Raw genomic sequence first — 225,971 nt, forward strand, 5'->3', positions numbered from 1 at the left:
GAGCCGCGGGGGAGTGCAGGGGGACTGTGTCCTCTTTGCCCTTCTCTGTCTGGGCTTTGCACCACCCCCCTCTCATGAGGAGAAGGCTCAGTGCTTAACAAACAAAATCTCCCTTCTGCATGCGTGGGGTGGGGCTGGCGCATCACCCGGCTGGGAGCCTGTTGTGCAGCAGCAGGGGCAAGAGCCTTTAAACAGCCCAGGGAGATCAGTGCTCAGAGAGATGCAGGGATGTCTCATCAGGAGAGGGGCACGCCATTGCTGTGGTCTGGCAAGGCTGCGTGCGGGGCAGCAAGGGGTGCAGGGGGGTTTCCACGCAGAGAGCTTAGTACTCACTGCACCCCTAACTCTACTCCATGCCAGCACCCACTGCACTGGGTCCTTGGGGATGGATCAGTGACAACCCATCCTGAGCGAAAGGCTTGCCCCACTCAGTGCCCAGGACCCAGGTCTGGGACAGTTCCCTCCTCTGCATTCATGTGCAAGGAGCCCAGGGGGGGAAGTGGGAGAGGAGGGCACGACACGGTCCATTGCCACCTCTTAGAAGGCCTGGACAGTGCAACGAGCCCAGGGCAGGTGTGAGAAGGGCCCAGCCCGAGTGGTTCAGGTGCAGCCTGGTTATGCCCAACAGCCCACAGTACAGGTGGTGCAGCAGGACTACATTTCCCAGCACGCCCTGGGCAGCTACTTCAGCAAACGCACCGATGTGCGTGCTCTGCACCCGCGCCTCCGCTGCAAGCTGCAGCAGCCCGCTTCCAGCTGTGAGCAGGGGGTGGTGCAGGCGTGTTGCTGCCTCTCTATTCCCTCCGTAGCCCTCCAGCTGCAAGGCCAATGGGGGACCATCTGCAGTGGGAGGGCTGCAAATATTTGTTCTGTCACTAATTTTCTATGAGGGAAGTCAGCCCAGTACCGGCACAGCAGCATTTGCTCACTGACTCTTATTATCTCCTGTTGAAGCTGCTCACGCTTGGGTGCGAGTACACTGACGTCTGCAGAGGCAATATCTGCACCCTGCCCCCGTGACTCGCAGGTGGTTAGGGAGTTCGGCTCCCTGCTTTGCCTGTCCCCAGACACACCCCAGTGCCTCTGTCAGAAAGCACAGTGAAACTGCTGAGAAATAACTAGCCGCTGCCTGAGCCCAGCTGAGCGGGTGCCTGCTGGGAGCTCTAGGGGCTGTGCATTTGAAAGCACTGAAAACATTGAAAACGCAATGAAAGAGAGATAGGTAGCTCTGATCATGCCTACACCATCTGCAACCCATGGTGACAAGGCATGCAGTCATGTGAACACATCTAAATCCTTGCAGTGAACCAGCACTGCAGAGAGCTTCAATGGTCACCAGTTGCCCAGGCCAGAAACATGGCCTGGTGCCAACTAGATAGAGGAAATATTTAATGCTGTAGTCTCCACCATCTCCCACACTGGTCCTGATCCAGCTAGTCTTGCTTATTTCCCAGTACGTGCCACGCTCCCATCCTCCTCCAAGGCTGCCCAGCTGGTAACAGCTGCTCCTTGCCCTCCTGACCTGGACCTGTGCCGCTGGGCTCTCAGCAGCACCATACTCATCCCGGGAGGCTGTGCCAATCTTGCTCCATTCCCTTCCCCTTGCCAGGCTATTAGTAATACTCCCCAGCCACAGTGCAGCATCCATGAATTGCTTGTGGTTCTGCTGGTTGTAAGGCAGGAGCTGGTCTGACTGCAGCGGTGGGCAGAACAGGACCACATCAGAGGCCTGCACAGAACAGCCTTTGGTGAGTGGAGGAGCAGCCCTGTGACCCACACACTGCCTGCTGCCCGAGAGCAGGGTAGGCAGCGAGGCCTGATGTGCTCAGCGCGGCTTGGCCAGTGGTGTTGAGGAACAGCCTTCACCTGTGGTTCGTTGCTGTCCTTTGATCTGCATGACTTGCCATTCCTTCAGGGAGGAACTCAAAAGCCACAGAGCAATGTAAAGGGAAAGGCCAGTGAAAGGCATAGCTCAGCACAGTGACTGCCAAGGGCCCTACAGTAACAAATCAGCAGGCACAGCCCACCCTAGAAACCCTACATTAACGCACCCAACATCCACTGCCTTGATCTGGCTTCCTTATCCATCCTAGATTGGAGAAAAGGACACCCTTCTGGAAGAAAGCAATGCATCAGGCTGAGAAACTGTTCACCTGTGGGCTCTGAGCAAGGACTAGTCAGGAAGGGTGCACTCCACCCTGGCCACAGCTACATCAATGACAGAGATGCTCCCAGCCCCTTCTGCTATCCTGCTCCAACTAGAGTCCATACAGCCCGGCTTATTCTCCCAGATGCCTGAGCAAGAGGTAGGTGCTGCAAGGGCCTCCTCCACCATAAAGCCAGCGGTCACTCAGACTACACCTCTCTGAGTAACTCACACAGCAAAACACAGACCTGAGCCTGGCCCTGTAATCAGCTACACCATTTAGTTGCCAGCATATTCTCTGTATGAGTTTTGGACTGTCCCAAAAAGAACAAGGCTTGTTTTAGGGAAAATCACAGGCCAGGATAAGTCCCAGTAGGAAGCATGGACACTGCCGTTTCTGGGGAGAGAGGAGAGTTCAGCCACATGCTTGGCCTCATGTGACTGCTGCCTTCCCATTCAGCTTCCCCCCAACTGCACGCAGGGGTGAGGAGGAGCAGAGAGAGGGTACTGGGATTTGTGTGGTCATGGGAGCCTATCTTCTGTAGGTCACCAGAGACAGAGACAAGGGGGCATCGAGGTGCTCTATCAGTGGTCATGGGGTGTTGGAGGGACCAGAAAGCAGAGCGTTAGCTCTGCACTAGCAAAACTAGAAAGACCCTGTGGCTGGGGGCACTTCCCATTCCTTCCCTTTTCCCCATGACCTGTCCAGTCCTCTGGCCAGGGAGGGCGGGCTAGGGCAGTGCAGGTTGGAGCAGAGCCCAGCCTCAGGAGGGAAGGTGGCTGCATTGCATTCTGTGTGCAGGTCTCTGTTGTGCCACTGCTTGCAGTTCATTCAGTCACAGCTCTTTATTGCTTCTCTCGGCTGCGAAAAATCTCATCAGGTTTAGTGAGCTCCATGTGCAGTTCTGGCAGCATTTCTCATCTCGTGCCCTCTCTCATGAGACAAGGCACCCCGAACTCCAAGATGGAGGTGAATAAGCCTGGGCTGAAAAGCCTTTCCACCCCTTGAGGATGGGTCCATCACAGACCTGACAAGGTGTGCCAAGGTCTGCCAGGAAGAGATATGGTGTGAGAGAAAGGAAAAGAGGTGTGTTGTCGGGGCAACCTCTACAACACAACAAGGCAAGGGAAAAGGACTGTCCACATGCAGCAGCCTTCCAGCCTGCAATGGGTGAAAAATCATGAGGGAAAGCAGCTCTTCCTCAGCTGTGTTAGTGGAACATATATGAGGTCAAGAATCCCAGGCCAGAGCAGCAGAAGCAAATGATACTTCAATCAGAACAACAGAAGGCAGTGTCACCTAAAACTGGAGTCTCTGCAGGCCTCAGCAAAACATGGAGCTGAGATGAAAGAGGCAGGGTCTAGGTCCCGTTGAGCTTGTGCAGCACTCTGCACACTGGAGTCACTGTAACATATTAATGACTGTGATTCCTGTGGCCTAGTTTCTGTCCACCTGTGTCACAGGTGACTGGCCGCCTCAAACCCTGCTGAGCCCTTGTTCTGCAGTGCCTAGATTGCATCAGCTCTGGACAAACTGGTCTCCTGGGGTAGCTGCAGCTAGGAAGAGAGCTGGTGCTGCAGGCTCTGTGGGTGAGCCAAGTGTGTCACAACCAGACCAGCACCTGAGATGCAAACCACACCATGCTACATCTCAAGTCCTTGTTTATGGGACATTCAGGAGCGTCCATGTGGCTACCCTGTAGCCTGGGCTTTCATGAAGAAAAGCCAATACAGGTATGATCTCACTGAGCTCCCTGGGAAAGCCCTGACATCCTCCTCCCATCCTAGCCGAAGACTTAACTTTTCCCCGCCACCAGTGGCAGGGCAGCATCCACCCTCTCTCTCCATCTGGGAATCTGCCTCTCCAGCCTGCTTGTCTTGTGGCAGATAAAGAAGGCCCTGGGCAATGTGGGATTCTGTTGGCAGAGTGGGAATGGGACCAGAGGGAACAGATACCCTGTGGGAGCCGTTGCATGAATTTGGACCTTTTCTTTGCCCCCAGATCAGCAATGGCTTGCCCTCGATCTGCTCAGGATCTTCCCCTTGGTTTGAATCTGGGCTGCAAATGGAAATGATTTTATGCATGTATTTACACAACAAAGACCAGCTGCTCCCTGTGCTCTGGACACCATGCCATCCTCACCACTCACATTGTCTTATCCGGGACCTGGTGTCCTCCTCTCTCCTTTTCCTCCACCTGCTCAGCCTTTGTGGAGGCTAAGGTTGCACCAAGACAAACCTATGCCAAGGCCACAAACATCCTGAAGGCTGGGAGAAATCAGGGTGCTCCTAGCATGTTCTGCAGGGCCATTCATTGAGGAAAGGGGATAATCTTTGCAAGCAGTGCTTTTGGCCTTCATTGTAGGAAGCAAGTCCTGGCTGTCCCTTGCCAAACAACCTTGCAAACCAGGCAGTTGCTATCTGCCCTCATGCCCTCAAATACCACCTGTATGAGAAAGTGCAGGGCCTGTGGGGCTGTAGGCTGCCGCAAGAGGCCTGGGAGCATTCCTGGAGGTGAAGGTGATTAATGTCTGTGTTACCACCCAGACTTGGCTTTGATGAGGCCCAGCACTTTGCTGATGGTAACTCCACGGCCTGGATGCTGAGAGCCTTCCTGGGTCACAGGTCAGGCAGGAGTTCTGCCAGCTCTAGGTCCCACTAGGGGCAATGTGAAGTGACCGCCACCTCCAAGGCATTATCAGTGTGGTGCCAGACAGAGATGATGGGGCTGTGCAGCCCTCAGAGGAACAGCTTTACACCACTAGCTGTGTCACATTCCCTCTCCAGGTCACTGGCTCCAGTTCACAGGGGAAACAGCTGCTTGGCTTTTTCTTCCCTATTCAATCTGGTTCCTTCCAGACTCAGGATATTTTGGGCACTTCTCTGTTCCCAGTTGCCCTGGGTGGCATATGCAGTTTCTCAGGAGCTGCTTTCCCCTGGAAGCTATAGAAGCAGAGAATAGAAAAGGGGAAATATCAAGACCTTTATTTAAGACCCGGGTATGGAGGGAGAGGTTCAAGACTCCACCAAATGCATACACTCCATCAGCTGCCAGTGAGAACCTATGAAAGAAAGCTGTGATGCTTGGGGCCAACCTTTGGGGTTGGGTGGAGGATTTTGGGGGAAGTAATATAGAGGCCAGTGCAGTGAAGAGAGTGCATGGTGAAGGATTTGCTTAGGACGTAGAGAACCACTCCACTCAGGCAGTGAGAGAGACTGCTGTCACAACATGCCAGAAGGCAGACAGGGTGCTGTGTAATGAAATGAGGGGATGGGCAGCCTCTAGAGCAGGAGTCTGAAGGAGATCTAGCCTTTGGCAGGAGACAGTCTGTGAGCCTCAGCTCAGCTCATCCCAAGAGCCTGGGCAGCCTCATCCAAAGATAGAGGCTGTTGTCATCTAGTGTGTTCCTGGGGGGAGACCCTGGCCAGCACTGTAAGCTGTTGTCCCAGCCATGCTGTTGGGTGGAGAAGCCAAGCTAGCATGTCCTGTCCAGGACTGTGAGGCTGTGCAGGGAGAGGTCATGATAAGCTAGTCTGTTCTGAGACATTGCTTCAAATCTCACAGTTCCTGCCTCCTGGGCTTAGTGAAGCTCCCTGTCTGAGAACCAGAGTGGAACGTGCAGAAAAAAGCTCTGGGGGTGGGAGCAGGAACAGCTGGACCAGATGTGGTATTGCTCAGAGGTCGGAGCTGGAAACCCCGTTTCTGAACACACCTTCATCAAACCAGACCAAATGCAGCATCCAGCGTTCCTCCGAGCCTACTCCACCCTACTTGCAGCTGCAAACTGCTTATGTCCAATTTTGTGGGCTAAAAATATCCTTCTGGGTGGTCAGCAGATGGGAGCGTTTTGCAGCATGAGATTGAATGGTCACACAGAGGAGTGAGATTGTGTTTTGGGGAGAGGTAGGCTGCAGCACAAGGCCAGATTGGCATGAGCCACATGGGTAGGGGGCTGTGGGCTGGTTGGCAATGCAGAGGGCAAAGTGCCAAGGCTGCAGTGCCAGGGCAGACTTGATTGCTTGCACTGGGTCCATGCCCCTGGGGAGGACAAGCACAGATGGACTGAAGAAGGTGTGGAGATGCTCATGACATACGACAGCACGCATGTCCTGCTCCCTCCTCTGGAAGAAGCTTGTTATAGCAGCCCAAGGCAGAGCAGAGGGGAAGGCAGGATGGTTACCCAGTCCCTGGTGCCTGCCACATGTCTGCTTGGCATCCAGGAGCACCCTAGTGGGACCCGTGCACCTTACCGCGTGTCCCTCTGTCACACCTCCACTCTCAGCCCGCCCCGTCTGATCTGTGGGTGGTCAGCTGAAGGACTGAGCTGGTGGCCTTGTAAGCCACTTTGTCAGCAAGCCAGAGATGACAGCCATGAGCAGCCAGTGCCACAAGAGGGAGTCCCTGCCCAGGCTGCTCTGCTAGCTGGGTGACAGCAAAGATGCCCCCGTGTTGTCCCTCTCCCAGGCCAGCACAGCTCCCTGCAGCCCTCCTATCCTAGATTTTTTTCTGAGCACAGGGCAGACTGCAATAGCCCATCTGACCAAGCTGTCACCCTGGAGGGATCCTGCTGCACTCCAGATCTATTGGGGCTCCCTCCTTCTGCCTATAGGTTTGGGATTCTCCCCCCAGCTCTGGGGGAGACCAGCTGGAGGGGGCCAGGATGCCTGGGTTTTATCATATGGAAAGAAGAGCTACTATGCTAGAAGAGCCACTCATCACTGTACCAGTGACACTTTAGTGGTGCTGGTTTCCACCCTTGCCACAAGTCTGCCCTTGTCCAGCTATGGGCTGTGCTGATCCCAGCCACAACACATGGGACAAACCTCCTGGCCTGCCCCAGCCTTGGCTTGTCCCATCCCCATGGAGGTGCCTGATGATCTCCAGACAAGCCTCATGCTGGGCTCCCTTAAGGGCAAGGTGTGGGGCAGGGTAGAGAATAAGCCCCAAATAGGTCTGATATTTGTGAAGGAGGATACAGTAATGAAATTTTCTTTGGTGCAAACACAGAAATGTCTAACAGGAAATCCATATTATAAAGTATCTGAAACATTGTTTTGAGATGACTTTATGGGAGTCAGTCTTGCTGCAAGGGCTAAAACAGCATAGGTGAAGTGACTGCAGCCCACACCTGACATGCTCTTGGAAGCCTGACAAGTGGTCTCATTGAATTAGAGGTCATCAGCTCCCATAAATCATGCCCTACAGAGTTTGGATTAGTGAGTTGCTGTGTGAACTGACAGCCTTTGGAAACCTCATCTTATTCCAACTCTGCTACATGAATCCCATTGAAATAAGTCATCGTCAATTAACTATTAGCTCTAATGGTAGATTGTGAAGGAGCTAGGCATATGAATGAGTGCTGTGGCTTTCAATATATCCTTAGCACTGTGCTAGTATGTGTTATATGCTAAGAGAATTAATTTTTAAAAATGGTAAATTTCTATGAAGAAGGAGGTCAAACACAGGTTTCTAGGCCCCAATGCATTTAAGGACAGGGAAAAAGAAAAGGAATACAGATATCAACTACAATAGGAAGCCTCTCACATCAAATGCATTTCCTGAGTTGGGTCATTTTCCTTCACTGATTTTGCTTCTTTCATGTAGTGAAGAGAAGCAGTGAGTGGGTCTACATTTTACCCTGTGATTTTATGAAGCCATTACCCAGTAAGTTCTCATTGTGGTCATACTGCTGGTTCTTGCACCTCTTCTGGCTGCATGAGGACAGAAAGACCACAATTCCGTAGCCCAGGGACCATGCAAGAAAACAGAAAGGGACAGATTTCATTTTGCTGCTCCTCCTTCTGCAAGTTTGCCAGGAGGCTTTACCCCATTCATCTCACAAACGCTGCATGGGAGAGGATTGGACTTGATGTACTGATGTTTCTGAGGTGATGCTGGGAGAGACCCAGCTTCCAGAAACCCCTCAAGGTCTCTGCTGTGCTGAGGCAGTGTGGGCAGATGCACCAAGATGTCCTGTGGTGCTGAGGATGGTGTTTCCTGGGAAAGGACCAGCTGGAGCTCCAGCTGGGTGCTAGAGAGCACCATCGCAGTGGAGTAGCAGCAAAAGTTTAGAGGAGAGGGGAAACAAGCCACATCTGGCTGGTCCAAGAGCTTTTTCAGGCTTGGAAGGAGACAGGGAAGGTCAGATTTGCTGTAGGTGGGGCTCAACAGAAGGATTGTTGCAGCTGTGGTGGTTTAAAGTAACAAGTAGTGAGATTTGGGGGCAAAGGTGATACAGTGTAAGATCAGCTGACTTAGCTGTAAATAAAAGCAGATATGCTTTCACCTGCAGTTTCTTGTTACCAGCTCCAGTAAGAAGCAGTGAAGTCTGGGTCAAACGTAAGTCAGAAGCTATTGCTGTCAATTGAATGTCTTTACATGAAGTACTGAGAGGAACTGGGAGAAGTGAGGGAGCAGAGTGTAGTACAAGGGCATCAGTTGGTTTCAGCCACATCATTTCAATGAGGGAACTGTGTGCCTTGGCTGGAAACTATCATGTTCTGAAAATGGCCTGTGTGAGGTCCATGAGCCTGAGCAGGTGTGCTGTGAGATGCTAATTCTGATGGCAATACAGATGGGATGGCTGCCTTGAACTCTTTCCACTGTTGAATTTCAAGTTATGCTTCCTGTATAATTTCACTGCATGTGCTGAATGTTTAGCAGCAATTTCTCTCCTTACCACAGCAAGGTCTTGTGGGATATCTGGATGGCTTATTCATAAATGTGATATTCTCTGAGGGTGTGTCACAGGCAGTGAAAGAGGATTTTTTTTTCCCTTGACATCCACATCTTGATCTCTAGGGAGTGATGAGTGAAGTAGGTTTGAGAAAGTTTTGGAGATGTTTGTGGGACCAGAATTATATGATGGCTGCCTGAGATAGCTTGGGAAAAGGTTGGACTGGGCCACTAGGGAGATCAAACAAGTCCTTGGAAATGATACCTCTGTGCACACAGGCAAGGAAAGAAAGTGGCTTTGACACAAGTGTGAGGCTTTCTGACCAAAGAGGAAGCTTCTTCCACCACATGCAATTTTCCTGCAAAGCTGTTTCATTTCTGTGTTTGCACTTTGCTTGCACAGTTACACAGATAGCTTTCCTGAGGGGCAGTGAGAGGGACAGAGACATTAGTCCTTCCCTGGGGTTGTACACTAATATGGCCCTGCGAGGGTTGGCTCTGGCCTTTTTCCTGATCTTTGCACCTCTGCTGCCTTCACAGGGATAGAAGGATCCTGGTCCCCCCAAACCCAGGGAGCAACTAAGGAAGCAGGTAAGAGTTGGTTTCTCCTCTGCTTGGAAGAGGAGATTTTGCTGCTTCCTACCTTGCAAGTTTGCTATGCAGCTTTACCCCACAGCTCACAGCAGCTGTGCTGGAAAGAGCTGGAACTGGTGTCCACCTAAGTCCTAAGACAATTGGGCATCAGTCAGGTAGCAATGGGGTGAAGCTGTGTTTGGAGGTGAAGAGCAGCAAGCCTCGGGGTGCTGGGAAAGCCTCTGAGAGTGTGGGGGCTGTAACATTCCTCCGAGGAGCGAGCAGTCTCCCCAGGAGCAGGAACGCGTTGCCTTCCTCGGGCCATCGGAGGAATGTCCCCGCTACAGGGGTGATGGGTGCTAGTCTTTAGCAAAGACATTAGGAGCTGTAAACTGAGCCCCTGTGTCAGTGGGAAGGCCTGCTCTCTCCTGGAGATAGAATCATAGAATTGGTAAGGCTGGAAGGGACCTCTGGAGATCATCTAGTCCAACCTGCCTGCTCAAGAAGGGTCACTTAGACCATGTTAGATAGGATTGCATCCAGATGGGTTTTGAATATCTCCAGGGAAGGAGACTCCACAACCTCTCTGGGCAACCTGTTCCAGTGCTCTGTCACTCTCACAGTGAAGAAATTCCCCCTCACATTCAGGTGGAACTTCCTGTGGTTCAGTTTCTGCCCATTGCCTCTTGTCCTGTCACATGAGACAACTGAAAAGAGTTTGTCCCCGTCCCCTTGACACCCTGGGGACAACAGTGGTGGAAGCAATGGTTTGGTGGGATTGTTCTTTGAAAGTCTTGATCTGCTCCCTGCCAGTGCTGTGAGGGTCAGGAGCACCTCCTAGGGCTCTGCCTGGTTCTTCCACTGAGACTGTATGCTTTCCCTTGTGCTGTGCCCTGGGCCTGCCAGTACCATTTAAAGTCCCCAAGTAGCAGAGAAGTAACAGTTTCTCTCAAAACTAGAAGCTGAGGTGCTGAGGGGTTGAGACATTGTCTCTGTGGGGAAGTGCAAACAGAAGTGGCTAGGAAAGTCATCCTATGGCACGTGAGTATCCTTGTGGCAACAGGCAGCTCTCAGCTATCTGTAGAAAGGGCAATGTGAAGTTAATTTTCCAGGTCTCACCAGCAATTCCTGCCATTTGCTCCCATTCCCTACAGCTCATCCCTCATGAGCCCTCTCAACACTCACAACTCTCCTCTCCTTGATCTGCTGCCTGGGGAATGGAGAAGACTCTGTTTGGTACTGGCATTGGCTCTGAATCACCGGGGGATGTTTTTTTGGATCTGCCAGCACAAAAGAGGGGTGGAGTACTGAACTGAGGTTCTGCCAGTTACCCTCTGTACTATGCAGCTGGTGCCTGCAGCACAGAAGGGAGTGAGAGGAGTCTGAGCTACAGGTAGCCCAGGAGAGCTCTAGGCAGGGGCAGAGCTTTCCTCCATCTACACAAAGAGGAAAGCCCTGGGGCCAGGCTGAGCTACAAAAGCTTTTGCTGCAGTTAGTGCTCTTCAAGTATCATTTGGGAATTAATCCAGCTTACTTTCACATCTACCACAGATGTGTGTTTTTCTTACTTTCTCTGTGCATCCTGTGTCCTTGCTGTTTCGTGATAGCTATGAAAAGCTAAATGATCCACATGCATTTTTCCAGACCAGATCTAAACAACAAAAGCATGAAAATCTCTGCCTTGGTCAGGTTACTTCCTGATAGTGCCTATTGCCCAGACTTGCTGGCCTTCCTCTCCTCAATGAGCTCTACATAAGACAATCTCATGCTCCTGTTGCTCTAACTTACTTCATCCCTTTTTGTCCCTTGGCCTTCCCATCTGTTTCCCTACAGGCTTCTCCTGTTGTTCTAAACCTCCTTTGTCATTCAACCTTTTTTTTTCTTTTTTTCTTTTTCTTTTCTTTTTTTTTTCATGGTGTACTATTGCATTTCAGGTCAGATGCATTTCATTGCATTTGTCTCATGACTAAGCCAGGCTGTGCTCTCACTGTAAACCCTGTCCTCCTTTGGTGTAAGGATGTTTCTGCAGAGCCTTTCATATCATGCTTCATCACAGGAACAGAGAGCCTCATCAACCTCTTTCCTGACAATTACTGACAGGAAACCAGTCCCCACAGTGCGTGAAAGTCTGCTTCTTGAAGTGTGTTTCATTTCGCTTGCAAAAATGGTGGCTCCCTGGTGCCTGATATCCCTGGTCAAATGCCTGGCCGTGGGGAGGTAGTCTACTCCCTGCTGTGGTGGAAGGTTCCTTGCCTTCCTCTCCCCTCAAATCACAGGGGAGGGGAAATGTTCTTACTGGGGATGTCTAACTAAATACACAGTCAAGGGCTTGACATCTGTCAAGGCTTTTTGGCTATCACAGTGGTGTGTGGTCTGTGGTCTGAGGGTGCTAGGAGGCATCAAGCTGAGGGGGAAGAAGTGTCCACACAAAAGCACGCAACAAAGCAAGGGTGATCAGATGTGCCTGCAGGAACCCATCCTTGCACTGCAGTATGCGCCAAAGTCATTTCAAATCATGCTTGGGCTCGTGGCGCTGTCTTGCAACACCCTCCATCCTTGTGCAGAGCCCAGGTTATGGTCAAGACTGGATTTTCTGATGTGGCGCAAAGGGAAGTGTGAAGAGAGAGTGAGTGCACAGGGCTTCCTGACAGCTGATTGAGTCACCCTTCCGTTACGGCATTTGAGGTTTCAGATGGGGTAATAAGGGACTTCTGGAGATGTCATACTGTTAGCACGGGTTGCACTGGGAGTGGTGCACAGAGCCACTGGGGCTGCAGTTTTACAGCCTTGTTTGATTTATGGAATTTCCCTGGCCATTTTCCAAGGACCACCCAAATGGAGAACCTCATCCTACTGATGTGGCCTGCTCTTGTAGCCCCTTCTTGGCCCCCTACACTGAAAATCCCAGGTGTAGACTTAAGCACTGGGAGGCAGGGAGAGACAGCATCTGAGTTCCCACAGTGCTGGAGGCAGAGGAGCAGACATTTTCCCCAGCAAAACCTCATGCCTGAGGCAGAGCGTGGCAAAGGGATACTGTGCTGTGGGGAGAGCCAGAGAGCAGCCAGCAACTGCAGTCAACTAGGCCACCCCTGGGTACCCCTGGGTTGCACCATGCCACTGCATGGGGGTCCGGGCTGCAGCCTGGGAGCCCAAGGCACTTCTGCCAGGGCAAATATGTGCTCAGGCGAGGGAAACCCTGTGTGGGTGAGCTCTGTGTCTGAGCAAAGGAAAGAGGAAGGCAGGTCTCTGCCCCGGGTAGCAGCTCCATTGCAGGGAGAGATGAAATACTGATGAGGGAAAGGAGGGTGAGGTGGCATTTCTGAGTATGTAAGGATGGGAAAAAGGTGTCCAGGTAGACTCCAGTTCCACCTCTGAGAAGTGCTTGGCTACTGGAGCATCTACCCCAAGCAGCATTGCTGGGGAAATGCCAGAACTAGACTTCTACAATGTTTTGCTCAGGGTCAAATTTTTGTGACTGCTACAGAGAGAGTATTTTTGGAGGAGACCTCCCTGCTGTGGTGCTCCTTGCCTGTGCCAAGGCCAGTGAGTCAGGGACAATGTCGTGTTGCAGAGCTTGTGGATCAGGTGAAGGATGTGCACCAGCACAAAGCTGAGCCCAGCCCCAGGCTAGAGAGTCCCAGACCCTCTTGGAGAGCACAGAAAAGAAGTCGTCTATCACAAGGCTGCAGGGCCTTCTGAGGAGGTGCAAACAGGATTTCAGGACTTAGTTTTCCTCCAGCTGTGCGCTTCAGCTGGGGCAAGGACCAAGCACCTCTGGCAAGAGCTGATGGGCAGGCTGGAGCACAAAGTCAATGAGTACTGCCCTAGGCCATCTCTGGTGGTCAGGTTTGCTGCTGTGGCCAGTTCCACCAGTCTCCAGCCACAGGGACAGTCTCACAGGCAGCCCCTTCCCACCTCACAGCCAGTGTCTCTCTGGTCTCCACTCTCCACAGGCAATTTCTTCACATTGCTTGTTGCCTGAGGACAGTCACTGTGGACTCTTTCCAGGCAGCAACCTTTCACATGTATGCAGTGACATGAAGCCCAAAGGATCCCTGTGGCTGCACAAACCTCAGGCAGAAGCAATCTCAGCCACTGAAATGCAAAATGAAACACTGAAAATGAAAATATTTGCAGATAGTTCTCATCTGGCTGAAAGCACTGCTGTCTGATTTACCAAGTTAGTGGGGTTTCATCCCGTTCATTTGTCAGGGCTTTTATCCTGGCTGGGGGGATGCAACTGTTGTGGTCTGCTGGCCTGTTGCACAAGGAGTGCAGAGCAATCACGGTTTGATAGTGAGTCCTAATGCTATCTGTGTGTGTTATGAGGCAGTGGAAGCTTGCTGTCTGTGCCTGGCAGGACCCCGGTAACTCTGGAAAACCTTTGCCTAGTTCCAACCAGATCTGTTGGACAAAGAATTAGGTGAATCTCGTATCGTTACGTGAAGATCGATATCTGGTCCAAATTAGTGTCATGAAGAGAGATCTGTTGGACAAAGAATGCTCTTAGGTGAATCTTCTATCATTACGTGAAGATCGTTATCTGGTCAGTGTAGCGAGACCCAAATTAGCGTCATGAAGAGAGAGCACCATTTCTGCAGAGAAACAAATGGAAAATGAGTATGAAAGCTTACTTCCATCGGCTGCATAATCCATATCTGCAGAATGCAGCTAAACATGCAGATAGTTAAATATCATTTCAGACTGAAATTTGTAATGGAAAGCTACCAGTAGTCTCTCCCCATCTGCTGAACAGCTTTAAGGATTCTATGATTTCTGTCTTGAATACATGAAAATTTTGGCATATCTCCATAATATAACCATTTTGATAATCTGCCCTTGAAAGAATCTGGGAATGTCTCCATTTAAGAGAAGTTACTTTATTTCATGGATTGAGAATTGCCTACTAAAATTCTAAAAGGCTTATTGAAATAGGCATGATGGAGAGACTTTCTCTAGGACCGAAAACTGTGACTCGCTTTTCTTTCATTATATTTTAAAACCACTGATACCATCTTAAAAGTGAGCAGCAGTGCACATATTGGAATATGACATGATGTGATAAGTAAATCACAACAAATTTGTAGTCATACATGAATTTTGTATCTAAAAACAACCAGCAGAAATATCTAGGAAGACATTTAATATGATGTTATATAGTTTGTCTTAATCACCAGACTTCATATGCTGATTTCAGTGAACGGAATGACATAAATTTGGTCCAGTCCCTTGGTAGATCACAGGGATACTGCTGAGGCCAGGACACATGCACCTGAGATGGAGGCTCTGCAAAGGGCAGCAGGAGGACCCCTGCCTGCTGTGCTGTCACCGGCGGACGTGGTGGTCCCTGAAGGGGCGGTGTCTGTATCTCGCCTTGGAGCCTACTCAGCAGGAGGAAAGGGGGCTAGGTCTGCCTTGCTGAGCACCCCTTCGTACCAGCCCTACACTTGTAGGATAGGCCCAGCTGGAGGCAGGTGCAACTCAAGTGTGGTGTCTCAGCCTGTTGTTTTTTCCCCACACAGTGACACGCAAAAGGAATGGCTGGCCATTTAGGAGTCCTTTCAGGCAGCCCATGTGTGAGGCAGAGGATGGGGTAAGTGATACCCAGACCTAGGAGCCCGTGGGTGGTTTGGGCAGGGGATGGAGAGGAGCAAACGTCCAAGGTGACCTGCAGAGCAAAACCAAATGGGCACCCTGAGTGGTTTTATTTGTTTCCTTTTCAGGAAGTAAGTGTGCTTATGGGTATGGGCAGGCAGTGCTAGGAGCTGCGCAGCAGTGTCACGTGCGTGCAGGCGTGTGGTGGCAGCTGGGGTTGGCGCCTTCCCACAGCTGCATCCATCTCTGGGGCAGATTCATCAGGCTGCTGGATCCTGTAGATGGGATCCCTTGGCAGAGGCATGGGACCGTGCAAGGGAGCAGATGCGCCTGCAGGAACCCGTCCTGCACTGTCCCTGGCGTGTCTGGGGTGAACGCACTGGGGGTTGATCTAGGGGCCTGATCCTGGTAGGGGCTCAATCCTGCAAGCCCTCTGAAGTGAGGGGCCCAACACCCCTCTGGATGAGGTCCCATCACCCCACAGATGCTGCCAGAGCCTGGTGAACACCAGCACTCTCCCTCGTTTCCTTTGCACGCAGGAAGATGCAAAGCCCCCTCCGACTGGGACCCCAAGCTGCAGTTTACTCCTGACAAGACCAGCTATGCCTTGAATGACTTGGTGCAGCTGAGTTGTCCTGAGGGCTACCAGCCATCGGTCGCTGTGCTCACATGCATTTCCAACAGGACACAGAGCTTGTGGAACAGCACTGCCACCTGTGAGGGTAAGCATAGCCCCATGTCACAGAGGTCCCAGGGTCCTGGACCAACACCAGACCCTCTGTCCTGGCGGACCTAGAAGATTCCTTCCACATTCCATGTACTGCCCATATAAGGCAGGTAGGGCAAGAGCAAGAGGATGCACCAAGGTGGGATCAGCCTCTGAGTGAGCAGTGTGAAAGACAACAGGGCTCTTCAGCTAGACAAGGGGGTGGAGGGGGTGTGCTAGAGCCTGTGGTGGGTTGGGCTGGTGCTTCAGGGTCCCTCTCCTGAAAAGGTTCTAAGGGGTGGGGAAGGTGGCAGGACCAAAGGAGTCAAAGGAGGTGTCTCCTTGCGCAGTGCAGAGGGCCCCAGAAAACTCCTTACTGTGAGATGCAGAGGGGGTACGGCGTGACCATGGTTGTGAGTGCCGAGCAGGAAAGCAGGGATCAGTAGTAGTTTGAGTGCAGACGGTGAGATTTGATGGATGTGTCAACTTCCCTTCTCCCTTTAGGGGCTGGAATCCTTTACTGACACCCCCGTCATCCCTGCTGTGGGATGTAGTGGAGAGCTAAGAGTGTCCACGGACACAAGGGCGGAGCAGAGAAGTGGTCAGCTCTGCTTACTGTGCACACACACAGCCACCTCCCACCACACCTGGCTGAAGGGGTATTGTCGTGACAAAGGGCTGTGTCACTTCCCCTCTCCCTTTTGAGGACTGCACTCTGTCACAGCGGACTCCTGACATCCTCATCATCTCTTCATCTCCCCTGCCCCACCTGGCCATCCTGCAACCCTGACTAACGTGCACCCTCTTTTGCCCCTGCCAGAAGTGTGCCAAAGGCCCCGGTGGGATCCAAGACTCCAGGTGGCACCAGACCACGTGAATTACAGCAAGAATGAAAAGGTGGTGCTGAGCTGCCCAGAGGGTCTGCAACCGTCTTTCCCTGGGGTCAAATGTGCATAGTCCAGTCTATCAGTAATGGGAAACCTGTATACAGAGAAGTTTGGATGGGGAGGACTGGCACAGCTGGCTGGATCCGCCTTCGATCTAATGTGGAGTGCCTTGGTAAGGGAGGCTTCAGGAGCTCTCCTGACTGCCTCGCTCTGCCCTTCCTGAACATGAAAATGCAGGCTGTGCGTGCACACAGAAGGGCACTGAGATGCCTGCCAAGGGAGGGTAGGGTGATGTTGTGTTGTTTGAGAATCCCAGTTAGATGTCCCCAGAGCTTTGGTGACAATCAGTCCTCTGCTACTGCCCAACTTGCTGAGTGTCCTCTGACTGGGCCAAAGGGAGAGGGCTCAGGGCCAGCTCCCTGCTAGCAGCTCTGAGCAAGCAGAGTGTGGGGATGTGGGCTAGTCAACCAAGAAGTGCAGTCCTGCTTCAACTGAGTGCATCTCCTGGCCCCCAGAGCCAGTGCATTGCATCATCTCCTGCTTGTGAGAGCAGAGCTGGCCCAGCTCCTCTGCCTAATCCAGGCAACAACTGAGAGCATATGGGAAGTATCTGGGAATCCTGAGCCACAGTAGACAGCAGGGACAATTTAACATCCTATCATATGAGCCAGGAGCTACAGCCTCAGGGCTGGGAATTCATACTTAAAGCTTTTTCCTAGGTCTAGCATGTAGTTCCCGCAGAAGCGAATGGTGTTTCTTATAGCCCTGAATAACACAATCCCACCATAGAAAACACTAGTGCCTGCATCAGCATATGCTGGTGGCTTGGGACTAAAAGGTGCTAAGGCTGCTGAGCCAGAAGGGCTGTGTGTCCTGGCTGATCCTGAGTTGAAAGGGCTTCCAGCTCTTGTACTCTTCTCTGGGAGGTTGATCAAGTCCCCCTGCTCTGGAGGTTCCTTTCCTCTGCCTTGCTTAGCAGACCTGAAGGCAGAGCATGGCTCTACTTCACGGCCTATTTCTTGCAGCAGACAAGATGGCAGAGCCCAGAAACATGTGTGCACACATATACTCATATCCAGTGCCAAAGGTGGGGGCCCTTGTGAATCCGCGCCCCAGTCTGTGACATCCACCCTGTTAACACTCTCTGTTAGTTGCAGGGCAATCCCTAGGCCTGTGTCACGTGGTCATGGTGGTTGCTGTGCTCTTGGTGCTGGTCCTTCTGTCTGCAGGGATCCTGTCATTTGTGCTGTCCAGGTGAGTGGCCAGAGGGCCTGGATTGCTGTTCTGTTGCAGGCCTTTGTGTGCTGAGGGGTAGCTGGGGCTGGAGAAGGTCACCTCCCCTGCTGCTTCCCCCCCTCTGGGTCATGTGAATGCAGCCAGCTGGTCCTACAGTGGCTTGGCTCTCGGGCTCTCACCTGGGGCTCCCGAGCATCTCCCTTGGGGCTGGGGTAGGGGCCACGCCATCCCCTGTGGCTCTTACTGCCACTGTTGCTGTCCCTTGAGGTGCTGGTGGGGAACTCCTCTGCCAGCCTGTAGGAGGCCAAGAGCAGAGGGGTGCAAAGCCCTGCATCCCTCTGCTGCTGGATTTGGCAGCCCCGGGCAATGTCAGCCTTGCTCCTCTTAGGATTGCCCTTTGTCTTCCCAGGAAGAAGAAAGCCTTGCCAGCAAAGCAAAGGAGGAGCATTACACAGGTAGGAGCCAGTGACTCCCTGGGGCCGCCATCAGAGAGGTGGCTGCAGGGCTGAGGTGGGCAGCAGTTCTCCTCCAGGAGGGCTTCACCCTTGGCAGAAACATCTGGCCATCCTCTCCACCCCAGGGTAGCTGCAGAGAGCCTGGCTGGTACTGGCTGACCTATCAGAGCAGTGTGTCCTCTATCTACTCAGTGACTTTCCCCTCCCAAAAAAGAAACCCTGTCCAGGAGGCCTCTTCCACCACCTCCTTACTGGGAGTCCTCAGTAGGGCCAGGGAGAGCTGGGAGCTCCTGACGATGTTTGCCTTGCCCTGGGGAAGCAGCACTTCTTTGCAGCCCTGCTGCCCTGCAGGTGCCCGTGCTGGGGGCTGTGTCAGCTGCCAGGGCTGCTCTGTGCCTGGATCTGCCCTGTTGCTTCTCCTCCCATCCCTCAAGCTGTTTCTGTCCCTTCCAACAGAGCCCCACTTCTATGATAACTTGGATCCTTACTGTGTGATCAGTGGCCACCTTCTGGCAGATGGCAATGCAGGTAGGACTCAAAGTGCCCTGGCTGTGTCCCCACACACCTCCAGGAGAAGAGGGAGAGGTATTCTGCTTGACATGCCCCATGTTTGCTCCAGCTCTCTGGTCCTCTGGACAATCAAGATGACTCTCCCTGCTGGGGCCCTGGCTGCAGCCAAGCGAGGCTCCAGGCATGTCTCCCCAGCCTGGTGCAGTGACAGGGACAAGTAAAGAGGAGCGCCCAAAGAGGACACTCATCTCTCACCCTTTGGAGGGACTCAGAGATGTGGGCAGGGCCTGAGGGCCTCACTCACCTGTGTGATGGGGAAATATTTCCTGGGAGGTATTGAAGGAGAGACAGACCCCAGGGACCGACTGCTCTCACGTGTGCTGAGGGCACATAGCAGCCTCTGCCCTGGTGCCCTGGTCTCCACACGTAAAGGTGGCCAGACTGAAGAGCAGTCACTCCCATCTCTGTCCCAGACCACAGGAGACAGGAAGAGCAGTGAAGGATCAGAAAAGATGAAGATGTCATCTGTTCGATGCTGATAGCAGCCATCTCCCCAGGCCCTGTGATCAGCTCTGGGAGCCTCATCCAGGAGAGGCCTGAACTGTTTCTTTGAGGTCACAAAGTGGTTTCTTTAGAGCTCTTACCAAGCTCTAGTCTGCTCTCTTGCAAAGCAGGAGCAGCCCAAGGCCTGGGATGAACTGCTTGTGTCAGTAAAGATGTGTGCTGAAAGTCCTCCACTGCTGTGATTAAGACATCTGACCTTGACCCTTTTGTCCGTGACTAGCCTTTGGGACCAAAGCAGCTCCTTCCCATGGGCTACTGTTGCTGTAATCTACCTGCTTTAGTGGAGCTGCTATGGATGGATATGGTGCAGAGAGAAGGAAGAAGCTAAGCCCAGCATGGCTGCTGCTGATTGGGGGAATGATTGGGATAATGGGAAAATTGAGGGTTAGCTTGTGCTGCTACCTTCATCTAGGCTCCCAAACCCCTTCCTGCTACAGATACTGATGTCTAACCAAACTCATAGCTTTGCTTGAGTCTGGCCTCACTGTGCTATCCTTGCAGATTTGGAGGAGGCTACCTGCCTTGCTACAGCTACTGCCTGGTCCTCTCAGTGGGTCACATTTCCTGTAGGAAACTGAGCTAATTGCATCTTGGGGAAGGGAGGCCAGAGGCAGGGCAACCATGACCTTCTGGCCTGGACCTGAGCATGATGGCATTGATGGCATGCCCGACTCCCTACAGCTGTGCTAAGCAGCTCTCACGTGTGTTTGTATGGGGTGCATCGTGGTAATCAGGAATGGATAGTGCTTCCCCACATGTGTCTACGGCAAGTCTGTGGCCTGTGCTGTGGGCAGAGCTGGGGCACCTGGGTCCTCTTAGCCCCTCTGCTGTCCCCATGTCTGATCACCCCTCTTCCCTCTCCCTGTACTCTTCCCTGGTGCTGTATACAGGTGCCTCAGTATCATCTCTTTTCCTTGGTGAGTGTGTTTTTTTTTTAATGTTTGACCTACTACCTCTGTTTTCTTTTCCCGGGTATTTTGTGGCTCCAGTCCTGTTCTTCACCTTCTCTGTATGACTGCCATTTGTTCTTTATCTCTCTGCTACCTGGTTGTCTGTCTAAAACCACTCAGTGCTCTGTAGCAATCACTGTAGGCTATTTCTTTCCCTCCTGTTCTGCTGCTTCCTTTCGTGCTTGATCCATATGACTCAACTTTTGTGTTACTGCTTCTGCACTGCACCAACAAATCCATTCTAGGGTCACAGTTTTGGGAACTAATGGACACAGCCTCTCTGCACATGCGAGTCTGTCCTGCGTGGAGAACAGAGGACAATCTGTTTGGAATAATTTTCCTGGGGGTGCTAGGAAAATATTCCCAAAGAAGGGAGCAGGTAGGCTCAGGAAAAGCCTCCACTGGCAGGCAACTGACCAGGGAACGTTGGAGAAAGGTTTGGGACATATCTGAGCAGGATTAAGAGACAACAGACTTAGCCAGTAGGGGATAAGGCTGGGCTGAGCCAGGCAACCCAGGAGATCTCAAAGCCCCAGACCTTGCACATGATGCCTCCATGCCCTCTGAGGAGGGAAGAAGGTAGCTCTGAGGCAGACAGAGGTTCCTGCTCCAAAGAGGAAGCTTCTGGAGCCAGATCCTATGGCTGTTTGTTTTCTGTGCGTGCACCTCTTACATGCAGTTACACAGGTGTGTATGTATAGTCTCTCACTGGTTGTTCTCCTGTTAAATTCTACCACCATCCTTTATCCTCCACGGTATCTGAAATCTATACAGGTAAGTGACTCTTTTATTGTTCTGACATGTTCTCTAGTTGCAGAGGTCTGAGAATAAATCATACCAAAGGAAAAAAGAAAAAGCAGTTTTGTGGGAAGAATTCAGTCTTTCTGCTGCCAGGGTTTGGGGACACTGGCATTTGAAAGAGAAGACTTGCAGCAATTTGGGCATCCTTGCTTGGTGAAGAGCTGGCAGGCAGTGAGGTGACTTAGGCATGCTGCAATCAGGAAGCCCCAGAGATTTCAGCACAGCATCCTCACATACTAGTTTTGCACAAATAAAGAGCATAACCTACAGCTTGCGACATGGTGCAGGTTTCAGAGCCAGCCTTATGGCCCAGCAGCTCTTCCTCAAAGTTAGTCCAATGACCATCTGTGGGGGGGGGGGGGGCAGATTATTCCCTGGACATGTGGGTCTGGCAGGGGAGAAGGAAGGGGACTCATGAGCCACCTGAGAGACCCTGCCTTAGCCTCATCTGGACAGCGTGGAGGTGGGAATGTCTGCAGCTGTATGGCTTTCCTAAGTAGCACCTTGTGTTCGTGTTTTTGAAATGTGTATGGCTTATCTCTGGCAGCTCTGAAGAACAAACAACTGGAACCAGGGCAGAGTATGTGCTGCCCAGAGATGCAACAGCACTGGGAGATGGGACTCTTGGAAGTGTGAGACCAAGCAACAGTAAGTGAGCTGGAAAGCAATGATGAGCAGAACCTAGTGGTGGCTTCAAGAGTGGGACACTTAAGGAGCATGAGCAAGGCAGTGCAAGGGTCCTGTCCCAAACTTAGGAGCACCCAGAGAAATCCCTACCATGTCCAAAGATCCTGTCCACCACGTGAGCCCATGGGAGGTGCTGGTAGCAGAGCAAAGCAGCAGCTCTCAAGGAGCAAGGGGAATGAAAGAAGGGGATATTTTGGCAGCAGGCTGGGTACTTCAGGTGCCCAGCAGGCACTATAAGGTTGGATGATGAGTTCACCTGGGGCCAGAGAAGAGTCTTCCCAGACTGACGGAAAGGGGAAGGAAGCAGCAGAAGGTGGAGCTGTGGGGAAGTAAGCGCACAAATACATTTAGCATGGGGAATAAACAGGAGGAATTAGAGATCTGTGTGCAGTTGCAGGGCTATGATCTCATTAAAATCATGGAGGCATGGTGGAGTAGCTATCAAGACTGGAATGCTGCAGTGGATGGATTCAGGCTCTCTAGGAAGTGCAGGCCCGGAAGGTGAGGAGGGGGAGTTGTTTTACGTGAGAGAGCAGCTGGAATGCACGGAGCTCTGCGTGGGGGTGAGCAATGGGCTAACAGAGAGCTTATGGGTCAGGATTAAGGGGCAGACTAGCATGGGTGATACTGTTGCGGGCATGTGCTGTGGCCACTTGTTAGGAAGAAGTAGAGGATGGCTTCTGCAGACAGCTGGAAGTAGCCTCATGTTTGCAGACCCTGGGAGACTTGAACCATGCCATTATCTTCTAGAGGGGCGAACAGAGCATGTGACAGGCAATTGAGGAGATTTCTGGAGAGCATTGATTACAACTTCCAGATACAGGTGACGGGATGCAACAAGGAGAGATGCTCTGTTGGACCTCAGGTTAACCAACCTTCTATGGTGGAATGACTAGCTGGGTAGATGAGGGGAGAGCAGTGGATGTTCCCTATCTCGATTTCACACATAACACTCTCTCAGACTTTGTTATAGGAAAGGCTGATGAAGTACGGGCTAGATGAGTGGACAGTAAAGTGGACTGAGAACTGGCTGAATGGCAGAGTTCAGAGGGCTGTGATCAGTGGCACAAAATCTAGCTGGAGCTGGCAGTGTCCCCCAGGGATCAATACTGGGACTAATAACTTACTCATTAGTGACCTGGATGAGGGGACAGAGTGCACCTTCAGCAAGTCTGTTGATGATGCAAAACTGGGAGGAGTGGCTGATACATCAGAGGGCTGTGCTGCCATTCAGAGGGACCTCAACAGGCTGGAGAGATGGGCAGAGAGGAACCTCATGAAGTTCGACAAAGGGAAGTGTAGGGTCCTGCACCTAGGGAGGAGTAACCCCATACAGTCTGGGGACTGACCTACTGAAAAGCAGCTTTGCAGAGAGAAGGGTCCTGGTGGACCACAAGTTGACTACGAGCCAGCAATGTGCCCTTGTGGCCAAGAAGGCCAATGGTCTCCTGGGGTGCATTAGGAAGAGTGTTGCCAGCAGGTTGAGGGAGGTGATCCTAGCCCTCTACTCAGCACTGATCAGGCCATGTCTGGAGTACTGTGTCCAGTTCTGGGCTCCCCAATACATTAAGACGTGAAGCTACTGGAGCAAGTCCAGTGAAGGGCTACCAAGAGAATTAAGGTGCTGGAGCATGTCTCATATGAGGAAAGGTCAAAAAAACTGGGACTGCTTAGCCAGGAGAAGGCTCCAGGGGGATTTTAATTTATCTGTAAGTAAATGTATGGTGTGAAGAGAATGGGGGCCAGACTCTTTCCAGTGGTGGCCAGTGACAGGTCAAGAGGCAACGGACACAAACTGAAATACAAGGAATTCTTTCTGAACATAAGGAAAACTTCTTTACTATGAGGGTGACTGGCACTAGAAAAGGTTGCCCAGAGAGACTGAGGAATCTCTATCCCTGGATATATTAAAAAGCTGTCTGGACAGGATCCTGGGCAGCCTGCTCCAGGTGATCCTGTCTGAGTAGCGGAGTTGCACTAGATGATCTCTAAAGGTCCCTTCCAACCTCAATCACTGTGATTCTGTGAATAGGCTTGGTGTAGGTTGAATGTATTTTTCAGAAGGGCCAAGGACTGTTTCCAGCCTTGAAGTATTCTTTGCAGTTCACCTGTCTTCCCATGACTGTCTCTTGACAACTCTCTTTATACCTTCTCAGACGACCTCAAACTGCCCTGATCATTGAGGGAAAGTGCAGGGATTTGTTAGAGCTCAAAAAGCCCATGACCGCAAGTAATGGCTTTGGAAAACATGCAGATATAGTGTCAGAAATATGAACAGAGTTTCTTGAGTGCATTCTAGTTACAAGGTGGGTTTGGGGAATAACCCTGGGATCCTAGAGACAGGTATCCTCTTGGTGAGAGCCTGTGCCTGGATCCCCTATGGCACACAAATAGCAAGAGGCAGCAGCTCTGATACCAGTGGGAGGTTTCCTCTCCAAAGAGGACGATTCTTGCAACACATGAAAGATTTCCTCACGTGGTTTTTTTCTTCCTGTGCTTGTACTCTCTTACATTCAGTTACAGATGCATAAGCTGAAAGGCAGCGAATCGTACTGAGATTTCAGCCCTGCCCTGGGACTTTATGCTAATATGGTCTTGTGGGGGCTGGCTGTAGCCTTTCTCCTGGTCTTTACACCTCTGAGGGCTGCACAGGGAGAAGAAGAGTCTGGTCCTAAAGACCAAGGAGTACCCCAGGGAACAGGTAAGAGCTTCTCACTCTGCAAGAGGAGGTTTGACTGCTCTGCTTCCTGTAAGTTTGCTGTGCATCTTTATCAGGTTCAGCATGCAGCAGCTGTACCTGAGAGGACTGGAACTGGTGTCCATACCAGGGCTCAGGAAACCTGCACCTCAGCCAGGCTGTGGTGACATGAAACTACATTTGGGGTTGGAGGGTTGCAAGCCTTGGTGGGCTGGGAATATTTCCAAGAGCATGGGGCTGCAGCCTTCCTCTGGGAAGGGGCAGGGTCCCTGGGAGCAGGAGGTGGCTGACTCTCTTTGCATTGTGGGCAGGTGAAGCCTGAGTACACGGCCATCAGAGTAATGTCCTTGTTACAGGACACCTGGTTGCTAGTGCTGAGCAAAGACCTTGAGATCTGTGAAATGGAGTCCAGCGGAATGCCTGAGTTCCTGTATCATTTGGGGTGCCTGCTCTTTCTGGGAGAGCCATGGGGACACGAGCTCGGGTGTCATGTGTCTATGTTGGAGGTAGTGTGAGAAAGATGGGATGAGGCTGGACAGTCAGGGACTAGTCACACCCTGCACTGAAAATCTGTCCCAGAGAAGGTAACAACTCTGCTCATTGCAATGCAATTCAATAGAAGGATGCAGAGACAGACCCAACATTGCACATTAAGCCTTGGCAGATGGGGCTCTGGGACACTGTCCCTGCTGAGAGTAAATGAAAAAGAAACAGCCTGTCGCTTTTTGCTGAGATAGATGTGCCCAAACATGGAATGGGACTGCGTGCCTCTAGCTCGGAGGAAGTGCGCAGGCAGTGATGTGTTGCTAGGGCACATGTGGTGTTTGCGATTCTCAGTTGGGCATCCCTTGTCTTCTGTAAGCAGAGATGTTCAAAACCAAAATCTGTTAACTGGCATTTGCTTCACAGTTAAATTTGTGCTTCTTTGTGGCTGTTCAGAAGATGAAATGAAACTTGTCAGATACATTCTCTGAAAACTGGCAGAGAACCTTGCAGAGGCTGGCACGGGAAGTGCTCCCTTTGCAGGTGAATCACTGCCTGTGGAAATCCTTACAGCAAAACCTGCCATTGCAGCACTCAGCACACTGCTGGGATAGGCTATAGGCCTGCTCCCTACCTGTGACCTCTTCAGCCCAGAGGGCGGGAGAATGCAGCAAGGGTGGGCAGAACCAGGAGGAGGACAGGGGACCAGGGACCAGGGCTTGTGGCAGGGGTAAGGGGCAGGGGGATGGTGGAGAAGGTCCATGTCTGTCTGTTTGTCTGCAGCCAGGCTTGAGGGGACCAAAAAGAGCCTTTAGTGGCCAGTGCTTCGGTGGCCTTTGGTATCTGGGCCATTGGCAGTGAAGCAACACCTGGAAGAAAGATGTCTCCCATCACACCAGGAGCCTTCTCCTGTAGGGAGGGATTGTCCAAGAAAACTCCCTGCTGTGGGATGTAGTGGAGAGCTAAGTGTCCACAGACACAAGTGCAGAGCAGAGAAGTGGTCAGCCCTGCTTACTGTGCACACACACAGCTACCTCCCACCACGCCTGGATGAGGAGTCTTGTCATGACCAAGGGCTGTGTCACTTCCCCTCTCCCTTTTGAGGTCTGGACTCCATCACAGCAGATTCCTGGCACCATCGTTATTTCTCCTGCCCCACCTGGCCATCCTGCAACCCTGACTAACGTGCACCCTCTTTTGCCCCTGCCAGAAACATGCCAAAGGCCCCGGTGGGATCCAAGACTCCAGCTGGCACCAGACCACATGAATTACAGCAAGAATGAAAAGGTGGTGCTGAGCTGCCCAGCGGGTCTGCAACCGTCCTTCCCTGAGGTCAAATGTGCAAGTGAAGTCCCGTCTATCAGTAATGGGAAACCTGTATACAGAGAAGTTTGGATGGGGAGGAATGGCACAGCTGTTTGGATCCGCCTTCGGTCTAATGTGGAGTGCCTTGGTAAGGGAGGCTTCAGGAGCTCTCCTGACTGCCTCGCTCTGCCCTTCCTGAACATGAAAATGCAGGCTGTGCGTGCACACAGAAGGGCACTGAGATGCCTGCCAAGGGAGGGTAGGGTGATGTTGCGTTGTTTGATAATCCCAGTTAGATGTCCCCAGAGCTTTGGTGACAATCAGTCCTCTGCTACTGCCCAACTTGCTGAGTGTCCTCTGACTGGGCCAAAGGGAGAGGGCTCAGGGCTGGCTCCCTGCTAGCAGCTCTGAGCAAGCAGAGTGTGGGGATGTGGGCTAGAGAGGAAGGGGATGATGTTCCTCTGACAGCATGTGCTTGATGAGCAGTGGCCATGGGCTGAATCTCCATGCCTGGCCCAACTGTTCAGGGTGTCCTGTCTTGTTTGTTTGGCCCTGTGTTGGCCTGTCCTGGAGCACCTGCCCAGGTTAGGTGGTGGGAGCTTTGAGGCCCTTGAATCAAATGCTGGTTGGACCGTGCCCTCCCTGGTGCCCAGAGTCCCTGGAGCTCCCTGCTCTTCCTGGCCTTTCCCAGGAGGCCTCAGGGAAGCAGTGTGAGGTCTGTCTTTGCCTCATCCCTTCCCCGCGGGGATGCGGGGAGAATTCCTGTGTACTGCGTCCCAGAGATCCATCTCTCCTCATCCTGTGCCAGGGCACAGGATCCCCCTTCTCTTGGGTCCTATCCACAGAAATACTTGGCTGTGGAACTGCTTGGACCCACAAACACTGAGTGGGGACAGGTGCCTTGAGCAATGGCAATCAGCACATACACCCATCAAGCCCTGCCTGGCTTCTTAGCACACCATGATCCCAAACTGCTCCTGCTGCCCAGCTCGGAGACATGAAGGCACTGTGGTCAGTCTCCTGCTTCCTCTTCCTCCCCGCTGGGTGGGGAGCAGGCTTCTCTGACTGCAGCCTCCTTGCAAAGGCTGGAGGGGAAGGAAAGGGAAGGGAAGGGAAGGAGATGACCTGCTTGCAATGTTGCCTTCACAGAACTTCTCCAGGTTGTCCCTGGGACCTCGGAGGTTTCTGCCACCAGCATCAAACTGAACTGGACCTGCAGGTTCCCTGATGCCTGCCAGCACATGCGGGCCATGTGCCGTCTGGCCGGGCCTCCCTCCCCTGGCTGTGAGGCCAAGGTGGTCACTGGGGAGGAGATGCTTCAGGGCCAGAAAGGAACGTTTTCCTGCCCGCCTCTGCAGCCCTTCACTGTCTACAGTGTCACCATCTCCTTGCCCCCCAGCACGGTCCTGTTCACATGGCAATTTCGGACAGAGGAAGCAGGTATGTGTCCATGGGCAAGTGCAGCAAGGACAGGAGTGTCCTGGGCTGTGTCACGGGCAGGGAAGGCTGGTAAAAGCGCCTTTCCCTCTGCAGCTCAACTCGGGCATCTCCCCCTGCGATGATGGTCCTGAGATTGGGGCCTGTAGAAATCTGGGGCAGGGGCTGTGCAGGGCCCTAGAGCAGAGCTGCCCACACCCAGCTCTGGCCTCAGCCCCGTTCCCCGGCCCAGTGTGTGACTCCGTCCTCCCGTGCTTCCAGTGCCGGACCAACCAGAGAATCTGTCCCTGGATCGCAGCACCGGCTTGCTCAGGTGGAACACGCTGCCCTCCTGCAAAGGGGAGATCCTTGGATACCAGGTACCAGGGTACCCCGGACTCACAGGGCTACTCCCTCACCTTGCCAGGGGCGTCTGCACCTGGGCTGCTCTGGGCGTGCAGGTGGGGAGAGCAGGGAAGGTAAAGCCGCGATGACCCACAGTTCCCCCGCCTCCAGTCCTGCAGAGGTGACTTTCATGCTCCAACCAGCGTGAGCGTTTTCTATTCAAAGTGTGTTCTCCTGCTCCGCTGCTGCCTGGAGAAGTGCTGGGTGCTCCCTGCCCTCTCGAGTGCAGAGCCTGGTGTTTGGGCAGCTTGGCAGATTGCTGCGCAGCACTTCATGGCGTGTTCCTTGACTTAGAGGGGGCCAAGGGGGTAGCCAGCTCATAGCCTCTTGCAGATGTGTTTCCTGCCTTACTGGGATTTCTTGGAAATCTTTGTCCAGTTCTGAGAGCAAAGGATGACTCTGAGCAACTGCTCCTCCTGGGTGCTGCTCTGCTGGTGTACCCCTGGTGCAGCAAACTCTTCTCAGCTGATGAGTGCTCCTCTGAAATGCCGGGTTTCTCTGGGAGAGGTCCACAGTCGCTCTGAATTGCCCTCCGTGTGTGGCAAGAAGTGCCTTGTCTTTCTGATAAGTCAGGACTCTTTGCACAGTGTAGTTCTGCTTTCCAGTATTTGCTGCCTGAGACTCGCACCAGCATGCTCTACGCCTCTCTGAGGTCAGACCTGCTTGGAGGGTGAAAGGAGGCCCCAACCTGCTGCTGCTTCTTCCACCTCTGTGAGCTCTTCCCTGCAGGAACCACAGAAGCGGGGCCATGGCTGCATTGCGAGGCCCAGGCCACAGGAGCTTTGGGAGTCTGTGCCAGCTGGCTTTCTGCTCCCAGACACCAGGGCTTGTGGCAAGATCCATTTCTGTGGCTTTGTGTCAATGCTCTCTCACGCTTTTCCAAGATAGCGTTTCTGTGAACACCCCTGCTGCAGCGGGGCTGGGCATGGGCTCTCAGGTGACATTCAGGTGACACACTGGGACGTGGAGAGCCTTGATTAATATCGCTGGTGGGGAATTCTGCCATGCCTGTTTCATGCAGGCGAAGCCTCCTGAGCCCAGGCTTGCTGGGCTGTAAAGAGAAAGCCAGGGCTCTGCTTCTGGGGGGTGTCAGCACAGTGCTGCAGCTGCACACCAGTGACCCGGCCTGGGGCTCATTAAATGCCCGTACATCCCTGCAAGAGTGTCACTTCCATGTTGCCGTGCTCCCACGAGCCTGGCACTTCCAACGTGGGGCCCAGACAACCCTATGTGGGGCCCGAACAACCCAACGGGAGGCCCTTCTCGGGGTCACTGCCCCTCCCGAGCTTTCCCTGCCCCTGCAGGGGATGCAGCGTCCCGGTGCGCCGGGGCAGGTGCCCCATGAGCATGTTGCTGCCAGGCCGCTCTGGCCCGGAGCGAGAGCTCAGCACTGCTCCCCTCCAGCTCTCTGTCCTCCCCCAGCTGAGCATCATGGCCAGGAGTGCGCACGAGGGCGGCTTCCTGGAGATCGAGCGGCTGAGGGTGAACAGCTCTGTCTCCGAGTACCTGCTGCCGGACCACCGACCCGGGCACATATATGTGGTGACGGTGCAAGGCCTCACGGCCGCCGGTGCCGGCGACGCGTCACGCCAGGAATTTCCGAGCGCTGGCTTGGGTAAGGTGCCTTCATGGGGTCCCAGCGCGGTGCCCGTGGAGGGCAGCAGGCCGCCGTGCAGCGGACGGCGGGGCCCTGCCTCCCCCTGCTGAGCCCCAGGCTGCACCAGTAGCTTTGCCAGGGCAGGCGCGGGGGCAGTCAGGCCCCCGCGCCACCCCTGCCCTGCACGAGCGGTGCTCGGCCTCCGCTGCACGTGCTGGGGCAGCCCCGCAGCCTGCACTGCCTGCGCGCCGCTGCCTGCGCCGCGCAGGGCCCCTCCGCGCTCTGCTGCCTGCTGAGCCTCGGCCCCCCGGCTCCTCTCCAGAGACCGCTGCCCCTCTCAACGCCAGCTCCTGCGGCGCTCCTGACGTCTCCCCGTCTCAAGGGACGGCCGTGATTCCTCTCTGCCCCATCGCCCAGCCCCACGCGGCGGCGAGGTGAGTGCGGCCTCTGGGGAGCTCCGCTGCTCTCCGTTCTGGGAAGCCTTTCCCACGGGCAGCACTTCCCCGCGGCTCTCTGCGCTCTGCTTCCCGCTGCCCCCGGCCCCCCTGACAGCCCTGCCTCGCAGGGAGCACCAGCTCATCGTTGCCGTGACCCAGGATGCCGCTAAGGTGGCAGGCGTTTGCTCAGGGGAGCTGCAGCCCTTCAACGCCAGCCTGCCGCACCATGCCTACGTGGCCGCGGTGCTCAACCTCACGGCCCCCACCGACTTTGTGCTGGGCGACGGGACCCGCCGACACGGTTACTACAACGCTCCCCTCCAGCCGGACGGGAACTACACGGTCCTTCTCCGCCTCGTTCGCCGCCGGCAGCAGGTAGCCTCTCACGGGCTCAGGCCAGGACAGAGCCTGCTCCTTCCCCACGCCGTGTCCCCGCGGAGCGGTGAGGGGGGCTGCTCCTGTCCCAGGCACTTAAGCTGGTGCGCCTTGGCAGCACAGCCCCTGCAGGGAGCTTTGGCCACAGCTGGGCGTTTTATGGCCGTGGGGAGGAGGTGTTTGCTCCCAGGAGTGGGCAGCTTGGCAGCAGTGGCCTGAGCTCTCTCTCCTGTCTCCTCCAACAGGCAGAGAAATTCACCTGTGTTTGCTACAGCTTCTCTGTTGGTAAGTGGGCTCCTTCCTCTGGGCAGGGCTCAGCCCCACACCGTGTGCCCAAGGCACCCTCCCTCCTGCTTGCCTTTTCCCAGCCTGGCTGCTTCTGTCGGAGAGGGTATGGCCAAGACCAAGGGCGGGGGGGTGGTCTTGGCATGGAGGGCAGAGGAAACATTTTCGTTCTCTTACATGTGGGTATTCCTCCATCTCTGAAAAATCTCATATAGAGTTGTGTGTGGGGAAGGGTCCTAGGAAAGTACCTAGCTGACGGTGAGCATAGGAAGATCCTAATCCACTCATGGGGTAAGCCCCTTGGATCTGGTGGCCTTGTTGACTGTTGGTTTAGACTTTTTGCCCTTTCAAAGACCCATAGCAAAGAGCCACAAAGGGGACTGTGTCAGTAGAGAGGGTGGAAGGAGATGCAGAGCTGAACTGTTTGCTAGCTCTCTGCAAGGTAGGGCATGGCTGGGCCTCACTGCTTGTCCCTGCAGCAACCAGGATGGCAGAGCCCAGACATGTCTGCACACATGCTCACACCCAGTGGCAATGGTGGAGGCCCTTGTGGACCCATGCCGCAGTCTGTGACACCCTCACTGTGGGTGCAAATAACACTCTTATGTTATTTGCAGGGCAAGCCTCAGCCCCATGGCCTTGGACTGTGATCACAGTGGTTGCTGTGCTCTTGGTGTTGGCCTTCTTGTCTGCAGGGATCTTGTGGTTTGTGCTGTCCAGGTGAGTGGCCAGAGGGCCTGGATTGCTGTTCTGTTGCAGGCCTTTGTGTGCTGAGGGGTAGCTGGGGCTGGAGAAGGTCACCTCCCCTGTTGCTTCCCCCCTCTGGGTCATGTGAATGCAGCCAGCTGGTCCTACCGTGGCTTGGCTCTAGGGCTCTCACCTGGGGCTCCTGAGCATCTCCCTTGGGGCTGGGGTAGGGGCCACGCCATCCCCTGTGGCTCTTACTGCCACTGTTGCTGTCCCTTGAGGTGCTGGTGGGGAACTCCTCTGCCAGCCTGTAGGAGGCCAAGAGCAGAGGGGTGCAAAGCCCTGGAGTTAGCAGGGCCCTGGGCGATGTCAGTCTTGCTCCTCTTGGGACTGCCTTTTGTCTTCCCAGGAAAAAGAAGGCCTTGATCAGCCAAGCCAAGGAGAACAATTGAAAAGGTAGGGAAAATGCATCTCCCTGGGGCCGCCATCAGAGAGGTGGCTGCAGGGCTGAGGTGGGCAGCAGTTCTCCTCCAGAAGGGCTTCACTCTTGGCAGAAACATCTGCTCATCCTCTCCCATCCTGGGCTAACGTGTTCCCATGTTTACCCCAGCTCTCTGATCCTCTGGATAGTCAGGATGACTCTCCCTGCTGGGGCCCAGGGTACAGCCAAGCAAGTCTCCAGGCACATCTGCCCAGCCTGGCATGGTGGCAGAGACAAGTAAAGAGGAGCACCCAAAGAGGAGACTCATCTCTTGCCCTTTGGAGGGACCCAGGGCTGTGGGCAGGACCCAGGGAGGGCGCATCCTCCCATGTGACAGGAAAAGCTCTGCTGGGAGACACTGCAGGATGGATAGGCCCCAGGGACTGGCTGCTCTCACATGTGCATATCTGGGACAGCCTTGCTGCCTCTAGGGACCTGTGGGTGGGACAGTTGGGTGACAGTGTTGAGACTGTGCACTGCCCAGCACTCTAGCCTGAGACACTCACCTGTGCTGACGGGACCTCCCCATGCTGCCAAGGGCCCCAGGCAGCCTCTCCCCTAGGAGCCAACACTGTTCTCTGCTGAGGATGGCAGGAAACAGGTGGAGCAGTGAGGGAGTGGAGAGGGAAGGACGATGTCCCCAGCTTGGTGCTGACAGCTGTTGGCTCCCCAGGCCCTCCTGTGACGGTGACCAGCATTGGAAGCCCTCATCCGGTTCAGCCGAGCAAGAGGAAAACAGAAGGCTAAAGAACGGCTGTGAGCTCTCTGTTCCTGAACCCTCTACCTTGTCCTGTCCTTTGCTTACTGATGTTGTAATGCCTGACATTTTGATGAAACTTCTTATAGTTCCTTTTTCTGAGGCTTTGCTTTCTTTCTTGCTTTCCTGGAAGCAGGAACTGGAATAGCCCTTGGATTGTATGGGCTCAGGCTGAGGTTTGGCTTGTGCTGTTGTCTCCAGCTGGGTTCGTAATCCCTCCCCGCCCCACTCTATATGCTGATATCCAGCTACACCTATGGCCGTGCTCAAATTTGGCCCTCATCACTCTGCCTATTTTTTCTGTCCAGAAAACCAAAAAAGGCCTTGTGGTTTGGAGGGGGCTGCTTACCCTGCCACAGCTACTGCCTAGTCTTATCATTGCCCTTATGGGGTCACATCTCCTGTGGGAAGCTGAGCTAACTGCATCTTGGGGAAGGGAGGCCAGGAGCAGGGCTACTGTGACTCCCTGGTCTGGACCTGAGTCTGACAGCATACCTGATCCCCTACAGCTGTGCTAAGCAGCTCTCCCATGTGTTTGTATGGGGTGCATGGTAAGAATCAGGGAAAGGTGGTGCTCTCTTGTGCGTACCTTGGGCAAGACTGTGGCCCGTGCCTGTGCTGTCAGCAGAGCTGGGGGACCTCGTGCTCTTCTCTCTTCTGCTGCCCCCATGCCTAAAAATCTCTGGAAGAACAGCAAAGGTCAGAGCTTGACACCAGCATGGCCAGCACAGAGCCTTTACTGGTAAGACACAGATTAGAGTCAGGGGTTCAGCCCTGGCTCTGAGACCCCTTCCCCTTTGAGCAGCTCTGGCAGAAATGGTCTGCAAGGTGCAGCAGCCATTCCTGGGAGGTAAACTGCAGGTATAGCATCAAGGGTAACCAAGCTTAGATGCTGCAACCTGGGACTGCTGTGGTGGAGACAGATAGGCTGGTGAGGGAGTCTCCCTGGCCACTGGCAAAGCTGCAGCACCTGGGACAATCAGTGTCAACAAGACAGCACTTGAGAAAGGGGTTTTGGACCAGGATAGTCCTATAGGACTGTGGTTTTTCCTTCCTGTAGCTCTTCTTGGCACTGGGTTTTGTGCTTCTCCCAATGCAGGATGGTGAAACTGGGCTCCTGAGCCCTGTGAATCTGATAGAAGTTTGATGATCCCTTAGTGGAACAGTCTTGTGTTGGTGGAGCTACCTCTTTTTCCCATGCAGCTTCCTGAGGGTACATGGGAGCCCAGACAGGGCAGCTGGTTCTCTCCATCTCAGGCAAGGAGATCTCAGACAGGTCAAGTCTCAAGGCCTCTTCTTTGGTCTGCACACTAAGGCTGCGATGCCAGGTAAGTTCCTGCCCAAACTCTGGGCAAAGGGCAGGGTTCCTGCTTCAAAGCCTGGTCAGTGACAACACAGTTCGGAGACAGCCCAGACTGCCCTGTCCAGCTGCAGAGGATAGAGGAGTAAAGCATCTTGGAGCTGTGTACACCTGTCTTATCTCCTCTAGTTTCCATGGTCACTTGCAGAGAGCTGTCAAGAGAGCTGGAAGTCCTGGACAGAGATGGGCTGTGGCCATGCCTCTACTTGAAGTTTCCATAGGTTTCAAATGAATTCAAGTAACTGAGGGCTAGTTTGTAGCAAAGCTGATATTGCCCCTGTGGACAGGACACATACGAGTACATAGTACTTGAACCCTTGTCATGGAAGGCAAGTCTGGCTGGTGACAGCTTTCTGAGTGAGCCTTACACAGGTACAGCCTACTCTCCTCCTCCCACTCACAGCCCACCTTCCCCCACTAAGAAATCACAGATGTGTGCTCCAGCGAGTTGAGGGGCTGCAGCTAGCCGGTCTTAGGAGGAAAGTCAGCATCCACAGCACAAAGTGTCTGCTTTTCGCATCCATCTGGAGTGTTTACCCCATCATGGCTTCTAACACCTAGCAGGGAGATAGGTACCATGCAGGCACCTAAACACCTGCTGGTTCATCCCTCAGCTAGGCAGAGCCTATAGACCAACAAAGGGCAGCTCAGCCTGTGAGATGCTCCAGCACCCACCTGGCCCTGCAGAGCCTGCAGCTAAGTGGGCTGGGTATATCCCATCAAGGTAAAGTTTCTAGATGTCTCATCTTCCCCAGAAGGATCTGAACATACAGATTCTGGGGTAGGTGCTAGGACTATTTATGCTATGACTCCTGCTCTAGTGCTGCTGTCTGCAGCTGGGTTTAGAGTCAGTACCTACCACATCCTTAACCAGCTGTCTCCGCCGCTTCTTCAACATCCTCACAGCCTGGGACACATCCACCAGCCCCTCGCTTTGGATCTGCTCACAGAGGAAACTGATAGCACAGAAGATCCCACTCCGACTGGCACCATCCCTGCAGAGAAGTACAAGTGGAAAATCATTTGGCCTGGGATCATCTGGGCCTTGGGGGATGTCCTGTGAGCCCCACAGGTCCAGGGCTCTCATAGAATCACAGAATCAGTAAGGTTGGAAGGGACCGCTGGAGATCATCTAGTCCAACCCCTCTGCTCAGCAAGGTCACCCCGAGCACGTTAGACAGGGTTGTATCCAGGCGGGCCTTGAAGATAGCCAGAGAAGGAGACTCCACAACCTCTCTGGGCAACCTGGTCCAGGGCTCTGTCACTCTCACAGTGAAGAAATTCCCCCTCGCGTTCAGGCGGAACTGCCTGTGGTTCAGTTTCTGCCCATTGCCTCTTGTCCTGTCACATGGGACAACTGAAAAGAGTTTGTCCCCGTCCCCTTGACACCCTCCCTTCAGGTACTTGTACACATTGATGAGATTCCCCCCCCCCTCAGTCTTCTCTTCCTCAGGCTGAACAGGTCCAGATCTTGCAGCCGTTCCTTATAAGGCAGATGCTCCAGCCCTCTGATCATCTTCGTAGCCTTACGCTGGACTCTCTCCAGTAGCTCCATGTCTCTCTTGTACTGGGGAACCAAGAACTGGACACAGTACTTGAGATGAGGCCTCCCCAGGGCTGCATAGAGGGGCAGCATCATCTCCCTCGACCTGCTGGCAACACTCTTCCCAATGCACCCCAGGAGACCATTGGCCTTCTTGGCCACAAGGGCACGTTGCTGGCTCATGGTCAGCTTGTCATCCACCAGCACTCCCAGGGCCTTCTCTGCAGAGCTGCTCTCCAGAAGGTCAGCCCCCAGCCTGTACTCGTGCCTAGGGTTATTTTTCCCAAGGTGTAGGACTCTGCACTTGTCCTTGTTGAACCTCAGGAGGTTCCTCTCTGCCCAGCTCTCCAGCCTATCCAGGTCTCTCTGAATGACAGCACAGCCCTCAGGTGCATCAGCCACTCCACCCAGCTTGGTGTCATCAGCAAACTTGCTGATGAGGCACTCTGTCCCCTCATCCAGGTTGTTGGTGAAGAAGTTGAGCAGGGTGGGACCCAATACTGAGCCCTGGGGGACACCACTAGCCACAGGCCTCCAACTAGACTCCACGCCACTGATGACGACCCTCTGAGCTCTGCCTTTCAGCCAGTTCTCAATCCACCTCACAGTCCACTCATCTAACCCACACTTCCTGAGCTTCTCTAGGATGATGTTATGGGAGACAGTGTCAAAAGCCTTGCTGAAGTCAAGGTACACAACATCCACCGCTCTCCCCTCATCTACCCAGCCAGTCATGCCATCCTAGAAGGCTATCACGTTGGTTCAGCAGGATTTCCCCTTGGTGAATCCATGCTGGCTACTCCTGATCACCTTCTTCTCCATATGCCTGGAGATGACATCCAGAAGGATCTGTTCCATCACCTTTCCAGGGATGGAGGTGAGGCTGACTGGCCTATAGTTGCCTGGGTCCTCCTTCTTGCCCTTCTTGAAGACTGGAGTGACACTGGCTTTCTTCCAGTCCTCAGGCACCTCTCCAGTTCTCCAGGACCTTTCAAAGATGATGGAGAGCGGCCTGACAACAACATCCACCAGCTCCCTTAGTACCCGTGGGTGCATCCCTTCCGGGCCCATGGATTTTTGGGTGTCTAGCCTGCCCAGAAGGTCTCTAATCCTACCCTCCTCAACCAAAGGAAAGTCTTCCCTTCTCCAGACTTTCTCCCTCACGTCCAGGCTCCGGGATTCCTGGGGGCTGCCCTTAGCAGTGAAGACTGAAGCAAAGAAGGCATTCAGTAATTCTGCCTTCTCTGTATCCCTTGCCACCAGTGCCCTCGCCCCATTCAGTAGTGGGCCCACATTTTCCCTAGTCCTCCTTTTGCTGCTGATGTATCTGAAGAAGCCCTTCCTGTTGCCCTTAATGTCCCTTGCCAGACTCAATTCCAGCTGGGCCTTAGCCTTCCTCGCTGCATCTCTACATACTCTGGCTCCATTCCTGTAATTCTCCGAAGTAGCCTGTCCCCTCTTCCACATCCTGTGTATTTTCTTCTTCTGTTTGAATTGGGCCAAGAGCTCCTTGCTCACCCATGCAGGTAGCCTGCCCCTTTTGCTGCACTTCTTATGCATAGGGATGCACCGCTCTTGAGCTTGGAGGAAGTGATGTTTGAATACTAGCCAGTATTCAAACTAGCCAGTGTACTTTCAGTATGGTTTCATTTACAGATCCTGCATGAAGCTAGCCTCCATGGGGAAGCCTTCCTCCCATGAACACAGCTGAACCCATGTCCACAAGTCCACTCTCCACTGGACTGAGACTGGAACTGTGACCCAAGTTTGATGGTGCAGCCTGGATTGTGCCATAGCTGCCCCTGCTAGAGACCTAACTCACCAGCAAGTGACGAGTATGCGTGCATCTCGGCTCTGTTGCTGGTATGTCTCCACCTTCCCCAGCAGGCTGATGATGGTTGCAGGGCATGGGGGAAGGCGCTGCTGCATGGGCCAGTCTTCCAGCTGACAGAACTGTATTTTCAGTGCAGACTTCTTGGGCTAGCAGGGAAGAAAGACAGTGAGCTGAGCCTAGGAAAGAAAACGCTGATTTCATGGAGGAAAGGGAGGGACCGTGTGTGCTGTGTCCTGGCTCTGCCTTGCTCACGAGGATGAGAGAGCAGCTCCACCGTGGGATGGCCCAGTCCCAGACAGTAACTCTGTCATTCTCCATCGAGTACGCTGAGATTGACATACGGGCAGAGCCTGAGATAAGAGCTGACTATCAGGTGCAGCTCAGACTGATGCCAGTCCAGGGCCCGACTACTTGTAGTAGCTGTTCCCATCCCAAAACTACCACCAAGATGCATAGACTCTCTCTGTTGCCACTGTCCTCAGAGTTAGAAAGGGCAACACAAACATGGCAGTGCTCTGCCCTGTATCTCCCTCACTAAACTCTCCCCCAAGGTGAAAGGTGCTACCACCATTCAGTGCCCTCCAAGGACCTTCTCAGGTATCTCCCTGACCTTATGGCGTCTGCCTTTGTGAGCTGTGATGTCAACCCCAGAGTAAAGCCTGCTGATGCTGGAGCCCTGCCAGTACTCCCACCTTTTGCAAGGGCTGGTCTCACTTCACCATCTCTGTGCAAATGGCCCACCTGCTGCCTGTTGGTCAGAGAGAGTGTCCAGACTGTGAAGCCAGCTCCGGGCTCCTTTGAGATCAGCTGGACGTGGAAATGGCCATAAATAGCTTTCCCCTGGGTGGGCCAGAACTCCACGTATGTCTGGGGAGTGACAAGTAAGTTATCACACACTATCTCAACGTGCATGCACAACAGAGCTCAACATGGGTACACTCAGCCCAATTCTTCACCCACAAATCATGGTGAGCACAGGGATGCTCTACCTGCCATGCACTTGTGACCAACCAACCCACAGTGCATCAGTCAGGAAAAATAACACCCCCCCGCCACAGACAGGACACCTGGGCAGGCATAAGCAAAACCCAAGGAATGCCCCTTCTTCCCTTGCTATAGCCCACATCATGACAGTGGGGAGAGCCCATCACTGCAGTATCTCATGAGAAGAGCTGCAGTGGGATTGGGGCAGGAAGCATACAGCCTGGCCCCATGGTGAGCCCAGGGAGGGGAGGGAAGCTTGTGGGCTGCTGACCTGGTCTAGCTCCTGAAGATGGTTTAGCACAACCACAGATGTGCAGGTGTAATCCCAGACTAGAGCCCAGAAATCCACCAGCGTGGCCAGAAATGGCAGCTGGGTGATGATGAGTCTGTCTTCCTCAGTGTATGTCTGCAAAACACACCAGGGAGAGAGGTCACACAATCACATAATCCACCCATTTATAGCTCCTCTAATTACAGAAAAAGGTCCCTGCCTCCTCCCAGATGGGCTGCTGTTTCCAGCCCTGTGCAAGGAAAGCCTTCCCACAGAGGCGATACCCGTAACTATGATCCCCAGCAGCTAGGTGTGTGGGCAGGGGTGACCCTGGCACTCCCCAGCAGTGCAAGGGGCAGGAGTCTCCCTGCTGGGAAATTTCCACATGGATCTCCCCACCCCCTGCTCCCAGCTGATGTTGAGCCCTGAGACTGGCAGATGCTGGGTCCCTGAGGGGTGAGTCGGCAAGTGGGTGATGCAGTGATAGGAAATGGGGAGGACAGCAGCCTGCTTCCTCCAACGGGTCCTCACAGAGCTGAGGGAGACTGTCAATCCCCATGGATCCATCCCACTAGGACCTGGAGGAGGCTCTTGCCAGCATCCCCAGTCTCTATAGTAACCACATTGGCCAGGTACCTGAGCAACCTCTACAAGGCTGAATGCTGAGCCAGGCAGCTCTGCAGTCCCAGGAGCAGAACCCAAGGAGATGTAGGCTACCGCAGCACTACTTAGAGCAGGTTTGCATCCCTCTGCCCCCTCAGTTCATCACACTTTGGCCCTCCTCACAGCAGGCAAAGGTCAGAGGCTGTACAGCAGCCTGCTGAGCTGTGCGCTATAGGAGGGAGCCAGCACAGGCAAGGTTTAGGCTGATCACTGAGGCCATCTCCTGGAAGCATGGCTCAGGCACTGGAAACAGTCACTGAGAGGAAGCCCCAGCACTGGAACATATCAGACCAGGGAGCCACGGTCTAGCCTTGCCCTCAAGGTGTTTGCAGGGCCCTGCAAGCCTTTCCTGCTCCCAGCAGCTCCAAACCCCTACTGAGGCTGGAGCCTTACATCAACAAACACTGCATTGATATAGCCTGGTGAGCCATCTGCATTCAGGGAGGACATGAGGACTGGCCGGTAGGAATCCGCTGTGGAAGCAAGAGAGAGAGAAAGGGTGAGCCATCCTCTCCCTGGACAGAGACCCCGGGATCTTTTCTTGCAAGTGATGGGAGTCAGCACGACTCCCTGCGGCATGAGCTGGAGAGGCCTGGATGAGCAGGTACCACTAGCCCCAGGGCCAGGAGTGCTCAGGGCTGCCTGTCACACAGGATGGAGGCACTAAAGAACAGCACCATTGCTTTCCAAATTGCTCCTTGATGCCTAATTCTGTGACAGAATTGACACATGAATGTGTTTATCCCAGGGGTAGTGCATGAACCCACCAGTCTGGCAGGCACAGAAGGAAGCAGGGAGGGCTGGATGGGACCTTGCTCGTATGGACAGACTGGTCTAGCCTACAATGAGTATCATCAACCAGAAGGTGATACCTGGTCCCCCTGGGCAGAGCCTGGCAGTGGCATGGTGTCGGCAAGGCAAACAGCAGGGCTGAAGACAGCATCACCTCTCCAACCCCCCATACTGCTCTCAGTTGCTGGACCATGAGGAAGGACAGCCCAGTCCTGCCAGCAGTACCTGGTAGGATCCCTGGCTTGCGGTTCTTGGGCTGGTTGCTGGGTTTCTCCGCTTCTCTGCATGGCAGGAGCTGGAACAACTCAGAAAACTTCTGCAGGGTCTGAAGAGATGATTCAGCTGAGTCACCCTGGCCTATCAGCAGCCCCCCTTCCCTTCTGTGTCCCCAAAGAAATGCTCTCCCCATCTCCCACCCACTGCTGAAGGGGAGCAGCAAGGTGAAATGAGATACCGGGGACTAGACCTGTCAGCACCAGTCCCTTTGCAATAAAGGAAGCAAGAATGTAGGGAGCTGCATACTCAGCCTCCTTCAGCACAGCCTCAAAGACATGAGCCTGGCAGCTCACTGACCCCACCTCCATATACCAAGACATGCAGGCAGAGAGGATCTGCCCAGTAGTCAGCATGCTCTAGCAGGAGACCCCAATGGTGTGATCCCCTAATGAAGCTCAGACTTGCCTTACAGCCAGCCAAAGTAACATCTGTGATCCCTACAGCTTGCCCTGAATGAGGTCCTGTGGTACCTTGAACTCCTTCTCAAGGACGTTGTTCTGTCTCTGTGTCTCAGCTTCTCGTAGGGAGCTGATGTGGCTGATGACGTTCTCCACTGGGACCCCGGTACTGCCACAGAGCAGGCCTTCAAGCAACACCTCATACAAGAAGGCATACTGCTCCTGCATAGAGACACAGGTCAGCTGCACAGCCCAGACTAGCTCCACCTGTTTGCACCCAGGGCCACAACATGGGGAGTCCTGGGAATCTGGGCCACCAGTCATCAGACTGAAGAGAATTTCATGTACATGACCCTTCAACCCCCTTGCCTGGTCCCTGAGGGCAAAAACCTCCCAAGTGTCACTGAAGGCCAGCCAGAAAATGAAATGACCCAGACAAAGCCATCTTCCTGTGTTCAGTGTTCCCTCTCAGTCTCTGCACCTTAGTCTGCACCATGCAAACTCGCTGTTCCCGCAGCCTCTGCACACACTGAAACACATCCACTTTGCCCTCAGCCTTTGCCATTTTCAGGAGGAAGTCCAGGGCGATGAAGGTACCTGTCCGCCCAATCCCTGCACTGAAAACACAGAAAAGGGGAATTAATATTGCCCTGGCAGCCCTTGCCCTAGCACCCGAGCACTCCCAGCCCAGTACCTGCAGTGCACCAGCACGGGGCCAGTAGGGTCTTCTGACACCTTCTTGTTCACCTTCTCCACTAAGCACAGGAGCTGGGTAGGGTTTCTGGGGACCCCATGGTCTGGCCATAGCAGGTAGTGAAACTGCTGCACCAGTCTTGGGAGAGCACAGCCTGTCTGCAGAGAGGGAGAAAAAGGAGACATGGTTGAGAGCAGGGAGCAGGAACATCCTAGAAAGCCGTGCAAATAATTGCAGGCCAGTACATAGGGAGCAGTGGAGGAAACTATGGCATGCGTGCACCAGCACTCTCACGACAATGACTGATCCACCATAGCTCAGACAGCAGTGGTCACAACAAGGACAAGGACTCTGAGCAGATTCACCAAGCACACAGCCACATGATTCACTTTATTCTCTGCTTCCCCCTTACTGAGAACACTTGGAGTAGGTGCTGACCCTTCTGTGCTGGTGACCTGGCAAGGCTGATTACAGGGTCTCTCAGCCAATAGTTCCTACAGGCTGCCGAATCCTCAGAAACATCCTGCATCCCCAACAAGCTATACGCCAGTCTTACCTTCTCAGTTACATGCCAGTCTTACCTTTTGCAGGCTGAATATGCGTGTGATAAGGCCTGTGGTGGTCCTTGTGCTGTTGAGTGTAACTGTGAAATCCCCATAGACCTGCTCCTGCTCTGGCCAGTACTGCTCACATTTAGTCTGTCAAGAGAATTGAGACCCCTAAGCACTAGCAAACTCATCAAGGGGTGTTGCAAGCCAGGAGCTATACACTGCATCCTCCATATCACTGCTCTGCTTTGGTAGGCAACAGGTAGTGCAATAACTGATCCATGGCTCAGTTATGGAACCCCAGGTCTTGATGAGGGTTAACATGTTCCCCCAGCATTGTAGACTTTCCTGATGCTGCACATACCCAGGATGCTGCTAGGTGCTTCCTGGGGCAGCAGCTTTCTCCCTGGGGATATGTGTTTTGATGGCAAGATCTTTCCCTCTCTCATGTTCCCAAGGGTTAATCCCCTATACCATGTCAAGGGTGCTGAGCTCCCACTGGCAACAGTTGGCTCTGGAGCTGGAAGGGGTCTGGCATGAAGCTTCTCTCTGTGCTCTCATTGATGCCTGCGTCAAAGCAAAGTAAAGGAAGCCTAGACCCTGGTGAGGCCCAGGGAGCAGAGACAGATAGTTTCTCTACCTTGTTCTGCTCCACTAAGCCTGTCAGCATCACAATGACTGAAGTCTTCTCCTGCCAGATCATCTGCCAGAAATCCACCACTGTTCCAGGTAAGGGGCCTTGGAGAGGAAGAAGAGAGCCTCGTGTCACTGTCCAGGCCATGGAAGTGTAGCTGCTCCCAGCCACTCCATAGATGCTCAGGGTAGGACAGACACTCCTAGGCTACAGGGGAGTTCCAGCTTTCCTTCTGCCCAGGGACAAACACTGCACTGCACCCTGGGGATGGCAGCACCACGCAGGGGTTGCTGAGCACCTTGGCTCCAATCCTCCATGCTAGACAGCAGGATAGGGAAGAGGGAGGGCAGGCAAGTCCATGGTATGCTGGAGACTTACTACTGCTGCAGGAGTTTCCAGGTGGCCTATTGGGGTCCAGCAGCTAGAGGGCTGGGCAGAGTTTTGTGGCAGTGCAACGTACAGTCTCCCTCAGCCAGACCCCTAAGGTGACTGTGAGCTGCTCCCACATTCAGGGTCTTATTTCCTAAAGGGTATCTCAGCAGCTTGCATGGAGCCTTTGAGACCCTTCAGTGCATGTTGCCCAGAATAAACTAATCCATCCTGGTTCTGTGCCATCAGAGGGACCAGGTCTCCAAGAGCACTGACAGTGCAGGAGTGTCAGGCATTTGCAGATTGTTCCATATGAAAGCTACATTTGTCACAACAGTCGTCTCCTCAGGAGATAGGGTAGGTTTGCAGGTCGGAGGAGCTGCAACATGTTCCAACTAGGTCCTTAGCTTGGGCAGTGCAGAGACCAGATCACAGCTTTCTTGTGTGGTCTGGCCACTGCTGAAGTGCCACAGAGGCCTTCTACATTCAGCAGCAGTGGCTACCAGCTGAGACAGAGACCCAGGAGATATAGGTCCCCAGACTGAGCCATTAAGAGTACCTCTGCTGCCATTCCAATTCTGCACATCCCAAAGGGCTCAGAGCTGCAACAAGCTTCTCCTGAGCACACACACGGCCCTATGCCAGCTCTGGGCAACTCCTAGGGCTGTAAGCACCCACCTTGAGCCGCAATGAAGAAGCTTGGACTCCGGTAGCTCTGTGGGAGGGAGATTTAAAGAGCTCTGATCACACACATTAAACATCGAACAAAGCGTGAAATAAACAACTTCTTCCCTAGGGCTCCAGAGACAAGAGTGCTTGGCACAGCATGTCCAACAGCACCACTCTTGGTCAGCATGGATAGCCAGTATCCAAGGATGACATCTCCATTCCTGCCAACCTCCCCGCTTTCTCCCCCATGAATATGGTCCCTTTTTATTAAGGATGAGAATTGTACACAAATCCAGAGTACTCCAGATAGCTCAAGGAGGATGCAAGGAGAGTGGCAGCCCAAGATCTGCGAACACCTGAAGGCAGCAATGATGTGTGGACAGGACACCACCCAGCACTCAGGACAAATGCCCATCCTTAGGCCAGCCCTGTGAGAAGGACTGTCCCCACCCAGTGCAATAAGATAGCTGGTATCTCTCCTGCGCCATGCAGGGCAGCAGTTCCTCCCTCCCTACCTCCACATAGCTGGCATTGATGTAGTTATTGCCTGTGTCAGAGGGCTGCAGCACCACACGGCAGTGATCATCTGAAAGAGAAGGGAGACAGGAGCTGGTGGACTGCCCCTTTGGGGCAGCAGCAGAAATGACTGTTTAAGGAGGGGGATGCAATTTAGGAACCCTCAGGACTGCTGCTTCCTCCTCAGCAGCATTCCAGGCCTCAGGACACATTTGAAAGGATAGTTAATGAAATGAGGAAATGCTATGCCAATATCCACACCAAGTGGGGCCCAGAACAGCTTTAAGCTTTGATTGCAGTTGGATCACTCCCTCCATTTTCCCACAATAGCCACCTCTGGATGGGACACAGCAGTGTTCAGCAATGTTTGACAGCAGGAACAGGTATACAAGGGTATGCATAATTAAGTTTGCAGGGAGACTGCAAGAAGCAGAATGGGATTCTCCAGCTGGATACAGAATCATAGGGCCAACACGATGATCTGGCGAAAGCCCTGTGGGTTTCAGTAACTACAGGGTCACTGAAATGAGAGGAGAAGCTCCATGTTGTTGAATAGCTGGAGGGGCATTAGCACCCTCCCAGTGCCTGTGCTGCCCAGCTCCCCTCCAAATTCTTATGGCAACTCCTGGAAGGCTCTGCTTACATGGGATGATGCTCTTGTAGCGGTTCTTGTCCTGGTTGCATAGTTCCTTCCCAGCATCACAGGGATGCAATAAAGTGGAGACTAGTTTCTGCAGGAGAAGAAGATGAACCACTCTGGATTAGCACATGTTCTGGGGCTGGCCTAGGCTGTCTGTATCACATATCCAAGGAGAAGTTGGGTCTGGATGGACAGTGCAGCCAAATGGGCAAGCAAAACTAAATGAGACCTGATACTCTCCCAGACGCCCAGCACCATGTCTGTTGATGGCTGATTCATCGTCTGTCTGTTCTGCCTCTATTTCTTCCCTTTTGAACCTTTTCAGAGCCTCCAGCAGTTCCTCCACTGGGATCCGTGTATTCCTCTTGTTTGCACCTACAGGGACCATGAGGCCAGCAATTTAGTGTGCACCTGATGCCTGGCCTTGGGAGTGGGATCTTTGAGGTTGGGACTGGACTGGCATTTTGGTGGGAAGACTCCAACAAAGCCCTCCATACACAGGTCCCTCTCTCCTGGGAGGTGTCCCTTCCTCTTGCCAGCCAGCTCTGTCCCCCTTGCTCCCATAAGGACATCAGACACCCCCTCCACCAGCCTGTGCTTTTAGTGGAGAGTCTGTCCAGACAGGGTTATCAGGATCTCTGCTCATACTGCACCTCCTCGACATCTTCTCAAGGGGATCGTGCTGTTGTTCTCAGAGGTTTTTGAATTATTGTGCTTCCTCCTGCAAAACAGCAGGTCAGACCCATAGACTAGCAGTAGGGACACAGAGGAGAGGGTATTGTCCATGTAACAGCCCTGCCTCCCGCCTTACTTTATCTCACAGTCCACTCTTGCACATTGTCTGACAATGTGGAGAGCGGGATGTCCCAGGGCAGCACAGAGAGCAGGAGAGGTGAGGCACATACTGACCTGAAAAGCAGGAAGAGCAGCAAAATCCCCAGTGCCAGGAGTGCCATGACCGGTGCTACTGCCATAACTACCACGATCCTGTCTAGCTGAGAAATCGGCTCCTGCCCTGCAACCAGCACATCCCAGACTCAGGTTCCCGCGCAGCTTGAACCAGATGATGGGATATCCCACGGTGGCAGTAGGGAGGAAAGCAGCTTTTCTCACCTCCCACCACAGGCTTTTTGCTGGAGAATGGCTAAGCCAGAGCAGGAAGAGTAGATGTTTGCCTGGCATGATACCTTTCAGCATGAGCGCTGTCTCTCTGACTGTCCTGGGGTGTGGCCAGAGCCTGATGAGCTGTTTGCATTAGTGGGGCTACACAAACACCAGTGAGCACTAAGACTACTACGCAATATGAGGTGATGGCATAGATGCACAATACCCATGGCTGCCAGCCATGCCACCCTTTGCAGGCCACCCTACATTGCCAGACCAATGACGTGTGTCAGCTGCTCTGCCCATCTCTTTCCAGCACCCTTTCCCAGGGAAGGTATGTTGCTTTCAGCACTTGGAAGAGCTGTCAGATATAAGCTGTGCATGCTCCTAGCCAGCCAGAAACCTCCCTGACCAGGTCATGTATCAGCATGGTGCTGTGGCAGGTGAGGGTGTGCAAGAGTCAACGGCACTGGAGGGCAATTGGGAGAAGGAGAATTTTTTTCCTAGCAGTGCACTGCATGCTGAAGTGTCAGCCACAGTACAGGTCTCGGTACTAGGACAAGACCTGGAGTGCCCAGCGAGTCCTAGAGACCATTCAACCTTATATCATGATGGAACTGAGCAGTAAACACCATGGGGACGGAGGCCTGGAGGGAGGCCAGCAAACATCTGTGCAATTGGCCAAAGATAACCCTAAGACAATCCACCAGTCTCAAGATCATGGGCATCTGCAACAACAGGGACCTGAGAGGTGGTTATGGTAGCACCCACATGTAAGAGAACGAAAATGTTTCCTCTGCCCTCCATGCCAAGACCACCCCCCCGCCCTTGGCCTTGGCCATACCCTCTCCAACAGAAGCAGCCAGGCTGGGAAAAGGCAAGCAGGAGGGAGGGTGCCTTGGGCACACGGTGTGGGGCTGAGCCCTGCCCAGAGGAAGGAGCCCACTTACCAACAGAGAAGCTGTAGCAAACACAGGTGAATTTCTCTGCCTGTTGGAGGAGACAGGAGAGAGAGCTCAGGCCACTGCTGCCAAGCTGCCCACTCCTGGGAGCAAACACCTCCTCCCCACGGCCATAAAACGCCCAGCTGTGGCCAAAGCTCCCTGCAGGGGCTGTGCTGCCAAGGCGCACCAGCTTTAAGTGCCTGGGACAGGAGCAGCCCCCCTCACCGCTCTGCGGGGACACGGCGTGGGGAAGGAGCAGGCTCTGTCCTGGCCTGAGCCCCGTGGGAGGCTACCTGCTGCCGGCGGCGAACGAGGCGGAGAAGGACCGTGTAGTTCCCGTCCGGCTGGAGGGGAGCGTTGTAGTAACCGTGTCGGCGGGTCCCGTCGCCCAGCACAAAGTCGGTGGGGGCCGTGAGGTTGAGCACCGCGGCCACGTAGGCATGGTGCGGCAGGCTGGCGTTGAAGGGCTGCAGCTCCCCTGAGCAAACGCCTGCCACCTTAGCGGCATCCTGGGTCACGGCAACGATGAGCTGGTGCTCCCTGCGAGGCAGGGCTGTCAGGGGGCCGGGGGCAGCGGGAAGCAGAGCACAGAGAGCCGCGGGGAAGTGCTGCCCGTGGGAAAGGCTTCCCAGAACGGAGAGCAGCGGAGCTCCCCAGAGGCCGCACTCACCTCGCCGCCGCGTGGGGCTGGGCGATGGGGCAGAGAGGAATCACGGCCGTCCCTTGAGACGGGGAGACGTCAGGAGCGCCGCAGGAGCTGGCGTTGAGAGGGGCAGCGGTCTCTGGAGAGGAGACGGGGGGCCGAGGCTCAGCAGGCAGCAGAGCGCGGAGGGGCCCTGCGCGGCGCAGGCAGCGGCGCGCAGGCAGTGCAGGCTGCGGGGCTGCCCCAGCACGTGCAGCGGAGGCCGAGCACCGCTCGTGCAGGGCAGGGGTGACGCGGGGGCCTGACTGCCCCCGCGCCTGCCCTGGCAAAGCTACTGGTGCAGCCTGGGGCTCAGCAGGGGGAGGCAGGGCCCCGCCGTCCGCTGCACGGCGGCCTGCTGCCCTCCACGGGCACCGCGCTGGGACCCCATGAGGACACCTTACCCAAGCCAGCGCTCGGAAATTCCTGGCGTGACGCGTCGCCGGCACCGGCGGCCGTGAGGCCTTGCACCGTCACCACGTATATGTGCCCGGGTCGGTGGTCCGGCAGCAGGTACTCGGAGACAGAGCTGTTCACCCTCAGCCGCTCGATCTCCAGGAAGCCGCCCTCGTGCGCACTCCTGGCCATGATGCTCAGCTGGGGGAGGACAGAGAGCTGGAGGGGAGCAGTGCTGAGCTCTCGCTCCGGGCCAGAGCAGCCTGGCAGCAACATGCTCATGGGGCACCTGCCCCGGCGCACCGGGACGCTGCATCCCCTGCAGGGGCAGGGAAAGCTCGGGAGGGGCAGTGACCCCGAGAAGGGCCTCCCGTTGGGTTGTTCGGGCCCCACATAGGGTTGTCTGGGCCCCACGTTGGAAGTGCCAGGCTCGTGGGAGCACGGCAACATGGAAGTGACACTCTTGCAGGGATGTACGGGCATTTAATGAGCCCCAGGCCGGGTCACTGGTGTGCAGCTGCAGCACCGTGCTGACACCCCCCAGAAGCAGAGCCCTGGCTTTCTCTTTACAGCCCAGCAAGCCTGGGCTCAGGAGGCTTTGCCTGCATGAAACAGGCATGGCAGAATTCCCCACCAGAGATATTAATCAAGGCTCTCCACGTCCCAGTGTGTCACCTGAATGTCACCTGAGAGCCCATGCCCAGCCCCGCTGCAGCAGGGGTGTTCACAGAAACGCTATCTTGGAAAAGCGTGAGAGAGCATTGACGCAAAGCCACAGAAATGGATCTTGCCACAAGCCCTGGTGTCTGGGAGCAGAAAGCCAGCTGGCACAGACTCCCAAAGCTCCTGTGGCCTGGGCCTCGCAATGCAGCCATGGCCCCGCTTCTGTGGTTCCTGCAGGGAAGAGCTCACAGAGGTGGAAGAAGCAGCAGCAGGTTGGGGCCTCCTTTCACCCTCCAAGCAGGTCTGACCTCAGAGAGGCGTAGAGCATGCTGGTGCGAGTCTCAGGCAGCAAATACTGGAAAGCAGAACTACACTGTGCAAAGAGTCCTGACTTATCAGAAAGACAAGGCACTTCTTGCCACACACGGAGGGCAATTCAGAGTGACTGTGGACCTCTCCCAGAGAAACCTGGCATTTTAGAGGAGCACTCATCAGCTGAGAAGAGTTTGCTGCACCAGGGGTACACCAGCAGAGCAGCACCCAGGAGGAGCAGTTGCTCAGAGTCATCCTTTGCTCTCAGAACTGGACAAAGATTTCCAAGAAATCCCAGTAAGGCAGGAAACACATCTGCAAGAGGCTATGAGCTGGCTACCCCCTTGGCCCCCTCTAAGTCAAGGAACACGCCATGAAGTGCTGCGCAGCAATCTGCCAAGCTGCCCAAACACCAGGCTCTGCACTCGAGAGGGCAGGGAGCACCCAGCACTTCTCCAGGCAGCAGCGGAGCAGGAGAACACACTTTGAATAGAAAACGCTCACGCTGGTTAGAGCATGAAAGTCACCTCTGCAGGACTGGAGGCGGGGGAACTGTGGGTCATCGCGGCTTTACCTTCCCTGCTCTCCCCACCTGCACGCCCAGAGCAGCCCAGGTGCAGACGCCCCTGGCAAGGTGAGGGAGTAGCCCTGTGAGTCCGGGGTACCCTGGTACCTGGTATCCAAGGATCTCCCCTTTGCAGGAGGGCAGCGTGTTCCACCTGAGCAAGCCGGTGCTGCGATCCAGGGACAGATTCTCTGGTTGGTCCGGCACTGGAAGCACGGGAGGACGGAGTCACACACTGGGCCGGGGAACGGGGCTGAGGCCAGAGCTGGGTGCGGGCAGCTCTGCTCTAGGGCCCTGCACAGCCCCTGCCCCAGATTTCTACAGGCCCCAATCTCAGGACCATCATCGCAGGGGGAGATGCCTGAGTTGAGCTGCAGAGGGAAAGGCGCTTTTACCAGCCTTCCCTGCCCGTGACACAGCCCAGGACACTCCTGTCCTTGCTGCACTTGCCCATGGACACATACCTGCTTCCTCTGTCCGAAATTGCCATGTGAACAGGACCGTGCTGGGGGGCAAGGAGATGGTGACACTGTAGACAGTGAAGGGCTGCAGAGGGGGGCAGGAAAACGTTCCCTTCTGGCCCTGAAGCATCTCCTCCCCAGTGACCACCTTGGCCTCACAGCCAGGGGAGGGAGGCCCGGCCAGACGGCACATGGCCCGCATGTGCTGGCAGGCATCAGGGAACCTGCAGGTCCAGTTCAGTTTGATGCTGGTGGCAGAAACCTCCGAGGTCCCAGGGACAACCTGGAGAAGTTCTGTGAAGGCAACATTGCAAGCAGGTCATCTCCTTCCCTTCCCTTCCCCTCCAGCCTTTGCAAGGAGGCTGCAGTCAGAGAGGCCTGCTCCCCATCCAGCGGGGAGGAAGAGGAAGCAGGAGACTGACCACAGTGCCTTCATGTCTCCGAGCTGGGCAGCAGGAGCAGTTTGGGATCATGGTGTGCTAAGAAGCCAGGCAGGGCTTGATGGGTGTATGTGCTGATTGCCATTGCTCAAGGCACCTGTCCCCACTCAGTGTTTGTGGGTCCAAGCAGTTCCACAGCCAAGTATTTCTGTGGATAGGACCCAAGAGAAGGGGGATCCTGTGCCCTGGCACAGGATGAGGAGGGATGGATCTCTGGGACGCAGTACGGAGGAATTCTCCCCGCATCCCCGCGGGGAAGGGATGAGGCAAAGACAGACCTCACACTGCTTCCCTGAGGCCTCCTAGGAAAGGCCAGGAAGAGCAGGGAGCTCCAGGGACTCTGGGCACCAGGGAGGGCACGGTCCAACCAGCATTTGATTCAAGGGCCTCAAAGCTCCCACCACCCAACCTGGGCAGGTGCTCCAGGACAGGCCAACACAGGGCCAAACAAACAAGACAGGACACCCTGAACAGTTGGGCCAGGCATGGAGATTCAGCCCATGGCCACTGCTCATCAAGCACATGCTGTCAGAGGAACATCATCCCCTTCCTCTCTAGCCCACATCCCCACACTCTGCTTGCTCAGAGCTGCTAGCAGGGAGCTGGCCCTGAGCCCTCTCCCTTTGGCCCAGTCAGAGGACACTCAGCAAGTTGGGCAGTAGCAGAGGACTGATTGTCACCAAAGTCCTGGGGACATCTAACTGGGATTCTCAAACAACGCAATATCACCCTACTCTCCCTTGGCAGGCATCTCAGTGCCCTTCTGTGTGCATGCACAGCCTGCATTTTTGTGTTCAGGGAGGGCAGAGCGAGGCAGTCAGGAGAGCTCCTGAAGCCTCCCTTACCAAGGCACTCCACATTAGATCGAAGGCGGATCCAGCCAGCTGTGCCAGTCCTCCCCATCCAAACTTCTCTGTATACAGGTTTCCCATTACTGATAGACGGGACTTCACTTGCACATTTGACCTCAGGGAAGGACGGTTGCAGACCCTCTGGGCAGCTCAGCACCACCTTTTCATTCTTGCTGTAATTCACGTGGTCTGGTGCCAGCTGGAGTCTTGGATCCCACCGGGGCCTTTGGCATGTTTCTGGCAGGGGCAAAAGAGGGTGTAGGTTAGTCAGGGTTGCAGGATGGCCAGGTGGGGCAGGAGAAATAACGATGGTGCCAGGAATCTGCTGTGATGGAGTCCAGACCTCAAAAGGGAGAGGGGAAGTGATACAGCCCTTGGTCATGACAAGACTCCTCATCCAGGTGTGGTGGGAGGTGGCTGTGTGTGTGCACAGTAAGCAGGGCTGACCACTTCTCTGCTCCGCCCTTGTGTCTGTGGACACTCTTAGCTCTCCACTACATCCCACAGCAGGGAGTTTTCTTGGACAATCCCTCCCTACAGGAGGAGGCTCCTGGTGTGATGGGAGACATCTAACTGGGATTCTCAAACTACACAACATCACCATACCCTCCCTTGGCAGGCATCCAAGTGTCCCAAGCTGTGACTAATGGCACTGAGCCTCAGACCAGGGTGGAGCAGGGCCAATGAGGGGACAACCAAGTGGGGTGCAGCTTGCAGCACTAGCACAACTGCATGGGGCACAGGCAGCAGAGCCCACCATGGCTCTGATTCAGTGCAGCCCACAGCCAGCACCACAGACACCTGCTCCATGCCCAACACTTTATCCCCTCTCCCTCCAGCAAATACCCTTGGGTTGTCAGGCCCAAAAGCCCTCACAAAGCCCCACGTCACTCACACACACTCAGCACAAGCCTCCTGCACATGTGAGGCCGGCGAGCGGCATGCCTAGCACCCTGCCCTGCCTGTTGTGGGCATGGTCTCTCAGCCCCTCCATGACAGGTGCCTCAGGGCCAAATGCTGGCACCAGCCACTTTCTACTCCAAGGTGTGCCTGGCAAGCCTGCACAAGAGACAGGGTGGGCTTAGGGGCTCCATCAGGACGGCCTTCAGCAGCACCTACCTGCTATCTACCTATTCTCTAGCCTAGCCGAGAGCGTGAAGCTTTGTGTGCATGCACAGCCTGCATTTTTGTGTTCAGGGAGGGCAGAGCGAGGATGTCAGGAGAGCTCCTGAAGCCTCTCTTACCAAGGCACTCCACATTAGACCGAAGGCGGGTCCAGCCAGCTGTGCCAGTCCTCCCCATCCAAACTTCTCTGTATACAGGTTTCCCAAAACGGCTATACTGGAATTTAGTTGTACATTTGACCTCAGGGAAGGACGGTTGCAGACCCGCTGGGCAGCTCAGCACCACCTTTTCATTCTTGCTGTAATTCACGTGGTCTGGTGCCAGCTGGAGTCTTGGATCCCACTGGGGCCTTTGGCACACTTCTGGCAGGGGCAAAAAAAGGGTGCAGGTTAGTCAGGGTTGCAGGGTGGCCAGGTGGGGCAGGGGAGATGATGAGGATGTCAGGAGTCCCCTGTGATGGAGTCCAGACCTCGAAAGGGAGAGGGGAAGTGACACAGCCCTTGCTCATGACAAGACCCCTCATCCAGGCATGGTGGGAGGTGGCTCTCTGTGTGCGCATGAAGCAGGGCTGACCACTTCTCTGCTCTGCCCTTGTGTCCATGGACACTCTTAGCCCTCCACCACATCCCACAGCAAAGAAATTCCTGAGGGAATCACCCTTGCAAGAGTAGACTCCCTCTCTCCCCTCATCTGGACCTGCCACTCACCAAGCACAGCCTGCTGTCCCTCACTCTCTTCCCCTCTAGCCCCCAGGTTGGCCTGCCCCTCATGCCACCAACACACAGCCACTCCTGTTGGGCTGCATGGCTCTGCAGCTATGGCTCTTCTTCCCTCCCAAAGGAGTGGGAGATGCCCCCCTGTCTCCATGCCTGGTCCCTTGCTTCCACAGACATAACGCAGTTCTGCTGCTGTCCTTGGGCTAGTGCACTTGGTCTCCGCTGCTCCCTTCCTGCCCATGCTTCCATGCAGCTGGGTCATGGGGCCTTCTCCGTTCAAGTCCTCTGCTTTACCCCAGGCCCTGCCCCTTTCCCCTGACGCAAGCCTTGCTCCCTGGTCCCCTTTCCTCCTCTTGCCTCCAAGAGCCCGAAACTTTGTGTGCACGCACAGCCTGCATTTTTGTGTTCAGGGAGGGCAGAGCGAGGCAGTCAGGAGAGCTCCTGAAGCCTCTCTTACCAAGGCACTCCACATAAGACTGAAGGTGGATCCAGCCAGCTGTGCCATTCCTCCCCATCCAAACTTCTCTGTATACAGGTTTCCCATTACTGATAGACTGGACTTCACTTGCACATTTGACCTCAGGGAAGGACGGTTGCAGACCCTCTGGGCAGCTCAGCACCACCTTTTCATTCTTGCTGTAATTCACGTGGTCTGGTGCCATCTGGAGTCTTGGATCCCACCAGGGCCTTTGGCATATATGTCTCCCTCAAAAACAGAAGGGGAAAGTGAGCAAATGGTGGGCAAAGTGGGCAGCTGACCAGGTGGGGCCCAGTAGATGACAAGGATGTCAGTAATGGATTCCAGCCCCTAAAGGGAGAAGGGAAGTTGATACATCCATCAAATCTCACCATCTGCACTCAAACTACTACTGATCCCTGCTTTCCTGCTCGGCACTCACAACCATGGTCACTCCCTACCCCCTCTGCATCTCACAGTAAGGAGTTTTCTGTGGCCCTCTGCACTGTGCAAGGAGACACCTCCTTTGACTCCTTTGGTCCTGCCACCTTCCCCACCCCTTAGAACCTTTTCAGGAGAGGGACCCTGAAGCACCAGCCCAACCCACCACAGGCTCTAGCACACCCCCTCCACCCCCTTGTCTAGCTGAAGAGCCCTGTTGTCTTTCATACTGCTCGCACAGAGGCTGATCCCACCTTGGTGCATCCTCTTGCTCTTGCCCTACTTGCCTTATATGGGCAGTATATGGAACGTGGAAGGAATCTTCTAGGTCCGCCAGGACAGAGGGTCTGGTGTTGGTCCAGGACCCTGGGACCTCTGTGACATGGGGCTATGCTTACCCTCACAGGTGGCAGTGCTGTTCCACAAGCTCTTTGTCCTGTTGGAAATGCATGTGAGCACAGCGACCGATGGCTGGTAGCCCTCAGGACAACTCAGCTGCACCAAGTCATTCAAGGCATAGCTGGTCTTGTCAGGAGTAAACTGCAGCTTGGGGTCCCAGTCGGAGGGGGCTTTGCATCTTCCTGCGTGCAAAGGAAACGAGGGAGAGTGCTGGTGTTCACCAGGCTCTGGCAGCATCTGTGGGGTGATGGGACCTCATCCAGAGGGGTGTTGGGCCCCTCACTTCAGAGGGCTTGCAGGATTGAGCCCCTACCAGGATCAGGCCCCTAGATCAACCCCCAGTGCGTTCACCCCAGACACGCCAGGGACAGTGCAGGACGGGTTCCTGCAGGTGCATCTGCTCCCTTGCACGGTCCCATGCCTCTACCAAGGGATCCCATCTACAGGATCCAGCAGCCTGATGAATCTGCCCCAGAGATGGATGCAGCTGTGGGAAGGCGCCAACCCCAGCTGCCACCACACGCCTGCACGCACGTGACACTGCTGCGCAGCTCCTAGCACTGCCTGCCCATACCCATAAGCACACTTACTTCCTGAAAAGGAAACAAATAAAACCACTCAGGGTGCCCATTTGGTTTTGCTCTGCAGGTCACCTTGGACGTTTGCTCCTCTCCATCCCCTGCCCAAACCACCCACGGGCTCCTAGGTCTGGGTATTACTTACCCTATCCTGTGCCCCATACGTGGGCTGCCTGAAAGGACTTCTTTGGGGTTACAGAGTGCAGCCCTCCTCCCCAGGGCCTGGGACACGAGGAGCACCACTCAGGCAGCATACTCACGGAGGCAGGTGATATCCCAGTCTGCCCCGTTGTCTTCCAGCTCTGTGCAGGTGGCAGTGAATTGCTCATCTTCAGAGTCCCCAGGGCAGGTCATTCTCACTGTCTCGTTCACCTGGAACTCTTTTTTGTCGGGGAAAAAGGTCGCTGTCTCAGGCCAGCCATCCCTTTTGCATGTCACTGTGTGGGGAGAAAAGAAACAGGCTGAGACAGCACACTTGAGTTGCACCTGCCTGCAACTGGGCCTGTCCTACCAGCGTAGGGCAAGCACGAAGAGCTGCATCATGCCACATTTCAACATGTGAACTCTTGCTCACTTTTAAGATGGTATCAGTGGTTTTAAAATATAATGAAAGAAAAGCGAGTCACAGTTTTCGGTCCTAGAGAAAATCTCTCCATCATGCCTATTTCAATAAGCCTTTTAGAATTTTAGTAGGCAATTCTCAATCCATGAAATAAAGTAACTTCTCTTAAATGGAGACATTCCCAGATTCTTTCAAGGGCAGATTATCAAAATGGTTATATTATGGAGATATGCCAAAATTTTCATGTATTCAAGACAGAAATCATAGAATCCTTAAAGCTGTTCAGCAGATGGGGAGAGACTACTGGTAGCTTTCCATTACAAATTTCAGTCTGAAATGATATTTAACTATCTGCATGTTTAGCTGCATTCTGCAGATATGGATTATGCAGCCGATGGAAGTAAGCTTTCATACTCATTTTCCATTTGTTTCTCTGCAGAAATGGTGCTCTCTCTTCATGACGCTAATTTGGACCAGATATCGATCTTCACGTAATGATAGAAGATTCACCTAAGAGCATTCTTTGTCCAACAGATCTGGTTGGAACTAGGCAAAGGTTTTCCAGAGTTACCGGGGTCCTGCCAGGCACAGACAGCAAGCTTCCACTGCCTCATAACACACACAGATAGCATTAGGACTCACTATCAAACCGTGATTGCTCTGCACTTCTTGTGCAACAGGCCAGCAGACCACAACAGTTGCATCCCCCCAGCCAGGATAAAAGCCCTGACAAATGAATGGGATGAAACCCCACTAACTTGGTAAATCAGACAGCAGTGCTTTCAGCCAGATGAGAACTATCTGCAAATATTTTCATTTTCAGTGTTTCATTTTGCATTTCAGTGGCTGAGATTGCTTCTGCCTGAGGTTTGTGCAGCCACAGGGATCCTTTGGGCTTCATGTCACTGCATACATGTGAAAGGTTGCTGCCTGGAAAGAGTCCACAGTGACTGTCCTCAGGCAACAAGCAATGTGAAGAAATGAAACATTGCCAGTGGAGACGTCTCCGACTGAGCCACCGGAGCCCTGGTGGGCAGGAGAGCTCACGGCACGGCTGGTCTTTCCCAGGCTGCCCACAACCCTGATCTGCAGCTCAAAGGGATCCCTTTGCTTTTCTTTTTGTAAGGGCTGCCACAGACACCAGGAGCTTTTACAGTCTCCTCAGTGACATGAAAACTGCCAGCAGCACAGGACATGGCAGCCTACAGGGCAGGAATCGAGGAGGGACAGGGAAATTCTCCTTTGCACAGAACCTGCTGGCACAGGGCAGGTTTTGAGGGAGATCTAGGACAGTGTCTTGCTACCAACATCGAAGCACTTCCAGCTGCGGGACCTCTGCAATTGTATGTCAGAGCTCTGCCTTGCTCCCCGGCCTCCCCAAGCTTTTGCAACAAAACATTTAGTGCCCTTAATGTGGTACTACCTTTTAAACTACTTTTTTAAAGGCTGCTTCTTGCAATTTTACTTTCAGGGGTGTAACACAGTGCAGATTAGCGTCGCACAAAGGGGAACTATGCTTTGCTTAAAGTTTGTGATTCTTTTTTATTAAAAGGAAATCCTCCGCAGGCTTGAAATAGGTGGAGTCAACATTATGCTGCTTAGCACTGATAAGCCAAAAACGTGATGGATGGGTTCAGCCCTTACTGGGCTGAATTTTGTTATTTAGTTGTTTAAGGAAGAGTAAATAGTCACTGTGTAAGTCTCCCTGGCTCAGAGGGGAGTGCAAAGGGACTCCTTTGGCTGGGCTGGCATAAGGAGTCACACATTTCTGACCAGCCTGGCCCCATTTGCCAGGACTCCAGTGAATCACTTCTCTGAACCCTGGCCCTTTACCAGCCCTAACCTTTTACCAGAGATGTCAGCATCTTTTTCTTTCCCTTGTTCACATGGGAAAGACCCGGCAGAGGAGCACTTTCAGCCTGGCTCACTTTGAACCTCCCACCAGTGCCTGCTAGGTGAAGGGTGCGAGGATACTGCTGCCACCAGATGTAGTTTCCAGTGTGGCACAAGGCACAGGTGCATGGCTGAAATGTGCCTCTGTAATGACAACGTGTAACCATGAGCCAGCAGCGTGTCAGTGGCCACATCTCACTTTGTGCACAAGGGCTACACTGGTGAGCAGTCCCACAGGCAAGCCCTCTTGTTTCTCCTTGGACTCGTCCTCTGCAACTCACCTTACTGAGTCCCCTGAGCTGTGTGGGTGGGCATTAGGCTCATCTCTCCTCCACGGCACCCCTCTACACACATCAGCCTGATGGATGCAGCCCTGCTGTGCTCATACGTGGGGCAGGTGCTGGCCGACATAGTGACCGGACCCAGGCTGGGCAGATACCACATGGGGCAGAGCTAAGCACTGGCTGGGTGCAGAGACGTCAGAAAAGGCAGGCAGAGGCCACAGCTAATCTCAGCCTGAAAAGCACTGAAGTAGAGGAATGCACCAGCCTCAGAAGCCAGCCTAGGAATTAATGCTATCTGACAGAGGGACAGATCTAAAACACCATCTCTCTTGCCTTGGAAAGGGACAGTGTACACAAGTGCGACAGCCTTGGAGGCTGCCAATGCCCCTTTGCCTCCCGTACGCAGAGCACTCTGCTAGCAGCCTCTGTGCCTGCAGAGCTCCTCCAAGGGTTGCCTTGCATGGGAGCCTGGTGCTGCCGAGCAGCTGAAGGCATCCGAGCTGTCACAGCACCGATACTGTCTGCGTTAAGGCATCTGCAGCTGTTCAGAGCCGTTTCCACTGCCATTTCTGATGACCATCTGAGGGCAAAACCTGGAAGTCTCTGCTTCCCCATGGAAGGGGAAAGAGAAGACACTCTCAACCTGTGCTTGCTTTTGCCTGAAGAATATCTCCAAACATAATGCAGCTCCATCTCCCTTCTCCAGTAAGCCCAAGACAAGGAATGTAAGTATTATTTGAGACTCACTGGGCTGAGCCAATCCATGACTGCTAGAGGTGGTGGGGATGCACAAGTTGGGGGCTCCCACTACAATCATCCTCTTTCTTGCACTCCTTCCCCAGCCACTCGGTAACACTTGCCAGGGGCAATGAGATCCCTGGAGCAGAAGAAACTTCACTCTGTCCCAGGGAGGATGTTTGTACACTTTTGCAGTGCCATCGGCCATGGGAAGCTGCAGAGGGCAAGTGAGTCAGAGCATATCAGATCTGCCCCAGTTTCACCAGTTGTGCCAAGCTGTCCCAAGACAGACACATGTTGCCTTCACCCAGTAGACTAGGCACTGCTGCAGAAAGGATGGCGGTCAGAGAGGAGGGAGAAAGAAACACTCGGCAGGGCTTCTAGCGTTGTAGGGACTGACACCATCCTAGGGAGTAAAGAAACAGTCGCCTCGTGCTTTTATTTTTATAAACCTCCTGCACTTTAGTACACAAACAGCCACCCACAGGCCCTTCTGCCCCCAGGCAGAGGAAAGAGGCTGAGACGTGAAATTTCAGTATGGAAAATATAGTGTAGATGTAACAAAACTTACGCCTTTCATAATGCATAATATCTGCTCCTCGCAAAACGGAAAGTGCTGGACTCCTACAAGTGCTGGCAAAAGGTTAATGCATTTGCCTCATATAGTCAAAGGTAACAGTTATATTTTTCTTCATTTGATATTATTAAACGAATATCCTCCTTACTATTATTTTTTAATACCCATGAAGATGCAAAGCATTTTACAGAAAACTTCCAGAATGTCTGTCCTTGCTGTGAAGGAGTTAGTGAATCTTACAGGCAAAGCAAAGCTCCAACATGCCCTAGAACAGGATGTCACAGAGGATCAGAAGAAAGAAGAAATAGCTATTCTGGCTATTCGGGTCAGATTCCTGGGATCGGCCCTTTGCTTGCCAGGAGAAGATATATATTCTCACACAGTGTTATCCAGTACATGGAGAATAAATGACTGTGAACTTCAAGGAGCAGCAGGTGAAGCTGAACAGTTTCTACAGTAGTCCGAATGTTCACCGGCTAATACACGTGAAAGCTGGCACTGGAGGCTACTCTGCATTTAACACTCCATATTTACTGGCAGGAGCTAAGAAAAGCCGCCACTGTTTTCACTAGTGGAGAGTGGTATTGTAAGTGACCGAGAACACACGCATTGGTGCTTACAGCATCGCCATGCTTGTCACTGGCAGCCAAAGCTGCTGTGTGAGTCTTTAAGAGTGATCTGCAGCATGATAGACCTCAGTGCTGCTCTATGTGTAAGAGCCACCAAGGACAGGAGGTAATGAAGCAAGGCATTGAATTAGGCATTGCAGAAGAGCAGAAGAAACAGCAGTGCTTTAGCCTTTGCTGTGCTGCCACACAAAAGGATATTTGACAGAGTCCTAAAAATAGATGGTGAAATAATCATTTCCTGAATCTATACTCTGCCAACAGAAAGCAAAAGCATGGTACAGTGCACAGTTCACAGTCAGGATGGAACACAAAATCTTCCAGTATGGGTATGGCCTTATTTTAACTAATTTTATCTTATTTTAACTATTTTAACTAATACTCACTGACCTGCCAGTCATTGCATTCATGATCCTAGTTAGGACTCTTTGCTAGGTGCTAATAAATCATTGCAAAATGCCAAGCAAGGCTGGTAAGAAAGGGGCTAGGGCAGCCTGGATAACAGTCCTTGCCTCTCAGAGAAAATCCCCCAGAAGCTTTTGCACTTCCCTCCAAGGCTCACTGGTCTGCAGAGGGATGAGGCTCTTGTATGGTTGGGATAATCCAGGGGAGAAAAACCCTGCGAGAACAACGCAGCAAGACAATAGGGGACAATAGGACAATGCGCCTTGTTCAAAGTGCCTTTGTGGCACAGCTACCGGGGTGACAGTGTGAACAGGGAGCTGCTGCCCCGGCTTGCACTGCATGCTGCACGCCAACCACATCCTCTGCTGCAGCTGCTCACCTCTTTCCTGCCTGCTCCTCGCAGCGCTGGCACCGTGTGGACCTCCTGCCCTGCCCTGGCACACTGTTGCCTTACCCAACCTCACTTTCTCAGCCAGCCCAGGGCCTCTGCAGCCCTTGGTACTGCCCCAAATCCCCGATCCCTCCATCCTCACCCCCAAAGCTATCGTGATGCCTGTCACTTTTCAGCAGCTGGCACTGCTGATGCTTAGAGTGAGGGGTAGGGTGACGTGGGGGACAGATGCACTCAGCATGTGGGAGCCTTGCTGTGGGGCAGCATCATGTATCAGGAGAAGCTCATCCATATGGGAATGGTCTCCCCTCCCCAAGTATCCCTCCCATCTGCCAAGGTCATGGAGATGCTCAGGGACACTCGGAAAAGGGGGCCTTAAGCTGTGTCCTGCCCCCGTGCCCCTCATCTCACTTGCCCAACCTTACTCCATTGCTCCATGGAGGCCTCTTCTACCTGGGGGGTGGCAGGTTTCTGGAACCATGAGTCCCTCCTGGCCATACCCAATGTCCTGGCACCAGCGAGATGAGGCCCCTGAGCCCAGTCCCTGGGATGGGATGAGCCCATGGGCTGAGGACACAAGCAGGACTGCCTGCACCACTGGGTGCGGCTGCCACGTTTTCGTTTCGATTCCTCTTTTCTCAGATACCAAAGTGCAAACTCAGCAATGCTATCTCCACCGCAGGCAGCCCCAGGCCCCGGCAGGACAGTCAGGCAACGGCATTGCGCAGAGCACACTGAGGGTTTTTCAGCCACTGGCTCCCCGCTGCGTCTTTGTGCATGTGGTGCAGCCAGCCCCTGGCCTTAGCGTGCCCACGTGTGCCATGCTTGTGGGTTGCAGAGCTGTGTGATGTATGAACTGCACATGCTGGCCCTGCAGGGGATCTAGGTGAGGGGAAGTCACCGTGGGCAGGAGGATATCCTCCGTTGCGGGCTAACCCTCAAGTGTTGAGTGACAGAGTGCTGTGCCCACAGTCTCTGCAACCAGAGGGACACCTGCCTCTGGGAATGGGCTCGAGGCTCTCACGGTCCATGTCACACAGCACAGACACTGCTGTCGCTTCACCAGGCCTGAATTCAAATCGTCAAGCAAACGTTCCCATCCCGTGTCCTGGTCTCTGTGACAGCCAGGGTAAAGACCAGAGTAAATCAGCTCCTTCTTTTAACCTGAGTCAGCCCAGAGACATCCCCACAGCAGGTCAGGACAATGTGAGCAGTTGCTAATTTAATGATTTTGTCATCTAGTCTAAGCAAGATTAGTTTATAGAAAGACTCAGCTTAAGATAGATGCAGAGCAACACAGGGTCACAGCCCCAGAAGTCAAATCCAACTCTCACACCTTGCCAAGCGGGACTGATTCACTGGCCTCCAGATAGATCATACAACATTTGACCCTGCAGAAACATAGTAAATGACTCTGCGTAGATGCAAATGTCAGCCTCCTTTCTCAGTTCTGCTGACAGGTGCTAGAAACAGCAAAACAACTGTGCTCCACTCTTAGAAAGCAAGCCGTGCTGCAAGGCGCCTCTGCCTGGGTCAGGGGAAGCACACGCTCCAAGGTCATGTCTCTCCCTACCCCAGACCTCCCTCTGCTCTGAGCTGTGCAGGGGAAGCTGCGGGCTGCTCCTTGCTCGGAGGGCAGCATCCCTCCGACCACCAGCAACGGGTAACGTGACTCATGTGCTCATTGTCATGGCAAGTCACCGCTCACAGGTTTCCCTGCGGAGAGGGTGACTCACCGCTCCGCTCCGGCACACCAGCTCCTGATGCAGGGCACACTACAGAAACTGGCAGCCCTGGGGCACAGCCCAGGGGACAAGATGCAGTCTCCACAGAAAGAGCCAGCAGAGCCCTGGGAAGTGCTCCTGGCCCTCCTGGGTCCGCAGAAGCCCTTTAAAGAACAACCCCACGGAACCGCTGCCCCTGCCTCCCAGGGGAGGGGAGAGCAGATTTCCCCACCAAATCAGAGGCTCAGCTCACTGCTCCCAAGGTCTTTGCTGAGGACTATCACTTTTTGTACGATGAGGACATTGTTCTGATCGCCCCAGGAGAACCGAACACTCCTGCTCCCAGGGACACTGCTCGCTCCCCAGAGGAACATTAAGGCTCCTGTGCTCCCAGAGGTTTTCCCAGCACCCTAAGGCTTGCTGCCCTCTACCCCTAAACACAGCTTCACTGCACTGCCACTGACTGACTGATGCCCAGTCTTGGGACTGATGTAGTCGCCAACTCCACCTTTCTTCAGCACAGCTGCTCTGAGCCAAATGGAGTAAAAGCTCGCTGCCCACTAACGGAAAGAGGAGCGGTAAAACATCTTCTTGAAGACACAGAAGCAACAAAACAAATCAAGTCCTACCTGTTTCCTTGGCTTCTTCTAGGACTTCAGGATCAGGCTTTTCCTGTTCCCATGCAGTGAGCAGAGGTGCAAAAACCAGGAGAAAGGCCCATCTCAGCACCATGTTAGCAGAAATTCCCAGGGCACGACTGAGGGCTCAGGCCCCCTTGCTTCCTCTCAGTTCACTTGTCTGACTGCAAGATGTGCAAGCATGGAAAGGAAGCAGCCACACAGAGAAACTGCATGCAGTGCAGAAAGCTTCCTCACTGGAGAGGGAACCTCTGCCAGCGTCAGGGCTGCTTTCGTTCTTCTCTTTTGTGCGCTGGGGCAACAGGCAGCTTCACACCCCTTTTGCAATCTCACGTCTTTTTGAGCACTCATCTTCTGAGAACCACCTTTCTGACAGGAGCAGGACCTGCCTTCCTCTTTTCTTTGCTCAGACACAGAGCTCACCCACACAGGGTTTCCCTCGTCTGAGCACATATTTGCCCTGGCAGAAGTGCCTTGGGCTCCCAGGCTGCAGCCTGGACCCCCATGCAGCAGCACAGTGCAACCCAGGGGTGGCCTAGTCGACTGCAGTTGCTGGCTCTCCCCACAGCACAGCATCCCTTTGCCACGCTCTGCCTCAGGCATGAGGTTTTGCTGGGGAAAATGTCTGCTCCTCTGCCTCCAGCACTGCAGGAACTCAGATGCTGTCTCTCCCTGCCTCCCAGTGCTTAAGTCTACACCTGGGATTTTCAGTGTAGGGGGCCAAGAAGGGGCTACAAGAGCAGGCCACATCAGTAGGATGAGGTTCTCCATTTGGGTGGTCCTTGGAAAATGGCCAGGGAAATTCCATAAATCAAACAAGGCTGTAAAACTGCAGCCCCAGTGGCTCTGTGCACCACTCCCAGTGCAATGGTTGTTGGGTCCAACTCGTGCTAACAGTATGAGATCCCCAAAAGCCCCTTATTACCCCATCTGAAACCTCAAATGCCATAGCGGAAGGGTGACTCAACCAGCTGTCAGGAAGCCTTGTGCACTCACTCACTCTTTCTCTTCACACTTCCCTTTGTGCCGCATCAGAAAATCCAGTCTTGACCATAACCTGGGCTCTGCACGAGGATGGAGGGTGTTGCAAGACAGCGCCACGAGCCCAAGCATGATTTGAAATGACTTTGGCGCATACTGCTGTGCAAGAACCTGCAGAGAGGAGCAGCCAGGGCTTCCCTGGGAGAGGGGAGAACAGCCACAGCAGCGAGGGCTTCCCAGAGCTGGGGGAGAATAGCTACTTCCAACACCACAAAAAGCAGCTGTCCAGTGTGGGGTCCTGGGTGGAACAGCAGGAGTTGGGCAGAGCTGGTTAGGGCTTTCCAGCAGCGCCCCCCCCCCAAAAAAAATGCAAGCAGCTACAGGAGCCCAGCAAGCTTGAGGGAGACTGGCTTGGAAGACCCCCTGGCAGAAGACACCCTCCTCTCTCCCCGTTGGCAGCCATGTCCTGCTGCCTTAGAGACATCACCTAGGGCCTGCTCCAATATTTGCTCTGAGAGCTTGTGGAGCTCAGCCAGCTCAACGAGCAGCAAACAGTACCTCTGTGCACCATGTGCCACAGCGCTCCAGCAGTGCCAGGGTCCAGGCACACTGCCGTGCGCGTGCCCCATTTTGCCATAAGGCTCACCACACGGCCTCGTTCTCTGCAGAGCCGCAGCCGCCTGCCCTAGGCCAGCTGGCTCGCTGCCTCCCCAGCCAGCGCATTGGCATTTGAGCCACGTTTCTCACAGCTGCTGCTATCCATGGGATGTTATTCCTCCGCTGTGGGGATGGGCACTGCATGAGCACTGGTTCTTGGGGTTTAAGGCTAGTCGCTACCACTGTGACCCCTCCAGAGCCTGGTATTGGAAGCAGCATATGGGAGAGTGCGGGGGCAGTAGAAAGCACCTCCACCCCTCATTTCAAAACATTGAATGACCTTCCAATGAATAGCCCAACACTCTCAGCCTGGCACTCTTTGACAAGGACAAGGGTAACTTTCTGCTGAGGGCAGACTGATCCCACTCGTGCTGTCTGCCCGTTTGGAGATCTTTTCTCTGGACGTCTTTGTGTCGTATTTGCCAAGGAATCACTGAGAAAGAAGGCTCCACCCTGTGGTAAGTTTGCAGCTCTTGAAGCGTTGACAAAAAAGGACTGCTTGCTGCTTTTGCAAGCTGTTCTTCCCTCTCTTTTCTTTCCTTTCCTTTTTTGTCTTACTGAGCTTTTACATCTAGCTTGATCTCTCTCTCTCTCTCTCTCGCTCTCTCTCTCTCTTTTTTTCCCCCCAATCTGGACATGGCTTCAGTACTTTGAAGGGGACCCTTCTGTTTCTACTAATCTTTGGTCCTGATAGCCCTGCAGGCTCCCTTTTGCCATTTGATATCAGGCTGCCACAGGAGTCCTGAAAGGCTGCCTTAAATCATTGCAGGCTTGCTGGACACCATATGCTTCTTTTAGTGTTTTTTTTTTTTGTTTGTTTGTTTTTAAATCCAAGTTTCCTCATTTCATGCATTTCCCCTTTCTGAAGCTGAACAAGGCTGCATCGGACTTTTCAATCTTTGGTGCTTGCCCAGAGCCATTGAAATGAAGTTCATTGCGGCTACCCTCAACGGACAGCTTTTTGGTAAGGACATGCTCGGCTGAGTCCTGCATGGTGCTCAATTCCCCATCTTCCTCCCTGAACTTCTGGCACATGTGGAAGAGCCGCACATCAACACCTTGCCTCTGGTTTTGCAAACCAGCCATCTGGCTACTTGAATACTAATACCAGGAGTGTTACAGCCTGCCTCTTCCTTTTAATTGTGATCTCCATCTCCTGAAGTGTATCCATGATAAGTAGGAGTCTGCAACCCTCTTCTAAAGTGGAGGTCCCATCAATGGGCTCATGTTAGACCATACCTTGGAGAAAGGGCAGTTTGCAAAGTCCCTGAAGGCCTCACCACCTCTTTCCTCCACAGTGTTGGGGCTGCTCCATACTCTCCCTGTCATCAGAAACCATGTCCATATTGCTGTCAGTCAGCCAGCCCATCTCCTTGGGCAACCTTGGGCCACCAGCGCTGCACACCACCACCACCCTACTTGCTCCCAAAGGGATGGGCAGGTGCTGAGATACCAGCTGTGTGCAACTGAAGCAAATGATTCCTGGAGTGAGCTGTGAGATGAAGGCTACAGCTTACTGTCAGCCTAACATCCCCACTCCTGAGTTCAGAAATCATGCTCATTTCATGTGGGCCCTTTCCTCCCTGCAAACCGGGCTCTTGCCTGGTCCTGGGCTCCTGCCTGCAGCTAGAAGTCTGTGTTTGCTCCATGCACACTACACCAGTGCACAATGCCCTCCAATAATGGCTGGAGGCTTTCAAATCCTCCCTTAAACCTCCCCTGTACTGTCATCCAAGGACCGCTCATAGCTGCTGATGTGCAGAGACCAACCAGTGGCTGCTGTACTGGTGGCTGCTGGTTGGATCTCCCCTGCTTCACTGTTGCTCTGTTGGCTGACTCTTGCCTTGAAGTGAGTGTGTCCTGTGTGCATTGCAGCAAGGGAAAAGAAGGTCTCTGGGCCGTGAAAGCCACTTGTGGTCACTGAGGTAACACTACCTACTGCTAAAAGATGTGTAAAGGAAACATCCTGGGGCTCTTTGTACATGTGGGGAACTGAAGTGAAGAGAAAGTCAGCAAAAGGATTACAGGAAGGCAGGAAATCTGCGTATCAGCAGATGATTTCAGAGCTGAGTCCCAAGCCAGTGTGGCTGTCGCAGCACTGTCCTCCCTCTGGCTGAAAAGGAACTATTCTGCTTCCCAGACTGAGCACCCAGCTGCAGTGTCCTACCTTAGCGTGTCCAGGCTACTGCTGTGAGTAGGGTCTCACTGATCCAAGGAAGCGGCTTCTGTGACCGCAGGCCATGACTACTTGCATGCAAGGATCCAGCCTGTCCCTGGAAAGCCTCCAGAGCATGAAGGGAAACATCCATGGCCAGATATCAGGCAAAACTTGGGCTGCCCATTGCACCAGGTGTGCAGCCTGGAGGCCCTGGAGGGATGGGGCTGGGAGGAGAGATGTGATTACTCTAAAGATAGCCTGGGGCCATGAAGACTGTAGTGCTGGGGGGCCTTTTTCCCTCCACCTGCCCCCCACTAGGCAATGCTCCAGCATTCATGGCCTTGCACAGGAGCCCTGTCTTCAAGAGCTGGAGAAGGTGGACTATGCTGCAACTGGGCAAGCCCAAAAGATGGACATTCAACTTTATTTGGCAAGCACAAAGCTCTTGGGGCTAAACACGAGCTCATGCCTGGCTTGATGTCCCTGTCATATTGCAATATTCAGAGAGTGACAGTCATGAAGCCACCAGCATCCCCATCACCAACCAGATGTATGGGCTGTATCCTACACACTCACGGATATTCTACGTACCCCATGGCTTCTGCGTGGAGCCTCCCAAAGACTGGGGATGTGTTACAGCCTGCAGGACACTGCTTCAGACACGTGTGCCCACCTGCATTCCACGCTCCTTTGAGTCAATATCCGCCCCTCTGTTACCACTTAAGCTCATTGCTGCGTGCAGCTCTTGCAAGAGTTGATCCAGTAGAGCATGAGCCTGTGTTTCCCATCACTCTGATACTTCCCCACTGGCCTGCATTTTAGTGCCTGGAATAGGTGCCATGTTAATGCGGTAGCTTCTTTGTTTTCAAACAGATGCCTCTGAATCACTGTGATGTGGCACTGTTACTATCCTCTGCTATTACTGAGTCTGATTGATGAGACACCCTCTGCTTTCCTGTGACCTGTGCTGGCATGACTTGCAGGTCTCTCCTCTGACACTGTTAATCACATCCTGGTTCAGCTGTACAGAGCCCCTCCAAAAGCAGCTCTATTAGCTTGGGGTGCCTGTAGGCCACCAAGGCCTTGCACCCACCCTGGGGACTGCCTGTCTTGCCCTGAGTACATTCCTGTCCCAGCTCTCCCGTCCCATGTGCACCCCTGTTCCAGGTCTCCTTGCTTGTCTTGCCCCATGTGCATCCCCATCCCAGCTCTCCCTGCCTGTCCTGCCCAAAGGTGTATCCTCATCGCAGCTTTCTGTGCCTGTCCTGCCCAGTTGTGCACCTCTCTGTCCCAGCTCTCCCTGCTTGCCCTGCCTCATGTGTAACCATAGCCGGGTTCTCCCAGGCTGTTCCCAAGGCAGCGTGGCTGTTGCTGGTGCTCAGGAAGCTCCTCCCTTCCTGGTCCACAGCCCTTCAGCATTCATCCTACCTGCCCAGCTAGAACAGCAGTCTCTGAGAGACTGTCAATACTGCTTTGCTCCTGACCAGGACCTTGCCAGGCAGAGAGGTCCCTGCAAGCCATGGCCACAGCCTTTACCTCGAAGATGAGCCAGGTCCTGATGACTCCTGAGCCCCACTACATCCCTGGGTAAGCACAGTGGCCAGTGCTGGACTAACTGGTCTTAGGGAAGCAGCTGTACCCCTGTGCAGGGACCCCTGTCCCAGGGTGGCCTCTGTGCCAAGGCCCACAGGGCTTCCCCCAAGGCAGGGCTGCCCTTGCCCACCCCACTGGGCACTGCTGTTGCTTCCCAGGCCAGCCCTGCACTCCCCAGAAGCCCTCTCACCTCCTCCTATCAGTACTGGGCTCCCTGCCCTTGCCAGCTTCTCCGGCACCCAGAGCAGTTTTTCTCTCGATGAAGGGAAGGGAGGGAGATGTCACCAGGACAGTTCCCTAGGGCCTCAAAAGCCACCAGCTCACAGTGACATTGTGTACAGGACTGCCATAGCAACTTTCCTCTGTGGCCAGGAGCTGCAGCAAGGAGCGAGGTGGCACGGTGAAACGCCACCTCCGCTGCTTCCCCGCTGGCAATGCTGGCCTCAGCGATCTCAGTGCCCCCAGGGTGCTACTTGCCTCTCCCAGGGCCACTGTGAACTTAGAGATTCGCTCTGGGACTGGGGGGCAAGCATGCATGTTTCCATGTGAAATAGGCTGTTCCCATGGGTGCCAGCACCCAAGAGCACCCAAGGCAGGTCCCTCTGGCCAGGATGGGGGGCAAGTGGGTTTAGAGGTGCAGATAGTCTTTGGTGGAGTGGGTGGTTGCTTGAGAGAGCTGATCTGTGCTGTTCAGCTGCAGTGCATTTCCCACAGCCCTTTAGCTCCAGGCATGAGAGATCAGCTGTGCAGGGCTGCTCCCTGTGGCCTCCAGCATCTCCCGAAATGGGAAGATTGGTCCGCAGGAGTAAGGTGTGGTTACCCTGCTGTGCTTGGGAGGGTCCTGGCCCTGTATGCATCAACATCCCAGCTCTCTCCCTGCTTGCCCTGCCTAAATGTTCAGCTCCATCCCAGTTCTCACTGCCTGTCCTATCCCACATACATCACCACAGCTCTCCCTGCATCTCCTGCCCCATGTGCACCCCCATCCCAGCTCTCTCTACCTGCCTGCCCGGTGTCCATACCCTCCCAGCAATCCCTGCCCAGCCAAGGGTGAGCTTCTGGGCACACACACACACACACACACACAGTTGTAGCATGGCAGCTCAGGTGAAGCGGAAGGGCGAGCATGGCAGGGCTACAGTGCTGGGACTCAGCATTGTCCAGTGTGACTCTCCCAACCTTGGGGCTGCCTTCACTTTGCCATGGCAGCTACACTGGTTACTGTCCTCACTACAAGTTCAGTGTGGGGAAGACTTACGGGCAGCAGACGTTCCAGCTCCTGACCAGCCCAGAGGCCTCACACCACAGCCAGCTAGTGTTGCAGCCGACTCGCTGGTCCTGCCGAGACACTGAGCTCCAAGACCTGCCAGGGGAGCTGCGAGCCTGCTGGGGGGCAGGCACTCAGCCCCTGAGCTCCATCGTCATCCCCGGATATTCAGGTAGGAAGAAGCCATCCTGGCACAAGGTGGCGAACTGCAGTACCAGCCTACCTGAATGAGCATCCCAGCTGCTTCTCTGTCCCCAGCTGTTTGCCCTTGTGAAGCACAGCAGGAGCCACAAGATGATACCCCAGGGCAGACCAGAGGGTGTGCTGTGAAGGTCCCTTAGGACTCCTGGTCACTAGCTGGTCTTCCCCTCTGAGCTGGTACATGTTCCTCCAGCTGGCATGTACCTCTGTGCTCCTATGCACCCTCAGCACCCCCAAAACCATGTTCTCATCCCATGCCTTTACCTCCCCCATGTCTGAGTCCCGCAGCCCTCCCCACTGCCCTGGAGCAGGCCTTGTACCATGAATAGGCTCTTCTTCGCTTCCCATGTGTTGGATTTTCTGCTCCCAGGATTCATCCCCAGAGCTCAGCACTTCTTTGCCAAGACCTACTCTGAGATCTGCAAGGAGGCCAGGAGCGACTTTGCCAAGCAAAGGCTGAGAGCTGCCAGCAAGGCACAGGCCTGGCTGAAGACACAACTGTTGTCACAGGACCCTGCACAGGAGAGTGATATGAGACAGGCTGGGGTGAGTGCGCATCTTGCCATCAGCCCAGGGCTGTCCCCCACCTTGCTCTGTGCCCATGGCACACAGCACATTGCAACCACAGTGAGGAGTGGGCACATGAGCTGGGATCAGCAGCCAGCACCCATCCCTCCCTCCATCTCCACCTGTATCCCAAAGCGCCCACCTTTCTGCCACTAGATTCCTGCTGAGAGGGTGCTGAGGGATGCTGAATCTCATGTGCTAGCAGCTGGCTGAGACACCCTCTCCAGATCAGGGCCTGATCCAGGGCATGGCAGCACCAGGGGCTCCTAGCCCGGTTGCCCCTGCCCCTGGTGGTACTCACGGCTCCATGTCCCCTCCAGGATTCCATGGCTGATCCCCCAGGGCCAGGTTGCCACCAGGGCCACCTAGCCACAGCAGCAGCGTTGGTAGCCTCTGCCCCATATGCGTGGCTGCATGCCTTCCAGTCGCAGCGCTTTCCCTATTCCATGGAAGATGATGACCCCCAAAAACATTTCATCTCAGGTGAGGCTGCAAGGAGAGGGGCAGGGCTGGGCTACCAGTGGGATGGTAAGGGGATACCACTCTGATGGGCTCTCTGTATCCCCTTTGAGGCAATACCCAAGGAGTGCTAGTTGGAGGGAGTGAGAGGTGGGCATGGGAGGGGCCCAGTACAGCCCAAATGTCCCCTAGGTGGCTTGGGGGGTGCCAGGCCTTCTGACAACTGCACGTAGCCAGTGCTGGCCTCATTACAGGATCTCTCTTGTAACCTGTGCAGGCTTCACAGGCTTTGTGCCCCGTGCCCGGTTCCTAATTGGGACAGGCTACCCAATAACTGCCAACCGGGCTCTGCTTGAGTTTAGCCAGATGGCCCGGAAGAAAGGTGGCAGGAATGAGACCAAAGAAGGCAGCACCATCCTCCCACTCCTGGGAAAGACCTATCCAGTGGAAATGGGCCTGCTACCTCACTACGCAGGCTATGTCCCAGGTGAGTGTCCAACAGCAAACAGCCATAGCCACACACCTTCCTTCTGGAGAAATCAGCTTTCACCCCCAACATACTCCTCTAAATCTAGCAACAGTGTTTTGGCATGAAAAGACTGCAAAGGCCAGAAATCCTATAGCTGCAACCCCAAATCCAGCCTCTCATGCCCTAATTGTTCAACTATGGCTCACCACATCTGAGGCAGCCTCAGCAGCAAGCACCCCGTCATTGTCAGTGTGGGAAAAGCTGGCACTTCGTGTCTGTTAATAGCACACAGGGTGCTGGCAATTCCCTCTTCTGCCATACGCCTGACTCAGCATTCCCATTTGGGAGCACACAGACTCCTTCCTCTTTTTGGCCAACCTGCACAAATGGGAAGAGCAGCCTGCCCTGTGCCATTTGTAAGTAGATCTGCCCACAGCACCCCTCTGAAGGGTTAAAGCAGCCCATGTGCAAGCTGTGGCCATTTTGAGCCTCCCTAGGTTAGGACAGGGGGTTGTGCTGCTTCATTTATGGACTTTTAAACCTGATTGAGGCTACAGTCTGCAGCAGTGGAGTCAAACTCCAATATGATATCCTCATAAAAAAAGCTGGAGCCTTAATCAGAGTTTTTCTCTCTCCTCAGAGCTACTTGGGGGTAAGGGAAAGGGATGAATGGGCTCTCAAGGGGTCATTCCTGCAGGATCTAGGAACCCTGTGCTGTGCAGTCTAAGTTTAATGCTCCAGAGTCCTTCTGTGTCAAGTGACCCATAGCCAGGGAGTCTCACAGCCAGGTTGTCCTAGGCTCCAGCTTTTAGCCTTGTGGCCCATGCTGAAACCACTCTTTTTACTGCCTCCTTCCCACACTATTCAGGACTTCCTCCTTGTTGCCCACAGGTTACAAGTTCCAGTTTGGCCATACTTACGGTCACCTTACTCACAACGCCCTTGGCCTAAACACCCTCAAGAAGCAGATGCCAGACTAAGAATCCTGGTAGGGCATGGTGTGAATTCCTCTTTGAAACCTTTGCCCTCCCTGTCCCCAAGCATGCATAAGGAACCCCAGATGATGCTGCCTGCCAGTGTGATGCAAAGTGGAAGGGTGTTTGCAGCCCTTCTTGCTTTACCTAGGGCTGCATCCTGGTGTAGTAATGCTCCATCTTGCAGCAGGAACTTCCCTTGAAGAGACACTGCAGTCCCCAGGGTGGGTCACCCCCGCCCTACCCAGCTGCTCAGATGAGACATACCACAATCAGATGATGTGACGTAGCTCAGCCTGAACCAACAAGTCAAAGCAATTCATTTTCAGCATGAACAAGAGATCCCAGACAGCAACAGGTTTATGGCAAGATCAGGAGTGGTGACCCTTATTGCCAGTGCCTTCTTTCCTGCACTGAGAGCTGACAGGGTCTCCAGATTTGTACAGCGCTGCTAGTCTAGCACTGCCAGAGCTGGAAGCAGACAAAAACACAAAGGCTTATCCAGAGGAGCAGAGAAAGAAAAGACTCAAGCAGGGGCAGCCATGTCCAACCAGGGTCTGTAAATATACCACAGGGGTGAGGAAAGGACCTCTGGTCCTGCAACTGGATGACATGGGGACTGGATTTGTTACTCTGGGCCAGGTGGGGACTAAGATCTCCATTCTCTCATGGTCTGTGATGAGCCAAGGCTAGCTGGGGGTAATCTGTCTCTCTCTGAAGGTCCAGTGTTGGCTGTGGCTGGAGGCAGGATAAAGCCTACAATCTGGTGACCCAGCACAGGTACCCCCTCAGGCTTTCCCCAGGGACAGGCTGAAATCACAAGGCTGTGTACCAGCAGGGAGCTCAATCAGCACCTTTTTTATTAATATGCATCATAAATAAAGAAATAAATAAAGGCGAAACACCTTGTTCTAACTGGGGAATACAAATTAAATACGGTGCAACGTCCGCTAAGCGATGTACAAGCAGGAGGTAACCTTGCAAGACCAGGGTCCCTTGCCATGGGGAAGCCAGCCCAGGCATGACACTGTGAGCAGTGTCAACCTGGCCAAGGCACCAAATACTGGCATGGCCTTTCACTAACACTGTTCCCCACCAGTGAGTAGCATGAACATGGCAAGGAAGGGGTTGACTGGCATTGGCTCTGCCAAGGACCCCAGGACCCCCAGCAGCTGCTTGTACTTGTGCATGACTATGGGCCCATTTGCCCCCCCACCCCCGCCCCACGGCACTGCTCAGCAAGACCAGAAACCCTACCCCATGGGGAACATCATCCCTCCCCCCCACCCCATCTCCCCTGCTCCCTCTGGGAACACCGCCCTGTTCTACCTATCGGGAGCACTGCCCCCTTCTCCAAAGGGCATCCAGAGACCTGTCTTCACCCCCTCCCCTCCTAGTCCCCCTTTCTCCACTGAGCATCTCAGGACATCCTAGGCACTGGTTCCCTGATCAGTGTGGAGGGCATGGGGGATCTCTGCCCAGGGTGCCACTTCCCATTCTGGACCTACGTAACACTGAACATTCACACGCCTTCCTCACAACACCACACAACCCCTTGCCCTGCACACACACATACCATTTCCTGCCTCACCTGGCCATGGCCAGGCACAGCACAAGGCCCTGCATCGTGGCACTGCCAGGCCACAGACTGGCCTGCCCTCCCAGGGAGACATCTGACCATGTCTGGCCCATGTGATACGAGCTCTTAGTGTGGTACAATACATGGTGCACCATTATCATAGGTTAGGATAGGGCTGCTCTAGAATGGAGGAGCCTACCTTATGGTCCCCCTCAAGCCACAACACAACCTGTCAACATGGGAGAGCCTTGCAGAGATCTTGCCAACACACAGCGCTCCCACTTCTGTAGCTGATGACACCAGGTATACTGAAGGCTGCAGGCTGCACTGCTATTCCTGGGAAGGGGGCAGCCAACATCCTGTACCCTTCAGCGTGGCATGGAGCTGGGCAGAGGGGCAGCACCTGCTATGACAGGGACTGCTTGAATTCCGGCTATGTACAAGCTCACGGCTTGCGGGTGCTGGAGATGGAGTGAGGTGTAGGGGGCTCAAACAGTTCCTGGTGTGGCTGCATGCACGGTGATGCCTGGCAACACGACGTGTAGCTGGCAGGAGGCCCCACGGGCTGAGTTGGCCTTTGGCAGCTGCACGAGGAGGAGCAGGAAGGAACCACCTATAGTTACTGTATTCTGTAATGGCAAGAAGGGTAAGAAACTAGCAAGAAGCTGTGTCTGTTCCTCTGGTAGGGTGGGCTTCCCTCAGAGGACCCTCAGCAGCTCACGGTACTGTGCTCAGCCTCCCAGCCACGTCAATAGTCCTCATCCTCTGGGTGGGTGACATACATGATGGGCACCAGTCCCCTCTCGGAGCCGAGGCTGCACTGCAGCCAGTCACCGTCCACCTTGGAAATGACCTGCAGGATGTCCCCTTTGTTGAAGCTCAGCTGTCCTGCCTCAGTGGCAATGTGATGGCAAAGAGCTTTCACTTCACTGCAGGCAGAGGGAGAGAAAGAGTTAGCCCGCCCAGGGCACTCATCCCACTGCAGCCCAAGGAGCGGTGCAGCCACAAAGAAGCAAGCAAAGCAATTCCTCTGCCTCCTCCCCAGCCAAACTCCCCCAGCTGCTTTGTGACAGGGCCCTACAAAAGTCTTCCCTAGCTTCCCCTTGTCTGCAGGTTGCAGAATTGGGGCGGATAGGAGCAAAAACTGCTTTACTGCCCTAAACTGCCTCTGATCCACGAGTACAAAAGGGACCAGACAAACCTCAACAGGCAAAGCAGCACGAATCCCAGCCCACCACATCCCTGCCACCTTCAGGATGGTCACACGGCACTGCTCACCAGGGAGGGTTGGGAGACAGCCCCCGAGCCGGCCGCTGCTCAGGTGACACTTCAGGTGGTTCTGTCCGCTGGGGCTCCGTCTCAGGGGCTGCTTCTCGCCGCATGCTTGCCCCAACTGTCTGTGCCACCAGCTGGAACACAGACTTGTCCAAACTCAGCCAGCCAGAGGGCAACCTGTGGGAAGGAGACAGAAGCAGGCAGTGGCAGGAAACTGTGCCTGGAGGAAAGGAACAGTTGCTTCATGGCAAGTTCATACCCTGTAAGTCTGACTGTGTACACAACATGCACTGCAGTCTCCAAGATATATTCTGCAGGGGGGCTCAGTAACCTCCAGACACACCATGGCCTGCTCTGGGAACAACATTTCTAGTAGCTAGAAGCAAGCAGGGTGTAGATGGAGAAGTAAAGTTGGGAGACTCCAGGTACACTGGGCAGCTTTATGCCTCCTCCCCACATGTTGTGAACAACAGTAATATTTTCATGCTCTTCTCTCACCTAGTGTGTGCTTTTGGGAGAGATAAGGTGATGACAGGGATGGAGCAGCAAGAGCCATACTAAAGGCCTCTCCCCACCTTCCCCCCGAGAGGGTCTTAGGAGTGTAGGCAGTGGCCAAGCTCAGGCACAAGAGGACAGCTAGTAAGGGAGACAGACAAAGGGTGAGAGCAGTGGGGAACAGTGGTATGGGTGGAATTAAGGCAGGCAGGCAGGCAGGGCTGATGTACTACTATAATGTAGCACAGGACTAGGCTGTTGGCCTGACTCCCATCTGCACTGCAACAATCCCAAGTTAACCAGCCCTTCCTAGCCCTAAGGCTTTCGTGTCCCTACCTGTTGGGCTGTCTGGGCTCCTTTTGCACCTTCCTGGACCCGAACAAGTGTCCCCACTTGATGGGCTGGCTGCCCTCCGATGCACTAGTGCTGTTCTCCTCTTGGGGGGCTGCTGCTGCCCCCAGCCTTTGCTGAGTCCCAGTCTCCTTCTCCTTGCTGCGCTTCAGCTCTGTAAGCACTGAATCTGGGGGGCTGCCCATCCAGAAGGGCCAGCTTCGTTCCTTGGCCTCTTCACTGGCTGGTACTTGCTGGGGTTTTTCTGGGGGCTCTGCCACAGCCTCAGGGTTTGGCCTGCTGGCAGCCTTGGCCCTCTCCTCCAAGATGTCTTCAGTAATTGGGCAGGCCTCTGCACCCTCCACCACCCCTTCACGAGGGGGCGGTGCCTTGAGAGCCTCAGCTGATCTGGGCACAGCACTCAAAGCCTTCTTCTTCTTTTCATAGCGAATAAACTTTGAACCTTCAGCTGACCCCTCAATGTAAATCTGGGAGCTCTGCATAAGCTGATACCACCAGCCTGCCTGCTTATCTTTCTTCCCCTCCCAAGTGCTGTCTCGCACCCTCCTTCTCTCTTCTTCCTTGTCACTATCTCTGCAGGAGGCCCCCACTCCCTTGACTCTCTCGCTTGCAACTTGGTCGGGGCTGTGGCCTGGTGACATGTCACCATCTCTGGCACTTGCTCTACACGCCTCAGGGGCAGTGCTGCAACCATCAGGATCCTCACTGCTGCCTCGTGTCTGCATCAGCTGCAGGGTGGAGTGTGCAGAAAGCAGTAGGTCTTGTTTCACACGCAGCAGCTCCTTTTGTTGTTGTTGCTCTTTGCCCATCTGCATCAGGTGGTGCTCAAAAAGGAGGTCTAGGTTGAAGGGCAGCAGAGAGAGAGGCTGGAGCAGTAGCAGAAGCTCCTCAAAAAGAGGCTGGCATACACTGTGAGACAGGCACAAGAAGCCTGCTGGCTGGTAGTGTGCCAGGATGATATCTGTAGGGCAGAAGACAGTGATTAGATCAGAGGCCCTCACCCCCTTTTGCCCACTACCAGGTTACCAAGAAGTTACTGAAGCTATGGGGAAAAGAGTCTGAACACTAGTTTCTGGTCACAACCATGGCTGCAGCATGAGGTTCAGCACAGTGTCACTAGTCAGGGAGCACCAGACGTTCTGTGAGTAGACAAATGGCCCAGATGGTGTTTCCAGTTCTTCTTGCAGCTTGAACTTTGACAGAATCTGCCTGTCAGACTATCCACCAGGAGAACCTCCATCACAAATGCCATGGGCATAGCATGTGAATAAAGAGCATCAAAAAGGGTTGGCACATGTTAAGATCCTCTTTTTCCACCTCCCAGATATGAACAGGAGCTGCAGAACTGAGCCAACACAAGTTCCCCTCAGAGAAAGAGTTTCAGGAAGAGCTGAATAAACTCTTTTCAAGGAACTGACTGGGTTGAACTGTGGATCCTAACAGAAAATCAACTAGCTCTTTCCATCTGGAACATTCACCTTGCACTTCATTTGGCCGTATCTGCACCACCACTGACCACCTCTCCACCAGAGAGTTGGTTTGTGGCCATTTGGTCCCAGTAGAATAACAAACACATCACAGACAGCACTTGCACCCTGTCTCCTTCCCCTCTGTCCAACCTTCAGACTCCAGAGACCAGTAGCTATGGCTCATCCTTTCAGCTCTTAATTTTGGCTTGGAAAAGACTTGGAAAAGGAGGATTTGTAAAGGTGTCCCTCTGTTCCAAGGACAAGGGTGGTGTTTTCTGCCCCACTTCTGAGTACAAAGGCATGTCTGCTCTCCTGGCTGTTCCAGGGAGAAGTGCTGACTGCATACACACAGCACTGGCAATGTCATCTTCTGTCAGCCCCTAAGCCTGCCAGAAGACACTAGGCTGGGCTCTTTTTGCAGTGCATGGGGCCTGGGCTGAGCACACATCAAGCCCGCAGCACTCACAGGGCATCAAGCATGTCAAGAGTGTCTATGTCTTGTTAGGCACTTAGCACTTAGTCATGCTGCTTCTGGGTGTCAGGTAGATTGGTCAGAGCTGCTGGGTGTCTACACACTCCAGAGGGTGTCTACACACTCCAGATACATTTCTAGTTGAAAAAAGAGACACATCCAGTAAAATCTGTTCTTTGTTTATCAGAAGGTTTTCCTTTCCATTTCCCATGCTTGAAGGGTTTCAGCCAAGCATTTACACCTCCAGTCATCCCAGATTCCTAGGTGCTGGGCAGAAATTTGCAAAAAATAAAGAAATTTAAGGAAGGTACCAAATCTTGTGAGGGCAGACTGAAGGATGTGCCTTTGGTACTGGCTGCATCTGGAAAGGACAGACATGGTTGGCCAGACTCTCCACAGCTCAGGTGTAGGAACCCGCATCGGGGTACAACTTCCACCTCCCTCCCTGTAGCTGAACAGCCCTCCAACAACCTGTACACTGGGGCTGGGTACAGTCTAGTTTTTCAGTTCAGAATAGAAGGGAATAATGTAGGCTGAGAGATCACCTGGGAACAAACAGGTCCCAGAACTTAGATCTATGCTCACATCATGCAGAATGTGGTCTCCAGTCCAGTCCAGTCCACACAGCACTCAGGCTCTTACCTTCATGGTTGTAGAGATGGTTGAACCAGAACTCCAAGGACCGGATACTGCAGGAAGGAAAAACAAGCACATAAGAAGCAGTGCAAATCCCCTCACCCTCATTATCCTAGCTGCTCTACAAGAAGTGTGGCTAGAAAAGGGCATTTACATAGCACAACCCTGTGAACCTCGAGATCTAGTGAAAAGACAGTGGCTTACTCTGATCAGCATGCTTTGACCACAGGTACCCAGCCTGTCAAGGAGCCATCCTTCCCCTTTAGCTTTAAAATGAGGCATTGTGCAACTGTGGCCCTAAATAGCAGCATTTCCAGCAAGTTTCCTCACTATTTAGTACCTTTGTCTTTGGCAGAGCTTAACTTTGCCGAGCAGGGTTCATACAGAAGAGGCAAATCATCTATAAACATGAGAGCATGGCTTCAGGGTTGGCCCCCAGAATGCTAGCATTCTGTGCCTGTGGAGAAGAGCTGGGCTACCCCTGGCATGGTAAGCACAGCATAACTGGCTATGAGGGGTCTCCCAACATTTGGAAATCTTGGGGACTCCATTGCCAATGTCAGTTCCTGCTGACCACTAGAGTGGAGCAGGGAAAGAGCTTCCTAACAGCACTCATCCCATCACAGGGAAAGAGACAGAACAACACTTTCATCTTGCTGTTTAACACTGAGTGTGCCCACTCCTTATCCAGACTTAAAGGGTCAGCCTTGAGTCCTGGATCAGGGAAATTTCTCTTTCAGAGCCTCACATATTGGGATTCATTGCAATCCTAGGAAGCAGCAATACAAGGATTTTCAGGAGTAATTTAAATTGCATACATTATCTCCATTTCTACGTGAATCCCCACACAGATTCCTCCTACCTAATGTTTTGGGACTAAAATAAGTTGTCAGAGTTTTTCAGTGGTCTGCAGCCAGCCCCTCTCAGTCCTGGCCTGGAGGGGTTAGGTTCTGATCCCTCTGGAGTTCCCTCAGGCTCATGGCTCCTTTGTTCCTTCACACACAGCTGGAGAGCTGCTTCCCAGATTTCTTAAATATTTCCAGTGGCAATTGCACCTGCGTGTCGGGTGAGGTCAGCACTTGCTGCCAGTCCTGGAAAGTGACATGCAGTCAGCCCAGGAAGTCTGCTTACTTGAGAAGGCCGAAGATGAATGCATTGAACCTCATGGTGTGGTTGGTCAACTCCGTGTACTGGCTGATCTTGCTGTAGAGGCTGTGCAGCAACTTGGTGGAGGGACCTATGGAAACAAGCAAAATGATGGGATTAGTTCTGGTCAGCAAAGTCAAAATGGCACCATAGGAAGGAGCACTCAGGAAAAGGCAGGAAGGGCCTGGGTGCCTCTGCTTGCTTGTGCATTTCCCCTCCACTGATGACCAGGATAAATTCACTCCATTCAAACAGCTGGACTCCACAAGGGAGATGCATCATAGTCTGTCTCAGATTGTCACTCCAAAACTTTGGGGGAGTTTCAGTGGATGAAACTACTCCAGGGACGTGTCCTCCTCATTTCAAAGACAACCACAACCCTTGGATCAGTATCAGCAAGTACACAGAATTGTGCTGCGAGTGGTTACAATTTGGGTTCTCTGCATTCACAGCAAAAGCAGAAGATTTGCTGCAGTCAGGCTAGAAGGCTTCCCAGGCCTGTATATAAGCTCTTCATGAAGCAGAGATCAGTGTGGGCCTGCCGTCTGTAACCTCTGAATGCTAGTCACTACCATACTCAAAGGTGCAAGGTGTTAATAGCAGAGGATGTAGGTGATATGGGCACGCTCAAACCTAGTGAGTTGTGTGCACAAATTTGTTTACAGATCAAGCTAGAGCACAGCTCTGCCTTATATAGTGGTTGTGCAAGGCTAAAGATGAAGTCTAGAAGCACCCTAGAAACATAGAGAGAAGGAGAAGGATATTCTTTTGGGAGAGAGGAGGAAAAAGGACATCCTTTCGGTGGTGTGGGGGGAGGGTTTCCTATCCTTTTTGATGGCTTTACATCCCCACCACTACAGTCAACTTTCCCCAGCACTTCTCCAGCCACAGGACAGCAGTGCTGAGGAAGGGCGGGCATCATAGCACAGTTTCCATACCCAGTTGGGTGGATGCCTCCACCACACTCCAGGGGATGTTCCTCCTCTGGCCAATGATCATATCCAGGACATAAGCCTTGAGCCCATCACTCAGGATGTCCCGGACAGCAGGGCACAGATATTTCAAGATGAGATGCCCCACATTGGGGCTCACGGAGCTGTTCCCAAGCTTGGCCTAAGGGAGAAGATGCAACAGGGAAAGAGTTGGTAACTGTTCTGCAGAGCACTGACATATGCAAATAGCCCCATCTGCCTACCACAGACATCCAGTAGGCCAATATCCAGGCCAAGACGAAACAGGATGGCTCTTCCCCTTCACCCCTGCTGCCTCATACACACCACTCCTGGGCTCTTCCCTGCAGTGTCTACTCCAGTCAGAGATGAGGCAATAGCTTTGCAGGAGGATGCTCTAGTTAGAAAAGATGTCTGAAGTTCTTCCTATAGCATATATAGTAGGGAGAGTATAGCAAGGCTGCCCTGCAGGAGGAGGAAGAGACTAGGGACTTTTTGTGCTGCTATAAAATATTTTCTTGCTGCTATTTTAGAAGCAGAAAGCAGCAAATGACCTAGGAGCTTCCAGCACTGAGGGGTTAAGGAACACTTAACTCAGTGACATGCCAGGCTGTAATTCCTAGGGATTACTATAAATAAACAGGATAGAGGCAAAATGGCTGGACAGGGCCTAGGCCAAGGTGAGGAAGAATTTAAGAGCCCAGCATCAGCACAGCAGGGACACACTCCGCTGCATGAAGTCCTTGAATTACCAAGGGATCAATCCAAATGGGTCAGCCCTGCATCTTGCACATCGTTCTGGTGGCCCTGGGCAGTTGGGCTTCGAGCACAGCTTTTACCAGTTGAGCTGGAATTTCACCCGCCAGCTGGCATGGGTCCACAAGGGCCCTGAACTGAGACCGAACTTCTGGGTCAGGAATAATCCTGCCAAATCCATTGAGCGTAAGAGCATCAGGGACAGGTGCTGCCTTTTGACAGGTGAATGCTCATCCTTTGGCATGCTAATGCATAATGAAACCCCATATAAAAACCATTTGAGGCTGTACATACAGCACGACCTGCCAAGCAAAATAACATGAAAATGTTACAATTATTCCCCAGACCAATACTGCAAGCATAGGAAATTCACAGTGAAGCTTGTAAGAAGCTGTGGAAATACAGTCAGGAAATCCAAACAGCTCCAGTTTTGCTACACAGCAATCTCTGCATCAGTGATAACTGTAATTAGGGTCAGGTTACTCTGCGCTCTGAGATAAGATTGAATGGGTTTGGAATCTGTCATAGTCAAGTTTGTCCTTGTGGATGGTACTCCAGGGCAGCTGTCATGTCCAAACAGTATAACATTGCTGCCTCAGAGTCCCCATGACTAAAGCAGAATATTCAACTTTGAGAGGAGGCACGAGAGCCAAGCTGGCTGTCTCAGGACTGAAAAAAAAATGGCTGGTGCAGGCAGAAGCAAGCTTGTTCTGCCTGTATTATTCCAGAAACGGGACACAAAGGGAGCACAAACCGGAGATAGCCAGTCCCACAGGCAACCTAGATACACTCTGAAGCTAGGGATTTTGTGGCAAGGGGCCACAGGGGACACCCACCTGCTCCAGATGTCCCATGACTAGCACAGACTGTTGCTTCATTTATCCCCAGCCCCACAACAAAACAAATGCTGATACAGGGGTAGCGTAAAAACCATGGCAGAGTCAGCTACTGTTGTATCTGGCTACAGAAGGCATTGCACTTTCTCAAGGGTTCTGTCACAGAACTAACACAGGTCTTCCCAGGAAGGGTGTCAGAGAAGGAACCAACGGGCAATGACAGATACGCCTTTTATCATCGTGGAGACCTGTGGTATGTCAAGGGACTGGGGATACTTCACTGTGCTCTGATACTAGTGCCTGAACAGGATCACAACAAGGGCTGAGGAGGGAGACATAACTCTCCACTATGCGAGACAAAAGAGCAGTTGTATTGCCTCAGACTAGAGGTCCAGCTGGCCTGGTATTCTCTCATTAAGGGCCACATATAAGTCCATAAGAAAGAGTCAAACCAGAGCAACACACATAATACTTCTCTTTAATGCTGTCCCAGCTGACAAGTACTTTCAGTTCAGGGACTGTCTAAACTAGACATGGTTCCTATGTGTTTAGCAGACCCAATCTCTTCCCTGTATTGGTCCAGTGTTCCCTTAAACCTATGTAAACTTTTACAGCATCATGCAGCAAGAATCCCCACAGATTTATTATCTGCTGCATGAAGTACTACTGCCTTTGTTTGTTCTGTTTTTACTGCTACTCACTTTGTTTGACGCCCCATAGGTTTTGTGCTGGGAGGGAATGGAAAGTCAATCCCTATCCACCCTTCCACGTCACTTATGACACTCAGAAGCCATAGAGAAAGCAACACTTACCTTCACCCCTGGATCCCTGCTGGTTCCAAAGTGAGCCACGATCAGGTCAACGGCAGTGTTGATTGCCTTCACCAGACCTAGAGGACAACAACATGGTCAAAGAGCTGCCTGAGAGGCCTCTAGGAAAAGACCTAAGCCAAACACTTCATGAAGAAATCAAGCAGGGGCATTTCCAAGATCATCTTATGTCTCCTCTCTGCCAAAAACATGCAGAGCCTGTCCTAACTCAAATATCAGCTCAGTTGTAGACCCAAGCTTTAGAAATGGCTGAAGCATAAGACACACTGTGAAGATTCCCAAAGGACACGAGACATCATCTCCATGCACTATCCCTTCTGGCAACAGAGATGGGTCCAAGGTACAGAGTCCTTTAATGCTCTGATTCTGCATGGAGACAAAGCAAGAGCCATGCATTTGGCAAGCTATGTAATAACTTTCAGTAACAAGCCAGCAGTGGGTCATCTGACAACTGTATCAACATGATACAGAAGTGGAATAGAGGGAAGGCTGCCATCCGGTAATTGCCAACACAGAGTTGGTAGAAGCACAGGAACCTTTCTGCACATCCCTTCTCTCCGACATGATACAGAGGTAGCTATCAACAACCTCATACACAAGCCTGCCTCTAGCAAGGCCCCATCATAGCCATACCCTGTTCTGGTTTATCTCTCATATCCATTTATATCAGCACTTCTCCATATGGCTTAGAATCCAACAAAGCTTTCAACTAATTTACAAAATCTGAAGCATCTGCAACATCATATGAATGCACAGCTTAACCCCTGTATAGTGAAACAGGGTGGCAGCATGCCCTGCTTTAGGGTCATACTCCTGTGTCTGCCTACTCTCTTCACCTTTTCTTGTGGACTTAAGATCCTTTCTCATCATACTTCCTGGGACAAGCACCTCAAACGTATTCCATGGCAAGTGGTACAGTGCAGAGAACCCAGGAACCTGCCACGGAAACAGCTGTCAGGACAAGGGGATATCTAGTATGACACCAATAGCAGAGAAGGGCAGGGAAATAAACCAATATGTCTATTCAGAGATAAGGTAAGACAGAGATGAGCACTGCTCTGCCACATCACACTTCTCTACTCCCACACAAGAAGTATGAACTCACCTTTCTTCTGTAGCAAGTCAATGGAGATAGACTCTGTGTTGCCATCTGGGGAGAGGCAGAACTCAGCAGGGGGTTTCTCTGCTAGTGAGAAGTAGTCAGGGAAGAAATCAGTGTAGGTAAGCTGGAGCTGCCTCATAGACTGTCCTGCAGGATCAAGATAGGGGGAAGAAGGATCAGCCCCAAATCCTTATACCAAAGCCTCTCTTACACTTTTCTCAGCGGCAATCTGCACCTGCACCAGCAGGAGCCTTCACACTAGTTTGCCCCAGCCTGAGACAAAGCTGCAAGGCTACAGGCTTGTAACTCCCTCAGCAATAGTTTTTAACATGAGCTTCTACAGTTCAACTCCACAGGCCACCCAATATCTAGGTCCAGTTTGGCGGAAGACCATGGACACTGGAAGACACTGTAAGAGGTTCATTTTCAATGCTTGGTGCTTAAGAAAACCTCATAGCACCAGACTCTCAGGACTGTTGTACAGATAGGCCCAATAGCAACGGAACTGAGTCAAAAGCAGAGCACACAGAGAATCCCTACTCATCCCACACAGGCAGCAAGCAATATGCCTTCTGCCCATTCCTTGGGATCACCTCTCTCCATCTCCAAGGTCAGACTCCTGCAGGAGCTCTTCCATGTGCTAAATTTCCATCTGGTTGATTCCCAGTGAAGGAGGGATGAAGAAACTGCTGAGACTGGCAATGTGAGGTGTAGAACTTTGGGGAATTCACTTCATGATGTGAAGCTGTGGTCAAGAACACTCTCCCTCCCACAGACAGACCCCAAGGCTTTTCCTGAAAGACTCACAAAGATTCAGCCAAAAGCTGTTTGCCCCTCACAGCAACTTCTGCACAATTTTTGGAGGATGGGGAAGATTTTAATGGCAGAGCATGAAAGAGAAGACAGAACCCTGTAATATTGCCAGCCAGCACATGAGAGCTATAGCCTAGCACTTAGCATGCTTCCAGGGCTGGGGCAGATGGGCTGACACCCTGGGATACTTGGACATTAGATCTCCAAAGGCTGAGAAACAGGCTACAAGCTGGACACAGTCCAGAATCACTTGCTGAGGTCTGAGCTTGCTCTTGGGCCATTCACTTTCCTCATGACCTTCAATTTGGTAGAGCCAGACCTCATTACTTTCAGCTTGTGGATAAGGGAAGCCCCACACAGCTTGTATCCATCAGTGAGTCATCTTCACCTTCTTCTGGTACCTCTCAACCCCACTGTGTCCAGATGCAGCCTACCTCCTGTTTTGAGCAGGTAGAGCAAAAATGAGGCCTGACATGGCTGAAATGCTGAACTTGAGCCCCAAGGTGATCCCCAGATATTCCCAGCAAAGAGGAATATGCGCACCGTTCAGCCTGCTGTGGAACTGGCTGGTGTTGAGAGTACCAGGGAACTCAAAGATGGGGTTTCCCCGGTTCAGCCGAGGCTCCTGCTGCCTCTTGTCTAGGCTTCCTGCTAAGCCAGGCAGCCCTGAAACACGGTCCAGGCCCAGGGGATTCCTCCGTCTGTACTCCCGCCACTTCAGTGCTTGAGGGGATAGGTGGTTCGCTAGAACACCATAAGCAGTGTGCCCCATACAGGAAGGAAAACAGGGAGAGAGGATAAAGAGAAAGGACAGAGAAAGAGTAAGTTAGTTACAGTCCAGCAGCATTTCAAGATGTTAGAATGTATACATGACAGACAAGTGGAGGCCACAGCTCGGCACAGCAACGCAGAAGCCTGAGTGGCTTCACTGTTGGGGGCACAGAGGGAGCAAGTTTGGGGGTGCAAGCACCTGACATAGGAAGCTGTGGGATCAGCAGCCCCATGCTTCTCCTGAGATCAGGATTGCAGGGTCATGCTCTTGGCATATGACTTCCTTTTGCAGACAGACCTGGATAGGGCTGTAGGGCACTGCAGCACCCAGGGACAACTTCACCCTCAGCTGTGGCTATATGAGAGGCCACAGGGAACAGCCACAGTGAGGGTGCTAGAGCTCTCCCAGACTGGCACGGCCTGGTGAATGGGTACCTACCGTTCAAGGGCCGTACGCCCATGTTGCTCAGGGAACTAGAGCTGCTGGTCTCACTGCCACTCCTCCATTGGGGCTCTGCAGGGCCTCCCACTCTGCTCATGGGCATACCACCCACTGAGAGGGGCAGGAGGGACCCACTGTGGAGTCGGTACTCAGAGAGCGGTGGGCTTGGCTCCAGCGGTGACTCCTTCTTCGGAACTGGCTTGGGGTTCTCCTTTTGCCTTATGGCATCAGCTTTGGTGGCTTGGGCAGACTGCCTGGCACTGACAGCTGAGGAAGACCTTGTGGGAAGGAGGCTGGCAGAGATGGGACAGGACCTGCTCCTGGGAGGCTGGCTCTCTCCAGCTCTCTCTGCAGTGGGCGAGGAAGAGGAGGAGTCCGCATTCTGGAAGAAAGGCACGTTGCATCGCACAGGAGAGTAACTCCCCAAGGGGGATGGCCGAGTTGTCTCAGGGGCAGGCTTCTTAATGCAGCCATCATTGAGAGAGGCAGCTCCATCCGCTGAGCGCTGGGTCAGGAGTGTGCTGTGAGCTTGGCTCCCTGCCACCACTGACTGCTCTGCTGAAGTGGCTGAGGCTGAGGACTGGGAATTGGAGGAGGTCTGCTGGCTGGCAGACCGGTTGCTGGCCAAACTGTAGAGCTGAGAAAGGCTAGAAGCAAAATGGCTGTGCAGGGCACGTGCCTTGGGTGGCTTGCTGAAATGGTGTTGGAAAACAAAGGGCTGGATGGGCAGAGTTGTGGGACGTTGGTCCTTGCTGTAGCGTACCACAGGTTTGCTGTCTGTGCCACCACCTTCAGGGAGAGAAAAGGGGGACCAGGTGTAAGAGTGGGCAGAGGAACAATCATCATGAGCCTGGCAGATCACAAGCAAAATAGAATGTGCTCTCAGCTGCAAAAGAAAGAGGATGAACCAGTAAAATAAACAGACTGATTCAAGTTGGAACTGGCCACATGTATCATGAACTGGCAAGGTAAAGACAAGTGGCCCCAAACATGGAGTGCCCAGCTGCCTGGAAGACTAGGGTGCTGCACTGGGGCTTCTCCTCTTAGAGTTACGAGCTTCACACTCTCCACTCCCCCCTGCCCATCTCTACCTGATCTCCACAGGACAGCACAGACAACAAAATCTCAGTGCAACTCTATGTCCAAAAACCACAGTCCCATGCACCATTCCTTGGCCTGCCACCATATAGGCCCAATACACTATGGTACTGCACTTAGCATAGTGGGATTTAATATCCCAAAGGATAATTCCCTCCCACACATGCTGAGGACTCACCCAACCCAGCAGAAGCATCCCAAGTAATAGCACCCACATCACACCCAGTGCTGCTGGAAAGGCCCATTGCTCCCCTGCCAGATCTTTCCCTTCTGCCTCACTCCTCTTTCCTTTTTAACTGTTCCTCCTCTGATTACACAGCTTCCTTCCTCCTCCTGCCTGTATCAGAACACAAACAGGATGTTCCAAACACCAGTGGTGGCAAGAAGGGAATTCCCCAGGGGCAAGGCAGACCCAAAGCAGAAATAGAAGAGTTTCCAACCACTGAAAAGCCAGGCCTGCTCTAGCAAGTGACACGAATCTCCTAGAGGCTATCTTTTCATTTGCAAATACTGCTACAAATATTGAGCTACAAGCATTAGTTATTATAAACTACAAATACTCCTTATTTTAAAAGCAAACAATTTTGTATTTATCCACTGACAGGCTTTTGCTATTTTATTTTCAGTGTGCAACATTTTCCCTTTCAGAAGGATATATGCATTTGCTAGAACAACCATTTACAGAGTTTACAGAGCATTTCATTGCTGACACTACAGGTTCTGGTATACTAAGGACTTCCTGATAAGAGTGTGAAACTGCCTTTTGCTGTAGTAGGCTACAGACCTACCACAATGGCCTTCTGGAGAAAGAAAGTTGTATTACTGCATTCATTAATAATATTTTTTCATTTTGATTTTTAATTAGTTTGGTAAAATCCATTGTAATCGTAAATACTTTCACAGTGTCCTATCTTTGGAATAGTTGATGTCATTTATTCTAAAATGTCTACAAAAAAACGAGAATCCAAGCCTGCTCACTTTGCTTTTGAATTTGGTGGGCTGTTTGAAGAGACAAATTGGCCAATCATATATACCAAGCTGGCCAAAAGTGTTTGTTCCTGGAAAATGAAATCATTTTAGAGGAGTAATTTTTTACTCCCAGTTTCTAAATGCACATTACATTACAGGTTTAGCTCAGTTGGTTAGAGCATGGTGCTGCTAATGCTAAAGTGGTGGGTTCAATCCCTGTATGGGCTATGCTGAGGGTTGGACTAGATGATCTCCAGAGGCCCCTTCTAACCTTACCATTCTATGATTCTACAGTAGAACTTTCCACAGCATATTATTACTTGTATTATACTATAGTTAGTAAGCAATGTACAAAGTACATGCAGAAAGTAAATATACTGTATTTTTTTTTCTTCCTGAAGTCTGTACTGGATACATATATATCTCCTAGATTAGGGAGATTAAAAGCACAGATTGTATGGTGCAACTATAGACTGGTCAGCCTCACCGCCATCCCTGGAAAGGTGATGGAACAGATCCTTCTGGATGTCATCTCCAGACATATTGAGGAAAAGAAAGTGATCAGGAGTAGCCAGCATGGATTCACCAAGGGGAAATCCTGTTTAACCAACGTGATAGCCTTCTAGGATGGAATGACTGGCTGGGTAGATGAGGGGAGAGCAGTGGACGTTGTGTATCTTGACTTCAGCAAGGCTTTTGACACTGTCTCCCATAACATCATCCTAGAGAAGCTCAGGAAGTGTGGGTTAGATGAGTGGACTGTGAGGTGGATTGAGAACTGGCTGAAAGGCAGAGCTCAGAGGGTCGTCATCAGTGGCGTGGAGTCTAGTTGGAGGCCTGTGGCTAGTGGTGTCCCCCAGGGCTCAGTATTGGGTCCCACCCTGCTCAACTTCTTCACCAACAACCTGGATAAGGGGACAGTGCCTACTCAGCAAGTTTGCTGATGACACCAAGCTGGGTGGAGTGGCTGATGCACCTGAGGGCTGTGCTGTCATTCAGAGAGACCTCGATAGGCTGGAGAGCTGGGCAGAGAGGAACCTCCTGAGGTTCAACAAGGACAAGTGCAGAGTCCTGCACCTAGGGAAAAATAACCCTAGGCACCAGTACAGGCTGGGGGCTGACCTTCTGGAGAGCAGCACTGCAGAGAAGGCCCTGGGAGTGCTGGTGGATGACAAGCTGACCACGAGCCAGCAATGTGCCCTTGTGGCCAAGAAGGCCAATGGTCTCCTGGGGTGCATTGGGAAGAGTGTTGCCAGCAGGTCGAGGGAAGTGATCCTGCCCCTCTACTCAGCCCTGGGGAGGCCTTGAGTACTGTGTCCAGTTCTGGGTTCCCCAGTACAAGAGAGACATGAAGCTACTGCAGAGAGTCCAGCCTAGGGCTACAAAGATGATCAGAGGGCTGGAGCATCTGCCCTATGAGGAACGGCTGTGAGAGCTGGGCCTGTTCAGCCTGAGGAAGAGAAGACTGAGGGGGGATCTTACCAATGTGTACAAGTACCTGAAGGGAGGATGTCAAGGGGATGGGGACAAACTCTTTTCAGTTGTCCCATGTGACAGGACAAGAGGCAATGGGCAGAAACTGAACCACAGGCAGTTCCACCTGAATGTGAGTGGGAACTTCTTCCCTGTGAGAGTGATGGAGCACTGGAACAGGATCCACAGAGAGGTTGTGGAGTCTCTTTCTCTGGAGATCTTCAAGGCCTGCCTGGATGCAACCCTGTCTAATGTGCTCTGGGTGACCCTGCTGAGCAGGGAGGTTGGACTAGATGATCTCCAGAGGTCCCTTCCAACCTTACCGATTCTACGATTCTATGATTCAATGCTGGGCCATATCCTGTCTGCTTATGCTTACAGCTCCTGATAGGGCCACTACATCCAGAGACACAGCTGAAGCATGACACACTGTGACAACACACACACACACACACACACACACGCGTACATGCACACGCACAGAGCACTGGATGCACACATAGGACTGCCTGGGCTCCTTGATTTACAGCCACACAGCAACCCAGCAGAGCACAGCAGGCTCTGCATCCTCTGCCCTTCCTCCAGAACTGCCTTTGAGCAGAGTTCTGCCCTAAAAAACTCCAAGCTTACAGTATACCCTGGGACACAGAGGAGCTTAGGGCCTTCAGGACTTATTCCAAGCAGAGCTCTAGTGTTAACTGAAGCCTATGGGGTGTGCCAGGTCTCTCTTCCTATAGTTAGCACTTTACAGGGCTTTCTTTCCCTCCGGTCCCTTCTCAGATCATTCAGGCTTCATGCTATTCTCAAGTGGAGCAAGGCAGCTCTGTGTCTATCTGTGGCTACAGGCAGGGTTTTCTGCACAGCACTAACATGCAGGTCACATCCCACTACAGGTCACAGGAAGAGGCTGCACAAGGGCCATGGCTGTGGGAACTGGAGGGATACATTGCCCTGAGAGCTGCCAGTTGCCCCCTTCTCCCACTCGCTGAGCAGCTCTTGCCCCCTCCAAGCAATTCCTCCACAAACCAAGAGGGCTGCTCCCTTTGTTGTCTTCTCCCAGCAGGGATCTGCTTTCCAAGTAGCAATCACAGGTTCAAGGCTCAGTATATAAACAGATCAACCCTCCCCCCCAAACTCTTGCTCCACAGTCTAAAATCTCCCCAACACTTGCAGTACAAAACACTACCCCTGCAGTGAATGAATTGTTCTTCCGATCTCTTACTATAAATCTTCAGTCAGGGCTCTGGCACATTAGAGGCTATCTAACACAGCAGTCTGGTCAGCACCTCATTTTAGACAGGCTCTTACCTGTGAAGTGGGTACAAGAACTGCCTGATCCCTGAGGCAGGGATATAGATCATCTGCTGTGCTGGAGGAACAGCTGTACTTCAGCCACTTATAGAGCTGCATAGGTCGTACAGCTCCCTCACCAGGACAAGTAATGGCAATATCAGTGTGGAAAGTGATTCATGTAAAGGGCTTTCCTGCAGAGGGAACTAGAAAAACTACTCTGGTGATGGCTATGCTCTTTTCTATAGGAATCCTTGCTGCAATTCCATACACTGTGGAAGATAGAGCCAGGATACTCCAGATGAATGGGATTCCCCAGAAAAGACACCACTGCTCCTCTAATGTCTACAGGGCTCATACTGTAAATTGTGGCAGACCCTGTGTGAGCTTCCTGGGCCTTGCATTGAGAAGAATCTGCTCTCTATACCTTCTCTTCCCCCTCATGCAGCTCCAAAGAGGAAGGGATAAAAAATACCTAATTGTTCCCTTCCCTGCCTCTGCTGGGAACCTGGCTCTGTTGAGCATCCTCAAATCCCTGCCTTGGGAGCTAAAGGCAGTCCCTTATGGGACTGGAGGCATACAACTCCATGGAATAGAGTCAGAATAAGACAATTCTCCAAGAAATTGCACAAATCCTGAGTGCTAATGTCATTTCCTGACATTTCCTGACTGTCATTTCTCTGGTAGGCCAGAGAACAAACTGCAGAGGCAAAGGTCTCCCATTGTCATGCAGGTTCCTCTGTTGCTCCCCTTATTTCCCAAAGGGCAACCTTTCTTTTTATGTCTCCATTCTGCCTATTTAGGTTCCTTACCGTCTGCTCGGACTCTAACATTTCTTTGTCCACGGCCACTGGCAGAGCTACCTGAGCAGCTGGCATCGGCCTCTGTGAGCAAGGAGAGAGAGACTTGCTCACCTGCCCCATGCCCACCAGGGACGGTCTCACTGGAGCCTAAGTCTTTGGTGGAACACAAAGCCTGGCCATCTCTAAAGGTGTGATCCAAGCAGAAGCCCTCGCAGCTCCGGTTCAGGCCATGGACAAAGGGCATGGGCGGAAGACTCTGGCTGCGGCGAGCTCTTTCTTCAAGAAAGGTTGGGCAATCCCGCTGTGTCTCAGGAATAGGAGAGAACTCCAAGGAGGAATCACCACTGGATCGGAGAGGCGGAGAAGAGCCATTCTTCTTCCTGCCTTTAGCCAGCTCAGCAAAAGACGTCACTCGTTTTGGGGGAGAACTCTGGATAGGTATTGCTGGACTTTCACTCAACTTAACGGGACAGCTCACCATGCGCTCCAGAGAGCCCAGTCGGCTGCTAGGACTCCTGTCCAGGTTCTGATCGTAGCTCCTGGAACGCTGCCGGCCTGTGTTCAGGTTAGGTGGCGACACATTTACATAGACCTGACCCTCAATCATATTCTGTGTGGTTTCTCCCTTTGTCTCCACCTCACTGCATTCCGCATTGCTTTCTTCTTGTCTCAAGTCAGGCCTTCTAAACAGGTAGTATTCACTGGGCTGGGCTGGGCTACCTTTGGTGTGGTCTTCTGAGCAGCTAGTTATGGAAGACCCTGCTGGACTAGGGGATGACTGGGAAGACAAGTCACACGTGACTAACTTATAATAATTCTGAGTGGCCACAACGAGTCGTGCTTGGCTCTGGAAGCAGGCAGTGAGATCTGAGCTCTCTGAAGTGCAAGGCTCACAGTGGAGGTGGTAGGAGTTGCAGTTAGCATCAAGGACAGGTGAGGAGGAGTGGCGACATCCACACACCTTCCCTGAACTCTCTGGATGATGCGACTCACAAGACATCTTGGATTCTGTAGGTGATGAATGCAAATCCAGATAAAAAGCCCCTGTGTCTGAGTGGCTGCAGAAGGAAGAGTCACAGGACAGATTGGCTGAATTCAAGTTAGACCGAGAATGGCCATTCATTTTGTTATAGAGAGCACTGAAGTTTACCAACACTCCATCAGAGCTGTTGCAGGAAGAGTCACTGATGTAGCCCATCTGCTGGTCAATCACTTCTGAATGACTTGATGAACTGTAGCACCGACAGTGCTGGAGCTCTGAGCTTGAACAGCTGCATGTCCGGCTGTGCAGAGCATCCTGATTCCTCAGTGCTTCACCTGTGTTCTGGTTCCATTCCTGGTCGCCACCATCAAACAAAAAGCTAGAAGAGCTCCCACGATGGCAGCTGCATTCATCCAGCTCCATGCGTTCTGAGGCCTGGCGGCACCGGTTGACATTGTTCCTCTTCTGGACATCATCACTGCTGATTTTGTCCTCTTGCCCATCCACTACACCAGACCGACTGGCCATGTTCCAGGACTTCACAATGTGGTTGGAGTCATGGAGGTGGAAAGGGGGCAAGGACAGGTCGTGCAGGTGAAAGGGAGGTTTTCCAGACACAAGGGAGTTGTGAAGGTGGAAAGATTTTTGACCTAAGTCATCCCCAAAGATACTGAGGTCTTCACCCTCATTCAACAGGAAAGGGTTGTGCCGCTTACTGACACTAGGGACAATCAAGTCCCTTGCTTTGCCTTCTTTGTTGTTTGAGGCCTCTGATGAGGTTTCTGAGGTTTGGAGAAAGCTGCTGTATACCAAGGAGTCAGTCTGTGAAAGGTCTCTGTCTGGAAGGACAGAGGTCCGTGTAATGCCTAGCTCTGGCTGGCAGAAGGGGTTGGTCCTTTTGTTCACAGAGCAGCACTGTCTGTCAGGGACCTGGCAATGCACCAGGGGAATGTGATGGACAATCAGTGTCTCGCCGGTCAGCTTTGGTGGACTATCCATGGTGAGGAATGCTCTTCAGGACATCCGTTAAGCTGGCACAACCCATGGACAGGTTAGGGTGTGCATGAGAGGCTGGGAGGACACTTCTCATTAGAGAATTCAGATACCTAGAGAAAAAGAAAAAAACACAGAGGAAGTCACCTCTCACGAAAGGCAGTAACAGTTTAAAGCATTCTTGGTTTGACTGAAGACTGCATGCCCTAAACAGATTGGCTTCTTCTCAGCACAATTACTAGGGTCCTCAGCTCTCCTTCTTCGGGGAAAGCATTACAATGAAAAGCAAGTATGTCCCCCTCCAGACTCCTAGGATAAGACTTGTGCTTCCAACTGACCCCTCTCAAACCTATCTGAAGCCAGTAAACTGATTTCACTCAAGTGACCAAAGTGCTGCACAGGTTCTGCTCAGGATACTACTCTGCAATGATAATGACACTGCAAACTCACAGGAAATTAAGCAGATAGCACATAAATGCCCTCTGATGAGGGCAGTCTATCTTCTTGCATTGGATTCAGTATCTTTTTCCCTGCCTCTCAGTCTTGAACTTTCCTTTAAGGACAAAACCCTTAACTGTGCTGGCAGATCTCATAGCATTAGAGATATGGAAGTCCAGGCCAGTCCTGGAACAGGAAAGCAGGAACACCCATTCGTCTCTGAAGTCAAGGAGCCCCCATGAAGCCCTAAACTCTGTTAATGGTACCAGGGGAACAAATCAAAGTGGGCACACTATTTAGGCACACAAGTGCTTCTCATGTTATGAGGAACAGATGACTTTAGTGAGCCCTTGGGGAGCTACCATTGAAGGTTAAATACATCCTGTACAGCACCTTGGATTTTATTAACCTTTTGCTGATGACAATTGTAGGGCGGATGGCTCACGATTTCCTGCCATTTTGCCACACTGTCTGTAGCACTTATCTACTGCACTTCAGAGCAGTACCACGGTAACAGTCCACAATCCCAGGAGCCATACAAGGAGGGTACTAAGAGCCCAGCTGCATCAGTAGTCAGTAAATAGCAAGTTGTCATAAGGCTAGAGAATGACGTTTATTAGCATTTGACACTGGAGAACAGGGAATATGTTCACTCTTCCTTCCCCAGCTGCCTCAGAGGACCAAGCAAGTAATCCCTGGAAAACCTGGTGGGTGTTTTCCCTCTTGCATTCCCTTCCATACTTCAGAGAAGCCAGTGCAGAGGCGTGCATGGAACGGCGGCTAACGGAGAAACCACAAAAGACATTGCTGAACCAGGACAGTCTTGAGGGATTTAAGAAGGAATTAGAACTTCAAGGATCAAGTTCTCCGCCTCTAAACTCTGGCCCAAACACTGTTGGCCAGCAATCCACATCCCACATTTCATCTAAGCATCCTCAGCGCTCACAGTGTCCTGATGCCCCATGCTGTGATCCTGCTCTGGACACCAAGACCCCTGCATCTGCTGCCATCATCAACCTCCAGAACTTAGGAAGTAATATCCACAGTATCTAGGCCTTCATCTACTTTACCTCAGTATTTGTGACTATGGGATGATAATGAATTTGCAGAAGAGCTACAAGGGCACATGGGAGCCCAGAAGGGAAATTAAGAAAAGTGGGATAAGACAAGTCAGGATAATGTAAACAATGAGACAGCTCTAGAGAAGGAAGCTTCAGTTCTTCCAGACTCACAGCAAAAGAACAGCAATTAAAAGATACTAAAATAAAACTGATCAAAAGTACTTTCCTCCCACGCATAACAGTGCGTCTCAGAGACATAGGATGTGTTGGCAGGGAAAAAACAGAAAGATGGAAATGGACCTGCTGTTTACAGTAAACACGCATTGATGTAAGAGTTAACACTAACACCAGTGTTAGCAAGGAGACAAACCTGTGGTTCAGGCTAGACTCTACCAGAGATAAGCATGAGATCCACACAGGGGATGCAGACCCTTGCACCTCCTTCTCCAGGGGATGCTTCACCCAGGATAAGGCTCTGAGGTAGAGAGGACACTTGGACCACATTCAGCTAGGCTATCACATGATCCTAGGTGCTCACCAACTATAGATTCCTTAATGTCCATATAACCCTTCACTCCCCCTTCAGTGACTCCTCTGTCTGACAAGCCTCTGGCTTGTCTTTCCCACATTCTCTGCTGCAGTGGCTGAAAGGGATAAGTCAGTTCTCAGCCTTGATTCCCGGGAGATCTTTTACATCAGGCATTCCCAAGCTCACATTGTTCAAGAACCACCATTAGTAACAGCAGCTCCTGGCTCTGCGCCTAGCACACACATACACTGGTGTTCAGCAGCCAGGGCAATATTCATGCCCCATTCTGAAGCAGCTGAAGCAGCCCCAATTTACCTTATTCCTCCTGCACCACCAAGGGAAAAAGGTTGTGCCTGGGTCCCCTAGTCCCTGTCTATTCATTCCTCTGCCTTTGCTGGTACCTTTGCGGCTGGTTGTAAGGTTTAGACCCTCTCTCTGTAAATGGTTGCTGCGAATCCATTACCAGCACCAGCACAGATTTGCTGGCAAGTCCTGCTGAGTAACACAGGCCTCACTTTGGTGCAGATGTTGCTGTGGGAGGACAAGGTTTGCACAGGCACACTTTGACATTTGACAGCAAAATGTCAGAGAGCTGACACACAGCCATTTCCCAACTGTCTCTCTGGAACTCTGGCTGCATCATGCAACTCTGCCCTGCTATTTGGTTTCAATGGCAGCAAAGGCTCCCTCTGTGATTCAGTCACAGATGCTGCAATGGACAGATGCCTGTTCTGCTTGCACCCTCAGCCTGCTCCCAGGCAAGGCTCTGAGGGTCAATATTGCAGGAAGCATTCTAACAACTTCCCTAGGGATACACATGACTTCTTTTGTGCCCTAGATACCCATCTCTCCATTGGAATCCCTTTCCTGGTTTCCACCTGTCTCAGGGATTATGGGGAAGTCAAGCAGTAGCAGGCTTTGATCAGCTTGCTGTAAAGCCCTCACACTCCTTTGCAAGCAACAGTTCTCAGAAATGTGAATAGGCAGTTTGTATCAGACACTTTTTGCCAAATCATTTCACTCTTCTCATTTATCACTCGTAATACCATAAGCCCACAATGTGCTGAATCTTCCTCAGTCCTACACAAACAACAGCAAATGTAGCATCTGGCAGTGATGCCAGCTCAGAAAAGCATGCCATGGCAGTACAAGGCAGGAGATAAGATAGGTGCAGGCACACAATGAGCATCATGACTCTGAACACATCAGTTTGACAGCCATTTTGATTGCAAACGTCAAAATTCTTTACCTCCTCCTCCTGCAGCTTTGCAGAGAAGCTGTAGAAGACCTCCAAGCCAGCTCCAAACCAGCCTGCATGGCTCTGCTTCAATTAGGAGAGGGCTAGTGCAAATACCAGGCATGCTTTTGAGTGCTGATGCATTAGGTGTAGCAGTCACATACCTCCAGACATATCCCACTTTCTGTTATTGCCCTAATGACACTTTTGGAGCTCCATTACTGATTGCTTAATACCCTGCTCTGCTCAACACTGTTAGCTGCACAGATGAAGTGACCAAGTTCAAGAGATAATGAAGCATAATGAAGATACAATGCAATAGCAGGGGAAGGCATGCAGAGATTTAAGAGATAAATATGATTTAAATACAAAAGGATACTATATATAGCATAGAGGCAGGAGCAAGATCCTCAGAACTGCCAAATGGAAGAGATACTGCCTTATCAGAGACAGGCTTTTCTGAACAGATGACTGTTTCTACAAATCCCAGCCACTTTATCCATGAGACTGAATGCACAACATAAATCTTCTACCATTATGGTTCTTGCTGCTTCTTTCTGTATGACTGTGGTTTCATTGTCATCATCTTCCTCAGATGAACCACGACAAATCAAGTCACTTAAGGGTGGGTGAAAAATGGGAAAACAGGACTAATGGCTGGGAATTCAATCTTACTGATGAACTGGCAAAAATTCTTTTGCACTGCAGCTGCACATTCTTGTGAAGATTGTTCTGTAAGAATTCCTGATTCCTGTGGGGCATTTGCATCAACATGTCCAAAGAAGCTATACAGCCCTACAGAATAAGAATCAGTAAAAATGCTTCAAAAAAACATGTATCTTCTCTTCGCTCCATGCGGAGAAATATATTCAGGTCATTCATTATAAGTTTATCTCAGCGCCAGAAGCTTGAGAGAAGAATCCAAACTACAAGTCAAATCACCAAATCACAGAATGGTTGAGGTTGAAGGGACCTTTGGAGATCATCTAGTCCAACCCCCCCTGCTCTCTTGAGACATTCCACACGACTCCCAGTTTGGGGATCTTGGGGCTCAAACAACTGCTCATTGACTCAGGCTTCAGTTTCTAGGATTCCAGTAACACAGTTAGTCCCTGCCACAGCTTTGCTACTCCAAAGGCTGCCAAAAAGTACTGAATGGTTTAAGAAAAATCAACAGGACAATTCCAGCAAACTAGAGGGTATTCAGAGAACAGTCTGAGTGAACAGCAAGGGGCATGGAATGAGTGGCTTGGGGACAGGATTGAGCTATTCGAGTAAGAAAAATAGGATTTGGGAAGCCTCTAAGTTGTTGCATGGTAGAATTAGCCAGTGCTATTTGTTTGGATATTCATTCATTTCTAGGCAGCTAACACATCACTGCCAAATTCACACCTTCATTAAATCATTTAATAAATCATTTCGCACATTTAATGAAAGAAAAGGTGTAAAAGGAAATACTAGTTGTTTGATTCTTCTTAAACTTCCAGCTCTCCTTCCCTGCCTCAGGGAACACAGAGCATAGTGAGGTTGGTCTGCCGGGTCCTAGAATGAATTTTCTAGCATCTAATGTTTATAAGGGACCTGCTGCAAGACAGAAAGACTAAATATTTCCTAAATTCTGCTTCAGCTCAGGGCAGTTCTTCTTGTGCTCCTGAGTAAGTCATGATTACTGAAAAGATCACTTCCATTTTCTTTCCACAGCTAGGTGCCAGATGATTTTCCAGAGGTTTCCAGGACAGCTTGACTAAGAAGCCAAAATGTATCATTATATCCCAGAATTATATATGATTACAATGTGTTCAAAATGGAAACTGCAGTATGTGACACCATATGACAACCAATTACAGCCTTTGTGCATATGGCAGCAAGGAGCTGCTTAAGTCAGGGGTGAGAAGCTTGCTAACAGTAATGGTAGGTGAGCAAGGAAAGAATCATAGAATCAGTAAGGTTGGAACGGACCTCTGGAGATCATCTAGTCCAACCTCCCTGCTCAGCAGGGTCACCTAGAGCATGTCAGACAGTGTGGCATCCAGGTGGGCCTTGAACATCTCCAGAGAAGGAGACTCCACAACCTCTTTGCGCAACCTGGTCCAGTGCTCCGTCACTCTCACAGGGAAGAAATTCCCCCTCACGCTCAGGCAGAACTGCCTGTGGTTCAATTTCTGCCCATTGCCTCTTGTCCTGTCACATGGGACAACTGAAAAGAGTTTGTCCCTGTCCCCTTGACACTCTCCCTTCAGGCACTTACAGAAATTGAAGAAAAGGAAGACTGTATATTCCAGGTGATGACAACTAGCATGAGGCAGGTACCTTCCAGTAAGAAGTAAAGAAGCCCCAGTTGCTTCAGTATTTTGACTTAGAGAAGACATTAGAGACATTTGTTCAAGGAGCAAATCTACACCAGCTATCATGCTGGCTGGACAGTGACCTGACAAGTCTCTCCCGTTTCTGTTTCTGTGCTCTCTTGCTCCATGACTCACCATTCGGCATGTGGCACTCAGCAGTAGCCAGTTATAGGCCCTGACTCACAGGCATCAGCGGAGGTGAGCTGGGTTTGAGTCTGCTCCTCCTTCTTGCCATCAAGCCTCTGTCCCAACCCCCACCTTATATGCTCCTAATTACCATATGCAAATCCACAAAGGAGAAAAAGACTTTGATGTTTCCAGCTGCTAATATCACACTTAGATTACTGCTGAATTAAACTGCAAACACAGTAAATCCTTTCGTATCACAGACACTCAAGTAGCAACAGCAGCTGCTGCAGAAGGAGCTGTATTTCTATAGCATCTTTCTGTCTGAACACTCTGAAAGCATGTTAATGATTTTACAGGAACAGGAATCTCAATTCTTTTCTGAAACGTGGATCCGTCTGGGTGTTTGTGCCTGGCTGCTATATGATTCCCAAAGAGCATTAGGGACCCATGCAAATAAGAAAAATCCACTAAGATAACGAAACTGCTGGGCAGAATCTAGCTAAGATGCCAAGTTTTACTCTTCTTTACCACCGAACTTCTGACAAACAGAATATGGTGCCTAGATGCCAGCCAGGGAGCAGAGCCCTGCCACCTAACTCCCTGCCTCATTTTCAATGACATCTCATAAGTCAGCCTTTCCACCCCGGCCAGGCTGATCTGCTCTGAATGTGCCTGGTATCTGCCAGAGACTGTACAACTTTGATCAGGGCTTCGCCACAAAGGAAGGTTGTGACTATCAGCTGGCTGCCTGATGAATATGCTCCTTTTCCAGATATGGCTGAGCAACCATAGGCTTCAGTCAAGTAGTGGAAACAATACAGCAGGCAGTTCTGGGTGAACCAGAGTCAAGGAGAGTAGAAGTACTGCCTGAAGATCTTCCCACCACTTCTACACTGCTGGGAGTTCAAAAATTTCTACCACAACAACCACAGCAAGGCATGGAATAAACAACCTCACTGACACAGTCAGGCCTGAAACTCAGTGTGGCTTCATGGATCAAAGCTGAACTGTGCCTGGAGATACACAAAATGCCAAGGCTGCTCCTGAAGTCTCTGTTATAGGGCTACAGGCAACTGCAATTCAGCAAGTTGTTCAGGTGTGCTCTGCAGGAGCAAAGGCTCCCCAGATCATAAAAAGCAGAGGAGAGGGTACAGCTGCTTCATGTAATAGCACTGGAGATTTCAGGGTTGCTGGGAATCTAAAGCATCCCCAAAACTGCCATGTTTTAGGAAGGTCTCTCAATGAAAGGTCACAAATCACTCTTGCTGGGCCCTCAGGACTTTTCCCCCCAAACATTTACCAGAATCCAGCTATCCAGCTTCAGACAACTTGACCATGCCCTGACCCTGATAATTTCAGAACTAGGTTTCACCTGCACAAAGAAAAACAAATGAGGAGAGCTCCACCTCAGAAAGTTCTAGATCCCCTGTGACCTTCATGACTTGGCAAAGACAGTAAGCTAAACCCTAAAAGGAACAAATTAGGTCCGTCATCACAGTAAACAAGATTATACTACAATACGGGTCAGCCATGGAGACTTCAGCCACTCCTTAGCTGCCTATCTTTACTGTTGCTTACTCTATATCCAGATTAAAACCAGCATGGCATTTCTGTCCAGACCACAGCTTGTAGGAATCACAGCTACAGAACCATCTTGAAGCCTCACTGCAAGGGAAAAGTACCCAAGACCACTGAAGAAAGCCTAAGAAATAAGGAACTCAGTGTTAAGATAGCTGAGATAAAAGAGTCTGTAAAATCATGCCTCCTGTCCTTTCAGACAAAAACTTCACATATACAACAATCTATCAAAAACCAGTCATTTCTGAGACGGCAGATTATAGATATATGATCTCATGTAGCAACATAGCAAGAGTAGGACAGGCAGCAAACGTGGATAGCAGTCAGCTGAGAATAAAGAAAAACCTCAGGAGGACCAAGCTTCTGAAATAATTAAGGTACCATCCGACCTCACAACCCACTGTAACTAACTACACAGAACCTTGAGATGGATGAATACAGCAAGAGATTTCAAAAAACCCTAGTATGATCATTTTCAGACTTGTACAAAGCAGCTCTATGATGACCTCACTACCAGGACTAGGTAGCCATGTCCCAGTGAATGGGAGAAGTAATGCAGATGGGGCATAACCTAGCAGTGACGAACATCAGCTCTGTCAGACAGCCAGGATACCTGCATCCACAGAGCCTCATTATTTTTAAATGATGCAACCCTAAATGAAATTTAATATATACAGTGAGTAACCAGATCAGAAGCCCCAAAACCAAACACATATAGAAAAAATCCCAGCAGTAGGATGGTTTTATTAGATGTTCCTCTTTTCAGTGCTCATCTAAATGGCTTTTCAAACAGCAGCTACATCCTTCTGCCAAGACTGCATAAAACTTTAACCCTTCCCAGCTCTAGCAAGCTCTGCCAAGACCAGGAGCAATAACTGGATACATAGGAAGAAATTTTCTACCCCTGCAAAGCAGGAATTTGCAATAAACAGTTAAATGGTCTAGAAGCAGGCAGAACCCCGATTCAGGAATGATAGGATGTTATAACTTACGAGCGTCCAATAAAAGCAGCATTTACCAAGACTAATGCATCAAATTATCCCATCCTGTGAAGGATGTCAGGACCACATATATTTTTGCTGCTGACACTCAACCGCTCTTGGTTCATGGGTTGGATTGAGTAATTCCCAGCAGTTAGCTGGAAGAAAAGACTCTATAGCTTAACATGTACATTCGAAGAGGGAAATTGTTCACCTGATTATTGTTAAGACCAGGCATTTCTTGACTCTCTTTTGGACTAAGTGCTTGAACAATCAAGCCTTGTGTAACTGATCACATCCAAATACTGTCTGAATCTCACTTCAGTAGAGTTCAGGGTGGGAGAAGGAAGGGGGAATGATTCCCAAGATAATGGGACAAGACGATTCAGATTTGGGAACAAATCCTGGGACCAAACTTAGGTTAAGACTGTCTAAGATTACAAATGTCTCTTTGCACTACATGTTAATTCTTGATGTGACCTCTCTGGCCAAAACAAATCTATCAAGAAAGGTTTTTTTCAAGAAAAAAAAATCTAGGGCAACTGTTGCCAGTAGCTCAGAAATGGAAGGAGGAGAAGGAAGTAATGGACAGATGAACATATTTAGCCTTCATGGATCAACAGCTACAGCAAAGTTTTTATATGAGCAGAGGAACACAGAAGTCTGGACTGGATTATACAGTCAGTGCAGCCCAGTCCTTCATTTTTTCCAGCAGAGAGCTCAGATGCTCTACATGAGATGTAATACACCCAGGTGGCCAAATAAGTGACTGGCTGCTCCATTCTTCATTCCCACAAGCAGCTTCTTTCCCAAGCGAACAGTTTACATCTAGAAGTATGTTTTATAACCCTTCCATCCTAAGCTAGACACCTAAAAATTACAGTGTTACAGATTCCTGACATCCCTTACAGTGTCCATTTTTTTGTCTGAATTCTCACAGCTTTTGTGCCTTGTAACTTCCAGAGCTTCCTTCACAGCTAATTACATGCCAAAGGGGCAGTTTTCTGTCAATCCTTTTGAACATGCCAGCTTTTAATGTCACTGTTTGTCCTTGTGTTAGGACAGGAAGAATATTATCTTCTATACTACATTTGCCTCTCTTCTGACTAGCCCCAAGCTTTTCATTCTGTTCACATACAGGAGCTTTCCTTGGTCCTCTGATTAATCCATCTCTTTGATTGGCTTTGTGTGTGTGTGTGTGTGTGTGTGTGCGCGTGCCTGTGCCTGTGTACACAGATATGCATGGTAGGTGGAGGGGCAGGGAAGCAAAATGCAGAGGACTTGGATAAATCTGCAACATTAATTTACGTAACAGAATATTTTCCATGTAACAGAACTAATAAAAGGCAAGCCAGAACCTTAATAAAATGCTTGTAAAGCAGACCAGACACTACTAATGATTACACATACTTTTCTTCTAAGAGGAGAAATTTATCTGTCATAGGGGCTGGCAACGCAAACCAAACCTTTCCTAGAGAGGCTTTAGTAGGGACAGTGATCGGCTGCACTGATTGAGACCTTTATTTTAGGATACATTCTAGAAAATGGCTCATGTGCTAATTAGTCTTGGAATGACTGTAGAGAAGGCATTGATCTACTCTACAGGAGACAGGAAGAGGGTAAACTGGGATTATCCTTGGTTATATACTGGAGAAGCAGTTAAGAGTCCCTGGGGACTCACTGAGACTACCAGATGGATGACTGCTCTGCTTCTAATCCCTTCAAGGATGTTAGGGAGGGCTCAGAAAGACAACTCAAGAATGTAGGTTCCCAGTCCATCCCATCAAGGACACACCCATATTGGGACACATTGTCACTTGAAGGTGTTGTGTCCTTTTTGTACCTGATGTTTGAGAGAGAAGAACAAGTATCTACAACAGACATGTAGGAAGACACTGTCTTTCCCAAGCCCTTACACTGAGATTGGCTTCAACTCAACCACGAGATTTCGAAACTCTACAATTTTTGTTCCAAATATGTGCAATAAATAAACCAGATATAGTCTTGTTATCCACACAAGCCTCAAACCATTTGGGAATATTGCTGGACTTTGAAGTTTAACAGCAATATCCATGGACTAATTATCATAGTATGTGAAAATCATTTTCATCATCAGTTTCAAATAATCCTCCTTAATTTCCTACAAAAATTTCCATGATACGAACTGAGAAGTACATAAACCACTGTCCTCTTTCTCTTGAGCATTATTTCATATCATGATTCCTAAGTTTCCCCTCAAAACAAGTAAATACGTTTTATTCAGTCTGTCCTCTTGTGAATTTTCCAGGATCTCCTGCAGTTTACTAGGCTGTTTCTCAATTTTCTCCAACTCTGTAGTCATCCTTCTGAGCTGGGCTGACTAATCGCACACACTTTCCCAATGAAAAGTAGGAGGTCCTCTGTTTTTTGTATTGACATTAGAACACTCAGTACTATAATTTTCCATTCCATTTCTTATGTAGCCTAAACTCAAATGCAGGCATTCATCAAAAAAAGGTCCTCATAGAAATGGCAACAGTGAAATCCCTTCTGAACTTAATGGCAGCTGATTTGGAAGCTAGCAACATGTCCTTTAGTGAACATCATCTCAAGTTGGTTTCTTATGGTAAGATCAAGCTCCTAAACCTCAAAGTCTTTGCAAAAAAAATTAGCCTAGAAGGAACCAGGTGATTTTTCTTATATATCTGTTCTCTGAGGAGAGGAGTTTCTTTTCACTGTTTCTGCAGTGTGGTATCTGGGGCTTTTGCCCTGTCAAGTTGCACAGATTCTTGAGGTAGGAAAAGGGGAAGGGTCTTTCCTGCCCTCATGCAAAATCTCTTTGTCCACCCCCCAAGAGATAAGGAGGTCCTCAATGATTAAGGTCTGGGATGAAAGATAGTTTGCCTGGTGAATTTAACTCATTAAATAAGTGAGATCTGGTGACCTGACTCCACAAAAGAAAAGTTTCTTCTTTCACTTTGATGAGCAGGCGAAGAGTTGGGGGTTTTTTTGTTTTGTTTTGTTTTTTTAATCTCAACTTGTGCCCAGTGGAAAGCAGACGACATGGTAGGAGACCAAGATTTTGGCTGTGAATCACCCTTCGGTGAAGAGGGAAATCACTCCTCAGCATCTCCAGGACCAATACAAATGCACTGCTTCAGTTAGGAGTGTTTCTCCATCCTGTACTACCCAATCAGCAGCAGCACAAAGCCTGGGAGATGTCAGAGCTATGGAGAGGGAGGTATTTTTTGATGAGGTTAAAGCTTGTGCAAGTCACCAGCAGACACATGTGAAAGAGAAACCCCAACAGATCAATGGCTACTAGTATCAATTACTCAGTAAGGCACACCAAGACCTAAACTCAATGACATACAACTATGGTATCACTGTAGTGCTTTAATCCTCTTCATGGCTGCTGCTTGTCAGTGCTATGACACATCTTCCTCAGACAGTTCTTCTTCTCCATACCTCTTACTGTGCTGTGAAGTGACTAGCCCTATGGTATCAAGATCTAGAGACCCTTACGAAGATCTGAGCTCCCCCTCTGTGCTCCATGCAGTCTCACCTTTCCTCTTCCTCAAGTCCTCACAAAAAGGCAGCTAATCAAAGAGAAAACAAGGAGGCAAAGCACATGGAAACAAAGAGGCTGTCAGGCTTACTGTAATAAGATGCAGTCACCACCTTCAGAGTGCTTTATAAATATAATAATTATAAATAGCAAATGTCTGCAGAAATGAAAATGAGACATAGGAGACAAAGCTGAATGCAAGGCAGAGAGATCTGGATAAGGAAGATGATCTCTTCAGCAGCCATTTCAAGCAGTATGACCTGCAGCAGGGAGGACAAACTTTAGTAGTGGGCCAAGTTAGACGCCACTGCAGGGGAATGAGAGAGAATACTTTGTTGGTGATATAAAATAGCTAAGCATAAATGTGTGCTGAAATCTACTTGCTGTTCTTCCAAAGGGCCAAACTACAACCACTGCTCAGGTTAAGCCACATTCAACCAATAAATCTGTTAGAAGTGAGTGAGTGTCTGCAACTATTCACATGCTAACAAGTGCTGAAGGAGAGGACACCCACAGTAAGCCACAGTCCAGGACAGTTGGGGTCATTCCAGCCAAGGATCACCAGATGGATCTAAGCAAAACCAAGAAAGACATTCTGCATGGGCTAACAATATCTTGGGACCACAGATATGTTTTTTTTATACCTCCACTGGATCTTTTCATGTTTGGGCTTATGACTCTACCATCTGAATTACTGGAGAAGATCTGAGGGTTGCACTACAAGGGAAAATGCAGTACGAGCAGGTACTGGTACTAGCCTGACTACAAAGAACAGTAAACTGCACTAGCATAATGCTCCAGATAGGTCATTCTTCCTCCTGAAAAGGACATCCGTAAGGACAACTATGCTGAGTACTGCTTTGCTGCCTGAGCTACACAGAATACACATGGCAGTGTAGTGTGATGCCTGTGTCCCTGCTCATTGCTATGGGAAACCCAGAAAGGCATCAAAAGAAGGTGGCCTGGTAAACAAGTTAGGCAAAATTGGAATTGCTAGGCAAAAAGGAGGTCAAGTAAGCATGTGGTTACTCCTGCACCAATGCAGAGCAGAAAAAAGCCTGCCCACTGAAAGCATTTAGGTCACTCTTTTCCAGAAGCAACTGCAGCTGGTACCAGTTTACAAAGAATCAAGCATAGATCTGGAGTTAAAACAAACTAATGAGATTAGTCTAACTTCGTGAGAGCAAGGACTCCCTTCTCCCTTCAAGAATAACACCTGAAGAGTCCATTCCCTAAGGGCTGGAAGGAGCTAAGGGAGATGTTCTAATTGGCACTGAACTGAGTCTGTGTTAGCCACCATTCAGAAGCACATTTTTTTTCCCCAGGGTTGACTACATCACACTTAAGCAGCTCATTAGTTCAAAACATCACAGAATAACTGGAATTCTCATGCAAAACCATTTTCCTGCAACTGTATGCCAATTTTTCTAGTACTAGTATTCAGTGGAGTTCCTGAACTAACAAATGGGATCACAGACACACAAATCAGTCCCTTTAACAAGTGGGAACCAAGGGGAAAGCGGACTGTCCCAGTCCAGTCCTCACCCTTCAACCATGTGTCCCACCCTTCCTCAAGAACAGAGCACCATCTAGTCCGAGGTAACAGTGGGTCTAAGGGAAGTATCAGATGAAAGTCTGCTGTATATTTGTAGCACATGGTCTCTCTCCCAACAGCTCAAATTCAGAATGTGAGCTTGAGCCAGAAAGTGCAATAACATACACTATGGTTACCCAGCTGCATCGTGGTCAGTATTTACCAGGGTGGCTCAGCCTCCTGTTATTGCTACTTGGCTGGCAGTGTCCTCCATCATCTCCAACACTCCAGTCAACAATATACTCCAGTCAACCTCCCCTTGCCACTGGGCTAAACAGTCCCGTTTACTAGAGTTATAATGACCACAGTCTTTTCTCTCTGTCACCTGAACTTGTCACCTGCATCTTTATGCTCCTTTAAGCTCCCCTCACTGGCTCGCTTTACCTGCCAGGTTTTCAATTTAGTGAGCTTCTTGGAGCAAAGGATGTTCTTACACTGCTCTATATAGCACAAGAACCACTAAGCCCTGACCTTCCCTGCAGTTTCTTGATATTAATATATTATGAACAAAACTCCCAGCAGCATGTTGCCTGATGTAGCATGCCTGAACAACCAGCAGCCTTGCCCAGGAAGAAAGACTTGCACGTATTTTATGGATAGAAAATTCCATTACCTACAAATTCCCACGACTAAAATACAACTCTGGTAAGGAGAGGAAGGGTTTGTGGATAGGCCTTCTCTTCTCATCTTGAGAGGTATGTTCCCTGCTTTGATCCACTTCTTTCAGAAAAGAAACACTAATTTCCATGAAAAGAGAAAACTATAGCAGATATACAGATGTTAGGGCATGCAGGGAACCTGCTCAGCAGGTAACATGAGAAATCCCTAATACAGCTAGTTACCAACACAGCCGTCATTGATCATTGCTATGGATTTCACTCCCTGCAAGTCATGAGCCCTCAGCTCCTTGAAGCCTTATCTTGCAGCTTCTTGCATAACTTTAGAGCGGGGTTAAACTTCTAGCTCTCTTGGTCCTACAGACTGGATTGGGACTCATTGCTCAATCTGCCAGAATCACTTTATCCTCCCAAATCTTCTCAGTCAGTATTGTCATTCAATTCCACAACTGCCAGGGAGGCATATCCATCTCAGATTCTCAGGGTCTCAAAGATCTTAGCACCTCTTGCTATTCATTTGCTTTTGTTGGATTTAATCACCACTTGGGTCCATAAGAACCTTACCTACAGAGGTATCACCTAGCATTGGTGATACAGAAATGACTTTGGACTGAATGAGCTCAAGCTGATACAGTTTACATTAAACAGAAGGGTAAAAATTGAGCAGCTCTCTAATGAAGCCTGTTTAATTTTAAAAGAGCAGCTCTTTAGCATATTAGGTAAAAAAGTCAGTGAAAATGAAGAGCTTGGAGAAATACTACAGAAAAGATTCTGAATGTATACTATAAGTAATCTGGAATCCATATGTCATCAAGGTGAAAAAAAAAAATGAAGTGCGGTGCTCCTGACTAACCTGAATGGATAACCACACCTGAAAGGATATCAGGGGTAAGCAGAGCACTTGCAAAGACTAGAAGGAGTTATTCATCCAATAAAATTCTAGCTTAAGACATTATGGCAAGGGATACAGAAAGAATCATGAAGGCCAAGCATCATTAAATTTTATCAAGGGAACCTAAAAATTTCTTCAGCCACATAAACAAAAAGAAAACAAGGAGAGAGGAATTGGGTCAACTGTGCAATGAGGAAAGGTAGAGCAAAAAGACAGATCTAAATATGACCCAAATAGCTAAACTCTCTGATGAAGAAAAATATGGAAGCTGGGGCAATGATGGGCTGGGCAATGCAGAGAGAAGAGGGTGCAGAAACGGAAATGATAATTTGAAGTGGACACAAATTCAAGAGTATGAATGCACTCAAGTTAGAGGGACAAGATATTCTTGATCCCAGAACAATGACAGAATTGTTGCACAATCACAGCTGGCATCGAGGCTTTTGATAAAAATATCCATCAGGAAAAAGGGAGGAAGGAGGGAAAGTCATGTGACTAATGAATAATAAAGGTAAAAGCCTGTACTTGTATTGATAGAGAGGGCAATGACCTATGCTAGAATAGATCTACTGGCCTGCTCTTAACACTACATAAGAATAATGAGCCAGAGAAATAAATGAAAAATGGGGCAAAACACAACATGGGTTTGCTAAAGGTAGATTACTGCCTGGCTATCAGGAACAACACCAGAGTGAGATCTTGACTCACTGGATCATCAGATGGGAAGGAAATTAAGATCTCTGGAACAGAGAATTTTGCCTTTGTTTCCTGCTACAGCCTCAGACACTCTGATGAGCAATAATGGAGCCACGGGCAGGCCATTTGTGAGACCACTGCATATTCTCCAGGGCACCTGCCTTTCTGCAGTGCAGGTCCAGGCCCATCCCAGAGATCCTTTATCATATTATCCCCAGCATTCTGGATCAAGACAGTGAAGATAACACACAGCAGCAATTTTATCTCCTTCCTGGGAATCAGTCAGCTCCAGTCCCCAGAAGCTCTTGCCCATCTCACAGACTGTAAAAATTTCAGAGTAGAGAATATTTGTGCAATCTCAGTGCTTTAACAGATGCTCCCGTAAGAATGACAACTAAATAGGCACAGCCTGTGTGTCGGAGGGAGCATTCCCTCCTATGCAGTAGAGCAGGCTGCATCACCCTCTTTTTATTCTTTCAGGCAAACATAGTACACACTGCAAATTCTCTTTGGCACCATGATACATGCATCCTGCACAGTTACGTCCTGTCGCACATCCTGTCCTCTCGCCCATAATGTGCCTATAAAGAAATGCACACATGCTGCTCTTACCCCCTAGCTATCTCCTGCAGAAACGTGCTCTGTAGCATCACCTCTTCACAGCACAAATGCAGTCTTGGCAGCCTGTCTCTCACTGTACAAATCCCCCTTCTCACTCCCGCAGGAGCATATCCTGCTACCAAATCCCACCAGGCTGAATGGGAGGAAGACCTGGAGGCACGAAGAGAGTTCTTAGGCCCCAGGGAGAGGTTTCAGGACTGGGATGAGAAGGAGCTGTGGTTCAGGAAGCTCCAAGGTGCTTCCAAAACATTGGCACAGAGCTGTGGGCAGAACTCACTCTGCCCTGTGGCTTTTCTGAAAGCCCTGTAATCCCTATTTGTTTCCCTGAACAAAAACTCTGGGGTTTTTCTTTTTCACAAAGCATAAAGACCAGAGAGCCTTACCACAATATAAGAATGGAGAGTGAGCAACTGCCTAAGAATCTGCAGTCACAAAATGTTTCCCGAAGGAACTCACTGCAGAAAAGGCTGCCCTGAGAATCACTCCCATTTCAACAAACCTGTTGGGCCTGCACACAACACCGACCACTTCAGGGAACGCAGTGAGAGAGGCCGCAGAATGACAGTACAAATGATATATAGAAAACCCTGACAATGACAGCCTTTGATTTCCTCCTTTGTGCCCTCTACCACTAGTCTCTGACCCACAACTCCTTGCTCTTACAGGTCTGCAATGCCCCTCACACCTCTCTACGGCCTTTTTGGCTCCAAGGTTCCTCCACTGTTCTGCCAAAACACTTAGCATTTTACCTACATTATTCCTACTATCCTGTGGCTCCTGGCAGGCCTAAAGATACTTTACCTGAACTCTAGTCATTTCAATACTGAGCTGCCCCCAAGCACTCTGCCAAGCTTGGCAAACTGCAGAAAGGTTTTGTGAATACGTTAGAGCTGCCAAACTTGCTCATTAGCAACATCAGTATACAAGATTCTAGGTGTCCAGAGGTAAAAAGTAGAAGAACTCTACCTCCTCCATGCATCCTTTACAACATCCATCAATCCAGTCTCTGAATGTATGTTCCACAATAAGCCAATGCTATAACTCCCATGAACACCACATTCCCCCCCAAACACCTGCATTGCAACCCCACATGCTCAGCATTTTCCGTAACCCCAGAAGATTGCATCTCCTATTTGCTCATTGTGCACATTCTCTACAGCCACATTATTGTAGCACATATACCAAAATCTTGTTCTTTTATATTTTTTGCCTTATTCTTCTGACTGTCATCCTGTGCATTGCCTCTTCAGCATCTAGATCCCTTTCCCATGTACATCCTTCTCTTTGTTCAAGCCCTTCTACTTTTGCATTTGCAGAGGCAATTTGATGGAAGGATTTGTGCAGCGGTGGGGGAGGGAAGAAGAAAGGCAGGGAGGGAAAAGAGGGATTTGGTTATAACAAGACCATGTAATTAAGCTCTAGTAACTGGTACCCAAGCCTGGACCACCCATCTCAGTAATTAAAAATAATATTTCCTCCTTTCTTAGATAACCTTTCTCATCTCATCTGTGAAAAGAGGCAAGGAGAAAGCATTCATTTCACAAGCATCACAGACACACCCTACGCAACACAAAGGACTCCAACCAGCATAGATTTCTTTGGAGAAGAGCAGAATTTTACCTGCCGCTCTATTTTATGCTAACACTTTTTGTGCAATCAATTTACTGCTAGTTAAAAAAAACAAAAGCCACAGAGACAGCAACCTTTTCTCTGTCTGTCCTTTGTTTCTGGCTTTTCACGGAAGCGCTGTCAGAACAGCTTTCGTGCTGCACAGCAGCGGCACCGCCAGAGATGCACAGAAAGCAGGGCAGCCCTGCAGACCAAAACAAGCCGTGTGGGCTCGGCTGTCATGGCAGACACAATAGAGGACTGTGCGATGGCAGCAAAGAGAGAGCGCTGTCAGGGCGAAACACTGCTCGCCTCTGCACAATCAGCCCCGGACACAACAATCGCTATATCGTAGCTACAATGAACAAACATATTCTGCACAGCAATACCAGCCTCCACACTCTCTTCCCTCAATTACAATCACAACGGCTCCAAAGCAACACAGTCTCTGGAGAGACAAAGCAGCCCCGAAATCTTTTAGCTCCACTGAGTAACCAGCAATCGCTACAAAAACAAACCAACTCCTTTGCAAGACAATGGCTGGAAAATCATCAGTAAGAAAAATGTCCACTTGATCACTTTCCCAGCTCACCTTTCCACAGATCCTCTGTTCCCCGTCTCCTCTCACTGAACACACTCTGCTCCAACAGCACTGACCAGTGCTGAGCGCTCAGATTCCAGCGGGCTCCGTATTCTCTCCCCAGGATGCTGTGGGAGACATAGAGTCAAATTTTCTTTTTTCACAGCTGCATCCCTGGCATTGCAGAGGGTCTGCGCAATCACATCTCTGATGCTCCTGCTGCTGCTGTTGTGACGTTGCTGCATGTGAAGGAGCAAGCATGCCCACAGCACAGCCGTTCCAACTCACAGTCAGTGTCTGCAGGACCTGAGACCAGGCAGGGAGCAGACACAAAGGGGTGGGCAGAGAACAAGCTGAGCTGGAAGATGGACGATTGATTCTTACAGTAATTAGAAAATCAGGACGGTAGCACGAGAAAATACGTGAAGACAAAGCCTGTAAAGTTTTGTAAAATAGAGCTGCAGCATCTTATCGTGTGTCGAGCTTGTGTTTCAGATGCTGTGTGGTTGCAGGCTGTCAGATCTCCTCTTCTGGCTTTGGAAAGCAAAGGGAGCTGGAATGCTGTGCTCCTACAACTCACAATGGCAGCCAGAGCCCTTGGAGATAAAATGCTCTCCTGCAAAGCAGCACACAGGAGGAGGATGGGCAGGACTCAGACTGAAGGATCAGGACTACTACAAGAAGCTTCGTGAAGCTTCTCTTCTGTTTCTGTAATGCCTTTTCCTAAACAGCTTTACCAACAGCATCCACGTAACATCTCTGAAATGCAGCCACTCCTGGAGTGGGATACAACCACAAATAGTTCAGTCATGGTCAGGTACGTCTAGCAGGAATAGGATGTAAAAAGTTCAAGCTATCACAGGAGATCTTAAATCAAGATCCCAGCAGCTATTGACTAGATAGAGCTTGGGATTAAAGTGCTGTCTATAAGTTAGGCTAAATCCTGGCACACCTGCAAGGCTATCCGTACCAGACCCTCCTTTCTAAGACTAAGGCAAGATGCAGAGGGATCACTAGCTGCAAAAAGCCAGGCTCTCTTGTGATTCTGGGACCATGCATAAGGATTTTTGGTCAGCTCGCTTTCACCAGAGGCTGCTGCAACCTGCCCCATATGCAAGTCAGTGCAGCCTCTGGCACGGCAGAGGCAGCTTTGCCAGGGTGGACACATCGCTACTGTAGGATTTCTCTTCTGAAAAGAGTCCTGAACTCTCTCCCTCCTACCTGATGCAGCAGCTTGTTATTCTGTCACAGGCTGGGCACAACTACACCAAGCTGGTGTCTCAGAAACCAAGATGGGCTCAAATGCCATTCTGGCAGGGATGTTTCTAGCAGTGAAACAGCTCTGCTGCAGCAACCATCCTAGAAGGACAATTCACATTATTTCACTTTGCTGTCTAACCCTCCTCAGAGGGCTAAGTTGCCATTACTATCCTTCTACGCTGTCAAGGCCTACAAGTCTGAACCAAAATCCATCTCCTTCATGGGGCCTAGGCAAGTCAGAGAACAGGATAAAAATGTCACACAGACATATAGTTCAAATAAATTAAGAACTATGACCCACCTTAGTACTTCCTGCTCTGTGCCATGATACACCCAAAGCAACTGCCAAACAAAACAAAAGAAAACAGCCTAAACACCACAATACTTCATATAGGCTTCTACCTCTGGAGATGCCAACATTAGATTCATCACTGAAAGCTGCTGACAATCATCCTGGATCCCAGACCACTATCAACCCTTAAAGTGTCTCTTTGGGTAATGTTCGAATCAGATTTCTGACCAAAAACACAGTGACTGTTCCCACCAAGCAGTTAACGAAGGGCTCCAGAGACAGGAGTTTGGGGTTTCCCCAGTGCTGTGGGTATGAGTGCAGAAAGAGATGCTTACAAGACAAAAGGAAGGACCTTGGGCCTTCTGTGGACTGGGCAGTCCCTTTGTAATGTGCTGGAGCCAATATCACAGATGCAGATCTGCCACTCACCTCCAAAACACTAGGAACAATCTGTTAGTCCCAAAGCTCAGGCTCAGCAGGTCCTTCCCACAGGCAATGAACATGACCCATCTGTGGTACTTCACGCTCCTCAGCGCACTGTTTGCCTTTGCTTGGGCCCTGCACTCCCATCTGTTCCCATTCAAGTGGCAGGGACAAGCCTCAGGGATGATGTAGCCCCATAACAGGAGTGAGGGATGTGCCTCCATGCCTGGTGATTGCAGCAAGCAGAGAGCTAGTCCTGGAGAGCCCTGTTCCACCTAAGCTGCAGTAAATTAGACTATGAACAGTTTCAGCTATGTATTCCCATAGAGCACAACCCCCAGACCCTCATAAGGCCGGTCTCATTATATTGTCAGTGTTAATTAACACAGGCTCAAGCAGACATCTCGGGCCCGTTCAGCTGGGACAGTCAGGGAGATGCAGCAAGAAAGGAGACAGAGTCTCAACTGTGGAGCTCTGTACTGAACAAGAAGCATTTGTTGCCCAGGAAACTCGTTCCCACAGCAGAGAGGAGAATGGAAACTATTCCGGTGCCCTCCCCAGTCCTCCGTGAGCTTTGCCAACACTGACGCCGGGAGGTATAAATGCTGGCAGGCTGAATGTTTGCCTGCATCCCTGCCCCTGCCCCAGGACACTGGTATTAACCAATTCATGGCCAGTAATGCCTCCTTCATGTAGCAAATAAGCACTCCAGGTGCTGTTAGGGGGCTGTTTTGTTAAAAATCAAATGGAGCAATGTAGCCAAAAAATGGCTCCTTCAGAAACACCCCCAGCTAGCTATTTACATACGTTTCCCGATGTAAACACTTGTATCCTCCTCTCTCAAACAGTTACTTAGTTCAGTGGCTTCCCCCCACCCTAAACTCATTGCACCCCCTACTGCAAACTCACATTTGCTGCCCTTCTCTGCAACAGTGGTAAAAACTGATGCATTTTTTCAGAGCATCATAGGCAATGAAAGATTACAGGCAGTAATGAAGAAGAAAGCTCTTTCTTGGGGTTGACTTCTAGGAGATGACTTCTCTTTGATCACAGATATGAGTCAGTGTGAGAAGGGGAGGATGGCTAACTCCATAGTCTCATGCAAAAGAGGGAAACAGGGATATTGAAGGCTGGTAACAGATCCTTTGAGAAGCAAGACACAGGAGGTTCAGGGGCCAGAACCTGTCATTCCTACATTAACCCAGCTCCACTCCCTGCTCTGTGGATAGTGCTTCCCACACACTTTCGGCATTGAAGGGTGCAGCTTTGCAGGTGAGAACTGCCTGTCAATGTTAGTCTCATTACTCACAGGCATCCCATATGTAGGGCAGAGGTTTTGCCATCTTCTCCCTCCAAGGGTGTGAGAAGTGAGTGCATAGCATTTTCTCTTCTATATATGCCAGTAAGGAAGCACAGGCATCCTACTCTCAATGCCAGGCTGCAGCACAGCTCACCACTTCAGGGAGAGCCCTGTGTGCTCCAGGGCCATGTGCACCTGGAGCGCTCTGGTCTCCTGCAGACTTTTACTAGGATGTGAACATCCATCCAACCCCTGATTATCCAGAAGGAAAAAAAATCACAGTGTTCTTCTACCTTGACACTGGAATATTCACCTGCTTTCACATACTGTGCCGAAATTTGCCGAAAAGGGCCAGCACATCCGTGCAGACAAGAAGGAACAAACCTTCTCACTCTCAATACAACTGTATAGCAAAATCATCCACTTCAGCAAAAATAGCCTAAGCCTCCCACGTACTTGCTGCAAATCTTCCCGGCTGATCAATGGAGTGAAAACAGCTCAGGCCCAGACCCCAGCTGGCTGCCTCGGCTGTAGCTCTGTCACCAAGCACCAGACTGGAAAAGGCCTTTAATCATGCCTTGCTGTCAGGCACAGCGCTCAGTCTGCCCACCCTCGCAACAGCCAGATAGCCGCTGGGCTACAGCCTCTTTGCTGCAACTCACTGGTATAACTCAGCACAGGGGGCTGACCGCCTCCTTCTCCTGAGGATGGACACTTTGGTCTAGGCACACCACCCTCAGTGCACCATTGGCAAATAAAAAGCCGCAGGAGCAGCAGCAAGCTCATCACCACAGTGGACCGTCCGTGCCTTGCTATCTACAGCAGAAACAGCAGCAACATGCCTAGGCCACAGCTTGACTCCTCATGACCCCATTTGTAGCACAGCCACAGGAGGCACATCACGCTTTTGCACACGCGGGACATTCATGAGCAACCCAGGAGCAGCTCGCTGCCTTTCCACCCTCACCCGCTGATTGCCTGTGGCAGAAATCGGAATCCACAGACCACAGCAACCTCATCCACTGCCAGTCAGGCTGTTTTAGGAACGCCGAAGAGGCGTGCGGGTCAGAGCTACCAATCAGCATGGTACCCGCTTACTGTAGAGGGGGACAAAATACTTCAGGAAAGCAGGAAGTACTGAAAACTTTAAAAAAAAAATCCTCTAAGTCCCCATCTCTGCAAATTCTGTTTTCAAGGTCAAACAGCATCTCTCTCTCAAACACACAGAGATCAATATAGGCTGATCATTACCAATATATGCTTGACAACTTTTGTATCCGGTGTAAGGTGGGAAAAAAATATGGATGATTTTGATGGGGGGGGGGGGGAGGAATCCAAAGAGACTGAGAAAGGCACACAGCGACAACGGCACGCTGACATGCCTGCCCTCAGCCCCCGCATCTCCCCAGGGGGTCGCGAATGATCCCCACTGAGCCTCGCTTCCGAGAGGAGCCACGGGCAGAGGCTCACCAGCCAGCAGGGCCACGCAGGTTGCCCACACGCGTTCACAACAGCGGGATTCACCAGGCTGCTCACGACGACCCTACGCCAGCAAGCCCTGCCCACCCCCAGAATGGCAACACTGATTTCTTCAGGGCTAGCAATCCAAGGCAGGAGCATGCCTCCAAATTAGAAAATGGCTTGATATAGAAAGATGTTTTTTTCCAGAAAATGGACTATTTTTGTTTGTTAAATACTTTTTTGAGATAGCAGAATTCCCAAATTCATGCTCTGATGTTTAAGAACCTAAACAATTTCCAGCTTGCTTTTATTCATAGGTGGCTCACTCCTGTTTACTCTCTTTCAAAAAATGATTGTTAGCCTCAGTATTTATCCAGCTGTGTTTAAAAATAAATAATCCAAGCTCTGTAATTGCTTTGCAGTAAGTAGACTCTCCATTTCTTTGATCACAGCTGCAACCCTTCTCTGGACCTAATCAGTCTGAATTCAACTTTCTGTGAGTGACCAGAAACATATACAATCTTTTAAGTGAGATGTCACCATGCCTTAAGAAAATAGCATTAAAATGTCCCCATCTATGCTAGAAATACTTCGTCCAATGTGCCATTTTGAATGACATTTATCCTTTTCATGACTTCATAATATTAGTTGTTCACAGTTATCTCATGCTTGACTGGTAGAAGCTGGATTTTCCTGTCTCCCTCATTTTCCCTAGCGAGTTGCCAGCTGGAGCTGAACTTTTTGCTTACTCCTAATGGACATGACCATGCAATTTTAAATTACCCAGTTCCCATCTGTAGTGTTCCTTAAAGCCACCCAAGCTCTTCCCTCTGAATAGCCCTGAACTGCGTCTGAATTGACGATGGTCCCCTGCTTTGTGTCTTCAGGAAACATTATTAGCAAACTCTTACTTTCTAATGCTCAGAGCTGTATTTCATGTATTGAATACGTTCCATTCCAAGGCTAATTTCTACTAACAACTTCCCTTTTTACCAGCATTTCCTCTTTCAACATTCCTCTATCTTTCTTTAGTCAGTTTGCTGCTCCTTACTTCTAAGCAAAGAATGTTGCAGAGGGAAGAATTTCACACGTGTTCAAGAGGAGGCAGGACAAGCGCTTGGGAGATCCATTTCAGGTTACTAAACAGTTAAAGTACAACAGACTTAGGAAATCCTCTGAATTGAACATGATCAGAAGCTAAGGAAGCATTAAGGTATTATATCTGCTTGCCTTTTTCTCGCTCTTCCCAAGACGACCACTTGAAACCGCTTTGGGGAAAAAAAAAAAAAAAAAAAAGTACTATGCTAAGTGGATCCTTCATCCAAGCCACAACACGATTTCTGTCTTCCTGTATTAAGGTTTGATCCTTCCTATTGTTAGCAGCTTCCACCTTACTGCCCAGGAACAGAAGCTTTTACAAGCTCCATAAAAAGTCACAGCTACTAGATAGGGCTAATTCTGGCATGGATCCCTAGAGGGCTGAGCTAAGTTCCACATACCTCAATAATACTGAGGCATCTATGGAAAAACCAAACCAAACTCAGAGTCAGCAGCCTGTTGCTAGTCCCCTCCAGCCCAGGATCATATTGGTTGTATTGCATATTGGTCATACTGCTTTCCAATAAAGCAGTGTTATCAATATTGTACACGTAGGAGACTAAGGCAACATGGCAATATGCTTCACTTGGTACTACACTGGAAGCCTGTAGGAAAAGCAAGAACAGATCCTAGGATCCATGTGTCCTTATTTCAGGCCTAATATTCTGTACTTCCTAAAGCAGGAGTACAAAGAAATAGATTGGCAGTTGAGACAGAGGGAAATCAGGATAGAAATAACAGAACAGCTCCTGATTTGTTGTCTGAAGTCTCAGCTTCAATCTGACAAAGAAAGCTTATAAAGTTGTACAGAAAACCTTCAATTAAAACAGAGTTTGGACGTAACTGATGCAGTCTATGCTTTCAGAGTGCCTGAAGCAGGAGCTCGCTATGATAACAGCCCTGTTTGTTCAAGCATTCACTCAGACTTTGTTGACATAAACCTTTTCAACAATCAAAGCACTGGCAAAAGGAGCAGAAAACGTATTATTACAAGAAGATATGCCTTCTAATTTGGCAACCAACTACTTGTTCAGTGCAGGCCATAGTAGCAGTGGATATTAAGGTGTTACTGGCTTCCCTTATGAAAACTAGCTTTCAAAAATGTGATCAGTGCTGTCACTACATCACAATTTACCTCAACTATTAGTACATTTTCACTACATTAGTAGTACATTTCACATTAGTACGACAGTTCCCCACTGCCATGAGGAAAGCCTCAAGTTGCCACTTTAGATCACACAGTGAAACTGGTAATTTTGGCAGCCACAACTCTGCTGTATTCACTAGTTTGTACTGTGACCTGAAATTGAGAAAGATACTTTATTTTATACTTACTTTCCAAGGAAGCAGCACTGAACCTGCAGGGCTGAGTTGAATCAATGCAGCCATGAGCTGGTTCACTGTCTACATATTAAAGACAAGCAGAGACTGCTGCGTACATAAAGAGCACGGCTCAAGAAAGGTGACTGCTTAGGGTTCCCACGATGTACTCAAAGTGATACCGCTATCCTGCTGCAGAGGCATCGCCTGGCTGCCTCAAAGCAAGCAAAATCACACTGCAAACAAGCCTCAATTCACAGAGACTATAATGGATGGATGTAAACAGGAAAAGGGCAAAAAAAGAAAAACGTCTGTTGGACACAAGAGAGGCTACATCTAAGAATGGAGAAAGCCTCCTGTCAGTAAGATTCAGTCATAAACATTCCAACTTTCTAAGGAAACAGCAAGTATGGAAACTGCTCAGGATTTCGCACAGAAAATCTACTCTCACCTCCCTCTGCACATGTCTAAGCCCTTTTTTTTGCCATCACTGCTCAGAGCAGCGACACAAGTTAGGCTTTGATATCTGTCAACTCAAGGCAAAGTGTCCCCAAAAGACCTCCCAGCTCTCAAACACAGTCCAATCTTTACAACAAACCCCAGAGGGCACGTAATCACCACCTGATTTAAAGATACTATTATTTATACTGCTTTTTCCTACATTTCTTCATTTACCACCCAAAGTGGCCATGCTTGCTGCTCTGCAGTGCTCCCTTCCCCAGTTATTTTAGTGGCAAATAAAGTAATCCCTAGTTAGCTTGTGCTTCTGCAAAACCCTCTGTGATTAAGAGATTGTTGAGTGTCACTCAAAACCCATCCACCAGCAGCAACTCTACCACATAGCATTGGCATGTTTAAGACAGTCCCACCAATGAGATTGCCAGTGTTCATGGGCCTCCAAGCAGGCACTTGCAAAAACTGCAAAAAACAGGAGAAACAGTTCAGTTAAGGGAGAACTGTTGAAAACTTCCTAAAAAACCTACACAATGCAGACTTGTAACTAAATCCTGGCAGCCCCATCCACCTCTTACACTTTTAACCCGCTGGCTGTCAGAGGCAGTGGTTGTCTCTTATTTTCATCTGTACCACCTCTACTACTGATACTGCCAGCAAAACAGATAAGGTCTACATTCAGACAGAAAATAAATATAAATTATAATCATTACCATGGCCTCTTAAGTAGTATACGTGGGACATCCCCACCCATAATCATTGTGCACAACCTGCTCACTCAGAAGGGATCTGTGGTTACTGTAGATCACAGGCTGAACATGAGTAATTGTGGCATTTTGCTTTTAAGTAGATAAACAGTATGTAGGACTGTATGAATAACCATTTAATATGCAAGACATGGAGCAATCCTCCCACTCTACCAAATATTGGTTAAGGCCTCAGTTTCTACCACTCCAGCAAAGATTTGGACAAACTGCTTAGAGTCCAAAAAGAGCAAGAAAAAAACAGAAAGGAGGAAAGCGCAAAGCAATTGTATTACTTATCTGAAGAAAACAAAAGCAGTTCTGAAATGCAAAGAAGGCTGCTGCCAGGCTCAAGAGAATAAACTCTTATCCACTGACAACAGGAACAGGCTGCCTTAGGGACAGTCAAGAAAGTTTAGGTTAGGCATCAGGCGTGACTGATACAACTAGTCGTCTATTACTCCACCAAAAAAGCACAGTTGTCAGGAGATAAGGCTATTTTCTTAACATTTTGCATAATCTGCAACTGGTTCTGTCTCAGAAGCTATTTGACCTACATAGAGGCAAACATTCTCATTAATTCACACATATCCTTAGTGTCAGAAATTGGAAATGGTCTAAGACCACTAAGAAATGTCCATCAAATGCCTTGGCCAGCCCAGTGCACCATGGCATCAGCAAAAACTGATGGAGGGAGAGGACTGGGGTGCCAGGCTGTAGGATGCAGCAGCTAACGTCACCATCACTGGAAGCTTCTAGAGACAGGTGAAACAAAGAAACATAAAGAATGGCATAGTCTGAGTCAACTTCGCTTGGGTCACGGAGATGCAATTACATGGCTTCTGGAGGTCTTATTTTCTTATGATTTCTGTTTGACTCAGAGGAGCAGGAAGCCTCTGATGAAGCTTAGAGAACCCTAGAGAAGTTTACTCCATGAGGCAGAATAACCAGAGAAACAGAAATACTAATAAAGCAGGCTGTAGTGGACTTTCAGCCAGGGGTACTCCAGATCACCATGTCAGGTCATTGGAAAAACAAATATGCTTTTCATTTCTGTGATGTATTTTCATCTTTGGACAACCCTAAAAATCAGTACTTTGAACATACAGGTAAGAAAGCACTCTAGTCTGTGCACAAACTCAGCCTTTCATCAAAGAGCAAGAAAAAGAGAAGCTCCACTAAATGGCAAGAAAGGGAAGATGACTACCACGGGCTGAGCAAGCTAGATGAGACAGTCAAAGACAAAACACGAATGGCTGCTGCTGTGCTCTAATTCTCAGTGCAGTTGCTGGAGAAAACTCTCAGCCACAATGTTCTAATGGGACCTGCCCTCCATCCCTGAGGACATCTGCCAGAATTAGTATTCCCTTATCAGAGGAGATGAAGCATGGAGCACCGAACAGCAATTGTGACCTTTTCAGCAATTTCAAAGCCTGCTGCTTTCACAGCAGCTTTCTGTATCAGCTTAAAATAAATCCAGCCCTTCAGAAAGTGAAGTACTCAGAGACTGTAGGAGCATCTCATCCTTTCTCCATAAAGCCAGAAACCAGCACAAACATATTTCAGGATGTGCATGCAAAGGCCAAAGAGCTACACAGAGGGATTAATGCTGCCATTCAGAACCTCAATATCTAAAACAGAAGTGCAGTCTCCCTCACCCACAACACTGCTACCTTCAGTTCAAAGCACATAGGTGAGCCCAAGCACTACCTTCAAGCTCGCAGCCAGGAGACATTTCAGCTCTTTCCTTCTGCATACAAGGCCCCATGTGTTAAGCCATGCAACAGCAAGAGGGTCTGCACTGCCACACTGGGTAATGTGAGAGAGGTAGCTTCTCCTATATCCCATATTAGACCAGGCAAGAATGGAGACTCAGCACCTGCCTGCAAGAAGGGGCATCTCTGTCTTCAGATGTTTCTCTGAGTATGAGCTCCCTGAGAAGCATTTCTGCGAGCTCTGGTTCCATGTACTGGATACAAATGATCAGTGGGGTCTCCTGACACACACTGCCCCAGAGCAGGGGAGACTGATACTCCAGCAGCATGGGAGCAGGTGAGCAGATGTTACATTACTGTAGCACCTGACCAACAACAGGCAAAGCCCAGCATGAGAGAAACAAACTGCATTATTCAGCTCCACTAGTGGGAAAGGTCAGCTTGCTCTGGCTACATATTCCAAGGAACACTACTCCCCAGTATCCCAGCAGCCTCTGCAGTGTGGTCCAGTTCTCCATTCTAGGCACCAACCATGCCATGAAAATAATAGGATTTTAGAATTACTTTTCTGTTTATGTGGATAGCAAGAACGCCCAGAACTATAGCTGTTAATTCAACATATAACTTTAATATCCTTTCTGCAATTAAATCCAGCTACCAGTCCTCAGGATAAACCTAATATAGGGGCAGAATCTCCACAAGTGCGATGGCTAGGGCCCAGAACCTTTCGGAGAAGCAGCTAGACAGATCTGACCATCTGACAACTGTCAGGGACTTGGTGGCAGGCTAGATAAAACTCAGGTTAACCCCTTTTGGCATTTCCTGTCATTAGAAATAATACGCTGAACTTGTAGGGAAAGCTCAGGAGCAATCAACTAATTAGAAGTGAAAATCTCGCATCCTCAGGGTGAACAGCAGATCTGCTGAAGCCGACGGTCAGCAACCTCTGTGGTCAGCAGGGCAGCAAGAACAGAAAAACACTGGGAGCCATCCTGGGCCCTGTCCTGCTCCCCCTGCTCAAAGGGCCAAGGCTGCTCTGTGTGGAAGATTCCCCAACACTTTGGCTGAAACGATGCCAGCATTTGGGCAGGGCTTAGTGTTATTTTTAACACTTGTTCACATAACTCCTTGGATGAATCCTGAGAAGAGCTTGTCACCAAAATAGTATACTGTGGGCACTATTTATACACCCACTGGTAGCAGAGCAGGGCATACTAAAGAGTTACAGGACCCTTTTCCTTCCTTAGAACCTAGGAACTAGGGATATAGCAGGGGGGGACATGGTTTTCTGTTTGAGCAAGGCCTCAGAACAAAACCGTCACTTGCAGAAGGCCTGATCTCCTTGCCTGTCTTGTTTAGGATATTTCTCCTCCACATGGAAGGAAAGCCCAATTAAAACATGCTTGAGAAAGATGAATGGCTGCATATATGCAGGGGAAGGCACACTCAACTGCTGTGGAGAAAGAAGGGAACCATTCTGCCTAAACGCAAGCTGAGTCAGAAGAAAATGCTGCTGGCCTCTCATTTTATCTGTCCTTGGCTACAGCAGGGACATCCAGCAGGGACATCAGCTCTTGCCCCTCTTTAGCTCCAGTTAGGGTATGCAGAGCTGGGAGAATATGAAGCACTAAATGCCAAACAGTGAGGGGTTAGCTGAGAATGAAGACATCAGCTTGACAAGACTGACTCTCCTCTTCCTCCAGAGACAATAGCAGCTGCAGATCTTTCTGTATCTTTCAGTCCTAAGGGACTGAATGAAAAAAAAAAAGAAAAAAAAGAAATCCTTTTGAGACTATCCTGAGAAATGAAGTTGTTCCCCTGTTTAATTTTCTGACATTAAAAATAAATTATCTTGAGCCATTTCAGTGCCTGCTGAACTTCCTTGATTTTTACTTTCCGTAAATTTATTCTCTCTCCCCGTGACACATGTCCAGACTGTTCTCTACTTTCAGAGTTCACCTACCTCCTGGAAAAGCAGGTTATAAAACTGTCACAAAATGCACAGAATGCTGCAAAACAGGAGAGAAGAGAGAGAGAACCTCTGGAGTCCCAGAGTACCAAACTGGGGTAGAAGGGGAGCCAGAGTCTGATCTGCTAAAAACAAAATGGATGTATGCATTGCCCTTATGTCACAAGCTACAGCCCAAGCAGCTTACTGACTGTTCAGAGCTACAAAACAATACAGAATAAAAACACATATACACTACTCATTCAGGAATATTCAGATGGTGGCAGGACTGGTCACATTACTTTTAGCAGTACAAATGGAAGGATTAATCTCCTACCTTGCCAGATACAATCTCCTCAGACTGTGGACTCAGTTCACTGCAGTTGGGAACCAGGTACAGCAGCAACTGCATGACAGCAGCATGAATTCAGCCTGTATAGCCAGCGACAATCCAAAGCAAACCAGCTTGTCCCATTGTCAGCTCAGGGATCAGCAAGCCGTGCTGCAGAGAGTCTCTGCAGACAGCTACCCAGCTGCTGCAGGGTGGCGAGCAAGAGGCAACACAACAAGGCACTTCTCCCAGATGGGAGCTGGCTCAAGGATTCCTCTTGCTGCCAGTCACTTGCCTCTCCTCAGGAACAGTGATGCCAAGGTGCTTGTCTCACTCACAAAGCAAGTGGGAAGGAAGGGAAAGCAAGGGCTGCTGGCAAAGCAAGGGCCACATTGCTAATGAAAGCCCCAGTGTAAATACAGATGCACTCTGGGGAGGACTATGGCAGAAATGCAACTCATGTTACAGAGAGCCATTTAGAGCGAGCTCTGAAAGAAGTGAGCGTGATGGGGCTGTGCGGACTGACTCCACAGCCTGCCTGCTCACGCAGCAGGGATAGAAGGGCAGCTGCCTGTGAGAGGAGGCGATGGGGTGAGGTGACCGCTAGCAAGAGGAGATGCCCAACGCCACACTCTCTAGCTGCTCCTACAACTCCATACTCAGCAACTGCTAGCAGTAATGCAGACCTATACAACTTTCAATCCCACACCCCAGTCTACACAAGCTATGACCCCTTTTCCACCACCTGGAGATCGAGCCTCACACTCTGCCCTGTGTGCGCTGCTTTGGCAGCCCATCATGCCTGGGAAGAAAGGCTGATCTGAGCATTGCTCCATCACTGTGCATGACCAACTCATGACCCAGCACCCACCTCTGCTATCCAGGCCCTCTCCCCACATACAGGGCACAGCAGCCACTGTGACTTAACCTCTCTTTTCAGTTAACTGGTGAGGAAACAGAACCTAGGTCAGCAAAGAAGCAATGTGTCGAAGCATTTGTATGCTTTTCCTTGTTGGCTCTATAGCTGGAACCACCCCAATAAAGGTTTAGCAGTTTTCAACTCCAGCCCCTTAAACTAGTACTAGAAGATCTTACCATGAGGCTTAGAAGGAGCTGTGTCAGGATGTGTACTATAGTGGGCATAGTCTATTTTCACTAAGCCCCTAATGCCAGACAAATGTATAGCTCGCACCAGTGACCTCTGTGTGCAACTGGTGAGAAAGAAGAGGGAGTCCATATGGCCCTGAAGCAACCAATATCTATTCTACAGGGGTTGGGAGTACTTCCATTGGGAAAAAAAAACTGCATATCCTCAAAAGGAGGTTGAAAACAGTTGATTTAGGCCAATCACACCAGTGAATGCATTAAAAACCTAGACTCAAGGAGAGCATAGGGATCCCAGAGTAAGCTGCAGGAGGAGTAGAAGTATGTCCTGGTGATATATATAAGAAGGGTCAAGCAAGCCAGGTACTAGGCCAGTCTGACGTGCTTCCTATCAGTGACAGCAGCTAGGCTGTGTTATCGTACTGTACTGTATTGTCTTCTGCCTCCAGCAAACTGCTGGTACAGCCACTACCCCTTCACAGAACTCGGAAAGGACAGTTTACTGGAGTTAACACTCTCTCTCCCTGTATATGCTATCCATCCCCTGGGTGCTGCTGTCTGCAACAAGGAAGGTACTTTCTGTTTTTCCCCTCTGTAGGGCAGACATCCTCCACCACAGCACAGCTCAGCTGACCCCAGGATAAGATACCTTCTTGTCTGTGCTTCCGTTGCACAAGAAAAAGGAAAAACTTCCGAGGCTTGGCTCCCCAAATATGTTGGGGACAGAATACTGTCAGGACGTAGTCTCCGAGCACATACCCATCACAACGGGCAAGAAGGCTCCACATACGAGGATGCTTCTCCAAACATTATGAGCTTTCATGACATTCCTGCATAGTGACAAACTGGGTCAGGCTGCTCCTGAGGCAAAGCTACCTATCCTTCTCTGCCAGGTTGGTGCCCTACTGGGCAAGACAACACTGGACACACTTCTTCAACTAAACTACTTCTGCAGCAAAACTGGTCTCAACCACTAGATGAACCCAAAGGGTTTGAAAACCATTCACAATAGCCCAGGCTCAAACAAGGCATTTGAGGGTGCTTGGACCAAAGCTGCAGTAAGGCTAACCACATCTCTAGCAAGTGCAGCTCTGACAAAGTGCAACTCCTAGCCCTGCTGCATCCACAGCCTGCCACAAGCAGGAGCAGTGACCCTGGCTGGGGAACCCAGCGTTCTTCCCACTGTTCTCTGCCACACCTGGAGAGATGGAGGACACTAACATCCACAGAAAACATAGTTTAGAAATCTGTACAGCCTGGCCTCATCTCACTTTGGAAGCTGCTCCTCCCACCGAGCACTGCTCTATCTCAGTCTGACCCACTGGCCACACTCATCTTTCACTGCAAGAATTCAGCTATTATAGGAGAGAACAGGGGCACCACAGTCAGCACCACTTCACAGGAATTCACTTTTCCACCTCTAGCTGCTTAAAACCTCAAGTAGACCACCTCCCTGTTCCATGCCTCAGTTTTCCTGCTTGTGAAATAAGGATCATAACACTTACCAAGTTTCTGCAGATGCTGTGAGGATAAGTTCATTATGGGATGCAAACAATCTGCAAATAGTAATAAGCATGTTGCAAGATTCATTTTCTACTCATAAAGCAGAGACTCCTTGTAGCTTTCCCAGGCATACAAGCTACTGCACTCAGCTTTCTTCCTCCTCACCAACACAGGTATGCTGCAAAGACAGTGATTCCCAGTGGCCGCAGAAGCACAGGGTTCAGTAGTTCCACCAGCTGTGTCCAGACCACTTGCTAGCAGCAACACAATGCATTAGCTGGGACCTCAGTGCGAGCTGTCAAGGCACCGGAAGGGCTGGGGCTGCACTGCTCTGGAATTCGAGCAATGCGTAAACACACCATCAGCATGTACCAGGAATGACTCCTCCCTGCCCCAGACCAGGCTGAATCACTGGAAATACCAAAACAACGATGAGGTCACGTTCCCGGAGCGAGGAATTGGAGCCACATATAGACGCATGGAGAAGCATGCTAAAAAGGGACTCAATGTACAGGCTGGAGGCTCTGGCAGACAAGCACCCCAGGCATTTGTCTAGTTTAAAAACAGCTCGAGACTTCCAGGAGACTTTTTTTTCCCCCTCTCTCTCTAGAAGGAACAGGGAACTGAGAAGCACTACATGGGCTTTAAACTCTTTATCTGGCCTACTGAAAGAAACAAAAACATTAGAGCTCATGAACGTCTGCATCTGAGTTCAGCTCTTCACAGGAAAAGGCAGAGGTAAAATTATGACCTGACTCTGAGTCAGGTTTTCCCAGAATCTCAGTTTTGCTGTGATACTAGACTCAGATTTAAGCAATTAGGAATCCATCTGCAGTAAGCTGAATGACAGGCACAAGCCTCACGATCACTACTCTGTGGTTGCTTTTGCTGTGGCCCCAGTCAGCTTCAAGAAAAATGCTGGTTTGGTAAGTTTACAATGGGGTGAACAGAAAGTAACAGTGAATCTTGCTATTGGCTCCTAAAATGAGGATCCAAGGCACTCTGCTATCAGCAAAATGACTTTTTAAAGCAGTGTAGTTCCAGCTTTTCCCAGTCCTCAGTGGAGGAAGACTGGAGACATTTACTGCTTAGATTGTGATGGAAATTACAACAGAGCACTTAGAAGAGAGAGGAGAATTTGCAGTAGAAGCCTGCTCTTCCCTCTCTCTGAAAAATTAGGCATTTGGACAGATAACAAGAACATCCACAGTTATAAAAAGAGGTTCTAAGAATCTAAATCTTATTCTATGAGGATATAAATCAGCCCCTAATCAGAAGCCATGAGGAAGCAAAGAAGGGACCAGAAAACTAGATCTAAGCGTCTCACCTCCAAGGCTGCACTGCAGTGGTTTAAGCTGGCATACTTTTTGCAACAGCCACAATAGTGTCTAGCACACTGAACTGGTGTTCAGAATGGTCTGCACCAGTCTTTCTCCTGCTAGTGCTTTCAGATTTACTAATAAAGGACGAAAAAGAAAAACTGCAGTGTGAGGTCCAGGATATTATCCTGTGTGTAACTCCCACAAATTCCATTAGATCAGCTGAAAACCAATTCAGCTTAATCTTTCCCCGCTGTTTCAGTGCATTCTGGTCATAAGAACCACCATACTGAGTCACACCAAAAGTTCTTTTGGTTTAGTGTCATATTCTAGACATTTTGGCACTGGTCTACACTTAAAAACAGAATATAACAGAGTACAGACTGATCTTTCACAAGGCCATACTCTTCTAGCTTGCAACAATCAGCAGCCAAGGAACTTCCAGAGCTGGAGGCTGCAAACTCATCACCACTTTCAGCAGCCACTAAAACACCTATCTTCCATTTAGATACCTAGTTCCTTTCCAAATCTGTGTATATTTTCAGCCATTACACCACCTTGTGGCAACATGCTCTGTAATTCAGCTATATTGTAAAAGAACTTCCTCTACCTGCTACCTAATAAATAATTTTGTTGGATGTGCTGCAAGAAGCAGTGAGTGCTCATTCCTTATTCACCTTCTCCTTTCTCCTGTCACTATTTTACAGACCTTCACTACTCCTCACCATCATCTCTTTTTCCAGGTGAAATCCCCTTGTCTAATTTCTCCTCATACAGAAGCTATTCTGTTCCTTTAACCACCCTCTTTGCCCTCTTCTGTATCATGCCCAGATCTACACCACCCTTTTTGAGAGAGGATGACCAGAACTGCATGTGGTACTTAAGATGCAGACACATCATGATTGTCTACATAAAAACAAGACTATATATCACTGTTTTCTGATTTATTCTTTATTTACAGTAGGAGGATTGCCTTTCTGGCTGCAGCTGAACATTGAGCTGATGGTTTCAGATAACCATCCACAGTGCCTCCAGAAGGCTTCCTGTGGGAACTAAGAAATCATTCACAATCCATCATTACATGCATAAATGTGTTCTGTTTATCAGCATGGAATTTTGTCATGCTAGTAGATTTGAATATCTTTCTGCAGCTCTTTTGTTTTCAAACAGACTATCCTGATTAACTTAGAATCATCAGAAAATTAAGTCATCATAGTCTTCACCTCTTCTTCTAAATCACAGATAAATGTGCTGAAGAATACATGTTCCACATGGATCCCTGTGAGACTGAGGCACTGCAGGCACCAGCGCTTTGATGCATTGCAAAGACTAGCTTATTACAAGGCGTACTGTAAGCAAAGACACTAGAAATCACAATGAAATAGGTGAGCTTACTCACCTAGAATAGCGACTACAGTCTTAACCTTTATCTCCATATTCCCTTTAAAGGAACTAGAAACGAAAGAGCAGGAGCAGTGAGGAGACAGAAGTATAAACTGGAAATGCAGCTAGCTTCCGGGCTGGATGATCAGTAGAGCAACAAAACAACAGGGACACAGAGAGCCACCAGCACTAAGGAAGAGATAGGCAGGATAAGCTAAGTATCAGGCCAGGTAGGACAGAGGACAAAAAGCTATGGTTGCCAAATAAGTGAGTATGATGTTGCCTGGGGAGAAGGAAGGGAACAAAGGAGCCAAGGCAAAGAATCAGTATTCACAGCGCAGCAGAGTACTATACTCCCTGCTGCTTAGACATACCTCATCATGCCATCCCTTGGGAGAATCACCATCCTAGGGACATCAGCTGAGCTTGGCAGAGATGTGCAAACATCACCAGAGTAAATTTTCCAAGTCTCATGTACAGGAAAAGCACAACTGCACTGCAGGAGGAACAGGAACCCATGCTGGCCCCCAGGCAAAGGTTGCCTGTATTGCTACCACCACCACCTCCAAACCAAAAGTACCAGAGTCCCACCACCACCATCACAGACAAGAAACTTTCCTCATATGTTTACATCACTTGCTTCTGCCTTCACTCTAGAGCAGTGACAGAGGAGGATCAGGGAAGGGCACAGAGAGGTGTTGCCCTTCCTCTGTTAAACTGGAGCCCACAACAGAGCAGGGCAGACTGACGGGCTCACTCTCCCCAGCCTGACAGAGGGACACAGCAGTGCATTTCAGCAGGCAGCACTTGACAGAAAAAGTATTTCTAATCTTCACTGAGGCAGACCTCTCCTTCTCTCACCTTCACGAACACCACACAGCCTGGCCTCTCTGGCCTTCCTCATCAAGATACAGCACAAGACAACTGAACTGTTTATCCTACACTAGCTCCTAAGAGCCTGTGTTGCCCTATCTGTGCAGGATATCCCACAGCTTCCTGGCACAAGGACCTGCGGGAGCTCACATGGTACAGCACTAATACTTAGCTACTGGTTCATACTCTGAATCTGAACTTGTGCTGTTACAGGACAGAATACGCAAGACGATGCACAGCTAGATACCTGTATTAAAAGGCCAAGCTGTCTTCAAAACCTTTAAAATAGCTGCTGCTAATGGACTAAGATGCACAGGTACTTCCCCTCCTTTCTGTTTTCACTTCTACACCCTACTAGAGTCTCAAAAAGAATCATAGCATCAGTGAGGCTGGAAGGGACCTCTGGAGATCATTTAGTCCAACCCCTCTGCTCAAGCAGGGTCACCTAGAGCATGTCAGACAGGGTTGCATCCAGGTGGGCTTTGAATATCTCCAGAGAAGGAGACTCCACAACCTCTCTGCGCAACCTGGTCCAGTGCTCCGTCACTCTCACAGGGAAGAAATTCCCCCTCACGTACAGGCGGAACTGCCTGTGGTTCAATTACTGCCCATTGCCTCTTGCCTTGTCACATGGGACAACTGAAAAGAGTTTGTCCCCACCCCCTTGACACCCTCCCTTCAGGTACTTGCACACATTGTTAAGATCACCCCCTCAGTCTTCTCTTCCCCAGGCTGAACAGGCCCAGCTCTCACAGCCGTTCCTCATAGGGCAGGTGCTCCAGCCCTCTGACCATCTTCGTAGCCTTACGCTGGACTCTCTCCAGTAGCTCCATGTCTCTCTTGTATTGGGGAACCAAGAACTGGACACAGTACTCCAGATGAGGCCTCTCCAGGGCTGAGTAGAGGGGCAGGATCATCTCCCTCGACCTGCTGGCAACACTCTTCCCAATGCACCCCAGGAGACCATTGGCCTTCTTGGCCACAAGGGCACATTGCTGGCTCGTGGTCAACTTGTCATCCACCAGCACTCTCAGGGCCTTCTCTGCAGTGCTGCTCTCCAGAAGGCCAGCCCCCAGCCTGTACTGGTGCACAGGGTTATTTTTCCCTAGGTGCAGGACTCTGCACTTGTCCTTGTTGAACCTCAGGAGGTTCCTCTCTGCCCAGCTCTCCAGCCTGTCCAGGTCTCTCTGAATGACAGCACAGCCCTCAGGTGCATCAGCCACTCCACCCAGCTTGGTGTCATCAGCAAACTTGCCGAGGAGGCACTGTCCCCTCATCCAGGTCACTGAAAAAAAGGTTGAGCATGATGGGACCCAGTACTGAGCCCTAGGGAACACCACTAGCCACAGGCCTCCAACTAGACTCCACGCCACTGATGACGACCCTCTGAGCTCTGCCTTTCAGCCAGTTCTCAATCCACCTCACAGTCCACTCATCTAACCCACACTTCCTGACCTTCTCTAGGATGATGTTATGGGAGACAGTGTCAAAAGCCTTGCTGAAGTCAAGGTACACAACGTCCACTGCTCTCCCCTCATCTACCCAGCCAGTCATGCCATCCTAGAAGGCTATCACGTTGGTTCAGCAGGATTTCCCCTTGGTGAATCCATGCTGGCTACTCCTGATCACCTTCTTCTCCTCCATATGCCTGGAGATGACATCCAGAAGGATCTGTTCCATCACCTTTCCAGGGATGGAGGTGAGGCTGACTGGCCTATAGTTGCCTGGGTCCTCCTTCTTGCCCTTCTTGAAGACTGGAGTGACACTGGCTTTCTTCCAGTCCTCAGGCACCTCTCCAGTTCCCCAGGACCTTTCAAAGATGGAGAGCAGCCTGGCAACAACATCCGCCAAAAAGAAACTTTCCATCCCATCACAGACACCTGCCAGATACACCACAGGCTTTGCCAGGCACTCAAAGCTCCCTATAGGGAACTGTATACTGTAGCACCTAACCATTACCACAGTAGCAGGGCCATACTGCACCCCAGCACTGGGATGAGATTAACGACGCATCAAATTTGTTCTCACACAGTGCCATCTAAACCAGTGTCATGCACCCAAAACAGCAGCCCAAGATCTGCCCATTAGGGAATACAGTTCAGACAGACTAACTGAGCAGTCCTGAGGAAGATGCACACTGCCACCCAAGCTTTACTGAGGACCCGATAGGAAGTGCAGGGTTCAGAGCAAGGCTTAGGAACTGTTCAGCAAATACCAATCTCAGACACAACACATGCAAGTTGTGTAAAGCAGTATTTCCAGTCAAGCAAGCATATTCAAGAATGGGAAGAGGGAGAGAAGCTATGGGTTTCAGATGAGCAGCAGCTCCCAAAAGCAAAACCCCAACCAGGCTGCATATGCCAGAATCAGAAGACCAGAGTCCTAAACTTATGCCCAACAAACTTCTGAGAAGACTCTGCTATGCATCCAGGCCTTTGGTGAAGAAGCAGGAAGCAGTGTTCAGCAGAAGACAGGCTGTGTGAGGCCAAGCAGAACTGAGGGAACCAGCCTCCCTGAACATTTGGGAGGGACAGAGCAAGCAGGAAAACTCCTCCCAGTCAAGTTTACCCTGACACACTCCAAGCCAAGCTGGTAAATCAACAGGATCTGATGCTTGGCCCAGCTTCAGCAGAGCTAACCACAGGGAAGAGCAGTAGGCAGCTACAACTCCACACAATTTCTCCGTTTCACTTATTCCAGGGACCCAAAGGCACCCTTGCCAGATGGTAGCTTGCTGGAGGGATGTGGGGTAGGGTGAAGGAAGTACTACATTTATCCCATATCTGTTCCATACAAAACACCCACAGTCCCAGCAGAGAGGCAGAAAGGGCATTTTATAGAACCATAACCCCTATATTACATACTCCAGCTCACATAAAAAGAGAGCAGTCATATTCCTGTACATTGCCCACCCCATACTGCTCAGTCAGTCAGACTGCAACTCCAGCAACATATACAATATGTAGTACAACCAGCAGAGAAAACTCACGACGCCAGACATCTTTCACGGGAAAAAAGTGGTAAGCAGAATCTGCAGCCACTGCAAAAATTGAAGCAGCAGTAGAACTGCAGGCAGAATATGGGGCAACCACAAGCTAGGCCGGCACTTTTCGAACATTCGATGTTCCCTTATTGATAACCTGAAGGTTCTTGAGGGACTTGATTGCCAGCAGGGAAAAAGCCTCCAAAGCAGCTGCTCAAGGGTTGCCATCTAAGCCCAAAGGATGCAAGCCCATTGCTGTCAATGACCAATGGACCAATGCTGGTCCACCATGTGGTTTACTAGCTTCAGCGAAGCACATGAACTACGAGATTTTCAGACTAAAATTTTTAAACATAAGAGTATAAATTAGATTTCTAAATACCAACCTGTATTTAGAAAGGAAATGAATGACCTGAATGCCTGCAGGGCAGATGAAGGGTAACACTCTGCTCAAGAAAGCACAAAAGACTTCAATTTAATTCAGGGCAGCTATCGACTCCCTGAGTCATCTTGATCTGCATACTTCAGGCCCCAGCTCCCTGCTGCATAAAATACTGATTCTCTCTGCCCATTAGCAGAGTGGAAATGCAAAATGCTTAAAAGACTTCAGGATCTCTGTCATAAATCCTAAAGCAAAGAGAGCAGACAGGGTTGTTCACTATACATAAAAACAAAGCTTCTTTTATTAAGTGCCTAACATGGATGTGGAGGCAGGATGCAGTCAGTAGCAAAAACATTGGCCTTCCCTTGAGACATAACCCTCAGATCAAACAGAGCTTTGTTTGTGGTGGTGGTGTGCACCGGGCTCGTCACTACATACCGCACCTACAAGTCTGCCCAAGCTCTCCACTCAAGCTTGAGAATAAACCTTCTCACAGTGCAAATGGGTAAATCAGCAGCATATCCTTCTCTGGGGCATCGACAGCTAGCCTCTAAACCAGACACACTATTTACAGAGAACCTACCAAAAGCCAGTGGTAGAAACTTATGTTTTCCTAATTAAGAGGAAGCCTGGCCCAGCTCTGATTTCCTACAACATCACATGGATTTGGGGAGGGAAGGGGGGGGCTGGAAGAGGCCAGATCCATTTATAGCTAAGAGTCTGGCAGAGAGCTCAGCTTTGTGCGAAAAGGCAGGGAGCTGACAGCTCAGTTCAGCCAAATTCACTCAGCAAAAGAGGAAGACTCGGGGGGAGATACAGATGTATGAAAAAACACTTCCCTTCAAGCAGGGAGCGACAGGAGAGAGGCTGCTCCTTCACAATGCCATTGAGAAAAATATTCTTTACTTCTTGAGAGAATTATAGAAAGTAGGGCAGCAGAAGACAAGCTTCTGAAACTCTGAATAGCAGCTGAGCTGTAGCCAAGCCCAGAAGCTCTCTCAGGTCAAGCCCTGCCAGCAGGGCTCCGAACCCATCTTCCAAGCCCTGCGCTACATCCGTCCCTCCAGGAACTCAGTCCTCAACCACTGACACAGAGACAAAGACTCCTGGACAGACAACTGAGTCTAGAAATTTGCCTCCCCTGGTAGGAATGAGAGCTCCCTCACCCCAGTATATTTACAATAGCCTAAACAAAAAGTCCCACACAGCTTTCAGCAAGAAAGCTTGTCCCTCGGGACAAGAAAGATCAGTCTGCACCAGACTGCAGCATACACAGACTCAAGCTGTAATAACTTTCGCTCCTCTCCACATTACCGGGCATAAGATAATCCAATACCAGAAGCTTTTAACTAGCCAACATCTAAACTTTCTCCAGACACTTAGGAACTGTGGGTGCCAGATGCCCTAGATGGACAAATACACAGGAATGTAACCTGCCCAGGGGCCTCCAGTAAAAGCACCTAGTCCTGTGTATCAGAAGGCTGTCCCAGATGGACATCCCTCCACCTTTGCTCCACAGGCAAAGTCTCCCTGGATAGGCGCTGGCATGGACTGGAAGAAGGATGCTTCTCATAGCAACAAACAAAAAATTTACAGTCAGAATAGGAAGATCTAGCTCTATCCAAATGGATGGTGTTGAGGGAAAGGCACATTTTCAAGCTTTGCTTATCCCATGTCCTTGGCTTTAGGCATTGTCAGAGAGAGATCTTGGCTGCAAGTACTGTGCTGGACAAGTCTGCATATTCACAGAAACACTTGGAAAAGAGCAGTTCAGAAAATCAGTCACCCACAAAAGCTGTGCCAGAGATTGCAGAGATGATGTGGCCATAAGAAAATCAAATATAGTCTAGACAAGGCAGTGACATATCACTACTACTGTGCAGGCACTGACAAAAGCATCATATATAAAATTCTAGTCACCTACACTTAGAAATGACGAACTTAAATGACAGGTGCATAAAGGGCCACAAACATGATTGAGAGAAACAGCAATCCTATCAAACAAGAAGAAACTTAAGAACCTGGCTTTTTTAGCCTAGTCAAATGTAGGCGGAGAATGGATAGGATTGCTCTCTAAATATATCACAGGAGCCAAACAGAACTGCTGAAGTGAAAGGATAATGCTGGCACAACAAGTGAATAAATGTGCTGTGAATACATTTAGGTTGAAAAAAATCAGAGAGACAGGAAAAAAACATCAACCATCAGAACAGGAAGCTTCCCAGCTGGCACAGCTGGTTTTAGGATGAAGTTTGATCAGTGGCCTGAAAAGGTTACATGACAATAGCGTGTACGCCCAAAGGTGCCCAAGAGGCCTCTTACGCTCCTGTCTTTTATACCAACTGAGAACTAGCATGGGTCATGCTTCAAAAGGCTCCTTTCTTACAGCAATCCTTATTCAGAATCATTCAAGTTGGATAACTGAGGGCAAGCATGTGGCACTCCTTTTGCCCTCCCAGTCTGTAAGAGCTGCTTATAGCTAATCACTTCTAGACTGCAGGTCAGTGGAAGAGAGTTGCCTGGATGAGCACAGATCAAGTGAGAGCCACCAGGCAGCAGGAATGTACATGTTGCACTTAAGTTATGTAAAACACTGTAAAGGTGCCTCCACCCAAAAGTACATAATGCTGTACACTGTTATTTGCAGAAATAGCACTGGTTACCCCATGGATTCTAGGGGGAAAGAAGATATCAACCTACATCTTCCTCTGCTGCAATAAAACTGAAGAAATCATCTTACTTGCTGCCTTACTTACAGCCTTATCATTCCTGACTCTGAGATTACTGTCCAATGGGCCAGTGAGTTTTTAGGTGCTACAGGGGAACTGAACCTACTATCCAAACAAGAACATTATGGAATAACTAGAACAGGATAAAAAAAACACAGCAAAGATTAATTTTTGATATACCTAACTCTCTATCAAATATAGGAGGCTCCATGAAAGACTGAACTATTGTTCTGAACGATACTTAAAAAAATATGCTGTACCACAAACCACATGAGGCCCAAGCACTTCATGTCTACTCCCCTCTGCAGGGCTAAGCAAAAGTATCATGCAGTTTCACAGAAGAAATGATGACTGCCCCCAGGATCTTGGCCTATTTATCACTACTGGGTTTCAGACGTCCCTCCAGGTGTGTAACAGAGCACAGACAAACTCCGGTTGCAACACACTCAGCTACTGTCCAATAAACATGGGTAAGAATGCATTTATAACACTTTATATAGCCATTTATTGGATTTGTCTACAACGGCCACTCCGCACTGCTGCATACATTGATGACCCCTGCAACTCGGAGGCTTCTCTGCCTGCAGCAAAGCGTGCTGTGAGGTCTGCAGGCAGAAGAGCATCCCGCGCTGTCCTGCGCTGCTCAGCAGCGCTCCCTCCACTGCCGGCCCAGGGAGCCAGGACAGCACAGACTCACAGCCAACCCTCTGGAAGCGGAGACACGCAGCCATCTGCCCGGCAGAAAGAAAAGCCGTGGTAAGAAAAACACCCAGCTGTTTAACCCCCAGAGCCTGTGACCGGAGCCCTTCCAGCGCAAAGCAGCCATCTCCAAGGCAGCAGGTCACCTCGGCCGCGGCTCCAGGCCCACCCGCCGGGCACGTCCGCCGCCGGGCTGCCCGCTGCGGCTCCGGCAGCAGGCGCCGAACCGCTCACATACCCTCGGCGCCCCGAAAAACGCCGCGGCCGCTTCCCCGACTCCCGCAAAGAGGAGCCGCCGCCACTGTCACCGGCCCCCCGGCCACCCCCGCCGCCTCTTACCGGGCCAGCCCGCGCCGCGCCGCTGTTTACACCCGGGCGGCTGGGCGGGGCCTCGCCGCCGCCCGCCCGCCCCGCGCGCCCGGCCCCGCCCCGCCGCCAGCGGCGCGCACACACGCGCTGGCGGCTCCAGAGCGCACGGGCGGCAGAGCGCTCATGCACGCACTAACTGCCCCCCTCTGCCCACGGCCCCGCCAACGGTCACACACGCACTGACGGCCCCCCTCTGCCCACGGCCCCGCCAACGGTCACGCACTAAGGCTCCCCCTCAGCCCACGGCCACCCCAACGGTCACACATGCACTAACGGTCCTCAACCCACAGCCCCCGCAATGGTCACACACACACACTAACGGTCCCTCAGCCCACGGCCACCTCATCGGTCACACACACACTAACGGCCCCTCAGCCTGTGGCCGCCCCGGCAGTTACACACGCGCTAATGGCCCCCCTCAGCCCACGGCCACCCCAACGGTCACACACACACTAATGGTCCCCCTCAGCCCACGGCCCCCCCTACGGTCACACACGCACTAACGGCCCCTCAGCCTGTGGCCGCCCTGGCAGTTACACACGCGCTAATGGCCCCCCTCAGCCCACGGCCACCCATACGGTCACCCACGCACTAACGGCCCCTCAGCCTGTGGCCGCCCCGGCACTTATACATGCGCTAATGGCTCTCCTCAGCCCACGGCCACCCCAACAGTCACACATGCACTAATGGCCCCTCAGCCCACGGTCCCCTCGGTGGTTACACACGCACTAACGGCCCCTCAGCCCACGCCCCCCCCAACGGTCACACACACGCTAACAGCCCCTCAGCCCACGGCCACCCCAATGGTCACACACGCACTAACGGTCCCTCAGCCAATGATCCCCCCAATGGTCACACACACACTAACGGCCCCTCAGCCCACGGCCACCCCAGCAGTCATACACTCATTAATGGCCCCTCAGCCCACAGCCACCCCAGCAGTCACACACGCACTAATGGCCCCTCAGCTCACAGCCACCCCAGCAGTCACACACGCACTAACAGCCCCTCAGCCCCCAGCCACCCCAACGGTCACACACACGCTATCGGCCCCCCTCAGCCATCCTCCCTGGGAACAGCTTTCTTAGCTGTCACACACTAACTGCTTGCTTAGGCATTGCCCCTGGCAACAGACATCCCAACAGTCACTCACAACATCCATCACCCTCTTATCTACCACCAGCATCCACAACCAGTGTCCACAACCATCTCCCATGGCAAGAACAGCTCCTTCAGCCATCGCTGGCACTAACAACCTCCTCTACTGCCACTCTGGACTTCGATGGTGCCTCTTACTGCCACCATGGCAACAGCCACCTCCTCTACCCCCTGCCAGCACAGACACCTGCTCCATGGCCCACTGGCTGCTTGTACTACTTATGCCAAACTGCCTGCACGTGGGGTGGCAGTCCTGCCTCCTGACACCACTGACTGTTTCACCCACTGCATGCAAAGTGGGGAAACAGAGGCAGGAGTGTCCCTGGCATGCTGCTGCTTTGCTCTGTTACAGCAGTCCACATGTCCCTTCAGCAGAGCATGGCTATGAAGGGACTCAGTTTTCTGCATTCATGCAAAGCAGGGTGCTGCCACTGCCTCTTTGTGCAGAAGGGGAATAGCTTGGAGGGGTGAAGAAATGATGGAAGAGCTGCTGTGACCTGTTAGCATCACTGGGAACAGAAACTAGGTACTCCCTCTTCACTTCTCCTACACCCACAAGCCATTTTTTACAAAATGGTTTGTTTGTAGAACAATTTTGAGGAAACATTACTACAAAGCTCCATCAAACTTTTTGAATTTGCTCTTGCCCTTCACCACTGAAACCAGAAGCTCAAAAAAAATAGCATTATATGGCTGATAAGAACACCTAGAGCTCACTTACAGGATACAAAGGAAGTTCATTGTGTGGAATTACAGCTTCTTGGCAGCTATTAATTCACAGGGCTGTTCCTAGGGGCTCACTATTCAGTTGTCCACTGCAGCTTGCTTATATTCCCAATTTCCAGATCAGGATATAAAATTAAAAGAAACATTATTCCAGATCCATCCTCCCACAGTCGACCCTTTCACTTCAGAAGATCCAGGAATGACATAAATGTGTCTGGTTATAAATTCCTTTAATCATTAGCAGACTGGCAATGAATCCGTCATCTCAATGGTCTCTCTTTATTTTAAAAAATAATTTTACAAAAATCAAGAGTGATGTAACTTGAACATCACTGCCAGTTGATATGTTTCCAATGTTGAACTTGTCAAGCCATTGAAATATTTGTAGCTGGAGCAAGCTCACCAACATGTCACATGAGAAGAGTGACACAGTCTCAGAGTTTTCTCGCTACTGCTTAGCATTATAGTCCACTGCGTTGCATACTTGGAATAGCTTTGACAGGTCTGTCAGTCCACAAGCCAACCTTGGTATTGTGGGGGTGTCTGCTGACCTGCATAACTCCTTTTTTCTTCTAGCCTCATGGAGGCTGACTGTGAATGGCATTATCCTAACCAGAAACCTATGATTGTCTCTGCAATGTGACTTGTAAATCAGAGGGAGGTGAAGAGCAGTAACTATCACAGCAGAGTATTCTCAGTCGGGATGCAGGCTCTCCCTTTATTTAGATATATCCTTGCAGGGGAGATCACTGGGTTAGAATGTGCTTCTTCCCTAGCAAGCAGCTCCAGGCTGCTGAAATCTGGATCCAGACCCGGGTCTAATTTGCACTGGCTATACTGAAATTTAATACTACTGTTTGCAATGAGCCTCTCACAGCAGCAGGTGCAACAGACCACTTTTTCTGTGCTGAGTTAAATCCAGGCAGATGAAACCTTTTATTAGAGCTTAAAAAAAAATATACAGTAACTGCTGAAACTAGGACTACAGGCAGTAGGTAAGGTGTTACACGCAGCTCAGATGAAGCAGGGACATGGCTAGATTGTTGCCATGACACATTGCCTCCACTGATAGCTCAGAGACTCAAGGCAGAGCACTCCCAATAAATATCAGATGATTAGGGGGCAAAAATCCCATTTCAAAATGAGGAAAGAGTCTAAACTTCTATAAAGGAGCTGAGAAAGTATAACAGCAAAGGCTGCACAAAAAAACCCCTCCATTTAGACAGCTCAGCAGCACTGGTGGGGCAGATTCTCATTCTGGCTTTCCACCTAGTAATCCCACTGATGTTAGCTTTACAGTACTGTGTAACAAACCAGTGAGCAAGTCTCAGTTTCTCAATATCACCACATCTTTGGCTGTGTTTATGCATTTTAGGTCCCTCTGCTGGCAGTCAGACTGATAGAATTTGGTGGAGCCTTCTGCTATCTGGAACTGATGATTGATACATGAACCTTTCTGCATAAAATAGCAGCCACCACAGAGAAACTCTGCAGAGGCCCCTGAGCCCTCACTAAGTTCCTCTGAAACTTGACCACACTGATCATCAGGGGAGGGTGAAAGAGCATCCAGATCACACTTCATCTGTTGCACGGACCAACAGCATCAGTGGAGTAAAGGGCAGGACACTCTGCACCAGCCGGGAAATAGCATCTGTCCCTCCTCTATTTCTTGTGTAATTTTCATCAAGTCTGATCTGCTTGTGCCTCAGAAGACTGAGGCTGACTCAGTCTATTATGATGAGAAAAGCTACCTTGTATTGGAGGCTCCCAGCTGAGCCCTAGCTAAGGTATGGGCTCCTCTGTGCTAGATTTTGTGGCTTGATCTCTATGGAAGCCTGAAATTCTTTTACCCTTCTCTTTTAAGTCTAGAAGAAATTGGTACTCAGCTACAACACCTGAGATGGCTCTGACAATGATCATTTACAACAAGAGCAGATTTGCATTGCAGATACAGGGCAGACTGGTGAATGTCAAGTCCTTGTCCCTTGATCAGCTAGGCATGTCTCTGAGCTTGCAGCACCTCTAGACTGCAGATGCAGGAAGTGTGTTGCACTTGTGGCACTGGCCAGCTTCTGAGAAACTGGATTAACTATTAGTTTGGAAGGAGGTTGTTTACAACTGATACTTTCCAAAGTGCTTTTGTACATTATAGTCAAAAGGCTACAAAATTACACGTATTACAAAGATTGGGGATTTGAGGGTTGTGTGGCTGGAGCTAAGGCACACCTGGGGTCAATACTTTCAACCCAGGAATATGGCCCAGAATGGATTCATGACAGAAAAAAAGGCAGGCACACAAATGTAAAAGTCATCACCAATTCCATGTGTTCCTCAGCCTGGACTTTACTTTGTTCTGAGGTATTTAGTTAAAGGGAGAAAAAAATGGCACCATAAACAATCTTAGTGAGTGAAGAAGCCTCCCACAGCATGTTCTCTCTCTTGTTCCAGGGAAGCCCTCTGGAATACAAACCAGCTTTAATTCATCCTGCCCTTCCCACTCTTTCCTTACTTCCCTAGGAGCAGCATATATCTTTGGAACAGAAACTGCAGTTGGAGACTGCAAGTGGGTAAAAGGAAAAGACCAAGTCTTTGCTTTGGTAGCCCACATGGCAGACTTCTGAGCAGCCACTGGCTCGGTGCTTTGCAGGGAGCACAGTTTCCTTTCCTGACAGCCCTTTAGGGTTTTTTTTCTTTTCTTTCTTTTTTCTTTTTCTTTTTCTTTTTCTTCTTCTTCTTTTCTTTTTTTTTTTACAGTCCTTTGTGTTTGTTTTTATCACTATTGGGTGAGAATGTTCCTGTTGTAGCAAAAGGTGATTTTGGCCGCATGTTTCTTCCAGACATAATAAGCGCTCCAAAGCCATGCTGATGGGAGAAGGCATAGCCTGAGCGGCGGGTACTGGTCCGACGCAGACGCCTCTTGGGAGAGGGTGGAGGTGGCCTCTTCTTGGCTTCTTTGATCTTGAGTAGGACCTGAAATCAGAAAATAAGACTGAACAAGTGGGAAATGCATCATTATTCATGAGCACTGCAAAAGAGGAGCTCAGAAGGGGAAACAAAAACACGTATCCAAAGCCAAAAATGATTGACAAAACAAGAGGATGGGCAAAGGGGCTGCAGAGCAGGAACTAAGATTGCAGCACCAAGGTAACACTTCAGCAAAAGGAAAAGCAAATCTTATTCCAAAAGGCATTATTGGGAATGTCATCTGTAAGACACAGGAGAGAATGATACCCATTTGTTACTCCCCGCAACACTGCAAGGCCTTAGTTAGGGTACTGCAGACATTTCAGTCAAAAACATAAATAGATGAAAGTCAGGGAAGTCCAAAAAAACCCCATGATCTATAAATAAAGATTGAAAAATTGGCTTATTTAATCTAGAAAACAGCCTACTAAAGGGGATCTCCAATATATGAACGTTTTTTATGATGAGAATGGTGATCAATTGATTCTCATATTCCTTTGGAAAAGGGAGAGTGCCAGTGGCTCAGCAGGATACTGAGATGCCCAACATCTGCCCTGCCTGTTTGGGACAGTAGCAGCTGCAGGTACTTGGGCTCTCTGGCCATCAGGCCCGTGTTTAGTTCTTTTCAGGCTAGAGATTTCTCTAGCAAAAAACCTAATTGCTCCTCTCCTGTGACAATTCACTTCCCACACAAATTCTAAAGGCAGTAGAAAAGTGAAACGATTTAGCATTAGAGAGAGGGGCTAACCCAAAGCATTAAGAATGGGATTCAGGGTCATATCTGTGTTCTGCTAAGCTGAAGAGTAAATCCAGCCCACTTCTGTGTACTTTGAATGATCTGAACTTCCTCCTCTAACAGTGTGCTGAGGACCTTCCAACCCAGCAATCTTCTCTAACACCCACCTACTCTCTCTGCCAGTGCTAGGAATTCCCCTTTACTCATTTTCAAACAGTTCTATAGCATCTGGCCACCTTTACAGACATCTCAAGGGTGATCAAGGCAGCCACTGAGGACCAAGTGCCATCCCTTGAGACTTTGCTCAGAGATGCTGGTGTCTCACAGCTTAGTGTAGGAACAGGAAGGAAGCAGCAGGTGGCAGCAACATTTAGCAGATATCCCTATTTGAAAGGCAGCCCAGGGAGCTGTATTTATACTGATCTTGTTCAGGAGTTCCTTGGCTGTAATGGATTGAGCACCCTGCGCTCCTTCCATCTCTCTCAGCCTCCCCTTGCCCTACTAGTGTCATCTTCATACTTTTGGGCATGGGATGGCAGCTGGTTTCAGAGGGGGAATATAACCACTGGCTATAAAGGAAGTAAATTTTCAAGCCAAAAAATCCCCAGCAAGCATGTATGCATGGCTGGAGGGTGAAGGAGTGCAGTCTGCCAGGCTAAAAACTGTATGGCAGCGAGGTGTCACTGTTGACTGAAATATGCCCCTGCTTTGCCACTGAGCCACACCCTGAAACCCTGCACCTAAAAATAGTGCTGCTTCCTCACTCCAGTGCAACCTAATCCATGTCTAAATAATCTCAGCATTGCTCCCAGCTGCAGATGGCTTGAACTATGCCAAAACACATGCTCAATCCTGCCTTTTAAGGGACTAGGATACAGTAAGAAATTTGGTGACATACATTAAGCAAAGCCAGGCCCCTGCAATAAGACCCTGCAGTAGGCTTAGGTGGCAGTGAGAAGGATTTCTGGTTTATAAGCATATCTCCTTACTTTATCACTGGCAGTGGGCTTTAACTGAGCCTTCAGGAATCGATAGCCAACTACAGGTAACACACAGAGGGCAACGCTGAGGAAGATTGCTAGCCACACATTTGGTTGGCTGAGGGTGTTTCGAGCTGTACCTGAAAAACAAGAGCATCATTAAAGCCGTGACAGCAGCACCTCTCCCCCTTATTTACCTTGAGTCTTCCATTCTCTGAGATCTCAAAGCACTTAGCAAACAGCAAACTACAAACAAAAAGTAGACCCTTTTAACCAACAGAGAAATCAGCTTGCTGCTGAGAGGATAGCAACACCATCATATTTGTCTTAGATGAGCAAAGAAGAAAACAGACTGAACTGCAGCAACTACTCAGGGAAACAAGGATGTCAGAGTGAATGCCTTATCCCCTTATAAAGAGTCAAATCACTGCAACAGGTTGATAGATAAATATTCGAGAGACCTTCTTCAGCTGCAATCCAGCCCGCTAGGCTCTTGCCAGGACTCCAGTTAAAAAGGAAGAATATTATTTCCTTATTTGCCAGTACTGTTTCTTGAAGCATATATGGTACTGACTCTTGAGTGTCTAATAGATGGTAGGATCACAGTTCTTTATGAAAAGAACATGCATTGCTCTGGATGTCTGCACAGAGAGAGTAGCCTAATGGGTATATTGGCAGAGCAGCTGCCATGTGGTAACATGACACTGACACATTCTTTGAAACCAAAGCGCTCACTGTTGGCTCCTCCAAAAACTCAAGGAATGTAGGATAGAACAAACAGCCTGCAAAAGCCTCTTTACAGCATTTAATGATGCTATTGTTGGCAGCAAAGTTGCTGAATGTCTTCCTTCCAGTTAGCCAAATTCTGCTGTATTACAACTCTGCTGAAATTAAAGTAACCAGGTTAATTGAGTCCAGACTTGAAGAACTTTCATTAAAAATCGCAGTGAGTCCTTATTAAGTGATACTCAACATTATGGGTATTTTGGCCTAGTAGTATCAACAGAGCAGCATATATAGACGTCCCTGGTAAATGGGTTACCAGCTGTCTTTGGAAACTAAACAGACACTCTGCCTTCTCTCACTCAGAACTTTAGATACTAGAAGCCATCTCTACAGTGGATCTGGCCACCTGCATGGAAAATACCTTACAACTGACCTGCATCTCAGATATCTCTAAAATAGCCAAGCACCTTGGTACTACAGATGAGCAGAACAAATGGCTTAAAAAATCCCAAAAGAAAGGCATTAATTTGAGATTTGAAACAATATACTTCGGGATTTTAGAAGTAGAGTTTCATAACAAAGTTCTATCAGTACTGGATATAGATGGACAGAGGTGTTTAAAATGGCTAAATTACTTTACTAAACTTTTGTCTTCTTCCTGCTCACAGTCTCAAGAGAGATATTCATTTTTATATTATTCTTTACCTTTTGCACATGTTCAGAAAGATTTTAGGTAAAGCAGCTAGATTTCTATGCTTTCCCACACCAACATTAACTTATTTAGAAGAGAATACATATACTTCTGCAAAAAAATGTTCCTAAATATTTGTAAGGACTAAACATCTGGAAATAGAATACCAAAGAGCTAGCAGAAAGTTTTCCATCCACTTCTGTGGACTTATTTAAAGGATCATTCCTGTGGCTGTTTGAATGTGCCTGCTTTTGCAAGGAAGTGAAAATGGGACAATGTCCACGTGGATGGATGGGAATCAAAATAAGCATTCCCAGCAGCCTGCAGAAATACCATGGCATTTCTTGTAGAAATGGCAATCAATATGTTCTGTAGCATGTTACTTACTGCCTTTTTGAGAGCTCTTCCTACACACCTACTAGGAACACTTGACAGAGTTAAGCCCAGCAGTTTGCCCACTTTGAATGCAGTTGAGATTTGTCACAGGGCTTACCTATAAATGGGAATGAGGCTGTGAAGATCAGGTACATGCCATCACTATACATGGTGAAGGTGATTGCAAAGTAAACAGAAAGGCTGCCCCAGATGAAGAACTGGTTCACAACTGTCCAGTAAGCGGTGTCCAAGCCAATCTAAAAGAATGGTACAATACAGGTGCTGTTAGTGCCTTAATTATTTAGCATATCTATGGTGAATCCAGCTAGAGATCTTGTCCACAACTCTATACACCCCCCTCTTCACCCAAGATGATTATTTGTTATGCTATCTGTACTTTCCTGTTCTAAAATCTCTGTTTAATAACCAAGAGAGAAGCTCTTGGCTGGTCCCATGACCCATATTAAAAACAGTATGTACTATCAGATGCATAGACATGATTCAAGGCTCAAGAAATACCCAAGCCACACATGCTGGGAATGCAGCATATGCCAAATGCTGGGGGGTGCAGGATGCTGGAAGAACATTCAAGGCAAGCGTTACTACATTTGCCTTGTCCTAGCTCTTTTCCACAGCATTTACTGGTGGCCAACACTTAAGACAGGATACTAGGTTTAAAGGGGCTACTGCTTATGTCCTTACCCTATGCTGTCAGCTAGCCATTGAAAATTATAAGGAGTCTGTAACACCTCAGACAGCAGAAACTATTATCTAGAGAGGTGAGATAGATTAATTTTTCTTTTGAGAAGTTCCTCTCATCCTGCCAATATCATCTGAATTTTTCACCATCCTAATCTTAGCTACTTCTTCCAGCAAGTGCAGCTCTAGCATCTGCATCACATACCAAACCAGGCTGCAGATGCAGCACCACAATGGAGACGTTATAAATAACTGACTGATAGCAGACAGACAATCCTGTGCTTTAAACCCATGCTGAAAAACTAGAATGAGTCTTTCTCTTCTCTCAGCTGTAACTGTTTTGTTTACTATGACTGTAAACTTCCTAAGACAGAGGTTTTGTCTTCCTGTGGCCCTAATCCTTCATGGCACACAAATTTGTTGATCTGTTGAAGAGGAGAATAATCTGGTATCAGGATCTCAGGTGGCCCCTCCAGATGATGCCTTCATGAAACAGTAACTAATACCTAAAAGCATTACGAGGGATGCTTTACCTGGACAGACACCACAATCAATAGGCAGGTCTGGGCCACCAGTGCGAAGGACTGGTAGTCAGCAATGGCTTTCCCATCACTTCTCATTGTATTGTACATGGCCCCATAAGGGATGAAGAAAAGAATGAGGGAACTGTAAATCCCATGCAACATGCAGTTGACAAACACTATTTTGTTAAAATAGAGGTTTTGCTGGCCAGGCACATAGAGCTGAGGAAACAGCATACTCCAGCGATCATCCACATCCTGAAAGTAGAGAGGAGATGATTAGAGCCTTTTGCTGGCACCTGCTCAACTGACCTCACAAGACCACTTAATGTTCCCATTCGCCTAAGAATGCACATTTCCACAAGAAAAGGCTTTGTACACAATTCACTCATCTGTGCTGACTAGCATGCCACATCCTAAGGTCACCTAGGCACATTTTACATACTGAATTTCACCATTCTCATGCTGAAAAAAATGACAAGTGCTGCAAATAATGAAGGCACATTTCTTCTTCAGCAGGCTGCATGACCTGCTCTCCTGAAAGGGTCCTGGAAGCTAATGGACACGAAATACCTCCACTGGGTCCACACATAGGCAAGGCCCTCTGACTTAGATTCCTTAAAAGAGCTGAGCACTGTAAACTACTGGGTAAGTGGCAAGTGCCTACTCATTTATAAAAGGCATGTAGGAGCAGCCTTATTGCTTCTATGTATTGATGAACAATAATAGCATATGAGGTAGCAATGCACATGTGAAATTACTGCAGGAAGGGCTCAGTTAAAAAGGCTGAACAAAGAAAACTTGGTTTAGGAGCTCTTCAGATGTCTAGTTCATTCACTGTTCTGTGTAGCCATTAAAAAGGTACTAGTCAGGCTTTAGGGAACAGAGCTAATAGGGCATGACTATGTCAGGGGAGAATTGTAATGGCAGCTTTTACTGTAGTCAACCGGCTAACCCAAAAGTCCCACCACACACTGAAACCCACTGTCCAGTTCAAGACAATATACAATCCCCTCCCTTGTGCATCCTTTTTTTTTTTTTTTTTTGTGCTCCTGGTTATTACTTGCAAGAAACTGCTTCAGGGGCTACCACAACAGCTAGCCAAAAAGTCAGTTGCTTTTGCTTCACGGAACCATTCCAGAACACCCATATAAAAAAATCCAAGTAGTCACAGAAAGAATACCTGATCAAAGAGACTCATTCCTAGCACTGGGAGGGAGGTATATACCAAATTGTAAAGCGTAATGAACCACTCATCATATACAGTCTAAAGAGAAAAGCAAAGCATGGAGTTAGCAAAAGGCTGACTTTTCCACCTCTCCTAAAAGTATATACAAAGCAATGCTGGAACATCTTGTTCAAAACAGTTCTGAGACCAAAAGTATAATGTCAAGCTCAACAATCTGTAACTGTTCATTACCAGAAGCTGAGGGAATACTCAGCGGAAAGATCACTTTATGCTAGTTCTGTTTTTTAAGTCTCCACTACTGGCTACAACCAGAACAGCACACTGGGCCAAAGAGCCCTTTGGCCTGGCACAGCATGACTGTTCCTGAGTCCTACTGAAATGGCAGGCCTGGCGCAGTTTGCCTGCAACTATTTCCTTTAGGCAGAAATAAAATGCCAGAACACCACTGGAGTCTCACCTAAGCCTAGCACGAAAGGCACACGGCCAAGGTACTCAGCTCTCAGCGGCAGTGCTCCTGTGTGAGAGAAAGCTCTGAGCACTGGGACAGCAGTAACAGGGCAGACATTCCTGGTTCAAAGCGGGCCCAGGGTCCCCAGCTGCCTGCAGTGCTGCTCTGGGCACTGCTGAGCAGCTGGCACAGTGGCAGCCAGCAGGTGGGAGCCACGGACTGCTGCAGGCTGCAAGCGGGCAGGCAAGGATGGCAGCGTGCTTCCTGCACCTGCAGGCCCAGGACTAATATTTTCACACTAACTGTGCTTTCCTGGTGCTGGATTTGGGGTGGAGATATGTTTGTCTTAAACTAATGTTGCATATTTCATTGCGTGGGATTTGCTTCTTTTACAAGCTGCTGAAACACACAGGCAATCTGAGGTTAAACTAACTGCTTTAAATGTACTGCTAAGGCAGCCATAGATCTGCGTCAAATTAGTCAGGTGTCCGTCTAATCTGTACACTGTAGTTAGTCTGAACACTTTCAAAAATTCCGTGAGCTATCATCTGCTTCATAATGCACCTAAACATCTTTGGGCCTCTGTCCTTTGCCATCAGTCCGATGAAGGGAGCAGTATCTGCATTAAACTGGTACAGCTGGGAAAGACAACCCTGTGTACCTTTCAGTGAGATGGAAGGAATGGCTTCTTTTATTTACATTTTAAAAATATTTCCCGATATTTTGCTTGAAAATGTTAAATATGATCATGAGAAAACAGAAACTGGCTTACCTGTGCTGAGAAGCCAGAGAAGAATCCATACCAGAAATGCACTAACGTGAAGGCAAAATTCTTATAGAAGAAGTATTTGAGGAACTTGCACATGCGGATGTAGGACCACCGGCCATGGACTAAGAGTAGGCGCTGGAGATAACGAAACTGCGCAAAGGAGAAGTCACTTGACAAGACTGCCTGCATCCCCTCCTGGCCACTGATGCCAACTCCAATGTGGGCAGCTGCAACAGGAAGATTATTGATCATGTCATTACAATGAGAGCTTGGTTAACTCTAGTTTTTAAGTGTCTCCGATATTGTGACATTGTTTTAATTCCCTTCCAGCCTGAGTGGAAAAAGTCAAATGTGAAGTTATTTATGAAAAAAAAAAATGATTTGGAGAAACTATTTTTTTCAGCAGTATCACAATTTTTGTTTTAGTGATATATTTATAATAACTGGGTTTATGTTATTTGAATGGAATTACACTGTCAGTGACAATATATGTTTTCTTTCCTAATGTTTATTAATGGCACAAAACATTGCTGCTGTTATGAGGAAATACCTTTAATTTCTAAATTAAATTAATTATTAATTTAATTAATTACTACTGAGATGTGACTTGTATTTATATGCATATATATTCTTCTAGAATATAAATCAACAAACTCCTTACAGATTTCTAAAATGCAGTGGTGCAAGGCAGTCTGTAATCATTTTACATTTTCTGAGCCTTATTAGTTCAATCAAATAATTAGACAGAAGAGTCATGTCTCTTAATAGTAACTTGGGTTTATTAAATATGGACATAAGTTTAATGTGACAGCTAATTATACAGCTTTAACTAATGAGAGCAATCTTGATGGCTGGAGGTTGCTTAGATTGAGAGGTTTCCATGGAACAGTGAGTTGATAAAATCCCAAAGTCCCAACCCTTTCATAGTGGTGGGTTCATTTCTAATTATCATGTACATTTTAACTTGCTTTTCTTATTCTTTCTCAACTGTTTGCCTAACTTATCTCCCTGAAGCTCCCTACTTAGCCTTTGCTTTCTTAATTAAAAGGCTCCAGTTAATCAATTTTTGCAAATTAACACAAGGAAGATTAGTAATAGGCCCTTCTGAATAATCTTAATTTAATTATACTTAGCTAAGAGATTTTCTTCATAAGTTCATTGAGGTAATGTACCACCAAATGATGCTCAAGGACAAAGGGGCTGGAGGCCTGTTGTTATAATACAAAGGAAATAAATGACAAGTAGCCCCAGGTCACACGAAAATGTTTTAAAAAGTCATATAATATTATACAGAGTATTTACAAGCATGAAGATTTTCCTTTTGCATTGCTGATCTGTCATCTCTCTGAAATAAATTTGTTTATTCTTAGTATTGCCACTGTATTGGTAGTCACATAAACATCACAGCCCTTACAGGCTCTTGTCCACTCTGGAGGCAAGAAGTGAGAGATACCTGACCCTAGGGAGCAGTGGAGTGGCGGAACAAGTGGATCTAAATTAAGGGCTTCAGAGGATGAAGGTCAATTTGACACAGCCAGAGATGCTGACAGAAATTGATTTCTTGAGTATTCGCACAGGAAATAAGGGTTGAGAAGTCTCCCTGTGAGCAGGAGCATAACAGTTGAACTTCCTGTTCTCTTAAGTCTAGTAGAGTGCCCATGCTGGCTGAACATTGCCAGGTTTTAGCATAACCTCCCAGAAACAAAGCTATAAACAAAACATGCTTGAAAGATCAGTGGATAGAAATGAAGAAACAGACAGAAGAAATAGTCAGTAAGTGCAGTCTTAGCTTCCTGTGTCTCTGGTGGCAGGAGCACAGCTACTAGAGTACAGGTTGTGTGCACCCTTGACGACAGTAGACACGAGTGGTGCAAAGCGACAGTGCTCTGCAGAAACCTCCAGAAACTTGGATCCAGCCACCTTGATTCACAAAGAGGAACGTACAGAAGCCACTCAAATAAGCATTTCTGCTGCCAAGCCCTATAGCCTGAAGTATGCTCACAGCAAAAAGCTGCTCCTGCTTACTTCGCTTAGCAAGTAAGAGCAGCACAGTAGCTAGAGTATGCTGGCCATCAGCCAGAACACAGCGCTGTTACTCACTTTTGATCATGCTGACATCGTTAGCCCCATCTCCGATTGCCAGGGTCACAGCCTTCTTGTACTTCTTCACCAGCTCCACCACTTGGGCCTTCTGCAGTGGAGTCACCCGGCAGCAGATCACCACTTTGCACATGCAGGCTGTTCTCACCAGCTCCAGTTCGAGATTCCCTTCCAGTGCATAGGCCTGAGAAGAAAGGGCAAGGGTAGGTCAGACTAGCAGCAACTCACAGCCTTACAAAGCAGAAACCATTGGAAGAAAATAAGAACTAAATTAGTTCTTTCATTCAGCATAAGGAAGATATGAAATGCCTGAAAGGTCTTTAGTGCTGAGCTGATATTCTCAGTGCTGCAGCAAGTGCTTCTTTCACCAAAAATGCCTAGCCTATCTCATCGCTTCACTAAAAGTGACCTCATCTCAATCTGGCCATTTGGTCTAAGGAAGTACCCATGCTGCACAATATAGGGCCATGCAGAATACACCTACCAGCTTGGGTCTCGGAAGCATCACAGCCACATTAACACAACGCTTACTCTGGCAGAGCAGTAGAACTGTCAAACAATAGGAGCAGTGCATTAACACAGCTGTTTCTGGACCTGTGCTAGCTTGCGTATCTCCATGTGAGTGAATTCCTACTCATTCTTCTTGTTTCTTTTTTTAAGAGCTGATAGATCTATGCTATAAATAGAATAGATTTCAACTTGGGAGTACTTAATTAAAAAAATGCAAAAGCTATGCATAGGGAGGCATGAGAAAGAAAAATACAAAACTAGACAGAACATCATTTTGTTCTGAGTGCTGACCTTTTAATTTGGTCAATGTGTTATTTCCTTTCTGGAGGTGTACAGTTAATTGGATGTCTGGTTTCCCCTCTAGCTCTGCATGGAAAAGAGGCAGCAGTATTAGCTTTTCATATTTCTTATTGATTGTGCTTCTTGGGTCTGTGCTTTGATGTCTCTACTCAATAAGAGTTTCATGGATGGAATCTATGCAACTCTCTCCTCCTCTAAGCCATTACAGCAGAGCAGCTGCCCTTTCTGCATAAGGCTGCCGATCCTTAGGCCAGATGTCCTTTCCTCTTAAACCAGAGAGCTGTGAGTCATTAACGCCCCATTTCCCTGCCATCAGCGACAGGAAGGCTTGCTCAACAAAAGGGACTTTTTCATGATTTAGTTTTAGTATAGTGGCCAGTCCCTGAAGTTAGAGATAGTTTTTTCCTACAACATCCTGACTGCATAGCACTAGCAAAATATTATCATATAGTAACTCTACTAATGGCACTGCACACAAATCAACTAACTGTGAGATGATGCCACTACAGACACTGCTGTATCTCTGTTGTTTTGCTTTGTTTAAGCAAGACCGCATGTGTTCCCATGCTGCCACCAGCAGCCAGCACAAGTCTTACAGATGATGCTCTTACATATATCTCTCTGTGTTCCTTTATATGTTTTGTTGATTACTAGAAAGTGGAGAACGACGCATTTGTTCTCACTGAAATACATTCTCTCTTTTTCAAAGTATCACTTCACTTTGTCAAAATTATTTTCAAATCTAATCTTGAATTCCCCCAAGTCTGCAGTTCCTCCCAGGCTGGTGTTATCTGCAGATCTAAGAAGCTTGCTCTCTTTTTAAGCAGTTAATTAAAACACTCAATATTGAATAGATGTAGGAGCCCCCTGCAGATGCTACTTAACTGTACACTTTAGATCAACAATGAGCCATCAAGAGCCATAGTTTCCAAGTAGTCCTGCATCTGCCACATAGCAACTTCATCTAGATCATATTACTTCAGTTTACTTAGAAAAACATCATGGGAGATAATATCAAATGATTTATTAGTCAAGTTATATGATATCCATCCTATCTATTAGTGGAAAACAGATATATTTAAACGGTTATATTCTTGACATACTTGAAATCCATATCTGATGTTATCTTATTTTCTTGGTGTATCCATAGACTGCATGATTATTTTTCCAGTAACCATCTAGAAATCAAAATTAATCCAGCTAATCTACTCCTCCTCCTGTTCATCTAACATCAGAACCAATTTTTTCCCTGTTCCAGTCTTACGAAACCTTGTTCAGTACCCTTAATTTCTCAGATAATCACTAATGAATCTGAGTTGCTACCAACAATCTAACCATTATCTAGGAAAAAAATTCTAGACCTCTAAGATTATTTTTTAAGCATTTTCAGACTTCCAGTATGTCCTTGTCACATAAAGTTCTTACAAGAACTCAGTCTTAACATGACTGAACCTTCCTTACCAGGCTATGGCCATTGATAACAAGACCATACACTCCATTTGCTTGTTCATCAGGTAGAATTTTTGGTTTTTTGGAAGATTTTTTAAACTGAATGTTAATTTCATCACTGTCCAGAAAGGAGTCTGGCTTCATCTTTTCCCTTGCATTCCTAAAAGAAACCACCCAGAATAATAATTAATAATTTGTTATATATATGTGTATATGTATATAATTAAATCAATTTTATGAAAAAAAATGTTATGCTTCCTTTTCTTTGTCTAGGTCAATTTTCCCTGTATCCCCACTACAACATGCATGAATTATCTGCTCTTGTTCATGCAGTTCATCCACATGCTTCTGAAACTCTCAAGTGTGCGCTAACTGTGGGCTGACTTAAAGTCTAACAAATCATCTGAGTGTCACGAAGGACATTATCCCAGAAACCATCCCAACTTTATATGCATGTTGTGTGGCAACTACCTCCTTCAAAAGAAAAAGGCCTGACTTCCCCATTTCCCCCTGAACCAGTGTCAGTACACAGCAATGAAGCTGCATATTTCAGCCATTTACCTGAGTTCGTTAAGTACGTCGTCAGATGTGCTGCCTTCAATAATGAAAACATCTGCCATGTCATCATTCAGCAAGTTACAGGAGTAACCAATATTCACTGCAGTTTCTGGGAAAGATAAATCAGGACGATAAGCCACTTTGGCAGCCCTGAATTCACCCCACAATCTCTGTGGCCTTTTTAGATACAGGACAAAAACTCTCCTTGTCTAAGAGAGCCCTGAGTCTTTCAGAGCCAACAGTTTCAGTGAGTCAGGAGAGTCACTTTGATGAACATAGTGGCAAATCTCCACTAATGGCTTTGCAAGGCCACGGAAAAAAAAAAGAATTCTACCACAACAAAAAAGCTTAAAACATCCATCAAGTCAACACCCTCGGATCATCCAAAACATTTCAAGTTGATTCAACAATTTTGTGTGATTCAACAAGAAAATGTTGGAATTTAGCCAGCTTCCTGGCTGCTTTTTTCCTTTGCATGTGACAAGGACCATGAGATTCTCTCTGTCACCTCTCCAAAGGCAAAAGATATTATATTCATACTATTTCTACCCTTAGGACAAGAATTACTAGTTACAGTTATTTGGTTCACTTCCAGTTAACTGGAGCTTTATCTAGATGGCATCCAAGCAAAACCCCGTAACCTCTGTGCAGTTTTTAAAGGGAGAAAGGAGGAGAACATGGGTCTTATCAGAATCAGCCCACAATGGGACAGAAGAGAACATTCAAAATTGTAGTCTCTTTACCTTGTTTGTCTCCAGTGAGGACCCATATCTTAATGCTGGCTTTGGCCAGAGTCTCAATCGTCTGCGGGACTCCGTCTTGTAACTTGTCCTCAATCGCTGTGGCACCTAGCAGCTTAACAGAAAACAGTAGGGAACCTGTAAGTCTTCCCATCACTAATAAAGGAGGAGCACTGGACCTCCAGGTAATTACTCAAGCAAGCACAAATGAAATCCAGGAGCAAGGTTGAGCTGACTTTCATTTTTCCTCAGCAAATCTACTATACAGAATGCACCCCTCCAAACAGTCCAGTTTGTAATCTCCCAGACTAAGCTGGACTATGAATTTCTATGAATTTTTTTGCCAACGTGTTTGCAGGGCTACAAATAGTCTCTATATTTTTCCATGTGTTCCTTTCCCAGAAGGTAGAGATTTAACTATGTGACTAAAAGAACTGTGGATCCCTGACCCTGAGCCTCCATTAGCATCTCTCAGTGTGGAACTTGCTCCCAGTCATACTGTACAGCAGCTGTCATATGGCTGCACAGCATATCCTCCAGCCCACAACAGAGCTGTCTCCAACCCTGTTCCATGCTTCCACACAACACTATAAACCACGGACTGCAGAAGACACAAACTTGCATTACGATATAATTATTGCTTTTTCTGCATTTGGAGACACTTGCTGGCTTTAACCTGTTGTGAAAGAGAAATGAAGTTTTCACTGCTAGCTCAGGTTTAGGCAGCATCTGCCACCACCTACCTCCTGCTGTTGGAGGACTAAATTCAGCAATTTGGTTTCATCCTAAGGTCTTGTTTGGCTTCCTGGGATGTTCATAATTCATCTGCTAGGAGTGTTATTAATGCCCACACCAACTCTAAGGGAACTTCTCTATAGGGATCTCAAAGCTGCACAATCCACATTTTACATCAGTGGTCCATGGTACAGCTACTAAGAGCTTAAATGCTTGTAGCATACAAAATCACCTCCTGGGAGTACCTGCTCATCCTTGGCAGCCCTCCAAGTCTGGATTAGAAGCCCAAAGATGGAAACAGATGTCAAATATGCCCAGGAACCCAGAATAAGGGTTTGTATTCCCCACAGACACTGTCTTTCTGGAGCTGCAGAAAAACACAATAGCACTGTTGAATCTGTGATTGGGCACTGCTAACAGGGACAGTTTTGTCACCATGCCATGAGTCAAGCCAAACCTTTAATTCTTTGCCCATGGCTTGCTATAAAAGTTGTTGAAGGCAAAAACATGCTTCCTTCCTTACTGTGGCTCTTCCTTAGATTTTAGTAGAGTCAGTGTTAAATTGTATATTTGTGTTATTCAAAGCTCTGAACATAACCATTCCATCTCTGTTCCACCATGCTACCTGCATCTCCTGACTCCTTCTAAAGCTCCCTAGCATTAAACTCAGGAACTCCCATTCTTAACTGTTAAACAAATTGTGATACTTGACAGTTCTCTACATCTGCATAAGACCCTGCTACTTCTTTCCTGACACTGTCCTTCAAACCCATTCTCTGTCACAAGCTGGGCTTTCCTACACCCACTCCCTGACCCTTCCTGCACCACCTTTGAAAGTAAAGCCATTCCTGTCCAGGGTGCAGAGAAGGTCTGCTGTAAACAGAAGTGTTCTCCGTCTGAACCACAATGCTTCCTCCTGCAAGTTGATGACTTCTATACTCTTCTATACTCAGACTGTGAGCATCGTAGTCCTGTCTTGCAAAGCAGGTGGGTCTTTAGCCTCCTAAGCCTTCATGCCTTTCCTGCTTTGAACCCAACTTGTAAGGAATTTGCGTAATACATTCTCTGGACTGGACAACTAACACTTTTCATTGCTGTAACGAGAGCCAGGAGAGCAGTAGGCTGTGCCCCATGTACTATGCAATTTCCACCTGCCTCCAAACATCTGCAGCTTCTAAGCTCACGCTTTTTCACCAGCCCTGCTGGCATCCTGAACATATATCTATGAAAGAGCAACAGTACAGCTCCCAGGGTTTCCAAGATTTCAGGAGCACATGACTGTGTGTGCAAAAATTGAACTGCTTCTCCTTAGATTCCTCACATCTTATCCTTTTCATTCATTATTCATGGCTCTAAAATACAGGCAAACCTTGTGGCATTCAAAAAGCTGTACTAATACTCATGGAGAAAAGAATGAATTGAAGATCACAGGTTAGCCCTATTTCAAATTGACATGAACAACTTCATGGACATCATCCCCCATCTTGCCCAGGGCTGCAAGAACAAAGACGATACTCTTTGAAATGGAGGGGGACCTGGGGATTATTCACTGCCTGCCATTTCAAAGATAGAAGAATAAATCATCAGCCATTCACACATACTAAGGATAGCTATGAAATATTTGTGTCCCTGTCATCTCCCTTAAGCTCTGGTATGCTGTTTCATCACAGAAAGCTGCTCTGACACCCTTGTGAGTTAAAATAAAACCGTTCGCATGCACTGACGGCTGACACCCCAATTACAGGCTCCTCATAGAGATGCTAATGAAAACCCAGGACTGCCATGTTTCAAACCACTCCAAGCACACAACCCACCAAGCTGTTTGCAGAACGATGTTTACTGAAGTCATACTGAGCTGTTTATTGATGAACCACTATCCTTGCCACCTCCCCCAGAGCTTGGCCCAGATTCCATGATATACTAACCATTAAATCTTTTTCAATCTCTTCATACAACTCCGACAATTTATCTTCCCTTCCTTCCAAGGCAGTGCTTGCTACATGGTGACGCCTGATCCAGCCCTCAAAGTATTTTTCGTCCAAGTTTTTATAGGCCACAACAAGTGTCCTCAAACCTTCACCAGCAAACTCCTGTGAGACAGTGGTGAGACAGAAGAGGTCAAAGAACAGTCTCCTCACTCAGGTTTACAAAGAACCCTCTTTAACAATAACCATTTTCTTTCAAACTTCTTACATAAAGTCTGTAAAGGAAAGGTGAAAAATCACACCTTAGACCACAAACCTGGAGGTACTTTTTAACAACCAGTTCCACATCATTTTGTAACTGCCAGCCACTGTCCTTACAGAGACCAAATTCAAAAGGGCCTTCCTATGTTTTCATGCTCTAAAACTTTACATTAACGAAGCACTGTTTTCCCTTGTTGACATTTCTCAATGTGAGATTCAGAATAATGAGACCTAAATAAAACATATTGAACTCAGCCTTGAATTGAAATTGAGCAGTGCTCTACATTCTTATAGGTGCAAATGCTGGTCCAACTGCTTGCTTAGAGTGAGTACCATCAGTCATGACGGCCCAACAAGTCTTTGTAAGTGCCCTTTCTGCATATGCTTAACCGGAGATAGGAATCTCAATGTTTGACGGATAACAGAGAACCTTTTCTGCAAACTGAGGGTCTCCGCCCCATAAGAGGACTTAAAATTTCTCTCTCCTTGTGGATTCAGAAAGAATAGGCTTGAAATAAAGTTGCATAAGGAACCAGCCACACCAACAGCTCATCTCCTGATGCTTTGGCCCATCCTTCACCAGCAATGTTTCCTGGCTCCCTCAGGGCAGTGAGCAGAGATGTTTGTGCCATTGCAACCTTTCTATCAACACTTTCTGTGTTGAAAGAATAGCACCTTGTGCTATGTGCCAGCAGAATATGGCATCACAAGGGAGTAAATATTGGCCAAAACATCCACCTGTGTGAGTAACCACCTCACAGTGTACACCATTAATGATATAAAACCCCACAAGTTTGAATGCCACATTTTCCATGCTGCCCAGTCAATATGCCCCTATATGATTTGGGAGAAAGCGAGAGGAGTCAGCTTTTGTCTCAGTGCCTGTGTAGTCCTTTCCAGCTGAGGCCTCCTAATCACAATCACTGCAGATCTACTTTGTATTCACGAAGGGGGCAGGCTCAGCGGCCCTTTACTGATTGCCCCAATTATTCCAATCCAAGGCATGCTCAAATGCACTGGGTGCATGCACTATAGAATAACAGTAGACTTAGGTGCAATTTAGTTACCAAAATGTGCAGTGTCATTTCAGATGCCCCAATTATCTTGTTTGGCCTCAAGCTCCTACTCTGAATAAACACAGGTCTTCTAAATGTCCTGCATTGTATTTGCCATCTGTGTGCAGATGTCTTTAATATACTAGAGTACTTCAAATGGCACCTGGTGCACATATTTAGGAAACTATTTTGAGACCAAAGGCTTTATAAATTGATTTCCTTGTCCACTCTCCATGAAAAATAATAAAGTATTTGGTGCTTGGGTACTGCTTTTGAGATCAGCTCTTCATCTCAATACAAATTGCATTTCCAGCCCAGAGGAAGGTATCAGAGTGGTTTGAAAACATGGACAAAACGGAATCATCAAATGTAGAGCTGTTGTGCAGAAGGAAGCACTTACATTCAGGTGTTCTGTTGTCTCCTCTTTGAGAGAACCACAGGATGAATGAAGTAGTTCATAAAGAATAGTGTCAGCCCCCTTGCAGTACAAAGTCAAGTCACCTTCTGGACTCCGCACTACAAGGAAGAGGAATAATAGTTTTACAAATACCAGATTAAGACACTCAGCATTCATAGCACTTGCATCTAAACATAGAAAAGTTTTCAGAAACATCTCTACTCTGCTCTGTGTTGGCAAATTGCCAAGAGTAGAGATGTGCTTTGCTTAGAACAGAAGGTAATGCAACTACTCTCAACTCTAGTGGTAGCAGATAGACAACATTTCCCAGACTGCACTGGTCTGAGCAGATGCTCTGTTAGACTATGTGGTTCCTACAAACAGCACCTCAAGGACATGTATGTTCAAAAGACAAAAACAGTATGTTCTTAGAGATCTAATCCTGCTGCCAGTAAAGGTACTGCCATTCTCGTTACAGTTATGCCATCCCAGTCCCTAAAGTATTTGAGGACTTTGCAAGATTAATAAAGGTACACAAAGTTTTTGTTTCTCTACTTGTCTGCTAGCCTTTGCTTTTTCAGTTCCCACTTCCTCAGCTTTTGCTGGTAATTTTGAAGTTGACTGGAAGGAAGCATTTCCTGCTTTGTTACTAAGCAGATGAGACGTGTAGAAGGCCTAGTGTCTTCAGGAAGCTGCTCCATCATTGTGGTCCAGCTGTGAAGATGTCTTTCTATCTACTCAGGTTAGATATTTATCTAGCACTGTTGCTGTGTTACTGAATGGTTGAGGATGCCCATCTCAAACACTCAGAAGTAAATGTTATTTGGAAAGTGATAAAAAGGAGCTGTCCTTGAGAATGGCATCAAAGTAGAATGAGGGCAAACTTGAGAGCATAAGAAGTCAGGAAGGAAAGAAGAGAGTGAGGGTGACATACCAATAACAGACATTCGCTTGCGCACATTGTTGAAATCAAGAATAGCCAGCAGCTTGTAGGTTTTTGTTTCTCCCATTTCCACAACAGTGATGGTCTCTGGTGTGCGAGCCCGAAAAACAAATCCAAAGTTTCTGGCAGCAGTGACGAGGGCTCCCTCATCAGGAGATTGGGCCTGATACACCAAGTTACCTGACATGCAAGAAAAAAATAGTGTCACTTCAGCCTTGCTCCTGAGGCTAAACAAATACAAGATCAAATATTTTCCATAGCAGTTAACCATCTGCTCTTCTGTCTATCTGCAAAGATGTAGCACTAAAAAGTACCTTGTGACCACAACTGTCCATACAGTTCCATTCTCTCTATTCTCCAGGTCTAGAGACCCTAGCCTCTTTTGGGGGCGTTTATCACTCTCTTTGGAGTCCAACAGATCTCACTAGGAGGGCAACTTCTTTGAGTTTAATGACTTAATTTAATGACTTCCTACCTACCTACCTACATCTGCAGGTATTTTTCTCATCAGTACTGTCATGTTACATGTATTAACAGTTCTAGCCTTTAAAGCATGAGGAAAGAGGGAATTTCATCCTAACGGGACCAGCCCAGGAACATTGGATGAGAAGGACTAATGAGTCTCCCGTGGGTAAGTGCCATATGCTCTACTCCTTATAGGAACTGATGCAGAGTAGAGGCAGAGTGAGGCAAAGCATCTACACATCTTGGGGAAGCTGTGGCACTGCAATTTTCAAAACTCCAGAGATGTGGTAGTTGCACTAGTATCATTCTATCAGAAAAGAAATACTGTGATGTAGGAGAAAAGACATACTGTGATGTAGGGTGGACATTAGCCACTCAGTCTGGTGCCTTCAAAAGTCCTCACCTTCCTTCTTTTCTTCTGGCATCACTGTGTGACAAAGTGAGAGCAGTCGGAAGAACCTGTGTGTCGGGATATCACTCAGCTTCACAGCTTCAACCAGGCTGTGGTCATAGAAGGCAAACTTTGGGTCAGCTAATGGGTTGTATGAGAAATCCACCTTCTCTGTGTTCTGCAAAAATATTGTTCAGCATTATTTGTAAAGCTCCAGCATCTCTGTATGCCAGTGACCACCCACCATAGCCTCCTCTCTTTCTTACTTTTATGAAAATGCTCTCCTGTAGCACTGTTCACAACAGAAGTTGATGAATCTAAATAAATGGGAGGCCAAGTAAGCTACTGAATCACAGAATAGGACAGGCACTGGAGGTGCCTTTCAAAGCAGCACACTGACTGATAACCTAATTAGCTAAAGATGCCTCCTGTGCTAAGCAAATGCTCCTCTGGGATACCTGCTAAAGGATTTCTGTAGCGCAGAAATGCCTGCTTTCACAACACATGCCTTTTGGAGCCATTATGCTCCTGATTTCAATGACTGTCAGCAACAGGGTAATGTAGAAGCCCAGCTCAAAACAATTCAAAAGGCTGTGTTCCCCACCCTGTTCTCCCATAGCAAGAAAAAAAATACGGAAAAGGATGGCAGACAAGTGATGTAAACATTCAACGCCACAGGCACTGCCTTTTTTGCCTCAAACAAGGAGAAACAATCAGTGGAACATAGCAGAGAAAGGGCCAGAAGCTCAAAGCATGATGTGTCATGCAGGAATGTACGGCTGAGCTTGCCCAGGACAATTCAGACTCCCACCTCATCTCTGGAGAGCTCAGAGTTTCCAGGATGGGAGTCATGCTTTTGAGCTGTACAAGCTGACACATAGCACTTACCAAAAGAGCACAGCCTGCTCTGTTCCCCACTAGCCAGCACAATAAGCTCCAGATTCTGCTACACCATGGATGTGTAAGAAGCAGCCCTTTGGCCTGCAGGATTCTGCTCTGTGGGATAGCAGGGGCAGGAGGAGCTGCCGGGCAGCTGGTTGGCAGCAAATCAGCATCTCTCCCCAAGCAAGTCAGCCCTTCACATTTTGTTGCCTGAGTAAGGGCAGTCTGTAGGCACAGTACTCAGTTCAAATAGCCAATGTGAATGGATAATTTAAGTTTTAAAGGGCTTGAAAATGAATCACTGGAATGAGGAATGAGATTTTTATCATCATCTTGCCATTTGTTACTTAGATTACTGGGTACAGTTTTCAAACATTTCAGGCAATGAAATCCCAGACAGGCAAGTTTGTGACAGCAAGCAGAGGCTAGATAGAAATGGGAAAGTAGCTCGTTTTCAGAGTTTCCAACGTCCAGGCATTAGGAGAATTTCACAGCGACCTTCTTACAGGTACAAGCTGAACTCACTGATTCCCAGCTAAAACTTTAACTCACTGCCAAGGATAATAATATTCACCGATCTCCAGATATCCAACAAACAACAGTGGCCAAGTATCCAGAGTTGCTGGGCATGCAGTAGGATGCTATGTGAAGCTGAGGGAATAGCAGACACTCAAGATGCCCTGTCTGCAGGTTTAAACCAGGTCTACTGAAGGGGAATGCAACTCTGAGAATCCTCTGAGGGCCATCAGAACAGACCTCCCTATTGTCAGGATCAAGAGGATGGTGAGCTTGAACTGTGTGTGAGTGGAATATACCAAGAGTCCACTGGCTCTAAGGAGAAAGCACAGAGCCTGCACAGTTAGTTTTTGAGCACTTACCTCATTTATTTCTATCCTTTGGCCAGCCAGGTCATACACATCGCCTGAAAGCAAGAGAGACTGGGATTATAGCCACAAACCAGCTAAGTGCAGTTTCTGAGCCTCTCTACTACAGGAACTAGCTAAAGTTTTAAAGCTAGAATCAAGCTTAAAAGTTTCAATAATCATTCATATTTTGACATGAAGACTGAGGACTGATGATTCATATCAATCCGTGCCTTTATTAGTCCATGACAAAATCAAGGATCTCCTCTCAACTGTATATGAGTTTATCCTCTGGGAACTGTAGCCAAGAGACCTTTAGATGCCTTCTTCTCAATGGAAAGCCTAAGCCTCCAGAGTACCTTCCCAAGCAGAAGAATCAATTCATCCTTTCTGGTATGGCTTTCCCAAATGCACTTCAGCAGGTAATCCAAAGAAGCATATTACAGAGAAGCAGCTAAACATTTAGAAAACAATGGGGAATAGACAGTCTGCTTTATTTCTGCACATTTCCCACTCATTTCTTGAACCCACATCCTATGTCAAGGTTCTGTGGTGATGACTTCAGAAAAGTCAGTTACAAGACACAAATAAACAGACTGAATATTTCTCAAACTCTGATTAACAGTACTAATGCTAGCTAGCCTAGTAGCACTGTTGTAGATATGATGGTCTATAGAAATAAGCGAAGCAAGAAACAACTTGGACTAACTAATAGCACTGAGGGAAAAAAGGCAAGTTTTGTGGCACACTAGTCCATCAGCAGATCTGACACAGGGACAACAGACATCAATCTACAAACAAGCTGTGAGTAATTTCCCTGGGGGAGTACAATGATGTTAATCAGTTAGACAGTTTGTGAATCCTTAGCACCTCCTGAGGAGTATGGAGAAAACTATTCTGGACCAAATAATGAATGAGTTTGTTAAGCTAATGGCCATTAGGATCAAACAGAAATAATAACTTTTGTTTCCCATTTTTTACAAAACTCCTGACAACCCTTTCACTCTTCTAGTAGGTGAAGTAATAGTTACGGCTGCAGACAAATAACTAAGCCATTGAGGAGGTTTTGGCCTAAGGTTAAGCTACCTGAACAGGATATGACACAAGAAATTGCTGAATGTGAGAGATAACTGTGTGAGAAGCTGACAAAAGTTACAGATAGAGCCATGATGGATGTCTGATTTCACAAGCTGAATGTCATGGATATTGGAGGGAAATACTGGGGACCTTTTTGGGGGTGGGTGGAGTCTTGCAAGGTTAACAGTACTTAAGTAACAATATTAATAATACCATATAACCCTGAGATCACCTAGGCAGCAACACCAGAAAAGACAGATGTGGGTACAGGTGTAGCAAAACTGGGACAAATGGAGAAAAAGTAATCAGGGGCAGGTTCTTTATTTAGGAGAATTCTCAGTCAGAAAAGGGGAGATACCAGGCTGGCAAAAAGGAGAATCAAGGTTCATAAAAATGATATTAAGATATGCAAATGATGATATCACGACTGTCCAGGAATATCTGACAAGCAGCCTTGCATTTGATCGCTGCAGCTGGAGTAGGACAATAAACCAAATCTGTTTTTCTGAGCATAACACATGAGTCAAACAAAATTCTGTGGTCAGGAGGACTGGAGGGTACAGGATACTTTCCCCTGCAGAGGAGAACATCCAGACAGACCGATCAAACATCCTGGCATCAGCATATTAGTGCGCATTCCAGGCCTGGTGGCATCAGCAACCACCCATCACTTCAGATCAGTAATTCTCACATAGTACAATTTAAGTTTGTCTCACTTCTTACAAGACTGTCCCTTCCAGATATCATGTTAGTCTCTGTGGACTGAGGCATATAATGGAATAAAACCAAGAGAATAAGACAAACAGATACCATACCATAGGATTTGCCATTGATGGAGCACTTGTTGAAACACATGATATTCTGAGTGAGAGTTCCTGTTTTGTCTGAGAAGATGTACTTGATTTGCCCCAGCTCTTCATTGAGTGTGGTGGTACGGGCCTGAGCTGGTGTGTCATTCACTGGATAATACATTTTACGGTCCCAGTCAATGTAGAAGCTGTTGCCCAAGCGTATAATCTCTACACTGGTGAAAGAGGAAAACAAGGTGATGAAGTATCCATTAGTTTAAGGGAAAATATCTTTATCTTAAGCACTACCATTAGTAATTGCATTTAGAAGGCAACTTTGAAAGTAATGACAGTACTCCTCAGATGATCCTTAAAATCTGAAAGACATGAGTGTCTTAAATAGTCTATACTAAGCACTGCTGAATTAAGTCTAGATGAAAAAAATGGTCAGGTTTGTACTAAATTCCTTTCCTTTATTTATTAAACGACTTATATTTGAAAAGTTTCAGAAGTGCATAAGAAACTTTTAACAGCTGATCCTTTCTTTCAGTCTGTATTTGTTTCTATCAGGGCCATCCTTCTGTGATAAAAAGCCTTAGGCTAGACTCTGAGTTTAAAAAACAGCAAGAAGTCATTCCAACTCAGGTTCTCCCAAACTTTCATTAATCCTACTGTGAATGAGCAGCAGCACTGCACACCAAGTAGGCTGTGCGTACACCATGTCATTGGTCCACAGAGTGAGACCGCAGCAGCAGTGTGTTTCATTTGCTGCAGTTCAGAGAATAGTAATCAAACTGAACACATTTTCAGTGGACTCTGGTCTGGCCTGGGCTGAGCTGTGATGCCTGGGTTTGAGTATAGCCATGGCTGAAATGTCCCAGTTCTCCAGAACAAGTGAGTCACTGTGTAATTTAATATAATCATGAAGCTTTATCAGCACACAGACAACATGAATTTCTATTTGGTGGCAGTGTGAAATACTAGACAGGAATGGAATGAATTCATCACATTTCCTAACACAAAAGAGAGTCTCAGAATGCAACTTCCAAACTCCTCACCCTGAGGAACTCTTCACCCATCTCAGCAGCTTTATCGAAAGGGCATCACCAGCAGCTACAAGCTGTCCTTTGCGGTCCGACATCACTAACTTTACACAAATGATCTGTATGAATTTTACACCAAGGATTCACTCTGCAGTCAGTAGGAAATCTCCCTGAAGAGTTAGGGTCAAACAAAAAACTACTCAGGCCAAGTCAGGCTACATCCTAGCTTAAGGGTTTCAAAAGCATGACAGGCATGTTTCCTTCCCTTTACCCCTGCCTGCCCATCCGCGGTAAGTAATATAGCACCACGTTCTCTAGGCAAGTGGTGACATTCTTTCTGTTCATACTGCACCAAGGACAGCAGATCCTCAGCCTGGTTAAACATACATATGTGGAATCTACTCCTCACATGAGCCCTACAGCCACATCCAGAACACGTGACATTAACTTTCTTTGGTGGACAGTGGAACCATGAGAGAGCGAGGTGCTATTGGTAACAAGTTTCCAGTTTCACTCCCATACCATCCTAAATGAAAACCTCATTTCAACTGCAAAGTCATCCTCTCCTCTCTTAAGATCTCACTGTTATCCCAGCTCTAGCCCTGACAGAGCCCTCCCAAGGCAACAGGAAAAAGAACAGCATCACTGTAGTATGGAGTTATCCAACAAGATGATTTTAGACCCTGACAAATAAACGAGAATTAAGGAGAAGAAGAAAAGGTTAATCCTCCCATTCTTTAAAACCACATGGGGCTTATTCTGGCTGGTCAAGACCCACAAAGAAAGCAGTGGCTATCAGGGGTCCTCATTAGCTGACAGTGGCACACAGAGCTGGCCTTGGCTATGTGTTGTACCCACAATGTGATTTATTCATGCATTGGAAAAAGAGCTGCTCCCAACTAAGGTGAAAGTCAAAACTCTCATAAGATGAAACACAAAATGAGGTTCAGGTACGTACCTGACATAGAGTGAAATTGGCACCACTGTGTTTAGAATGATCACGTATGACCAGAACATGAGGAAGCCAGAGTAGGGGGCAGAATCAACAATTTCTGCCCAGGGCAGATAGACCTGGAAGTAGTAGCCCTTATCATACTCCCAGATGCCATTGCCAGTGGCTAGGATAAGACACATCAGTGCTAAAAATGCAAAGATCTGCAAAAACAACAAAGATAATTGCATTTTAGAAATAACAAATTTATTATGCCCAGGTTAATCAAAAGACCCTAATCAGATTGGGTTGGACAGCCTGCATCACATGGAAATGGTTCCTAAGTGAAAAAGGAAAAAGAGTAACAGCATGACAATTACATTCAAAGACAGAATTACACTGTACAGTCTCTCTGGTGATTTGGAATCACCAGGCATCAACACATGGGAATTTAAGTTCCAAAGAGGGAGCTAAAATGACATGCTCATGGGCAGCTGGCTACAGAACATCAAATCTGAGTTGAGTTGAATGAGTCGAGCTGTTGCTTCTGAAACATCTGGCTGCATACTTGGGAGCAGAAACCTCACAAAGCACCTTATCTGGCCATTTGCTGGATGTATCATGGGCTAAAAATAAAGTTTTTCTTACATTTTCTGAAAAAATACTACGGATATTTTATAATACAGCAAGTCCGATCCTCAAAAAGTTGGAATTCAGTAGTGGATACCATTCTGATGGTAAAAGGAGAGTTAATCACTGACCGAGAACTGATGGTTGCCTTGGTACCTGCCATCAAAATCTGATCACATTTCTTTTGAACAAACAGAGAGTGGCACTAACCAGTGATGTGTATCTCTGGACTTTAAAGAAGTCTATTTCCTGAAGCCTAAAGCAACTGGTGGCGCAGCAAGGGGGAACAGAATTTCAAAGTAGAATACCTTAATGAAAACTGGGAATTGCTTAGGAACACCATTCCACAGGTGCAGAAACATTACATAGGTCATAAAGCATTTCTTGGTTAAAAGAACATGGCAATACAATTATTTGGAAGTGAATACAAAGAAGGGAAAGAAGAGAAATTAAAAGAAAATAATATAAACAGTAAGGAATTATTGAGCTATGAAATCTAATAGTCATACAAATATCAAGAGAAGAAAACAGTAAACTCAGAAATGTGGGAAAGGCAGTCATGTTCAACATACATTTCTTTTCTCCATTTGAAATGAAGTAGAAGGATACACCTGTCCCACATGATGTAGCAAATGAAAAAGACAGTTTATCTCCCTACCTATGTGTATTATCAAAACAGAAGGTCCAGATAATTCAAATCTAACAGTTTAAAGGAACTAGCTGATAAATTCTCTTAACCAGTAGAGTTAATTTTTAACAATGCTTGAAAATCTGGGAAACTCCACTATACTGAAAAACTGCCCAAACAATTCCAATATTTGAAAGGTAAAAAAATTGTGAAAGATAAACTGAAGTTAGCGTGACATCATTCCTGGAGAAATGATGATAAGAGCAATTCAATTCACAGGGAACATTTGGACTTTTCCAAATATTTGACTTAACACGACCAACATCCTAATAAATACATGAAGATACGGAATCAACAGGCAGCACAATAGGGGATTAAAAATCATCTCTTGCAAGCATGGTCATTAAGGAGGAAACGCCAGTAAACTGGGCCACTATGTATAAGGCTACCCAGCAACAGTCATATTACCATATACCTGTTGAAAAAATAATTGAAGTACAAACAGAGAAACTTTTGCTCATAAAGCTGATATTTGTATTGCTGAGGTAAACTGTGAGAGGAGGAAAGATGTGTTTAGGGAGTGATTTGAATCACTCGATTAAAAGTCTGTACCCTACCAAAATGAGTTTAATATCAAGAAGATGCTAAAGAAGGACTGCATTAAGTAAAGGTGCTGGGCTCATTCTCAGACCATTTTATTCCCACATCAGTAGTAGCTTTTCTATTGAATTCCAGTAAATCCATTAAATTACTCCACTTGTGAAACAGAGACAACTAGTAAGGAATGTGATGTGGTGCTTTTCAATCTTTGTGACCAGCACTAAAAACAGACTACAGGTTGCTGTTATAATCATGATGATTTAAGGATACAATAGAGGCATGACATGGGGATGGGTAATGGACATAGATGGAGAAAACAGACAAAACTTGTCCTTTTTTCTAGAAATAAATCATAGAATCATAGAATCAGTAAGGTTGGAAGGGACCTCTGGAGATTATCTAGTCCAACCTCCCCAATATTGCTTCGCTCTGGAGACCTATTCTCTTACAAAAGAAACGAATTAGAAGAGCTAGCTGGCTCTTTTATTGTTACACCCTGAAAGATTCCTGGCTGAGGACCCACAGGTTAAAAATTGACAGTTTTTAGAATATCGTCTTCTATGTAGGAAATTCAACATGGAAACAAGTATGATTTAGCAGCAGAAATAAACATGGGCCAGGACAGCAGATGAACTTTCCCAAATCACAGCAGCTCTTGTTCCTGAGCCCAGCTACTGCACTTGCTTTATATACATTTTGCTTCATGTAAATTTTGTATATTTTGTATATCTGCTGTAATCCATAACCAGTTTGATTTGTGTGTAACACTTACACAAGGATGGCTAACACACTACTTACTTTGAGACAAACGTGAAAAATCGAGCTGTTGACCCAACAGTAGCCCCAGAGATTAATTTCTATGGGAGAAACAACTGTGTAGAGGGTGTTGTAATCATTACCACAGCCTCTGTAAGAGAAGGATGTGAATAAACCAGATCACAGACCTGCGCACGGTCATGTGGCTTCCCACTATGAACATCCTCTCTCTCTGGGACTAGACCATGCAGTGCACGTCATGTGTCCTCTGCAGGACGAAGCAGTTTTGTTTCTTTTTTAATAAAGAGAAGATGATTTTTGACAGACATTTCATGTCAAACTACGACTGTTTCAGTTTCTTTATTGGCACTTTAAGTTCAGTTCTGGGATTTGAAGCAGTAAGACATTTAGAAACAATAGTGACAGCTTCATTTCTCTGAAAGTGTGCTTACCCAGGTCCACAGAAAAAGCAAGTCTCAGAGCAAAACACATTCATGGTGCTGGCCAATGTGTCCTCAGCCAAGGAACATTGACTTCTCTGAGAAATACTGTGTTCCTCTCCCTCGGATTTCAGCCCTATGTTGCCAAAGAGTCTTGCAGGGAAAACACTCCCAAATATGAAAAAAAAGAAATGTTTTCCATATGGAAAGGTTTATTCCTGATTAACTCTTGTTGAGACACACAAGGGCTACATTTAACCAGGACCCTATCTGAATGCCATGCTTAAACACTATGTCCCTAGAAGTTTCATGGACAATTAAACACAAAATAGTTTTGCCTGTTTTAACTTGGAACAAGTTTCATTTCACTTAAAATGACCTATTTTTAGCAAGCTGTAGCTCCTTTGTATTTCCAGACTGAAGACTGCAACACACTGCCTCTTTTTATGACCGTGCTTTGTAAACTTTGACCACCCAGTGAGCTGAAAGGACTCATGACATATTCCCTTCGGTGTATGAAGAACCTGGTGGTTAGGGTAAAACAGAACTGTACTTAGAGACCACAATGTTAGGTTCCTTAAAAATGCATAAAAGAGAAAAACACTCACTTGGCTCCATCCAGCCTAGGCAGAGGCTGATGCAATCAGCTGCAACTTGCTCAGTTTTTTAGAACAGAGCCAGGAACTAAATTTATCTTGTTCACATTTACAAAGAGAGGCCAAATAGTCTGAAAGCTCTGGGTGGGACTCTTAACTTGTGAAAGAAGAGCAGGCAAACCCTAATCAAGTGCTAAATCCTGGGCTCCCTACTCTGTTTTTTTCTGCTGTTTCCTTGCCCTGGGGATCCCATATAGCTTGACCCTGCAACCCCTTCTCCTTCCCAACTACATCACAAGAGGATACCTAAGAAAATGTGAAGTTTTTCAAATACTTGCAAAATTCTGAATATAAGGCACTTACACTGCACAAACTTCCTTGTTTTCTGTGTCCCCTCCCCTAAGTTTGAGGGAAGAACACACTAGGGGAAACATGCTAATGATGGTATGCAAGAGTTTCACTTGGCAAGATTAGTATAATGTTGCTAAAGTCAAGAAATCATTAAGAAGAAGGAGAACTGCTAATGTATATTTAAATAGAAAATGACAAAATTACCAGGAAAACATGTGCAAGCTTCAAAGTGATTCTCTCCCTCTCTCTCTCTCTCTCTCTCTCTCTCTCTCTCTCTCTCTCTCTCTCTCTTTCACACACACACACACACACACACAAAAAAAAAAAAAAAAAAAAAAGGAGGTGGGGAGAGAGAGAATAGCAAACGAGAAGCTCAGAAGAAAGGTCTGCAAGGTTGTCACATGATAATAGCCTTGTTTTGCAAGACAGACTGGCCGAGACACTGCAGAACTCTGTAGGCTAACAGATTTTTACAAAATTCCTCTTTTTATTATTAGCCACTTCTGATATCCCCTCATTTGTGAGGACAAAGAGGTGGAGCATTCAGGAATTATGAGCTCATCTGAAGAAATGAAGACAAATGCATCAGACTTACCACTAACACAAGGACATTCATGAGCCGATCGATGCTTGTCCGTTTAAAAGTTGTTTTTCCACTGTTCTGCATTAGTTTGGTGTCTGGCCCTGGAGATCAAATGCACTCATGATTTCTAGTAACACTGCTTAACAGTTCAAAAGCTGATTCCCCCTGATGCCTCACAGTGCTTTACAACATAAATACCCATCACAGCCTTCCTGAAAGGCAGGTGCATATAGTTGATAGTGTTGGTGGGAAACTTGGGCAGAAAAACATTAAATCACTTGCTTTAGATTGTATGGAAAGACTCATACATAAAACCAATCATTCTGGGTTTTGATCCTTCTCTCTTCTGTCAATAGTCAAGCCTTCCTTTCAGCTTTAATTACTTTTTGTAGAATACTTGATATGTTCTGTTATTAGTGGCATATTACACATTGTCTCAAATGTCTGCAGCACTACAGAAACAATAGAAGTTCTGCACTCATAAAAAGCACTCATAAAAAGATCTAATAGTCTACAGTAATGTCATTAATGATCCTGATATTCCAACAGAGATTCCAATCATATAGAACTGACATAGAATTTTAAATCAAATGCTTAGGAATGGGAATTTTGTACACATCTGTAGATACAGAAAATATTCTATTGGCCAATGCATCCTTAAACAGATGTAATTCTTAAATTGTCCCTTTGATTGACCAGTCAAGATTTCTTTCATGTTATTTGCTGCAAGAGTTTATGGAAAAAGAGACTTTCTTTGCTTACAAAAATACTCCATCAAGATGGAATTGGATGTTGTAATGTAGGATTTGCAATCCAGATTTCTCTTATAGACCACTATAAAAAAATTCCAGATTAAAATCCCCTGTAGTATGCAAAATTTCTAGCCTGAAGTTCAGTCAGGGGATCACATGTGTAGTTTTGCTCTTGTACCTGATAAAAACAAATTTTCTGAAGAGGAAAATATTTGGCTGCTTTGTGCTTACTGTGTTTTATGTGCTTACATGCTAATGTAGCTGTGTTCTTCAATTCTTAATGTACATGTTGAGTTTTCAACCTACCAGCATAAATAACGAGACCAAAGCACCACTCTGTGTTCCTAATAGTACAGCCTCTCAACAGCATCTTCTCATTGTCCAGGGCATACTTCTCTTCTTGAAGAGTAAGAGTTCCTGTGAACTTATCTAGTTTGTTATTTGGTGCTTCACATTTGACTTCACCTGTAAAAAATGAAGATAGAAGAAGAACATATTTCCTAGCTTAGAAATATGTCAGTGAATACATAGTGCATTCTCAGCTCTTCCCCAGATGCTGCTGCAGTTCTCCTCCTGGCTGTCATGCCCATCCTTTATCATATATCTACTTATGTTTCGAGATACTGCTTTTACCCATTTTCATGTTGTAGTCGAATGGGCCACAGTGGAGCTGGGTTTATCCTAATCTTGGAACATAGCAATTTTTTACTGGCAGAGTCCAACACAAAGTTTCCACTCCTTATACGTGGGTGAGAAGACATGTTGAACCAGTAACATACTTTTAATCCTTCTACAGCAAGTTCATAATGGTAGGCTGTCACTGGATAATTTTAGATGACAATTGCTCATCTAGTTAATCCAGAACCATCATATCGGCACTCCAAAGTCTCTAAAAGTGTAGGAAAATCAGGCCTATCTCACTACAACCCTTGCAACACTTGAAAAGCACAGAGAAAGCAGAAGTTCTGCAGTGTAACCTGAAACAGAACACAATGAAACTTTGGTAAACCAAAACCGGGGCATGACTCAGCAGCTGAGATCCCTCTCCAGGAATATTGTGCCTCTCCTCATGCAAACTCTGGGACAGTGCTTTTGTGAGTACTTTGCAGGTTAACATCCAGAGCCGCTTTCCAGTTAAGTGGGTGGATCCACAGTACTGATACACTGACTGCAGAATCAGAAGAGATTCATCCAAGCTAGGTTGGTCACCAAAAAAGTGAGATACTGTAGAGATTCACCCAATATAGCTGCACCAACTCTGGTAACTCTGCAGCTGAAGATACTTCAGCAAGACCCCATGCCTCCTATCTCCTTCTACCATTATGAGCAAGAAGGTGTCTGATGTGTTTCACTCAAAGGTATTCAACACTGAAAAAGCCTGTATGCAATTAGTGATAGGTAACTGAAATGTTATTGTTTCCTTTCTCATCTCCCAGTTCCCCAAATCCAATAAAGAAGCTCATCTTTTTTGTATGCATCTCCCTTATCTGAACCATCACAATGTCAACAAACATAGCTGACATTAAGCATTCCACTCGGTGCCTCTATTAGCTGCTCGACCCTTTCCTCTCTTCCTGTCCTAAGAAGTAATTAGATAACGAGTTACATAAATATTTAAATGCTGCTACAGACATTAGCTAGGGAAATGCAAGGTTAGCTCTGATTCCAGGCACTCTTCCCAGTATTCTTCCAAATATAAATCATCCCAGGAAACATTTTATTCATTTTAAGTATTGCAAAGAAGTCACTTTTATTTACAACATAACTAAATGGAGATTAAATAAATGTTAGATAAGAAAAGCTTTAATTTTTCAGAAGATTTTGAAACATTTTATAATTATGCAGTTTCAAAATTGCAGTATTCTTAGATAACATTACACAGAAGTTTTTTGAAAAATCATTTAGAATGATTTTTTTTTTCCAGAATTGATACACACTGCAGCCTCTTCAGGAGAATAATTTAGACATGCAACTGGGATTATTAACATAAAGCTTCTAATGGCACCTCTAAGAACATATTTCTTGAGATCTAAAACACTCAGAACCTCAGCTCTCACTTCAAAGAAATCTTTATGTACTGAGTTGTCACTCAGCTGAGAGGAAACACATTATTTCATAAAATCTCAAAGTAGAGATCAAAAGAAATCCCCTGCTTTGGGACAGTACTATCAGAGACTGTCCAGGCTATGCAAAATCTCTGCCACATCACCACCGCTGGTCCTGGAATCATCTAGTTATTTCAAAGAGGTTTTTTTTCTTTGATTTTTTGTCTTTATCTAAAAATATTTCCTGAGAATCTGGTGTCCTTGAGAAGTTCTAGAGACAGCAACATCAACTCCACCCCTTTCCATACAGACGCATACTGCAGTCCTGCCCTCATATCTAAGTTAGCAGAGCATTGCAAAACACATCTAACATCAGCTGGTCTGTTGTCCCATCCTCTCACCAGAGAGACAACTGTGTGAGCATGAGTTACACTGTTTTCAACATATCTGGCTGCTTTCTGTATATGTGCTGCTATATATTTATGATATAGAGAAAAGTGCTAAGAAAGGACACTTTGTCCATTAACTACATCTGTACTGTATGTCTATAAATATTTTAGAACATTGTCTTTGTTGTAGCGATGAGAGCACAGGAAATATTGGCAGTGCAAAGCTAGGAAGTCAGTCCTATGTCATGTATGCACTGTGCAGAGTCAGTCCTCAGATTAGCACTGTAGCTAGAAAGTGCAGCCTCACAGAAGCTAAAGGCTACATCAGTGTAAAATTGGTCTGATATCCATAATGTTGAGAAAACATTTCCCATTTGCAATTAAAAGAACTTTCAAGATGTACAGACAGATGCTAAAGAAAGCGTGCAGCTGTGAGGAGAGTTTACACCCAATGCACTTAAAGTAATATCCATACCTGAGAGACCTACAAGCAAAGGGAAATCTTTTCCTCTATATACACTGTCGTTATCCATTGTACAGACTGCAATGTACCAGTTTGGTTTTGTTGCTACTACATACAGAGGAATCCTATGCAGGGAGCAGGGGATAGCCTGGAAGGAAGACTCCCAGTCTCTCTCCAGACTTTTGGGTCTGGGAAAATGCTTTAGGAATTTAAATTTCTATGTGGACTCACCATCAAACTCTGTTAGTTTCTGAAGATCTTCTCCAAGCTCTGCAGTGACTGTCAGGGCCTGCTTCACCTTGAGGTTTGTTTCACTGTAATAGATTACATGAGACATAAAAGAATCAGTCCATCTCTCCCTGAAAAGTCACTTCTATCTGACTACTGGAGGATAGTCTTCCTCCTTAGACATGTGATAGATCATGCTGTCACGGGCCTTTTTTAGCTGACCATAACAAACCTTTATCTCTTCCTGCTCCAAAGACAAGTGGTCCAGAGAAATGTTGGACATGTTAGCAAAGAGGATGAGTTGGTTTCGTCTTCTGAATTCTACTGCAAAGTGTAAGGCCAGGCATCACAACTACCTGAGTAGCTCACTCTCTACCCTGCTACTCATCCCACACTCAGCCCTGAGGTATCTGAGCATATAGGAGAGCTCTGGATCTTCTGCCATGATACTTGGCCCTTAAGAGTACTGAAGTCCTTGGATAAACTGGCTAAGTGAGTTGAAAATGGGGGTCCTGCAATGTCAAAGAAGCACTTCACGTGGTTAGAGCCTCCTAGAAGTATCCTCGAGCATTTGCAGGCATGCAAACTGGATCATAAAGACGAGGTCAGCTCCAGTTTATTCCAATTAATACAGACCAGTTGTAGCCCTCTGACTTGTGGCCAGTTGCCCTGGAGTGAGCAAAGTTTGGATGCTGTCGCTGTGTGCATGGATCTAGCAGTCAACAGGAGATTACTGGAGCTATTCATTGTGATTATTTCACCTAAATAATTTGGCTAAGAGAAAAGACTAAGGCAGATATAAAAAAACAGAAGGCTTCTGTCAGTGACTTCATATATTGCAGAAAAAAATTTAAACTAAATCTGAGTGTCAGGAGAACTGTTACTAAAAATCAGAGGGTACAAAGCCCCTCCCCATATGACATTTAACCTGCGAGAGTGAAGAGCATCCAACAGAAGACATCCTTTTTCAAGACACTTACCTGAAGATTATTCTAAGTTTTAAGAAACTATTGCTACAAAAGTCATTGTAGGGAATAAGGTGCATTTTGATTTAATCCTGTACCCACCCCAGATAATTGCTTGACTGAATAAATGATGGATCTCATTGAAATCTTTCCATGCTGCATGTTGAAGCTAAGCAATTACGCTTCCATCTAGTGATAAATCCGCTTAGCAGGAAAGCTGAAATGATTTTCAACTCTTTGGAGAATAGTAAGATAAGAGTATAGGGCAGGCAAACATTCAGCAGGCGAAGACGGTATTTAAAAGGTTTTCAGTATGGAAAAAGTGTAGGATGAGGGAGGAAAGAGCAAGCAAATTTGATCGATCTTTGCTAGCCGTGTACAATCCTGGTCATTGACCTAGCAGAATACATGGTGACAGCTCTTGTGATTCAGCTCTGAACTTTGCAGTGCTGGAAACACAGAGGTAGCTAGTCTTCATGGCATCAAGGGCCACCACACAAGATTTGGCCTTGCACGGGCAGCAGTGCTTGTGCCTAAGGGCCAGGCTCACTTACCCATCCAGTTCAGCCGTTTCGATATATGTCAGGCTGTGTGGCTCACTGCTCGACAGTAACAGTAGATCGGCCTGAACACAAACAAACAGATGTGGCATGAGCTAACACAGTCAGAGAGCAATAGCACCACTGTGTGACTTGTGGCTTCTGAGCACTGTAGGTCTCTAAGGCAGTTAGCATCACTACTGTCTAATTTGCTTGTGAGTGAGAAAAGTAATTACAAAGACCAGTTATGCACGTGATGGAGAGAAACTCTACTCACCGTCACAAAGTTGTTGTTTTCTAGTTTTATTATATCCCCTACTTGGACATTCATCCATTTTTCATCCTTCAACCTGCAAGAAAACTCCTTTTAAGTAAGCACATAAAGCAAATATGCTTCGGAACTTAGGAGACTCAGCTTTGCTCCTAAAGCCAGATTGTAAGCACTATGGGGAACTGGACTGTAGGTTAAACAGAGCAAGGCCTGCCAGCCTGTGGCCCGGTCCATGCTAACCTCTAAGAGACTATCACAACACAAAATGGTAGTAACAGTGTTCAAGTGGTGACACAGGCAAGGTTGAAACCAGGCCCCACTATAGCAACATAGTCCATGTGCACTGCCTTGTCTGGACTGATTACTCCCTTCCTTCCCCTAAAGAGCCACACTGGCTTATAAAGAACTCTCTTCTTCATTGTAATAGATATCCCGAATGCCTGGGAAAACTGCCAGTTATGCTAGTTTTTCTAAGCAGGATTAAGGGCCACAGCAGCAATTCTGACTCTATGTGGGACTGGCTATCAAAAGGGCCGAAATCCAGGTGCTACAGCAGGTTAAGCCAGCGTCTGCAATGGCCTTTACATTGATAATCAAGAAGTCTAGCTAAACAGCAAATGCAACCTATCCAAGTCACGTTATCTGTATCTAAAAAAACCTGATGAAAATATCAAGATGAAAAATGTCAAGAGTTATTTCAAAACAGTACTGTGATTCAAACTTGAGCTAATCTCAGTCATTTATTATTTGACAGCAGTCAGTGTTGGGCAGGACCTGGTTTCTAGGTTTTTTGAAACTGGCAAAATATTAGTAAACTTGTATTTCAATGCAAGTGTTTAGTAGAGACAGTAACTAGTACACAGTAAGCTAAGAGACTAGATTACTTAGCTGAAAACACAAGAAGTATGTTCCTGTTCTTCAGTTTCCAGTTATATTTTTAACTATTTAAACATCTGTTGGAATATACACAATACACTACTATCAATAGTACAGGAAAAAAATATCAGCATCACCAGGGACTTCACAGCTGTCAACAGCTGCATCGTACAGACAGTTGGACTCTGGATCTGCAAGTTTGGCTCTGTGGAGCTGCAAGTACAGAGCTCATCCGCCTGCCCCGAAAGCCAAAGACTCTGTTGTTTTTTTTTTCTGAAGGGAAATGTTTTTTTCTGAAGGAAAAAAAACAGGGCTAGCAGTACAATGCCTAAGATATACAGCTGAAATGTTTTGAAATACCTCTAAGACAGAAGCATTTCATGCATAAGAAGACACACTCAAAGTATTATAATGTGGATGGAGAAGTTACTCATGTTTTTTAATCTAAAATCACTTGTTGATTATGCCTAGCTCTGCTTGGCTCAGAAATAAATACAGCAAACACAAATAGCCTTGTTTGTTTGGTGTTTCTAGGGTAAAAAGTAAAATAATATGATACTCTCAAGGCATCACCTATTTAAAAAATATATATAATGGAAAATAAATAGTTTACTTTTTCTCTGTGCAGGGGCACAGCCATAACGTCTACACTGATTGCGATAACTGTCTTTTGGATTCTTTAATCAGATACAAAAGCCCAGAATTGTACCGAGCACCACGAAAAAACAGGGTGAAAGAAGATTCCATTTTAAATTGTTTACTGATCTTTGGGGATCAGACACACAAAATAGCAATAAAATTCTCTTCTCAGTGATAAATATTCAGTTGAAATTACAGAAGAGGAAACAAGACTTACATGCCATTGATCAGCACCTGGACTGGGCGGTTGTTGACATGTTTGTCACTTTTGTGTCGATTCTGAAAAGTTGATCAGCATGTTAAAAGACATTTCCAGGAAACCAAACATACAAGATCTGTAGGCAGTGCAACAACATTTCAGGTTTTCACCAAGCTAGCGTAAATGGGCAATGACACTATAGGCATGAATGCAAAGACTGTTCAGAGTCGTAGCTGAATCACAGCTGGGGCCATGTTTAGCTAGTAGGAGATGGCACAACTGGACTGCAAAGAGGAACAGGTGACATGGGCCTTGCTCCTGGAGGGAAGGAGGAGGGTAGGGCCTTATATGACACAGTCCTTACTCCATCGGGGTTGGTCCTGCCCGTCACAGTTTTGTGAACTAAGTACCCAGGGAAATCTGTTCCTCTGCTCTGATATGGGAAGCGCCCACAAATGTTCTCATATTGTTCCCTGGGAGAGCACCTCACCATCCCTGACCATTTACACTCCACAATAATGTCTCTGTCTGCCTAATTACAAAGGTGCACTAAAGTCCCTATAGACCAAGCTAGGGCATCAAGTTTACTTTAAAAAACAGACAAAATCAGATGCTCAACTCAACTTTGGCCTAACATCACTCAGTGAAGTCAATGGAATTCGGCCAAGGCTGGGCAAGTCTGAAAAATCACACACAGGTTGTATACTTACTTCCTACCAAAGGTGCTTTCCCAGCAGGATGTTCCCCCCCATACACATACATAGGACCTAGATGGCAGAGAATGAGTTTTCCGAAGTGGAAGCTTAAGAATAGACTCCTGTGTATGTATTCAGGTATTTCTATCACATTTTCAGACATGCTAACCAGTTCCAGAGAAAGTCAGTGGAGCTGCTGGGCTGAAGTTCGGAATTTCCGCAATTTGGAAATTCTAGCTCCTTTTTAGGTAATGAAGCATAGATTTGGGAATCGAATCTCAGACCCCATCTTACCACAGACCAATTCTCCAACTGTGTGCCACTGACTGTGTTTATTTTCAGTAGTTTGCTTTAGTCATCATCCTGAAGAAACATGCGTAAACTCCAAAGTACAGGACAGTAATCTTACGAAATCATCGATGGCATCCTTGACTCCCGAAACAGCCAGCACCAGCACTAGGGGCACCACTGTCGTAAACCAGGACAATGAGGAAACCTGAGGAATCAGCTGCAGAAAAAAAGAGAGTTGAGTTGAGTTGAGAATTTTTTTGACAGTTTAGCAAAAAGAAGGAAATAAAACACTGTGCTTTGTGGAAGCTACAGACCATATCTTTCTATGATATCTGAGTATAGAATAAAGACAGAAATGCTGCCTGTCACTTACATGTCACCCCACAAAGTAGATGAAACAGGAAAATCATGCTTTGCTTACAAATCAAGCTCTAATCTAGAATATAAAAATGCTCAGGAAATGCAATGGATTGCTCTCCTTTGTTTGTACCACTAGAATTACAAATTCTCCAGTGGATTTTTGCTGGAGGTGCTGACATGGGCAAGTCTGGCAAGAGGGACACAGAGCTATCTGAGCAAGGCCTGCTGTGCAGAACCTTCAAATGCTTCTATTTTTTGCTTTGGTAATTCCTGGTATTTTGCTGAAGTAAACTTCATGTCAATAAACAGACAGCTGTTGCCAGGGCTGACATTGCCCTTACTAGATCAACAGAGTCACTTTTGTTTCCCATATTTTTGCTAGTGTGAGGACCAGAGAATTGAAAGCGATTGCTGGTCAAAGCCTTTTTGCTGTCACTAATACGCCTTACCCTAGCGTAGTTCCCTGCTTCCTCTAGAAGACCAGCACTAATGGTGGAAGCAATGCGACTCCAGCACCAACTTGTCCATTAGAAGGGATCTGGGCAGCATCAATTCCATGAGAATGACTGAAGTGACATATTTGCCATTAAAGCAGCTGCACTCCTAAGGATGGAGCCCTGCTCTTTGGGATCACTCCTTCTACTGCACTGTTATGACCAAAATCCTACAATCACCACCAAATCCAGTCAGGAGGAATGATATGTAGAGCCAAGCTCAGCCCCATGCAGATGTGGGTGCGGGGTGCATAGGCATGTAACTGCTATCCTGTCCTGTAACTGGGAAACATATGTCCTGCCGGGCTGTGCCAGTGGAATGGGGAGGCAGAGTCCCCACAGCCAGCCTGTCAAAGCCACTCCTGATGCAGGCAGAGACACTTTCAGTGCTACAGGGATGGAGCGAGTGGACAGACAAGGGACAAACTTAAAAGGGGTAATATGATAAAAGACTAATGGCAGCCTGCCCTAGCTTACTTTGATAAACAAAGCAGGAAAGCTATACATTTTGTACACAATCACTTCTAAATGGTTCAGCAAAAGATACAGCTGAGGCATTTAATAGCTTGAAATACTCTAAATTTAAATAGTCGAACAGCTAGAGTGCAGTACAACACAGGAATGGTGCTGCCAGCTTAGCTGAAAATGCATTTTTTACTATAAACTAGTTTCTTGGAAAATATACACATGGGCTGAAATTTCCCAAATTTGGTCTCTGTAAATAAGCAAAGAAGATTGTGTAAAGTTTGCTTAACCTTAACAAAATTTTGCCTACAGTTTTGAGCTAAGAGAGAAAAAGATGGTTTGGAAAAGGCCATTTTGCAAACTTGTTTGTACTGAAATGATCAAATTTAAAATATCATGCTTGCCATATAATAAAAATCAGATCTTTTTTGATAACATATGTTCCAGTGTGACTCAGAAATGACAAAGTGCACAGCTTTTATCCTTATTCTAGCAAAGTTCCAAAGGGCAGAAATCCTGATATCAATTTCTCCAATATGCTCTACTTTCAGATATGGTAGTATTATCATCAACACTGGGCAAAGTGCACCTCAGTGCCACCATGAGCCACAGGGTCCAAAAGCATTGCCACTGTTTGACATGCTCCCTATTAGAGACCTTCCTCACCCTACAGAGCAGAGAGCAGCAACATTCAGCTCTATGCAAACTAGCTGCAACGGTCAGCCTTCCTGCTGTTAACTCCTTCCTTTCCAGGGAAAATTTGTTCTTCTGCATGCCATTTCCTATGAGACAGTCAGTGGAATACAAAGAATTTGCCTTTAAACATTTGGATAAGGGACAACTTCCTTTTGTACTACAGAAGGCATTACTAATGCAGAGCTAAGGACAGCAAGGAGGACTCAGATTAGACACAAAGGGGTAGTAGGACAGGGCATGAAAAATGTATACAGTTTGTTGAAAACTTTAATTAAATTTTTTCTTAACTTAGTTCAAACTATCGTATTCAAAGGTAACGTAGGAAATTGCTTTTTCTGCCCTACTTTCTACCTACATTAAGGCTTTGCTAAGATGCTAATCCCTAACAAGCGTATAGCTTGCACTTCATTACAATTAGCAATACATAGCCAGGCTTTGATAACAGACAACACGAGCTGCTAGAAACAGCACAGTGAATTCATACCTGCAAAATCAGCAAGAAAAGAAAGTAAGCATTGGCTATTCGCTGAAACTGTTCAAACAGGTTGAGAGGCAGGAAAGTGAAGAAGTTGTATTTTGATGTTTTAATTGAATTGCTCTGTAGGGAAAGAAAAGCAAAAAAAATAGGATTGGTAAAACAGGAAACAAAAATTACAGCACAACCCATTTCAACTCTGTTTTTACTTGCTTATATTTAGCAATAGTATTGTTTCCAGTAGAAGCTCAAAAAAATATTTCCTTTCCCCAATACAGTCATGCTGAGTTTGGATAAACAGACAGAACTCCTCATGGAATTGGTGAAAACCTGATGCTCAGTTTATGCCACTGTAATTCCAGATAGGCACAGATACGTGTATTCACTCACACACACAGATATATTTTCCTTTCATTATTCTTTTCCCTTATGAGACACACAAAGAGAATTAAAAACTATAGCCAAAACACAACTCAGATGTTAGTGTTTTGTTGTTAGCATCAACAAAGCAGTGTTAGAAAGTGCATGTTGTGTCAGTTACCCGTAACTTCTCCTGAGACTTCTGAGCACCATTCAGCTAGACAACCACATAGACAACCCCATAGGTCTGCCCAGGAGCGCGGTCTGATCTTTCAGGTGATTCAGCAGCTTCTCAACCAGCAACTTGGAGAGGCTACTTGTTTCTATTCCATAAAGATCACTTGAATGCAATGTTGTACAAAGAGCCACTAATACAAGAACTTATCATTTCTGTAGGCAAGCTGCGGCTTTGTTCCTTTGCTCCCTATTTCTACTTTCCTTTTCAAATTGTAGGCAGCCCCTCCAGCCACGAGCAATAGCTGCTCCTTCTTCTGTCTCCTTCAAACCAGAGAAGAAAGATCAATGGTAGATAATACAAATCTGAGCATTTTCTTCCCCAAAACCCATGGCATTCTGATAAAATTCTATCCACTCAAGGGACAGGCTCAAGCCATCTGACTGAGCCTACCAGGTAGTTTTAACTCAGATCTGTCTCCACTTTGTAGTGCTCTTTGTAGCTGCCCTAGGCTACACCAGCTGCTGCAACAGCCCACATTTCTCTGTGCCTCTCAGCAGTGTGGTAGCCAAAGCAGCAGCACCTGCTGTTTCTATACTGTCTTTCTAGACTGGACCATACCAAAGATCTCACTGTGTTCAGGGCTGTAGCAGCAACGTGGGACTCTGGACTGAGGGTCTAGCATCAACCTAGAGATTTGCTGTTATCAAACCTGACACTCAGTTGGAATATCAATAGGCCTGGGTCTGAAGGACTGTTAAAATATAAGGTCTTGAAGGCATAACAAAGTACACAGCGATACACTGAGCAAACATAGAGGTATAGTATGAGTACAGAGTCTTGCCTCCAAGGACACAAAAGCTACGCACAGCCAGAGAGGCAGATGCGACTCACAGGTTTCTTTCTTGGCCTGAGGACATGTTTTGATACATGCTTTTGCCAGTGCTCCAGCGGAATGGCAGCTGCTTTCCTCCCTTCACAGTTTAAGTGTACTAGATTTTCTTTTTGTATGAAGTTTATCAAGCATTCATCCATGTTTAATCATGGAAATGTGTATGCAAGCTGTTGCAAGCACATCTAAATTTACCCCAGAGAAACTCTCCAGAAAGGTCCATTTAGCCCTCTCATGGGAATCTAAGGTGTGACAGCACAGGGAGGCAGATACTGCACAGCACACCTCTATCTAGTAATAGATTAGCACTAGATAGTGAATGGTGATTGTGGTATTGTAATAACCTTTAGATATTGGTAAGATGGGCTGGATCTGAACTCCTCCGAACACACAAGCTACTAAATATGAACTAGAGAGCACATCCAATCTATGCATTAGACCAGGATTTCTACTCATAAGCCCACCCACATTAGCCTGTTTCTGTCATTAAAGCAATTATTTAAGCAATTCAACCTATTACTCAACATGACCACCATAAGGTGTGCCTGGGGGAAGCTATTCCATTTCAGACAGTTACTGGATTCCTGGCTGTGTCCAGACACAAAGTGTAACAGTCCTCAGCATTAACTTCATGTATTATCCTTTTGTACAAGCCAGTCAGTAAGACAGCAGAAATGGAAATTCCCTTCATGGAAGTGCTAACCAAATTGTCCAGTTGACCACACTCCAGGAAGAAGAGATGTTTATCAGTGATGATAATTTAAACAATGTTGCCGGTTTCTTGGCATAATGTAGCCATCCCTGGGTGTGGTTAGCTCTGTCTGTGATCTAAATGCTAGCAAATGTCACTGCCCATCTTTAAATTTGGTTTATTTCAAAGTTCCTAATATGTACTACATACAGGCACCACACTGCTAAAACACAAGCAATGAAATAGCAGCATCCTCTGTAAACCCACAATGTAGAGCATTAAATAACTTGCCTGACAAGTCAGTGTCCAGAAGACACAAAGTCTGGCAGATTTTTTAATAAAACACAGATCTAAAGTGACTTCTCCCTGCTAATCTGAAGAAAAATATCACTGCCACTTACTTTAAAAGTAGAGGACAGTAGCTACAGGAAAAAGCATGTACAGGGGATCTGACCTTCATGCGTCACTAGATTTTGGAGACAGTCACATACAATGTGAGAAAAACTGCTCTGTAAACACTCACATAAAGTTTAAAGGACTTTGTCTGCAAAATCTCAGAAGTGGATAGGAAAAGAATGGGAGTGGTTTGTTTCAATTCTATTTCTGCCTTCTATTTCTGACCATTAATTACGTCAAGAAAACCACTGAATGAACCAGAGCCATTCATTTTGTTTCCTATTGCCCTTAAGAATGTTACAAACCCCAAACATAGCAGCTTCCAAATGCTTAGCAAGGACCAGGCTGTTCATCATTTTCTGCATAGTATTTCAAGATTATGATATTGCTTGTCACACACTGTCTTTTGGGATACTGGGACACTACGGAGAACAGGATGAGGATAGGTAGTATCATAGCTAATTGCCTGACTGTTCCAGAATCTATAATTAAAACCAAGCACCAAAAGAAAAAAAAATATGCATAATCAGTATGCAAATTTATAATTCAACAAGTAAACTTGGCCATGGGCGTTAGGGGCTATGGGAATATAAATATTGAATGATAAAAGCAAGCTAGGGAAAACTTCAGCCTTTCCACTTCAAGGCTCTGGATTCCCATTTCAAGGATACGATTGAAGCTCTCTGTAAGAAATCATTTCTGTTTTCATGCAATACGCCAGGGCTGTACGCTCTGACAGCCCAAGCTCTCAGCTGACTAGAGAGAAACCTCAGTTAGCTTCTGCTCTTGATCTTATCCCACTTCACGATGCCTACCATCACCATGTCCTTTCATTCATTTACAGCTGTACAAGAACCTTATTCTGGGATGGGAGGGGTACTAAGGAAACCTGCAGCACTGCAGTGTGTTAAACAGTCCATACGCAGCCATCACTAATGCAACGTTGTCCTTACCTCTCCTGTGCTCTGTCTTTGGTGGGGAAGATGTCCATGTGAGAAAAACGATGGAGAGGAAAAATCTTGGAAGAAGTGATTAATTATTATGAGGACTTATGGGAAATTCTCATTCTCCTACAGAATTTTAAAAACTAAACATCCAAGAAAAGCCCCATGAGCCACTTACAAAGATAGGAATCAGGAGCTTTAAATTTATTCCCAGTTCTGCCCCAAGACCTCCTCTGCGACCCTGGACAGGCCCTCTGTGTGTGCCTGATTCCCTAAGCAGTAGGAATGACAGTGGTTACCCACCTTTGGTTTCAAGATCTATAGGTGCTAAGTTTGGTACAAGAACAACATTGTCTGTAGGTGACGGATTATTCTAATCTGCACTTTTCAGGGGCTGGATTCACACCTCCTGGAAGTGTGACTCCACTGAAATGCTGTCCCCAAGAACAGTCCTTACAGCACCGCAGATCTCACTGATGAGCTGTTACTTCGGAGGTGTTTTCAGAATCCTGCCTGTGACGGCAGACCACAGGCAAACACTCAGCAGATGGCTCCTACCTTTGTTCATTGCACAAACAATCTCCTCACCATAAAAGCCACGGGACACATGAGACACTGCTGCCTTTGTGGTCAGGTTTCAGGGGCTAAAGGGTGATGCTCAGGCAGGGCAGGGTATGGCAGGTAGGAGAACAGTTGCCCTTCTGAATTTATATTCCCAGATCAGTGACATATTAGTTTCTCGCAGCTGGACAAACTGTCTCAAAGCAAACCTTACAGCAAGCGTGGCTGTCCTGCGGGGAGGTGTTGTGCCATGACACCTGCCACTTGCACTGGTGCCAATGTAGCACAAGGTGCAAACCAACGAAGCAGCTAAGAAACAGAAACAGCCTTCCCAGGTGCTTTGATAAAGCCTTAGAAGATAAATGCTGGAGCTCGATTCAATGACATTTTGTTTAACTGCAGCAGTGCAATTTGAAAGTGTGCAACCACCATATGCAGAGCAATCTTGTTTAACTACAGCTCCAACTCAAGAGAAGAGTGAGAAAGGTCCACAGGAAACCAACTGGGGTTCGTCCGAGCCCTGCAAAGATTTCATCCTCATTCACAGAAGTAATGGTCTGGTATAACACCAGAAAGAGAAAGATTCATATCCAACCCACGTGCCCTTTCTTTCTGTTTTTCTTTTCTTTTTTCTTTTTATTAATAGCTTTGGGGATTTGTTACACATATAACCTTTTGACCCTCTCTGCCTCCTGGCAGCAATAATGTAAAGAATTCCAGAATATAAACATACATTGCGAATTCTGGGAAAATCTCTAGGAAAATATATTAACTGGGATTGTTTTCCTATGCTACTTCTTTCAGATGGAGTCAGCATATTACAGACCTATTAATCAGTGTGTCACCCCTGCGGTGAGTATCCTTACCCTACTGGTGCAGAGGAATGCACGGAGGTAGAAAGGGGTGACATCACTTGCCTGATGTCACATCATCACTTGCAGACAGGCCGAGAACAGGATCTAAAAGCCCTGTCAGCTGGTTATCTGCTTTAACTACGCTGCCTTCTCCTCCAACTTAGTTCAGTACCTGAACAGAAGTTAAGGGCAGAACATTGCTGAATAATGTAAAGAAGGCAAACACCAATCCACAATCCCCTGGTCACTGTATTTTCACACAGCAGGCTCCCAGACAGTGCAATAGTTTTGTCTGCATAAGGATTGAGCTAAAATGAAGAGCCAAGGACTTGGTCAAGTGAGTGTCTATGGACTTCACTGCAGTTCATATCTGGGACAGCTCAGCCTTTCTATGCCTTTCAGAGTCCTGGGGGCATTAACAGACCTTAACTGCCCTAAGCTCACCTAGGATCTCACCCACACCCCTGCCCATGGCCAAGGAGTTCCATTTAAGCTCTGGCCTGGGCCTTCTGTCCTTGCCTGAACTATGTCATTTGTGCGTTTGTCTCCAGATCTGTGTCCATCCTTGTTTCCTGGATGGACCTCAGACCTATGCTGTAGATATCTTGTCTCCAGCCCTGCCTTCAGTCCTGTTTCTAGCCCCATTTCCTGCTGTTCCTGCTTTGACTCACTGAAGGAACCCTGGACATGGTTCATCAGCTTCCCTTGACTGAGGCTGTCAGGGTGGACCCTGCCACCAGCCACCTGTCCTGCCCATCTTGATCAGATGCTGCAGGACTGTTCCATGGTCGCTGAGGGCTCTACCTGCACTGGAGTCATCCTCAGCTCCCAGCTTATCCCCTCTCGTGGAGCAGCCCTGCCCTTGCTGTTCTCTGACAATACCTCCCCAGTGCAGCTGCTCTTTGGCGTGCTCCACGCAACATCTCCTTAGATATGGAAAGAGTACTGCAGGTTGTTGCTCTAGCTATTTGTTCAGGAGTTACTCAGAGCACTTTTCGCATGATTAGACAATACTCCCTTCAGCCTTGGGTGTGAAGAACGCTGGGAAGCATTTGCAGGTTCAGTGTGGGATCAAAAGTCTGCCATTGACCACACTGACAAGGGTCTTGGAGGACAACCCATCAGTCAGTGTACAGGAAATGGAGTTGAATCTGAGCCCACGGTCTGAGCTCCATGCTCTCATTATTTCAAAAAGATGAGATCCCAGCTGCTGCTCCAGCCCAGGGCTCTATCAGGCATAGAATTTTGTATGAATCTTTCCTATTTTACTAGGGAATTTATCAGGTGACCAAGGAAAACAAAAACAGAGTCCAATCACCCCCCTTATTGCTGGTCCTGCAGAAAGGATGCTAATTTGACCCTAGATCCTGAAATTTTTCTTTGAGTCATGGGTCTTGCATTTCCTCTCTTATTGTATGAAAACCAATTTCAAAGTTGTTTTTGCAGCCCTTTATGACGTCCCAGTGCAGCTGTGCTGAATTCCATCACAAAAATGAAGAAATAAAAGAGAATTTGAATCAGAGAAAACATGAAAAGACTTCAGAAGAAATTTCTTTCTCCAGAGTGTCTGTAGACAGAGAGGTGTAGATGTGGACCATCATGGTGGATCCACGCTGCAGCAGTTGCCACTGCAGCTGTGTTGGGGGCAGTGTGGCCACACTGAATTGCCTCACATAAGAATCTTAGTTAAACTCCTTAAGTCTCACTGGATCACGTATTGCACCCTGCTCTCAGCTTTCTTTCAATCTTTACACAGATGAGAGAGATGCGTATAGAAGTCAGAGACAATCTGCCTATCTGCAGTGTAACTAAACATAGGATTTGATCTTGACCTTTCATTTTAACAAACCAATATTGAATCCATTTTTGTGTTGAATTAAGTGCCTATGCACATGTCACTCACTCACACTTGGTTTCTGACTCATTGCTAAATCCTCTTGGGGGCTGGCAAGTGGCACATGCCTTCACATTCAGTCCTTTCAGTTAACTGCACAGCACTTTGCTTTATGATCAAATTATTTTTCTAAGCTACTGCATTCTTGCTGTGCAGAGTAAAGCCAAGGATGTTTGGGGGTGGACCAGTCTGAGAGCTCTGGTTTCAGCATACACCAATGCTTTCACAGTAAGTCCAATTAAATTCTGATCTACCAAAGCGCTCCCAGATCACTTGGCATTGCTGCCCTTAGTCACAGGCACCTCCTGTTCCTTAATCACAGCACAAATTGTCAGAAGATACATGTAAGAGGCATTGTGCTTCTTCAGATAAGAAAACAGTGCCTTCGTCCTGTTCTCAGTCTGCACTGTCTCCGTTCACACAGATAGTGGAGACCACCCCAAACTTCCAGCCTATCTGCATGATGCATTTCACAGCACTCTGTCCACGGGGACAGGCCTTCAGCTCTCCTCTGAGGACTGCTGCCTCCCCTTGAGGCCTCTGTGTTAATAGGATTTCCACTATGTGCAACTCCTGTCCTCTCTTTACCCCACCAGCCCAGCTTCTCACACACTGTACAACCCTCCTGTCCTGCCTCTGCTCAGCTCTTTCCGTAGCTGGAGTAATATCATAGTGACACACTGTAGCTTAACCTCTTGCACTCTGTTCTGATTAACACAACAAGGGAATTCGCCTTCTGAAGTCTTCTCCAAGCCCAGATGTGATGGATCTGAACACTCCCTTACATGAACCAGCAGACACCACTTTTTATAGTGAAGCGTCATGTTTCTGCAAAGCTGGTCTGAGAATATTCAGGAGTCTTGCTTCATATCAGGAAGGCCAACTTTCTGCAACTGCCAGAACGAAGTTCTCACACTTCCACACACAATAGATTTTTTTTTTCAGCTCCTCACTTCTTCCTTTTCAAATATCCTGTAGACTTTGCACCGTGAAGGAAAGATAACCACAAATTATTCAGGGCAACACACCTACCTCTGATTGTGTGCTCCCACTTCCCTGTTCTCACTGAGCCTAAACAGGGACAAAACCTTTCTGCATCTTTGATCTATACCAACATAAATGAAACTCTCTTTTTAGTGAAAGGCAAAAACCTGTGCACCAGCTGTGACATACAACCGGCAGCAGCAGTAAAGCAATCCACTACATGTCTGTTTGCATTTCCCTTTCTTTTTCTTACTGGTCTTTCTCAACAACTGCTTCAGCCTGCAGAAACATTTACCCTCTCAGCTACCTTTGTTACAAGAACCTGTTCTATAGGTTTTACAGCTAACAAAACCTTAAATTACTGAGTAAAGTGAACTTCACCCCTGTAGTTTACACTGTCTAAAACACTTTCCAAGTTTTGTTATGTTGCTGTGTTTCCTTCCAGTTTCTGCCTTATGTCCCTTTTACCTGGCCAGAATAACTACATAGTGCAAACTTCCTGGAACAAGAGGACAATCCTGCCTTGGGACAAGACTCTCAGGCACTCAGACTCAGACTGATCTCCTCGTTGTGGGACCAAGAGCTGAAAGACAGCTGTTCACCCTGGCTGCTATGAAAAAGACTCCAACCACCTGTGTAGCTGTCCACGCAGGCACATTCTCCCGGCCTGAAGAGCTGAGTATCACAAAGAAGCATTGACAAGCCAAACTCTTCTGTTGTCCCCTTATACACAGGTCAAATTAAATAGATACAGGTGGGAAGATGTCTTGGGCAGGGAGGACTGTAGCTACAGGAGACAGAAATTACTCTGCCCAGAAAATGCCAGCACACAGAGCCAACTAATCCTAACAGCTGCTGTTCTTCAGCAGCCCAGGGCAGAGTATGGAGTCAGTATACTGGACAATATCCTAGTGTTTAGCAGTGCAACCCCAGAGCAGTTGGACAAATATGAAAGTAAAGAAAGGGCCCCACTTTCACCCTTCCAGCAGACTATAGGACAAGTATAACTTTCCTGCAGCAAACTTTCAGGAGCATCATGCATATGTTGATGGGAAGGGGAAAGGAGGATCTCTCTTTTGGACATTTCCAGATGTGTCCAGTAATCTATAATGTGTGGTCTTAAGTAATTTTAAGTAAGGTTAGTTCCTTTCCATGCACCATGGAGTGGAGATTTAATAAATGTGACCTGAGCTATCAAGACTTGTTGGAAATAAGCAGCCCAGGACAGTGCTTGTTTCATCACTTAAGAACAGTTTTTTAGTACTACACCATTCTGACACCACCTTGAGTCTTGGCCTTTTCTAAACAGTTTTCTAGGATTTTCAAGCCTTAATTTACACAGGGCTCCAGAAATCATGTACCATGACTAACTAACATGTCTTAACATGGTTAAGACAAACTCACTGTCAAGTTTTAGTGGATTATACTGAGCTGGTTGTTTGGCTGTCTGCACTTTTACATCTAACCAACAGACTTTCACGGAAACCCTCCAGAGCTCTCAGCACCCTCTCTTTGACTTTGGTTATTTGCAAATCCTTGGGCAGGAAGCAGTGACATGCAAAATCTGTTTTATGGATGGCTTTTCACAGAAATAGACTCAGAACAAGAATAGTTTCTTGCTTTTCCTCTGTGCCCTGAGATGACTGTACCTCTCCCTCCTGCTTCACTGCCCCACTTTTGCATATAGTCTGCATTGCCACATCCAATCAGAAAACATAAAGCTGCACATAGTGGCCATACCATTGCACTGGCAGGCTCTTTGCAAATCATATGCACTTTCTCAGTCTCAAATCACCAGGCCTGATAAGGTATTCACAGTGCACAGCCCTTTACGTGTGTAACCTACAAGGCATTTCATATTCAGTACATGTGCAGCAGCTCCACACCTAGGAAGTCTCTGATCTGTGTAGGATGCCTCATGGATGAAAGATGACCACTGAAAAACATGCAGTTCACTTTGCCAACAGATCAAGTCATAAGACCTATAGTCAAAGCTGGTGGCAAGTGAGAATTTCTACCTCATGAAAAATTAAAATGTTCTGAAAATTTGGATTGTTCCAGTCCTGAAATCTAAAAATCACTTATAATGCTCCTAAAACAAAATGATTCAGAGGAGCTCCTGAGTAAAACTGAAGAATGAGCTTCGCTGCTGGAATTCAGAGATGCACAGGACAAAAATTTTACAATATTCATTCAGTATCTGTTCACAACTACAAAGAAGTTCAAAAGAATATAACTTCAGGATAGCCTTAACAGAGAGATTGCCTTACAGCCAAGAAGCACGGGCCTACCTGCTGAGCTGGCTGTCCTGCTTGCATAGCTTCAGCAAATGGTCCCCAAGCTTTGGAAATCAATTTACCCACAGGGCTGCCTGGCATCAGGGCTTGGTAGACTTGGGTCACAGCCAGGCTGTGTAATGGTGCTTATTGGAGTCACAGATTTTGTGGCACAGTGTGAACCCAAGTAGGCTGTTAAGGAGCTGGAAATAAAAGCTGGCAGGAAGCCATGAAGGCCAGATTCAAAACCTTCCTGCCAGAGAGGATTTCACTGCAAGAGCTGAGGAACTGACACATTTCCTTTCATGTTTTATTTTAAATGGAGCCATATTTTTAACAGAAAATTTCCAACCAGGTTCTGTTTCTGAAAGACCTTGGAGCCTGATCCTGCAAACACTTTGACTCACATAATTTTCTGGAAGTGTGTAAAGTTACTCTGTTATACTTTTTCAGACTTAGACCTCTTTCAATTGTTCATTTGCAGGGCTGACTCCAAAGACAGATCTCCCTATGCCTGGCAGAGTTCCTGCCATCTTTTCACAGGTGACAACAACATGCACAGTCCAGGTCTTTCTGGGAAGCCCGGGGAATTATTCTTCATAAAGTGTAGACTTAAGACCTTTGCAGAGTCATAGCTAGCATGTTCTGATGTGAATCAGTTGAAACAACAAAATGAACGTGAAGGAGAAAATCCTCACATGTGAAGACCTGATGTGACCACATCTGTGATTACAACTGCATTAACAATGTATGCTGGTTACTTACAGCATATTCAAACTGTAGATTGAAGTCCCGGTTGTTTGCTTGAAGTTGTCTCTCTTCCTCTGTAGAGAAGAAGAAACACATCAGACTTCTGCAGAGGAAGAGCTGATATATACTTGAAGATAAGCAAAATCCACATAGATAGGAACAAAGCAGCAGAAAAAGAAAGAAGATTTACTAAGAGGTACCGTCACAGAGAATCTGCGCTCTGTGCTAAATGTCCCATGCAAAGGGGCTGAAGAGGCTGGTGGCACTGACAGGGCAGTACTGTGAACTATTGTGACAGTAATGTGAGTCTGTATTCCAGCTCTCCCACACACACATTTCGCTGCAATGCCAGCATCGCTTTATCAGGTTGCTCACCTGTTCTATTAATTCTCCTGAGCAAGAATTATCACTTAACTAGTAGTGCTTGAAACCCCTGACCTGTTCCACCTCTTCCCCTGAAGTCCCTCTGTTGCCATGAATCTACTATTAGTGCCCTTCATCCAGTACATATGCGTGTCCTAACATCGACATCACTATCACAACAAGCACAAAATTCAAGACCACTGGAAAGGATTCCAGCAGGTCATCAAATCTGTCTTCTACCTCAAGGCAGAGTCATGCCTGTCAGTCTAAATACATGTCCTAGAAAGCTCCAGTGAGGGCTATTCTTCTGACTTTCTATTCCAGGACTGCGGTGTCCTTACTATGGGGAAGCTGTTTCCTATTCTCTATCATAAAACTCATTATTCAATTCAATTGACCTAGGATGATCAAAAGTGCTCTTCTGCTCTCCCTTAGATTGCAATTCCTTGTACTACTTGCCAAGGACACAGAACACAGATGAATTTATTACATATCTGAAAGTTGTTATGCCTTACTCTAGTCCTCTCTTCCCTAGGTTAAACAATTCCAGTTTGTTCAGCTGCTTCTTATTGGTCAGTCAGAACTGGCATTACTCTTGCTAATCTCCAGTGGGCTTCCCAGTTAGTTTCCTCTTTCTGGAAGCACAGTGCCCAAACTGGGTTTAGTTAGCAGCTGAAGGTTTACCAAAGCTGAGTAGAGTTGCCCTTATTGAATTGCATCCATTTTTTTCAGACTTTTTCTCCAACTAGCCAATTCTAATCCTATCTTTTAGTAGCTACTATCTTGTAGCTACTATCTGTCAATGGGCTTGTAGTTCTTGCCAGGATGGTGCCATTTGCAGATTCAGTAAATGTGTTCTTTATTCCACCCGCCAAATAGGAAGAGAAAACATTGAATGATAGATCTAGGATACATCCCTGATAAATCTCACGAGTTTGATAACGAATCGTTGATAACTATTGTCAGTGTATTTTTCCTGAAAAGTCTGGCACTCACTCTGTGGTGGTTTTATCTCAAGCATGTCTCTTAAGATACATGACAGCTGTCTATGCCTTCTTCCCTAGCCTACAGGCCTGACACTAATACAGAATTAATTTTGGCTTAATGGAGTTTTTCTGAACTGCTGGTTGTTAATCATCTCTTCCTTCCCCGAGTACTTTGAAGTGGTTTGTCTGATTGTTTCAACATTTACACAAGAAACAAAGCCAATACGTCTATAATTGTACAGCTTTTCTTGTTTCCCTGTTTCAAGATAGATGTCTTAAAAAGCTCTTTCGCTCTTTCCCCAGTTTTCTGAACTTCACCTGCCTGTGCTCCAAAAACTCCCAAAGACAATATTGCTCCAGGCAGTTCTCTCAGTACACAATTAACTTTGTGCAGTCAAACCAAAGGAAAACACCTACTTTACCTAAATGTTTCTTCTCTATTCCAGCCAAAAGTCTTCCTCCACTTTCCATTGCTGGCAAGAAATGTGTTGAATCATAGAATAGTAAGGTTGAAAGGGACCTCTGGAGATCATCTAGCCCAACCCTCGGCATAGCCTGTACAGGGACTGAACCCACAACCTTGGCATTAGTAGCACCATACTTTAACCAACTGAGCTAAACCTAATGGAATACTACCACGTCTGACTAAATAAAAGAGCAGATTCTGTTTAATTATTTGCTGAGCTTTTTTTCACAGAGTAGCAGACATAAATCTTCATTGATCTGCTTCTTACTTGAAGGATTACAGTACCCTAGAGAACCCCACAGTGACAGAACAACTTTTATTGCTCTCTATGCCCTTGATAGCTTTCTGTCACTTTGTGCCTTTGCCACACAGTTTGTCCTGGATAAAGCAGCCTGCTGTGGAACTTCTGTAGGCATCCTTCTTTGGTCCGAAGTGACTGAAAAGCTTGTGATTTAGCCATTTTACTCACCCTTCCAAAGCTTTCTCTGCAACACGATAGCTTGCACTTATGCCCTTAATATAATTTATCTAAGGAAATGACAGCTCTGCTTAATTCCCTCCCCATCCCAGATTTCCTTCCCATGAGACATTAGTTACCAGTTCTCCATATTTACTGAAGATTTTCTTCTTGAAGTCCATTTTAAACACTTCCCTATTGTCACTTTTTCCTCTCCTAAATATCATACTATGACTTCACCTCTCTAGTTCCAAAAAATTGCCCACCTCTGTGTGGAAGGGTTGTGCCAACTCACTCCAAGAACATGCTGAACAGATCGTGTTCCCCTATGTTCCTTCCCAACCGTATGTCTGCATAGTTGGAATTCTCTGTTACCACCATGTCCTGTATTTCAGATAACCATATTAATTGTTCACAAAAGACTATCCTTCCTAGTTTGATACGTCAATGTTCTTTACCCTTGTATCACTACTCACAGATTTGCTATTTTGTTCGTTTCTTTCTACACGCTGGATATCAGAACACATGGACATAAGAGGAAAACATCTCTCCCCTTTCCAGAATAAGCTCTATTCTTTTCTATTAATGTCCTAGCCTCATGATTTAGCCCATCACATGTCTCTTATACCTATTAAATGATTTATTAAGACATCCAGTTCTTCCTGTTTATCCACTCTTGCATTAGCTAACATGTAAGCTATTCAATGCATTGAACTGCTATCCTTCCTCCTTTCCCTCCAGTAACCCTATAAATAACACTGCATCCATAATTTTTAAGCCCTTTTCCAGATCACCATTTTTTTTTATGTCTGTCTGTTGTCATCAGGTCCTTTATTATGTACTTAAAACCCTCTTTACTGTCTTAGCAGGTGAATGTGCTTTCCCTTTTTTTCAGGCATACCTAGTCAGACATTTTCAAATCAATTCCCATTTGCCCTGGCTGGGTGATTCAGACCAGCACAGACCTTCATTAAAGACCCTCAGAGTGCTAAATTCCTTTACTGCTTTCCTCAGACACATTTTTCTCTTCATTCACAATGGAGAAAACAATGTACAGAGAGATCAGGGTCACTTGTCCACTGTCCAAAAGGAAAACAGAAGCAGAGATCAGAGGTCTGGGCTCGCAGACCTTTAACTATTGTGTTACGTGCCCCTGCAGGTATTTTCTTGAGAGTAACCCGTATTATCAAAGAAGATGACAGACTCTGTTAAAAACAGAACTTCCCTATGCTCACAGATTTCCTCCTCTAAAGTAAATGCTACTCCAGTCCTCTCCCCAGGGACTCCAAGTTTAGTCCTGGCATAAAATCCATAAAACGATAAATGGCTTCAAAGTAAATGGGATTAGATGACAAAAGTTCGAAAAATCTATCAGCTTGTAGCAATGCACTAGTAGAGCTCGTGCTAGGCCAGGGCACAGAGAGCCAGCTCAGCTCTTGGCTGTCAAGAAGCAGAGGTAGAGCTGTTCCAACACGCCACATGCTTACACAGGGGAGTTCAGATAAGCAAAGCATTTTTTCTCCTTTCTCAGACTGCCTCCCAGCATCATGTATTCCCCTCTATACAAGTAGGGCAGAAGCACCTGAATGGTGCACCAGCATCAACATGCTACCTAGGAGGAGGATTTCTAGGACAATCCATTCCTGAAAGCCCCAGATAGCCATGAACCTGCGTTCAAAACTGACTGGCAATTCTCTGGCCTGCCCTGGCAAATTCACCCTGAACACCAGGACTCTTCCCTTTCTAGAGACCCGAGTTCTTAAGAGTCATCAGCCTTCCGAGAGGTGGCATTCCCAAAGGCCAAGGTCTGAGGCAACTTTCTAATGACAAGATATTCCTTATCCTTATTGGAAATAACAGCCAACACCTTTCTTAATGCAAGCACAGCCACAACAAATTGCAAAGGGTGCCTTGTCCAACACGGTCAGCGAGCAAATCTCCCTCTCCTCTAGATACACAAAAGGAGAACCACCACTGACCACATGCACAAGACAGCACTGTCTCAGTGGTTTTATTTTTGCCAGCAGAGAACAGTGAGGCCCTCCTGCTGTGTTTCCCAAACAAGCAGTTTTCAACTATGATAGATCAGACATCTCTTTTATTTGTTTCTGTAACAGTTCGGACAGAAATGAAGCCTCTTGGATAACTGCTATAAACAAAAAGCTAGAGAAACCTTACCATTACATCAGCTATGCCTGGAAACCACTGCTCAGAATATTTTGGCTGTAGATCCAAGCACACATGTCTTATCATGCACTGTTAATTCTGAACGCATTAAAGAAAAAGGGAGGGGAAAACTGAAGGGTTGGCAGATGAGAGTTTTTTCAATTCTTGAAACATTTTTACCTCTAAGCAACTCATATTAAAACTTCTGCTACTGCAAACTGTGGTCACAAATCACTGGAAAGAAGGAATGAGATTTGTACTCCAAGTTATCATTTCACTGCCACTGAAAACTATTTTAAATTTTTCAGCAGTGGAAACTCAGCAAACACAAATATGGCCTATTGCCCAGTTCTTGATCCAACCACTGAGACCAAGTCACTGGGAAAGCGGCTGTTTTCTCAGGCAGACAGATTTAGGAACTAAACCACAGAATAACATCTGTACTGAATAATGTTAAATTCATGCCAAAAATCAGCTATAAATGTAACTGGCCAGCCCACAAGGCTTCTACATTTAGGACTGTTGTATGGAAAAGTCCCACAAAAGATTAGATTCAAGATCTGCTCAGAGATCCTGGAAATTTGCTAGTGGTTTATGCTAAGGAGCATATGCCAATAGAAACACTTTGAACAGGCCATTGGAAAAGGTTTGCAGATATTAGATTTTGTGGCTCCAAGGAGCAGGAGGTTAAGCCCTGCGTGGTTGTGCCAAGTTATATACAAACCATGGCCTGATACCTCATGTATGAAATGAACACAGCCCAATTAGGGGAGTGCCAGAGTAACCAAGCCTGAAAACAGTGTAGAGACAACATCAAAAAAAAAAAAAAAAAAAAAAAAAAAAAAAAAAACACTCTGCCGCACCCTTTAAACAAGCAACCTCAAGAGCATGAAAATTGCACAGAATCAGCTACAAATAGTGGCATCAGGGAGCTGGGCTCATCTGTTCAGTTTTCCTTGCAAAAACAGTTTTCCTCTTAGCAAAGCATACCAATACCACGATGTGAAAGTTGGACTAGGTAGCACTGTTCTTAGAGTTCCCAGGAGCATGCTGTATGACCTTCCCGAGCCTACCTTTTGGGCAGCAGCAATTCAGGCCTTCCCCATCCCCATTAGCCTATAAGCAGCTCCCCAAGGCCTCCACCATGCAGCATGTTTTTGTTTCAAATTTCACAGGTGAGTCTCCTTCCAGCATGTCTCATCCCCCCACTACACTTGTGGATCCTTCTTTGGGGCACCTCATCTACTGTTGGGGCACCATGCGATCCAGCTTTCCATACCACCTCTCAGGGACGGCAGAAGTGCCTCTGTACATCTGGCATGCAGGAGATCACCCACCACTTCAAAGGAAGAGAATTATCCTTTATTTATGCTCTGCACCCAACTTACTCCAAGTGAGCAAGTAACTGAAATCTGCCATGGTGTGCTGATACCTCCGTCCCCCATCCCCCTAAAAAAGAAAATTTTAGTGTTCACCAAAGGACAACCCCATGGGAGAGGGCAAGTCATTATATACTATATTAGAGAATTTCAATTGTTACTCCTAGGGAGGTTATTATGCAAGCTATTAGCCGAAGTCTCCCTTCACATTAGAGCAGGAACTGCTTCCTTTTGCAATCGTAAAGTGACAAAGGAACCATGCAACAAGTTGATGGGCAGGTATTGTCCTGGGGCAGAATACCTATAGTTGGGTTCAAGTGAACAAGTATAATTTTTATAGCAGCAATACCATAGGATTTTAAATTTATAATACAGCAGTGCCTGCGGGGGTCAGAGCTGCATTGAGTGACTGATATATATATATACACACACACGTACATATATATATATATACACATACACATATATATATATAATGTAAAGGATCTTTACCAAACCATTTTTATAGCTCACAATTTTAATAAAGATCAGAGAATATGTGGTGAAGAGATGAGCTATATGAGGGGCCTAAAACTTGCAGGGGTTAAATATCTACACTATATATGCAGTTTGGGACCCAGGCAAAAAATGAACTGTAATTACCTGTGTATCAGTCTAACACTGTAAGCTACAGGGTGCTAAAGCGTGGCAGTTGCTTCATAGTACCAAACCAAAGCCTACCCCTGACTTCAAATGCAGCCAAAGCGTGCTGTGGTGCAGTGACTGGGTGTGCGGCAGGAGGACAGGTGAGAACCAGACGGGACGGACGTGGGAAAGGTGAAGATCGCAGCCAGGCCCCGCTCAGAGCAGGCGCACGCACAGGTGCCTGGCAAACAAGCGTGTTTTTTATTACTGACTCAAAGGAGGGGCTCTCAAGGCCTCCATGTTATAAAACTGAACATTTTTAAATGGCAAATGCCCGCTCCTCTCTCGAGCCTCTCTGACTGCTGTGGTTAGAGATAGTTTCTTCTGGCACTCACATGCATTTTCATCTTTGGCACGCTCTGGTTTATACTGAGTGTGAGGGATTTAATTTAAAAGTTCTGAGGCAAGACCATTCGGATACACCACCATAAATAGGATTTTTAGCCCTATTCCATCCTGCCTGTCTGTTCTTAAATGAAAATCTTAAATCTTCCTTATCAGATCTTTTTGCCTCCCATAATTTAAAAACAAGACAGAGACTCCTGAAAGGTCTAGAATCCTCCTTCCTTATGAAGAAATGAAATGTAAGAAATACACTTTCGTAGAAGGTAAACTCTTTGGTCAAGGATTCTCTCTTTTGTGCCTAGTACAGAGCTAAACCTATTGTAAGCACTAAAAAGGCCACTACATAACATCTGGAATTTGACAACATAGGTAAAACATTTTGCATGTTTCTGGACCAGATATCAATGCAAAATGAATCTTTTCTGGCATCACCTAATGTAGGACTCCTTCAAGAGATGTCCTAAAATATCTCTGTTGTCATATAGCAGATGTAAGGTCTGAAATAAAAAAAAATGAGAGTGAACTGGCATTATTTCTGCCTCAGGTCCAGTAAATATTTAGCTTAAAGATAAAGTTCGGTATTAGATCCTGTGGCATTTCATATTATCACTGTAAGGACAGAGAGAACGATGGCAGGCAAAGAAGGCTCCAAAGGATTCACCTCAGCTGTGCTCAACATGTACTACACGTGCGGCCAAGCAGGACCTCTGTGACACAGGCCTGAGAAGTGCTAGAGAAGCTCAAAAAAAATACTCACAAAAAATACTCTTTTATCAGGTCTCTACGACAAGGACAGAGGCTGCCCCACCTCTCCCTTCCCCCTTCTCCTGTGATAGCACCAGTCCTGATTTGTCCTTCTCTTCCTCCTGCCCAGCAGGTCTCACTCCTCCCTTGCCCAGATCCTCAGCAAGGTGAAACTTGCCACATCTCAGAAGTGGCGAAATTATTTCTTAATTTAGATTATTTCTTAAGGAATGTCTACATGTTTGCACACCTGTTTTCAGTCCACTTCTGAATGAAAACGAGTGCTTTCAAACATTTTACCAAGTGGAAAATCTGTCTCTTCTTCATTTTGGGAAATTTTAATTTTGGAAATCCTATTTTTCCAAACTTGGTTTAGAATTTTATATCACTTTGTATCCTGTTTTCAGTAATAGTGGTTCATCATATTTTGACAAATATCAACAGGCCAAATAAAACAGCTGAAATAGTTAATTATTTGTATTTTAAAAATTATTCTGACAGTGATGAGGTGGTACTGATCAAACTATATCATATCCTTTAATAGAAGACAGTATCTCTTATGGATGCCGGTAATGCCATAGCTTGATACAATTGCACATGTTGTTAATAACAGTGATACACAATGACGGGAAGTGATGTAAAATCATAAAAATAAATACAGCTCTGAAAAAAGTTTGAAAAGTTTTTCAATTCACAGTTATGTTCCTCATGGGAAATTATGTCAAAATAAATACATTTTTATACTCAGTGTCTGTGGTCATAAAAGATTTCCTATTAGATCTGAATGGGAGTCACAAAACCAGCCAAGCTTTATGTTGGCAGAGCCACTCTTGAGCTGCAGGCCACTTACTGTCCCCCCCCAGTCAGGCTTCTCCTTATGGAGCTATGTGATCCCGCTGAGCTCTGCCCAGAGCTCAGCTCCTCATAGACCGGTTGTCCTGGAGAGCAGCTTATTTTTTCCTACATGCTCCAAAAACGTAAAGTCTCCCCATTCTTCTCTGCTTAGGCAATGCTACTTGCAGGTTAAGCCTCAGCATGAAAGATCTCAGTCAGACATCTTTTCCACAAAAACATTTCTGCTGCTTATCTAAAACATGTATTTCCCCATTTCAGCTTGAACAGCTTAACTAAGGTTTAGTCATCTAGGAACTGGTTTCCTTCAACAGTTTTTGTGCAAGTATCTGACATGGCATATTACGGATTGTTGTTGTTTCATATATGTGTATAATATGTGTATAAACACATACTACTGTTTTATGAAGCTCAGTTTTAATTATATCCCTGCTCCTTGTGTAAAGGACACAAAACTATAAAATGTTGATTCTTGACTCCAAGAAGTTCAGAGCATGTTACTCTCTAGTTAAACTGTATCTATCCTGAAAAAATCCTCCTAATTTCTCTTGCATCCTAGATCACAAGAAAACAGTCATATCTTGCTGAGGAGAATGAGTGAAATGTTGCTGCTTCTGATGGAAGGAATACTGATCCCAGTTTCAGCAATTTACACCTGAGATAATCCATTCTCTTCCCTACAAGTCGTTTGAGACCTGTGCTAATGGTGTAACGTCAAGTTTAGTCCAGCTTTGTTTTTGGAACGGGAATTAGACCTCTCCATGAGCAGCGCTGTCCCTCTAGGAAGTGAGAGCGAATGGGGTGTTCCCCACAGAGGACCCTCATCTGTTCCGAGGCAGCACAGGCCTGAAGATGTCTCCCAGCACAAAGACCCCTAAATTATTTTATTAAAATAGCACTTCATCCCTGGCATGTACTCCAGTGAAATGTCTGCAAAAAGCAGTCATAGCCCCATTGGCTTTTCGGCTGCAAGGCAAAGGAATTTAAAAAATAAATAAAACAACCCCCCCCCCCTTTTCTAGCTTCCTCTTATAGAAGCTCCTCATTCCCTGATCAGCCCAGTCTCTCGTAGCCCTCTCGGAACTTCTTCCTTTTTGAATTCAGTGGTGTTGAACTGGTGATCAAAGCACATAAAATGTGCTTTCCCTGCAAAGTATGCTTCTTTATATCTAGGAAGAGCTGAATCTCTAAGTCTTTCAAACACCTGGTTTGAAGGGACTGAATGCTGCTCCATTAAAGCCCAGATACGGGACTGGGCAAAACACTATTTTTTCCTAATACAGCAATTTGTCTTTTTGATAATCAGCACAACTACTGCTATATAAGCAGCGATGGCTTGGGTGGACAAGCTCAGCGGTATCTCCTCTCCAAAGCCAAGGGAGAGAAAGAGACCTCCAGTTGGCAGAGATGATTCCCTGTGAGAAGACACAACCCTTTCTTGTGGACTATCAGAACAGCAGATGCCCTTGTCCTCACTTCAGGGCACACAGTCTGCCCTGCATCAGGAATGGGAAACAGCAGCGCAATTCCAAACATAAACCTTTGGGGAAAAGCTATTGAGTCTTCTGAGCTCAGACAAGTTGGGGAAAAAATACTCATGTCAAAATATGAGTAGGGCACTAACCTCTGTCTCCAGCTTATACAGGGAGGAACATCGAGAGCCCTTGGAAAGGCAAGATCAAAGACTTTTCCTTTTAACACAGAAGCTGCTGGCATGAATTCCTGAAAAGAGATCAGGCCACCTTGACAGCAACCTGGGCCTGGAGATGAAGTGCTAAAATGCTAGACACAGCTCATTTACTCCTACTGCAAAGCCCCAGTACACATGAAGATCCACCGTAAGGAGCTGCAGGAAGCTGGTCCACTGTATGGGTACACCAGTCGCCCTCCTGTTGGATGCCTTTGTCCCTTCTGTGTCCCTCTCAGGACTCAGTGGGCCATCCTGTGGGGCAGCGTGCAGGAGGGGTGGAATAAACAACACTGGTGAGGGGAGCAGTGAAAGCAATTAGTGTTGGCAGAATAGATACAATATATACACACACGCTCTCAGGACTAAATGAATGGACAAGTAAAGGCCGTATAGATGGGCTTCCCAATGAGGCTTGAGCATGTAGATCTCCTGTCTTTAGGCTCTTTCTTCTTCATATAAAAAAAAGGTTGATGACACTAGCTCCCTGTCTGCATGAGAAAAACCACAGGAATGCTCTGAGACAGAGCACAAAGATTATGCTGGAACTTTTGGGAGGGAGCAGGGGAGCCAGTCACACAGACCAGCTAAATGCACAAGGCTTCTGAAGCAGCTGAGCCCCACATTCAACATGTACATCCCTGGAATTCAGGGCTTTTGCATGAAATGCCATTCTCTCTTCAAGCAGCACCCAGATGACCCCATTTCTATCCCCAGAGAGCTCTTCCAGCCTACTTGCAGTAGCTTCCCCACAAAAAGAAGGCTAATATCCTCCAAGCATCCCTCTCCGCAAGGATTTCTGTTACAAAGTCTCATGAAGATCACGCTGCAGAGGATGGGTGTTCCCTATCTCTATATCCATTCATTTCAGGGACTATCTCGGGGTGCCACGTGGAGCTCACATTGAAGGAATTGTGTAGGCCCAGTTTTCTACTCCAGGGCTAGCATTCCCTTCTGTAGCCTTCAGGTTGCTCTCAGGGTACGTCTCTTTACTTTGCTATTCTCCTTGCCTCACACTGAAGGGAGTATCTGGGCCTTTGCCATTAACACTTCTCATCATCAAGTAACTGCACCAAGCTATCAGACTAACTTACTTCCACCTTGAGAGAGGGCACTGGGTATCACTCCCTCCACTCCAAGATACTCATGTAGAAATTACATCAAAAAAACAGAACTTTACAGACTGTTCTATTTTAAATGCCCTCCTGTTCACTGGGACCCAGTCTGCAGCACTTCCCTGAGGTAGCAGTAAATGCAGGGAAAATAAACAGAACGCATCTTCCCGCACCTGCTCTGCGGGTGTAAGACATGCTCCCAAGCATGTCCTCAAGGGCTAGTGCATGTGCTGAGTTCACATTCTTTAGGCTGTCAACAGTGACAATGGTATTACCAGACCTTACTCACCTTTCAATTTCTTCTTTCCAAATTTTAATCCAAATAGAGGCATCCCAAAACTTTATTTTAGTCCAACTCCATGGAATTTCTGTAAGACAAGAGAGAACATAATTCACAATGGGGGTTTCTACTCACACAGTGTGACACGATGCAACATGAACATATGATTTATGGCCTTACAGTGGGAGATACTAGCTCCAAAGCAATATGATCAACAGCCACAGTTCTTCATATAGTAAGTTTTAAACATAAAACCATCTCAGGTTTGCAAGTTGCGCTCCTTCAGTGTAGGTTACTTTACCTTGGACATTTTGATCTGTTCATCTCCTGATACAGCACAGAGAAGGGGCCAGTGAAGGAGAGGCTAAAAAGAAAGTTCCCTGCTACCTTAACTATATGAAAAGGATAAGATATTCACAGGGCTTGCATTTAAGATACAAAGGAGTTAGGTGACTATCTACAGCCAGACTAGCCTCCCTGAAGAGAGGGAAACAGTGGGAAACACCGGCTTCCTGTGCATCTGCCTGTTCTCAACATGTGCTGGCTCACAGCTCCCGGTCTGCTGGGTATCCTCGGTGTTTGAGGCTGACTAGCTTATACAGCTCCAAGTAAAAACTTTCCCCTGGTGGCTGTAAAATTTATGGCTCAGAGGCCGAAAGCTAGGCACCTGAAATGCTTTTAAGGCCCTTAGCGTGTCCAGACAGTCAGACCGAGCATTAGAAAAATCACATCAAGTCTGGTGGTGATGAAACTTCCGGTTTTGCCAGCGTGGCACTGTTTATTCAAGAGACTTAATGGCCACGTTGGCGCTGACAGGCTGGGAAGATCCAGGAGCACTGGGAAAAGGCTGCCTTCTTCTGCGTGCCTCGCTGACCTGGAGCCTGAATCAACAAGAATGCTGTTCTAATTGCTAAACAGGCTAATGGAGCCCATCAGAGAAGTTTGGGGGAATTGTGATTTAACTAAAATAAGTTTTCTAAATGACTATAACTAAGTGATAGAATGAAGTTTTTGTACTTTGACACTGCTTATGTTCCATAAAGAAAAATTTAAAATCATGGGTAAAGAACACCCACAATGAGTCACAGCAACTTGCAGATCTTCATATTGTCTCTCATACAAAAACAAACCAATTCCTCCTGTTTAATTTTAAAGTGCCACTTGCTTTAAATCATATTCTATCTGTGCCCAAGCAAGGCTGGCTAAGGAGAAAAGCACAGCAGACAATATAACACATTTCAGAAACACACAAATGTGAATGCAGCCCGTGCCAGTGGCCAGCTGCACTCCTGACCCAACACCACTGGTCAGCGCCCGGTGCAACGTGGGTTTCACTCTTTTCCGGAGAGCAAAGATAAACTTGAAGAAAAGCTCTACAACGATTGCATAGGTTGAACACTTCTGTGCAGATCTCCTCTGTCCCACATGCTAAAACAGAGCTATTGCCAGCAGTTGTAATTCAATGAGCCTGAAATATTGCCAACAGCAGCAGGTGAGGCTGCAGCCGCCTGCTGACAGCTGGAGGCCCTGGACCCACAGCAGCCCAGGCACAGTTGTCCCAGCTGCGCACCAGTTGTGCTCAGGTACTGCAGTGCTCAGGAACCCCTCTGCACCCACTGTCCTTGAAAGAGATCCTTTTTTTGTCACTCACATAGATCCAACTGTTTCTGCTCACCAGAACAAAAGTTTGGGCAATACTTCTCCACAGTTTCCTCTGTCCATGGAGCTAAGCCACTTGAAGTTACAGTACTCAATGTCACAACCTAAAGCTTTCTCAATCCTGCTGTTCTTTTGAGGTTAATTTAAAATAACCCTAGCACTTCTTTTACTTTCCATCCCTTACTGGCCTTGGCATATCATTTTCAACATATTCTTCTGTATCATTTGGGGACTGCTAATCCCAAGCCTTATATAAATTTCCTAATTAAGAATGAGCTCCTCATAAACAAGTGGGAGGAGTGAGACCAGCTCCCCACACACCTATAAGTAAAGACCTTAGACTCTTCCTAGAGCACCAAGAGCTGCAGATCTGATAATCACAGTCCACGTGTAGCATCAGATTGCAAAGGGTTGGCTGGTCGTAATCATTTGATACAGGTACAATGCTGAACTCCAGACTTTGCTGTATTTGCCAAATGCTTTAGAAAGACTGTATGCAACTACTAAATCTCTCCTAGTTGCGCACTTAATTGAAAGGCATATAATTTCAGTAGAGGGAAAGAAAAAAGGTGTTTATTTTTATGGGAGAGCAGAGAGATTATAAGCCTTCTCTCACAAATAATAAAGTCAAACAAACAATAGAGTTCAGATCAGCTTCTCATAAATGAAAACATGAAACTTCCTTCAGCTCTGACACACGGGTTTTGTTAATTACTGTGGTACATTAATCATTGGTTTCTAGCATGATAGCCGTGTGATAAAAAATCTGCAATAATACACTATTTTGTCATGGGGCATCTTTAATTCCTTCAGCTTCTCAGTGCATTTGATCAGAATTGCATCTGCTGAATATCTTTGCTCAGCAGCAAATTCAAATTACCTTTAAGGGCAGCTTGATTAAATAATCCTACAGGCTCACCATTCTAGTGAAAACTTGTATTTTAGAGCAGGCATAGACTGGGATAAACTTTACCCTATACACTTGTACCAATACCTTTCCAAATATGTTACTTCCATCACACAGCTTTTCACAGTTGTTTGCTTAGCTAAAGCCCATGAATTGCAAATTTTTCCAAAGCTGACCTGATCCTCTAAGCAAAATTCAGTTCCTGCCTTGCCAAAACCACATTGTCTTTTGAGAATGTGTCAGTATTCAGCGGGTGCACCCATAATGACACTAAAGGCTTGTAACACACTAAGGTATATGCTTTATTTTGATAATATTACAAATATCTTCTTTTCCCAGTTTGCTTTTGGCTCACACATCTCATTCTCATACTCCTTTAGCTAGCAATTTAATCTCTGAGTTTTTTTCACAGTCTGTAGCTTCTTTGTGTGCCTGTCTGCTAATAGCACAGCTTCTGGCAATACACCTTAATACTTTTATGTGCCTGTTTTCAGCCTGAGACTTCATTGCCCTTCTGCTGCAAGTATGGAAAGAAACCTAAAGAAACGGTGGTAGAGTTATCCTCTTTGTGGGTGCTTGGCACTTCGTACCGGTACTAGCTGTGGCTTCGATTGCTTTGATCACCTCAGACTGCTTTGACTGCTGTGTCCTTCACCTGGTCCTCAAGTGCTAGGTACCAGTCTCAGTACGGTTCTATTAGTGCTAGAGCGCGCAATTTCTACAGCAAGATGTGTTCCTCTTGGCTGATGTTAGCTCTGCCAGCCTGATTTTTTTCTTGGCATATTTTGGGCTCTCAGCTGTACCTTAAGAGTCAAGAAACTCTCCACCTGTATCTGTCAACAATTTCCTCCAGGGTTTTATTCCGTATTCCAGTTGTGATCAAAATTCACTCCCCTGTTCAGCTGTCTTTTCTTATGTCTTGCTTTATTTTTTAAATCAGAAGTTCAGCTTCCCTTCCAAAATTGTAACAATGGATCTTCAGCCTCTTATCAGTGATATACACTGCTATGATTTTAATTTCCTTTTGCAGTTTCTGGAAGAATGATATGCTTCATTTTCATGTGGTATGAAGTACTTCTCAAATTTTGGTATGATATTTTCACAACCTCCTATTTCTGAATTAACTGAAAACCATAAAACATACGAAAGTTTCCAAGAGTCAAAATGCAGACAACTTCCTGTTTGCCTTCATTTTCCCAGGCACCAATGATTTTCAGATACAAAGTGAAGCACAGCTTAAATCTCCTCAAGCTGTCTTCCATAGAATACGTCAGCTCAGATGGACTTTTTTGCTGCTCCATTTTTCACTTGACTATTCTGTTTCATTTCTGTTTCCTCCTGTTACCCTGTGCTGTTCAGTAATCAGCTGAGGCTCACAGTATTTGAAAGAGATCTCTATTAGTGGTGCAGTTCCAACTCCTCTGCTTAACAGGACATATGTTACTTCCCCATCTTTCCAGAGCTGACAGCGAAAATCATTTGAAGATCAAATTCTCTGTTCCTCATTTATAGGGAGTCAAGGGTATGAACTAGGAATAAATTTCCTCGCTGTGGAAGGCTTTCGTGTATACAATGCTCTATAAACTGTCTAACTAGGGCTTACACTTCTGCAAAGACAATCCAACTCTTCTGTGGCTACTGGCAATTTCATCATGAGCTTTAAGCACTTCGATATCCATGATGAGAATAGCCGCTTTGATATGTCTTGAATAGGGAGGAGATGTTCTTTCAAAATCCAAGCTCAGTCTTATTTAAGGCCTGAGAGGCAAAAGCCAGAATCTAGATTTGGCTTGAGAACACAATTCTAATGTTCCTTCTGCGTAAGAGGCAGCTTGTAATGAGCTATGACAAGTGGAATTTGCAGAGGCCACAATCTAATCCAAAAACATGGCTCGCTAAGGGTAATTCATCAACCAAGAGCAAAGGCAGTCTACTGCAAACTGGAGATGGAAGGAGGCACTCCCTGCCACTGCAAGGATAAGTAGAATAATCAGAAAAGATGTCACTCTGATGAACAGAAAACAGACGTTCTGAGTGGAAAATATGGTTAGTTTCTTGGACCCATTTCTCTGGGTGTAGCTACATGATACATCAGATTCAATGATAAATATGAATTAAAGAACACTTGGTGCTTCTGCTCCCACTACCTTCTTCCCAGGCTCTCTGAAGTGAACCACGTTAAAAATATTCATTTTTGGAAGGGTTATTTTTAATCCAGATCATGAAGTACAGTCCAGTACAGAACAAAATTCCTGTCCAAACTGTGGTATTAGCTGATCTGATGGGGCAATGAATTGTGATATGATGGTGGAAACAAGCACCCGAAGTCCAGTGAAGATAGGCAGGAAAATCAGATTTCTCCAGTCAGTTTTGTCACCAGAAATAATGTGATATATATACGTATCCTTATCATGCAATTGCTTTGTCTACCTGAAAATTCGGAACGCATGCCATGCCTTCACTCAACAGCTTTCCATGTCAAGTCAGCTTCTGTATGTGAGCAAGATTTGTAAGGAAATGTTTTTATCTATATTCAGCTGATATAGCAATCACAAATATTCACAGGTCTTGGAACCTTCTTTTTGTTTTTCTTTTTTTTTTTTTTTTTTTTCCAGTACTAAATATCCAATCAACAGCTCAGTATATGAGAAAGTAGAATCCCAAGCACAGGACATCATGATAGAAAAGGCTCAAGACTGCTTGTGTTGCCTGTTGCTCTTGATGGAGTAATGCTACTGCATACCATGGGATGAACCAAGTCTAAGTCCTCAGGTTTTGAACACATCTCCCTCTAAACTGGATTTGGAGGAACAGTTGAGAAAATATGTAAAGGTTTAAATAAGGTAAGTCTCCTAAGTCCGTATTTTTTCCATGCCTTCATTTCATACTTGCTAGGGGGGTGTACAATGTCAGATACTAAAAAAGAAGTCATATTTGCTCACAGGTATCATACAGAAGGGCATCGCCATTGGCACAACGCCTCCTGATGCTCTGGCAAGAGCAGTGTAAACGCCTGGTACACTTGGCATTGACTGACCTTGTAACATGCCACAAAAAGTCATGTTTGTAAAGGGCCCCATTTAAAATGCTGATGTATTAACAGTTTCAAATTGCTCAAATTAAGGTTCTCAAGAGTAAGTTGCATTTGCTTTCCTCTATTTAAAGCAAACATTAAAATTTCAGCCATTAAAAGTAATTAGTACCAGTCATCTTTAACATTAATGTACATTAGGAATTATATTTCTCCACCCCTCCTTATATCCTCTTGTGTTTGAACACCTCAAAAGCAAAGTAGAAAAAACACTTGTTGTACCTCTCCCTACTTTGCAAATGGAAAATATAGGAAATGAGTGGCAGAACAGGCAACTGAAACTTGTGATTTTAATCTCAGAATAATACTCATATTTTGCAGCTGTAGTTGGATTTGCCTGGATTCAACTTGGAATAAGTTTAAGAAACAACCAAAGACTAATCTTTAGTCAGGATTCACAAAAGAAGTGCTGATGCAGATTTAAATTTGCTAGCTCTCTGCAAGGAGTCTGAAAGTTTGCCTAAAACGTCCCCAGCTTTCTAAAGCAGGAATACCTGAACAGGTATCCTGGGTGAAGTGAACCAACCTTCAGCTATTTTCCGGTGCAGTTCCAAACTACATGTACAGCAACTCACAAAATTATCCACAGACCAAACTGCTCCTACTCCTTACACTCTACTGTGCCAATACAATTAGCTGTAATTGCTGAGAAACAGACTCTTTCTGTTATCTGCCACGTTTTAAAGTAATGATCTAATATCTTCCATCTGTCTTCATTAAAACTCTCTTTAAATTGACACCAGAATGGCTGTCAAAATTTGCATTCAGCTCCTTTGGGTATGTTAGTCGTAATGCTCAGGTTACTGATCAACAGCAGAGGAAGAGAGTGTTCACGGAAAGAAATGCAAACTGCAGTCTGCTCCCTCCGAAGCAGTTCAAACAATAGCAGTTTCCTCATACAGCTGCTGGCTAAAATCATGCACAGTTCAGTTCACTCCACCCATAAGTCTATCAGTGTGGGCATATAAAAAACCCAACCCAAAGCACTTTGATTAAGCTTTACAAAAATCTTGGGTCTGAAAATGCAAGTTTTCTGCTCCAGAAGCTGTCGGGAAAAAGGAATTAGTCAAATGAAAGCATTTAGTCTTACCCTTGAAGGCTTCTAAAAGTCACAGCAACAAAGTTACTGCCCTCCATAGCACTCCGATACACTCCTCTCTTCTCGTTTACACGCTGCTTTATCCCCTCCCAAGATCAACAGCTTGGCTCGTAGTCGCAGAGAAACGACACTCATCTAAGAAACCAAAGCTTCTTTACACGGTGAAATAGGCGTTGTATCCTTGTCTCCCATTCTGTAAAACGCACTGCAGATCCTGCTTGCCCTGCAAAGTCCCAGTAACTAAACTTACTCTAAGTTCCCTACTTCTTACTTCAGTCACTAGTCTTGGCTCCTTGCCATTTTTTTTTTAATTCTGTTTCCTGTTGATATGGAGAGTGTAGTAGTTCCCTTAAAATAAAATGCCCAGGACAACAAGCTGTGAAAGATTAAAGCAGAAAAGCAAAGCACCTCGGGCTGTAACAGCCCATTTAATTCCAAAGACAACTGTTGCTCTCTTTACCTACCTCCTGCTGATGCAGAAGCTTTCAAAAGGAAACCAAGAGAGTAAAAGAGCCCAACATATTAAATTGCTTTCAAAAAGATGAATTTGGTAAGGGACTCGTTTCCCAGAAACAGCCCTGCTCTCTGCCTGTATTCCCAAAGTTAGTCAGGTTCTTTAAACACATAGAGACTATCCTACAAGCTGATCCCAAGGCTCCACCTAGCCCAATTTCTAACAGTTGCGAGGAGCAAACTCTGCAGAGAAAAACTCATAAAGCACAATTGCATAACTCAACCACAGAGCTTCCTCTAGTCAGCCAGAGGACAGCTCTATGTGCCAAAACGTAAGGGTTTACTCATCCCTTACAGAATTACCTCCCCTTGGCCCCTTTGACATCCGCACGGCCTCACAGACGGTGCACAGCTGTCAAGGTGGTCCTCCTTGCCAATTGCTCTTAGCAGAATCACAAGCCTCTGCACTTTCTCACACGCTCTCTCACCTACAGCAGACCACAATCAAAATTTTTTTTCAAATATAGGGACCCTTCACACTATAGTGCCCCCCCATACACCCATCTCCCAGCATTTTACCTAGCGGCTACTCTACTAAAATAAAACTGGGCCAACTGCAGCTTCAAGCAACCTTCATGCTTCATTCTAAGATGACCATATCCTTCCCTAAGATGTATCAACAGTAATGCCTGACAGAAACATGCCAGTTCATTACAGACAGCATGAGAAAGTCTATTTAATATAAAAGTTCTCTATGCATTTCTCTCTCTCATTTTTCTTTCATCTGTTGTGTTTTCCCATTGGATTTGTGTGAACACTATTAGAATTTCAGTCCTACCCACAAATACATTAATCAGTTGATTAATCTTAAGAACATGAAAGTCAAGTGTTTGTCAAAGAGCATTTTCTGGAAGGTGAAATTTTCTTAAGTCCCATTGGTGGAAAAGCTGTGGAAGGTCCTGGACGATGCAATGGCAGTAGTTTAGTGGTCACAAAAGGATGAAGTGTTGAGAGGCAATAAACAGGATCTTCTTGTACTTTAAGCAATTTCTGAGGGAAGAGCAAGAGCTTGTATACCTTTGCATTGATATCAGGGTTATTCTTCAAAGCTACACCTATTTCAGGTAACATTCATTGAATCTGATTTCTAATTCCAACATGAAGGATTCATACAAACAGCCAACATGGGACAGGACACGTGGGAATGATCTCCTCAAGACCAAAGTCATTTTCAGAGGATTGTGGATTGATAAACATCTAATTTGAAGAGGAATTTCCCCTGCACTGCCCATTTCTCATGTTCTCGCTACCTAGACCCCATCTCAACCCCAATAGTCACTCATTGAAGTATCATGTTTTTTTCCCCATGGTAAAAGAACAAGGTTCTATATGAATTTCAGTCCTTCCACAATTTCCAGGCCTCTTGTTCTTGTTTTATTTTGGAATTTTCCTCCTTCTTAGAATCAGAACTTTTCTCTGGTGTTTTTTTTAGTTATTATTTTAACATGTTAGCTAATGACAATTCATTACACACTACTCCCACTTTCTCTCTTTGCTGCTAACTTTATCCTGACATGTTATTACTTTCACCCTGGCCCCAGTTATCTCTTCCTTCCTAGTTTTAGGTTAATCTCCTTCATTTGATACAAGAATGGACCCCATCATAAAAATCAACTGGCCTTGGGGCTTGTTGTTTAGGCCTGACAAGAGCTAATGGTTGTGTAAGCTGTTTTGTTTTTCGTGCTTTTTTCTTGGCACTGGAATTTGCATCATCTGCATTAGTAACAGCTTTTCCCCTCAGCTATACTTTCCCCACAAACTTCAATGAACCTGCTCATGTAAACAAAGTTCAGCACATGAGGAAGCACTTAAGAGTGCACATTAGAGAGGATTCCCACCTGCATAAGGTACCTACATCCATGCTGGGTGTCTGAGCTCCCACTGCAGTCAGTGGGCCAGTCGACATGGTGGGGCAGAGATTCGGCTGACAAGGTGTAGGGACTACACTTGGGTAAGACGAAGTACTCTCCAGACTCCCCTAACTGTAATCATTATGTCTCATCAGTGGTAGTAGGAGCTCAAACACTGAGGACACGTGCCAACATCTAAATTTAAGTATCATAACCTAGATGCAGGTTGACAAAGCCAAACAGCAAAAATTTCTGTCTATAGTAGCCTATCAGCAAAGCAGCAATTAGATTGCCATGCTCTCTTGTAGCCCTGGGCCTGCCTTCCAGTTTGGTGCATCCACACCTGTGGGAAGATGATGTTTAGGTTGTTGTCTTTTCCTTAAACAAGAGTTGTTTACTTGGGGCAGGTAACTACCTCTATAGCCTGGTGCTTCACCTTTGAATTCTCCACTTTCCCTGCCACAGAAGGCTAGCGTAGAGCGGGATGGATTTAAATTCCTGCCATTTGAACCATATCCTGGTACCATAGCTGGCAGAATGACTTCCTGTCATTCAGTCTGTGTTGGATTTTGACCATGATCAAGATACTAAACTGAGAACCTAATGACAGTGGTTTTTAAGGGATGCCCTCAACCCACTCTCAAGATGAGAGTCTTTGTCCTTCTAAACAGCAAACCTCTGAGAGCCAGAGACGTTGGAGAACACAGGACTCAGACTTACCTGGCAACCTAGTGCAGCATTGGGTGGCTTAATATGCTTCCAAACAACCGGAGATGATACTTCAATGACAGGGGAGAAACACGTCCTGGAGCATGCTGCAGTTTAGACTTAAACTAAATGCCAGTCCGCTCAATAAGTCCTCCCTATGTTAGTACTATTAAAACTACTTTCAACCAAACGCCTCCTCTAGCTGGCCAAAAGATTCTCTTTGTAGGGGAGTGGAAAGGAGCAAACATCACTTTGGGGCCCACTGGCAGGTCTCTTATTGTCATAAGAGCCTACAAGCACTGTGAGGGGTCAGATGGACATTTTATCTTGGCTGCTCTTACTACAAGAGACTTTCCTCATCCTGTTGCTGTTGAAAGTCAGTGTAGCATGCATAAGGGATACAGGACTGAAAGGAACAACTAGGGGTATTGATGTCAATCTCTTGAATATCAGAGAACTGTTTAAAAAGCGCAGTGTAGGAGGACCCACATAACATCCTCTTTGCAAATTGCCATAGGCCACGAAACATTAGCACAATAATAAAGCAAGGAACAGAAGATCAAAAGTCCCAAAATACAGTGTATCACCGGCAAGGGCAGAGAAGTTGAAGTGTACTGACAGCGTCCTCAGTCCTGGTAGAGAATGTAACAAGTAAAATTGGCCATTGGCAGCAGAAAGCACACTATGATTCCACTGTGGAGGAAGGGAAAAGGAAATCCTAAAGGTTCCCATTAATATGACCAGACTGTGGGATGAAAATGAAATGGACACCGGAAGGCAACCTTTCGAACTGACTAGACAGGAGGATTAGTTACTGTCAGAGTAGCCTTGCCCATTGGAAGCTACTCAGCCAGCTTCATTTAACTGCTCCTCCAAAGAACTGACCCAAGTTCTGACGGAAATTGGTAGAAATTCAAAGTTATGTAACTTGGAGGCACGCTCTGTATTCCTATCAGCGTACATCCAGCTGCTTGGATGCAATCTGAATAGAAGTCTGGTGAGCAGCTTCAGCACTGCAGGTCCATAGAGAAATATTCCCATACTTCACTTATTATTCCAGCACCCGGGAGCAGAGAGGGTACTATAAGTTACACGCCAAATGGAAACTAGTCAAAAAATAGTTTCAGTGGGTGTGTGCAGAATAACGTGACTCATACTGATCAGGACTGAGTAGAGTGCCACTTACCTGCAGCAGGGAAAGCAGGGAGTGTAGCAAGAAATTCCCTTTCTCTTTCCAAGCCCTTCACTCAGTACTCCCGGCCCTTAATAAAAAAAAGATCGTCTGGGGAAATTCATAAGAAACCGACAAAGCTGCAGCCTCTTGCTTCCAAAAGGAAAACAGCAACTTGTTCTGGTGACCAGCAGTCTCTTCTTCCTGGTACCGACACCAGCAAGTTGGATAGCTTCTGATGTTTTAAAACAGGAATTAAAACAGTTTCTCCCTCTTCCTCCCTTCACAGTCTATAGGAGACAGAGCAGAGTTAAAGAGATTTTGGTCAAAGCGCATTCATAGGGGTTCAGCAGTTCAAATGACACTGAAGGGGAGATAAAGCTTGCACTCAGTTCTGAGAGGAACGAGGCCTGAGTTCATCCCATTGGTGAGGTCTGGTTCTTACTGGATTTTGTGTCTTGTGTGTACAAGCTTTCCTCCGGCCAACAATTTTCATTTCTGCTGGTAGGGAAGCGGCTAGTCAATAGGGAGGAACTTGCACAGGTGCCTAAAACATTTGCTGTGATCCTGTGAAGCATTAAGTGATTTGATGGTCACCAAAGTCAATGGGAATTGATGGAGATCCACCTGTGACAGCATTAAATTCTTGGAATATAAATCTGCATCTCTTCATTTGCCTGGGACTCTGCACATGCCTGACTATATGGGGAAAGAATACAGAAAATCAGCCACTGCAGCAAAGTCCAGGTGTATCCATGCTGCTTTTACCACATATTTCCTAATCATCTTAAGTGAACAAAGCAAAATCATGGGTGAAGGAGGGGGAATGTTTAGCAGGGCTCATTAAAAGCTAATCATGCCTACATGAACAGAAAAAGCAATAGCTGGGGGTAAAGCCGTGGCCCAGTCTGTTAGAGCTTCAGATTAAAGTGCCCTTTGTAACACGGGTATTACACAAGACCTCCTGCTGTTATTTGCAAGCCAGTAGCTGCCACAAACACATATGCTGTTTCTGGTGGCACTTCAAACACTGTCATATGCACTCTCCTCAGATACACATCAAAAAACAAGAGCATAATTCTTAGGAAATAGGATGTCTCTCAGTGGGACTCACTGCTTGAAGACAGGAAATTCAACCTAATGCAGAGCTTGCAAGAAGCCTAGGCATTTTACAGAGTCATCGTTCCCCCCTGAGCTGCACTGGGAAAAATGACACTTTTGGCGTGGTATAACACGACCCAGAACATCTGTAGCATATGCTAACAGATGCTCCAGCCCCAGCTGTGCTTAGCCTGGGTACTCTTTCTGTGACTCTCAACTGTAGTGGAAGAGCAAGCACAGATGCCTTTAATGTGTTAAGAGAGGTCAGGAAGCAGAGGAGAGAGGTGTGCACTAGATCTGCACTTCAGCTGTCCAGTCTGTAGTTATAAGGGACACCAAGCAGCAGTTTCACTCTGCACAGGCAGTTTCGTAAGGCTGCAATGCAGCTCTGTCTCTCAGTGCCACTTCAGCACTAAGCATACATGAAGGCATTGAGAAATCCATGGATCTTCAAGGAACAGGTAGCTACTGGATTCTCTGAAGCATCACCCAAAGGCCTGGGATTTATTAGTTTAAACTGTTTATTGTTTCCATTTTATATTGCTTTAGCACTGAGTTATCCTTACCAGAAAAAACTTACATGGCACTTCAAGACAATTCCTTTAAACACTGTGTTATATCTATTATGCTTAGAAACACTTTAACTGTATATCCAAGTGCATACATATGTGCATACATATCTGTACTGTCCCTTCTCCAGGTTACACATATAGCCTGCAAGGAAAAATGTTGAAGCAACCTGCTGCTTTTCATGAAACACTCTCTTGTATCAATGATATATTAAATATTTTATATTATTAGTTTCTATATTACATTTATTGTATTATTATAGCTTTTGCTGGCTGCCGTTTACCAGAGGGCAATAAGATGGCTCATTTCTGAGAGGTCAGCTGGAGCTCAGGGAGAGCCAGAGGGACGTTCTCCCTAGGGCTACACAGCAGCACGAGCCTCTCCATACCTGCACACTCCCAAAAGGTGACACAAGCGCACTGGAATATATTATACTGAAGACTGGGTGACTTCCTGACCAGCTTTAATTCACCTTCTGTGAGCTCTAATGAGGAAACTTCTGACTTGTGGCAAAGGAGCATGGAGTGACTCAGGACAGAGTCAGAAAGAAACAGCCATCTCATAAAACCAGGCCCAAGGACCTAGTTTATTGAGAAGAGAGAATCTGTCTCCCCTCTGAAACATCAATTTTTTTGCTAATTAACCAAAGACCTTAAATGGCCGTTCTAATACATACTGGCCTAAATATGCACAAAACTACTAATTTCCCTGGAGATCCTGTGAAAGGAACCTGCCTGACATACTTACCAACAGCTTGCGCCTGTACTGTAGAATCACCTGTATGCTACATAAGCAGTATGTAACATGGCTCTGCCAGCACGACATGGACATGCCAGGGCCTGGCACTTACGACCTTTGCTCTATTCAGTACAAGTTTATCTGATTTTGGATTGTTCTGTTCTCTGTTCTGCAGGTGTTTGAAGGAAACGCATGTTCCTCCGCACTCGCACGGCTGAGAACAAAGACCTGCATTATTCTCATCTCTGTGCACACAGACTGGCTTTTAAGTAATGAATTCCCATTAACTTCAGTGGAAGTTTTGCACATAAATCGCTGTGTAGCCAAATGAAAGAGAGGAATAATTTGATGGGTGTACAGGGCCTTCAGGATATGGTGGCAGTGTTAAGTAGGACATGTTCTTCTCCCCAAAGTGCTACAACAATTTAAAAAATACAACCTGGAGGGGGAGAACACAGCAGCAGCTCCTAAGTCAGTTGGAAATCCAGAGAGAAGGTACAACAGTGCTCCACCCAGAGATGCCAGAGGTATAACTCTGATCTGAGGTTAATCATAACCATTTCTCCTATTGGGATGTGCTGTAGATCACAGAAGATCCTTGTACAATCAAGGAGATGCATGGAGAGGGAGGCAGGTTTTCAAATTAAACACGCTATTCCCAACGTTACCATTTGTCATACCATGTTTGGTTTTTGTGTGTGGCTTGCAGGATGAAACTAGTTGCAAATGCTGCAAGAAGAAAAGGCATCGGCTATTTCTGATAAAATCTAAAAGGTTTTCCCAGTGTATCTCCAAAAGGCTGTGACACACAGCCTGAAGCTAGGAATGTGCTAATGAAGGCACACAACAGAAAACTTAATCAAAGAATTGCAGAGATGAAAGGGAATTAAGTAAGGTAGGGACAGTACTATGTGGCACCAAACCCCAATCAGGGGAAACTAAAGAAAGGAATTTTCTTAACAAGGAAGTAAAAAACCTGATGGTAATCTGGCTTGGTGTATCACAGAAAGAAAACTTCGACCTTTGCTCGTGCCTCCTCTGCCCCAGGATGGGAGAGAACGCAGCAGCCATCTTCAATAATTTTCAGATAATGACAAGGTATCTCAGCTGAAAATAAGAGATAGAAGCTACATGCAAGCTAATGCAGCCAACAAGAAACTGTGCTGTTAAACATAATCTTCAGGGTCTCTTTTGTTGTTTTAGGGGGGTTTGTTCCACTTTCCATTATTTACAAATTGCATTTTTAACTTTCATACAACGTTGAATCTTGGCAAGTGATACAGCATTCCTCATCCCAGACATGGTGAATCTCGAAAGCACAGTTCGGCAGCGGCAGCGTCTTGCCCACAGCCCAGCTCCAGTACCCCGGTACCCAAAGCATACAGCTGCCGCTTTAGCTGTTTAGGCTTGTTTGAAAGCTAGTATTTCAGGGCTTGAGAGAAGAAGAAACGTTTTCTGAGGACCAGTAATGCCTGGGCAAATTCCCTGGCATGAAGCAAAGTAGTAGGAAACACATGTAATCCCTATGGATATTTGCAACAGTGGTAGCAACAGCAGTGTAATCAGAACACAATAAATGCCCTGTACATGTAAATCATAATTTCTCCTAAAAAAGATAAAAATGGGATTAGCTTTGGAGTGGAGAGTGGCACACAGAGATTCAAATGGCTTAGACACAGGTGTGATGGCTCTTTGAATGTCACCTGCTGAACATGGAGTGTTTGCCCAGAAAGGCCCAGCTTCATTCACAGAGACACAGATTTGCTCCCACACTGAGACTTCTATTTTGTACAAATAACATTTTGGCCAAAGTATCCTACACTTTGATCAGGTTTTTCTATTTTTGGTTCCTATTTCTAGTCTTTTGTTTGTTAAAGACACAATAAGGGCCCTCCCTGGAGCCTCTTACAAGCATGAAAAGAAACACAAAGGAAGAGGGAAAGTACTTAGAGCTTGTAAACACAAAGTGGCAGAAGTGAAAGGATTCACATGCAAAATAGGAAATTTAGAATCATATTAGAATGAAGTAAAACAGCCCTAAAGTCAGACCTAGACTGAAAGACAAACACATTTCTTGATAATTATAATCATAACGTAAAGCACTGGAAATCAGTGAGTTTAATGTAACTGCTTACAGATAAGAGCTTACGTTTCATATGTCTGTAGTCTCAGTGCTCCTGTCACATTCATAGGTAAGTTTAGCACACGCAGTTGAAGCATTTGTTGGTCTTGTAGCTAAAGAGGATGTTACTCGGAGAAGTTGTGGTTTGCAGCCCCACAAACAAACACAAACCACCATCAACTTCAGTATATGCTCGTATGACAGTTTCTATAAATAATGGCAACTTAGGAGATGCATGTGTGTGTGGTTGACCTTGCTATGAGAGCTCAGGCTTCAAGAGATGTTGAGATCATAACCGCTCCAGCCATCCCACCCCTGTGAACATGAACCAGAGCCCTTAGAAAGAAGCTCTCTGAGGTAGAGACTGATTCCTCTGAGTCTAGAGTACACAGCACCAAGGGCAGAGGGGTCTCCTCTGCATGGGGCAGCCAGGCAGTGCTGCAGCATTGAGAGGAAGGGAAAACCAGGGAGAACGATCCTTGTTAGGATGCAATACAGCAACATGTTGCAAGCAACCACAGTTTAAGCAAAAACATTGTTCTTATTCGCGTTGCCCTTGTATCAATATCCTTTACACTGCTGAAAATTTGAGGCTGTAGATTTAAGATAGAAAAGTAAACTAAATGTTATTTGTTCAAGTTGTGAAATGCCAGGTGGACAAAGCACTGGCAATATGCCTGACAATGTCAACAACGGTATAAATTACACACAACAGCTCTTATCAAAAGGCAATGAAAAGAAAGTGAAGGTCTTAATGTTAAACTGCTAGGTAATCCAGATGGTCAGTGAAATTGCAACCATCAGTAGCTAAGAGTCCCAGTAAAGTAAGGATCACATGAATAATGGAGTAGGAAGGCAGCAATGCGATGAATGTGTAATATTGTAAATAAGCTCTCTAGGCAAGTGGAAAGCTGCATAGGCCCCTGGACTGAGTCAGGGAAAGTGAGAAGGAGTCTTGTTCATCTAGGGGTTAGACACTGGTCCTGTGCACAGAACACGCACCTAGCTTTGACCTTGGATTTACCATAATACTGTCCAGCGATCAGTCTTAGCATCTCACACTGCTATCCATCACTGGAGCATGTGACAAAAAAGCAGAGTGTTCAGTGGACTGTGACTTGCCTGGTTTTCCTCCATTCAACGCTCCTCCTTGGGGCAGGGCTTTGGAAACACTGGCAAACTGCATAATTCAAACTTTTGAGGTGAGAAAGTCTGTTTTAAGTATATTCCAGAAGCTACAGACAGTAGAGTAGAAGTCACCTCTCCGAGCTTTCCCATCTTAGAGCGCTAACAAGTCTAGGGGTCTCAGGTGGATTTACCTCGTCACCACTATACCCACTACCTGCATACGAGAGCCTAATCCTGCTCCCTGTGCACCCGCAGTACTCCCACCTGCAGCTGGTGGCGAGCACTCGCTCACACTAATGCACTAACGCTCAGCCCTGGAGGCGGCCCATTAGCGCGAGGAACGCCAGGGCTACCCAGACTAACCACTGTCACGCCAAGCGCGTGCAAGACGTGTAACCGCCCCCGGCTTCTTGCGCTGGGGATCTGTCTTATCTGATAAGGAATAAGTATTCTCAGTGAAACTGAAAGTTAAGTCTCCAGCCTGACATGATAACAAGTTATACTCCCAGCAAATGGTATGATTTACTTTGGTATCGCCAAATTAACATACTTCACTTTTCCCTTCCTTTTAGGTGTTTTTCTTTTTTTTCTTAGGCCTGGAATAGTGTGACTTACAGTTACACTAAACTGTATGTAGGTCATGAATAAGCGAACAATTAGAATCAAAACTAAAGTGCAGTAAGTCACACATTTCACTAGAGAAATTCTCCACAGAGAATTTTTACCTATAATAAAAATAAGCCATTCACTTGAGAGGAAGTAAACACCTACCTCTGTAATGTGAATGGCAGCACATTTTGCACTAATAATTTGCAGCCAAGTTACACTAATAGAGACACTGTCTCTATCATCAACAGCACGGCCTTAACCTTTCTTTCAATATTATTTTTGAGCTAATTTCTCATTTGCAAAGACATACGTTAGGGTTATTGCGACAAGTTAACTTTAGCTAAAACAAAAAGGGTTCTACACCTGCAAGCCTCACTCAGCGAATCTTCTGCTGGCTTCTATGGGACCTTCGTCTGTGTCAGGATGCCTGAATAGCCATGTTTTTATGGACAGAGAGAGAAGAGCAACGCTCTGTGGTGAAAATCCCTCTTTCACACATGGCTAAAATGGTTTAATCATGTGCTGCAAGTCAAACCAGTATCAGATACGGAATAAGGCCGGAAGAGTCCCTGTGTCAGAGCAGCAAGTACTTGGGAAAGGAGGAGTCATTTTTCTCCGTAGTAGAGAAGCTGCTTTGAATATGTTTCATCTAGTAAATTCTCTACCGTCATAAAATCTTTGGGCATCATGTGTTGGCCTCTTTGCACAGTATGGCACATAATAGTTTAATCAAACAAAAATAATGGTGCTCAGTAAAATAAACTTAACGACCTGAGATATTCAAGGGTTCTAAGAAAGTGATGCAAATCTTCCATTCTGGTCTCACCCTCTTCAATTTTAAAGGTCACGAGACCATTATTTTCATTTAGTATACAACAGGCTACAGAACAACATTCTTGATTTGCTCATCTTTCTATTTGAGCTAGAGCGTATTTTTTTTCCCAGAGATAGTCAGTTGCAAAGCAAAAATCTTTTATGATGGAGGCAAGAAGTTCTGGAGCATCATGCCTTTACTGTTAAACCAAAATGCAATTGCCAGCACCAAGAATAGAGACAGTACTGAGCCCCCAGAGAAAGCAAAGGCCTGGCTCTCCCTTCAGATAGTATAAACAGATGTGGAACAGAGCCCCAAATCCAAAGCCAGGGAAGCGAAGACATGCTTCTCCATTGCTTTTGAAAGGTTTCGTTATAGCTTCACTTCAGCAGTCCCAACTCACGCAGCTTTTCGTGTGTGGCTGACACAGTAAAACTGGCACTACCTAAAGAAAGCTTAAACTACAAGATTTACTTTCAAGAACCAATATGTACAGATGCAGAATAATCCAGTATGCTAAAACAAAAAAATGCACAAGAAAAATAGCTGAAATCAAGGCTCCTACACAAAGTTTTACGCTTTTTTTTCTAGATTACAGGAAGAAATTGGCCTACCTGGCTGTTCTGTGTCTCCTTTTCTATCTGGAGCTGTTTGCCAAGACAAGCATGAAGGAATTTTTCAGCACCATTCAAAAAGGCACAGTTTCTTTTAAAATCCCTAGGTGACTGTTCAACAGAGAATGCCTAGCTTTTTTCTAGCTCAGCTGCAAAGCTTGCTAGGGAACACCACGCTTTCCAGGATCTGGAGGTAAACGCAGGCTGGGACGCGCTGAATGCGATCCTCACGGCCCAGAAGTTACAGGATGTGCTTCACGTGCTCAATAAAAGCTGCAAGAGAAAAGGCAAAGTTCCTGACTCTGTGGGTGGAACATGGCACCGCGTAGCACTGAGTAAATAAAAAGCAATTGATCCTTGCACTTGTACAGGACATCAGGTATTAATAAGGAAGATACCACAAAACAGGATTCTTTTTCATCCAGGAGAAATACAGCCTTAAAAATCAACTTCTGTTGTTACAGCTGGTAACTAAAGATGCAGACAAGACATGTGCTCAACTTTCTGCAATCAGCAGATAGATTTTCTTGGACAGCCCTCAGCTGGAGAATTTCAAACACAAAACAGATTCTTCTCCAAAGGCCAGATATTTCTTTATCTCCTATAAGGACTAAAATGTATGTCGCTTCTGCAGGGCAATTCATTCTTTTAGGTTTTTATGGCACTGAGCACAACAGGATCCTGATTCAGGCTTCTGGCTGCCACAGTAATGCTAACAAAACATATAAATTCAGCTTTTGACTCTAAATTATTTAATTCAATGTCCTCTTCAGCCAAAAATTTTGCCAAGAGAATTCTGAGACAGAGGAGGGTCAGAGCTAATCTAAAAAATCACCTAAGTATAACTACGATAGGCTGCAATATGAAAACTTAAGATTATTTTAAAATCTTAATAACGGCATGCGCCAAGCCATACTAGTGTTCCAGATTTCCCTGTTCAGTAATACAAGCTTCCAATGCTAATTCACAAGCTTTGATTTGCACTGGTAGGCATTTTTACCACCTGCTTTAGGTCTGATGACATCTTCTGGCTGAAAAATTAAAATTCAAAATTAGTGTCAGGTTAAGTAAGTAATAAGTAATGCTTTTTAAAGAAATAGTTTTCTTTTTTTCTTTTTTAACTTTCCTTACAACATGCCGAATTATTGAAGTGGAAGGCTTTTTATAAGGTAATTCAGAACTCCTCAATCATCTTGGCTGTTTTTGTGGGGGGCTGTCTGTTCTCAGCTAATGAAAATAGACTAGTTGGAACCACTTCTGTTTATAGCCTATTTCAAATAAAATTTATTCTTTAGTTTTCAGTACAGTAGATAGTATTGCAAACATGGCAGCGAAAGCTTCCTGCTTCATTTAAAATTATGCCATTAGATAATGGGCCATAGCTATGACTAACAGGCTCATGTGAACATCCGAAGAAGGAAGGATAGCAGACTGAGCAAACACTGAAATGAGAGTGTTCTCACATCTGGCAGATTATGGGAAGTCTGCTAATACTGTTGTACTTCTATTTTCTTCTTCACAAAAGGGAATAACAACTCTTCACTTCCTCAAGAGACAGAGTAGGATGCATTAATAAGGACTATGAGGCATTTAGAATCGTATCAAGGACATCTCAGTAGAAACAAATTGCTAAGCCTCTCTCATGTAACAAAGCCTAGGTTATCCCATAGTCCTGGTAAAATCTGTTGAAGAAAAAGATGGAAATCTCACCTTCTCTAGGGGAAGAAGTGAATAAGCTTTTTTTTCTGCTCACTTTTCAGTTCCTGTATTGGTTTGTGATACTGTTTTCAAAATAGAATTTTCTTCTTAAGGAAAAATAATGGTGTCACAACAACATTGCAGGATTCTGGTTTAATACCAATAGTAACATAAAATGCTATTGTGCCAGCATTTTGACAGATATGAGTCAGTATGCTAGTACGAAAGCTCTCACACAGAAGACAGGATCGTTCTGAGAAGATATACAAAATTATAATTCTTTCCTGTGTTTGATGTTTCAGTCACTAAAATAAAAATAACTTAAAATTAACAATAGCTAATAATTTGGAATTAAACTGAGAGCTTGAGATTAAACATTTCCAAGCATAAGAATGAAATCCCTTTGCAGTAAAAAAGCTATTGTTTACGAATGATGCAATATTTAAGGGGAAGAGAAAGGCCACATGCTGCTGCCTAATGGAAAATCATTTTGCAAGAATTGCTCACAGCTCTGCCCTTAATCTCCCTCAATTTTTTCCCCGAAGCTTTCTTGCAGAGGAGATCCTTCAAAAGGTGTTGTCCCCT

The 225,971-nt window shown here is 47.4% G+C and overlaps 5 protein-coding genes across 10 annotated transcripts; 2 read left to right on the top strand and 3 right to left on the bottom strand.

Moving 5' to 3' along the window:
* Positions 1-24,361: 24,361 nt before the first annotated feature.
* On the top strand, positions 24,362-32,711 carry LOC134153721 (uncharacterized). The gene is made up of 11 exons (XM_062600105.1): positions 24,362-24,487; positions 26,178-26,420; positions 27,422-27,712; positions 27,971-28,068; positions 29,516-29,708; positions 30,013-30,124; positions 30,256-30,502; positions 30,748-30,787; positions 31,405-31,507; positions 31,884-31,930; positions 32,629-32,711. Exons 1-10 carry the CDS (start codon positions 24,376-24,378, stop codon positions 31,924-31,926), a joined length of 1,482 nt encoding a protein of 493 aa, XP_062456089.1. The 5' UTR covers positions 24,362-24,375; the 3' UTR covers positions 31,927-31,930; positions 32,629-32,711.
* Positions 32,712-33,460: 749 nt separating this feature from the next.
* LOC134153475 (receptor-type tyrosine-protein phosphatase mu-like) lies at positions 33,461-63,036 on the bottom strand. The gene is given in 30 exon segments (XM_062599701.1): positions 33,461-34,349; positions 34,932-35,067; positions 37,438-37,595; positions 38,191-38,316; positions 38,705-38,839; positions 39,761-39,840; positions 40,385-40,484; positions 40,906-41,055; positions 41,315-41,450; positions 41,528-41,685; positions 42,109-42,225; positions 42,716-42,813; positions 43,757-43,793; positions 44,263-44,333; positions 44,907-44,994; positions 45,133-45,326; positions 45,566-45,624; positions 45,813-45,918; positions 46,958-46,997; positions 47,245-47,491; positions 47,622-47,733; positions 48,038-48,230; positions 49,678-49,775; positions 50,034-50,324; positions 51,316-51,558; positions 52,566-52,808; positions 53,620-53,868; positions 54,459-54,641; positions 55,298-55,474; positions 62,867-63,036. Coding segments are annotated over 30 exon segments (4,203 nt in total). The 5' UTR covers positions 62,970-63,036; the 3' UTR covers positions 33,461-34,274.
* A 5,154-nt stretch (positions 63,037-68,190) lies between these two features.
* On the top strand, positions 68,191-72,207 carry CIMIP2B (ciliary microtubule inner protein 2B). The gene is made up of 6 exons (XM_062600519.1): positions 68,191-68,258; positions 69,474-69,703; positions 70,103-70,278; positions 70,620-70,782; positions 71,036-71,245; positions 72,119-72,207. Exons 1-6 carry the CDS (start codon positions 68,191-68,193, stop codon positions 72,205-72,207), a joined length of 936 nt encoding a protein of 311 aa, XP_062456503.1.
* Positions 72,208-73,503: 1,296 nt separating this feature from the next.
* Positions 73,504-137,888, bottom strand: RUSC2 (RUN and SH3 domain containing 2). Of its 4 annotated transcripts, none has more exons than XM_062599648.1 (12): positions 137,843-137,888; positions 91,767-93,845; positions 86,122-86,913; positions 85,455-85,655; positions 84,102-84,245; positions 82,979-83,055; positions 80,563-80,737; positions 79,610-79,715; positions 78,485-78,531; positions 75,887-76,862; positions 75,059-75,232; positions 73,504-74,709 (listed from the first exon to the last, which is right to left on the bottom strand). In XM_062599648.1, the coding sequence occupies exons 2-12, from the start codon at positions 93,736-93,738 to the stop codon at positions 74,529-74,531; spliced, it is 4,845 nt and encodes a 1,614-aa protein (XP_062455632.1). In that variant the 5' UTR covers positions 93,739-93,845; positions 137,843-137,888; the 3' UTR covers positions 73,504-74,528. The 4 variants fall into 4 exon arrangements, with proteins under 4 accessions (XP_062455632.1, XP_062455633.1, XP_062455631.1 ...); XM_062599649.1 differs by lacking the exon at positions 137,843-137,888 and adding an exon at positions 127,138-127,389 and having other exon boundaries at positions 91,869-93,845; XM_062599647.1 differs by lacking the exon at positions 137,843-137,888 and adding an exon at positions 127,138-127,389.
* Positions 137,889-140,012: 2,124 nt separating this feature from the next.
* LOC134153549 (phospholipid-transporting ATPase ID-like) lies at positions 140,013-212,355 on the bottom strand. 3 transcript variants are annotated; one of them, XM_062599826.1, is made up of 29 exons: positions 212,215-212,355; positions 211,742-211,973; positions 205,004-205,082; positions 193,486-193,544; positions 182,703-182,816; positions 180,322-180,420; positions 179,236-179,297; positions 177,510-177,582; positions 177,248-177,318; positions 175,732-175,814; positions 172,910-173,068; positions 171,864-171,952; positions 167,295-167,491; positions 165,321-165,529; positions 163,444-163,487; positions 161,696-161,861; positions 160,819-161,007; positions 159,888-160,003; positions 158,172-158,336; positions 155,515-155,626; positions 154,775-154,880; positions 154,226-154,373; positions 151,955-152,138; positions 149,858-150,081; positions 148,632-148,715; positions 147,461-147,706; positions 146,347-146,485; positions 144,446-144,576; positions 140,013-142,726 (listed from the first exon to the last, which is right to left on the bottom strand). In XM_062599826.1, the coding sequence occupies exons 3-29, from the start codon at positions 205,044-205,046 to the stop codon at positions 142,505-142,507; spliced, it is 3,534 nt and encodes a 1,177-aa protein (XP_062455810.1). In that variant the 5' UTR covers positions 205,047-205,082; positions 211,742-211,973; positions 212,215-212,355; the 3' UTR covers positions 140,013-142,504. The 3 variants fall into 3 exon arrangements, with proteins under 3 accessions (XP_062455810.1, XP_062455811.1, XP_062455809.1); XM_062599827.1 differs by lacking the exon at positions 211,742-211,973; XM_062599825.1 differs by lacking the exon at positions 212,215-212,355 and having other exon boundaries at positions 211,742-212,205.
* Between the last annotated feature and the right edge of the window lie 13,616 nt (positions 212,356-225,971).

Source organism: Rhea pennata, chromosome Z, assembly GCF_028389875.1.
Source record: "Rhea pennata isolate bPtePen1 chromosome Z, bPtePen1.pri, whole genome shotgun sequence".
In the NCBI taxonomy this organism is placed as follows: domain Eukaryota; kingdom Metazoa; phylum Chordata; class Aves; order Rheiformes; family Rheidae; genus Rhea; species Rhea pennata.

Excerpts from the sequence above, each read along its gene's own strand:
- LOC134153721 (XM_062600105.1), top strand. The coding sequence starts at position 24,376 with ATGGTCTTGTGGGGGCTGGCTGTAGCCTTTCTCCTGGTCTTTACACCT. Across the intron at positions 28,069-29,515 it reads GGGAGATCCTTGGATACCAG|CTGAGCATCATGGCCAGGAG; the intron begins GTACCAGGGTAC and ends GTCCTCCCCCAG. Across the intron at positions 30,788-31,404 it reads TTGCTACAGCTTCTCTGTTG|GGCAAGCCTCAGCCCCATGG; the intron begins GTAAGTGGGCTC and ends TGTTATTTGCAG.
- CIMIP2B (XM_062600519.1), top strand. The coding sequence starts at position 68,191 with ATGGCCACAGCCTTTACCTCGAAGATGAGCCAGGTCCTGATGACTCCT. Across the intron at positions 69,704-70,102 it reads CGTCATCCCCGGATATTCAG|GATTCATCCCCAGAGCTCAG; the intron begins GTAGGAAGAAGC and ends TTCTGCTCCCAG. Across the intron at positions 71,246-72,118 it reads CTACGCAGGCTATGTCCCAG|GTTACAAGTTCCAGTTTGGC; the intron begins GTGAGTGTCCAA and ends TGTTGCCCACAG.
- RUSC2 (XM_062599648.1), bottom strand. The coding sequence starts at position 93,738 with ATGGATAGTCCACCAAAGCTGACCGGCGAGACACTGATTGTCCATCAC. Across the intron at positions 84,246-85,454 it reads GTTCCACAGCAGGCTGAACG|GACAGTCTATGAGGCAGCTC; the intron begins GTGCGCATATTC and ends TTGATCCTGCAG. Across the intron at positions 76,863-78,484 it reads CCATCTCTACAACCATGAAG|ATATCATCCTGGCACACTAC; the intron begins GTAAGAGCCTGA and ends TCTGCCCTACAG.
- LOC134153549 (XM_062599827.1), bottom strand. The coding sequence starts at position 205,046 with ATGCCTCTATTTGGATTAAAATTTGGAAAGAAGAAATTGAAAG. Across the intron at positions 160,004-160,818 it reads CAAGCGAATGTCTGTTATTG|TGCGGAGTCCAGAAGGTGAC; the intron begins GTATGTCACCCT and ends TCTTCCTTGTAG. Across the intron at positions 152,139-154,225 it reads TTATCAATGGCCATAGCCTG|GCCTATGCACTGGAAGGGAA; the intron begins GTAAGGAAGGTT and ends CTTTCTTCTCAG.